The sequence below is a fragment of the Pteronotus mesoamericanus genome, unplaced genomic scaffold (assembly GCF_021234165.1).
Source record: "Pteronotus mesoamericanus isolate MK-2021 breed Mesoamerican mustached bat unplaced genomic scaffold, CSHL_Meso_final contig_179, whole genome shotgun sequence".
NCBI classification, from domain to species: Eukaryota; Metazoa; Chordata; class Mammalia; order Chiroptera; family Mormoopidae; genus Pteronotus; species Pteronotus mesoamericanus.
In genome coordinates, this window is record NW_026555075.1 from 4,767,743 (window position 1) to 5,041,732 (window position 273,990).

General features: G+C 36.8%; 3 protein-coding genes across 5 annotated transcripts; 2 read left to right on the forward strand and 1 right to left on the reverse strand.

Annotated features, from left to right (window-relative positions):
* The first annotated feature begins 13,180 nt into the window (after nucleotides 1-13,180).
* On the forward strand, nucleotides 13,181-107,473 carry STAT4 (signal transducer and activator of transcription 4). The gene is made up of 23 exons (XM_054566688.1): nucleotides 13,181-13,308; nucleotides 14,684-14,828; nucleotides 68,269-68,367; nucleotides 70,648-70,740; nucleotides 71,660-71,738; nucleotides 74,420-74,505; nucleotides 75,978-76,129; nucleotides 77,752-77,910; nucleotides 78,621-78,713; nucleotides 83,515-83,574; nucleotides 83,873-83,890; nucleotides 83,978-84,071; nucleotides 86,152-86,196; nucleotides 96,880-96,963; nucleotides 98,411-98,509; nucleotides 100,059-100,194; nucleotides 101,871-101,920; nucleotides 102,551-102,645; nucleotides 102,965-103,101; nucleotides 103,358-103,549; nucleotides 105,934-106,000; nucleotides 106,368-106,476; nucleotides 107,428-107,473. The coding sequence occupies exons 1-23, from the start codon at nucleotides 13,181-13,183 to the stop codon at nucleotides 107,452-107,454; spliced, it is 2,247 nt and encodes a 748-aa protein (XP_054422663.1). The 3' UTR covers nucleotides 107,455-107,473.
* Nucleotides 107,474-119,073: 11,600 nt separating this feature from the next.
* On the forward strand, nucleotides 119,074-158,844 carry STAT1 (signal transducer and activator of transcription 1). 2 transcript variants are annotated; one of them, XM_054566718.1, is made up of 24 exons: nucleotides 119,074-119,245; nucleotides 122,536-122,664; nucleotides 123,597-123,741; nucleotides 125,298-125,396; nucleotides 131,599-131,688; nucleotides 132,711-132,789; nucleotides 133,964-134,055; nucleotides 134,289-134,440; nucleotides 136,738-136,896; nucleotides 138,505-138,597; nucleotides 140,095-140,154; nucleotides 142,179-142,208; nucleotides 142,297-142,390; nucleotides 143,591-143,632; nucleotides 144,855-144,938; nucleotides 145,394-145,492; nucleotides 146,604-146,739; nucleotides 148,137-148,186; nucleotides 148,881-148,975; nucleotides 149,711-149,856; nucleotides 151,403-151,588; nucleotides 152,554-152,629; nucleotides 153,527-153,626; nucleotides 157,050-158,844. In XM_054566718.1, exons 2-24 carry the CDS (start codon nucleotides 122,537-122,539, stop codon nucleotides 157,062-157,064), a joined length of 2,250 nt encoding a protein of 749 aa, XP_054422693.1. In that variant the 5' UTR covers nucleotides 119,074-119,245; nucleotide 122,536; the 3' UTR covers nucleotides 157,065-158,844. The 2 variants fall into 2 exon arrangements, with proteins under 2 accessions (XP_054422693.1, XP_054422694.1); XM_054566719.1 differs by having other exon boundaries at nucleotides 152,557-152,629.
* Nucleotides 158,845-162,346: 3,502 nt separating this feature from the next.
* GLS (glutaminase) lies at nucleotides 162,347-243,420 on the reverse strand. Of its 2 annotated transcripts, XM_054566720.1 has the most exons (18): nucleotides 242,794-243,420; nucleotides 229,227-229,323; nucleotides 228,748-228,869; nucleotides 223,999-224,128; nucleotides 223,184-223,263; nucleotides 220,439-220,602; nucleotides 210,719-210,777; nucleotides 203,209-203,241; nucleotides 203,072-203,130; nucleotides 199,460-199,526; nucleotides 198,842-198,892; nucleotides 196,255-196,431; nucleotides 194,280-194,411; nucleotides 193,210-193,302; nucleotides 169,279-169,340; nucleotides 168,094-168,170; nucleotides 167,941-168,004; nucleotides 162,347-165,018 (listed from the first exon to the last, which is right to left on the reverse strand). In XM_054566720.1, exons 1-18 carry the CDS (start codon nucleotides 243,207-243,209, stop codon nucleotides 164,862-164,864), a joined length of 2,040 nt encoding a protein of 679 aa, XP_054422695.1. In that variant the 5' UTR covers nucleotides 243,210-243,420; the 3' UTR covers nucleotides 162,347-164,861. The 2 variants fall into 2 exon arrangements, with proteins under 2 accessions (XP_054422695.1, XP_054422697.1); XM_054566722.1 differs by lacking the exons at nucleotides 162,347-165,018; nucleotides 167,941-168,004; nucleotides 168,094-168,170; nucleotides 169,279-169,340 and adding an exon at nucleotides 191,856-192,169.
* Nucleotides 243,421-273,990: the final 30,570 nt, after the last annotated feature.

The window sequence follows — 273,990 nt, forward strand, 5'->3', positions numbered from 1 at the left end:
TTCACCACCACTGGAGCTATAAGCATATATTCATCTTCCATGGAAGCACCTAATTTAGTTGTTTCCTTTTATGTAGTTTGGTTTTAGACTGTATGGTCCTTGGTAATGTGCAAAAAAGAATGCTACACTCTATTGACAGTTTTTTCCACAAATCAGGTATTTGTTATAGGTGATTATTTTCTTTGGGGATTTTTGTTTATTTATTATTTTTATTTATTTTTTCTTGTACCAAGGAATTCTGAGCTGGTAAAGATCTGATAGAGCATTTCCTTGTAAAAGTTTGTTATAACCTGTCCTGGCTGGTGTGGCTCAGTGGGTTGAGTGCTGGCCAGCAAGTCAAAGAGTCACTGGTTCAATTCCCAGTCAAGGCACATGCCTGGGTTGCTGGCAAAGTCCCCAGTTAGGGGATGCGTGAGAGGCAACCACAGATTGACGTTTCTTTCCTTCTTTTTCTCCCTCCCTTCCCCTCTCTTTAAAAATAAATAAATAAAATCTTTTTTAAAAGAAGATTCATTATAACTACCTTCATAGTCTCCAGTAGGGATCCTAGCCTGAAATTTTAGTGATAAAACTAAATATGAAACTATTGCTCCAATTAGTTTAGTATACATCTGGTTGCCTCATTTTTTAAAAGGTCAAACTGATAAATAAGAAAAGGAAAGAAACTGTTTAAGTTCATATCTTCCAAAATACTTACATTTACCTGTCTTGCTATATAGGGTAATATTTGCCTTTGTTTTCCTCTTTCCTCTCTTTTCCTTTTTTGAGGGACCCCTCCCCATAGATAATGTATACAGTCTATTGAATAATTAAGTCTGGGGAATAATGCTTTAGAATAAAGAAGGCACATTAGTAGCTTTCACATCTATAGATGTCTATTATTTGGTTAGAACAGTGTAAGTTTGCACCGTGTCTTTAAATCATGCCGACATTTGAAATTCAGGAGATTTTTTTCTTAAAAATTCAGATTTACAGCCTTTCCTGAAATATTTTCAGGAGAAAAAGATTTTCAGGTGCCTGTTAGAAAGATGCTCTACAAACCTGCCCACCCCAGGAGGGTCTTTGAGTTCATAGTGCTGGATTTAGGGTCATTCATTCTTTACTAAGTGAGTTATTGCTCATGCACAGACCACCAGGTGCTGGTGCTGAACTTTGGAATGGTTCTATCAAAATACTCAACTGAAACCCTATCAGCTCCATCTCACTCACTTTGCTTCCTCCAACCATAAAAACCAATTTCATTCTGTCCCTTCACACTCTTTTTTCCACAGTACTAGAGAAAGGCTCATGGCTCAGGGATGACGCACCTTCTAACATCTCCACCCACCTCTCCCCGTAGTGACGCTCATCTTGAAGAACCTGAGTCAGAGGTACAGAAGTGATTGTACTGTGACTACCCAGGAGGCAGATACTGAAGTACCCACCCAGGAACTTAGATGTCCCGTAAGTACTTAGAATTAGAAAAAGTGTCCCTTCCTTTGACTGGATGTAGCCCTGCACCGAAGTATGCAACCTGGGAATTAGAGCAGTTTAGATTTCAGTCCTCAGTCATCGTCCCAACCACTCACCCTTGTGCAGTGAACAAACTGAACACCTAATCTCAGAGGCTCAGGTACCAATAGACCTTGTTTATAATGACTGTTTTATAACATCCATTGTTCAAGTTATTTTCCTTGCTGTTCAGAAAGATGCCATTCTGAGGCTTGCATCAGCATCTTACCTTCCTTAGGCAGGCTGGCCATCATTGCCCTGCCTCCTACTTGGTTACAACTTTTTCACCCTTCACTTGGTTGGTGTTGCTAACCATATCTCCTGGATTTTCTGACTATGTCAGCTCATTTCAGTTGTTAAGGCTTCTGAATTCCTGTGGCATTCATGCTTAGCATTGTACTTCAACTGAGCACTTATTAGTTTCATATGCTTATCTCGTTTTCACTGCCAATTTGATATCTCCTTGAGGAGATTCCTCCCTAACTCATTTTCATTGTGATGAGCACAATGTAGGAACTCAGCAAATATTTCATATTGAATTGAATGAAACAAGTATACAGCTCTAACCCCTAAAAGAGTCTCTGAGGACTTCTGCTTTGGACATGATAGATGAACAGGGATTAGGGTTGCCAGGTAAATTCCAAGAAGCCTCATTAAATTTGAATTTCAGGTATACTTCTACTCTAAGTGGGTCATATAGGTACTAAAAAATTGTTCATTGTTAGTCTGTCATTTAGATTTCACTCAGGATCTTGTTTTGATTTGCTAAATCTAGCAACCCTTTCAGGGGTGGGTTTACCCTCTTACTTTAAACAACTTTCTTAAACCCAGAAAAATATAGGAAACAATGGTTTTCAGACAATGGTGAACAGGCAGTACAAGAGAATGATCCTTGAGAGACATGGAGAGATGAGACATTCTTTGTGATTGCCCAAGCTTACCTTCAGGTTTCCCGGCAGCAGCACAGAAAGAGGGACCTCTGAGCCAAGCAGTCTCCCTGAGACAAGGAGGCAGGGTGGAGAGTTTGAGGAATCCAGGCTGGGCAGAATTCAAAGGGCAGAGCTCCAGAAAAGAGACTGCAGAGGGCTCCCCTTGATTCTTCAGTTGAGTGTTGATTAGCGCATGTGTGTGAAACGAACTACCTAAAGTTGGGGGTGGGGGGTGAACATTAAAAAGGAGTGAATGGAACAATTTCTGGACCTCACACAGGGCTAGGCATAGTTCATATTCCCAAGAACCAGAGTGGATAAAGTTTGTAATACACAACAAAAACAGAAATGGTCAAACCGAACAAAAAAGCAAGACCCAATTACATGCTACTGTTAAGAAATCCATTTTCAAATATAAATAAATAAGTTAAAAGTAAAATATTAGGAAAATGATATACCATGACAACATGAACCAAAGAAACCTGAAGTGGCTATATAAATATAAGATAAAATAGACTTCAGAGCATAAAATATTAATCAATGAAACCAAAAGCATGTTCTTTGAGAATGTCTATAAATTGATAAATTAGTCAGATTGTCCTGGAAAAAAGAGATAAGACAAAAAATATCAATATTAGAACTGGGAATGGCAACATTACTATAGATTCTACAATATTAAAAGAATAAAAATGGAATAATATGAACAACTTTATGCCTATAAATACAACAACTTAAATGAAATGGATAAATTCTTTGAATGATATAAACTATCAAAGCTAACTCAAAAGAAAATAGGTAACCAGAACAGCCATATATCTAAAAAAATAAATTGAATGTATAGTTTAAAAATTTCCCACTAAGAAAACACCTGGCAGAGAGAGCTTTGTTAGTAAGTTCTTTCAAACATTTAAGGAAGAAATAACATCAATTCTACGAAACCTCTCTCAGAAAATTGAAAAGGAGGAAATACTTTTCAACACATCCAGAAACCAATATTAGTATAATAATAAAATCAAACACAGACATTACAAGAAAAGAAGCTACAGACCAATATCTCTCAGGAAAATAGATGCTAAAAACCCCTTTAAAATAAAAACAAATTAAATCTAACAGTATGTGCCAAGGAATATACATCACAACCAAGTGGGGTTTATTCCAAGAACGCAAGACTAGTTTAATATATGAAAATCAATGTAATTAATCATACTTGCAGAATAAACAAGAAAAGCATATGGTCATAAAAACAGATACAAATATCTATATACATATACTTGACAAAATTATACACTTATTTATGACTAAAATTCTAAAAAAATTTACTAGGAATAGAAGTGAACTTCCTTAACCTCGTAAAGCGCATGTATGACAACATTACAGCTAATATTATACTTAATGGTGAGAGACTAAATGCCTTCCTCCCAAGGTCAAGAACAAGGCAAGAATGTCATCTCTCTTTGCTCTTATTCAATATGGCACTGGAAGTCCTAATTAATGTAATAAAGCAAGAAAAATAAATAAAAGGCATACAGATTGTAAAGGAAGAAATGAAATATTCACAGATTATATGGTTGTGCATGCAAATATCACAAAGAATCTACAAAAATACTAAGAGAACTAATAGGGAAGTTTAGCAAGGTCACAAAATACAATGCCAATATATAAAAGTAAATTTCAATGAATGACTAGAATGTGAAATTTTAAAATATCAGTTTAATCACACTAAAAAGAGAGGTAATTTGGCATAAATCTAACAGAAATGTGTAGGATTTGTATATAAAACACAAACGAAAGGAATCAAAGAAGATGTAGACAAATGGAAAGATAAACCATACTGCTTCTTAATACTCCCCCCTTTTTTTTCCATTTTCTTCAGTACCACCACAAGAAACCATATTGGTCATTCACAAAGCCTGGGTGGATGGAGGAGGTATGCAACAGACAAAACAAACAAACGAACAAAAACCTTTGATATAGACCATTAGAAATAGCTTATTAGACCCCACTACTAGAAATCTTTCGCTGACACCTGTTTGGGAGCAAATTTTGTGCCCTGTTTCCTTCTCTCTGTCCCATTCTCTCCCCTCTTCAACTCCTTTTGTATCTTCTTCATTCCCTTCTTTTCTTCTTTTCTCCCCTATCTTTTTCCACTCTCCCAGTTTTCTTTTAAACGGAGTCCTTTAGCTGTTTTTTCTTTTCACTTTCTCCTACCAACTCAAATAGCTTAACCAATGCCTTTTTCTAAGCAAAGAATTCTCTCCCTAAAATATTTGAAAGAGAAAACAAGAACAGAGAGAAGTTAAAAGATGTAATTATTTATGCACATTAAATCATTATACCAATTCATATGATTTATATATAAACTTATAAATGTGAGATGTTATTATAATTACCAAGCATAGTGACAAGTTTGGTGGGAATGAAGGCCTTGGACAGGGCAAGTCACCAGAAAGAGCCCTTTCAGAACAGACTATAGTAATGAAGCTCTCCATCACCTACTCCATCTTTCAGTAAACATTTCATTTTTTCCTAATTTTTTAAAAATTTTGTTGATTTTTTTAGAGAGCAAAGAAGGGAGAGAGAGGGACAGGTGGATTTGTTGTTCCACTTCTTTATGCATTCATTGGTTGCTTCTTGTATGTGCCGTGACCAAGGATCAAACCCACAACCTTGGCGTACCGGGACGACTCTCTAACCAACTGAGCTACCTGGTTAGGGCAGTCAATGTATCTTGAATGCCTGCTCTATGCCAAGCACTGAGCTGAATATTGAAGAACAAAAAAAAGTAATGTATAATCCTCACCCTTTATCCAGTTCAGAGAGGGAGAAAAACATGAAAAATACCTAAAATAGAATAGGGTGGTTAAGGGTTATTTAACTGACCAGACAACTAGAATTTTTTTTTAAACAGGCAGCAATTCAAATATCCTAGGCTGCTGTCAAGTCTTGTTTTTTAATTTGTGACTCAGCAGAAATTCTTCTTATGTAAAATATCACAAGGTGCTATAGAACCACATAATTTGCTAAATGTTTTGGAACCCATGTTAGCATCGTGATATCGCATCGTGAGGACTTTTAAATGTATGGTTAATTGTCCACATACTCCTAGGGAAGGCTGGAGAATCAGGGTATTATATGAGTATGTATCATTTCTAACCAACCAATAGACTATATAGGTTAACCTCTCTATTTTGGAATTCATGTTCATATTCTTAAACTTCTTCCATAGCTAACTAAGCAATTTATTGCTTTTCTTATGTGAGCAGAAAAGATTTTTAGTAAAGATGAATGGTTTCAAGCATTGTTTCTGGAGTCAGACAATCCAGAGTTTGAATGTGGAATCTCATCCTTTAATGCCTGATTAACATTGACCAGGTCCTCTAGTTTCATTAAGCCTTTTGTCCTTGTCTGACAATTGGAGGTAATAGTGATACTTAATCCTATGGTGTGTTGTGAAGATTAGGTAAAACAATGCATGTGAAGTCCTCAGCACCTTTGTGGCATGGAGTTAGAGCTGAGAAAGTGCTGTTGTAGTAAGTTGTAATGCTCCTGAGGTGGCAGTAGAGGGAGCACCGGCACTGGGAACTGGATTTGAGAAAAGTTAACAGAATAAATATTACTAAACCCTTCCTATAAGACATTGTTCCTATTCTCGTGGAGCTTGAGGACCTGCTCATGGATGAGGTGGTAAGACCCACCCCAGACTGTCTTGCTCCAGTTAGCCTTCCCATACCACTCATGTGGTATAAGCATATGCTACCACGAAATTCAGTTTATCTGTCTGTATGTACATGTTCTATCTGTTCAGCATCTGACTCCAACTCTCCCAGCTTCTTCTGGACACATAAGAGAGGAAGTTTGGACAAGAGAGGTAAGGTGCTATCACAAAAATGAAAACCAACGCACGTTTATATTCTTTGTAGAATTGGAAGAGGGTGGAGCCGATTCACAACCAGCAGCAGGGAAAGTGGTAACCCTCTCTTCCTCTCACCGCCTCCCAAAAAAGCAGCTCTGCTTAGCAGGATAGGAAAAGCACAGTCAGAAGAACCGACTTTACATCTTCTCGGTCTGTGATTTACAGGTATGAAGCTGTCTACCTCACTTGACCTCTCTTCATCTCTATTTGAAACCCGTTCTATCTAATGAGGGAGGAGGGATGATTAACCTAGGAACCTCCAAAGTTCCTCACAACTTGCTTATTATTATTTTATTAATAACAGCTATTATTGAGCATTTTCCCTTATCTCGTTCCTTGCATTAGATCTTTGCATCTTCTAGCAATTTCTTGTGGGATATAATATTCCCATTTTTATAGGAAGTTTGGGACTCAGGTCAGGAAGCTTTAATGTGGTGAAATCAGGACTAGAATCTATTTTTCTGCACGTCTATAACTCAAGATTTCTCTCTTGAGAAGAAGTAAAAAAAAAACTAGGAATAGGATTTATAACTAAAGCAATTGAAGGATAAGTTGCAGGGGACAGAAGGATCTGGGCTGGCCTCTGAGTTTGGGAAACGTTTATGGGGATTTCACTTTAAGATGTTTTTCTTTGGTTTTGCTTTGGATTATTTTCCTTTTTCTTTTTTCTCAAAGGGATTCATGAAGTCAAAGCAGGCAAGAGTAGAGCCAAGAAACTGGGGACATAGTATTTAGACTTGATTTAAGAAGAGAAGCAAAGTAGACAGAGAGTTATCATTTCTTAGAAACCTGTCTCAGTTCATGAAGCAGGAAGGGAGACGAAGGTTTAGGGCAGACACTTGAACCAAGAAGAAAGTGTTCATTTGGGTGGAGAGTTCCTCATGATACGTCCCTCTGGGCAAACTGATTGCAAGGGATAGGACATGGTGGACACAGCAGAGATTCCAAAAGTATTGTCTGTGGATCCCTGAGGGGTGGTCCCCAAGACCTTTACAGGGAGTCTGAGAAGTTAAAATTATTTTTACAATAATACTATTTTGCCTTTCTGTTCTCTTGACATTGGCACTAATGGTACGAAAGCAATGGTGGCGATGATGATGCCATAACATGACCTACGGGGCCAGCGCCAAATTATCCTATAGCCATTGTATTCTTACCACCACAAACTTAAAATTTTTTAAATACCAGTTTGACATAAGAATGTTTCCAATGATGCACGAAAATTAATTTTATTAAATATCAGACCTTGAATACATCTCTCCCTAATATTCTGTGTGGTTTAAATGGAAGTGAACTCGCTAATGTATGATGATGGTCTCAAGGAAAAGCACTTGGATGATTGAGTTGTCCATCGAACTGGCCGCTTTTCTTCACAGAACACCATTTTTACTGGAAAGAACCTCCAACAAACTATGGTTGTTCAGACTTGGATATTTGGAAGACATTTTCCTGAAAATCAACACAGTGAGCCTGTCTCTTCAATGAAAACAGTTGGCAATATCTGTTTCCAAGAATAAAACTGGAACTTGCCAGCAAAAAATTAGAATTTGGAAAACTTTTCTGAGATCACTGGTGATGTGATCTAATGCGATTTTCTGATAGTGTATGATAAAGTGTGTTGGCATTTAGAAGATCTGCATAATTCAGTGGACCAGTATTTTCCAAATGACCAAAGTATGATATTCATGTGTGAGTGAAAGTTCCATTCAAAATACAAGATACACCAATGGACTTGGTGACAGTACAGTTTGCTGACATGGTTTCACACCCCATAGTGCAAATAACCCTTAAGGAGCTACCACTTGTTGAATTTTGGTGTGACATCTAAGGACACCCATGGTATCCGCAAAGGCTATTAAGCTCTTCCCTGTTCCAACTGCATATCTCTGTGAGTCCAGACTTTCTTCAAATACTCCGACCAAAACAGTGTTTTGCAAGATATCAAAGGCAGAAGCAGATATAAGAATCCAGCTGTCTGCTCACAAGCCAGACATTAAAGAGATTTTCAAAAATGTAAATCACTAATTTTCTGTGTGATGGAAAATATACTTGTTTTTCATAAAAAGTGTTTATTTGAACACATAATGGTTTTGTGATTGTCATTTTAAATGAAATAAGTATTTTAATTTTTTCTAAGATTTAATTTTTAGTACAGTAAATAAAAATTTAATACAGAATAGTAACATACAAAAAACCTTCTGGGCTGTCAACAGTTCTTAAAAGTATAACGGTGTCCTGAGATCAAACAGTTCAAGAACTGCTGGGGGAGCCCCAAGGTGAGGCTCTTACAAGGAAAAAGGAAACAAACTCTCTGCTTCGTGTAGCAGACACTCAACAGTGGAATATAATGATGATAAAGATATGTAAAACCAGCGTGACTAACAATAACTCAGGAAGTGAAAAGTACTAAATGAGTGGTCTGGATCGGTGCTGTCCAATACAGTAGCCACCAGTCCGATGTGGCTGTGGTCCCAACTGCGGTGTCTGAAAGTGCCAAATACGCACCAGACGTCCGAGGTTTAGTATGAAATGAGGAGTGAAACTATCACGATAATTTTGTATATTGATTATATGCTGAAATGTTAATATTCTGTATGCATTGGGTTATTTATAGTGCTAAAATTAATCTCACCTTTCCCTTTTTCAATATGGTGACTGCAACACTGAAATACATGTGGCATGTATTTTAATTCTTTTTGAACAGTGCTAGTTTGGATGGGAAGTGTGATGAAAGCTCAAAGCAGGGAATAGTTGCTGGGGGGTAGGAAGGGGGCGTCATCAGTGATATCTTCCCTGAGAAACATATGGTTTCAGTAAGTAGACAAGTTAGAGGAGGGAACTGCAGATGAAAGAAACACCAATACTGAAATAGGTGAGGTCAATAACCTAGGAAGTAGAGAAGCCGGGTCTGCATTGGATCATGGGCTCCCGGAGGCGCCGGAAGATTCCTGGGTAACTAGGGACCAAATTGTACAGAACTTTGAGTGCCAAGAATTTGGTCTTTTTTTTCTATAGACAGTGACTGCTTCCCCGGAAGACCAGACTTTTCCCCATAGGTAATGGAATGGTCCGAATTAGGCACTTTCTTCATATGGGGCACAGCAGACTAAACTCCCGGAAAATGCCCAGTGCGCAAGCTGCCAGGACCAAGCCTGCCCAACCACTGGATTTAGACTGATGTCCAGAATGTGCCTTTGGGTTGATTAACTTATTTTTCCCAAGGCAGAGGGCTGGACTACTGAAGCGCCTGGTGATAATGTCACCTGGGAGGGGAGGAGAATCCAGAGGCTGTAGGTGTATGGTGCAGGGTCAGGGCGAGTCAGGAAGCAGGCCTTCACAGAGAGCATTGCTCTAGGCATGTGTGTAAGCACATCGAGCTATTCTGTCTGCCTCTCTCAGTCCGTTTGCCTTTATTTTTGACTCTATTTTTGTGAACATTTATGGAATTCTTCCTGGGTGTGAGAGGGTTAACAATCTAGTTTTGAGGAGATGAAATGAAAAAGACACTAAGGAGGGAGTAGAAACACCTGGACTCTTATCCAGGCTGAGCAGCCGCTCCCTGAGAAACTTAGGTCACCCTCCAGGCCTCAGTCTCTTTAGACACAAACGAGGAGTGAGAGCCAGATGCGGGCACAGCTCTCTCTAGCTCTGCGATTCCAGAGCAGGCACGTATCACAGAGGGAGAGGAGCACACACCACAGCTGCCAGGTACAGGGCTACAGGGTGGGAAGGAGGGTGTGGGGCTGGGGTGGTTGGGGAGGTTTCAGGGCCTGCGCAGGAGCTGGCCCATGCCTTTGGATGACGCTGTCCTCTTCCCAGGGAACAAGCCCTGCTGAATTAGAGGAAAGTAGAGTCTTCAAGTGAGTTTAGTGTTTTGATCCTGCCTACCCACCCCTGCCATCTCAGGAGCTGGCTCCAAGGGTGAGTTGAGTCTGAAAGGAAAAAGCCAGGACGCCAGGAATTTAGCTCCAGGCAAGTTAGTCTCCAGGGGATCTTAGACTGTATGGGGAAACCACTGAAGAAAATGAGAGTGTGTAGGCCCTACCCACCTTCCCACCTCCTACTAAGCCACTTTGGACACCTGCAGTGGCAGGTGACCGAAGGGGATGAGAAGGGAGAGTGCCCTGTAAAGGGGCTTCAGCCGGACTGTTTCTGCTTTTTAGCATTTCTAGAATAGAGAGTGGGTGGGAACTGACCCAAGTAAAGTCCCATAGACGCTAACACGCTAACACTGACGCACAGGAAAGCCTCAAGTGGGAGGAGAAATGCAAATCCCCTCCTGAGGATGGTGTCAGCGTCTTCGCCCCAGTGACAGTGAAGAGTGATCCTGGCTTTGCGCTTGGCACAGCTGGGACCTGGGCTGAGAGAGCCAGGTAAGCGAGCAGACCACACCTTTGTGTTGCTTTTTTCGGAGCACAGGCCAGGAAATGCTCACGCGGGGTGCTGCTGAGGCTTTGCTGTTTACTTGGTGTTTTGACAGTTACCTCGTTTTAACTTGTTTGAGGATGGGTGATTTTAAAAAGAAGGGTCCGACTTCATGATTTCAAGATGCCCCTACGGCAGAGGTCTCTCGGCCACGACTCAGGCCAGCCTCCACAGCCCGGAACCTAAACGGTGGGCGGGACGGTTGTGGTTGATACGAGCTGTGTCCCCGCCAGGTGCGGAGAGTGAGACCCTCTTCACTTTCTTAGCCAGCTTCTGTGAGTTATAATGTCTGACAGTAGATTGTATATCTGGGTTTCAGAAAACAAAAAAGCCCACAGCTTAAGATAACCAGTGATTGTGGCTTTGATGAGAGCCAGCGATATTTTGGTGCAGATCATTCTGCTTTGCAAGCTCTGGGTAACAGAGTCAACAAGGCCCAATTAGCTCCCTGAGAATGGAACAAAATGCCCCTTTATATCGATCTTCTGGGCCAGGTATTCAATGAAAATAGACAGACACTCAGTTTTTAAAAGAAATGTTCCATAATTTTCTAGGGATGGAGGAATCTGCTCTTTAGGGAGTGAAAATAAAGAATGGGACTGAAGGATGTCTGAAGGCACTTCCAGGGGCTACAGCAGAGAAGAATGTCCATGAATTTATGCCCAATCCTTTCCTTTTCCAGCAGTGAGTTCAGCTCTAGAGGGTAGACTGAGGTTCTAAGGGTGATCTAACGTTAAGATAGATGCAGTTAGTTTTGTTAGAAAACAGATATTTATCCAAATCATAACAAATTAAATAGTAACAATTGCGATTGTAACGCTATTTTCAGCTCGTGTTCTCTCTTGTCCTTAACTAGACTAAATTGATGGGCTATAGCAGGACAATGCCAATGGGAGCATGGGAGCACATGTTCCAGTTTTGTATGGAGTGTATATACACCCAGCATCTGGAAGGCGGGGTGCATCTGGTGTCAGGAGACCTCAAGTCAATTCTTAAAGCTGTGTACCTTGGGCAGCGGCCATTTCTCACCCGTGGGTTTTTTTCATTTTTAAAGCTGGGGTGAGATATGCCCTGTTCACATCAGGAGGGCCATTCTTCACTTAACAAGCACTTAAGCTGACCACTTGCAATATGCCTAGAATTGTCATAAAAGTCTTCATAAATATAAAATACTATGCAAATAAAATATTCTTTCCCATTTGCTTTTTTTTTTTAGCAAAACAATGGCAATAATTTTCTTCTATACATTTAAATCAGGAAAAACTTGCCATGAAATGGTTTCATTTGAAACCTGAAAATATATATATGAAATGTATTAATTTATTATGAATGGTCTACAAGCAAAAGTAAGCTTTAACTTACCTACAAGACAGATTGAAATAGTATGGTGATTAATCCTATAAAACTTTTTCCTTTAATCTAGAATTGCTGACAAAACAATAAAAATTTGACTTTTTAAACAGGAATATACAGTAACATCAAGGAGACATCACATTAATTTCCCTGAGTTAGAAAATATGTCTAAAGCTTCTAAATTGGCCAGAGTGGGGTTATGTGGAAGAAACACATAACTTTTGTTTTATGACAGGTTGCCAAATACATACGAAATGTGGTTTCTTCTTCAAGTAACTTGAGGGGTTAACCAGTGTCAGAGCACATCAGAGGCTGATTAAAAGTAAATGTTGAAAGCTTTACCCAGCCACAGTGGATCATCACAGAGATAAGTAAAAATATGCATTGGTTCACAGATATTTCGAACTGAAAGAATGAGAGCCCACGAAAATACATGCATGAAACTCTTCATCAAGCCAAGACAGAATTATACTAGAGTCTAATAGGAGTCTAGAAACATAAGGCTGAATCTAGAAGTCAGACAAATCTGAAACAAGGACAGAAGGAGTGGGCAATGCACATAAAAGATGCCTTTATTGGGTATTCTTCACATAAAAAGTTTTAAGAGGGTCTTAGAAGGTATAGTTGAGTATGCGATTTGCCTTTAAGTTGCTCAAAGTCTAGTAGTGTAGAGGGAGCAAGGGATAGGGAAGGAACTTGCTGAGAAGACAAATCGGTGTAGACAGTTGGGGGTGGGGTGGGGAGCAGGGTGTTGAGGGGGAGTGAAAGCTTCCTGGAGTAGGCTGAACAGGAGTTCCTGTTAAAGCAAAAAAGGAGGTGGTTTGGGGCCAGAGGGAGAATCCTGTTTCCTTCTTTAGGTGTGACTGACAAAAAAGTTTATAATTGTTTTATCTTTGAATTTGAATGCATTTTCTCTTTTAATTGAGTGACTATAACAGATAAATAATTTTTCTTCAGTTACTTAACTAATGGACAACATTGTCTTTATCTGAAAGCTAAGAAAAGAATAATATATATTATAGTTATTAACATTATTTTTAAACTCTAATTTTACCCCTTGTTTTATAGCATGTCTCAGTGGAATCAAGTCCAACAGTTAGAAATCAAATTTTTGGAGCAAGTAGATCAATTCTATGATGACAACTTCCCTATGGAAATTCGACATCTGCTGGCCCAGTGGATTGAACATCAGGACTGGTAAGGTTACACATTATTGTAGTTCTCGTAGAGGTTGATTCATAAATGCTTTATATTCTACCCATGTGGAATTACTCTATGGTTCACTTTTCATTCAATAGGTACATTCTTTGCAGATAAACAAACTCTAGGTTCATTTTTCATTCAATAGGTGCATTCTTTGTAGATAAAAAAAACTTTTCCAAAGTTTTGGAAAACTTTTTCAAAGGAGAAAATAATCTTTGTTTCTGGTTTCATCCACTGTAGACGAAAACTTAATGGTGTTAATGCTTTGTTTTTCTGTAAGTAAAAACTCCAACAATTTTCTAAATGTTAAAAAGCCATAAAGTAAATCTCTTGTTAATAGCAATTCTCTATCACAGACTCAGTGTAAATAAATATTTTTCTCAGCATATTTTACAAACATTCTTTAAAGCTCTATTCACCTTATACAACTTAATTTTTTTTTTTTTTTTGCTTTAAACTGTTGTCTGATTTTTTTTATTGTGGTAACATGTACATAGTATAAAATTTATCATTTTAACCATTTCTAGGCCTACGGTTTAATGGCAGTAAGTGTATTCACATTGTGTGCAGCCAATACCACCATCCATCTCCAGGACTCTTCCATCTTTTCCAACTGACACTGTACTCATTAAACAATAAATCCTCATTCTCACCACCCCAGCCCCTGGCTGCCACCCTTCTAGCTAATGTCTCTGTAAATTTGACTACTTGAGGTACCTCATATAAGTATAAGCACACAATACTTGCCCTTTTGTGACCGACTGATTTCCTTTGGCATATTTTTTCATGATTTATTCATGTAGCATGTATCAGAGTTTATTCCCTTTTTAAGACTGAATAATTTTCTATATCACAATTTGTTTATCTGTCTGTCACTAGACATTTGAGTTATCTCCGCCTTTGGGCTATTGTGAATAAAGCAGTTACGAACATTGGTCTGCAAATATTTGTTCAAGTCACTGCTTTCAATTCTTTTGGGTATGTACCCAGAAGAGGCATTGCTGTATGTAATTCTATATTTGTATTTTGAGGAATCTTTATCCTGTTTTCCTTAGTGGCCGCACCGTTTTACCTTCCCACTATCAATGCACGAGGGACGCTCTTCCCCCACACATTCACCAATGCTTATTTTGTGTTTTCCATAACTGCATCCTTATATATGTGAAATAGTAGTTCCTTGTGTTTTGATTTGCATTTCCCTAATGGTTAGTGATGTTGAGTATCTTTTCATGTGTACAATTTAATTTTAAAAAATCTTTAAATGCTTATCACTGTGGAATAAATTTATCACTTTAAAATTAGTGTGGTAAAAAGATAGACATTTTACTTCGTTCTTTCCTGCTGGGTAATAACACTTTTGTTTTTTTAGGGAGGCAGCTTCTAACCATGAAACCATGGCAACAATTCTCCTTCAAAACTTGTTAGGACAACTAGATGACCAGTTAGGTCGCGTTTCCAAAGAGAAAAACCTGCTCTTGATTCACAATCTAAAAAGAATTAGGAAAGTCCTTCAGGTGAGAATGCATTCTACTTTTTTCCAAATATATGGGTTTTAAGTCCTAAGTTCATTTTAAAAAATCAAATATGTACTTCTATATTCATTTCAAACCAGATTTAATAGGATAAAATCTGAATTCTCTTACCATTTTAAATTGTGTTCAATTTTATTTCATTACTGGATTTTTTTAATGAAATTTTGAATCTAAAATGCACTATCAGTGGGGAGGGAATATGTGATTTACATGTGACTATTTGATAGTTATGATCAAATCTGACAATGCTGGAACAGGGATTTGAAAGATATGGCTGTTCCCCAGTCCTCCCTTGCCTTTGTCTCTTATGTAACAATTTCGAGTTAGTATTATTCTCATTATAGATGGAGGCATCATGGTTGTATATGATTTCCAGATTTGGTTCAGATCTCTAGCCCCCTAATCCAAAGGTTCACACAGGCAAAACCATTGCTGTGCTCCTGAAGCACCTGAACACGTCTATACCATGCATTTAATACATTCTACATTAGTGTTATTTCTGTGTTTGTCTTCTCCCTCAAACTGTGAGTTCCTTGAAGCAGAGCCTTTAATATTCAGCTTTGAATTCCCAGCACCCACCACAAGGCTGACCTTATGGCAGATGTGTAATATTCATTGATTAAAGGATAACTGAATGAATGAAGTGAGTCGGGGATCTAAATAATTAAGGCGGCTAGTACCAAGTTAAACCCAGAGGTGCTAACATAACGAACTGAACATGGACAGCTGTGATATATACTGAGTGCCTATGCAACATAGTGGATAATATGAAAAGTACACATGCCATTTCTCAGTAAGGCATTCTTAGTATCCCAAACTACACTGAATATGTTTTTAGAAAAGTTTACCTAGACTATTAAAAAAATGTGTTTAAAGTTATTAACGTTTGTGAAAGGGTCATATATGTTGTCTTTTCTTATTATGGCTTTGATTGCAGTGAGCCAACTATGCCCTTGTGATTCCCTACAAATTTACAAGATAATTTAGCATGGGCTAGAAAAATAGCTTGTTACCAACAAAATAGGATCTTTCACAGCATAAAGCAAGCTATCTGCTATGGAGATGAGACATTTAACCTTGGCTTCATTAGCTTAGTGCTCTAATCAATAAACCTAAACCACTTCTACAAGACTAGTGTGGCCACTGCCTGTTTTTGTGTGACCCATGCCTGAGAATGGGTTTTACATTTTTAAGTGACTGAAAAAATAAAAGTAAATACATAAACAAATATGATAAAATACATTTGTGACATGAGAATGGTGTGAACTTTGTGTATTTTAGAGGAACACAGCCATTCTCCTTTAGAAACACAGTGACTAGCACTGCTTTTTACCCCAACCACAGAGTTGAGTAGTTGTAACAGAGACTGTAAGGCCCCCAAAGCCTAAAATAAAAATGCGTGTGTGTGTGTGTGTGTATCAAATTGATCTTGCCATTTGATGGATCAAATGGGAGATGCATGGTCTTTGAAAATTCTGACTCTCAAAATGTGACCTGAGACAAGTCACTTAATTTTTCTGGATTCCCTTATCTATTTATGTAAATGAGAATGCATGTTATGTATCTTTTGAAATTATAAGAAAGATGGGGGCTTTTATTCTGGCAAGAAAAAAATGGGCTTGCAATAAATGGTTTGTGCTATTACGGAAAATAGCAGGACCTTCTTAGTATGAATCAGGGGTAAGTGTACAGCCTATCCTTTTTTCTGGTTGGGTGTCAAATGACAAGGGAGCTTGAGAACCCACAGTAACTCCCAGTCACATTTCAGCTCAAGCACAAACTCTCCTGCTTATATCACTCACCTTTGGCATCTTGCCTCTTTAGACCTTTCCTAACAAACTGCTCCAAGCTCCTCAACATCCCTGCCCCTGAAAAAGAGACAAATAGGACTATTCCTTGTTCCCGAAGCTCACTCTCGAATGACTCTGACTTTGTCCCTGGTGGTCCCATGGCCAGCAGTGCTCTGCCCTCCCTCTTCTTCCAGTCCAGACCCCATGCTTCCCTAGACAAACCGGGGAGGTCCCCTTGCGGCAAGGAAACCTTCAGGAGCATGTAGGTCTTATTCTCACCTTCACAGAACACGGGTGGCAAGATAACCAGCCACCTCATCTGTGCTGGATGCGTCTAAGCAGGTCACAAGCTTTTGACGGTAAAAGCCTGACCTCCTTTTGTGACCTCCCTCCTCCCTCTAGTACTCAGTATGGTTCTACTACAAACTGGGAACTCAAAAACATGGTGTGCTTAGTCTAAGATATTTTGAATGGAAAGAAACACCTGTTTCTCATGCTTCTGTGTATTTCGTTTTATAAATTGTACTTACTGGGTATTTATATTAGTTCAGAATGCAGTAGAAAATAGTAATAAAGAACATCATCAACTATGGCCTTATACCTAAACAAACCTGCATTTTATGTTTCTGTTTAATCTAGCGTATTCCTATGGGGTTTTTTTTTTCTGATAGGTCAAGTTTTTTGATAAAACATAATACCATGCCCCTCCCAAAAAGGAAAAAAAAACCTATCAAAAGATTATTGACAATGTATTTATCTAGTCTAAGCATTTTGATCCTCTGGAATTTAAAATACAATTTATTTTCACTATTATAGTAAATATATATAGAGAGAGAGAGAGAAAGAGAGAGAGAGAGAGAGAGAGAGAGAGAGAGAGAGAGAGAACCAGGGGAACTAAGCAGGTGTAAAGAATATTTATTTTAGTTCTTTATAGAGCAACTGAAGTCTCCAATTTCAATATTTAAATTTACTGTTTTATATCACATCTTCTTCTGATAAGAATTTAGAATGGCTTTTTTAAAAGAAAAACAAAACACTGAACCAAGAGTGAAAGCAAGCTCCAAGCTGGGAAGCTGCGAGCGCAGACGGCCAACCAGCCCCAGCTCCTGAAAGGGGAGGCAGCCCAGGTTAGGCCAGGAGCAAGGACTGCAGGTTGAATCCTGGCTCTGTGACTTACTTTCTGTGTGTCACAGGGCAAGATATTTGCACTCTCTGGCCTAGAGCATGTGGTAAGGGCTGTGTTAGGATTTTCTAAAAATAAATTATCTGCTCCAGATATTTCACAAATGCTTTGACCTGTTCTTGGATCTTTTCAAAAAACCAATAGACATTATTTTTTTAGAGCAGTTTAAGTTTTACAGAAAAAAATTGAGCAGAAAGTACAGAAAGTTCTCATATACTTCCTCTCCACACCCCTTTCCTCAGTTTCCCCTATTATTACCATCTTGCATTGGCATAATACATTTGTTACAATTGATGAACCTGTTGGGGTACATTACAATAGTCCTCAGTTACACTTTCTGTGGCTTCAGTTGCCTGAAGTCAACTGAAAATATTACATAGAAAAATCCAGAAATAAACAATTCATAAGTTTTAAATTGTATGCCTGCTGTTCTGAGTAGTATAGTATGAAACCTTGCATGTCCAACTCCAACCTGCTCTGTATGTGAACCATCCTTTGTCCAGAGTCTCTATGTGGAGTATGCTGCCCACCCTTTAGCTGGCTTGGCTGTCAGATCCGGCTCTACCATCAGAGTATCACAATGCTTGTGTTCTTGTAGACGTTATTTCACTTAATAATGGCCCCGACACACAAGAATAGTGATGGTGGCAATTGGAATATGACAAAGAGAAGCCATAAAGTGCTTCCTTCAAGTGAAAAGTTGAGCATGGCAATATAAGATACTTTGCATGTGAGAGAGAAATCACCTTCACATAATTTATTACAGTATATTGTTATCATTGTTCTATGTTTTTATTAGTTATTGCTGTTAATCTCTGTCTGTGCCTAATTTATTAATTAAACATTATCATAGATATGTATGTAAAGAAAAAAATAGTACAAACATCGCTGATTTGCAATGATTAGACTTAGGATTTTTTGACTGAGGATATGAAATCACACTTCGAATTTTGATCTCTTCCTGGGCAAGCAAGGTGCAGGACAAGACTCCCTCGTGCTGCTGGCAGTGGCGGTGAGCAGTAGTTCCCAGTCAGCCACGCGCTCATGAGAGTAAACCACCATTAGTCTACAGTGTATTCCCTGTGTTACATGATTTTGTCCAACTGTAGGCCAATGTAAGTGTTCTGAGCACGTTTAACGTAGGCTAGACTAAGTTATGGTGTTCAGTAGGTCAGGTAATAAAGAATGCATAAGATGCATTCTTAACTTATTCATCTGACAGTTGTATATGGAGGATTCAGTCCCATCTGTGATTTCAGGCATCCACCAGGGGTCTCAGAACATACCCCTCACAGACAAGTATGGACTACTGTATTACAATTTGTTTATCCCTTTTTGGCAATTATGAATAAAGCTGCCATTAACATTTATGTGCAGATTTTTGTGTGGGCATGAGTTTATAACCCAGCTGTGTAAGTACCTAAGACCTCGATTGCTACATCTTTGTTCTTGGGCTTCGTATCGCAAACCTCTTTTTCTTGTTCACCTTCCTCTCTATTTCTCCATCTGTTTGGGCTGCTATAACAAAAATACAAATTATGCGTGGATTTTAAACAACATATATTTATTTCTCACAGTTCTGGATGCTGGGAGTTCCAAGCTTTGATGTCTGAGTTAGCTTCCTGGTTCATAGTTGTCAATCTTTTCACTGTAACCTCATGTGGCAGAAGGGTGGGGCAGGGGAGCCCTCTGGGTCTCCTTTATGAAGACGCTGCTCCCATGCGTGAGGCCCTCATGGCCCAATCACCGCCCAGAAGGTCTACCTTCTATTACCATTAACATAAGCATTTGGGGAGACACAAATGTTCAGTCTATAATGACCTTTCTTCCTATCTTTCTCCCTCAAATAAAAAGACTTTTTAAAAAATGGGTGCATATTCATAATAAAAGTTGAAGCAATACGGGGAAATGCAAAGAAAATATGAAGCAATCCAAAATCTGTCAAGATGTAATTATCTATACACATACCATATGCAGCTAGAAGGTTGGAGTGCAGGCTGCTATTGACATTATACCTAGTAGCTACCAGTATCTCTGAAGTCTCTCCATTCTGCACTATCTCCACCCAGAATCACCACTAATCTAACTTTTGCTTTTATCAGTATCTCCCTTTTTGTTAGTTTTACCACATATATTGGTGTCCCTAGATTTGCAAGTTACCAAATCTCACTTACATGGAATCACTCTGTATTTATTCTTCACAACTTTCTTTCTTCGTTCAACATAGTTGCTGAGATTCATCCATGTGGATTCATGTAGTAATCTTTTATTCATTTTCATTACTACATAGTATTGCATTGTGTGGATATATCACAGTTTATCCATGTTACTGTTGATAGGCACTTGGATTATTTCCAGTATTTTTTGCTGCTTCAAACAGTGTTGGTCTGAATAGTCTTGTGTGTGCTCCCTGGTGTACATGTGCATGAAATTCTCTAAGATTTATACCTAGGACTGAAGTTGCTGAATCATGGAGTCTGTGCATTTTTAATTGTGTGTTAGATAATGTCAAAACTGTTTTCCAAACTGGTTATATCGCTTTGCATTCTCCCAGTAGAGTAAGAATTCTGGTTCCATGTATTTGCCCCACATGTGCTATGATCATGTATCATACACTGTCTGGGATATCACGGAATACCCATATTATTTCTTCAGTATAACTCTTTAGGTTTTTTCTGATTTCTTTATTCAAGTCCTTACTTCATTTATTTTCAGCTTTTTTCCCCTTACAAATGAATTTAACTATACGTTTTTGAGAGGTGCTTTATATACTTTAATAGGTAATGTTCTCATTGTTTATATCTAAGTAGTACATAATTCAAGTTTTGACTTCTATTTCTAGCTAGGCAAACTTAAAAACAATTCTACTAAAAATACAGAGAAATTCTAGCCCTGACCGGTGTGGCTCAGCTGGTTGAGTATTGTCCACAAAGTGAAAGGTTACTGATTCAATCCCCAGTCAGGGCATGTGCCTGGGTTGCAGGATTGGTCCGCCGTTAGGGTGCCTATGAGAAGCAACTGATTGATGTTTCTCTCTCACATCAATGTTTCTCTCTCTCTTTCTCCCTTCCTTCCCCTCTCTCTAAAAATAAATAAATAAAATCTTTAAAAATAACAATAAAAAGAAATTCTAAAGAAAATATAATAGACTTTTAAATGTACAAATAAACTTATCACAAATTAAGAGGAATTTTTTACAGTCAAAAGAAATTTTAACTATAAAACAGAACTGTAAATAGGAGCTGACATGGAAGCTGTCATACATTCTTAGATTCTAGAAATACAGGTCCCAAGCATGGTAAATCAAAAGAAACTACAAAGAGAAAGAAAACATCCTAAAAGAAACAAGAGAGAACAAGTATATTTCCTACACAAAAATGAGAGATAAACTGAAAGCAAAATTTAAAACAGTAAAAGCTAGAGAAGACTAGAATAATTTCTTCACAGAGCAGGAATACAACATCCATCAACTTAAAATTCTGACCATAACTAATTTGTTAGACAAAGTTGAAGGTTTACCAAAAAGATACCCTCATGGAAGGAACTACTAAAGGAAATTAAACACATGTTAAAAATGCATGGTGAACTTTCAGAAATACTAATACGTCAAGTGAAAATAGAGTGCATAAAAAATTAAAAGCTTTGGGGGAGGATGGGGGTCGTGAAGGGATTGAGCAAAAAAGAAAAATAAAAGAGAAAAAACTCACGAACGTGGACAACAGTGCAGTGATTGCCGGGGCGGAGGAGGTGGAGGGAGATATGGGGGGAGAAGTGGTGACGGGCAAGGACTTGACTTGGGGTGGTGAACACACAGTACAGTGCACAGATGCTGCATTGTAGAATTGTGCATCTGAAACCTGTTTAGTTTTGTTAAACAGTGTCACCCCCCAAAATTCAATAAAAAGGGAAAAAAATAGAAACTAAAAATAAAAACAAATCAAGACAGCCTAAAAAATTGAAAGTGCAAAATAAGATAGAACATTTCAAATAATATCTATTAAATGGACAAGTCAGCAGTTATAAGGCAAATTGTGGTTTTTATAAGGATGCATTTAAAACATGAAATAAAAAGGCAAGAAAATTAAAGGGGCGAGTGAGCTTGAGCCATCTGGTAGAGAAGCTGTGGAGCCTCGATAAGGAATCTTCGTCTTATTCCGAGTGAGATGGGAAGCCACTGAGAAATGTGAGCCAGGGTGTGACACGAACTGATTTGTTTTAAAAAGCTCACTCTGGCTGACAAATGAACTTTGTTAGCCAGGAAAGAATCAGGGAGATCTGTTGGAAAGTTTCATTGATTTTTGAGAGCAGCATATTGGAGTCTTTTTTTATTACTGTGGATTTATCACCTCTCCTAAACATCTAGAAATTTTTGCTTTATATATTTGTTCCTATGTTGTGAGAAGCATAGATACAAGATAATTCTGGTGACTTAAGCTTTTAAAAGATCGATATAAAACATCCTTCTTTAACCCACTTACTGTTTTTTCATCTTGAAATTTTATCATGTGGCTTTTTTGTTGTTAGCATTTTCTAACTGGCAAATGGATCCGTCTCTATTTTCATACTTTCTGTGTCACTTTGTGTTACATCTTTTATAAATACATGTAGTGAATCTTCTTATTTAGTGAACAAATACTTAATGAATCCTTACTATGTTATCAAATTTTAAACACTAGGAATACAATTGGAGAAGTCATGAAGCTTACAGTCTAAAGAATTCACATCTCCTATGTTTTTGTTTTTTAATTTATAGAAACTTCTATGGTTATTCCTTAGAAAATAGTGCAAGTAATTTTGGGGGAAGGAAGAAGAAGCAGGCATCAGCAAACTTGTCTGATAATAGAGAAAAAAACTCCACCACTTACAAGGCTGTGTTCAGGGTTTTGGTGTTAACCGACGAGGGTGATGACTCTCTTAGTGAGAGTTTTGAACTTGGTGGATGAGGGGGCGTGCGCAAGTGTAACTAATCCACACCTCCTGTGTTCTGTCCTCTGCGCTGCAGTGGCCTCCTTCTCAGAGGTCATTTGGGTTTGCCTAAACAAAAGTACACGTTGGAGCTGAAAGATCCTGGAAAATTGAGCAAGGGGTGTATTCCTTCTTGCCTAGTCTGTAAAAATCCTACTGTTGGTTCTGAGTATCGGGCGAAGTGAGATTTTTTAACCTAATTTGGACGGCTCAAAACACATTTTTGCAAAACCAGGTCAGCGGGGGCAGTTGCTTTAACTATGAAGCCACTCTGAATCGGTCCTTTTCCTCTAACTCACTCTACTTTCTCAGTTCACTTTCCTGTCTTCCCCTCTGTACACCACACAATGAAAAGTGAAGAGGGGACCTCCATCTGCGACCTGGTGTAGCTGCTTTGGGTTAACTCTGAAAGAGCTGAATGGAGGGTTCAATCTGTCAGGTCGTTTTGCTGTGCATGGGTGGCAACCAGTTTGTCAATGACTCCATTATTTCAGCAAGTCCCCAACACACACCCGCAGAATCTGTTTTCCTCTGAGATAATCACCTGATGCCAGTATCACAAGGCTCATATTTCATAGGCTCAGAGACCTGCATATTGTGCCTATACGATGAAGTGGAAATTAGTTGTCAAGATTTTGTTTGCTGCACAGTTTGGGATAGCCAACAGAAGGTGGGTGGGGCACAGTGCAGTTCCCTGTCCAGTGCATATGACATGACCCTGGAAGTCCAGTATGACCAACTCAGGATCCCACCCACCTGAAATTGCATTCATGAACCATTTTGTGCATATTCCTCTAAACTTTTATCATATCCAACCCTGCCTCCCGCCATGCTAAGTCTTCTGTAATAGTTCATTACTTTAGTCTATAATGATTTGTCCATTCCCTGAATTCTGATTTTCATTGAAGCATATATCAGAGTCTAGTGGACCTTCAGCACTCTGTTACTATAATCATCTATTTTGGGGGGGTAAAAAAAATAGTGTTCTCACTCCCAGCGGGCTTCTAAGTGCACATGAGATGCTAAAGTGGTCCAGGTGGTCAACAACTATGTTGGTGCCTAAAACACAACAAGACCCTCTATGTCTCAATGGACTCAAGAACTTGCCTATTTTCTAGCATTTAACCTGCAATCTTCATCTCAGTAGAAAAATATGGGAATAAGAAAATAAATAGTACCATATCCAAGTTTTTAAAAAAGCTAGCTGTTTTTCATACTTACCAGTTTTTCATAATCTACCTCACCAGCATCAGAATTTATTTTTGAATAAATGAATATCTCATTGGTCCACTGTAGCTCAGCATTCTTAATTCACATCTCTTCCTTTAGATTTTTATATTCCTTTCTGTCCTGGCTTGTGTGGCTCAGTGGATTGAGTGACAGCCTGTGAACCATAGGGTCACTGGTTCAATTCCCTGTCAGGGCACATGCCTGGGTTGTGGGCCAGGTCCCCAGTAGGGGGCTTGTTTGTGAGAGGCAACCAGACATTGATTTTTCTCTCCCTCTCTTTCTCCTTCCCTTCCCCTCTGTCTAAAAATAAATAAATAAAAATCTTTGTAGATTCTTATATTCCTTTCTTTGAATAATAAAATGTTTTCCCAGAGAAAGAAGTAGCAATAGAGAGACAGAGATAGAGACTTCATGGCAACCGTGTGGAGGATAGTGTGGCAGAGGTGAGAATGGAGGCATGGAGACCTGTTTGAACATTACTGCAACAGTTTAAAGGAAAGAAAACAGGATACTGAACTAGGCTATAGCAGTAGGAATGAAAAAAAGGTGCTGGGTTATGAGATGATTTTGTAAAAGAATTGACATGTAAATGAATGAATAGATAATGAAATGTGCAAGAGAGCAAGAAATGAGAGATGACTTGACGGTTTTAGTTTGGATTATTACATGGATATTAATGCATAGTGAAGATTTGGTCTGTAGAGGAAAGTGAGATAACAAGATGAGTTCGATAAATTCTAAATGGAGTGCAGTAGGAAGTTAATGGGAAGTTACTGGAACTAATATAATGGCCTGCCTTCTCCACCAGGTTGTGAGTTCCTTGGGCACATTCATCTTTGCATCCTACGCATGTACTAGGGGCTTAGTGTCTTGTTTAACAAATGAAGAGTTGAGCTGACATTGAAATGTGGATACTACCTTATTGCAATAAGTACCCTTAACTAAACTGAGCAAATGTCAAGTCATCACTGCAAATGTAGTTTAGAGTACATAAGTACAATTTAGATTATAAAATTTTCTGGCTAAAGTCAACAGTTTCTAAAGATGGAGGGAGCTGGGTTTGGGAAGAAGTGCTTTTAGAACGTATGTTTTCTCACATGTGGGAGAAAGTTGGGCTGGAGGGGTCCCGAAGCAGGAAGAACTGAGAAAACTGTTCAGAGGAAGGAAGGAGACACTAACCAGGAATCCTGGAGAAAATGTGCTAACTTGGAAGAGGAGCGAGGACTGAAGCAAAAGGGAGCCACAGACAAATGTCCTAGAACTAGTCTTCACCTGGGAAGGGGGGAGGTAGTGTTTCTGAACCAATACCAACTTCTCAGGAGCTAAGTCAATAGCTCTGACTCCTTGAACTCCAAGAATACAAATGATGTTGAAGTTCCTCACACAATAAGACATAGTACCACGACAAAGCGATTGTTAAAGATTCACTTAGAAATTGCATTAAGAGGGTGTCTGCTAACCCTATGCAAATATAGTCAAACTAAAAGAGATGTAGATGGGAGTCTAATTCTGTGTCAGATATTTTACTACAGTGCACTTAGAGCACAGCACATCACATTATAAAAAGCCCTTATATTGTTACATAATATGCATATAGTACACAATCTTAATTGTACAGTCCAATAAATTATTTTTTATGTAGTCCATGTAACTACCACCAGATTGAGATATAGAATTTTTATTGCACTCCCAAAAAAGACACTCCCATACTTCTCCCAGTCAACACCACTTGCAAAGATAACTATTGTATGTCAGTAGATTTTTTTTGGCTGTTTTGCAGTTCACACAAGTAAACTTTTACAGAATTATATTTTAGAGTTAGACTTTTTTCACTCTACATGATAACATTTATTCATTTTGTTATTTGTTGCTATCATTTTGATTTTTTTAAAGTATGGGTTAGTATTTCACTGTATGAATATATCACAATTTATTTGTTCATTCTTCTGTGGATGGAAACACACTAATTCCAGTTTTGCTCATTAGGAATACAGCTGTTATGAACATTCTTCTTTGCATCTCTCAGTAGATATATGTACTCATTTGTTTGGAGCATAAGGTATAATTGGTATAATAGATATTATCTATATGGTAGATACTGGATTTAGGAGACGCCGCCACATAGCTTCCACAGCGGTTTTGCTAATGTGCACTGCCACAGAGTGTGTGAGAGTTAAGTTGCCCCATTTCCTCACTGACTCATGCTATTGTCCATCTTTTTTATTTTAGTGTGCTTGTAGCAGTATCTCATTGCAGTTTTAATTGCATTCTCCTAATGATTAACAATGTTGAGAATCTTATGCGTGGTGGCCATTTTGATATCCCCTTTTAAAGTGACTGTTGTTTTGCTAATTTTAAAATTGTTTTGTCTGTCTTTGTTTTATTGGTTTGTAGTTCTTTAAATATTATGAATGTGTCTTTTGTCAGATAAATTATTAAAATATCTTCTCCCACACTGTGGTTTGTCTTTTCAGCCTTTTCTAAATAATGTTTTTTGATAAACAAAGTTCTTAATTTTCATAAGGTTCCACTTTTTCAATCATTTAAAAAATTGTTGCTGCTCTTTGTGTTCTGTTTAAGAAATCTTTGCTTGTTCTAGATCATAAAACATGTTCTTCTAGGTTTCTTCTGAGACCTTTATTGTTTTAACCTTTCACACGTAGGAATATGGTTCATGTGGAACTGACTTTCATGTCTGATGTGATGTAGGGGTCAAGGTAGACTTCTTCCATATGGACATCCAGCTGACTCAGAACCATTGATTTAAATGAATATCTTTTCTTCATTGCAATGTGACATTCTGACTTGTGTTTATGTGAGTCTCTAATATGTTAGCCTATTTGACTCTGCTTGCACTAATACCGCCTTTCAGGTATCTACTGTACATTGGCAGTGAGTCCTGGGATACTATGGTAGTAAATACCCACAAATTTGTTCTTCAGAATTGTCTTGATTTTTTTTGATCCTTTGATTTTTATGTAAATGTAAATACTAGCTTGTCAATTCACACAAATCAACCTGCTGGCATTGTCACTGGAATCTCATTGACTAGATAGACCATTTGGAGAAAAATTGACATCTTGATAATGTTGAGCCTTCGAATCCATGAACACGAAACTTCCATTTAGAAAAAATTAATAGCTTTGATTAAGCTTTCCAACCTGTGATACAATGTCATTTCCTGCCCACCCCCCGCTTTCCTCCCCCTTCCGTTCCCCCTTTCCTTTTGTTTATTGCCCACTAAGTTGATTTTATTATCTGTTGATGGGTCATAACCTGCACTTTTTAAAGAAACTGTTCTAGGTTATGCCTAGGAGTAGAGTCCCTGGCATATGAGTATTGTCCGCTTGAGTAGATATGACCACATGCCTCTCCAAAGCAGTTTAATCAATTTATTTTTTGGCTGGCAGCGTAAAAGTGTTCTAGTTTTAGTACCTCTTTATCAATACTTGTCATTTTCAGACTTAATTTTTACCAAGTTATAGTTAAAATGGATATATCATTGTTGAATTTCTCTGATTGCTATTCAATTGAGCAACTCTTCATGTTTATGGCTTATTAAGGTATCTTTTTGTGTAAATTAGAATTATAATTTTGTTTTCTCTTCTGTACAAATAGCCGTTATTCCAGCACCATATATTGAATAATCCAGATAACCCCACTCATTTTTAATATTTCGATCTTGCCTATATGCACAGGTCTGGTTTTAGGTCTTGCTACTCTATTTCATTGATCTTCTTGTCTATTCATCTGCACCTACATCACACTCTTAAATTACTATAGCTATATAAGTCTTGATATTTGATAGGGCCAACTTACCTATTTTGTTCTTCAAAATTACCTGGGTTATTTTTGTCCTTTTTTCTTCCATGTAAATTTTAAGGTCAATCTTACATGTTTATAAAAATTTCTGTTGGAATACTTATTGGAATTAAATTATATATTAATTTGAGAAGACTTGATATTTTTATGATATTGAATTTTCCATGAGTGAACATGGTATGTCACTACATTTATTCAGGTCTTCTTCTATGCCCTTCAGTGTTATTCTTAAGCCTTCCTCATAGAGTTAGAGCATATATTTTCTTAGACTTATTCCTAGGTTTTTGGTTACACTTTATTGACATTTTAAGTGACATCTTTTTTTGTATTATATTTTCAGTATAAATATTACCTGCCCATCGAAATACTGATGTTGGAATACAAATCTTCTTGAACACTCTTATTGATTCTAATTTTGTGAAGATTTTCTTTTATTTTCTCTATTTATCATCTGCAAATAAGGAAAAGTTTGGTTTTTCATTTCCAAATTTTATGCTTCCTATTTCTTTTTTTCTTTTATCAGTTAGGAATTTTATTATAATTTGAAGTGAAGCAGTCATAGTAGGTGAAATGTTTTACTAAGAGAATGCTTGCTATAGGTTTATGGATTAAGGAAATTCCCTTATAACCCTTGGTTTACAGAGTTTTAGAAATCTTGATGAATGTATAACATTTTATCAAATGATTTTTTACATCTGTTAATATAATTTCATACTTATCTCCTTTAGTTCATACTTAAGGTGTATGACACAGATTCTCTTATATTGAACAATTGTTATGTTCCTGAGATAAAATGTTTGATTTTCACATACTGCCAAATGATTTGGTTTTTTTTCTTTTATAGTCCCTGTCTGGTTTAATATCAGTGTTATACTAACCTTATATCTTACTTCTTTCATTTTCTGAAGCAGAAATTATCATATAAAATAAAAAACACAGTCTAATTTTATATATATATATAAAATATGTTTTTTAAGCTGTATACAGTTAAGGTATACAGAATAATGATTTGCTATACATGTACACAATTAAATAATTACTATAGCCTAGCTTGTTAATGTATCATCTCCTCATTAGTTATCATTCTGTATATAATAAGGACACCTGAAATCTACTCTCAGTATATCTCCAGTATTCATTGCAGTATTATTAACTATAGTTATCATGTTGTACATTTTATCTATTGGCTTATTCATTCTACATAACCACAACTTTGTACCCTTTGACCAACATCCCCGCCTTCACCCTCACCCCCCAGCTCTGGCAACCACAAGAAACACTCATTTATTTAGGTCTTTAATTTGTCTCTGCAATGTTTTACAGTGTTTTTATGTAGATCTTTCACATCTGATGTATATATCATAATTTAACCAGTTCTCTAGTAATGGGCACTTAAGTTTCCAATTACTCCATTCTATCTTTTAAGCACAGTGAAATTTAAAACCTCAGATCTAACTTTTGTTTGTATTTTTAAGTGCTGTAATTATCATTTTTAACTTCTATAATTGTTATCTCATACCACTCATTCTCCCCTCCTACATTCACATCTACAAGCAAGAAGTCAAAGGGCAAGGAAGGGTGCCCCACGATGCCCTGTCCTTTGGTTTTTAAAACCACAACTGAACCATCTCAATCTGTTTCCTGTTATTTAAAATCTCTAGGGAAGGGTATTGCTAAACAGACTTTGGAGGCTTTCCAAAGTCTTACCATCACAGTCATCAGAAAATGCCTTCCTGTGTTATTCTGCTGTAAATTAAACCCATTTGCTCATCATTCAGTTATCAGTGAACAAATGAACTTCTCAGGGAATGGAAGAACCTCTGGCTCTTACTTTTAAAAAATGGTCTCCATGCACTGCAAGACAGAAACTGTATTATTGGGACTATTAATTTCCAATGTCTATAACCCCTTTTAGCTCTGCCTATAGGTTCTAATTGCCGATATTGCTAGTCAATTAAACATATATTTGTTGGTAAACTTCTCTATATAAGGTCTTTTAATAAGCATGTGAACCACTTTGGTTTCAGGTCTTCTCTCAGAGGTAGCCAACTTTCATAAATTAAGCCTCAAACCACACGAATCAAGTGCCATTGTAAGTGGTTTATCTCTGATTTCCTGTAGGTTATGTATTTTTGCTAATGTAGTTTAATATCATACCTAATGATTTTTAAAGAAATTTCTCCTTTTAAATGTCTTTTTAAAATAAATCTTTGCCCGAGGATATGTTTATTGATTTGAGAGAGACAGGCAGACAGAGAGAGAGAGTCAGCCAAGGCAGGACTTTCTTGTTATAAAGGTGATGCATATCTATTAAGAAAATTTAGATAACATGCATAAATAAAAAAAGAAAAAAATCTGTAATTATGTCTTTAAGTGATAACCACTGTTAACATTATAGTATATTTCTTGCCAATATTTCTACTCATACGTAGTTTTTATTTAAAAAATTGTTATCTTATAACTTCCTTGTAAGCTTAATACATTCACGTAAACAACCAACCATAAAATGCATTCCATGACATTAAATATTTTTTAGCATTGTTTCTATTCATCTATTAATTGGACATTTATAAGTTTTTCCAACTTTTCACCAGTATAAACAAGTAAAGTAAACATACTGATTTTTACAACGTTATTTATATTTATAATTATTCTGTTAGGACAGTGGGTCTTAACTTCATGCATCAAAATCTCTTGCAGAGTTGTTGCTTTTAAGGTAGATACCCACTGTGACATGAATGTAAACTGATATATTAATGAGGTTTATACTAGTTACTGTAGTAAACTATTAGACAATAGGATTTTATTTATCATGAACATAACAGTCCAATATCGGTTATTCTGTAGATCAGTGGTTTTCCTTTTCATTATGACTTAGGGATCCAAGTTCCTTCTATAATGTGGCTCAGCTTTTCCAAAGGAGCCTGGTGTCTTTGGAGGCAGATAGGAGATAGGGAAGGTCAAAGAGCATGAAGTCATAGCCACATCTGAGATTTGTTGGCCTACAAATGACACACTAAATCTGCTTAGCAAGAACTAGTTCTGTGCCTTCCACACCATGCAAGGGATACCAGGAAAGGTAATCTCTAGATGGGCTGCCACTTCCTCTTCCAAGGACATCCTGTTAGAGAGGAAGCAGGAGTTTTTGGTAGGCAGTTAGGTATGTCTCTCATATTTGGTAAAACCATTTTGGAAAGCAATTCACTCAATATCAAAGTTTAATGTGACTCAGCAATGCCACATCTGAATACTTACCCTATAGAAATTTTCATGCAGGTAAGAGAAGGACATTCATACAAGAATGTTTATTGTTTTTTTCCTTAATAACAAAAATGTGAAAATGATCTTCAAATGTCCATCTTTAAACATCTACAATGGTTAAATAAATTGAATTTTTCCTTGCATGCTATACAACTATTAAAATATTATATCTGAATATACAGAAGTGGAAGGATGATTAATAATATATTGAATGAAAAAAAAACAAAACAACATGTTCAGTGTGATTACCCACAAAGAGTGAGAGGAGAAAGTGGAGGATGACTTTCTCACTAATTTTTAACTTTTCTCTTACTTGAAATTAAATAAAAAATAAGCCCACAAAGGAGTTCCCATAAGACTATCAGCTGATTTCTCAAAAGAAACTTTGCAAGCAAGAAGGGACTGGCAAGAATTTTTCAAAGTGATTAAAAGCAAGCTTGTGTCCCCAAGATTACTCTGTGCAACACAGCTATCATTTAGAATTGAAGAACAGATAAAGTGCTTCCCAGACAAGGTAAAGCTAAAGGAGTTCATCATCACCAAGCCCTTATTATATGAAATGTTAAAGGAACTTATTTAGGGAAAAGAAGATCAAAACTATGAACAGTAAAATAGCTACAAACTCACAACTATCAACAGCTAAATCTACAAAACAAAAACAAACTAAGCAAATAGCTAGAACAGGAATAGAATCACAGAAATGGAGATCACATGGAGGATTATCAGTGGGGAGAGGGAAGGGGGAAGGGGGAGAATGGGGCAAAAGGTGCAGGGAGTAATAAGCATAAGTGGTAGGTACAAAATAGACAGGAGGAGGTTAAAAATAGTATAGGAAAGGGAGAAGCCAAAGAATTTATATGCACAACCCATGGACATGAAGTAAGGGGGGGGGGGATTGTTGGAGGGAAGGGGGGAATGGAGCGAAGGGGGCAAAGAAGGAAAACTGGGACAATTGTCATGGCATAATCAATAAAATATACTTTAAAAATAAGCCCGAATTACTTGAGCATTTTCAAAACTCAGATTCCCAGGCCTCATCCCAAATCTACAGAATCCCCAGGGAGTGGGGCCCAGAAATATGTAGTTCATAAAAGCTTCACCAGTGATTCTGTTAAATTGCCAAGGTTGAGAGCACAACCTTAGGATAAATTTCTAAAAGTGTAATTACTAAGTCAAAAGGTATAAAAAATATTAAGGCTTTTGATAAGAATTGCCAAACTGTCATTTATTAACGTACCAATTCACATTCTCACCAGCAGTGTGTAAAAGCTCATTCCATCATCAACCCTGAGTGATGCAAAGTGTTTTAATCTTTGCCAGTTTGATAAACGAAAAATGGTGTGCCTGATTTATGTCGACAAGTAGTTTGTTGCATTTGGTTCTCTTCTGGGGTCATTTTTTCCCCATGTCTCTTCTTCCCCTTGAATTGTTAGATAGATCCATTCTTGTAAATTAATGTTTCATTATTAAAATCATGTGGGGAACTTGTTAAAAATGTAGATTTCTAGTCCTCCACTTGCTATTTTGATTGAGCAGTTAAAGGATGAGGTTTGGGAATGTCAACAGAAAGGGTCGGATTCAGAGTTTACCAAGAAGAGATACATCCCAGGTGGAAGAATGAGAAGAAAAACAAGCAATGGTGAATTTACCATATGGATATTTTGCATCTCCAGGATAGACCTTTGGCTATAATTGGCCATGCCCGCTGCCCAGGACGCAGTTCCTCTTCCCTCCCATTGCCCATCAAGTTCCCGCCCAGTCCTCTCTGCATGCCATTAAAATCCACATCGATTTCTCTCTCCTCTGCATTCCCACAGCTCTTAGTGTCCAAACAACTCATCCCGATGCTCAATCACATGCTGCAATTACTTTAGATAGGTGAGAATTGATTTACAGTAATAAAGATGTAGTCTAAGGAAAGTTGTAGAAGTATTATTTCAGGACAAGAAAAAAGTGCCCCAGGATAGCCTGGAAAATAATCCTGCAATAAGTTACCTTTGTGTTGACAGTAAATTAGGAGCAATGGCAACTCTATAGAAGGTGAAATTTGGAGCCCGACAGCCTTTAAGAATTAGAAATGAGTGCTTCTCTGTAAAAACAAACTAGTACTTTTAATCTTCCAAACTGAAAAAGATTAAAAATCCTCAGTACCATTTAGAGCTGATTGTAGACTGAGTGTCCTGGTGATTTTATGATCAGACAAGTTTGGGAAAGGGTGCCTCTCAGCCAGTGTTTCCAGCATTGTCTACCTACTAGAATCACCAGAGATATATTTAAAGATCAGCCAGGCTCAGTCCCACCTGAGATTCTGTTTCAACTGGGATTTTTTTTTTTAACAACTCCTCAGATGATTAGAATGTATAGCCAAAATTAAGACTCATTAACCAAAGTAACACACACACACACAAAAAGTGTAGATCTCACATACATAGCTCATTGTTCTTTGCCACTTTAAAAGGAGGGGATACTTTGATTTGCTTTTCTAGTAGAAGTGATGGATTTCCAAAGATTTATATACTACCTCCCTTGACTCCCTCATCATTTGTGAGAAATTTGTCCACGTAAATTTACTTTCATTCGTTTATTCTTTCAACAAGTATGCATTGATGAGGTTCTCTGCTAGGAGGACTCCTGATGTTGGGGATAATGCCCTCCTGATGTGCATAATCTACCAAAGTGGGAGGAAGTTAAACAAATAATTGCAACTAATTACACTGGAGCCGAGTCTATGAGAAAGCGTCAGTGGTCTCCTGCTTTAACCAAGAAAGTTAACTTTTATGGACCGTTCCCAAAATGTGCCACCTTGTCTAAATTAAATGCAATGTGCTTTAAAAAAAAAAACTTTTCTAATTCCATGAGTTTTTCCTTTTAATTTATTGCAGATCTGCACTTATTTTATTAAAAGATACTTTTCTCGGCTAGTCATGGGTATTTCTTTCTAACCCAAAATAACATTTCTCAACTTTTATTAGGCTATTTTTAATTATGTCTAAGCTAATTCTTCTTTATTTAAACTTTAAGTTGCCAAGTAATTGTACAGCAACAAGACCAGCTGACAGAGCATAAGTTTGGAATTGTAGTGGGTGGTATGATCCTATAATCACAGATCTAAAAGCATTGATTTATCAGACCATTTCCCCCTTGTCAGCACTAATGGACAAAGGATATGTGTGATCTTTGCTTCACATTAGAAATGGAAACAATGGAAAGGAATCATCAAGATTTCTCCTCAATCAGACATGGCCCTTACCAAAGTATTTCACATTATGAGCAGAGTATATTCCAAGGAAATGCAGTTTTTCTGCCAATCCAAAGTTGTTTCCATAAGGTTTACTTCAAATTTTTCATTTGACTAATACATTACAGCTGCAAGAGTTAAGCAACATCGTACAATAAACACAGTCTTATCTGAATTTTTCATATATCTCTACTTGAATAGGCAACAAAGAAACTAGTATTTAAAACCAGAATACGTTCTTTTGGACCCGTGAGAATGATGTATGTTGATTACTATACGCCTGGTGAAACATACATAAGAAGATATATAATTTATTAAGGACTTCTTCACTGACTGTACATTGGTAGGAAGTCAGTATTTCTGAGGACTGAGGTCATGTACCAGCCCAGACCCAAAAAATACTAAATGCAGTTTAATATCTTCATTGTAAATATAGAGCTGTAAGCTATTGCACTGTTCCTATAGTGGGAGCAGCATTCTGTTCAACTGTGCTCAGATAAATAAGGACTTAATGAGACACAATAGAAATGGCTCATAGGCTTTTGGGAAGTCTGATGAAGTGTCATTAAGCACAAAACCAAAGCAGATAGGTTTTTTTTTAAAAAAAATATTTTATTTACTTATTTTGTTGGGGGGGGTGATAAAGTGTCATTAAACACAAAACCAATGCAGATGGGTTTTTTTTTTTTAAAGATTTTATTTACTTATTTTGTTGGGGGGTGGGGGAGGAAGAAGAAAGAGAGGGAGAGAAATATTAATGTGAGAGAGAAACCTACCTCCCCAACCAGGACCAGACCTGCAACCCAGGCATGTACCCTGCCCTTCAAAATCACACCAGAGACATTTTGCTTTGCGGGATGATGCCCAATCAACTGAGCCACGCCATTCAGGGCCCAATGCAGATATTTTTAAACTGGTAGAGTTTTCAGTGTCTTGAAGCATGGTTGACAGGTTAATACCCCGCACAAATGCACCAGGTAGAGGGACAAGTGGGGGCCTGCTTGTGAAGCTATGTGTCCTGGTGCGAGACTGCCTGGGTTGCTTAACTGTAAATTATATTAAGTCATTATGCTGACTAACAACCGCCTTGATTTTCCTTAACCTCCTATTGGCCTGCGAGCGCTGGCTCTTCCTCAGCTGAGAAACATCCAGTTTTTTGATCACTTGAGTTGGCATTGTTATAGACCTGACTGACATCTGAGGCAAGACATGACCACCAGCCAGGGTACAAACAGCTATTCCAGAGGCAGTTGACGTGCGTCACCGGGTCTGAACTTGTGGAGCCCATCCGACTCCAGGCCATTCTATGCACACCTAGGAAATGGCTTTGCCAACAGGCCAGGAGCTGGGAGAATAGAGTTGCTCGTTTTGCTTCAGCGAGACCTGGATGGGCGAGGAGGCTATGTGCAAATAAATACTTTTAAGAATTCTTATACTCACAAGGTGAAAGCATAAAAGTAAAAGAAATACTTCTCTTGTGTTTAGTTTGCAACAAACTCTAGAATTCAAACTGACCTTTTAAAAAATATCTCCTTTTTGTCATCCTGTCTGAAGTAAAACTAAAGGACACAACCCATTAAGTCTGATGCCCCCTCCGGAGTCCAGATCAAATCACACTTTCTCATCGAATCTATCACTAACCCCCAAAGAAGAATTGTTCTCTCAGCTTTGAACAATAGCTTTTTTCATATCACTAATAATACAGGCACCTCATGGCTGCTTACATATCTGTCTTCTATTAGACTGTGAATTTTTAAGAGCAAATAGCTAGGAATCACTTTGATAGGCTCTTGATGAACTAAATTTTGATGAATTGACCAGTAGGTGGAATTACATTTCATTCAACTTTGGATTCCTAACCCTATCACAACCTCTGACATATATTAGGTACTCCATAAGTCTTGGTGGAATTGAAAAACAGAGAACTAATATTTTTTTCTGTTTATAAAAGTAATGCACTTCTATGCTTGCTGTAAAAAAAAAAATCTTAACACAGAATATAAATGGGATACCAACAAATTTACCCTTTTAAGCACACAAACTGATATATATCAGTACATCAATTCTGAGAATAAAAAATAACAACGGCATTGATGACAACAGAGAAACAAAGGCATATGTAATTTTGCCATTGGGGATGGGAACATATCTTCCCACTAACCCAACAAAACACTCTGGCTGCTAAACTGAATTGGAAACAGAATTTCATCCTCTTCCACTCTCGTATTTGCTGTCTCTGCACTCCAAAGGAAGCACTTAATCCCTGTTGCCCCTAAGGGGCACCTTTGGCAGGTAAAACATTTTGTTAGGAGAGCCCAGTGCTTTGATTGCAGATGAAAGTGATGTCACGTGTCATAAGACGTGTGTTCTCACTAGAACTGACTTCATATTTCTAATAAATTCTCAGCTGAAAAATATGCAGAGAATGGAAAACATGCATTATGCAACTGAGAGTTGTGACTTCCTGTTAAACTTTATGGAGGAGGTGAGAATAGAACAGTAAGAGGGAAACTATTCTTAAATGCTTCTTTTTAATGTATTGCTTCTCCTTTTGTTTTCCCCACTATTCTATACTGTGCAGAGTGTACTAAGTTATGTTTTTTTATATGTATAAGCATCTTAGAAAAATAACATTCTATGGAAAATGCCTTAGACATAATGAATTTGTATGTAACCAATAACCAACAACAAAAAAAAAATGTTTAGGGAAAGGAGCAATCACTTGGTATATGATGGCATCATTACCATGACTTTGATAAACCTTCAAGCCCTAAATTTTCTTAGGTTTTATGTCTTGTTCAGCTTTTTAAAATACATCAGCAGCTTACTATTAAGTACAACAACACTTAAGACTTGACTTTTTCATTATTTTTATTGACAATTATCCCCCTGCCTTTATTACAATTCAGCTGGATAAACCAAGTCTAAAAAGCTACCTAAGTTGTAAAGCAGTTGTGGCCCAGACTAAATTATAACAACAGCTTCCTGTAGATCACACCTTTGCTCAGACCACAGCTTTCTTAAGAAATATTTTAAACATCAGATTTGATCAGCTAGAAAATCTAGGGGAACCTCCTGCCTGTGGTAGTTTTGAGAAAAAGGGAGAGGCATGTCAAAAATAATATGTATGAAAATATTTTCTCTATATAAATCACTTTATTATAAAAATCTTTAACATTTTATAGCAGTCCCTGCTGCCCTTTGCAGAACTTACTCTGTGAAAAAGTTACTTTTAAAATAAAAAAATTTCTACAGATTTTTATTATACTGGTTTCTGTAATTATTTTTTTCTATACTATTTCTTTGGCCCTTTTGCTGAAACTCCAATTTGAAGACTTTTTTCAGTTTTATTTTTAACCTATTTAAGTAGCACCTAGTTGTCTTCTTACATCTCCCTGTGAGGCCAAAAGTTTCCTACAGTTTCTTATACCAAGGCAACCTTACTCAAGTTTGGCTACACTGTGTGAGTTTCTAAACATTGTTTACATCAAATACTTTTTATCGTATCAAATTGAACACTTTCCCTTCTCTTAAGTTATTACATTTTGAATTAGAGTCTTTCTCCCATGGCTCTAGCCCTGTACCATAGCTCTCGAGGGTAGAGGGACAACTACACTATCAATACTAAGAAAGAAGGTCATATTCAAAGAGGGAAAGATGGAGGAGGTGATGCTTGTTTGGTGTGGTTTTCTCCGCAACCAGATCAGTGCCTGGTAATAAGTGTCATTAGATAGAAATTTATGGAATGAATGAAAAAATGAGTAAATGAGTGAGTGAGTGGCATCATTGATGTTGACCGGCCCTGGCAGGCTCTTCATAAACAGAGTATGGGCAGGTGGCACAGGCAGATGAAGCCAGGCATGTGAGGGCGCAGAGGCAGAAAAGCAGCGGGGGAGAAGTAGGAGTCTGTGCCAGGGATTGTGGGCATCTTGGCGCGCACACCTGAGTCCTGGGAAGATTAGCCAGAGCAACAGAGAACTATGGGAATGCCCTTCATGGGAGGGAGCCCAGTGAACTGGCAGTGGGGCGCAGGGCAGAAAGGTTCTCTTCTATAATATTTGCCCCACTTTAGGACTAGAAATTGTGTATTTAATCTGAGTCACTGAGTAATTATTAACTGGTTTAGAGAAAGGAGCTTGAATTTTCCTCTTACAGTTTGTTCTGAAGCCGCAGTGCCTGTTTCAGGTCTAGTGCTACCACTCGTAGCTGCTTGACTTCACCCTCCCTCTGCTTCGGTTTTCTTCTTTTTTTAGTTGCAGGATGAGAGTAATAATAAAATTTACCTTACATAGTTGTTAAAAATTAGATGATGTTCGGGAAAGTAATAATAGTAATCACAAGTTTCATTTTTCACTGATTGACTCATTGCTTCTTTTGTGTTCATCACTATCCTGTACTCTACATAGATGGTGCCACATTCTCAGCTTATGTAAAAAGAATGAATGCATATGCATGTACATATATACATCTTAGAATAGTGGCGAGTGCATGGTGCATATTGGGTGCACTGTGTCAACTACTTTCATTAGTTCATTTAATCCTCACAACAATCCTGTGACAAGGCTACTGTTATTTCCCCATTTTACGCATGGGGGAACTGAGGCTTAGAAAGGTTATGTAGCTAAGATGTGAGAGAGCCAAGACACAATCTCAGTTTTTCTGAATCTAGAGCCTTTGCACCAACATGTAGGCAATTTTGTCAAATTTCGTCTTTATATTTCTCTAAAATACATATAGTTTATGATAATTTTAACACTTCATTGAGGTGTAATGACATACAATAAACACATATTTAAAGTACAACAGTTGACAAGTTTTGACATAATGGACCCACCCATGAAACCTTTACCACAATCAAGATAATAAACATATCCGCCACCCTAAAAGTGGCCTTGGGTCCCTTTTTAACCTTTTCCTCCCACTTCTCTCCCCTCTGGGTACCATCCCTAGGCAACCACTGCTCTGCTTTTCTTACTAATGATTAGTTTGCATTTTTAATATAAACAGAATCATACATTATACACTCCTTTTTTAACTGGCTTCCTTCACTTAGCATAATTATTTTGAGATTTATTTTTACGTGTACGAACAGTTCATCCCTTTTTGTTGCCAGTAGTATTGCATTGTATGATGTACTATAACATGTTTATGGGACTTTTTAATACTCTATATTCTGGAATATGCAAGAAGTAAAAAAGAACAAAGTAGTATTCTGTTCCTTAATTTATATTTATAAAACAGCATCATGTTTCTCTAAAATATTAAGTAGATGTCGAAATGGAAAAAGAATGAGATGGGAAGCTACTATGGGAGAGAGGGGAGGATGGGTAAGAATTTGTTTCCCAGATGTAATATCACTCTAGTCTTTCAAAAACGCAAGTTAATTTTGAAATTTTATGCATACATACATATAAAGCCTATATTTTATTGTCTCTACATAAAGTTCTACATTTGAAATATTGTGTTTAAAATTAAATTAATCCAGTGTGGTGCTATAAACTATTGAAACTTAATTATATAATGCTTCAATTGTATCACTTGAAATTTATACATCTTTTCTTTGGTGCTATAGTTCTAAATTGTCAATAAATCCTTCCACTTTAGATATATTTAAACCACAAGAGAACACTCTAAAGAAAGATAAATGATACCCAACTTCAGATGGTGTGGTAGAAAGACCCGTGGATGTCAGATAGGCTAGGCTCTGACTTCCCTGAGCCTCAGTTTCCCTGTTTGTAAAACAAAAACAATTGCTGTCTTCGAGGGCTGCATTGGGCTTTAAGGAAGAAGGTATCTGAGAGCACACAGCACATAGAAGATATTTATAACGGGTGTTTTGCTCTCCCTGCCCTTCCCAAATCCTGAAGACTTCTTTCGGCTTCCGGGACCATAAGGACTGCTCTTACACATTCTTGTTTTAGAATTTTTTATATACTTTCTTTTCAGCATTGATCACAGAGCAAGGCACATTGCTGGCACTGGAATATTTGTTGAATAAAGACTGGAAAGAGACATTTCTTCCCAGCACTGGCAGCAAACCAAATCCACGGTTGTGCAGACTGAGGAATAGGAAGAATTATTTTGGCCTTGTTCTCATGACAGGCATGAAGAAGTGTCTTTCTGGGGGAGTGGGGTTGTTGTGTGGCTGGCATTTGCCACAGGACCTTGCTATTGGTGTCGTGATTGTTGTTGGATCTTGGGTGTGAGGTGAGAGCTCATACTGGAAACCGGGACATTGCTTATTGTGGTCTTTCTTTGTGAATGGGCCCCCCTGGGAAATGTAATAGCTTATTAAAAGCTGTTTTGAATAGATAATGTTGGCACACCCTGTGTTGATTAGTAAACCAAGTACCTTGCCATTGTGAGAAACCCAAATGAGTTTCTAGAGAGTCCATCAAGAGACCCTTGTGAGACTTGAAATGTTTATATACTTGACTGTGTTGAGTTAGAAAGAGAAAATGGCAAAGTTGTTTTCAATAGCCATCAGTTTGTTTCCAATATCCAGAAGTTTGCCAATGGTTTGTTCTGTGAGAAGTATAGTATGGATACGCTGTGTGCACTGCGCCCTCACAGAAATGGGAGGCCAAAGGAGAAAGCCAGGGTCATGACTCTGAACGGCCACATAAAACCAACGGTCGGGCTGTTTTTGAGAGATGGACTGAAACATGGGAAATAAGAGAATTGAGAAAATGTTTTCAAAAACATTTTAAGAATCACTGAAATGAGAGGAATCCAATGAAACTTAAAAATTAAACGAGACTGGTTACCGTGTTTAAGCTTCTCCCTCCACTATTATAGACAGACTTCTGGATATGGATGAATCTTTCTTTGAGTTCTGGGTCAGCTTCTAACAAGGTAAATGCCCGAGGAAGCCACTTCACATGAAGAAGGCTCAGTTCTCCTGTCTGTGAGCCTACGATTCACAGTATCTATCTTACCCAATTCTTTGGAAAAGGACTAAATGAGATCAGAGCGAGGACAGACACACTGGACACAGGACTTAGTACATAGCAGGTGTTCAGTAAGGTGAATAAATGCCTGAAGAGGCTTCCTCTTCTTAGTTATACATATGGAAAACATCCCTTTGGCTTCTCTGCTTCTCTTTAAAAAATATTTAATCATATTTTATAAGTTTCTACAAAAAGCTGAACAAATTTTCATCAAAACTAATAGAATTTCCTGTTAGCTTCTGTTCTTTATCTGTAAAACTTGGATAATTCTACCTGCCTTCCAAGGGGCGCCGTGAGAACCACATGGAGCCAGTGAAGCGCTTAGTGCCCGTGGTCACTCAGCAAACACCTAGAAGCGCTCCTTTTCTCAGCAGCAGAAACACACTATGGCATTGCTAAGATTTGTCACTGTGTGAACAATTCAGATAGGAGGAGAGTGTCTTTGCTCAGTAGGAAAGTAAATAAAGCTAATATTTTGTGATTTTCCATTAGAAACCAAAAGGTTTCTGTTTTTGCCAAATGGAAAAAGATTTGTCACACACATAGTTTTATTTTTCAGGTAGTTTAGTAGACATGGAAAATTTAATTAAGAAAAATAATTTTGTTTGTGAATCTCTATCAAATTTTTAAGGGCATGTAGCCAATGTTATAGAATTTTAGGGGAGTTTCCATTAGTGAATTGCACTTATTTTGGCTGTGGGCTTCGATTGGCTTTAAAGCTATCGGGTCTGACCACAGAATCATGGCCCCAAGGCGCGGACTTGTTGAACCTCTTCCTTCACTCCTGTTGTGCTGATGCTATCCAAGAAGATTCCTCCCTCCCTCCCTCCCTTCTTCCCTTCCTTCCTTTCTTCTTCCTCTCTCTCTCTCTCTCTCTCTTTCTTTCAAGTTCTTCTCTTTTTTTTTTCACTTTTTGATTTTTAGAGAGAGAGGAATAGAGAGAGAGAGGAAAAAAAACACATCAATTTGTTGTTCCACTTCTTTATGCATTCACTGGTTGACTCCTGTATGTGTTCTGACCAGGGATCAAACTCACAAACTTGGTATATTGGGATTATGCTCCAAACAACTGAACTATCCAGCCAGGGCAAAATGTTTTCTTTTTTAAGAAAAATACATCTGCTTAGCTTTGTATAACTGGCATGCATGAATGGAAGTGAAATAAGCAACATTTCACCTGCCCCTTCTCTTTTTTCTCACCGCCTCTTCCTCTTCATTTCATATTTGACTTATTTGTTCTGAGCCCTTCAAAGTCAGTTTCTGAATCTGTTTCTGAAAACATCACTATGTGTAAGTAAAAAAGTATCAGTTTCCAAAAGTATATTCATCTATAAAGAACAGTACTATAACTATCATTACATTTATAGCTGTGTTCTGCTTTTTTTAAGTAAATTCCTTTATTTTATTACTTCTCTATAAGCTGAACAAGCGATACTCTCTCTATTTCATCACTGGTATGCTTCATAAATTATAATAGTTTTCAGACATCATGGAAATTACTGTTTTTTTGTAAAATATGGGCATTAATCAAGAAAGAAACATTCTATAAAAATTGGGGCCCTTCAACCTATAGAAAATCTAGGACTTCCTCACACAGTAAATACTTGCTGTAAAACTAGAACTACTACTGAGATTCTCTTCCTGTGACCATACATTAGAAGAGCAGAAAGGGATGGTGATAATTTGAATTGAAAAACAAAGAAATTGTGCCTTGAATATTTCCACTTAGCCTGGGTAAACTAAAGCCACACTCACTGACCTGAAAAACAAAACAAAACACATCAAACCACAAAAGTGGAAACAGAATTTAAAAGTAGCCTAATGTTTAAGTGCATATGTGTTCATGGATCAGGCGACCTGGGTTGAATCCTAGCTCCGATTTTCTGCCTTGGCAGCTTCAGCAAACTACCTCATCCCTCCGCACCTCCCTGCCCAGGCCTCCCGATCGCACAGGGAGAGTAATGGTGCTGTGCCCACTGCCATGGGGCTGCCATCAGGACTGGGTCATGAACTCCCTGCGTAGGGCTTCTTGGCACAGTGTCTGGCCCTCAGAGAGCCCTCAATAAACGTTATTTTATAAATATTATCATATCTACAACGGAATGTAAATGGAATGTTTCTTTAAGATTGGTAGCAGGCAGGAAAATTACAAAGAATAAATAAAGATGATTTGGTAAACGAGAAGGCTAATAATCTCCGACACTTTTAAACATTTTTGCTCACTGGATACTGCATAAGAAACAAACGCCCATTTTTATTTTGTGCAATCACAAGTTTCTACTGATGGTGCTAAAGGTATAGAAACACTTGAATTTAATAGATACATCTATCAATAGCAAGTCCAATATCACTTGACTGACACACTAGTTGTATCACCAAGCACTGAATATGTCACCTCTTCAGATACCAAGGTTCTTGCATAGTTTGCTTTATAAAATATCTTTCTTACCTAGAGGATTCCAGGAATCTTTGCTCATAAAAACGAGGTTTCTCTACAAACAGTAATACTCCTAGTGGGCCCAGCCTAATTCTAATGCTGGGCACAGGCACTCTCTGATAGGGATGCAATCTTATTCTACCCCTGAAAGATATATGTCTGCTTTTCCTAAAATGATTTGTAGACTCATACACATTTTTTTTTTTAAGAAATCTTGAATCAGACATGTTTTATTTTTTTTCCTAAGCAGCCACTAAACTGTGAAATTTAAACAGAATTAGGCATGTGTTTTGATTTGCCTCCTGCTCTGCCAAATTGGAAAAGTTCCCAGTAGTGATTTATTTGCCAACAAAGCCAAAAAAGCATGAACGAGACCCCAAGGATTACGAGTTCTCTTGTAATATCTATGTTCTGAAGGACGGCTAATTATTTTTGGCTTGAGACAGATTGATAGCAAAATAAAAATTAGGAGAGCTGGAATTCTAACACTATTGAATCCAGCTCTTAATGTTACTGATGATTCAGTTGAGGCCATAACGTTTGCCTCAGTAACAGAGAAGCTGATTGGGGGTCTCTCTCCTGCTCTTTCTCCTGCAGTCCTCACAGCAAATCCGGGGGGTGCACCCACAAACTCAGGCCACTGCAAGCCCCACTATGCTGATGGTATAGATAACATTACCTCTACCCAGAAGGTAGGGGTTATTTCTTTTCACTTTATGGCTATTAGCAAGGATAATTAAATACTATATTTAGATATCAGCAACAACCTAAATGCACATAACAGGGAACTATTCCCACAGATTGTGGCCTTGCCAGATAATTCAGTATCATATATTTATTTGGTATTCTGTTGTTTCTTTTCTTCTTTTTTTAATATTTTTTTATTGTTCAAATATATTTGTCTCCATTTTCCTGCCACCACTTTCTCCTGTCCCACCTACTCCCACCTCCCACCCTCAATCCTTCCCCACTTTGGCTTTGTCCACGGTCCTTTATACATGTTCTTTGACCTGACCTTTCTCCTTCTTTTCCCTGTTACCCCCTTCTTCCCTTTTGTTACTGTCGAGTTCTTTTTTCTTTCAGTGTTCCTGGTTATATTTTTCTTGCTTGTTTGTTTTGTTTGTTAGGTTCCACTTATAGGTGAGATCATATGATATTTGTCTTTCACCTTCTGGCTTATTTCACTTAGCATAATGCTCTCCAGTTCCATCCATGCTGTCATGAAGGGTAGTAGCTCTTTCCTTCTTTCTGCTGAGTACTATTCCATTGTGTAAATGTACCATAGTTTTTTGATCCACTCATTTACTGATGGGCACTTAGGTTGCTTCCAGCAATTGGCTATTGTAAATTGTGCTGCTATGAAAGTTGAGGTGCATAGGTTCTTTTGAATTGGTGTTTCAGGATTCTTAGGGTATAATCTCAGCAGTGGAATTGCTGAGTCAAAAGGCAGTTCCATTTTTAGCTTTTTGAGGAAATTCCAAACTGTTTTCCACAGTGGCTGCACCAGTCTGCATTCCCACCAACAGTGTACTAGGGTTCCCTCTTCTCCACAGCCTTACCAACACTTGTTGTTTGTTGATCTGTTTATGCTGGCCATTCTGACCGGCATGAAGTGGTATCTCATTGTGGTTTTAATTTGCATCTCTCTGGTGGCTAATGATGATGAGCATCCTTTCATATGTCTTGGGCCCTGTGTATGTTCTCCTTGGAGAAATGTCCATTCAGGTCCTCTGCCCATTTTTTAATCGGATTATTTGTCTTCCTGGAGTGGAGTCATGTGAGTTCTTTATATATTTTGGGGATCAAACCCCTGTCCGAGGTATTGTTGGCAAATATATTTTCCCATGCAGTTGGTTCCCCTTTCCTTTTGCTGATGTTTTCTTTAGCCATGCAGAAGCTTCTTATTTTGATGAAGCCCCATTTGTTTATTCTTTCTTTTATGTCCTTTGCTCCAGGAGATATATTGGTGAAAATATTGCTGCGTGGAATATCGGAGAGTTTCTTGCTTATGTTCTCCTCTAGGACTTTTATGGTGTCACAACTTATGTTTAAGTCTTTTATCCATCTTGAGTTTATTTTTGTGTATGGTGTAAGTTGGTGATCAAATTTCAATTTTTTGCATGTAGCTGTCCAGTTCTCCCAACACCATTTGTTGAAGATGCTATTTTTATTCCATTTTATGCCTCTGCTCCATTTGTTGAATATTAATTGACCATAGAAACATGGGTTTATTTCTGGGCTCTCTATTCTGTTTCATTGATCTATGTGTCTCTTCTTATGACAGTTATAGACTGTTTTGATTACAGTGGCTTTCTAATATAGTTTGATGTCAGGTATTGTGATTCTTCCTACTTTGTTCTTCTTTCTCAAAATTTGCTGCAGCTATTCGGGGTCATTTATGTTTCCATATAAATTTTTGAAATGTTTGTTCTAAATCTGTGAAATACATTAATGGTGTTTTAACAGGGATTGCATTGGATCTCTAAATTGCTTTGGGTAGTATGGACATTTTGATGATGTTAATTCTTCCAACCCATGAACACGGTATATGCTTCCATTTATTTGTGTCTTCCTTAATTTTTCTTCAGTGTTGTATAGTTTTCTGCATATAGGTCTTTTACCTCCTTGGTTAAGTTTATTCCTAGGTTGTTGATTTTTCTTGTTGCTATAGCAAATGGGATTTTTTCCCCCTGATTTCTGATTCTGATATTTCATTGTTGGTGTACAAAAATGCCTCAATTTCTGAATATTGACTTTTTATCTGGCTGTTTTGGCAACTCACTTATTAGGTTGAATGGTTTTTTCTATGGGGTTTACTATGTACACTATTATGTCATCTGCAAACAATGATACTTTTACTTCCTCCTTTCCAATGTGGATGCCCTTTATTTCTTTTCCTTGTCTGATTGCTGTGTCTAGGACTTCCAATGCTATGTTGAATAGAAGTAGTAAAAGTGGACAACTTTGTCTTGTTCTCAATCTTAGTGGGAAAACTTTTAGTTTTTGCCTCACTATTATGTTTTTGAAGACTATTTAAAGACTTGGAAAATAGTCCTGATGTGTTATTTACTAAGTGAACACTATTGAATACACACTTGCATCTCGATTTTATATCATACTACATATATTAGGAAAAATAATTTTTAGATACATGAAAATGTTACTTATCTTTAATGAATAAATATAAGGTTAATTTTAATTTTTAATATATACTTTTTCTGTGTTATACATATGTTATACAGTGGATATAGATTATGCTTATAATATAAAAGACAAAAAATGTATTCAAACAATCCAGTGTATTTTAATCAACTGGAAGAGAAGGGTTGGTAGCTGTAAAAACCATCCCCTTTTTCCAAAGAACACATCAGTATGAACATGATGCATAATGTATGTGCCAGCCACTCATGACTTTGGCTTGGGTAGGACAATATGAAGACTTTAGCTTTTATTTTGAGATGAGAAACCACTGGAAGCTTTTGGTAAAGGAGCAACATGTACCACCTTAGCTTTTACCAAGATTGCTCTGGCTGCCATGGTTAGCCAGGCTACGCAAGGATGGTCATGGTAGAGGTGGTGAGAAGGGATGGATTCCAGCTAGAACTTGTGATAAAACTGAAAAACACTGGGTGAAGCAGGTCTTCTCCCTGAAAATAGTACAAGTCTGATTTTACCAACAGTTATTCTGTTTCAATGGGCCACATAAGATTGGCCTTTGGGAGTTCTCTCTACCCAATGACCAGGAGAACCAAGTCTTCGTCCGGGGGCTCCAAGCACCAGCCAGAGCCCATCCTTCATAAAGTTTCCACCAGCCAGAAGGCAAAATAAGAAAATTAGCAAAGTCAAATTTATTCCTTTTAAAGGATGGTTTTATATTCTATGACAACATATACCCTTTCCAATCATTTGGGATAGGAATATTCTGTCTTTTATGAAATGATGATGATATAGTGGTGATTGTGGAGCTTTCTTAAATATATACTTATTTAGAAAAATAAAAAGTTGACAACTTTTTCTTCGTATACAAAACTTCTACTCTTTTGTGCCCATGCAATACTCAAGTCTGAAAAACACAGCCTGGTCTGTAGGGCAAAATCCTCACATACACCTATTGTGAATCTTTTTTTATTTTTTTGGTAACTAAATAAAAAATGGCCTCTAATTCTGAAACTTTGCATCTACAATACACTCTCATCCTTTCCCAGAAAACAAATGTTAGTTGGAAATGAAAATGGGTAAAGCATAATCCATTAGTTTAATTTCTTTGTCATTAAAGCTCTGTTCAGTTAAACCAGAGAGTGTTTTTCTATGAATATACAAGTAATGCCTATTAATTATAAAAAATTTGGAATTCAAAAGAACAACATAATTATTCATAATTCTAGCATCCAGGTTTCAACTACCATTGATATTTTTACTATATTTCTTCCTATCTTTTAAAATGAATTTTAGGTAGATGGATGCATTTTTTTCAAAAATTGGAGATTGTATGATTGTTTCTTTAGTATATTACATCAAAAATCTATCACAAAGGCTCTGATACCTATAAAACTTAGCAACCCATTATTTATAGTCTCAAACCTTGGTTTCCCATCAGATATGTCCATAATTTAAAGGCTGGGGTGATGAGATATTTAGACAAATTAGGGGAAAACTATAGACTTCATAATGTCTGAGAAATTTCTTTCAAGTTAAAATATGCATTACTAGACATTAAAGACATATTAGCTTCTCAGTAAAATTAATATAGCAAAGATGTTAACAACTATTTTTTAAAAATCAACTTATGCTCCAACTTGAAAGAGGACCAACCCTATGAGTAAGGGAATTAGGGCTTTCTATTTCTGCTATCAGAGACTCTGATAAGAGATTTAAATTTTCACACTTCCTCAAATATGTGCTTTTCCAGTCTTCCATAATGTCTAGAAATCATGTCTTTGACTTTGGTAATAAAAACTTCAGATTTACAATTGTATATAAAAATCTCTCCAAACTTCTGGATAAATACATAAAAGGAAATAAAAAGACAAACATACAAGATTAAAACTTAAAATGACTGAACAGTTAAATGCCAGAACATGAGTAAAATCTTTATCAGTATTAGACAAAAAAAACTATAAGAAAAATCAACTCCTCATTCATCTAATGAAACACTGCCAAAGGATACATGTCTGAGACTTAGAAAGAATATTCATAGTAAGAGACTGGCAGCTTTGGCCAGTGTGGTTCAGTTGGTTGAAGCGTTGTCCTGTAACCAAAACATTGGAGGTTCAGTTCGCGGTTAGGCACACACCTAGGCTGCAGGTTCCATCCTGGCTTCGGGCATATGCAGGAGGCAACTGATCAAGGTTTCTCTCTCACATTGATGTTTCTCTCTCTCCCTCTCTCCCTTTCACTCTCTCTCTCTCTCTCCCCCCCTCTCTCTCTCTAAAATTAAAAAAAAAATGTCCTCTGGTGAAGATTTAAAAAAAAGAGAAACTGGCAAACTCACCTTGATATATTAGAAGACAGTGTGCTTTTGGAAATGATCTACTCCACAGCATAAAGAATTTCTCAGGAAACCATGTGTATGAAATAGGAGCAGAAATATAAAAGAGGAAAATAGGTTAAAATGAAAAATTCAGTGGGATAATATAAAAAGGGAGATGGTAACTAAGATAAGGTAAAATTCTAAGAAGAGGAAGAACGAGGCATATAATTAAATCTGTGTTGGACACAGGGAAGGATGAAATTGATACCATGGAGAATAAATAGGTGATATGGGATGTAAACTTAAAGCACACAATGGTGTGGAGTGAGGGAGAGCAGGACATGGAAGTCAGAGACAGAAGGGCCAATGCATGCAATTGGTAAAGCGATCTAAACAAATGGAACAAAAATAACAATCAAAAATATATTCTAGAGGAATACTTTGCTAGGCTGACAAAGAAACCACATGGATATATGAGAAGGGACCAAAAAATACCCAAAATTTATTTATAAAAATTTGTGTGTTTATTCTTATATGCTTAAAACTCAATCACCTTCAAAGTGCTCTCCGTTTGATGCAATACACCTATTAAGACTTTTTTCCCACTGCTCAAAACAGGTTGTGAACACATACATTTTGAAGCCATTTAGTGCTTCTGCCATTTTTTGTTTCACCCCTTCCACATCAGCAAAATGTTTCCCTTTGAGGACTTCTTTCTTCCCAGAAACAAAAAAAGTTGCTTGGGGTGAGATTGGGTAAATAAGGAGGGTGGAACGTGGGGGTCATCCCATTTTTTGGTCAAAAACTGCTGAACACTCAGTGCAGTGAGGGCAGGTGTCCTCATAAATCACTCATCATGAAATGGGCAAAAGAGTTGAAAGAGTCTTCAAAAAAATTCACTGAAGCCGAATGCAGCCTCTCACGCCAGCTGGTGCGCTGCTACAGATGGGTCCCCAGAACACTCACCTAACAGAGGAAGCCTGTATCACAAGGGGCCTGCCCTCCAGAAGATCATTCTATTGGAGGGCGTTCCCCTCAGAGGTTTAAGAGATTTCATGAAATTATGGGAAATTGTTTATTTTGACATAGAAGTTTTAAAAACTTCGCTTTTGCTATGGCCACTAAAAATGATGTTTCAATGTCACTGTCATGCCACCATGGCATCTTGTGATCGCTGCAAATGAAAATGGTCAACCAAGAAATGGTGCACCTGGTCATTGGGCATAACTCGCAGCCCATTCTCTCAGTGCAGCAGCGCACAGTGACGGGGGCTGGGGTGCACGTGCGGCTATCCAGCAAGTGGTGATGATGGAAATAACACAGCGAACCACTGAGTATGCAAAAATACTTTCGACAAATTTAGTGGTAATTGCTATAAACATGTAAACTATATATATCTTATAAAACAGTGGAGAAGATAAAAGGAAAGAAGTATGAACTAAATAACAAAAGACACACAAAAGAAATAGAAAACCAGGAGACAAAAGTAAAACCAAATATATTAAATACAACAATTAACAAGTGGGTTAGGCTCTTTTGTGAAAAATGAGAAGATTCTCATTTAAAATCAAAGTAGAAAATTTAATAACATGATGTTTCAAGCCACCCCTTAAATGAGGTATTACAAGAGTTACAAGAAAAAGGTTGGGCAAGGATACATCAGGCAAACACAGATAAAAAAGAAGGTATGGTCCCTACATATTATGTTATAATAACAATAGTAAAATAGATATGAGGTATAATAGCTAACATTTATTTAGTACTAAGGACATGTAACATCTTATTTAATCGTCATGATGATTATGAGTTTGTTAGATAATGTCAAATTCTAGTCCAAGAGCAATAATCAGGACAAATATTGTATTAAATAAGAACAAATGAACAAATGTAATTCATGGATCAGTATACATCAAATAATATTAAATCAAGATATAAGGGAAAATTATAAATACAAGAAGAAATGAGATGAATCAAGTAGTGGCAGAACACTTTTAATACATTTTTCTCAGTTTCTGGCATATCAAGTAGGCAGAGAGGTAAATAAACAAGATCTAATCATTATAATTTAAGGAGGTTGGTTCAACCAAGAATATATCATAGCGTATTAATGGTGAAAATTTATAAATCTAAATATCAACAGTGGAGAATTTATTAAATAAATCAGATAGGCTAAAATAAACATTAAGTAGCTATCAAAATGGTATTGTATGTAACTATATACATGGAGAAAAAAACTAAATGGATATATCAAAATGTTAACATCAGTTATCTCCAGATCTTATGACTATGGGTGATTTTTATTTTCTTAGTGATGTTTGCATTCAAAATTTTTTCAAAAGATATTTTTGCCTCTGCAATCAGAGAAAAACGTAATTGACCTTTGTTTAATGATTGTGATCTTATGAACATCCCACTTGATTCTCACAACCCAGGAGGAAAAGGCAGGGTACACATTTTATTGGGGAGGAAATCAAGGCTCAGAGAGGTATAGAGGCTTTTTTTTTTTTTTTTTTTAAGTCATAGTTAATGACAGAGCTGGGTAAAACCCTGACTTCTGACCTCAAATCCTGAGGACTTTCCAGTGCATTTTTTGGGTAAACCATGTCTCAACATAGGCCTTATTTAAGTGCAGCTTGTTCAGCATGTTAAGTGATCAAGGCCCTGAGGTAATAAATATATAAACTCATACAGTTTAATAAAGTTTTTCATCTAAGGTGACAGAAGCGAGAAGTGACTACATCTGAGTAATTAGTTCTAAATTAGGTAGGAACTGAAGGAATGCGATAAATACATTTTGATCAAGGGTGAAAGTAGAAATTGTCCTAGAAACCAGAACTGATCAATTTTAAAGGCCTTAGCACCTGAGGGTCAAATTTCAAGTGGTTAGTGTCTTTTCTAAAGTGACCCTAAAAGAAGACACTTTAAATATAAACATGTTAGTGTGCCTTGCATTTTAGGAGACTAGAGACCACTTTGAAGTGTCACTCTGGGTATCTGTCAACCAACATTAGGATTCACAGTTTTAGAACTGGCTCAGGACCTGGCTTCATATTCACAGTTAGTAAGTAGGTCATTTGGGTGCTCACCTTCCACTATTTATGAACTATTATATTAGCAGTCCTTCAGTTTCCATTTCTCTCAGTAGCTAGATGATATTAATACTTCCGCTATAGTTCAAATAGATTTCAGATTTTTGTTCAATGGAAAGTATACAGGGACACTTTGAGGGTTGCTTTGTAAATGTCAACAGTCTTCAGAAATTGGTTTTATTTCTTCAAATTGGAATGATTTTTCCACTTCTTGCTTTAGGAGTTGTAATTTTCTAATTTCTGCACGATATGTAAATTAATAAAGTTTTTACTAATGGAATTTTTGTTATGATGAAAATAACTTTTTGATTTTTTTCCGATTCCTTAATAATGCATATCTTTGAATAAATTCAAACAATAATGCTAAATCTAAGAAGAATCTAAAAATCCCCTGAAATTCCACCAAAATAAAGCTAACTGCCATTAACATTTTGGTCACTATCTTTTCATACTTTCCCTCCATAAACAATCATATATAACTTACCATAAATTAGATACACATACATGCTGCTTTTTTATTCCAAACTCCTTTTTCCCTCCTTTTTTTCCTACCTCTATTTATGCTATCATATCCAAAGACATCAGTGCCACACAGTACGCATGCTCACTCAACAGCATCTACCTCCGCCCCTGACTAGTACAGTGAAGCCATCATTGTTCAAACATGTTCATTCCATTCCACTCTCCTTGGCTGCCAGGTTACATCAATGTCACACAAACTGTTCTTGTTATATTAACAATGGCTAGACTTTTTCTGGACAGACCTCATATTAAAAATATTACTTAAAAAATGTCTTTCATGGTAAATCATTCTTTCACATGCATTACTAATATTTTCCTCAATCTATGATATGTCATTTGGCTTTATGACATCTTTTTCCATAAAACAAAAATTTAAATATAGTAAAAAAAAAATCCATCTTTTTGTATAGTTTCTGGGAATCCTGCCTTGGTTTAGTTTCCCATTAGACACATGTTCTCCTGGATTTATTCTAACCTTTAAAAAAATTTTAGTCTTGAATCTTCATAGAATTCTTCATATAGAACTCCAACTTTTTCTTCTGGATTGATAGACATTTATACTAGCAAGACTTTTTAAATAATCATTTTTTCCCACCAAACTGAAATACTACCTTTTCATATGTTAATTTTCTTTTATGATAATTTCCCACCACTCTCTGTTATGCTCTATCTGGTTACATGTCAATGCTATAGATTACAATGTGCATTTTGTACTATATTTATGCTTTATTTTAAAAAACTACATCTTACCATATATTTCAATGTCTTGTACGACAAATCTTTCTTTCCCAACTTGGAGACAATCGCCTAGTGATTAACTGGTTGAAAACACACAGTCTGGATTCAAATTTAATCCTGGCTTCAAGTTACTTAACATCTCTCTACATCAGTTTATCAGTTAAATCAGGGTGATAGTATTTATCTCAAACAGTTGTTGTGAAGATTAAGCAAACCAAAACAGAACACTTTAGAAAATTATAGGACATCAAGCACTGAAAAATTAATGAGGCTTTTTAATTTTCTTAAATACTGTGCAACACTTCTTCCATATGAACTTTATTGAATCCTTTAACCCAAACCCTCCAAAAGCAACTCTTGAGAATCTAAACTTCAATTTCATTAAATATATGTATTTATTTTGGGACAATTTCTATTTTTATGGTACTAAATCCCACACTCTGGAATTCTATATTATGTTTATTCTGTATTATTTTTTAAAGTTCTCTCCTTTCAGATTTTGTTTAAAGTCTTTATTTAATATGATCTTAGTTTAATTCCTATAAGGCTTGTACCTTTCTTGTTAAATTTATTCCTAAGTTTAAAAATTATTTTTCTTATTATTTTAAATGTAACATTTCCCCCATTTCCAGTTCTAAATGGCTTTTGCCGATATAGACAAAAAGCATGTTATCTTGTTTATTTATTCCAGAATTATTTTATTAGAATCTCTTGTGTTTTCTAGATATACGATTATATCATCAACAAGAGATATGTGTATACTTTCTTTACCAATGTTTACATTTTATATTTCATTTTCTTATCTTGTCTAAACACCCTTTAATTATGAGGATGTATCCTTGTTCTCAGGAGAGTTAAGTGTGACCAAAGGACCTTACCAGACATAAGCAAAGGACACGAAATCACTCACCGTTAGTGAAAAATGAGTCGAACTATACAGAGAGCAGGAGACTCAGAGTATCATCGCCACTCGGGGAGACAACCCTCACCCTTCGAGTCTCCCCAAGGCAGCCTCACTGCCAGTGATGCTGGTCAGCCAGGGCCTTTGAGAAACAAAGTTGCCATCTTTGGCATTATTTCAAACCTTGCTGTCTTCTTTCGATTAATCTCAAGAATCTAGTTTTTTATTTCGCTGGCTACTAGGGACAAGTGACTAATAAAAACTCCAGAAGGATTTGACAGAGGGCTTTACCGACACAGAGACTGAATAATATGCTTTTTCTACCTTTCTCTCAGGAGAGGATTATTTTATTTATCCTCTCATTTAATCATTTATCAAGCATTAGTGAGGTTCCTTTCAGGTAACAGCTACTTCAAGATTAGTCTCGAAGACCAATCTCTGCTTATGAAAGATACAGAGTCTAGCCAGGAATTAGACATAGAAATAAATAACGGAACCCTGGGCTGGTGTGGCTCAGTGGATTGGGGGATGGCCTGTGAACCAAAGGATCGCTGGTTTGATTCCCAGCGTAGGGCACCTGCCTGGGTTGCAGGCCAGGTCCCCAGTAGGGGGGCACGTGACATGCAACCACATATTGATGTTTCTCTCCCTCTCACCTTCACATCCCCTCTCTAAAAATAAATAAATAAATAAATCTTTTTTAAAAAAGAAATAAATAATGGAAATGTTATATGGGAAGTTTTATAGCACAAGTAGGATATCAAGAAGTATGCAGGGTCTGGGATTTTACTCTCAAGCTAACAAGTGAACTTGTTATTATTTTATGCATGCTAAGAAGTGACATGAGGCTTCTGGATCAGAGACAAAGACTTTATTATTTACAGCAAAAGCAGTAGTCAGAGCTTCATGCACATGGGCATTGGTTCCCCATTTCTCTCAAGTCCTGAAGGGGTGATACAGTGGGTCCATCATGGTTGTCTGCACACTCAGTGGGTTGTGTTACAGGAGATGAACACTGAACTTGAGGAGTTCACTGTTTTTATAGCTGGTGGATGCAAGCCAGCTCTTGGGGGCGGGAGGGCACATTACCTCATCATTGAAGGTTGCTTGCTGCAAATACAACCCTGAAGAATGGCCGGGGCCTTGCATTCTTGGCATGCCCAGCAAGATCATGAGGGATACCCAGGGTCCATGGCAGATTGCCTCTAACAACCACAAATATAACTGCCAGAGGTACTAAAACCTAAGTCGTCCTAAGAAAAATGATTTAATAATTTTGTAATTAAACATGGTCATTTCTTGTTGGTTTAACTGCTGCAGTTATCTTGAGGTTCCATAAAGAATGGTTAGTCCTTGAATAGACTTATCATTTCCAGGGGAAATAAAATGAAATGTAGTTGTGTCTCAAAGGGTCTGGTTAAATAGAGAAAGAATTTATTTTTTAAAAAAAACAGAAATCATTTGGAAAGGTCATAGTTTACAGAGTGAGACACCTGTACTTGAAGGGTTCCTCCTTAACTTCTATGTTCTATGACTTTTCACAAATGGCACTACCACTGGGTGTCCTAATACATACCTTTCAGGCTGTTATCAGAGTTAAAAGCAAAGCTTATAAAACACACTGCACATCATAGATGTTCAATAAATGGCAGGTTCTATTATTGTTATGTTCAAACATATAAATGATAAGCAGTTTTTTAGTATCTACTTTGTTCTCTTCCTGTCATTTTGAATTAAGCAATTCATTTATCTCTTAATTACAAGGCTGTGAATTCCCCAAGAACATTGAATTTAAGTCGTCGTAATGATCTGAGGAGGCTCCAACTCTCTTCTTTTCCCCTCTTTTCACCTGAACTACAATTTTTTTTAAAGCCAACATCTTTTACAAAATCCTCTGCATGAATCAAGCAAAGGGAAAGATCTGATATGGAGTGCATATGTTTAATGTATCCCATCTTGTTTAGTTTTAACCGTAAAAGTAACACATCCTTAGTTATTTTTAAAACCCTAACAATACCAAAGAATTGAGGTAAAAGTGTAAATGTCCATCCCACCAATCCCATTTCCCCAAGAATGATCATTCATGAGATTTTGGCACATCCCCTCCCAGGCCTTTTTTCTATGGATACAAAGTATAGCGTTGATTATTTTTTTCCCAAAGAGTCCATGAATTATGCTCAGGTGAAAGCACTGTATTATTATCTCTAATTACTAGTTTGTGTGGGTTAATTTTTTTTATTCAAAGCAGCTTTTAGTGTATGTGGGTGTGCCTATGAGAGTTAGTCCTAAGGAAATGCCAGGAAAGTCCCCATTGTCTAATGTTTTGAAAACCCTAAATGCATAGTCTTCTTTTTTCTGGAGTTTCTTTTCTATTCATATAAATATATTTCCTGGAACACAACTCAATCTTTATTCGCTTTGTAACTAGTTTTGGTCATTTCTGTGAAACTAATAGGAAGATTTTTATCTTCTATTATTATTGATTTATCATTTATGAGATTTAAATTCTCCTAACACCCCCGTGAGACAACATAGAAAACTCCTTATATTTATATAGAGTGCTTTACAGGTTACAAAGCTCATTCTCAATTGTCTGGCATACCCCTCACAATGACTTTATGATGAATGACAAGTGTTATTTTTCCAACTAACTAACCGGACAATTAAAGTAATGAAGGTTAAGAAGTGACTTGCCTAAGCTCACACAGTTACAATCACAAGCCCAAATTCCTTGACTTTACATAGCAAGTAATTCACAGAACAATTGTCTAGGATGAGTTAAACTTTCACAGACATAGAACATGCATGCTTCAGGAAATATACTTAGAATTTGTAGAAGACATACTTGGTGCCTTTAAGAACTATTTTCTTTTAACTAAGTCAAGGTAAGCTATACATACCTGTAGCTAGTTTTTTACCTAATTTGTTTTAAGGTAAGTATGTATTAGTAATATAAACAAGGTATTAATCATTTTTATCAAGAAAAGCTTTGTGGTAATGAGAGAATTTAGTGCTAACTGTACAAGAGAGGCAGGCAGTTTCATTCATTTGAATTTCTTCATTCCTGGCAAAAGGAATAGCATAAGGATATGTCAGAACTGTGGCTTTAGTAAGACAATTTTTAAAAATAGGCTTGATTTTTGACTTCCAGCTAAGATGGAAGCATAGATAGATATTCTTTGCTTCCTCACACAAACAAAAGAAGGACAACAACAAATTTAAAAACAAAAAACCACCAGAACTGCCAGAAAATTGAACCATGTGGAAGTTCAACAACCTAGGAATTAAAGAAGAAACATTCATCCAGACTGATAGAAGGGACGGAGATAAGCAGCCAGAGCAGAGAGGATGCATGGCAAGGCAGACTGGGTGGTCCCACATTTGTGTGTGGACAAGCCAGAGGAATAACTGGGGAGCAACACAGACCATGCAACCCAGAGTTCCAGTGCAGGAAAAGAAAAGCTCAAAACCTCTGGCTGTAAAAACTTGTGGGGGTTGTGGTAGTATGAAAAACTCCCAGCCTCATAGGAGAGTCCATTGGGGGAGCCCACAGGATCCTAGAACATACACAAGCCCACCCACCTGGGAATCAGCGCCTGAAAGAGCACAATCCCCTTGTGGGAAATGAGGGAGGTGACTAAAAACGGGATGAGATCTGAGCAAGCGGCATTGTCCCTCTCTGACCTCTTGCCCACATACAGCGCCACAATGCAGTGAAGTGGGTTGCCCCGCCCTGGGGAATATTTAAGATTCCACCCATTACAATGTAACAGGTGCACCAAGACAAAGAAATATGGTCCAAATGGAAGAATAGATCAAAACTCCAGTAAAAGAGCTGAGTGACACAGAGATAGACAACCTATCAGATGCAGAGTTCGAAACACTGGTAATTAGGATGCTCACAGAAATGATTGAGTACGGATACAAAATAGAACAAGAAGTGAAAGCTATGCAAAGTGAAATAAAGAAAAATATGCAGAGACCAACAGTGAAAGGAAGAAAACCAGGACTCAAATCAATGATTTGGAACAGAAGGAAGAAATAAACATTCAACCGGGACAGAATGAACAAGAATTCAAAAAAATGAAGAGAGGCTTAGGAACCTGTGGGACAATTTTAAATCCTCTAACATCCGAATCATATGAGTACCAGAAGGAGAAGAGGAAGAGCAAGAAATTGAAAACTTATTTGAAAATAATGAAGGAAAACCTCCCCAATCTGGTGAAGGAAATAGACTTCCGGGAAGTCCAGGAAGCTCAGAGAGTCCCAAAGAAATTGGCCCCGGGGAGGAACACACCAAGACACACCATAATTAAATTACCCAAGATTAAAGATAAGGAGAGAATCTTAAAAGTACAAGAGAAAAGGAGAGAATTACCTACAAAGGAATTCCATAGGACTATCAGCTGATTTCTCAAAGGAAACCTTACAGGCAAGAAAGGACTAGACAGAAGTATTCAAAGTAATGAAAGGCAAGGACCTACACCCAAGGTTACTCCATCCAGCAAAGCTATCATTTAGAATGGAAGGGCAGATAAAGTGCTTCCCAGATAAGGTCAAGTTAAAGGAGTTCATCATCACCAAGCCCTTACTACATGAAATGTTAAAGGGACTTATCTAAGAAATAGAAGATCAAAAACTATGAACAGTAAAGTGACAACAAACTCAGAAATATCAACAACTGAACTAAAAAAACCCAAAAACAAAAACAAACTAAGCAAACAACTAGAACAGGAACAGAATCACAGAAATGGAGATCACTGGAGGGTTATCAGTGGGGAGGGGGAGTGGGGAGAATGGGGGAAAAGGTACAGGGCATAAGAAGCATAATTGGTAGGTACAAAACAGAAAAGGGGAGGTTAAGAATAGCATAGGAAATGGAGAAGCCAAAGAACTATGTATGACCTATGAACATGAACTAAGGGAAGGGAATGCTGGTGGGGGGAGGGGCAGGGTGTAAGGCTGAGGGGGATAAAGGGGAGTAAAAAGGAGACAACTATAATAGCATAATCAATAAAATATACTTAATTAAAAAAATTTTTTTTAGAGCATTCTCAGATTTACAGAAAAATTGAGTGGAAAGTCCAGAGAATTCTTATACACTCCCTTAGCCTCTCCCTTGCCCCTGCCAGAGAGTTTCCCCTATTATTAATATCTTGCATTAGGGTGGTACATGAGTTACAACTGAAGAGCCAATAATACATTATTATTAAATAAAATTGATAGTTTACATTAGAGTTCACTCTTTGTGTTAGCTCAGTTCTGTGGGTTTTAACAAATGCATAACATCATATACCCACCATTACAGTATCATATAGAGTATCTTCTCTGCCCTGAAAATTCCCTGTGCTCCACCTATTTATCTCTCCCTCCGCCCTCAACCCCTGGCGACTACTGATTTGTTTACTGTCTCCATAGTCTTGTCTTACAATATGTAGACTTTTCAGATTGTCTTCTTTCACTTAGCAATATATTTTGAATTTTTCTTCATGTCTTTGTATAGCTTAATAACATATTTCTTTTTATCACTAAATAATATTTCATCCTATCACAGTTTGTATCACAGTTTGTTTATACATCCACCTATTGAAGGACATCTTGATTGCTTCCAAGTTTTAATAATTATGAATGAAGTTTCCATAAACTTTTGTGTGCTGGTTTTTGTGTGGACACAAGTTTTTAATTCATTTGGTTAAGTATCTAGGAACATGGCTGCTGGATTGTATGATGTATTCTCATACAATAGTTTTAGCTTTTTAAGAAACTGCCAAACTATCTTCCACAGTGGCTGTTCCATGAAAGTTCCTGTTGCTGTGCATCCTCACCAGCATTTGGTGGTGTCAGTATTTCAGATTTTAGTCTTTCTAATAGATATGTAGTGGTATCTCACTCTTGATTTAATTATTATAAAAGATAATTGCTCTTTAAATCTATCATGCTTACCATTCTATATCTAAATCTGCTTAAGACAACTAGATAGGCTCTTCAACGTAGAGGTTTTTGGTTTTGTTTTGTTTTTTTAATTTAACTTATGATTCTAGTGAGGAAACATTAGGTTGAAAAAAACTGTCAAGAAAAAATTGTGTGTTCAGAACAAAGAGAAAGAAAGAATAAGAGACTGAAACTGAGACTGTTGTCATGTGGAAACTGGCCAGTGTGTTGACACTGGTAAGGGGCAGGGATAAAAATTATTTAACAGCAGTACTTGTGGTAATAAAAAGAGAAAGAGCTAGCTGGCAACCAGAAGTGTGCAGTAGATCATAGATCGCCAGTAAAAACATGAAACATGAAACAATTACCACGTAATTGAAGATAACTGCTTCATATTCCAGAGACACCATAAAAGAAGAAATATCAACATTTGAGTGCCGTATGGCTGCAAGTAGTTTAAAAATGAAAAGTCCAAAATGTCTAAAATAGAGTTTAGGAAAGAGCTGGTATAGCAGAGGCGGGGAGTGCCCTAACCACATCCCCTTGGGCCTCATCATTTTAATCAGGTGGACTTATAAGTGCCAGAATCTGCATCTTTTTGCTTCAGGGCTAATGATGACAGGAGCTGGTATAAAAATATGCCACTTCCCAAAGCCCTTGGGTAGCTAAGTCTAAGTCACATGTCTACACTGGCTACCAGAAGAGCTTGATAACACACCATTTACTGGATGCCTTCTCTTCCCTGACTCACTTACCCACCCCCATAACTGTATTTCTGGGGAGTCAGCTCGCAATCACACTTCTTGCACTAGAATCCTTGTCTCAAGGTTAGCTCCTGGAGGAACCCAAGCTCAGAATAGTTGTTGGTTATATGTTTCTTCAGAATCCCGCAGCTCCCTTGGTTACCGTTGCTGCGCTCTATCAAGTCTCTGCTGAAACTTCTTCATTTGTTTGTCCTGGGACCCATTACTCTCCTCTTACACTTGCTATGTCACTGCAGCCAGAGAACAATATCTGGTAAATCTTTCAAATGCAGAAGAAATTAATTAAATGTTGTGTAAGTCTCCCTAATGCATTTGCATTTTAAAGGGAATCCTTGGAGAAAGAACTCAAAGGAGTAACTGTCTAGTTGTGAAAATTCAGATTCTGTGCCACCTGAATGGAAGGAGATTATTTTAAGCAAGGCTTTTCATGTACTTTCCCTATGACTGGTACTCCTAGGATCATTTGGGAGAAAAAAAGCAGATGAACTAGTCACTCGTTAGTGACAAGTCAAATTTAGAAATTAGTTGAAAGGGGAATTTAAATTAGAAAAAGAATTGGAAGGAAAGCCAAGAAATTTAGCATAAAGTAGCAAAAAGATTAAAACAGCATATTCATTGATTCCAAGACACCTTCCCCCCCTCCCCCACATTTTAACATCTATGAAGTCAAATCGAATCTTAATAACATCTCTTAAATTCCATGGTCAGATGGCAAACACAATGTCATTGTCATTGCCTATGATGTGAAATTGGGTCATAGCTAGTCATGTTGTTGTTACTTCAGTTGGGTTATGTATACTGTTGGTACAGTACCTGTTGAGTTTAATTGCTGTTTAAAGTGTCATCGATATAACACTATGATTCAGGATTAAAAGAAAGAGTTGTCACATGTGCAGAATGGAATGGAAACAAATCATCAGGGTATAAATTTGATATTAAGCAAGTTTGATATTAACCTAAATTCCATTTTATCTTGGAAAGCAACAATAAAGTGCTTTACAGGATGTAAGAAGGAAGAAAGATGCCCACAAGTAGAAGTTATATTATCTTTCATTACTGAGATTCATGTAAAAGAAATGCCTATCATATACAAAGCAACAGTGACAAGAGAAATTGCCAAATTCCTTACAATAAATGAGTGAAATCTCAGAACAATAGAAAGGTGGAGTAAACAAATCATGTATTGTGTAGGATTATCATTAAGATGAAAAATACCCATTTATCAGAAACTTCCTGCTGATTTTGAACAGACTGCACTTAACTTTCAGCATGATACCATTGAAAATTATTAAACTATGCATTTAATCAAATAAGCAATGCTGGGAAAGGGGAGTTGGTTTTCTCTGAAAAGGCTTAAGATTATACTGTCAATGCAAAATGATCTTTAAAGGGATCAAGAGTATGTGTTTGGGTAATCTTAGGCCTAACTGCCAATTGCTGAAGTTAGCACTCCACTGAATTTAAACTGTAAAACAATGTCTAAGAATAGAACTTCTTGGTTATTGGGATGGAACCAAAATAGTATGAATGATGGTTAAGCTGACAGAGGACTGGTTAGAAGTGTTCTGGAACAGATATCTGCTAACCCACGATATAATGCAGTTCTCTATGATTTCTATGGACATGTATCTGAATAGTTAAATAATAATTTTTCCCTGAAAGTGTAGTGATGTGATTGTTAATCATGATGACATGAGTAGGTCACTATAATCCCTGAATGCTTTAGACAACAAACCATTAAGGACCATTTGCAGAAGGAATGTCAGTCTTGGTTATTGTCTAAAAATTTTCTATTGAGAACTTTTGGTAAGATTAAGAAAGTAGGCAGGGGAGAGTAATGGTGGAAAAATAGGGACAATTGTAGCAGAACAACAATAAAAAAAATTAAAAAACTTAAAAAAAAAAAGTGCCAGCATCAAAACTTACGTAGTAGAGACAATAGTTGTGCACACATTAAATAAATGTTACCTCATCAACATTCTTGACGGCTCAGAGGACATTATTTTATTTAAAAAGTATATATGCTAATCATCTAAGTTCATAAAAGTTAAACTTCAAATATTGTATGTGAAGAAGCTTTAGGAATACAATAACCAATTTATTTCATGTATATTTACCCTTTTATATGCAAAATACTGATAAGTGATTTTAAATATCTGTATGTTGAGATAAATCAAAAGAATTCTTTCAATAAGGATAAGATTCTAAGTGATAAAAAAATAATGTCATAGTTTATATATTTTGCCCCAAGGCAAAAGGCATTATAAGAGATACAGATCAATTTATAGCAATGAAAGATTTGACTCATTAGTAATGTTACAAGTCTGAATGTTTTTGACAGAACTACAAAGAGGAAATTCACAAAATAAATTTTCACATGTCTCTTTCAATAATTGATAAAATTAACCAGGCAAAAAATCAGCAAGGATTGAGAAGTTTAAACAACAGAATTAACAACTTGGGTTAATGAACCTGTATAAGACATTTGACCCAGCAACTGTAGCATGCACATTCTTTACAAGCTCACATGGAACATTTATTTACAAAAGGTCCATATGCTCGGCCACAAAGCAAATCTTAACAAATTTTAAGTGACTGAAGTCATTCAGAACAAGAATTCTGATTAGAATTTTTAAGTCTATAAAAAAATCAGTTTACGATAAAAGGCAACTAGAAAATCTCTATGTTTGGGGATTAACCAATATATTTCTCTTTTTTTGTTCTTGCAATAACCATTTAAAGATTTTTATTTTATTGTATTTTTTCTATTCCCAGTTATCCCCCCATATCCTCTTCTACCTCCACTCCCTGCCCTCCCCGCCTCAGTCACCACTCTGTTGTCTGTATTCATGAGTTCTTTCTCTTTTTTTCCCCTTTTTTGCTCAATCCTTCCACTTCCCAGTCCAAACCACCAATACATTTCTAAATAAATCTATAGGATGAAGGTGAAATTCTGATGGAAATTAGATGATTGAAAAGGAAGAAAAATTTATCAATATTTATAAAATCTTATATATCTTATGATTTCTATATGCAAAAAATCCAAAAAAAATCTACAAATAAATTTTAGAATTATGAGATATTACAAATACATTATTAGAATTAATAAGAGCTTAGCAAAGTTGCTAAATACAAAATCAATATGTAAAAGTCAAATATATTTCTACACACCAGCAAAAAACAATTAGGAGAGAAAGATGTCATTTACTTCATTACCAAAACTACCAACTACATGGAAATAAAACTGTCAAAATGCATAAGATCTCTGTTGAAAACTATAATGCTTCAGCAATTTCGAAAAAGAAAAACAAAGTAGGAGGGATCACAATACCGGACATCAAACTCTACTACAAAGCCACTATACTCAAAACAATCTGGTACTGGCACAAGAACAGATCCATAGACCAGTGGAACAGAATAGAAAGCCCAGAAATAAGCCCAGGTCTCTATGGGCATCTAATATTTGACAAAGGGGGCAGAAGCATAAAATAGAGCAATAATATCTTCTTCAACAAATGATGTTGGGAGAGCTGGACGGCTACATGCAAAAAATTGAAATTAGATCATCAGCTGACAACATACACAAACATAAACTCAAGATGGATAAAAGACTTAAATATAAGTCGCAACACCATCAAAGTCCTAGAGGAGAACATTGGCAGGAAACTCTCAGATATCCCACGCAGCAATTTTTTCACTGATATGTCTCCTAAAGCAAGGGACATAAAGGAAAGAATAAACAAGTGGACCTCATCAAAATAACAAGCTTCTGCACGGCAAAAGAAAACATCAGCAAAATGAAAAGGGAGCCAACCCTATGGGAAAATATATTCGCTAATGATACATCAGACAGAGCTTTGATCTCCAAGATATATAAAGAACTCACTCAACTCCACTCCAAGAAGACAAACGATCCAATCAAAAAATGGGCAAAGGACCTGGGAAGACGCTTTTCCAAGGAGGAGATACAGAGGACCCAGAGATATTTGAAAGGCTGCTCAGCATCACTAGCCATCAGAGAAATGCAGATCAAAACCATCATGAGGTACCACCTCACACCGGTCAGAATGGCCATCATCAACAGATCCACAAACAACAGGTGCTGGCGAGGCTGTGGAGAAAAGGGAACCCTAGTCCACTGTTGGTGGGAATGCAGACTGGTGCAGCCACTGTGGAAAGCAGTGTGGAATTTCCTCAAAAAGCTGAAAATGGAATTGCCTTTTGATCCAGCGATTCCCCTGCTGGGACTATATCCTAAGAATCCCAAAACGCCAATACAAAAGAACCTATGCACCCCAATGTTCATAGCAGCACAATTTACAATAGCCAAGTGTTGGAAGCAACCTAAATGCCCATCAGTAGATGATTGGATCAAAAAATTATGGTACATTTACACAATGGAATACTACGCAGCGGAAAGAAAAAAAGAACTACTAAACTTCGCGACAGCATGGATGGAACTGGAGAGCATTATGCTAAGCAAAATAAGCCAGGGGGCGAAAGACAAATACCATATGATCTCACCTATAAGTGGAATCTAACCAACAATACAAAGATGCAAGGAAAATAAAACCAGCAACACTGAGAGGAAAAGAAACCAACAGAGACAAGAGGGAAGGAGGGAGGGGGGGCGGGGGAAAAGGAAGGGAAGGGGAAAGTCAAGGAACATATAGCGAGGACTCATGGACAAAACCAAAGGGGAAGAGCTGAGGAAGGGAGGGAGGGGGCAAGGGAAAGCGGTGGGGGGGAGGCAGAGAGAAATGTATTTGAAAAAATAAATTAATTAATTAAAAAAAAGAAAACTATAATGCTTCAAAGAGAGACTTTAAAGAAAACATAAATAAGTGAATTAGAACACAATTTTAAAGACCAAGTCTCCTAAATGTATCTAAAAATTTATTGCCATTCAAGTTTTCCACATGACCATGAGTGTGTAAATATAGCTTGACAAGCTGATTCTAAAATTTATATGGAAATGCAAACAAAACTTGTTCTACTTGACATCAAATCTATTTTAAAGCTCCAGTCATCAAGACAGTTTGCTAATAGAGGAGAGATAGCCAGAACTACAGGATGAAATGGGTTTCAGCAGCAAACCCATCCACATGTAGACACTTGATCTATGACAGAGTTGGTCTAGCAGAGCGGTGGTGAAAGAACAGAATGTTCCACAAATATCGTTGGAACTGAGTATCCATATAGGAAAAAGCGAAAGGGACCTCTCATTATTGACAAGCTCCAAAGGAATTAAAGTTAAAGGCAAAACTATAAAGGCTTAATAACAGGAAAAAAACCTCCTTGATTGCAGGTTAGGGAAACATTTCCTAAATCATAAAAAACACTAGGCATAAAGGTAAGAATTTGACTTCACTCTAATTAAAAACTTCTATTCATTGACACTATGAGATAGTGAAAAGAAAAGCCACAGAGTAGAAGATATATAATTTTCTATTATATATCACAATAGAAAATAGATAGCTTCTCTTCTTTCCCTCCTCCCAACACACACTTAGGAGTGTTTTTATTTTTTATTTTTATTATGTTGTTGCTTCTTTTTGGGGGAGGGTATATATATTAACTAGTAAAGGCGACCATGAGCATTCGTGGTCCTTATAAATATCTTTGATGCTTACAAAAATAAAAAGTACTAATTTGGTTTTGAATCTATAGTGATCCATTTTCCCTAAGATGTTTTTGTCTCACATCATTTAAGTGAGGAACTAAGTGAGGAAAAATGCAAAAGGAAAGTGAAAATATAACCTGGATGAAAACAATGGTGATTCTTTGTTTAATCTTTCAAGACATAGAAACTGAATCTGAAAGGAAAGGTAGAAGAAGTTTAAGTAGGAAAGAAAAATGAAAAAGTATATGCAATGGAGCTGAGAAATGTTGAAAGGAAATACCTAAATGAGGAAAAAAAAGTAACAGTGAGAAAAGCAAAGAGCAGATGGTGATTCATGGAAGGTACGCGGGGAGGGTGGGGGGAATCAGTGAACATGAAAATTAACAACAGGAACCAATTCTAACTAGAAAGAATCTGAAATTCTCAGCATGCAGAAATCAGAAATTTTGTGTCCCTGCTTATAAATGGGATGATTTTAATTTATTTACTTAATGAGCTTCTGTCAATTCAATTCAATTCTGTCAAAACTCCCTTTGGGAGTTTTCTGATTTAAGGGGCGCGAGGGTTGAGAAGAGTTTTGAAGGTCATAGAATATGGAAAAACAGAAACTGAGATACTTGTTGTTTACTATAGTGTTACAAATAGAAGTGCTAATTAACATGCATCATCTGATAAGACTGTGACAGAAGTCAAGGCCATAATAATGTTTACAACCAATAGCCTCATTTCTTTTCTAGAAAGACTTCTTGGTTTACTAGTCTGTATAATCTACTTTTGATTAATGGCCAATTTTTCATTTTATAGACTGTTATATTTTTTCTGCAATTGACTTTTTCACAATTTCATGGATAATTAGTATCTCCTTCAGAGAGGAGAGCGGAGGGAGACTAACTAAATGCATTGGTCTACATTCACTGTGCTTCCTGTTAATCTTGCCTTGGAAAAGGTCTAATAACAAAGCCGTGTAATGCTATGACTAAAATGATGCTGTTGTTTGAATTAGTCTTGTAAACCAAGAAAACACAGACACCTACAGGGGGTTGGCAGGTAAGGTAAATGAGCGCTTGAGACACTCAGTGTCGGACATTGAGGCAATGGTGGGTAACACCTCCTCCCCTTGAAGGGATTAGAATAGTTTAAATTATACAACATCCCTGAGCTAGTCAACATGAGCACCACCAAACAGGGACCAAAAGAAATGCTTTAAGTAAATGAAGCACATAGTTAACCTGTGAATAGCTGGGACCACCGTTGTTCACAATAGTAATTCCTTTTATCTAAACCTATCCTAAACCTAAAATAAAATGATTTTTGAAGACAGAGCAATATGCCCCATAAGAGTCTACATCCACAATATAAGTTTCTGTGGCTTTATAAAAGATTGTTGAAACACATCCCAAATAATTTCCCATATTTATTAGGAGATCATTTTTTATTTGCAAGCAGTAATGTTTCCTTATGATGTATATATCTAAGCTATTACGTTGCTTCTGCTCACTTTTTTTCAGGGAAAATTTCATGGAAATCCAATGCATGTAGCTGTGGTTATTTCAAATTGTTTAAGGGAAGAGAGGAGAATATTGGCCGCAGCCAACATGCCCGTTCAGGTAATATTTTCTAAACTTGTAATCTTGTTATCACCTTGAGCTCAATTTTTCTGAAACAGAAATTCTTTCCTTGCAAACCAGCTTCTTCCACGTGTGTTACTGGTGCTACCATCCTTCCCGTCATTTGTAATCGAGGTCTAGGGATAATCTTTGAGTAAGATCCCTTTCTCTGCTTCTTTTTTTAAAAACAATTTTATTTATCTATTTTTAGAGAGGAGGAGAGAGGGAGAGAGAGAAACATTGATGTGCAAGGGAAATATCAGTCAGTTGCCTCCCACACACCCACAACGGGGACGTGGCCCACAACCCAGGCGTGTGCCATGACTGGGAATTGAACCAGCAACCCTTCAGTTTGCAGGACTATGCTCAACCCACAAAGCTACACCAGTCAGGGCTTCTCTGCTTCTTTATTAAGATAATTATCAATTTTTTCCAGAGTTTGTTTCTAGAATCTCATCTCTACATTTTTTTTTCTATTTCCACTGGTCACACTCTGGCTCCTGGTCTTAAAACATTGGTTCAATAATATACTAACTACCTCCTAGCTGAATCCTTACCATTTGGACCCTGCTTCCCTCAGCATATTTACCCTCAGGAATTGATTTTGCTCAAAACCCTTCAGTAGCTCCTGACTTCCTGCCTCACCAGTCCAAACTTGTACCACAAGCAGTAATTTTGTCTTATAGGAACTCCATGAATATTTGCTTATTCTTTGTTTGAATGTAATTTGATCCTCTGTATTTTAAATTATATTTTACCCCACTATTCTGAATTGAGAACTTCCATTAAAAACAAAGAAAGGAATCAATGAAATCCTTAATGAATAATTTTTCAGTTAACCTTACTTAAAAAGTATGTCAATAATCAATTTCCCAAGTGACATCTTCCATAATGTAGTATATCACACAACAATATTTATTTTTAAAGGTCCAAGAAAAATTTTTGACTATTTAAAAATTCTCAGGCATAGTTACTGTCAGGTTATGGTTATTTTAAGAAAAGTATGAAGTTTTAAGAATTTACTATTCTTATTTTTTAGATGAAAAAAGAAGATATTTTTATTTAATTTAAAATCTAAAATATAGTAAGTTTATTAAGTAAATATAGTTTGATTCAGTGCTCTGGGGTAAAATTAAGATACAATTACTAATATGTTATATTCTCATATTTATATTCTAATCTTTTTTTTATCCCTCTTATCTCTCATCATTTGTGTGTGTGTGTGTGTGTTGTTCCTTTCAAATGTTGGCTATCAATTAAATTGGTAACATTAGATTATTTAAATAGATGCTAATCAAAGTCACTCTGCAAATAACCTACCAGTACTACATACTGCCCCAAAAAAAGCACTGATTTGTAAAATTCAAAGAGGTAGACAAATAATGGAGGCTAAATGAGAGCGAAGGAATTTTATAAAGGTTTTACAATCTGAAGACCATGGTATAGTTGAAAGAACACTTCATCAACAGTCAAGGATATGGGCTCCTCTTGAGGTTCCACCACTGACTTGCCGTGGATTTTAGCCAAGTCATCAACCTTCCTAATCATACCTCCCCACACCAACTGTAACGTAAAGAGGATGCTGACATCTCTAACTCTTATTTCTAGATGTCTATGTAACTTCATATCTAAGGCACACATTCAATGCCAGATTATTAAAATGGCCAAGAAACGGTGCTTGGAGAAGCTGGTTAGCCTTTCTATTTACCAAGGCTAGTATTTTTACATATTCTTTGGTAAACTCCTTTTGTTCTAATGTAGAAATAATTATCATGCTGTCAGACTCACCTGAATTTATTATAATTCTAAATTTAAGTCTAACAATGTAGTTCCACTATACTAATTTTTAAATTACATGTATTAGTTTTATAGAATTTATAAGTAGTATAGGTCTAGTATAGCAAATTAAGAAAAATGTTTAACTATAAAATCATCTATAATTTCACTATTCATAGATAACACACTTATAACATTTTGGTGTGTGTTCTTCCGATCACATATACTTGAGTATGTCTAGACTTATATCCATATTTATAAATATGTATGTATAAGCAATAGATATCATAAGTATATGGCATTTTAATAATTTTCTCTATTTTTTAACAATTTGACACTACCTACATGGCATTAAATGTTTTTCTACAGCATGATTTTTAATGGCTATAGAGTATTTCATATCATATTGATCCAAACGTCAGTTCAAAGTATACTACATATACTACCTTCATCATAAACCTGTTCTTTTAAAATCATTGAAATTTCAAGACATTCTCTTTCCAGGGACCTCTGGAGAAATCCTTACAAAGCTCTTCAGTTTCAGAAAGACAAAGGAATGTGGAGCACAAAGTGGCTGCCATTAAAAATAGTGTTCAGGTGAGTGACCTTACAGGTACCTAGAAAGCCTCGCTATTGTGCCCATACAACTACCTTTCTCCCGTGTGCCCAAAGGCAGTGCACACAGAAATGATAGAGCAATTTGTTCATAAGATAAATGTCTTTTATACACTATGCTCATATTAGAAAAAATTTCTTATGGGGAAGCATTTTAACTTCAATTACTGGAGACTGAGTCTGCTCACCACCACACACCATCACTTGGGGGCCATGTGGCTGGCCTCAGGCAAGTACGTTACTTCTCACCTCTTAACCTCTGTTTCTTCATCTGTAAAAGTGAGGCCAACCACCTTCACAGGGTTGTTGTGAGGACTGCAGGAATTAATACATGAAGAACCTTTAGCCCAGATCTTGACACTAAATACCTGTTGTGCCTGAGCAGAAATACATCAGCGGGTTTGAAGAAAAGTAAAAATCTCAGAGATAAAAACAGTAGACAGAGGAAGCATAGATTTTTTTTCTAAGAAGTAGAGAGAAAAAAAATTATACTGAATTGTCATAAACTGCAGCAGATTAAAAAGGAGACTTGAAGCAAAATGATAATTGGTATATTAACACAGAATTATATGGTACTAAAAGGAAAAGAAGTATTCATATTATCAGGTAAAAAAATATTTGTAGCATCATTTAGAACTAATTGAGAAACAACAGGCAAGATGCTGAAAGATGTCCTATTAGGCAGAGAAAATGGAAAAGCAAATTCAGTCTGGTTCTTCCAGTTTTAGTATGCCTTTATGGGAATTAGCTCTTTATAAATGTAGGTTCTACGTGAGTATAGGTACTCTAGGATAACACTGGAAACTGGAAGCACAGACAGTATATTTTGAAATACTGATGATGTTTCATTGACATGCTTAATGATAACAACTGAGAAGGTATGTTTTTTTTTTGTAAACAGATAACAGAACAAGATACCAAATATTTAGAAGACCTGCAGGATGAATTTGACTACAGGTATAAAACAATTCAGACGATGGGTAAGTTTCTGTTTTATCTATAATTCTACATAGGGACATAAAAGCAACATGACTAGGATTTCTTCTTTACTGACAGACCTGATGAATTGATCTACTTCTCTCAGTAATTTGTTTTTTTTGAAGGAAAGGTTCAGGAGAGGAGCATTTATTTTGCTTCCTCCGTGTGTGTGTGTGTGTGTGTGTGTGTGTGTGTGTGTGTGTTTTAACAAACCAATTCCAAGTAAATGATTAAGCTGTTGAGAAAGCACTTTTACTTTGGCATGCAACTCCAAAAACTAAGTACATTCTGCTATGGAAGCAAAATATCATTATCACAATTAAAAAGAATAATAATACTTGCTAATATGATCAAGAAATTAGTAATATCATCCCTAGGTGAGTTATTTAACATTTTTTTATTATAAAGTAGAAATGTGACCCACTGTAGGAAATTTGGAAAATAAACAAAAACAATAAAATGTTAAAAAATCACGCAAAATTTCACTGTCTGCAGATTAACACTGTGAAAAGGGTAGGATATTTCCTTCCAGTTTTTTTCTATATGTTCAAATACATACCTATTTATTTGCAAAATATTGAGATCATCTTGTATACAGTTTTATATATTGCACTTTAAAGTTTTAAGTGTTCCCCTATATCATAAAAAATCTTCAGATGATCATTTCAATAATTATTTAAATGTCAAAATATAAGGATACTGTGATTTATTTGAGTATCTCTTTGTGGTTAAACATTTCAGCTGTTTACAGTTGGGTTTTTTTAAGAAATGGAAGGAAAGAACGAGACTTTGCTAGGCTTAAGATTTACAAATAATGGATCATTTAAAGTATGTTGCAATTAATGGGACAATTGGAGAAATTCTAATTAGTCTAGATTAGTAATTAGGGATTGTATAAGTGATAATTCACTGGCTTTGATAATTGCACTATGCTTATGTAAGACAGAGGAAGCTGGATGAAGGATATATGCTAACTCCATTATTTTTGCAACTTTTTAAAATTCTAAAGTTATTTTTACATAATTTAAAAACAAATTGGATATAAATCTTTCATTTAAAGAATCATCTTTAACTATCAAAAGATTAGTGTAAAATGTATCTGGAAGGCAGTATGGATGACTATGTTCAAGTGCTAACCTTTTTATCTAAGATTCAAAAGAGAGGATATTAGGATTCTTGTTTTTCCTGGCATAGGTGAGGAGTGACATGTTCTTCTGGCATCTTCAGGATGCCTTAACTCCCATGAAGTGTTATTTAAAATGTTTATAATTGTTTGTATATATTATACAATTTTTTTCTCAGAAGAAATGACACAAATATGGTTTCATGAGATTGTCAAAGGGGCCTACAATCCTAAAACAATTTAAAATAACTGCAAATTTGATCAAGCATTACAGTTCACTGAAAGCAACCTCATCCCAAATTTCATATGTAAACTATCATTTTGAGAATTAGAATATAACAAAATTCATCAAACAATAAAATTTCTTTAAACTTAATATATTGCAATTAGAGCTAACTTAATACCGTTCATGGTATTAAGTTCCTTTGGCTTTGACTAAGAAGTTTTTTTCTACTTCTTAGAAAAAAATTTGTTATGATTAATAATCATAATAAAATGATTATTTTATTATGAATAATAAAATAATCATTTTATCACTTAAAAAAAGTATTTATTGTGTTGGCTATAAGTGAAATGAAATGAAAGATACATGGAAAACAAGTTGTATCCTTGCTAGTAAAGATGGGAAAGTATTAGCTAATGAATTTTGAGTTGATAAAATGCTGTATAAGCAAGATTCTGGTACCTGTGGGGATATAGGAACAATCGAATTTGTGAATTAAAGCAACCAGGAATGACTTCCTGGACATCAATGCCAATTTACAGAGAACTTTGGCACAACGCTGTTCTGGTGCCTCTTTTTCAGTTACATGAGTCAGATCAGCATTCCCAAGATTCACTTTTCATGGACATGAATGGTTGTAGAAACTGTCCCTACATATCTACCAATAAAGTGTAATGTTTAAATTAAATAATACAATTTTTATTGCACATCTCCCATTTAAGAGGATAAATCATTTTGGTTTCTCTTTAGCCAGAGATTCTTTTTCAAGATTTGCAACTCTTTTCCACTTTTAGTTTTACTGTGAGGGTAGCTTATTTTGCAAAGAAAAAGGAAAAGCAAAGGATTTAGTCTTTGTTATGAGTTCATAAGAGCAAGTAGATAAAACCCTAACTCCACCAGGCAAAACCCTGTAACCCCTGAGTATAAGGTAGAGCATCAGGAGGAGTTAAATATGATTTAATCATGGGTAAAAAGAAAGGCCCTCTTTCCTCCCTACTTAAGCCAGCCGACCTGGATTATTATCCAATGTAGAGGTATCTCATTGTAAAAAGGATCCATTGCAAAAATTTTTCAAAAATCTTCTCCTTCCCCACTCCACAATGGAACAAGTTATGAAGAATGGTCTTCTCTCAGGGTCTGTGAAATAGAGAGCTCCTCTCTGGAATGCTTGGATATAATCATTCTGGCAAAATGAACAGACTTATTTTCAAGCTCATCTCTCATGGCCTCATTTGGGCTCTTGCCTCTTAGGAGGGTGGATTGCAGCCAACTTGGCTTTCAAGACAGAAAGCTTTGTCTTGGAGAGGACTCTAACTCTGGTCTCTTTTCCTTGGTAGACCAGGGTGACAAGAACAATGCCCTAATGAGTCAGGAAGTTTTGACTCTACAAGAAATGCTCAACAGCCTTGACTTCAAGAGAAAGGTTAGTGAAGAACTTTAACTTGGCCTTTTTGCCTATTTTTCTACTTTTCCTACATCTAGTCCTACTGAAAAGAATCAAGCTCTTGGATTTTATTTGTTCCATTTACGGTGAATGAATAAATGGTTATGTTTCTAGGAAGAGTCCATATTGTTTGCCACGCTTCTAAGTTTACAGAGCTGGTACTCTCTAGAGTCTGTTTATCTTCCTTATGTGGTACATTTACTGTAGCTACCATTAATGTCAAGGTAAACATTTCACCCAATTTTTATTTGCCACTATTTCAGACATAACTCTTTAGTTGCTTTGCTGAATATGCTGAGATATATATATATCTTAGATATATAATTGAAGTGTTACTTGAAGACCACCAAAATTTTCTTGGAAAAATAAGTGTTTCAGGTTCTATGCTGAAAAAATGACATTTTGTTAAGCAGCCTCCTAGATTTCAGGATAGTTTATTGACGACTAAATTTTTCAATCTAACCTCCTCCCAACGAGAGGAAGAACTTTTTTCTGGCTCAATGAAATATTTTAAAAGAGGGGAAACATATCTATTTTATTTTCTACCTCTCCTTGATAATAAATGTGATTGAAAGTTAACCAGTCACTGATAAATCAATACTTTATTTCTAAAAGTTCAGCTCCATGTTTTATGCAGGAATTTGTGTGAGCAGAAATAAATGTAAAATTTATTTTACCCTAAGTTATAAACATTAACAGTTATATATCAGATTTTAAACATGGAGATGGTTAATCCAAGAAAAACTTAATGTTTTATGCATAATAAGTGTATACTATATGTTTTATGCATACCATCTTATTCAACTTAAGAATACGATTTTAAGGAGAGGAAGGAGCCTTGGAAATAATTTAGTCTATTCACCTGATTGCATAAATCATAAACCTAAGTTCCAGCAAAGTTAAATGGTTTATCCAAATTCACATAGCTTGTGGCAAAATGAAGGTAGAAATTCACATCTTCTAATTCCTGGGTCTTTAACAATTATACATCTCCACTATGCCTCCCAAAACCCAGGTAAAGTACTAATAAAAACTAATACAGAAAGACTCAAATTTTAGTCAGTTCATTTTAAAATAAATGCATAAACATATTTATAAGAATATAAGTTAAATTTATAAGTGTCTTTTTAAAAAAGCAGATATATGGTTTTATGACTACAAGATTCAATATTGTCACAGAAGTTACAAATTCAATGACAGTATGAGAATATTTTGAGATATTAAGAGAATATTAACTGTGGCCATGCTTTTCTCTTCATTATTTGATCGTAATAACTTAATTATTTGGAAAAACAGTGCTATGACAAATTGAAGGTGGTATTTGGTAAAATATTTGGTCAAAATTTTAAGCAAGTCTTTCTCAGGTCAGACAAATTGTTTCATAGGTTCATTTATAAGTGACTTAGATTGTGTCTCCTAAAAATCTTTTCAGTAGTCATCTCTGTTTTTAGGAAGCCCTCAGTAAGATGACACAAATAGTAAATGAAACAGACTTGTTAATGAATAGTATGCTAATAGAAGAGCTACAAGACTGGAAGAGGCGGCAGCAAGTTGCCTGCATCGGTGGTCCACTCCACAATGGGCTCGACCAGCTTCAAAACTGGTAAAACTATTGACTTCAGTTTCTAGTGAAAACCACAGGAAGTACAAAACTTCAGTGTCACTAAACCAGAGAATGCAGACTTAGACCAGAATGTTAATTCATTAAGCTCATAAATGGCTTATTAGCAGGGGGAAACTCTATAGTTGAAAACAAATAGGCATAATTGTATACATGTTCTTAACTTGCATTCCTTTGGAGAGAAAAAGAAAGCATCTATAGAAATATATAAAATGTATAAGAATTGCTTTATTTTCTTATATACTAATCTTAAAAAACTCATGAATTTTTGAAACCAGTAATAAATATGCTTTCTTTAAAGACATAAGAAACACTAGCTTCAAAAGCTTGAAAAGATATCTTGGTTTTTAAAGGTGTATCTTAAGATGTCAGACTTAAACATTAGTTTGTGTTTTCAACAAAGCAATTTATTTTTATATTTAAATGAAAAATTTCGAATGGCTAATACAACATGGCATATGCTGTCTATGTGTGCACATGTGCAATCATCTTTAGACACAATCCTTTGTAATAGAAGAAAAAATGGGTTTTCCCCTTCATCAATGCAAAAATAAAACTACCCAACTGAAAGAAAAATTAGAAAATATAAGTTAAAAAAGGAAAATGTTCAACAGAAATCTAAAATTGTTTCAAAGGGTGCAGTTCAATACACTGAAAATATGTAGTAACTGGGGGCACTTAAACTAAAAGTTTATGCTTCTCAAAAAAAGTAAGGAATTGGGCTCTTTTTGAAGCATACTGATTTTCCTTGGGAAGATATATTGATTCTCTAACCTTACTGTATTCTCTTGTTATGAAAACAAGATGAACAACAAAGGGAGCGATAAAATGATGCTCATACCACATTCAGTGTGTGTGTGTGTGTGTGTGTGTGTGTGTGTGTGTGTGTGTGTAGGAGGGGTTGGCAGTTATTTCCGCAATGTTATGTGGGGAGTAAACTTTTTAGTCAAAAGAGCTGCTATCAGGACCAAATGGACTTACCAAGTCTGTTGAGACGTTCTGCCTCCTCTATAGTTGAGGGCCCTTCCAGTCTCCAACATTTGCATCTCCCCTTCCTTAGAATTCCGGTCCAATCTCCCACTTCCATCTCTGAGGTGAGATCACCACATAGTGAGGAAAACTTCTAGCAGATAACTTTCTCCAGAGATCTCCATTGATAAGTCCTAGGCTAATACCTAGGACTTATAAAAAAACATATATGTTCATTTTATGTTGTTTTTCTTCTTCAGCATTCTTACACATAACATTCTTCATACCATGTATTTTAAAGTTTTAAACTTTCTCTTTCTTTGTTCTTTAGTGAGTGCCACATTCATAACATCTATACGTTCAACAGACTTCTATAAAAAAAAAGTTTATTTAAAAGGGATTTCTTGTCTGTAACTAAAGGTATAAATTAGAAAACATTCAAAATATTTAATATTATATCATGCATCTTAGAGAAAAATGGATTAAGGAAAAAGTACAAGGAACTGTCACTAATCTTTAATGGAATTCAGTGATTAACTTAGTTTAAATTTTTAATATTTGCTAAATATAGTTAATAGTTAAAATGGTAGATTAAGTGAAAAAACTATATGTGATTTTAATTTGCTGTTTAATAGCTTCACACTATTGGCAGAAAGTCTATTTCAACTGAAAAGACAATTGGAGAAATTAGAGGAGCAATCTACCAAAATGACCTATGAAGGTGATCCCATCCCAGTGCAAAGACCACATCTGCTAGAAAGAGTCACCTTCTTGATCTACAACCTTTTTAAGAAGTAAGTGTTATCCATTTAAATGTCTCATGGCAGCTTCAATCCTGTGGAGTTGTAGGGACACCCTAACGGGGGCTTTGGTGTTAAGGTGGAGGAATCGTAGAGAACTAAACAATGAGCCTCAAGGTAAACTGAATTAAAGCTCCAGAGAGTTCCAGAAACATTTCTACTCTTTACTGTTCATCCATACATCCCCCATCAACGGGCTGTTTTCCATGAGTCAAGCACCTCATCCACCTAAAGTTCATTTTTCAACATTTAGAAAAGAAGATTTCAAGGATTTTTTTAAAGTACATATCCAAGAAATTAAGGGTGGAGAACATGTTCATATTTATAAGCTCACCTAAAGAAAAAAGTACTGGTATGTACCAGAAAACCTAATATCTAGTTCAAAAATGACATGAAACCAACTTTCTATTTTATGTTTAGTATGATAAAAATAGATAGGGGCTTTTATTCTTGTCTCAGTTATAACAATTTAAGAATTAATTACTGTTGTTACTTAGGGGCAATCTTTAAACATTTTCCCATCTCCTGGCAATTGTTTATAAGAAATTTTTGGAAATATCTGAGTTTTAATGGGGCTTTGAATGTCTTCGAAGTATAGGAAGTTTGATCCTTGTAAGGGGACAGCATCCTGTTCCTCTGTGGTTTTCAGCCTGTCAATATTTTCAGTGTTTCCAAATGACATGCTTTATTTTCTTTTATTCTAGTTCATTTGTGGTTGAACGACAGCCATGCATGCCAACCCACCCTCAGAGGCCGATGGTACTTAAGACTCTCATTCAGTTCACAGTGAAGCTAAGGTAGGCAGAAAGTGTTCTATCATTTCATATGGAGCCAAAACCACTGTGTAAAACAGGCTAACTTCTCTCACTGTGCCTTTCATTAAACTATTCTTTATTGAGTGCCTCCTGCTTGCCCAGCACTAAGCTATGGGAAATACTCCCAGAAATCTTAAGATGAGGTTCCCCGTTGGTAAAGAGTATGACAATGGAGATGAGGGCATGAGGGGTATTAGGATAAAAGTATGAAATCACAACATCAGGCATCATGGAATTAACTGCTGAAAAGACTGGCTTGAGAGAAGGCTGCAGAGACTAAAGAATGCCTTGTGGTCACTGTGAGGAAGGACCCTGAGGGAAAAGCAAAGGGAAAGAAGAGCAGGACTGCAAGAAAGTAAGACTAAGGAGATCGTGACTTCCTGGGTCTGTTTCACAAGCATGTGGAGCACCAGAAATAGAATTAAGAGGATAGACTGGAGACAGATTCGGGAAGGCTTCAAATATCCTAACCAGGAAATACAGTGGCGCTTTCCTCTCCTGTCATTACCCAGCAACTAGCTTATTAGATTTTCTGAGAAAACACTCAACAGAACATTTTTTAGTATATATTTATTATATACCTGATCTAAAAACATAGGACTTTTGTGTCATTGTTGCTGTATCTGTGTATTTGATCTTTTCCATTAGCATCAGCAAGCAAAATGTATAGTTTTCCATTATGACACTGAAAATAATGAGTTTGAGTTTAAACTTTCAAAGATTTTCATCATACTTCAATCTCCAGAGCCCCAAAGTTTTAAATTACTAATCACTAGTTTACCTCTGGAAAGTTGCCGATGATTTAGGATCCCACGATAGGGCCCCTGATCACATGTCACCATTGGAATTCCATTTTTATTTTATTTTTTTTTAGTTTTATTGAGATATAATTAACAGGCTACACTGTATAAGTGGAAGGTGTACAGCATACTGACAACATACATAAATTGCAAAATGATCACCACAATAAATCTAAGTTAACAGTCATCATCCCAGAGCTCCATTTTTAAAAGGAAGGCATTTGTCTTCAGTTTGATTTTCAAACACTCGACTTGGAATTCTTGATCATTTCTTTGTGTATATTTTACACTAAGACTTAAGAATCAAAACAAAGTCCAGGTTCCCTTTTAAAATTTCATAATTTCCAAGGTAGCTTATTCTTTAACCGCACTTCTCTGTTTAACACAGAAGACAATAACACTAAAGGGGCAGTGGATATCTTAATTTCCTTGAGACACCCCCACAGATGATCTGTTAAAGCTAAGATGTTCTTTGGGACAAAAAAGGAGGCGAGTAGGGGTTGCTTACAAAGGGTTCTGAGTGAAAGAGGTTCCTCAGTGGGTACAACTTTGCACGTCGTTTGAACTGATTGCATGAGGCAAAGGTCATTAGTTCTTGGTTTGAATGTTCTGCCCTTCTCTTCTACCTGACTGTTAAGTCCCCATTTTTCTCCTCTGTACCTTGTTCCCCATGTCTTAACAGATGATCCTTTACTTAGTATGCAAGATTTTCCCTTAAGCCCCTCTCTACCACAACACTGCATCTTCTTATTTCAAAGGGAGGATAACACAGGACTCCCTTTAAGTTTTTACATCTTACAGGGAATCAGGGCCTTCCTGAAGGAGGATAAAGAGGAAGACAGAGAAGGAAAACACCTTGCCTTATTTCATACCAACCCTCGCTACCAACAACTACACACTTGGATTGCAAACCCTGAAATCAATCCTGTGCTTGGCACAGAGCTTTGAAGGAACCTTTGTAACATTCTATCCATTCTTTTGTTTGTGCTCTCTATCATCTATGATTATATTTTTCTGATGCCAGTCAGTTGCTTATCACCATTCTCTATATTCCACCTATTTGAATGGGCTTCTTCCTTTTACGTGTAGCTGTGTCCACACTTCCCCCTTCCCCAGTCATCACTACACCAGGGTGCCCCAGTGCCTAGGGCGCATACTAAGTATATGGGAGGAGCTCAGTTCATGTTGAGTGAATGAATGAGGCTTGGCATGAGTGCATAAGTGAATGAATGAGTGAGTGAGTGATTCAAAGATTATCTCAGAAACTAAACTGAACCTACAGAGAGAGGGTATATCAGAGGATATAGTTCAGAAGAAATGGGGAAAGCAAAAGGAAAGAGAAGGAACTGACACTACAAAAGGAATGAAAGGAATTGTTATTCTGACCTATAATCATTTGATTTAAAGTTAGGCCTTTTAAAATTATGAACATTTTTGCTCTTACTTAAACATAATATGTTTAAAGATTGCCAATGTATTTAAATGGGAATTTTCCATATTCTAAGAGGCCTCATCTTTCTCAGTATTTTTACTTTAAAACAGTTACCACCAACACATTTAATTTTATTAAGCTTACAAAATGTGTTCTTATAATATGAGGGAAAAAATGAAGCCCTATTAATCAACTTTGATTTTTTTTTGGTTTATATATTTAACCCAAATTCAGGCTTTAGCCAAAATATATAGCTCTTTTTCTGACCTAGCCAACGTATTATCCATCACCCACCAACTACAGCAATATGAAAACACTTCCCAAATGTTTGTTAATATAGTAAATGACTGATGTCAGTAACATGGCAAACTGAAGAGGAACTGGACATTTTAAAAACACAGTAACATATGACTGGACGTAATGTAATTTGATTTCTATGTATATGTTATAAATATATTTAAATCTCTAATATCAAATGGCTTTTAGAACTTTTAATTTTAATCCTTCTTTTTAAAATATATTTTGTTGATTATGCTATTACGGTTCTCCCAATTTTCCCCGCTTTGCTCCCCTCCACCTGGTACCCCTATTCCCTCTAGCAATCCCCACCGCCTTAGTTCATGTCCATGGGTCATGCATATAAGTTCTTTGACTACTTCATTACCTACACTGTTTTTAACATCCCCCTGTCTATTTTGTACCCACCAATTTCTGCTTCTTAATCCCTGCATCTTTTCCCCCACACTCCCTCTTCCCCCTCCAACTGATAACCCTACAGATGATCTCCATATCCATGATTCTGTTCCTGTTCTACTTAGTTTGCTATTTGGAGTCAATTATTGATAGTTGTAAATTTATTGCCATTTTAATGCTCATCATTTTGATCTTCTTTTTCTTATATAATTCACTTTAGCATTTCATATAATAAGGGCTTGGTGATGATGAACTCCTTTAGTTTTACCTTGTCTGGGAAGCACTCTTCTGCCCTTCCATTCTAAATGATAGTTTTTGCTGGATAGAGTAATCTAGGTTGTAGGTCCTTGCTTTTCATTACTTTGAATACTTTTTAAGTCCCTTTTAGCCCTCAAAGTTTCTTTTGAGAAATCAGCTGACAGTCTTATGGATACTCCTTTGTAGTTATCTATCTGCTTTTCCCTTGCTGCTTTTAAGATTCTTTCTTTATCTTTAACCTTTAGCATCTTAATTATGACGTGTCTTGGTATGGTACTGTTTAGGTCCATCCTGTTTGGGACTCTCTATGCTTGCTGGGCTTATATGTCTATTTCCTTCACCAAATTAGGTAGGGAAGTTTTCTTTCATTATTTCTTCAAATAAGTTTTCAATTCCTTGCTCTTTCTCTTCTCCTTCTGGCACCCCTATGATTTAAATGTTGGTACGTTTAAAGATGTCCCAGAGGTTCCTAAACTTATCCTCATTTTTTTAAATTCTTTTTTCTTCCTGCTATTCTGATTGAGTGCTTTTTCCTTCCTGTGTTCCAAATCATTGATTCTTGGCTTCATCCCCTCCACTGTTGGTTCCTTCCTGATTTTTCTTTGTTTCACTTAATATAACCTTCATTTCTGCATGCATCTTTTTTATGCTGAGATACCCAGTGAGTTCCTGGAGCATCCTGATAACCAGTGTTTTGAACAGTGTATCTGATTGGTTGCTTATCTCCATTTCATTTAGTTCTTTTTCTGGAGTTTTGTTCTGTTCTTTCACCTGGGCCATATTTCTATGGCTCCTCACTTTGGCAGCTGCCTTGTGTTTGTTTCTGTATATTAGGTAGAGCTGCTTTGACTCCCTGTCTTAGTAGTGTGGTTTATTTTAGAGAAGCTCACCTGTCAAGTTGAATGGGGCAGAGCCTTAGGTAATCGCCAGGGCAGGGCAACCCATGATGCTGCTCTGTTGTTCTGAGTGGCAGAGGGCTCAACCAACGGGACAGTGCTGTTCCTGGCCTTTGGAGTTTTGCCAGGGAGGAAGCTGTCTCCCAGCACTCGCACTTCACTTTCTCCCTCTATGCCACTGGTGCCCTTCCAGTTGTTGCCCTGGTGCTGAATCCCAGATCAGGTTGGTTTGCATGAGTCCTAAGTCAATTGCATGGCTTTTTAAAGGAGTCTCTCGAGAATCCCGCAGTTTCTTCCACCTCTCCAACCCCTACTGGTTTTTACAGCCAGAAGTTATGGAGACTTATCTTCCTGGTGCTGGAACCGTGGGCTGGGTGGTCTGGTGTAGGGCTGGGATCCCTGTTCCCAAAGTATTCCTCACGATTTTTGTCCACCACCTGTGGATATGGACCCGCCAATTCCCATCTCCACATCTCTCCACACATCTCTGCATCTCTGCCCCTCCTATCTGTTTGGATGAATGTGGCTTCTTTAAATTCTTGGTTGTCAGATTTCCACACAGCTCGATTTTCTGACAATTGTGAGTGGTATTCGTTTTGTAGTCTAGTTGTATTTTTTTGCTATAGTTGTCTGAGGGGGCAAGGCATGTTTACTTATGCCTCTACCTTGACCAGAAGTCTGATTCTTTATTTATGTCTTTCCAGACTACTGATAAAATTGCCAGAACTAAACTACCAGGTAAAGGTGAAAGCATCAATTGACAAGTAAGTATCTAATTTCATTTTGAAACATGCAAATGTAAGACTTTTTTAAAAAAGAATTGTCCTTATTTTATAGACTAATTTCAAACTTTTAAATTTATTTCTCTAACATTACATATCAAATATTTGACTTTAAAATTCAAACATTCAACCAAAATTCAATGAAGACTTATTTTAAAAATTTTACTATAAAGACTTGAAATGAAGGTTTATATACTATCTTCTAAGTCTAAAGTATCATAGAAAATTTATTCTAGGTCTATTAAATAGCTTATTTTAAAGAATCTTCTTGGTTTTACAGGAATGTTTCAACTCTAAGGTAAGACATTTACTTTAGAACTTTTTTGCTGTTCTCATAAATATATTTTACCTATGATCATGTAAATAGCTAAGATTTCTTCTCTAGTAATCGAAGATTTGTCCTTTGTGGAACTCATGTCAAAGCTATGTCCATTGAAGAATCTTCCAATGGGAGTCTCTCAGTAGAATTTCGACATCTGGTGAGCAAATTTACACAGTAAAATTATACAAGTCTTTTTTTTCTCAGATCAGATATACTTTTACTAATAGGCCTTATAATTCTCTATATATTAATTCTTAGTGTTTTCTATGTGAGATTAAGGGACATATTGAGAAATAAAACATGCCATTATTGAAGAATTTAAAATAGTAGAGGAACACTGCAGCTAAACACAGAAGGTCTGAGGTCTTACAAATGGTGAAATGGTCCTTAAATATATGTACTAACTGGGCTATAGATTTTGGTGATCATGACAGAAATAATTCACCTTATAATGGATAGACATTCCTGGGTTCATTTTTTAAAATCTCCCCAAGAAATGACATCCAGTAGCAAGTCTGGCTAGACACTTTCATTTTAGGAGAATTAGCTCTGGGGGAAATAAGATGTTCCTGGGTATAACAATTGCACAGTGTGGCTTGGCATGTCTAGAAAGCTTCTGACCCAGCCTCATCCTGTTGCTTCTTGTTTTTACCACTTCCTCTTAACCTAGAGTTCTCTTCTTGCTTTCTTTCTAATTCTTTGCATAGTTCTTAGATTCCCAAAGACTCTACTGCTTTTCTTGACAGAAACATGTTACTCATCTGGTTTGTTAACATTTAGGAAATACCTCACCTGAATGCTAGAACACCTCTGAATCAGCCTCAAAAAGGTCTGTTTTTAGAAGATAAAAAATTTATGTTAGCAGAAAGGTATCTGCATACACAAATTTATGCTGGTTTTTGTTTTTTGTTTTTGTTTGCTCTTCAGTATTGAAGAGTAGATTTCTTTTTAACTGAACCCTACCACATGAGATTGTTAAACAAAATGGAATGAGGAGTCATATATTATACATCCTTATAACTAGCACTTTTTTTATTACTTATGTTTAATTTATATCCTCAAGGAATTTTCAATAATGGGCAATGTTTGCTAATAAATTAGTAAAGCAGTAAGAGGCCCTTAACTTAGAGATATCTGTCTCCCCAAAAAAAGTCATGTGGAAAAGGAAGGACAAGGAACATACCAAAAGTGGTTAGGTCTTTATTTTAAGACATGTAATACATAAAATAATAAAATCTTAGTTTTTACATGGTTCTAGTTACAACGCATTTTCATATGTATTATTTTTTGTATACTTTTAATCACTTATAGTACAAACTCAAAGAAGCAAAATTTTTAAAAAGATTTCATTTATTTATTTTTAGAAAGACGGGAGGGGAGGGAGAAAAAGAGGGAGAGAAACATCAATGTGAGAGAGAAACATCAATTAGTCACCTCTCGTACATGCCCCAGCTGGGGAATGACCGACTGACCCTGAAACCCAGGCATGTATCCTGACCAGGCATCAAGCCGATGGCTCTTCACTTTGCGGCCCAGGGCTAAACAAACTGAGCCACACTGGTCAAGGCTGAGAAGCAAAATTTTTAAAATTAAAAAATCAGCTGTAACCCCACCACCTTGAAATAACACTATTAACATCCTTATTTTTATTTCCATTCCTTAATATATATACATTTTCAAAGTCAGATGAGAGTGTGTACACTATATAACTTGTTTTCTGTCATTTTTTTAAATTAAGTAATCCTTATCATGAACATTTTTGTGTCAGTAAGTCTCTTTCTCCTCTAAAGTTACCTAGTACTTGCTGCACCAGGTGGCGCCTTGCCCCGTCTTTGACTTCCCAGTCCTCTCTGCTAGACTGGCCTTCAGAGGGACTGGGAATCTTCACAGCTTAGCTTGGATGATACTTTCCAGGTACAGAGGAGTGTCGAAGAAATCTGAAAACATTCCAACGTAATTTCCTCTTTCTAAAATGTTGGCTGAAAACACGCAGTCTTAATGTTACACCAACCTTCTCACTTATCTCCATGGAAATGTCTGAACTGGCATCTGTTGAAGTGAAACAGGAAGCTTCTATCTGTTGGATGTGGGCACCTCTGTCAGCGTTCCATGAGTTAGAAGACATCTGGGTTACTGTCAAAATTGTGACCAAGAAAATTGCTACAATAGGTACAACCAACTTGATATTTAGCTGATAATGTTTTTCCATGTAAATACTGTTGTTCTCTTTTATAAAGCAACCAAAGGAAATGAAATCCAGTGCTGGAAGCAAAGGAAATGAGGTAGGGAATGTCTTCTCCTAAAGAGTTTTTACAGAAAATAATTCCATAACATCTTATTTTTACAAAGCTCTTAAACTGTGCTTTATATTTTTATGTAAAGTCAAATTCATGTTTCTCTGATTACAAATGTAAAGCTTGGTAATTGCAGACAATATAAGAAATTTTGTTTTAAAAAGGAGGAAATTGCATATAATAACACCCTTCTAAGGAAATGACTACGAATAATTTGGTTCACATCAGTCTAGACTTTATGTATATATTACTTTAAAATATATATATATATATATATATATATATGCTCACTGTTTCATAACCTGCTTTTTTTTTTTCACATAGCAATGTAAGGTGAGCAGCTTTCCGTAACCTTTAATACTCTTGAAGAACATGATTTAAAGTGGGTGTATTACATTGCATTTTACAGGCGTGCCATACTTTCTTTAGTCACGCCTCCATTTTTATAAAATATCTTAAAATCACTCATTTTCCACAAATAACAGGTAAGTGTCGAACATAGTAACACATTATGTGAAAAAGTTCTATTATTTCATGGTATCAGTTGCCTTGCTTCTATGTTTAAGGTTTGCATCTCACTGAACTAATTGATCAAAAGAACAAATGGATGCCGTCCAAGCATTCGCTTTTGGGTCAATAAATGACAGAGTGGTCAAATCTTGGATTGGAAGTGGTCTAGGAGATCATCCATTTAGTTTGCCTTGGTACTAGGGCATATGTCTGTGCCCTACATATTTAGAATTAGAAAACCAGGGTTTGAATCTATTCTGACAGTGACTGAAAATGTTATCTGCAGCAAATGACCTGTTGGAGAAATAATGCATTTTTTTCCCCTCTAAGAGATCGGGATGGTACTGCCCAACACTCTCTGCTCGGAGATGCTGCATATTTAAGACCATCTACACAATACTGTTAGAAAACAGTGAGATTTATTTCTGGTGCGATGGGTGTGTGGATCCTGTCTCCTGGCTTTATACCTCACAGCTCCTATAAGAAATCTCTTTGAATTATTTGGAAGAAAAAAAGTACTTTATAAATCCAACATTCAGCCATAATCAATCTAACCCACCTCACAAAATCACAGAGGTCCATCGCAATAGGTATAATGCTCCACATTTTTCCTCCCAAGAATTCTTCAGTCTCTTATTCTTGCATTAAAGATCATTTGGCAAGGAATCGCAGACTCGCCAAAAAACGAGCTAAGCCTTTCTACCAGCCAGGGGGCCCCTTGGCTTAGGGCAGAGCTGCGAACAGGTCTCCACTGCCCAGGTATCACATGAGAAGAGCTTTGGAGTTTAAGAATATTCCAGTAAACCAAAGGAGTGGTAGTTATTCTTCTTACCTTATAGAAACCCAGAAAGGTTTTCCAAACTTCCTGATGCAGGCATTAGCACATTATAAATAAAAGCCCATTTCATCCCTCTCACTGGAATTTTGGCCAGAGATAAACGACATTTCATGCTGTGTGACATCCCTGAAGAGTACTGACTAAGTCTGAATAGATTAAACAAAATGCTTCTGAACTCTTCTTAACTAAGAAAGTCAAATGGGAATAATCTAAATAGCTCAACTCTTCAGTACATTGTCATCTTTATGAATACAAAATCACAATCTTGGATTGCCCTGGAGTCAGAAATCTAAGTAAATCATTTCCTGCTATAGAAAAACAACCAGTCTTATTAACACTGTCTGCTCATATTAATTTGAATTTATTTCCTCTTACTTTCCAATTAATAACAAAATTGTACAGTACATATCAGAATGCTTTTATTTCTTCCCTTTTGTATCAAGTTTGTCAGATCAGGATAATTTTATTTTAAGCTATTCTTTGAGCTCCCCCTGCTGATAGAATTTTAATATGACTCCTAGGTACATTTAAAACAAGCCACAGACTTGAACATCGTTTTCTGTGCTACAGGAACAATTGATAAATCACAATATATAAAAGGGGGCCCAGAAAGATGAGCCAATGAATCAGGGGCTTAGCCAGGTAGTGGAGGTAACCAAAGGAAAGCCAAGGACGAACTGGGGAAGATCTGGTGGTCTAATGGGGTTCGTGAAGTCATGCTGCCAGGGATTGAAGTAACCAAAATTTCAGAAAAACAGAAAACTAAGATATAACCTCATTTTAAACTTCAAATAGTACCTGTTGTTTACTTACATCAAGAGTTCACAGCCTGATAAAAATTTATTTTTAAAAATCCTCTTGTGGTTTTTACCATATACTGAGCACTGTCTGCAAGCTTCACCGGCATTCATGTGCATAACTCTTGGAACACCGCCATGAAGTCATACTATTTGTGTGGTACTTATTTCAGTTAGGAAAACGGACACAGAGCGGTCAGGTCAAGGATCAAACCATGGCTCCCATGTCTGTGCTCTTGGCCATGAAGCCATGCTCTCTCGGGGATGGTAAGGCCTTCCCTGGAAGAAGCCGGGCTGGGTGGCACTCCCCTTTGACTGCCTTCCACCCCTTTACCTCCTCATGGCCCCTCCATGTCCTGAGATTACTGTGAGGGGGATCTCTGCAGGTTTGCACGTACCGTCTTGTCCTTTCCTCTCTGCTCCAGCTGCAGCTGCTGTGGAATCCACATACTCAGAAATCCCATAGCTACCTTGCACCGGAATCCTTACAAAATTTAGAAGGAAGTTAAAACAGTGTTTCCTCAGAAAAATGTTGTTGATCTCTCTCTTACCTCGTGCAGGCATCGATGGGGTTGTAGAAACAGCATCATGTTGGGCTCTGCCTCGTAAAGGCAGCTGACCTTGCACAAGCCACGTAGGCCTTGTAACTCCCAGTTTCCTTATCTGTAAAGCAGGGGCCATGTTAACCTGCTCTTCATACCTTTGTTGTGAGGACCACATGAGACAGTAAGTGTGAGAGTCAACTGTGATACGCTGTGCAGATGTCTGCTGTAGCTCCTCCCGATCAGCCCTCCAGGCTGGCCCCTCTGTAAAGGGCAGGTACTACATTTACTCCAGTGGGGAAACGCCCCAAAGGAGGTACATCTGACCCAGGACAAACTGCTGACCCTTAGCCTTCTCTGACCATCTGCCAAAGTGCTTGGCTGGAGGCACTCCCTTTCAAGGACCCCTAAACACATCCCTCTTATGGCTCCAGGTCCCTGAAACCTTGGAGCACCACGATCATCTGCCCCTTCTATTAGATCGTATGCCTCAGGTTCCTACCACCACCTCACTGGCTCCCGCCCCCATTCTTTCTCTCTCTCTCTCCCCACCCCTTCCCTCCCTTCCTCCGTCCCTTCCTCTCTCACACATACAACACATAACTTTGGGGTCCCTCGGTTCTGCTTTTCTGTTTTTGTGGTTGTGAGAACTTGGATTGGATACTTGCTAAATGATGAAGAACACACCAGGATGTCATGAATGATTGTTTCCTTAAGGTTGCCATTCCAAACCTCCTTAGAATTGCAGCGCCCCATGGCTGTTTGACTCTGAGATTATCTAAGAAGAGGGGATTCGTCAGGATGTGCCAGGGCTCCTGACTGTAGGACTCGGTGAAGGGAGGAAGTTGCACTAGACCCGACCTGTACTGTTCCAAGAAGACCCAGAGAGACCAGGGAGGTGCCTTAGGAGCCGCCTCTAGATTAAGGATCGGTAAAGGTGGAGCTCTATTTTCTGTATTCTATAGATTGGAACCCAGGTAGGAAATTTCCTTTTAAGAATATGTTCCAGTGTTAAGAAAACATTTGAAAACCATTGGACTAGACAGTCTTTGAAGCTCCTTGTGTAAAAGTCCATAAACCACAAATGTGCAACATAGAGTGGGATCTTTAGATTTTTTTAAAAATAAATTTAACTCTAAGAATTTGCTTTGGAATTTTACAACACCCATTGAGGAATCTGTAGACACACTGTCACAAAATCAGAGTTAGTGATTACTGCCTCTTTCTCCCACTTTTGTTCTTTTCTTGTAAGAGTCCCCATAAAGAAATAATTGCTTTACCTAGCAAGTGGTCAGGCTTTGAGGGCATCAGTCTGTCCCTGTAGAATAAACATTCCCGGGGAGCAACCTTTCCTGACAGTCCTCAGAAAGGCAGCTAGAGAGTGATGGTTGAAATGTCGAAACTGTTTGAGCAGGGAAGCTGGAATTGCAATCTCTCTAGTTTGTTCTTTGTCAGCAGACTTTAACTAATAAATGACAGTGTTAGCCACAGGCTGAGGTGTTAGGTAATTTTGTTTATGTGGTGGAAAGTTATGAAGCACAAAGAGGCTATTAGTAAAGCCTGGATGACTTGAGTTTCACTTAATAAAATAGCCAAAACAGATGTTCTTTCAAGGCTCAGTGTCCTCAAACACAAACACACAACTCACACTCCAACTAGCCCAAGCATTTTCACTGGAAGTTGATTTCCTTCTGAACTAATTTAAGTAGTTGCAATGCTATTTTTAAAATAGAGATATCAGTACAAGAATAACACCAACAATGTAGACTTTTTATGCAACACCCTCCGTGCAGTCTTTCTCATTTTATGCTCTAAGAATTGTCATTTTACATTCGTTATGATCTTATCATGAAGGTTCAGCTCTCATGTGATTGTACCATTATTTCCCCTCTTATAATTATTTCCCAACTTCTCACTCAGTGACTTGCCCATAATAGGTACTTAGTCAATATTAATCAATTTAATGGAGTGTTGTAATTGTGGTCTATTCCACATAGTTTTCCTTGTGCAACATTATCATAGATTATGGCTTGTTAAGACATGAGCTAGAAATGTAAATGAAAATCACCCTTATCACAGTCATATTTACTTAACAGAGTCATTACCATTTGTTAACATTCTAGGATTTCAGGGTGTAGTATTAGGCACTGAGCAGAAGAAACAAAAAAGAATATGGTAGCATCTATCCCTACCTTTCACTAGGCTGTATATTTTTTCCAGGTGGAGTCCTGCTCAAGTTGTTCAGTCAGTTTTCCAGTTTCTTAGCAGATTAACCAATGAGTAATTTTCTTTAGATGTGCAATACAGTCAATCCATTTATAATATTCAATGTCATATAAGTATCATAAATATGGATATTTTAAATCTGTAATCATCTCAGATGATTAGAATGGCTTTTAATACAAGCATTAATGGTGCATCTTACCTATGATATTTTCTTAATCTGTACAGCATGAATCCTGGGAATGTGAAATGGAATAGTGTGCCTGGCTTGGGCTACACTCATAAAGTAATAGAGACTGTGAGTGGTAGCCATGCAAGCTTTGAAAATTAATGATGCTTCCTTTTGTCAGAGCTGCTTTTCTCCAGTCATGTGTATTGTAAGTCAGCTTCCTTGATGGCTTTTGTTCTAAATGTGCTTTGCAATTGCATTAGGGATTTTAAGTAAACCTTAGAAATCAGTTTGAATCACTGAGGAAACCTCTCACCATCCACATTACACATTCCAGTTCGGTAAAGTAACACCTAAAACACAAAGTCATTTCCCAAAGTTAACGGACAACTCTGAGTGTCATTGCTCTGTCTTTGGAGTCTTGATTTTTCACACTTTGGATGTGTACCATAATGAAAAAACCTGAGGAAATTATCCATAATGAATGATCATATCATATATACATTTAACCATATAAATTGAACTATAGAAGCTAGAATCGGGGAGGAGTGAGACCTCATATTCCAAAAGGCTCCCTTTGGCTGTCTTCCAGCCATGCTTCTCTACAGAGAAAGGTATCTCTGGGTTCAAGGCCAAGTGCTCACCCAAAATCCAGGGCCAGAATCCCCGGCCCAAAAGACAAGCCTACTTCCAGGGCCTGTGAGGGCCTCTTCTCTAGGCGTACTCACCCAGCCATAGGTGTCACCATCAATGCAAACATTTCTAGGCACAAGCCTAGGACTTGAGGCGCCGTATTCATGTGAGGCCCCTCACAGGAGCGTATGACCATGCTCTCCCAAGCCACCGTAGTCCAGCAAGACTTGGAGAAGTTAAAACCTGGCCAATTCAGTCATGTGAAAGCTTAGATGTCAAAGCAGGAGGCTAGGCTATATTTTAACAGTTTGTTAACTTGACTTATGATGGTTAAATATTTAGACATATGCTCTGTGGGTCTCCATCTGTGCGCTTGCCTCAGGCCTCCCCACTGTTCTTCACAGGCTTGTATCATCTTGCCGTTGAATTCAGGGAAAATGTGAAAGGCACTGGTTAGTGAACGTGGAATTGTGGATTTCATAGGGCAGTGAGATTTTCTATCATTTAAAAATATGGCTTTTGTTCAACTTTGTGCTTAAACATAAGACAACTACTACTTCATCTCACGCTCGACCAAAGAAATAGCTCGGTATTTATTTATATAAACATAGGGGTGGGAGGGATGGGGGTGAGGGACTGTTTGTTTGGTATGTTGAATGCACTGGGATTTTCACACAAAATTTTCATTTAACATGACTTTCTATTAACCCAGTAAGAAGCAATCCTTTTCTATGAAGGTAACTACCTATAGGTAACATAAGGTATCACAATGATCTACCAGTGGTGTTCAACCTGTGACCCGTGGGCCACAGGCAGGCCAGGATGGCTGTGAATGAGGCCCAACACCAAATCGTAAATTTACTTAATACATTATGAGATTTTTTTGTGATTACATGTCACAATGTATTTAATGTGTGGCTCAGAGACACCAAAAGGTTGGATACCCCAGAGAGAGGAGTTTTTAATTCTCTACTTCCTCCTCAGTAACAAATCTTAAATTTAACATTCACTGTCAATAAAGTCTCCCTCGTGTAATAGTTATTCATGTCATATCAGAACTATAATACTTGAAATTTAATCCAATCAATTCTGCCTTGTCATTACCACATATTCAGTATTAGATCTCCCTTCTTCCCCAAGCTGACTCGGCCACTCCCAACCCCACCCTGACTTTTCTAGTCAAATAATTCTACTTCTGTTTACATTTTCACACGGGGCTGATTTTTAAAAATTGTTTAAGTTTTCTACACCACCTCCAAATTTCTCACATCCCTTTTGAGACTAAACACAATGGGGATATACCACACTGAGAATAATTTTCTCACAAATTCTAGCTGGGGTTCTTGTTGAGCATGTGACTCAGTAGGCCTGGGATGAGGCCAGAGATCCTGTTTTCCTAACACGCTCTCGATGACGGCAGTGCTGATGGTCCTGGGCACACAGCAAGGTGCTGTGAAACTCCATCAGGGAAAATCAGCAGTTTCTGTCCCATTCCTTTCCAGTCCAAGAGCACTCTCCAGAGCCAATCGTTTTGGGGGCTATAGATATGATGCTCATATCATACTGCTATTTCTTATTTTTTTTTAATTTTGTACATTTAAGTCCTGAATTCTTTCTATAAAAGATTTAGCTATGGTTCTCTCATACCAGCACTCCATACATGTTTTCCCCAATCTTCACAATATTATTATATGACATATTCTGGTTTAGTCAAAATATTCAATGTTTACATTACTATGATTATAAAAAATTATTAACAGCTGAGCCATACAACGTAGTATTATTGTATTCCCATTCTTGTATTACTTTTAGTTTTCTCTGTATTTATTAATTGCCTCAATTTTTTTGATCAATTTATTTTATGTACTTGCCACTAATATAGCCCCAAACTTCCCTTCAGAATTTGAAAACTCCTCACATTTTTGTCAAACGTGTCAATCTGAATTTCTTTTTCTTTTTCTTTTTTTTTGGCCTCATCCCACCAGGGACACTCCATTTGTTGCTCCAGTCTGGGCCACTTGTCTTCTGATCCTTCTGAACAATCGCTTTTTGCCTTGGGGTTTGTTTGTTTTTTTTTCCCCCTTTAACTATCATCTTAGGGAGTGCGTCTTCTCCTTTACTAGATATTGAGATATTATTTTCCAAAGTGATTGTACCAACTCCCATAAGCAGTGATGAGAAGTTACCATTGGGTTCTGTCTTTGATATGTTCTCTATTCCATTTTCTCTATTCTCTTTCTAGAATTCCATTAGTTTGTTGTTGGAATTTTTATATTTATTCTCTGTTATCTTTTCTATCTTATCTTTTATTTCTTCATTTTTTGGTTTATTTTCTGGAACATTTCTTTCACCCTACTTCCATTCCTTCTACTGACTTGTCTATTTCTCCTATTATATTTTTAAAAGATTTTATTTATTTATTTTTAGAGAGAGGGGAAAGAAAGGAAAAAGAGTAGGAGAGAAATATCGATGTGTGAGAGATACATTGATTAGTTGGCTCTCACACGCCCCCAACTAAAGACCTGGCCCACAACCCAGGCATATACCCTGACCAGGAATTGAACCAGTGACCTTTCAGTTCATAGGCCAGTGCTCAATCCATTGAGCCACACCAGCCAAAGCATATTTCTCTTATTATATTTTTAATTGTTTATTATTACTTTCTAAATGTTTCTTTCAAAAGCATCCTATTCTTGTTTCACTAATGTAATATATTGTTACATCTATAAGGATATTAATAGTTTTTAAAACACTTTTAAGAATTCTTTAATAAACTGTATATGTATAAGAGGGGGCACCCAAAGAAAACAGAATTTATTTATAAAAAATTGTGGATTTATTCTTACATGTTTAAACTCCAGTCACCTTCAAAGCACTCTCCATTTGATGCAATACACCTATTGCGACTTTTTTCCACTGCTCAAAACAGTTTTTGAACTTGCTGATTTTTGATGCCTTTTAGTGCTTCTGCTGTTTGTTTGTTTGTTTGTTTGCTTCACCTCTTCCACATCGGCAAAGTGTTTCCCTTTGAGGACTTTTTTCATGTAGGGAAACAAACAAACAAAAAGCCTCTTGGGGCGAGATGGGGTGAATAGGGAGGGTGGGGCATGGGGGCCATGCTGTTTTTGTCAAAAGCTGCTGAACACGCAGCGTGTTGGCGGGTGTGCTCAAAAATCACCCATTGTAAAATGGGCAAATGCTTTGAAAGAGTCTTCAAAAAAAATTCACTGAAGCTGAACCAGCTTCTCACAATGCCAGCTGGTACACTGATACAGACGGGTTCCTAGAATGCTCACCTAGTGGGGAAGGCTGTACTACAAGGGGCTCACCCTCCAGAAGATAATTCTGATTTTTCTGGGGTCCCTCTTCTGTGTATCTACATTACTTCTAGTATATTCATACAAATATAAACAAAAATATTGAAAGAAATACAATGAACCTTCATTTATGCATCACCCATATTCAACAGTGATTAAGATTTTTTTTTTATCTTATTTCGTCTATTTCCCTTTATAAGCACACACATTTTTTTCTGGAGAACTTAAATTCTAGATAATATAGCATCTTAATAACTGATATTTTGGTAGGTATCTCGTCTAAAAGATAAGTTTTTAAAAAACCTTCTCAGAAAGATCTCTTTACGGTTGGTTTGTGCAAATCGGTATCCGAGCAGTGTCCACTCATTGCAGTTGGTTAATTTGCCCCTTTTCCATGCAATTTATTTGTTAAACCGGTGTATAACACTGAGCTTGATTTGGATTTTTATTACTTTTTTTCTTAAATTCTTCATTTGCTCTTTGGATTTTCTCTTCTGAGTTCTTTGTTGTTGATTTTTGAATCTGTATTTCATGTGAGAGGCTTTGCCAAATGTTTGATGGTCATCAGCTTGCTGTTAATGTTTAAGAGGAGCACACTAAGACCTGGAAGCTCTGTGTGCATGGTGGGAACTGTAGACATAAGGGTGATTATTAGGACGTGGCTTTCTCACTCAGGGACCCCCAAGGCAGTATTTGTATGTTGTCTCCCTTGGTCAAGTCCACTTCCTGAATCTTTCCTGGAGATGTCAAACAGAGCGCAGGGCGTGAGTTCTCCATACACTTTTGTAGGGTCTTCCTCTCTTCAGCACAGCACCTCACCTCTGCCTTCAGCTTAGTATTATATACAAAATGCAGAGAGCTTCTTTAGTTCCTCTGCTTCATGAGCTCCAGAGAGTAAACCTCCTGCCCCAGCCAGGGCTGGGCTGGGGAGCGGGGGGGAGGTGTGGGACCTCATTGCATAGACTGGGGTTCATAACTGCTCCTCTTGTTCGGCCCTCTTCACTCTCCAGCCTCAGGAACTCAGTGCTTCAGACCCCTGGTTCTGGGGCACATGGAGCCTTATTGCCACCCTCACTCCACACTCCCCTACTCTCACTAGATCTAGATTATTTTATTCTATTTGAAAGTAAACAAAACTCCAACTGTTACGCTATTGAAGTTTTTAGAGGGAGCAGAGGAAATATGTTTTCCATTTACCATGTTTAACGAGAAGGAAACTTTGCCTTCTTTTTAAACAAATTCATTATGATATGGAGTTGTTTCTGTTATATCTACATACCTATATAGACATGGGTTTCTTTATTAATAGTTAATAAATAAGTCAAAAGGACTAATTTCAAAAAATTAAAAAAGAACTATATTTGTCTGAATTTCAACTGCTGAAAATATGCTAGAACTTTCAAAGCCAGAAATTATATTGTTTTGGAGATTTAAAATTATTCTGATTTTGGAAATGAAGATTACTCAAATGTTATACTATATATTCTAAATAGCTTATAAAATTGTAAGAGGAAATGTTCCATCCTAGGGAATATTTGGGGGCATATAATCTAAGAATTTATTGATTTTCACAGAAGCAGGCTTAATACTAGGTAGCAAGTTTGCATTTCGAAGATAAAAAACTTATTTCTTTATCCTTCAGGGCTCCCACATGGTGACTGAAGAACTTCATTCCATAACCTTTGAAACACAGATCTGCCTCTATGGCCTGACTATAGATTTGGAGGTAGGTATTTCAAGAAACATCTACTATTTACTAATAACATTTTCAGGAATTGGTCAGCATCTCTCGATAAAACCTCAGTCTTCTAGGTTTAATACATCCCTGTTCATTATTTTTATTTTAATTTAGAAAATTAATATGTCAAATATATACTAATTAGTCAACATAATACTATGGTTAAATATGAATGATAAAATCTCATGGGCATTATCAAGTCAATATGCATGTATATTGAATAATTTGTTGGCCAGATTGTAGATTTGTTTTTTTCCTAAGATTTTCTGAGCCATGGATGCTCAGTGGAAAGCCTAAAGAGAAATAAGTATCCTTGAACCTTGCCCCGTAGTGATATATTTCCAAAAACTTATCTTGTACATAAAAATCCCTCAGAAAGATTTTTATAATGTAATGAGTAAAGATAAATGATAGGAACATTAACAGTACATTGTTTTGATCCTCTTATAACATTCACCATTGAACTCAAAGAAGGAATAAAAAAACTTTGGGGAAATGGAACCTGACTGACTGTGAGCTCCTCGAAGGCAGGACTTCATGCCTCACGTGTCATTCTGTTACCAGTGCTTAGCACAATGCATGCCACACAGCAGTTGTTCAACATTTGTTGAATAAATGAATGAATAACAATTTCACACACCCTGAATATGATCCTGTTTATGGGATGTATTATTTTAGCGTTCTGCCTTTGCTTTTTTATCTTAATGAAAGTAAACATGTTTATAAAATCTTCCGTGGATTTCTTGCTCATCTCCTTTCCCTAAACTGGTTTCCACAAGCTATTAAGTTCCTAAACTGTTTTTTTAACTGCCTACAGCTGCCTAACCTCTGTTACTGGGGAGGGAGGGACTAATAAAAGTTGCTTAGTTTTCAATAGTCTGTGAAAGTCTGATTCCAGAGGTTCAATGCTACAGTACCAAGAGTACTAAGTTGAGCTCTACACCAACAGACCAGGCAGCTGTATCTCCCTTAATACTTCACTATCTTCTACAATTAAAACTCCCATGTATAGTAATTAGATGTCAGATCATAATTTGAACATATTGATCCATTCCAGAAATAAATTTAAAACTGGATTCTTTAATGTAACTTAGTAAGAGAACAGTTGCTAAATTAATACAAGCTCTAATTAGTTGCATTTTAGGCAGTACGTCATATAAGAAAATATAAATACTTACTTGGTATCATGGAAGATATTAAAGAAGCTGACTGGCCAAGTACTTTAAAAAAGACTCCTATTTCTATAGTTTTTTATCCCTTATACCTTGATTCATATATGCTCAGAAAGTTCCAGTGCCTTCACAAGTCATTTTAGACACCAAGATTGGGGGAGTGGGATTGGCTTGAGATGGCTCTTTAGGGGAGAGGGTCAAGTGTACAATCATTGTAAGATGCAGCTACCTGTAATAACTATGCCCTTTTTGTTTTTAACCAGACCAGCTCATTGCCTGTGGTGATGATTTCCAATGTCAGTCAGTTACCTAACGCGTGGGCATCCATCATTTGGTACAATGTGTCAACCAGCGATTCCCAGGTAGAGTCTTTATTCTTATTTCTCCTCCTTTAATTCTATTTGGTTTGCTTTGTCAAAAAAAACGCATCTGCATCAAGAGATTTTATATATATATACATATTATATATAACCTTTTATATAATCTTTATAAAATATATGTGTAAATAAAATTTTGGCATATCTTTTTCAGTTTTATATCAGAACTCCAATATATCTAGTTGTACGATTCCTCTCTCATATCATGAACATGAAAGTATTATGTTCAAATGTACTTGGACCCTGAGAGAGTTCTGGTTAGCAAAAGTGACAGAGTGTCTGGTGAGTTCCCACATATGTCCATCAGAAAGAACTCTAGGGTCATCCTGTGGCTCTGCTAACTGGGCTTTAGGGAGACGCCTTGCTCCAGAATTTGAGGTCTGATTGCTGCGGTTACCTCCTCAACTACTTCTGGCCATGCCTCCACCCAGGCTCTTCTATAGAGGTAGAGAATGGTTTCCAAATAACTAGAATATACATCAATTTTGCCCAACTACATTCTGTACAAATTTTCGAGTTGATTGTAAATTTAATCCCTTGAAGTTAGCACAGATTTAAACCATTCTAGGCTCTAGGTGGGTTTTAATGCCATCTTGTGGTTATATGAGACATTGATCAAAACTTGGCCTCAACAAAGCAAGCAGAGAATACATGCCCTTCTTAAAAGCCAACCAAGGAAGGGCGTGGCAAAAAGGATGAGTAAGCACTTCCCCCTGTTCCCTCTTACAAAACCTCAGTGTGTTGTTGTCCTGGAAACCACCAGGTCTAGAGAAAATAGGTCAAATGTAAATAACAACATTTCTTGTTAACTCAAAACGAATGTTGCTTCCAAAGGGAAGGTTTCTTTTACCTAGTCCCAGTAATATGAAGACATAATGAGTCAGCCGTGCTTTTTCCCTTAAATTGAATATGCCTAATAAGGAAACAACATGGAAAATGACTCAGCCATATTCCTTCTCATCTTCCCGTGCCTTGATATCTGAGACAGATTAACAGCAGAGGAAGGCTGTGCTGAAATGTAGTGTCTTGCTCCCTCTCAGCCTGCAGTGAGAAGAACAGAACTCACTGGAGAAGTCACCTGGTCTTTAAAGCCAAGAACAGCCAACACCCCTGAAATTAAGTGTCATGCCCTATTAGGAGCTACGTGCGTGCAGAGCTTTTCATCCAACTCCAGGATGTAGAAAGGAGATAGGATGCTTCTCTGTTCTCCAGCCTAAAAGTGGTTTTGCTACACTTAGCTTTCTTCGGCATCCTTCTTCTGTAAGAAAGCCACCAAATCTGTTACACTAACCATACCAGATTCTGCTCTGCTCCCAGATGAGGACTTTGGGGATGTAGATCATATACAGTTCCTAAAACATCGGTGCAGAGCCTACCTCCAGAGTCTAGAATAAAAACTAACCCTAGTATCTCTTCTTTATTCTGTATTGTTAGCTTAGGTTGGCCTAAAGAGTTTAAATCAGGAATCCCATATATTGAATTACAGTGTTTGATGTGATTAATAAATACAATCATCATTACAACTCTATTTCAGAACTTGGTTTTCTTTAATAATCCTCCTTCTGTCACTTTGAGTCAACTCTTGGAAGTGATGAGCTGGCAGTTTTCATCATATGTCGGCCGTGGCCTTAACTCAGATCAACTCAGTATGCTGGCAGAGAAGCTTACAGGTGAGAGCTGGCAGATACAGAGGACTTACTCCTGTTTTTGGTACTCAAGTCTTTTAAAGAACCAGGGTGATATTACTACTATCAATAGTAACAATGATCATCACAATTTATTGAGTGTCAAGCACAGGGCTATATGCTATATTACCTTTTTTCAAAAAGTTATTTAAGACAGGGCAGTGATTATTTAAGGTGGAATAATCTATTTTATAAATGAGGATAGTTAAGTAACTTGCCACAGCTGCATAGCTAGTTTACAGCAGTTAAGACACAGGCTAGGATTAGGCCTATCCAGTTCTAAAGCCCCATCCATTTCATCCCACATTCGAGTCTCCAGGGTGTTCTTAGGACATTTCCACTGAGTATAATGTGAAGTCTGAACGGTGCCTTGATCTTGCATATTAATATATAATGGTTATTAACCAACTAGAAAATAGATGATTCCAGAACCACAAAATGTTATAGAAATTAAAAACCACCAGGCAGCACTTTATCTTACTAATTATTTATATCAAGAAAATTTCAGTTTTGACATTTCTAAAGTTTGCAAAAATAGAGTTATTGGTACCCAATGTAGCAATTATGGTGTTAGGTTTTTTCTAAAAGAATTTGAAAAGATAACTATTTTGATAAGTTTGTTGTAAACACATTTAGCACCAAAAAAAAAAGGTTAAAAATGGATTTCTAGTTAAAGTAGGGCCAAAGATGCATTCAAATGGAGAAGCCAAAGAACTTATATGCATGACCCATGGACATGAACTAAGTGGGGGAGGGTTGGTGGAGGGAAGGGGGTACCGGGCAAAGAGGGGCAAAAGGTGAAAAATTAGGACAAGTGTAATATCATAATCAATAATATACTTAAGAAAAAGAAAGAAAATAAAATGGGTATGATTTGGTTAAAATTTGACCTATTGGCGATGCTGAGTCGCCACTTGTAACTGTGGTCAATAGGTATTTAAATGTCAGGACTTTAAGAATATTACAAAATTTACTAATGTAAATATCCTTTTTGATCTTTATTTAATTCATAAACCACAGTAGTAAAAAAATCAATAAATATTTGTTAATGGGTGAATAAATCTTTTCAATATGTAGCATAGATAGCTACCATATACTTTCAGATCTTTATCAATTTATTCCTATTAGTACACTTTTCTTAGAAATTTAGATAGAAACTGTTGTATCCTTTCACTGCCCTGGATCAAGACAGTCAATGGCTCCTTTTTGCCTAAGAGATCTCTGGTCCATTCTTTTCATGGTAAGTCAAGACTCCGGGTAATCTGGCTTAGTCTACTTATACAAACTGATTTTATGTTTATTCACCAACATTAGACTGCTCTTACTGTCTTCTATATAAGCCATATTCATGTCCACTATATTTCATCCTATGTTATTCTTGCTTCTTCTCCTCTTCTGACAATTTATTTCCTGCCCATTCATGGAGGCTTGGTCCTAGACACCTACCCCCTTCCTAAAGTTATCTTTAGCTCCTCCATGGAAAAGAGTTTTCTCCTAGATAATAAATTTCATAATATATTTTTACTGTTTTTAGCATTAAATACATTGTAAACACACAGCAGGTGCATAAGAGATGTTTGAAAAAGTGGGCATCTACATTGAGCACCAAATTGAAGAATCTAATTGTTTAAAAAATTTTTCATTCTTTTCTTTCATTTTAGTCCAATCTAGCTACAGCGATGGTCACCTTACCTGGTCCAAATTCTGCAAGGTACAAACAAGGGAAGAGGGAGTGGGATGTCATTTATGTATTTTTTTAAAAATAGTGCTTTTTTTCTATCTGACAACTATAGATAGTGTTTTAATATCAACTGCAGCATGCATTTAATTTGGAAAGATTTAGGAAATACCTTATAAACAACCAGTTGAATATCGATTTTTACAATTTTGGTTATTTTTTTAATGTTGCAATTAAGATCTTGTATATTCTTTTTTTATTATTTAAATATTTCCTTCAGATAAAAATCCTAAAGGATTGTTGAGTGAAGAGTTAAAGGAATATTTAAAGCTTTCAATATACATTGACAGATAGCCTCATAGAAAAATGTCTAAATTTACAGTTCTGACCAGAAATGAGAGTTCATATTCTCCTGTGTCCTTGCCAAAATTGGTTTTATCATTTTTTATATTGTAGATCTAATGGGTAAAAATATAATAGTGGCCCTCTTTAAATCTCCATATCATAATCTGGATTTTGAGGATTTTCAGGATAAGATTATTTTAAAAACTCTAAAGTGTTGTCTCATTTAAAGAAAATCTTTCACTAAAAAAAGGAACTTGAATTATTATATCAACATTACTATTGAAATAATGATTGTGCTATATTTGTTTATTCTAATAGGAACACTTACCTGGTAAATCATTTACCTTTTGGACATGGCTTGAAGCAATATTAGATCTAATTAAGAAACACATTCTTCCCCTTTGGATTGATGGGTGAGTCACAGGTTGTATTTTCCATATGAGTTCTTTAGGTTTTTACTTTTAGGCTGTTGGTTTTTTCCCTTCTTTTTTTTTTTTTTTTTAAAAACATGTTTAGTGTCATGGAGGAGGGCAGGAGGGAATAGTTGCAATTTCCTACATTCTTCATAGAATGTTGATATTTACTTTAATCTGTATAAGAGTATTTCAGACATCATTAAATTTTGGTTATACTAAAAATAAATTTAGGTCTGTTCTTTGAGAATGAAATAAATGCAAATGTAATAAATTACACCCTTTGTTCAGATTAAACTATCCATTGTTCCATTTTTAGGTATGTCATGGGCTTTGTTAGCAAAGAGAAGGAAAGACTCTTGCTAAAGGATAAAATGCCTGGAACCTTTTTGTTAAGATTCAGTGAAAGCCACCTTGGAGGAATAACTTTCACTTGGGTGGACCACTCTGAAAACGGTACATGCTCACTGTTGTTTATTCCTGTGAAATTAGTATTGAGTTTGGTTACTGGTATTTCAGTTTTCAAAAGTGTATAGTGTGTACCATGAATTTCTCACAGCTTGTGTCGTGTCCTCTATCATGTGGCAATCTGTCCTGTCCCGCTGGCCGATGAGGGCTGGTATTGTTTTATAACCAGAGGCATGAAGATAACAGGGGCAGGAAGAAAGGCCACAAAGAAACCCGATTATTCCCCTGCTTTCTGTTTTTCCAGGAGAAGTGAGATTTCACTCTGTAGAACCCTATAATAAAGGCCGGTTGTCGGCTCTGCCATTTGCTGATATCCTTCGAGACTACAAGGTCATTATGGCTGAAAACATTCCTGAAAACCCTCTGAAGTACCTATATCCTGACATTCCCAAAGACAAAGCCTTTGGTAAACACTACAGCTCCCAGCCATACGAAGGTTAGGTTCTTTCTGTTTACTTTTTTTCTTAATACATTGGAAAATAACCTCATATTGGATAAAAGTAAATGAAGTTCCTTTTTTTATGTTTACTTTGATCACTGTAAGATCCAAGGGGTCTGTGGAGGTGCAAACCTCAACAACGAAGTGGTGTGTCAGCAGTTCCTGAGAAGGGACTCCTAGGGCTTATCCGCAGCTGTAGCTGTCAACCTAACCAAAGTGGGGTTTCGCCTGCCCACAGTCACATAGGCAAATTCTACAGGGAGAAGCTGGTGAGAAAGGAAGGTTTTTATTCAGATTCAGGAAGATCTGGGAGAATGGCAGGCTCTTGTGTCCAAGCCTATCCCCTCTGGGACCTGGAGGAAACCTGTCTGTCCTCAGCCACACCAAAACCAAAGGCAGTGTCCAGAGTTCCTTCTCCCCTTTAAAGTACCGTCTTTTGGGAACTGCGAAGTAGTCATCCAAGGAGCTCAGCTTTTCTCCTGGCCAGTGTCAGCCCTCAGGCTGCCTCCTGGAACCTAAACGTGGGGCTGGTGCCGCCATCAACTATGTGGCTTCCAGGGTCAGAAGGTCCCACAAGGGCGCCAGCCAGTATGGGTGCCAGCCTATCCCTTCCTTCCCTTGGGATTATATTAGCTTCCGGTATAGGAGGGGCCAGGTGCTTTCTCAGAAATCCTCAATTAACTTCCCAAACTTCTGCACTCTGGGAGGGTCCATCCCCCCTTCTACTCCCCCACACCACCAATCCCGTCTTTTCTCAGGCTAGAGTGACAGGTTTCTCAAGTCCTGCAGCTCCCCCTGCTGCCATTTTGACCTCTATGGCACATGTGCCTGCCTTTCCCTGCCCACCCACAGTCAGGTACCAAGACGGGGTAGGCGGCTTTCCTCCCTATCCAAAGATCTTGCGAGCCTTGCGCGAGTTTATTGCAATACTTCCTCCTGCCGCCATCTTGCCCCGGGGTGGGGGAGGGGCTCTGTTTCCAAAAGGAGGACGCTCTGCACCGGGGCGGAGCGTTCGCAAGGCACCAGCATGGTTACAGGGACACCGTATCCCCGCCTGCTGCCTCAGGCAGTTCTGCGATCTCTTAACGGAGAACCCTTTTGTTTCCTACCCTCCACTTGTTCCTCACAGTCTGGCTAGGTTATTGGTATCATAACCAGACTTCGCCAGGGCCATGGGAGCCTCTCACAGGCACTTGTAGAGTTTTGGTTTCCTCCTTCCTTCCACGGAACCACAGACCTCACTTCTGTGACTTGGGGAGAGGAAAAGAAAGATAAGGTAATGATTAGAAAGCCGTTAAAAGTCAAGGAAGTCTGTTTTTTGCAAATGAAGCCCAGGGTTTATAAGATAGATAGATATAGATTTTTTATTTTACGTTACTGTAGTCTTACAACTCAGTATTGTACATTTGCCCAGGAGTAAACAAGGGTGTCTGTGTAACATGTCCCACCTCCTAGCCTTCCAATAACAAGCGCTGACTTGCCTGCTTTTCCTGGTTATATACTAACAGCCTAAAATAATACCTGGCCAAAAGGGACATTTGATGAATATTGACTGAATATATGAAAGAACATTCATGAAATTATCTACATAATTGTAATATAAGTTCACCATTCTGGTTTTTTTTTTTTAATGAAAGTATAAACAATCCCTTGAAATGTTCATCTAGAACAACTAAACTTTTGAGCACCATCCTGCCATCTTGGGGAATATACTATGACTGTCACTCACAGAGGGTGACTATTGCCCCCCTGGGATTTCATTCCCTTCTGAAACAAACAAAAAACAAAATAAAGCAACAACAACACAGCCTAAGCGTCTTTACATCTGATCGTATGAAACAGCAAATATCAATGAAACAAATTACAGTTGGTCCAAATTACAATTGGACCAAGCACAAGTTCAACATAGTATACCAGAGAAATTTGGGGAGTGTGTCCAAGGTGAAGTTTGCACATTACTGTGATTTTTGAAGCACTGATGTCTGTGCTTCAAAAATTTATGTATTTATATGATTATGACTGATGTCAGTTTTAATGAAAAGATCTGAATCACTACAAACCCCCTAATACATAAATAAATCAGTCCTTACAATCAAACTTAAATGTAACATAGAAACCAGTTACATAGCGGATTCCCATTTTTTCTCATGAATTTTAGAGATATTAATATGTAAAGTCAGATTGTGCTGCTAAGAATGTGTTTTTCTCTTCTTGCACATTTTATGCTCATCTAAAATACACAACTAAAATATTTTGTGAATCACTAAGCTATTGCATTATCTCTCTTTTTTTTAACATTACTTACATCTTTCTAGACTTTTTTCTAATTTTATTAATAATATTGATAACATTTTTCCCAACATTGTGCCTGTCCTTTCCAGTTTCAAGACCAACAGAAAGGGGAGACAAAGGTTATGTTCCTTCTGTTTTTATCCCCATCTCAACAATGTAAGTAATCTTAGTCACATGTAAAATATGTATTATTGAATTCATCCAAAGAAAGCTTTTCTATGGGAAACGTAAGGGTATAGCAGAATTCACATAACTGATAATAAAGCATTTAAATTCTCAATATCCCATTTTCTTTAATATATAAAGCTAGTTTTCAAGACACACCACAGTCTCTCATGACTGGAATTATAAAGTTGCCCTTTTATATGCCATATATTTCATAGTAGGCTGAATGCTGTGATATCAAATGATGAATTAGGCATCTCAGTGTCACAAATAGATAAGGTTCTAGAAATGAGTTCCTGACAGCATGAGCTATGATTTTTTTAATCCTTTTCAATATTTACCTTGCTATTTCTTTAAGCCGAAGTGATTCAACTGAGCCGCAGTCTCCATCGGACCTTCTTCCCATGTCTCCAAGTGTATACGCAGTGCTGAGAGAAAACCTGAGTCCCACAACAATTGAAACTGCAGTATGTTCCCTTTCTTTTCCATGGCTGGTCAAGGGCACTCCTAAATGAGCAAAGGTAGTATGTGAATCAAAGGCGCTGAAGTTCTCTAAGGCCCTGTGTGTTGCCGATATTACCCACACTGAAAGCAGACACCTTCACTTGAACTGCTTTCAATTATTTCCATCACAAGCCCCCACAGGGCAAAATATTTCCGTACCCTACTCAAATACACTTCATCCCTAATTCTACTACAGGCTCCACCAATCCCCACCACTCTCTTCAAATATTAGCAGACAACACATATTAAGTCAATATTTATAAGCCTAGTGTAATATTTATTTTAGCAGTTCAAGCACAACAAATTTCCTTTTTTTCTTTTTTTTTATTAATTGGTGCCTGCACTGTTTGTCCTGGGAGCCTCTTCAAGTAGTATATGAATAACAACCAACAGCAGTATCATAATACTTTTCTGAGAACAGAGTCATAATTGTAAATGCAATAATGAGATTTAGGATACATTCTATCTATTCTTATACCCAATACTGTCAAGCAGTTCAAACCCCCAATTTAGACAAGGATGAACATACATCAGGATTCAGAATAACAGAATCTTGGAGGTACTCTGTGCCCCCAAGAGATTTCTGACTATAAATCAAGTGGGTTTCCATCCTTTTCTTGAAGACTTCTGGGGATGAAAAAATCCATACTCTCCTTGGACAGCTTATTCCAAATCATTTAGTTATGAGAGAACTTTTGCTACATTTGCACCTGTTTCCTCTTACATATTTGGTGGGATGAATAGGCCTTCTTAAAAGTTGTCATCCACTTAAAAGGTACCTTTTGAATACTTCATAGTTAATCGGTAGAATGATTATGGAGTATTAGTAGACACAAGGATGTTTACATAAGAAATAATAATTCATTTGCAGAACAGTAGTTTCCTCAATGGTCATTTTTGTTTTTCTTTTTCAGATGAAGTCTCCATATTCTGCTGAATAACAGGATAAAATCTTGACCCTCAAAAGAAGGAAGCAAACAAAAAAGTGTAGAGTGGTCTTTGCCGACAACCACACCTTATGCCATCACCTTTGTAAATACCGAAACGCTTCAAGTCTGACGCTCTCCTGTCACTGGCATGACACCCCCAACTGGGAGTGGCCACTGAAATGCTAAAAACCGAAGCTTCAGATAAACTTGCCAGATAAGACACTTTTAAAAACCAAGGGTTAATAGAGTATTAGCTAAAGATTCATTTGTATTTGTTTTATTTCTGACTTTGTTTCTCCTGAATTACTTATGATGATTTTGGCTCTCGAAGGTTTAAGTGTTAAGATTTCAGGATAGGTCAAGAATAACAAAGTCACACTACATTACTCAAAAACCAGTAGGACGGTCTGAGGGAAAAGCCAAATAAGCCCGTGTCCCGAGTTCTGCCAGGTAAGTCACCCCACTGGAAACACACGGAGTTAATAATGGGGTGTTAACAGCAGAAGTTCCCAGGGTATCCAGGGGTGAATTACGAAGCTTCTTGAATGCCATGTCAACATTGTCCCAACGTCAGGCTTCACGGCTGCTGATATCGCTGCCAGGGATACCTTTTATCAGGGAGAGAGATCCAGAGTAATTCCTGGTGGTTATCTAGGGCACCAGTATTACGGGCCAGACTGGATGCTTAGTGGTAACACTGCGCAGCGGGTGACCTTAGTAGTAGTGTGGGATCCCCCAGTGTCAGCCTGTCAGGAGCTCCCTTTGTCTGCCAGACCCTAGGGAAAGGGCGGAGCCAGGCTGTACTAAGGCCTCTGCCCTGACTTACGCAGAAAAGTCCTGAGGCTGGTATCCAAGGTGAGCCCAGACTGCAGTCCGAGACGGCGGCCCCCTCTGGGGGACTGCTCTCTGACTTCTCCCACCCACCTCCCGTCCCCCAGGCAATCCAAACAGTGGGAGGCCAATGTTTGATGAAAACAAGTTAAAAAAAAACAAAAAAGATGTAAGCTACCTTCCTAATAGGAGATTCTGTCCTGTCAGTCTTCTCCTCTATACCCCAGAATGTTTCTTTTTCTGCCAACAAGGAGCAAATAAGCATTTAATGAGACATTAGGTAGATTTTCAAAATATTAATATTTTAACTTCCCTTCACCCATCCTATACTAATCACAGATGTCCATTTTGCTAATCACTTTTCAAATTCTTTTTAAAGAATCACTTTGACCAATTTACTGAATATCGGTGCCTTTATCTGGAATAAATGCTGAAGAAAGCTGCCTGTAGATTTCCTTAAAGTCTTAAGGGAGCAAGGAAAGCCCCTCAAACCCATAAAGAATGAATATAGGCCTACAAACCCAAGGGATTCTTCTTCACATAGATCGGGAGGCCCATGCACTCCTTGTGGTGGGAGGAAGAGAATTAGGGGTCAAACCATCCTACCGCTGTGTTCTAACAGCAGCTAATAGTTGTCTGGACTTAGTAAACTGGCCTCCACGCGCACACACTCCAATTCCCAACAGTCTTTTTTCAAACTGACCATGAGCATTGATTAATTTGACCGTTTGCATTTTATAAAGTCTGGCTTACTGAAGCATAATTTAGACAGAAAAATGCACCCTTTTCTGACAAACCCATAGTTGCGTAACCGCCACTGTGAGACCTAGAACATTTCAACCAGAGTCCTCACAAAAAGGACACTATAAAAACATGATGAGAGGACATTCCCTGCAACACTCTTCCAGTAAATACAACTAACAATTCCATGTGGCTGTCTATGTAGACAGAGGACTTAAAGTAAATTGGATCATTTCACTCTCTACTTATAAAATCTTCAAATGGCTCATGATGCTCTGGATTAGCAGTTACTACTTGGAGAGTATGGACAGAATTCTGGAGGTTCATGAATTTAGATGGCAATAGTTAGAGTTTTATTTCTACAAAATTTTCCTGAAACAGAATCTTTAATAAGGTATAAAGGCAACAAACCATAACCTACACCATATATTTTTTGTCATACTACAGCTATCACATTTAGCTCAAAATATTGCTTATGCTAAGCACAACTGCGAAATTGCATTCATCAGACCCACTGTTGGGTTTTATTTAATGCCTTTAATAAAGAAGCACTTATATTACTATATTACAAAGTTGGTTTTAATATTTTAAAATCTTCATTTCTGTGTATTTGGTTTCCTTTTTAATCTTATATATTTTATTCAACTAAAAACATTATTCTCTGAAGGGATCGTAGGTTTCATTGGACTGCCAAAGGGGCCCATGGCACAAAAAATAGTTAAGGATCCCAGTTCTGGTTGAAGACCATAGTTCTTAACAGATCTTTTCAAAGTCATTTTTCAGTCTTTTCTTGTGCTGCAACTCAATTCTCATCTCATCTCTCATCACTTCTCCCCAAAAATGGCTTCTCATCTTCCAAAACATGCACACAAGAGACTGACTGAACTACTTCATTTTCTTTGATGATCATGTTCACACTCACCTCCCTCTACTATAGCCTCTTAATTCACCAGCCCCATTTCATCTACCTGGTAATGATCATACATCCTTCAGGCCCTGAAAAGCCTTACTATGCAACACGCACACATTGATGGCTCAGGTCATACCACACCTGCTTCCTATTCTCTAGATCCCCCAGCACAGTTTTTATCATTTTTGTTGTAAATGCGTATCACCCGTCTTCTTTATTAGACTCTAAGAAAGCTCTGTATGTCCAAGGACTAAAGAAGGCTTTGTTCATGGTGCTATCCCTAGAATCTAGGAGAGCCTGCCCTTTAATAAATATTTGTTAATGATTTGGTGTTTGAACACATAGATGACAATAATTAGTATCTTTCTTTCATTTGCTCCTTGGTCTGCCTGCAAGACTAAGCTAGAATTCCCTGTAAAATGCCTCCAATGTCTAAAATCATGAAATGGTCCCCAATGTTATACTTCAAGCTGAATAACCAAGACCTGCTTACTATTGCTCAAACAACATAGTACTTCCCCTCTACTGTACCTGACTTTTAACTTCCAAACGCTGTAGAAATGGTCTGGCATGATAATGTTTGATTATTATCTCATTCTAACTTTCATTTAATTTAGGTATCTTGTGTGTGCCAAACATCCAGACATCTGCCCAGACAAGGGTTCCTGAAATTTTCCCTTAACTCCTTCTCATTAAATTACGGTCTTTACTACTCCTGCCCCTGATAAAAAATGCTATGCAGCTCTCTTACATTAGGTCTGAGAGTCATCCACTTAGACGTCTCACCAACTGCCTCTGACGGGAAGACGCTTAGAGGACATCTGGACAGGGTGGAGACGGGGAGGGGTTAAAGGAGGTGGAAGAATGGTGCTCCCATTCAAATCCTTTAGGAGAGTTTTTCAGAATACACATGCTCTTTATTCTCCTCTTCCTCAATTCTGGCTCCATAGGCTTAGTGCCAGTGCTGAGGTGTGAATGGTTGAATTAACTTGTGATTTCTGATCCCAGCTGGTCAATGATATTATTCACTCATTCAAAAAATATTCAGAACTGCTCTGTATCAGGCATTGCCTTTCTCAGTGAGGGTTTCCCATCTAAACCACAGACACAGATAGCAATTTGCTTGACTGTTTTCTCATTCTCCCAAGGATGGTACATAGTGCTATTCTAGATGTACAGGAGAAAAGGTAATTCACACACACATACCTCAGGGTATTAGGCTTAATATCCTCTAGGAACCAAGATGAGACAGCCTATAACAGCACAAAGTCCCTCCTTCCATGAGGGGAGAGAAAAACAGACAAGTACATAATAAAGGACAGATTTTGTAAGTGCTATGAAGAACATAAATGTGATATCAAGTAACTGGAAAAAGAGATCAAAGCAGGTCTCTCTGAGATGATGGTATTTGAGCTGAGGACCTAAAGGAGGAGAAGCCAGTCCATGAACACAGCCAGGGAAACAGCATCCCCAAAACATAGTATACATATGACCTAGGAAGGTAAAAACCTGGTTACTTGAGCAGGAAGAGATGCTGAGGAGAAGAGTACAGCAAGGCATGAAGATAGTGGGACAAGATGGGTAAGAAGGGAGGCAATACCCAGTCCTACAGGGATCTACAGGGAAAGCTGAAGGCTCTAGATGTTGTTGCAAGTGCTACAGGAATAGTGGTGTTGTAATGTTTCTTCATTATATCTAAATTTTCATTTGTTTTAAGTAAACATGGGACAGTATTTCTGTAGAAGACATCTCCCCGCCCAGCTTCCCACACTGGGGACTTTACCAGTGTGCTACCTATGCAGTTGCCTAGGGCCAAGCACTCAGAAGGGCCCATGCTTGGCTTAAGGCTTTGCTGTTGCCTTCGTGAAATTCTTTGTATTTTTTAAAGATTTTATTAATTTATTTTTAGAGAGGGGGAAGGGAGGGAGAAAGAGAGAAACATTGATGTAGGAGAGAAACAATGATCAGTTGCCTCACAGGTGCCTGGTGCCAGACCAGATGAATCTGCAACCAGGCACGATGCCTAACTGGGAATCGAGTTCAGAATCACTTGCTTTGTGGACGAGGCCCAACCAACTGCGCCACACCAGTCAGAGCCTTCTTGAAATTCTTAATAAATTTTGAAAAAGGGGCCCCACAATTTCATTGTGCGCTGGAAATTATATAGCCGATCCTGTCCTCTCCTTGTAACCAGAGAAGACAAACATCCATTTGCCTTGTGGGAATTACGTTTGCGTGAAGCCATGGGGCCTGTGCTCACTCTAACCTGAGGAGAGAGGCTGTGGTCCAGCAGGGTGGGTCTCCTCACACAACGAAGGTCCTAGGCCGGTCCCTAGGTCCCCATAACTAAGTACAGCCCTTTAAGACTGGTTGAACAGAGCCCAAAGAAACTAGGTCAGTGCCTTCTGGAACCATTCAAAAAGTCAAACAGCTTGCAGGCAGGGCCCAAACTACTTTTTCCTAGGCTTGCCAAACTTCTGAATTCATGGTCTAATGACTAAATTATTCTCCTCCTCGACCTGTTCTGGTATAATCACCGTAAGGGACAAGGCAGGGGGCTAGAAGACCCCAAGCAAAAGAGGAAAGCCCCTTTTGCAGATCTAACAAAAGGACAGCTGAAGAAACAGCCGGCCCGCACCTTCAGCTGTGGTTTAGGTCAGGGACCCTAGTTGGATGAGGGACAGAGCTTGAAAGACCAGTAAGATCCGAGTTAGCACCCACGCAGATTGTGCAGATAGAGAAGCGAGGTTAGAAAAAGGAGGTGATTCCAGGCCAAGGGAAGAAAGAAAAGGTGGAAGTGGGATGGGTGAGTTTTCTAAGCACCCTGAGGAATTACAAGGTCTCCCCTTCCATCCTCTAAACTTAAGGGCACCCATCCTTCCTCAGACTCTCTTTGTCCAAGAACCACTACTCTCAGCTTCGGCCCAGCGCACAGGGCACGGGGCCGCAGCGCGCCGTCGCAGGGAGGGCGAACGAGCGTTTCCTGCCCCCGCGAGGCTCCGGCAGGCAACCGCCGGCCAGCCCGCACTCAGCCGGAAAGCCCCGCGCCGGCGCCTGCGTACTGCTCCCTCTATCTCTGACTTTCGCTTTTCGGTTTCCTCTCAAGCCCGCTCCTTCTTGCTCCCCGGCCATTTCCCAGAAAACACGTGGGAGCGGCTCTTCTGAACACCTACGGTCCCTCCCGCCGCGCGCCGGCCCAGCTGTTTTAGAAACTTTTCCAAGAGCCCGAATCTGCCACAGACCCCAGTGCACCTCGTTCTGGGCAGGCATTGGTTGCTCTCCGGAAAGTCCAGGACTTAAAAAAGTGTTTGTGAGGGGATTTGGACTACTAATGTAATAATGCTCATAGACATTAAAAAAGAAAAGTGTGAAGAAGTAATCCACCACCCAGAAACATTAACATTTTAAAATATTTTCTTTCTTTCTCGTCCTCTTTCAGTCTCTGTGTTTCCATGTATTTACATTTCTTTATATTTTTTGCAGTGCTGGGATAATACTACATTTTCTATCCTGCATTTTACTTTAACTATATACTTGGGTATTTTCCAATGTAACTAGTCTTTCAAAGCATAACTTTGATAATTTACCATGAGTGTCAGAAATCCAGACAGCTTCAGGGAATTTTAGAAATCATTTGTTTCAATTCCATTATATTACCGATGAACAAATATCGCTTACACTGATGGAGTGTAATTCCTACTATTAGATATTTAGGTTACCTGCATTACTACCAACATTAGAAAAAAAGTCGGTCTAAAATGCAATATGGCTTCTGGAAGGAGAGGGGAAGTTTTAAAATATATACTACTACAGGTTTTCTCAATCAGATTTGTAGCTGCTGTTTTGAAGTAGAGCAAGGCCATGAAAACAGAAGAGAGAGCTAGTATTTGTCATAGGTGTGCGGTAAGGACACAAAAGATAGTGTATTCCTGGGGGAAAGGAGACCCCTACAGAAAATATTAGTGGTGGGTTAAGGGCAGTGGTCCTGCACCACTTGAGTAATTTTGTTTTAGAAATCAATAGTAGGATGCTTTGCTTCCCCAATAAGATCTGTATTACTCATCTATTGCTACATAACACCCAAAGTACTGCTATAACTCAGGGGGGTACAACAATAAGAATTTATCATTGTTTGGGAGTCTAGGGTAGGCTGGACAGTTCTGCTTATTGTGGTCAGGCCACCTGATCTTGCCTGAGCCTTTCATATGCCTGAGGCCTAAACCCTGACAGCTTCAGGACTCAGCTCTGGTCTGTGTGCAGTCTCATCCTGCAGCAGGCTGGTCTGACGTGCCATGGAGACAGCACAGGGTTCCAGGAATGGAGCAGATGAGGCCCCTGGAGGCCTAGGCTCAGAATGACAGAGTCGCCACTGTTTTATGATATTGGTTAAAGTAAGTCACGAGCCAGCCCAGACTCAAGGAGTGCAGAAAGAGCCCCCAGTTTTTGCTGGAAGGACCTACAAAGTCACATTGCAAAGGGGTGTGGATACAGAAGGAATAATGAAGTCATTCTTGAAAACAATCTGCCAGGAGATTCTTTCTCATTTCTTATCACAGGAATGTAACTGATAATATCTCTCTTTTTGACTTGGCTTGTAGGTGGCATTGTATTCTTTACATTTATAGTGACTGTAAATATAATTATATAAATACAATTGGGTAATTGGAAATAAAAGAAGGGATACATGAAGAATAGGAATGACACTGCCCTCTTTTCTCCAAGCAAAAATAAATTAGCTCCAAATGGGAGGGCTCGCATGGTTTCTGATCGTCTTTCCACTGTAACGCCATGTGAATTTATGAGTTACTCCAGTGCCTTCAATTACTCATCATAAAATGTGGCTTCTAGACTCTTCGCAATCCTTGACTCTCCTTTGAATATATACCAGTCAAGGCATGGCAAATGGTAAGTTTCGTCTTACCTGCCATTTCTAGTTGATGACTAGTGATCAACTACATGCAGTGCCGAGAACTATTCAGAAGGTGGGCACTGGCAGCAGAGTATTGTGTCATTTGCTACTTCTCTCTCTTTTTTTAACCCAAATATAGCTCTTTGCAACTATAAGTTGTATCCAGCTGGTTTCAGCCCAGCCGCATTCTAGCATGTTAAGGTAATTTAGAGTTTTGATTCTGTCGTCTATTAAATAGTCAGCTATTTCAGTGCCAAAATAAAAATGTCACAGTGATTTACAACAACGACAATACGTAAACATGTCTCACCATCTCGCTTATGGCTTTCATGGATGAGTTGCCGCAGTTTTGCTCCAGGTGGAAGGTTCTGGGAGGCTCCACACATCTCTCCTTCCAGGGCTCTGGCTAGAAGAGCAGCAGCTGCCTGGGCCCGCCATATCCCAGTGCAGGGAAGAAGCACAGGAAAACAAGTTGGTCACACAGTACAAAGTCTCAGGCCAGAAGGTGTATTACATCTGCTCACATTTGATTAGTCAGAGCAAGTCACATAGCCAAGGCCATTCAGTGTAAAGGGAGGCACAATCCGCTCTTAGTAACCATGGCAAGGAGTAGGAAGAGAAAGAAAAATTTTGAAAAATAAAACAGTCTACATGACATGGTATTAGCTGCAGAGGGTGGGGGGGGGGCAAAAATGGAATTTATTTGTAAAAAATTGTGTATTTATTCTTATATGTTTAAACTTCAGTAACCTTCAAAGTACTCTCCATTTGATGCAATACACTGATCAAGATTTTTTTTCCACTGCTCAAAACAGTTTTTCAACTTGTTGATTTTGATGCTTTTTAGTGCTTCTGCCATTTTTGTTTCACCTCTTCCACATCGGCAAAACGTTTCCCTTTGAGGACTTCTTTCATCCTGGAAACAACAACAAAAAAAGTTGCTTGGGGTGACTTGGGTGAATTGGGTGAATAGAGAGGGTGGAAAATAAGGGTCAGAATGTTTTGGTCAAAAACTGCTGAACACTCAGTGTAGGGTAGGCAGGTGCACTCATAAATCACCCGTTATGAAACAGGCAAATGCATTGAAAGAGTTTTCAAAAGAAATTCCTTGAAGCTGGATGCAGCCTCTCACACACCAGCTGGCACACTGACGTAGATGGGTTCCTAGATCACTCCCTTGCAGGGAGGCCTGTACTATAAGGGACCTGCCCTCCAAAACATAATTACACTTTCGGGGGGATCCCCCGTTGTATTTTTTCTTGATCTGTGTGTGCCTTTTGCATTTGGTATAGAGATATAGCTTCTCAAGCTGACACTTTTAAGGAGATCATGTTTGGGTCTGGCATTTCTGGATCTCTAGGGTTTTCTTTTGCTTTTTTGATTTGATTGCTTTTTAAGTAGTCAATATGTTAAAGAATCAACTTAATAAAATACATATAGTTTGCCCTCCAGGAACTTAGAATCTTGAAGATATAAGACTTAGACACTTTAAAAACCATAACATAAAGGAGTGTTAATGATTGTCAGCACAGAGAAATTAAATATATCATATTGTATCGAGACTGGGTTGATCACTACAGGTTGTGGTGGTACCAAAAGGAGAATGTAGGGTTTGGGCTTAGTTTTAAAAGTTGAGTAGAGATTTAATAAGTGAGGGGAGTAAGGGCTCACCATTTAGTATGTGCAGTACTTGCCAGTAATATGGGCAAAGGGGCAGAAACAGGAAAATTAAACACATGAGGGGAGAGCAGAGGATAGAGTTTAGTTGTCAAATGGGATGGGAGACAAGGCTGGAAAGATAGGTAGGGACATTTTGTGGAGGATCCAGACTAGCAAAGTTTGTGTTTATCATAAATGAAGAGACAGTTGTCAAGGCTTTTGAGCAGGAAATGACTGTATATGCGGTGTTTTAGAGAATTTAATTTGGAAAACGTAATGGAGGGGACAGGGGCAGGAAGTAGGTAGTCCAACTGGTATCTACTGTAGCATTCTAGTTCTGAAGTGATGAAGGCCTACAGTAGGGTATTGTCAGTGATGGTAAAACTAAGGAGGATAGGAGATAAAGGCATAGGGAAGCAAGCATCCATAGAAGTTGATGACAATCAGAATGCGGAGAGCCAAAGAGAGAAAGCCTGTTTGCAGATGTTAAGATTATTTAATTCACCCATCAATATTGCAGCTGATCTCTGTGCAGGTTTTACAGTAGCAGAAAAAAATATTTTAAATATATTTTCTACTCTTCCTAGAGTCAGTTTTCTCACACATTGTTTGGGCCCTTAGTGCAGGTGAGTAGGAGAAGAAGGGTTCTTTTTGGTGGCCTACCATCTCTTTTTCACAGAAGGCTGCTTCTTTGGTACCAAAGGTCGTTGCTATCACCAGCTCAGTACTGGCTTTGTGAGGATAAATATGTGACAAGAAGGAGTAGTAGATGTGAGAAGAGGGAAGGAAAACTATAACAAATACATATATAAGCTTATCCCTGGGTAATTATTTAGATCCTTTTCCTACACAAGTTGCCTTATTATTCAAGGTCTGATTTAAATTCCATCTACCGGAAGGAACCAATTGGTTTTATGGTCATACACTCCAAGATCTAATCTAGGCTGGCCTAGGGGATGCCTACCAGGGGAAGTGACATTTAAGCACTATTTTAGCTGAGACAGAAAAGATAAATTAGCTAGCCAAGAAGCTGGGGGAGGGGAACGTTGGCTCAAGGGGCTTTCCAAATAGAGAACTGCTGGTGAGAAGGTCCTGAGTTTGAGGAAAGAGCCTGGCTTATTCGAAGAACAAAAGTGCTTAAGTAAGGAAAGGAAAGAGTGGCACAAGATGGGATTAGAGAAAATAATAGAGAACCAGGACTTTGCTTTGTAGGGTATATTAAGAAATTTGGATTTTACGAGAAAAACCATCAGAGGATTTTTAGGTTGACAAACACAGGATGTACTTGCGATTAAAAAAAATCATTCAAGCCCTGGTCAGGTAGCTCCGTTGCTTGAGGACCGTCCCAAACACCAAAAGGTTGCCAGTTCAATTTCCAGTCAGGTCATATACCTAGCCTGAGGATTCCATACCTGGTCCGGGAGCATATGGGAGGCAACCAATTGGTGTTTCTATCACATCTATGTCGGTCTGTCTGTCTGTCTCTCCCTCTCACTCCCTTCCTCTCTCTCTAAAATCAATAAACATATCCTCGGGTGAGGATTCAAAAAAAAAAAAGTTATTCAAACTGCTGTAGGAAGAATGGATTAAAAGAAAGTTAAGAGCTGAGTTGAGGCGGCTACTTGTAAATCTATCACGTTCATTCAAAGGAGAGAAAAGGGGAGATGGCATAAGCAACGGAAAGAAGAGGTAAAACTTGAGAATACTTAGAACAAAGAATCAAACAGGACGGATGTGCCATTTGAGGAAGTAGGCAATGCCAAAAATTACTCCTAGCTATCCACCATGTGCTGTTTCTATAAAAAGGGCAGGTTTGAGGAGAAAGCTGTAGAATTGGTTCTGAACATAACTAGTTTGCAGAGCTTACCAGACCTCCAAAGAGGGAGTCACGTTGGCAGTTGTACAGGGGGTGTGGAGCTCGAGGCGAGATGTGGACTGGACACACATATGGAAGCCTTCTACACCTAGACGGAAATTGGGAAGCTGTGGGTGAGGTCATCACAGGACAGAGTGAGAAGTGTTGGTAAAGCCGACCAAGATCTGCGCCCTGATGGGTTTGATAGTACAGGGGGCGCAGAGATGGAGAAAGCAAGCCTGAGAGATAGGAAAAAGCAAAGAGGTGCGTCGTCATTACGGCCAAGAAACAAGTGTTAAATAATGGAGGCATCAACTGTGCAGGTTTCTGAATGTTCAAGTAGGTGAAGACGAGAAAAGCATCCACTGGGTTTAGTACACGGAGGCCAGCTGCTAAACTGAGCTTTTAGAATTACACTGTCCTTAGCGTCAGGTTCTCAGGTATGGGGGTACTAATGCAGGGATCTCCAAGTTTGGGCCTCTGCAAACACACAACTTGCTCTTCAGTTGCTCTCCACAACGTGTAACACAACTGTCAGCCAGCTGCAGAACAGTTGAGCTACGCGTCACCCCTGCGTAGTTCCTTCCGAAAGACTAAGGAAGGACCCAGCGGATTGGCCGACCAGTGGTCGCGGAGGGGAGGCAGAGCGCCTTCGGAACAGCCGCTTTCGATTGGCTGAGTGCGGGAGCCGTGATAGGTGGGCGCGGAGGAGGCGGGGCTGCCGATAAGCCTTTTCTTCCTGCTGTTGCTTTCGTTTTCCTGCGCTGAGTCTGCGAGAGGTTCGGCTGCACCCGGAACAAAACCCATCAGACCCCGACCTTGCACAGGCAACCCGGTGCGCCTAGGAGAGGCAGCACCACCGCGCCTTCGCCCTTCCCTGCTCCACCCAGCGCGCAGAGTGAGTGAACCTGAGGTTCCGGGTGCCAGGGTGGGATTCGCCCGGTCGGCGCCGTCGGGGCTGGGCAGCGGGACGCTGGGCGACCGCGGGCTTTGCAGTGCTGTCAGGTAAATCCGTCATCCAGAAAGAATGTGTCCAGAGTATCCCAGTATCCTAGGTGCTCTTTTCAGTGATGGCACGGTTGCTCCTGCCAGTCGTGCTCTGCCAGTAAAGATGTCTTGTGAAATACAATTGTCCCCCAGGAAACACTGCATCTCATTTCCTCCTTCCCTCCCCTTTCACTACAGTCACGTTTTCTAATTTTGACAGAAAGTTTCTATTTACCATGTTCCACCCCTGGAGAGCTTTCTAGGTTAGAAGGTCGAATCCTGTGCTTGCACACCCAATGGTTTTGACACCTGAAGTGCTGTGTGTAGCTGCTGTTTAGGGTGAATCCCCAGCCCCTCGCTGGGACATAAGGTTGCGACAGGTCAGTAAATGTTCATGGAAATGAATGAATGGTTACATGACTTTGGAACTATATTATGTATCTCTGTTTAAGGATAAAGGAACTTAATGTCTTCCTGGAATATAAAAGCGATATTCCCTTTCTGCAACTACCCCCGGACCCCCAAATGATACAATTAGTCTTAATAAAACTACTCCAACTAGTACCTGAGAATTTGGGGATAGATACATAGGTTATGGTTGATTGCCCTTTGGATGTTGTTTGTATAAGTTGGAGACGTTGTTGTTTCTACGGGATGGAAATAAGACTTGAGCATCCAGCATAAGTCAGTATGCAACCATTGTTAATGAGGATGCAGGACTGAAGCTTGTTGGGCCGGAAAATCGTTTGACCTTTACTTCCTATTGCAATCTGAAATATACTCGATTTTCTTTTTTTAAGAAAAGATTTTATTTTTAGAGAGAGGGGAAGGGATGGAGAAAGAAAGGCAGAGAAAAATCCAAGTGTGAAAGAATAATCCATCGGTTGCCTCTTGCACGCCCCCAGCCGTAGACCTGGCTGGCAACCCAGGCATGTGCCCTGAACAGGAATCGAGCGGGGGGACCTTTTGGTGCGTGGGACGACGACCAACCCACCGAGCCACACCAGTCAGGGCTGAAATATACTAGATTTTCAATTCAACAAACTATTATTTAGTATATTATATGTGCAGGACATTGTCCAAGGAGCGGAGGGGTTTGTTTTGTTTTGTTTTGTTTTGTTTTTTTAAGGCATAGTCCCTAAGACTCTGGAGCCCAGAACATTCGGGGGAGACATCACAGAGCATTATAAGGAAGACAGGGATTGATGCTCTGATAAAGGTATAAAATTCAATGAGGTACAAGTCAAAGAAAACTTAATTGTCTCTGGTAAGGGTCAGGCAGCTTTATGGAAGAAGGGACATTTGAACCTACTTTTAAATACTGGTAGGATTTAGAGAGGCAGAAGTTTGTGGGGAGACTCTTTTCAAGGGTGATGACTGCTGGAGCGAAGCAGAAATGTTGGGTTTAGCCAAAAGCCCAGAGATAATTTGGTGACTGGGTTGCTTTGTTAACAGATCAAAACAAAGTCAGCATGGACATCAGCATAGGAAAGGAAGGCTGTAGCAATTTTGAGTAAAAGAGTTCTGTGATCTAATCTGTGGGCAGCGGAAGGCTGGATTGGTAGATAGTATTGGAGGCAGGGAGGTAGGAGGGCATGGGACTAGAGAGTAAGGAGGCAGCCTGAAAGTTGGGATTTGAGCCAGGTAATTGGGAGACAGTCATGCCAATGCCGACGTTAATAACATGTTTTGTAAGAAATTAAGATGGATTCTGGTTTTGTTAGCATGAATTTATTTATTGCCTGCTCTGTGCCAGGTGCTGTGCCTGAACTACTTCATCCAGTCTTAACCTATTGATTGTGAAAGTGAGTCGCCATAGGTCACTTGCCTAACAGAGCTATTGCAGCCTCCTCTGGCAGACACTCCAGCCAGCCAGCCTATTTGCCTTAGGACACCTAACAGGGAAGGAGAGAACCACAGATTTAGTCTTCCGCTCTGGTACAATAAATTTGAAGGGAAAATCAAATTGCTTCAGAAAGTGTACCAAAGTGGTGGGCTTGGTTCCATTTCTACTGGTATTTGTGATGGTAACTTGCTTTGTATTCCCACCATATCCTTATCTTCCTTTGAAAGGAAATTTGTAGAGATATGACTTCATCATGCACATATGTGCTCACCAGCAAGCCTGCGTACATTCTTGCAGGCCGTGCTTGAGACTCCAGACCCCGTCTTCAGAGGCCTAGATAGGACAACATTCACTTACGTTCACTCTGAATGTTGTCAGACATGTCTGGTATAAATCCTAAATTATGCCAAGGTGATGGGAGGCCCTTCAATTTCCTAATGGGTGTTAGGACTTCCTTAAATTAGGCTTTTGTTTTAATTTTTAATCTTTAGAATTGCTGTGTAAAAATTAACTTACAATTATCCGAAGAGATAGTATTACTTTTATCCTGTCAAGTTATATTTAACCATGTTGTTTCCATCTTTAAAAGTTATTACTGAGGTTTAAGAGTTTTTGTGCCAGATATATTTTCTTTGCAGTTAGCAAAGAGAGAGAGAGAGAGAGAGAGAGAGAGATACACATTTCTTTTAAAAGGTATATAACAAAAATAAGTCATTTTACCCTATGAATCATAATAAAATACCAGTTTAAAATTTTCATGTTAAATTACAAATGTACTGTAATTTGTAAGAGAGCAATATGGAAATGTTCTTACATTTTACCCTAAAGTAAACCTAATTAAATAGTGTTTTCCATTTATTTGTTTGATAAAAGTGCAGATTCATTTAAAAGGTGTATTTATTGAACACTGTTCTGAAGATACAGCAGTGAACAACTACCTCTCCCCACCCCCAAAAATCATTTTTGTCATGTGGGGAAAACAGACAGAAATCAAAATATGAAAGAAAATATGTAGTAGGTTAGATAGCGGTAAATGCGATGGAGAAAACTGCATCAGGAAGAGGGTTAGCATTTCCCAGGTGGAAGGTGGTATCTGTTTAAATAAAATGGCCAAAAAAGGCTTCCATGATAAGGTGACTTTAAGCAGAGACCTGAAGATGTGTTTTCTGGGAAAGAAAAAAATCCAAAACTCAATAAAAAAACAGGTATTAGATTATAGATACTATTTAAACAGTACAGTTCAGAAACAAGTTATGTTTTGGATTAAGCAAGGTATTTAAAAGCAGCACAATGCTAAATATGCCTTCCTTGGAGCGTGGATTTCCATTCGTGATCTCTGTTCTGTCTTCCTATAGGATGTCCCAGTGGTATGAGCTTCAGCAGCTTGACCCCAGATTCCTGGAGCAGGTTCACCAGCTTTATGATGACAGTTTTCCCATGGAAATCAGACAGTACCTGGCACAGTGGCTAGAAAAGCAAGACTGGTAAGAAGAACTCACTTGACAGAGGCTGAAGTTTTTCTATGCTTTTAAAGTAACTTGTTGCTTAAGTGACTTGGAGCCACATTGACTAAATGAATCTCATCAGTGACTGTTGAGATTATCTGTTACAGGAAAGAGTGTTGATTTGAAATATGGCGTGGGTCTCTACAAAGCCAAATACGATAGTCATTACGTACTTTTATGTAGTTTTGATAATTTAATTATGATACATACTTCTGCATGCTCTGATTAAGTTAGATAACACTGACAACAGTTATTTTGCAAGTTAGGATCCAGGCAATAGAAAGAAATAAGTTAAAAGAAATAATTAAAGCTAAGTTACGGTAAAATGTTAATTAGAAATATGAAGAGGTAATAACATTCAGGGACAGGCTTTTAAAGCTGATACATGTACTATTTTAAAATTTATAGTTTGCTAATTGCAATATTTTTTAATGCTCTGAAAGTATTTGACATAAAAAATGAAGTCCCCTATTGACTTTTCCCTTCCAGAGATAATAATCACCATTAACAGTTTGTGCACAGTACCGGCATTCTAGAATTTTTCATGCTAACTGTATATAATAGAAATATTGTGCAAACTGCTGCTAAAAGCAATGTCAATTTCAAAAGAAGGAAATAAAATCTAAGAAAACATTTGAAATTACTTTTAATAATTTCAGCATGGAAAGCAATGGTTATTTTGTCTGTTTAAAACAGTGCCTAAGAAGGTGAAGAGATTAGCCAAAGAACATAACATGCAGAACCCATAGACATAGACAACAGTGTGGTGACGGCTGGAGGGAAAGGGGGGTGTGGGGATTGGGTGGAGGTGGGTAAAGGCGGGGGAAATGGGACATCTGTAATAGTAACAACATAAAATAAAGTTAAAAAAAATAAAATAGGTGAATGAAATGTGTAAATTTTAAATCTAGGGAGCATGCCGCCAATGACATTTCATTTGCTACCATTCGTTTTCATGACCTCCTGTCGCAGCTGGATGATCAGTACAGTCGCTTTTCTCTGGAAAATAATTTTTTGTTGCAGCATAACATAAGGAAAAGCAAGCGTAATCTTCAGGTATGACCTGGTATTTGTGTTTTAGTTAGAATGTTCCCATGTTTTCATAAGAATGTCTTTTTTTTTTTATTCTGCAAATACTATTGAGCACATGCTTACTGATATTTAGAAAAGTTAGAGACTATAAATAAACTCCCTTTATGTGGTGATTATTTTATAACATAAATAAAATGTCAGTTCATTTTGTACACACAAAAAGAATTTTTAGTTTTAAGTATATCATTTCTTAGGCATCAGTAGTTCTGAGAAAAATGTGCTGTTATAAACTTGTTTTACTAAAAGTTGTCGATATTTAAACCAAAAATAAAGGGTTACATTTTAAGAGCAGTGAGCCGTAGTAACATGCCAAAGCTCAAAGACACTTGAGTGATGAGTCTGGTGTAAGTCCTTGGTATGCAGATGGAGAATAAGTCCAGAAAGCTTTGACATCCCTGAAGCCCAGTAATGCATTAGTGAATTGAAATGAGAACCTTCGTCCCCAGCGTGCCTCCCCACCCCCGACTCCTTGCCTTGCTTCTGGTGGAGTTACCTTACAAGAAAGTCAAAGGGAGTTCCAGGCAGGAAAGAATGCGCTACCGAATTTTGGGATTACTACAGAAGTACCCCCAGCCTTCCTTAAGCCTGGCTACCATATCTATTTCTGTATTAATGGAACTTTACTATTTTAATAGACGTGAACACTGTTGTTATGTTTTATAAGACACAACCAAACTGTTCAGGTTAGGAATGAGAAGCTTGTTTTTTTTTTTCTCTGTGACTGTATCTAGGACTTTATAATACCAATGAATGGGGAAGTCAGATTAACTTTACAAAAATTTGTCCTCCTATAGGCTTTGCTTGACTATACCTGTTATAAAAAGCCATGATTACCAGTATTTTGCAAACTAGTTTTTGTAAGAACACAGAAAAATCAAAAAGAATATCTTTGGTCTAATCCAAAGCAGAGACCAGCAGTTAAATTAATTGGGAATATCATGGATAATTTTTCTATCATTTGTATTGTCTCAGGATCCTAACAAAAGATACTTGGACTCAAGAACAATAGAAATTGAAGAAAAAAATATTATAGAAACCACATATAAAAATACTTGGTTTTATTTTTTTAAGATTTTATTGATTTATTTTTAGAGAAAGGGGAAGGGAGAAAGAAAGGGAGAGAAACATCAATGTGTGGTTGCCTCTTGCATGTCCCCAGCTGGGGACCTGGCCCACAACTCAGGAATGTGCCCTTGACCAGGAATTGAACCAGTGACCCTTTTGTTTGCAGGCCAGCATTCAAGCCACTGGGCCACAGCAGCCAGGGCTAAAAATACTTGGTTTTAAAATCAAAAAGTAATTGAGGTACCCACACTTAATTGTAAAGTTAAAGCAGTTTTAGTCATAATTTGTGAAAAGAATATTTTGATTTTACCAAAAATAACTTAAGCAGAATTTAATAAATGCAAGATAAATTTTCTCAGTAAATATGAACAAGTTCAATTAGATTTATAATAATAACACAATGGTTTAAACTTTCTGATATTTAATATATTTTTGTTCTAACAACCCATATATAGGATAATTTTCAGGAAGAGCCCATACTGATGTCTATGATCATCTGTAACTGTCTGAAGGAGGAAAGAAAAATTCTGGAAAATGCCAAGAGATTCAATCAGGTATTTTTTTTTTCTAATTGAACACTGAAGATAACAATTTGTTTATTTATGCAACAGATATTATTGAGGTCCTGTTCAAGGCAATGTGAGTAGTCCCCTGATTTTATAGCCCCAATAAGTAAGGAAAATCAGAAATAGAGTTTTTATAGACCCAGGTTTCATGAAGGGACCCTAATCTAATGGAAGTCAATCTGATGCAGACAATGAATAAACACGATTTTTAATGGAGCATCTGGGGATTGGGGTCATTTCTTTAGATCAGGGTCAGAAACTTCTCTGAGGTGCTGGGTCAGGAACGGTGGCAGGCAGGCAGTTAGTGGGCTCGGGCCGCGGGCCGCGGGCTGGGACGTGGGAGTGCACGTGGTGGCGGTGGGCGGAAGTGGACAGATTCAGGTCATGTTTCGGTCATGGTGCTGATAGGGCTTATCCTGAAGGCTCAGACATGAGAGTGAGAGAAAGAATAAGATCAAGGATGACTCTGATTTGTGACTTGGGTCATTTGGAGATATTGTATGCTGAGCTAGGGAAGTCAAGGAAGGAAAAAGGTAGGGTTTTCGCAGGGTACAGCAGTTTTTTGGAAGAGAACAGGTTGTTGGGAAAATCAAGAGCTTTGTTTTAAATAGGATTGTAATACTTTCTATATTTCTAAGACATCCAAACAAGTGGAGGCAGTTGTACTACTACAAGATTTTTTATCATGATTATGCTAAATCTAATACAAATCTTCCTGACAATCAGGCTCTAGCAGTTTTTTGAAGTTGACATGGCATTTATTCATTCCCTTCTTGAGTGCTGGGGTGGTGGGAACGATCCAGCAGTCAGACAGTTGCAAAACCACTGTGGTATGGGTTGTTCTAGCTGAGACAGATCCAAAATGGGAGGGGGAGGTATGCCAGAGTACACAGCAGAGTCTGTCCTGTGCAGATGTCACTAACAAATGATTAACAAAGTGAACTGTGAGGTGGGAGGGAGGGAGAGTGAGAGCGAATTTAAGTAGTAGCGAATGCCATTCTCCATGCACTTCCTGGGCATGTGCCTAGTCCTTGTGAATCTGCCTCCTCCCCCGGTATTTTTGTCCCTGACTTTCTGTCACACAGAACTCACCTGGCTGCACTAAGCATTTAAAGATATGTATTATTTTTTTCTAAACTCAAGCTGACTAATCTGACTGGCACCAAGCATAGTGAACAAAAAGTATATCTCAGTGTTGGAGGAAAAACTGACCACATTATTTTCTCAGAGAGAGGCGGCATGCCCGCCCTGGCAGACACCTGGGAGATTTACAGCAGGAAATTTTTTTAAACAGATTTTTTTTTTAATTTTTTTTTTTTTTTTTTAAGATTTTATTTATTTTTAGAGAAGGGAAGGGAGGGAGAAAGAGAGGGAGAGAAACATCAATGTGTGGTTGCCTCTCGCATGCCCCCTACTGGGGACCTGGCCTGCAACCCAGGCATGTGCCCTGACTGGCGATCAAACTGGCGACCCTTTTGATTCACAGGCTGGCATTCAATCCACTGAGCCACACCAGCCAGGGCTGGAAATTTTCATTATGTGGCATTTTCACCTTAATAGCATTGTGTGATGGGCCACTCCTGTTTCTCAGATAGGCTTGAAAGGATAGCAAAGAACAGAAATGGGCAGAAGCAGCAACTATCTACCTTGGCACCCAGGAGTTTCTCTCATGTTTGATCCCGAGGCCCAGAGTTGGCACTGAGAGGCAGCGCAGGTGACTTTTCTCGCAGATCATCCCCATCATCTGGCTGTGCTTTGGGTCTTGAACTCTTGTCAGCTTTGGAGAGGTTCATTTTAAGCCTCTCAGAGGACACTGGAGTTATCCGTGAACACCTTTGAGGAAGTTTAGTTGACTGCCCAGCTGAGAGCAAGAAAAGCAAGGCCATCTTGGGGTTTGAGGGAAGATTTTTGGATGCCTAGGGATGTCTGGGAATTGGAAAAAGCACAGTAGGTGCCTTCTTCAAAGTACTCAGCTGACTACTGTCTGGAGAATTTAGAATTATTTCTTTGCCATTTCCCCTTTTATTAAGATGATTACACCTTAATAATAGATCTTCTATTTATCCTGATATATATACACACATGGAATGATATGATGTATTTCCTTCCAAATAATCTAGTTTATGGGCCAGAGGAGTAGTGAGACTATAGATAAAACAAGAATGTCCATGAATTTATAATTATTAAAAACCATGTGTACCATACACAGGGATTCAAGAAATTAAAGTGAAAACATGCAAAGTTCAGAGCCAGTGTAGAGCATTTAAAGAGCTTAGAATTGTGTAGACATGTTGGGATAGGAAGTATTGTTTCCATTATTTTTGGTTTTAATAGAAGAGCTTTTGGAAAATCCATTTAAGAGAATTCAGGGGTGTGCAAAAGTAGGTTTACTGTTGTGAATACACAAAAGTTTATTCTATTATTTATTAATTATCGTATTATGTATTATTAACCTACCTCTGCCCACCCCTGTATTATATTATACACATATACTTCTTAGTAGACTATACATGTTTTGTCTGCTGTCATTATAACACACTAAGCATTCTTTTTTCTCTTTCTTGTGGTGAAAGAGCTAATTACATGTATAGACAAAATCTAGGTCCATAGGGTTTACCAAAGATGATGGTGATCATTTCTTTCAGGTTAAGTGGATCTAGGCTTCCCTTTGCTATTCCATCTTCATGGTCTTGAGTAATAACAGAGTTATATGCTGAGTGCTTATGTTTTAGGCCCTGTGCTAAGTTCTTTATATACATTTCATTTGAATAAATGTTTTCAAAACTATTGTTGAAGGCAGGTATTCTTATCCCCATTTTACAGATGAGAAAACCAAGATTTAGAGGTTAAGTACTTTGCTCAAGGCCAGAGAACTAATGTGGTTTGGAATATAAACCTGGAATTGTCTGACTCTAAAAGCCATTCACTGGAGAAGTCACTAAGCCTCATTTCAGTTTTCTGATCTCCGAGATGGGGTAGGAGAGCATTCTGACTGGGACTTCCGACACCCATTCGTTGCCAGTCACATATCCCCTGACTTGGAGAGCTGCTCATCCAGTTGAAGAGAACAGCCTCCCTGAGTAGAAGATTTTTCTTTTATCTACGGTGTATAAGTAACCAAGTTCTAATCAAAACCTTCCAAATAAGGTCTCTAAAAGTGCAAGTGTGAAATGAGAAAATAAGAGTAGATAATGGCTAAGGTCCCTTCCAACTTTAATGTTTGATGTGTCTGTGGTTTCCTGATGTTTCTTGGTTTGTCAGTGAGTTGAAAAGTTAAAGACTCATCCTGGAAGTAGTATCAAAGTCAAACGTATAGAGTAGTCATAGTGATATTATTGTTATTTTTTTTTAAGTACATGATGGTAAACTCTACCAGGTAAGCAGCCACTTAACAGGTGGGAGTGGAGTAGAGGGATGGAGTGGGCACTGAGAGGAAGGAGTAAGAATACCAAAGGGTTTTAGTAACTTGGATGGACTATGGCTTAAGTTTGAAGCAGGAGGTTTTTTATACCTCTGCCTCAATCACCAGATTTTTTCCAACAAGCATCTCCTATTGTGACAACAGGAAGGGAATGAACTAGATGAAATACACCTGCATTCTTACAACAATGATTGTTTATACTCCTGTTCACTTAGCTAACCCTTGATAGTTTAGGGAGGAGGACAAGGAAATCATGATCCTCCAGTGGGGTGACGTGTCCCAGCTGTTAGCAGATCCCGCCGGACACGGCATCCACTCCTAGCTGGGTTAGAAACAGACAACTTCAGAGATTTCCCTGCAGAGGCAAGAAGGCTTACGGAGCTGCTCAAGATAATGACTCATCTGAGTCCCCAGAGCAGTCCCATTTATCACTTAGTGACATGTGCCACCCGGGAGGTACCAGTCATTTTCATGTATTTTTAATATACGCTTTTCACTTTATTGCAGATGATTTGAGTTTGTGCCATTGCAGAGTATATAAAATGGAGGAAAACTATAAATGTTTTCTGTTAACAAAGAATAATTTGATTTACCTAACCTAATAAAGACAGAACAAAAAAGAAAATTATAGACCAATTTCACTTACGAATATCACTGTAAATATCCTAAGTAAAATTTTAGGAATCCGAATTAAATACCACATTAAAAAAATAATACATCATGACCAAGTATAATTGATTTTGAGAATACAGGGGTAGATTGTAACTGGGTAATTCATTAATGTATTTCATTATATAAAAAAAATATAAAGAGAAAAAAGCATATGTTCCTCTCCATAGATGCTGAAAAGATCTGACAAAATCCAATACCCATCTCTGATTTAAAAAAAAAAATTCAATAAAACAGGAATCGATGGATACCTTTTTAACACATTAAAATATACATCTCTCAATTCTAGATACAGTATCTTACTAAATTGGGAAAACATCAGCAAGAAAGTCAGAATCACCACAAGGATGTCCCCTACTGCTACTGCTATTTAGCATTATATTGGTGGTATTGGCTTATGCCATTAGACAAAAGAAAACCATTAGAAGCAGAGGAGCTAAAAACAACATCCGCCCCAGCTGGGTGCCTCAGTTGGTTCCCATATACCAAAAGGTTGTGGGTTCAGTCCCCTTCAGGGCATGTGTAAGAGGCAACTGATGGATGTTTCTCTCTCACATAGATATTCCTCCCTCTGCCTCTGTCTCTCTCTTTCTCTCTCTCTCAAATCAATAAACATATCCTTGGGTGAGGATTAAAAACAAACCAAAAAACCCAACATCTTAAACTTACTGGTTCTCCCTAATGGATAATTTTAATGATTCCAATAAAAATAACATTGTTTTCTGGAGTTACACAAATTGATTCTGAAATTCATATGAGAAATAAACATGCAAGAATAATAAAGAAACCTGTGAAAAAGCGATGAGATGGGACTACCCCCACTAGATATACAATAAACCCTCCATAATTAGACATTTTTTATGGGTTCAAGCTTATGAAGAGGAAGACCAGTGGGAAAAAAGAGAAAACCTAGGTGCATATGGAAATTGATTTGATAAAGTTAGAAACTCAAAGCTGTGGGGAAAATAGAAACTTTTCATTAAATGTTAATACAAATGGATAGCCAATTGGGAAAACAGTTAAAAATTGGACCTATACGACACATTAAACATAAGAATAAATTCTAGCTGCATCAGAAATCTAAACATAAAAATAATGAAACCACGTAAGTGCTAGGGGAAAAAACGGGTGCACTCTTATAATCTGTCAGTAGGGAAAGGCTTTCTAATCTGAAGGAAAATCCAGATATAAAAAGAGAAAAGACTGATAAATCTGAATGTATATAAACACCCACATAGAATCTGTGCTGAGCACCAGATAAGATAGGTTGATGGGCAGAGTTTTTGCCATGTGAGGCTTCAATTGTAAACAAAATTAGAATTTTTCTGGAGTCTCATCTCTAGGAGAACAGGGTCTGTCTTGTTTTCCACTTGGCCACCCGGGCCTAGGATATTGCCTGACCTTGACTCTGTACCCGTAAGTGGATGCTGCATCAATCAGTCAGGAAACACTATTGGTAATGAACATAGAGGTGTCTTTGTGTTTAAGCCTTCTGATTAACAAGAGTGAGGACTAACTAATCCTAGTGAGTCTGGGCTCGTATTCATTACTTCAGCAGATATTCATTGAAGTCCTTAACAGCAGTGCTGTTTTATTTCTGAACCACCTGGGGCCTTGTCAAAATGGGATTTCTGATTAAGTAATCAGGTTAGGACCTGGGATTCTTCATTTCAAACAGTCTCTCAGGTGACAGATGCTGCTAGTCTGGGGACCACACTGTGAATCACAAGGCTTTGGATAAATAAGTACAGGGTTAATAAGAAGAATCTTATCTACAGAATTGGAGAAACCCTGAAATAAATTCCTGTGTGGCACCATGCATCTATATGAATTAATGGAAAATTTCAGGAATACTGTTTGTTTATTTTAGACATGAACTGAGCCTAGTCTTTCTGTAGCATTAGCAGTTTGCCAGCATTTCCCAAGGCCTTGGGAACTGAGCTATTTCTTATATTCATGTGGGAAGCCTGTGTGAGGAAGTTTTGGGAGGTCTCAGAGGGAGTGGGAGACACAGGATATAGACTTGCCTTTGGAGTGTAACCAGCAGATAAAACACGTGAGAGGAAAAGATGACTGTTAACCATGTACCTCCCATTACAGGCTCAGTCAGGGAATATTCAGAGCACTGTGATGTTAGACAAACAGAAGGAGCTTGACAGCAGAGTCAGAAATGTGAAGGACAAAGTTATGGTGAGTACTGAGTAAATACAGACATTTATTTTGTAATTTTTTATAGAAGAAAAATGGTTTCAGTTGATCCAGGGTAAATGTAGTAACTGATTTCAGTCCTTTAAATAGTTGAGAAGAAAAATTTAGGTAAAGTTCCAAACCTTAAGGAAACAAATTGGTAACATCAATAAGTAGATAGACTTTTATAACTTCCTATTGGAACTTCCAGACATTGAGCTTATCTTTTTTCCTCCATGTAGTATCATGTTGTAACTGTTGACTTTGCCCCATTACTCAATAAACTAGATGTTGCTCCTCTAAGTAGCCCTTTATGTCTCTGCCTCCCAAACTGCAGTGTTCCTGGGGTTACACAGAGCCGCAGGAAAAACGTGGTCCACCCTCCACAGGCACCTGTTTTATTCTAAGACTGGGAAGGGGAATAAAAACATTTCACTGAAAGAAATTCTGATACCATTCTGATTAATATAAAACATCCACAATAATTTTAAGATAAACTTGCAAGACAGTTTATGGAAGCAGAGAGCTTCTTTAGTGCCTTTGGTGGCATTTGTTCACTCCCCTCCACTGACAGAGCCATTTGGGGGGAAAAGATGAGGAAGCCTGCTTTGTACCAGGCCCATTAACTGTGGGAAGGCCTTCTCGATGAGGGCGGGGATCTCCCGTGGTTCTCTGGGTCACACCAGCATGGCCTTGACTTGCTGCTTCAGACAGCATCTTTCCAAACTCCAGGTTCTTTGGAGCAACTGTATCTTGCTGCTTCCTAGGGAATTTCATTAAAGTAGAAATAAGTGGGCCCAGTCCAGAAATAGCCATATAGTTTCTTTTCTAAATAAAGTTTTTATATAGTTATTGGTGAAATAGTAATTATTTAATGTATATGACTAGGATTATGCAAGTCTAGCCCATCTTTGAGGGAGCAGGATTATTATCATGGTTTTCTGGGTCTTAGAGAAGCAATAATTTGTTTTTTAAAGTCTGTAGAAGCTAATCAGTAACAAACCTTTTTATGTCTTTAATTGTAGTGTATAGAACATGAAATCAAGACCCTAGAAGATTTACAAGATGAATATGACTTTAAATGCAAAACCTCACAGAATAGAGGTAAGAGTTAATGTTTAAATGCAGTGCTCATTGGGTATAATTTTTTCTGTGTACATTAGATAACAAAGACCAATACTCTTTCATATTTGCCAGATATTTTGACACTGAATTGCTACTCTTGGCCTCTTGCTGACCCAGTGTTTCTTAACCTCAGTACTACTAACATTTTGGGCCACATAATTTGTTGTCATGGCTGGCCAGCACACTGCATGATGTTTAGCAGCATCTCTGACTTCTGCCCACTAGATGGCAGTAGAACTACCCCCTAATCCCCAGTGACGCCCCAGGTGGCATGCCCTCAGTTACTCTCTTTACCGAATGTGTGTAGCCCACTGATTGGCAGAGACTGATAGCAATGTGGAGTTCTCATGCCCTAATACTTAAAGCTCCTTCAAACAGTCCAGCTCCATGTATATACTCTGTAAATAACATTCAGCATTTTTCTCATGTTTTAAAGCAGTTTAGCTCTATTTTGTTGTTGCTTGTTTTTAATGGTTGCAGCAACTGAAAATAACCCACGAGTGTGCATTGTTTAGAACATGTAGGTACTGCTGTAACCCTAGCAGTCATTTGGATGGTAGTGTGGTTAATATTGGAGAGTTTAGGGGGGATAAATGGGGATGAAAGGAGAATTGACTTGGGGTGGTGAACATAAAGTATAATATAGAGATGATGTATTATATAGAATTGTACCCCTGAAACCTTTATAATTTTATTAGCCAATGCCACCCCAAAAAGTTCAGTACAAATATTAGGGAGATGATTAGTATGACCTGGCTTAAAACTATGAGAGAAAGGAACCGCAACTACTATTATTTTTAATCATCTACTTCTCTTTCAAAGCTACAGATTTGCTTTGCCTTTTTTATCTGACATTTTGAATTTGCCACTTAGATTCATTGAGATCATTATTTTGACAATGACTTTAGAACCATGAAGTAGTGTTCCAATTAACATGGGTCATTGAAAGCAGGTGCTTTGTTTTAGTGTGGCCAGTTTGAATACTTAGGACTTTTTTCTTGTTTTATTCAAGAAAGATTGAAGAAGACCCAACTGGGAGCTATCACTAGAGAGCATTTGGATCATACTTATTCTAATGCATGTGAATCTTGGCCTTGGTTCATCTTGTCTTCTTTCACTTTTATATTTATCTGTTGTCTCTCCCAATTCACAGAACATGAAACCAATGGTGTGGCAAAGAATGATCAGAAACAAGAACAGATGTTACTCCAGAAGATGTATTTAATGCTTGACAGTAAGAGAAAGGTAGTGATTCGTTTTCCAGAAAAGCATGTTTGCTTTTGTCACAGACTGTAAATAATGAACTTGAAGTTTAGAATAGAGGAAAAATTATTATTATAACCACTTGACTTAGAGCTTCAGTTGAGATGAAAAGATATTTGTTTTGCTTTACAAAACAAATCCTTTAAAAAAAAATCCTTTATAACTTAATGATTAAAGATCAATTTATTTTACTTTGTTTCTTCCTCGCCCTTTAGGAAGTAGTTCACAAAATAATTGACTTGTTGAATGCCACCGAACTTACTCAGAAAGCCCTGATTAATGATGAACTAGTGGAATGGAAGCGGAGACAGCAGAGTGCCTGTATCGGGGGACCCCCCAACGCTTGCCTCGATCAGCTGCAGAACTGGTAAGATTCTCCAAAGTGGAAAATTGGCAGTTGCCTGGCTAACCATAGTGCATGTTTGAGCGGCATTAATTGAGTGGATCCATCAGAATTTTGGCTTAGAATTTGATGCAGTCCAGCTTCTTCTTGCCCCAGAAACACTCATTGGAAAGCCAGCATTATTCACACCTGTGGTTGTGTTCAGGCATGTTCTACTTGATTAAGAGCATTCCTCTCTGTACTATACCTGTACCAAGGAATGCGTCATTTGACTGTGCCAAAACACCAGCGACATGGTCGTCACATAACACATTTAACAACTTGCATCCTAATGTCTTATTAAAAACAAAATAACTGGAGGCATTTTCCAGGATTATATGAAATAACATTTTGTCATGAGTCATTCATTCCGTCATCCATCCAATAAATACATATTAAATCCTGTGTGCCAGGCAGTGGGCTGGGACCTGGAAACACAAGGATGAACACCTCTTGGTCCTTGCCAGTAAGAAACTCTCACTGTGGAGACAGGGGCGATAGACATGCTAATAATTCTGTGCAGCAAAGTGTTGCCAGCACTCTAAAAAACATCTAGGCAGAGTTCCGTGGAGGACACAGGAAGGAGTCACCAGGAAAGGTTTCCAAGAGGAAATGGACTTGTACAGACTCTGAGAACGGATAGGAGTACTTCATGTGAACCAGAGAGGAGAGCAGCATAGAAAGTGGCACAGAGTGAGGAGAGGCAGGGCATGAGCGGGCCTGAAACTACGTACTGGATGGCTGGAGAGTAGGGGGCCGGAGGCAGAAAGAAGTCAGAGCTTGCAAGAGCCTGGAGCCTGGAGGTTCTCATGCCATGTTGGTAACGGGCCTTATTCAGTAGGCACCAGTGGGCCGGGCAGGCTTTTTAAGTGGAGGTTCATTTCTCTGGTTTTTGATTTAAAGGGGTCACTCTGGCATTAGTCTGAAGGCCAGAATAGGAACAAAAAGGCCAGCTGGGCTACTGTAAGCACTTTGGTGTAGCCCAGGGGAATGTTGCCAGAGCAGGTGGGATGGAGGAGAGAGTGGATTTGAGGGGATGGTGGCCTGGAACAGTTTCCAGGGGCCCAAGGACCAGAGATCTCGTAAGATGATTTTCTAGATTGCTATCTTATTTTCTTTTTTAAATCAGAACTCATACTCGGCCATCTGTTTTTATTCTGTGACTTGCCTGTCCATAGCATTGAATTTGTTGTGGCTCAGAACAGAGCTGCCCGGCCTGGTGTGGCCTGTGTGCCTTGAGCAGTGCTGAGCCCTCCTCCCCCTCAGAGCCTTCAGGGCCCAGGGAGGCCCTCGGCTGTCTGAAACCCCCTAGCAATCGCTTTAGGCCACAGGGAGCCTCTTCCAGACACACAGATGCCCTCCAGCATCCCCCACTGTGCTGTACAAGGATTGTCATTTTCTGATGTGCCAACACAAAACAAAATCAGGAAGCACCGGGTCTGAAGCCCCCTGGAACTTGCCTACCCACCGCCGTCCTGCCTTCTCATTTCATGGCTAAGGGCTGCCCTCTCCGTGCTTGGAACTGCATTCGGGGATTGAATCCACAGAGTGAAGGTGTTTTTCATCGGGGAGATTTTCTGTCATCACTGCAGGCAAATAAAATGAGACTTTCACATCCTGACTTGGCTCAGAGCTGTATCACCGTTGGCAGTTTACTGGGAGGAAGGAGGAAGCTGGAAGCAGTTGCTAGGTTTCCTCCGCGGTTTATATTTTGAGTGTTTAGATGGAGCATATTGCCTTCTTCCAGTTCAGTGAAATGAGAACCTTTGTTTCCTCCCCTCCTCCTATGCGGGCCCTTGCAGCCCTCATGCGGCTTCCGCGACCTCGGGGCTGCTCTCTCCTTGCTGTCCCGATATAAAATCTCCAGGGGCCTCCTCACTGTCTCCTGCCTCACCTCTGGTGACATCGACCTTGTTGTGTCCCCTGCCTCTCCCCTCCTCTTTGTCCTCTGTTTTTAGACCCCAATCACCTTACAGGCCAGTTGACTTCCCAGATTCCCCCTAAAGCCCCCGCCCCTGCCAGCTCGTTATTGAAGTCCATCTTGGCAGCAGATGTTTCGGATCTGGGCTGTGCAATTGCAGGTGTAATTGGACAACACATTTTGGTTTTTTCTCCCGAAATAACATCTTCTTACCAAGACGAGCCTGTTTTCCATCTCCCCCTGCAGTGTGACATGCACCTGTTAGGTAGCAGAGCGTGATGCCGGTTTCTCTGATTCTCTTTAATCCAGGCTGCTTTGGGGCTGTTTCTGTTTGAGACCCCTGCATCTTATACCTTTCCAGGTTCACCATAGTTGCAGAGAGTCTGCAGCAGGTTCGTCAGCAGCTTAAAAAGCTCGAGGAATTGGAACAGAAGTATACCTATGAACACGACCCCATCACGAAAAACAAACAAGCATTATGGGACCGTACCTTCAGCCTTTTCCAGCAGCTCATTCAGAGGTAACTTAAAGGGAATTTATTTATACCTTCTGCAGTTATTTTACCCAAAGGAAAAGTGTATGGTAATTCAGATAATTAAGAAGAGTTTAATGGGTTATATAAACTTTTTTACGGCCAGTCATCTCTTCCCAAAATCCTCGTTTATACCAAGGGCCCTTCATTTTGTGGCACCTACAGTGGAAACTAGGAAATTTTACTCCTTCCCTGTCCCTTCATAGCCAGTCTGTGCTGAGACTGTGGCGTCTAATCTCAGGATATTTGTCCTCTCCCTCCATGGCCTCACCTTTTTTCAGGCTTTCAAATCTTCTCTCCTGAACTCTTACATAGTAGCCTCCCCTGTGGTCCCCTTCTCAGCCCTTCCGCCCTAGTCCCTGTGACCTGGCACCGAGTTCAGTCTGGCTCTTTTTGTCACCTGCTAATCCACATGGGGATTATGCCCCATGCCCCACCCCCACAGCCTGGCCCTAAATGGCCACTGCTAGAGGTGGCCTCCATGCCCCATGTCCAGGCAGACTTGTGCCCACCCTGTACATTTACTCCTTCATGCCTCTCCTAACAATATATCTGCTACCTCAGATATATTGATACCTTCTCTTGTACCTGTTTTCAAAATTGTATCTTCCTGAAAGTTTCAACTTTTATTTCATTATGAAATCTTCTCCGAGTTCCCAAACAGATGTTATCCCCTTTTCAGATTTGCACAATTCATTCTTTATTCCTCTCGCATTCTGGATTTTGTTATATAGTTGTCTACGTATTTCTATTTGTTATAAATTGGAAGGTCCTGCAAGTCAGTGACATGCCTTTGTCATCCTTTCTCTCCTATCAGGGCCTTGCTAACAGTAGGTGTCCCAAATATGCGTAGTTGATAGGTGGCACCAAGTAGAAGAGTTCATATTGCAAGGGTTAATTTTTTTTTTATGCTAACTTGACATAATAAAAATGTCTTTAGTTCCCTATAGCTGCTGTCCAACCCAGAATGCCTAGGTGTTGGATTCTGAAATAATCAAGGATATTTACTTGGGTTTTGGAATACAAATTTGATTTTTTTAAATGAAAATTAATGTCTGGGAATGTTTATTAGATAATAAATATTACTGAACAATTTGACTAGAAAATTTTCCAAAGGGTATTAAAATTTCAATTTCAAATTATGGTAGAAAGCATGGCTTATTTTCAACTTTAATAAATTTCTTTTGTTTGTTTTATTTTTAAATTGAGATATAATTAACATATAACATTGTATTAGTTTCAGCATACAACATGATGATTTGATGCTTGTGTATGTTGAGAGACGATGACTGCAATACGTCCTGTTACCAAATTTGACTCAATGCAGAATTGTACATGAACACAAAGCAACTAGGGGTTCCCACTGCGGAAGAGTATCATAGGTCACTGTAATTGCTCTGATTTTGCTGAGCGCAAATTAGACTCGAGGTTTTCTTTACTGACTGGAAAACCTCACTTTATAAAATTTGTTAGAATCTTTCAAAACTATTTTTTTAGCAGGTACCCTATAACCCCCTTTCCTATTTAGGGGAAATAATTTTTTACTGCCTCAACCTTAATGGAAATGCTAATTTACACTTTGCTGGGAATTTATAGCTCATTTGTGGTGGAGAGACAGCCTTGCATGCCAACTCATCCGCAGAGGCCGCTGGTCTTGAAGACTGGGGTACAGTTCACTGTGAAGCTGAGGTAAGACAGAGAAGCAGTCACCCCCGTGGCTCCCATCACGAAGTTTGCACCCCTGACTCCTTTCCCAGCACCGTTATGTAGGGTACATTAGAAGAAGGAATTTTGCAGTAGACGTCTTATTATGAATTCTTATTTAGAATTTCTAAAAGTCTGTCTTGTCTTTTCACACCAGAACTATAACAGATATATATGTACACACACACCCCTGATTTTTCTCCAGTTGTAATGAAATGAAATGTGTCTTCATAATAAAGGGATGTCAGAATTGCAGAACTGCATATAATAAATAATGAGTAAAAGTTCCCAGCAGCTTCATTTCCTTCTGAGTATAAGCTTGTGGCCTGAGCTGTATATACTCCCAAAACTGAATGCAGTGCGTGCAAATGTGGACCTATGACACATGTTTTTTTGGTGAGAGGGCTCATAGCTTTCATCAGATATTCAAAGTTATCTGTGATCTACATATCTGTAGACCACTGTGGTAAGCAGCCTGGGTCAGTTCTCCCAGAGTTTTATCCACGCCTACCTAAATGTATGAATTAATACATTTGTGTGTGTGTGTGTGTTTATACTTAAACACAAATATATACAACATATAATATTTTTAAGAACTAGGATTCTGCTAGTTAGGTTGTTTTGCAGCCTATTTTTCTCCTTGATAATAAATTGTAGAAATGTTCCCACCTGAGAACACATGGCCACGTTCATTTCACTGTTCCTTCACAGATCAGCAGCTGGACTCTGAAGAGCGGCACTTGCCTTCCGAGTTGGCCCTAGTCATTTTCGGGGTGCTGCTCAGTGAGGTCCACAGGTGCTGCTTTCTGGCTACTGGCATCAGAGTGCCACACTCCAGCACCTCGGGGTCCAGCACTCACAGCCACAGCCAGAGGGGGCACCAGAAACCTAATCCCATCCCCCCAATCTGCTCAATGGAGCGGACCCGGGACCTGAGCGCTTCCCGGGGCCTCCAGCTCAGCACAGCAGAGGCCCAGCCCAGCGCCCCTCTGTCCCGTTTTGCCACGCTGCCCTGGAACGACTGTAGAGGAGACAGTCATTTTCTGATAATGGGTGATAGGTTTTGTTTTCTTTCAACAAGATAAACATTAGGTACAAGCTTTAATAAAAGTAGTGATTGCTCTATTTTACCCATTTAATTGCCCCAGAATAGAAATTTTGATACAGCCCAGTGTAGGGAAGGCTACCCAGGGAAGCAGATGCCCTCACTAATGTTTGCTGGGAATGTAAATTCAGTGCTGCTTTCTATCAAAATTGAAAGTTACAGTTTTGCCCTCGCAATTATGCAGCTAGAAATTTATCCTACAAATGCACTTCTAAAAAATCCAAGTAGTCATATAAGGATGTCAACTCCATTATTTGTAATAATCTGAAACTAGAAGGGGGCGGGGGGTATCAAAATACTTATTGATAGGAAATTGACATAACAAATCATTTGTAATAGATAGTTTTTAAAGTAATGATTTTTATTTTTCTTTCCAGATTGTTGGTGAAATTGCAAGAGCTGAATTATAATTTGAAAGTCAAAGTTTTATTTGATAAGTAAGATATCTTTAATTTTATCTAAGATACATGGATTATTGAAATGCTGGTTTTGTTAACCAAACACAGGCTGAAGCACCAGGCCCATTTGCAAGTGATCCCAGCAGATTTTAATTGGTAGCTCCTGTTCTAAATCTTGGGCGCTTCCCCAAGCCCTGACTTTTTAGACTCTACAGGAACAAAAGAATGAGTATGTTTCATGCATATGAGCTTGTAATGATCAAGTCTCAAAGCACCCTCCTGCCTCCTTGGCCAGCCTCAGAGGGGCCCTTGATCCAACAGGAGCTGCAATTCTGCAGCCAATTGTGATGTTGTTTTTGGAATAAAATTGACATTTTGGAGGGCCTATGTGGAGCCTGCTCTCCCTGGGCTAGGGGCGCAGGAATGGGCACGGTCCCTCACGGGCGTCTAAGTGGAGCAGGCCCGTCCCATTTTGCCCCTAGACCCTAGAGTAGCACTGTCCTAGCCACTTACATTAAGGAACAAGATGGCTTCTTCCGGCCTCGATACAGTTAAGTTTTTGTTGATGTGTATAACACACTGGTTTTGCAAGTTTTGAAACCACTCATGATAATCCAAATAATTTTCCTTTGACTTTTTTTCTGTTCCCACTCCTGTAACAATATGTTTCCTCATATAGCACAGTTTGTGCCTTTTTATTTTCCTGCCATCATCTTTGGTTTTCTCTATTAGCTTTTGCTGCATAAAAAACTCCCCCCCACCACCAAAAAAAATGCCCCCAAATTTAGTGGTTTAAAACTCAGAAACTTATTTTTCTTACAATTTGTGGGCTGTAGGTGGTCCTGGTCTGGCTAGCTTGGTTGTCGCGCGGGTGGTCTAGTGCGGTCTCATTACACGTCTGAGGTCTCAGCCGGGATAACTGGGCTTTTCTCCAAGGGCCTCTCTAAGGCTGGGCACTTTCACATGGCGACATGTTCCAGGCAGGTGGGAGCAGCTGCGCGCTAAGCCTGCGGGGCTGGGCCTGGAACGTGGGCGGCGCCACTCCCATCTATTCTGTTGGCAAAGGCAAGTTGAAGTCACCTGAGATTCAGGGAAGAAGGGAAATAGACCTGCCTTCTTAAGGGAAGAGCCACGAAGACTTTGTGGCCACTGCAGTTTACCACACGGTGCTTTACCTCAGTGTCTTTTAATTTGTGCTTTTTTGTCATTTTTGACTCTTCCAACCCTGACTTTCCTTCTTAGTTTTGACAAGGCAGCTTTGTATCATACTGGTCCTTTGATTTTAAATTCTTTTTTTTCTAGCAGGGAAAATGGGTCACTGTCAGCACTAGTGGTGATTGTCATTCACAAAAATGTTGAACTTCTAGTTCAGACAGGAGAGGAAGCTAAGTCGTTTCACTGTGAGCACTAATGATTTGTAATCCGCGCCTGCACCTAACAGATACATTCTCTGCCCAGAATGTGACATAGTTATCACTGAATTTATGTAGGATGCATGGTCTCTTAGGATTTTAACCTCAGATTTAAAATTTAAGCTTGAGAGTTTTTCCCAATAATTGACTATTGTGTTACTTTCATGAAAGCATCAAAAATAATAGAGAATAAAAATAAGGATTAAGCTGTCACATTTGAGGTTCATCTCAGTTTTCTAAGAGCCGAGCAGGGCTCTCTGCTGAATCCTCGGTGCTTGGCACAGCGCCTCGCACAGTGTAAGTGCTAGATAAATAGCAGTAACTGAAGCTTGCATTTATTGAGGGTGTGCTATGTACTCTTTTTACCCATTAGCTAGTTTACTCCTCACAATACCCTGCATGGTTCGTACTGTTAGCTTGTTGTATCAGCGAGAAATGGGAGGCCCAGATAATTTATTGCCCAGCAATACTTGGCAGAGCTGGTGTTGGGAGTGAATGAGTAATGAAAGGGCAGACAGTCCACAGGTACAGATTTATTTTTTTATTGACCTTGATTTATACATGTACTTTTATACTGTTAAAAAGCTCATTTCAATTTAAATGCACATATATGATTTTTTTATATACATGGATTTTTTTTTTTTTTTGCAGAGATGTGAATGAGAGAAATACAGTAAAAGGGTATGTCAAGTACTTTGTACTATATTTTACTATGTTCTTTGTTTAATAGTTCCAAGCCTTTTAAGTATTTCTGCCCTTTTTTGTCTAGATTCAGAAAATTCAACATTTTAGGCACACACACAAAAGTGATGAACATGGAAGAGTCCACCAATGGAAGTCTGGCAGCGGAATTTCGACACCTGGTAGGGAGACCAGTTTTCCCCTCTTACGTTGTGTCTGGTTTATTAGGACCTTTGACGATAGAGCGGCGCTTTGTGCCCTGCGGGATGTGAAGGGTGTTCCTGGGAGGAAACCCACCGTCTGTGGCTGGTGACGTCATCAGCACTTGGGGAATCTCAGTTCCTCCTTACCCCAGGGCTGTTCACGGTGTTTTCTGCAGTTTCTCTCCCAGAGATACTCTTTTGGGTGCGGTGATCTCAGCAGAGCATTCCACAAATCAGTGCACACATAAATTGTCTGCATTTGGTGCCTCCATGACCTCAGTGATCACTCACTCTATACTCTTGCAATATCTTCAAAGGATATTTTTGCTCCCAAGTCCTGGTTGTCCCGTCTCCCCAGTCCAAGGATGGCAGACCCCGGGGTCTCTCCTCAACCTCTTCCTCACATTCATCTTCCTGGTGGTCTCCACAACTACTGTTGCTACCGCTTTGTCCCTGTGGGAATGGGGTCCATCCCATCAGGCGGTAGACACTGAGCAGGGGAGCTGAGGAGGGTGGTGCCTTGTCTGCCTCCCTGAAAACCGGGGTGCCAGTTCTGAGGATGGGTTGGCGCTAAGCCCTGTGTGCTCCCGGGGCCGGAGCCTGCAAGGAGGTTCACGGCATCGTTTACACTGGTAGCCATCCGGTGAACCCGCAGACTCAGCCAGGAAGCTAGACCTTGTGTGAGAACCTCCTGCAAACTCAGGAGTCTGAGGCTGTCCAGAGCTGCTCTCTAAGTTTTTCCTTTGAAAACTCAAGGATTGAAGTCATCGAGGTCCTTTTGAGGGCAGTCTTAGTTGGGCCTGGAGTGGCTGGGCCTAGTCTGGAAGACTGCCCGTGGAAGGTGAGGGGACAGGAGAAGCCGTGCCCTGAGTTTGGGGAGCATCAAACAGCTAAGGGAGAAGATGGGGGATCGTTCAGGAGAAGTTTGCACAGGGGAAGGGAGCGGGATGCAGTTTTGGGGATCCTTCTAAACTCCGGGGTGTTCGCATGATGTCAGTCTGGTGGGGAAAGGTGCTCCTGCCAGTGAACCCATGCAGGGTCATTTCAGTATTTGTTCTGTATTCTGAAAATAATTTCACATTCTTCATGCATTCTGTGTCCTGACTTTGGTTTGATTTGAAATGAAAACAGCGGCTTTGACGATTGTGTGGTTTACTGAGATGGTTTCTTGTTTTATAGCAACTGAAGGAACAGAAGAATGCTGGCAACAGAACCAACGAGGTGAGAGTCTGCTCTAATCAGCAGGCCTGTCCAGTGAGGCTGGCTCAGTACCCTGGAGGCTAGAGACACCTCACACAGGCATTCAGACTCAGCAGGAAAGGGCAGTGAATGTGTTTGGGCAGTTGGTGTATTTGTAATAGTGGTAAAAACTCTCTTCATTCATGCTTCATGGTTTTGCACGCAAATTGACTAGACCCTCACAGACAGCTCAGTGGAGCGGGAATGGTGCACTCCTGCATTACTCACAGTTCACAGGCAAAGACATTGAATCCCAGGAAGTCTGCAGGATTTAGCTAGGGATGGAGAGGGATTACTGTCAGAGGAACTACAGGCCAGTTTTCATGAGTGCCTTGCAGAAAACCAAGTGTACTGAGAAGGTTGTCCTGCCCTTGCATTGCCTACCCTGGGACATGGTCGTTATGTTCATTTCTTTTTTAGAGCCACATCCTTGAGGCGTTATGTGTGTGATGCATTCACAGACATATGGACAGGGACAAAACAGTCTGCAGCTATTTTGGTTGGGAATGTTTTCCTCCTTTGTGCCCTAATAGTGTGCCATCCTTCCTCACCACAACCAGTAGAGGTCGTGGGGAACAGTGGGACGGGCACTGGCCTGGCTGGTGCTGACACGCCACTTCCTGGCCCTGGTTTGGACTTTTACTACCTTCGTGACCTCATTTAGTTTCCTCTCATGTAAGCAGGGTTAGCAGCCGCACCTCTTTGGTTCTAAGTTGCTGTGATGCTCACATGAGATAATATGGAGGAAGGCACTTTGAAAAGTATAACATTTCCACCCCAATCAAGGTACTTTATGACCCTCCAGGCTTATGCAGATGAGCTTTTCCAACAGAGTCCCACCTGCGGGAGGTGCGCAGCCCACACCTGGTGGGGCCCTGCTGGCAGAGCGGAGCTGAGGGCCAGGAAGGCTTGGGTTCACACAGATAAACCCGTTAGAAGTTGCTATTTCCCTGCCAACATTTCTCTCCCTTAATCTGTAATCGTTGCCATCATTTCAGAAATCTGATTTTCAAGAGAACACCGAGATATTTGCAATAATCAAATCTGGGATAGATGATTAAAAATTGGAGTCTTTTTCTGAATTGCTGCTGGTTGGGCCCAGACGTTCTGCAGCCTGTTGTAGTGCTTATTAGACTCTTGAAAGTTGCAGGATTCGCGAATGAATCATTCCCCTCTGTTCCTTTCCCCTCTTTTCTCTTTTAAGGGCCCTCTCATTGTTACTGAAGAGCTTCACTCCCTTAGTTTTGAAACCCAGTTATGCCAGCCTGGCTTGGTCATTGACCTTGAGGTAAGACTTACATGATCCAGATACAGAAAGCTTTATTTATTTTTACTTTTAACTGTTACATATATTTTTATTTCTTGATTTTTGCTTTAGAGATAATATACGTAATTGCTAAAAAGATGATCTTCCCAAGCTAATGCTGTCTTAATTTAATGATTCATTAAGCTAGGTAATTGAATTAACCTTTAAATTCCTTAAAAAAAGTGTAAGCTAAGTGTTTTGGTTGACCTATCCTATGTTAGTTTTTATATGAAGCATTGAGACATTTTTTTAACGGAAAGATATCAGAAACAAATTAAACTATGAACAAGAGAACATAACTTTACATTTTTAATTTTCAAGTATAAAATCTATGCAGATTTACAAATAATCCCTTGCTTAGTTTTGAGGCTACACAAGTGGCATCAGGGTGATATTTCTGTGATTCAGAGGATTTCAAGGTCTTTGTCATCTTTTAGACTACCTCCCTGCCCGTCGTGGTGATCTCCAACGTCAGCCAGCTCCCGAGTGGCTGGGCCTCTATCCTGTGGTACAACATGCTGGTGACAGAACCCAGGGTATGGACAACACATCTACTTTCATACTAGGGGGTAACCGATGGCCCCATGCCCTAGCTTCTGCAAATGTAAGAGAGCCCGCAAAGGCCAGATACTGAGAGACAAGTGGGATAATTCAAGTGCATTGCCAAGGATCTTGAGTGATTCTGGAAAAGTGAAGTGCGTGTATGTGTTTCATATGAGAATTACGATTTTCCTTCTGTGTGAATAAGCACAGGCAATAGATGATTTAATATAACTTTTATTGTAGAAGAGGTCCTTTATTGTTATTTCTTTAAAATGTATACATCCACACATGTTCATTTTTAGAGCATGCATACATACTACTGACTTATTATAGTCAATTCTCATTATTCATTATACGTAAGTCCCTTAGTCACTGTAAATACTGGTTTAGCAAATATTGAACCCTAAATATGGGCTTAGGTTCCTGCAAATCTCTGGTCACAACCTTTTGTCAACCAGTTAATATATAACCTTGTTTTTGTGAGTGTCTATTTAAAGACGCCTGACCAAACATACCTGTTGGTTCATTAACATCAAACTCATGACCAACTGCACTACAATTTATGCCTGAACACAACTCTATCTAGTACATGTATTTTCCTCTTAAGGCACATCATGGCCTTCTTGTGCTCAGGGACATTAGACAGCACTTCTATGCTTAGGGTCCATTTTAAGCAATGAAATCACCAGCAAGACAACACTAAAGTGCAAAACAATGGCACCATTTAAATAGAACTCAGGAAGGACGCTGTTTATCCTATGAGAGATGAAACAAGAAGACGGAGTACCGCTTTGTTTGACCTGAACTGGAAACTGTTGGTTGACTCAGATGTTTCACCACTTTGTGCACAGGCACAACCGCGAATGAGCGTGAAGTGCCATGATTATTGGTTTTGGAGTGACAAGTAAATTTTAGGGAGTAGATGAATTCATAGGTGTGAATCTGCAAATAATGAGAATTGACTGTATTTCTCTTATCTACTGTGAAAACGCCTTTGTGTCACAGAAACTAGAACTGAGCTTTCGGGCAGGTCCATGTTTTAGTGCCTAGCTCGTGACTGGCGGTTCTTCAGGAGCCATTAACTTTTGGCGGTTTTCCTTCTAGAATCTGTCCTTCTTCCTGAATCCACCTTGCGCACGATGGTCTCAGCTTTCAGAGGTGCTGAGTTGGCAGTTTTCTTCTGTCACCAAAAGAGGTCTCAATGTGGACCAGCTCAACATGCTGGGAGAGAAGCTGCTTGGTATGAGCATATTCACTTTTTTGTATATAAAAATGGAAACATATGAAAACTTCTCTACCTGCTCCTTTCCCCTCTTTGCGCCCTGCGTAGTTCAAAGAAGAATGCTAAACTCTGTTAGCTTTTCCAGCTGCAGTTTATTATAGCTGAGCGGGCATTTTACCTCACCTTGGAAAGAGATACAGACTTGACAAAAGATTGAAATGAATCACTTCCCATTACCTCAATTAATATTCCTGAGCAGAGTTCCTAAAGGTTTTTCGCATTGAGTAAAATACATAACTTGTATCTAAAATAAGTTCCTTGATGAGAAAGGTGAAGTCTTTTTAACCTTGGAGAGAAAATAGTAAGTCCGCAACATGGGAAGAATAAGGTCCTGGAGTGCCCACAGCACAGCACACACCAAAGGCTCTGCCTCAGGTGGCCCCGGTAGGAGACACCGTCCACATCAGGACACCCCTTGACCAGCAGTTTTATGTGATTGGGCAGGTCCCAGCCATGGTAGGTCATTGCTTTTCAGTAGCTAATGCCATGGACTGATTAGTCTTCTACCCTAAGCAAAGAAAAAACCCACTAGTCTCAAGGTCATATCTTCAGTGAATGCAGTCTCTACACTATTTCTTTAAATTAATTCCCGGGCAATCTTTTTTCAGAGTTGCTTTTTGCACAGCACAACCGCATGTATTGCAAATGCCCGTAGGCTCTCCCTAACCAAAAGACTTGCAAAGGTGCCTTCTCTTGACCATGTAGCTGCTACCATGGGTGTCTTGTACTATGTAATAAAAAGTAAAAAAATCACCATATTTCACCTCCTTATTTGGTGAGAATTAGGAAAGATATCTTTTCTGTTTGTAGTGGCTTATTTGTGGCTCTCTTGGCAGAGAGACGGGCTCACCACCTCTGATGGCCTTGGCTGCCGTCATTTGTATAGATAATAACACCTAGGCTTCCTCCCCTCTCTCATTTCCCTCACTCAGCTTTTAATTTTTCATTGGCCTCTCTGAGCCTATGTCCTGTTGAGAGGAGGAGTGAGGGAGGAAAATGCCTAATTAATATCTAAAATAAGTTTGTAAAGCCAAATGTTAGTTAAATAGATTACCTAGGGACAATCTTGGTCTTGGTTTGATGTTTTCTAAAAAAAATTTTTGGATCACTGGTAGAAGAGACCCTACTGAAGAAGGAGAGGGAGGAAGTGAGAGAGGATTTTGCACAGGGAGGAACCAAATTGAGGCTTCTCCAGAAAGCGTCATTAATTAGCAGTAGTGATCTGAGAATATCAGCCGTGTACATACATACAACCTTTTCTTGGGCGCTGGCTCTGTTCTTAGAGAGCAATCAGTCCAGCCAAAGCTTCAGAACTGATTTCTATTTCCTGAAAAATCTTATTTTTATTTGTTTAGGTCCTAATGCTGGCCCCGATGGTCTTATTCCGTGGACAAGGTTCTGTAAGGTGGGCACTGTCTGGGTTTTACTCTCTCTGAGTCCTTTTTGCTCTTTGCCAAGGTTCGCGTATTTCTCACCATGGTAGTGCTTAACTGCTTGCTTATTTTGGCTTGTTCGTCTCACCCATGGAACCCCTAAGGCAAGTTGTTTACTTTCCTTCAGAACAGAAGGCTGGTCTCCAAGTGTGAGTCTGACAGGAAGCGCCTGCCTGGGTGATAACATTCTTTCACATCCGAAATGAGCCTTCTGTTTGCTCACACGGGCTCCCTTTGGCAGCATTTTAGCCCTGTCCAGGAGAAGTGTGTGCTCTGTGCTGGTGTAGACGGTTTGGCAGCCAGATTAGTTCCCCCAGCCAGTTCAAGCAGAGGAACCAGTTGGAAGTAATCACCAGGTGGTACTGACGAGCTTGCTTGCGCTACTAGATTTTACTAGTCCGAGAGCAGGTTTTGTTCTGAGGTTCACCCTGGAGGTCATTCCCTGACTGGCTTGCTACTGTTTGGAGAGGGAAGCGGAGGTGGCCAAGGAAATGGAGAGCTTGGTGTCTGGGTACGAGTAAGCGGGGACTGCTCAGTGCGGGAGAGCGCTAGCCTCGGCAGCTGGACCGTCTTTGCAAATTAAAATCCAGTGGTGGGAGGAGGCAGGGTAAATCACTAGTATTTTGAATTTACTTGTTCCTAATGTGTGTTCATGTTTACTTGCAGGAAAATATAAATGATAAAAATTTTCCTTTCTGGCTTTGGATTGAAAGCATCCTTGAACTCATTAAAAAACACCTGCTCTCTCTCTGGAATGATGGGTAAGGGCCATTGACAGATGTGATTTTGAAATGTAAGCACATACTCCCCTTGTTCCATGGCTGACACAGGCCTGACCCAGACAGACTTCACTATCGCCAAGACCTGTGTGCATCCCACAGAAACGATGCTTACAGGCCATCCCCAGGGCTCCATGGTAGTGGGGCCTCATAAGTTTGAACTTACACTTTTATAGTATATGTATATGTATTTTCAAAGCTGAAGGTGAAAAACTCTGAATGCCTTTTATACATTCATTCATTCCACAAAACTACCTTGAGTATCTACTCTATTGCCCCAGGGAAGGAAGAAAACACTTTTTTTACATCAGTAAATTTTTTCTGTCTAACTTAGCCCTTGCGTTAGTTGATATTTCAACAAAGGCTTTTAACTTGATCAGAACTGCCAGAGTATGAATTTGTATTGTTTGAGTAGTCCTCTCTAGTGCAAAAGGCACATAAATTCAGACATTATCCAGGCCAAAATAAAAGGCTCATTCATCCAGCAAGTATTTGTTATCCATCGCATCCTACTGGTACCCTATTAATGAGCTTATATATGTATAAGTGAAATCCTTCCTGAAGTGTCAGTTAAATAGATTTTAAGGCATATAAAATAGTCTATCCATTTTTAGCCTATGTTCTTCTGTCAAGTTCCAGTGATCCTGATTTGAAAGTTAACACAAAAATTAAAATTAGAACGGAACCTCAAAATACCTCCATCCCTTTCACATCAAGGTGCATTATGGGCTTCATCAGCAAGGAGCGAGAGCGCGCTCTGCTCAAGGACCAGCAGCCTGGGACGTTCCTGTTGCGTTTCAGTGAGAGCTGCCGGGAAGGGGCCATCACGTTCACGTGGGTGGAGCGGTCCCAGAATGGAGGCGGTGAGCGAAGGCGCTACACTCCCCCCCCCGAAAAAGCCCTTTATCACAGCAAAGCAACTCATGCAAGTGATGAGCTTTGACACAAAATCACAGATCCTATGCTTATCCCCAGCTGAGCCTCTCAGATAGGGTTTAATACATCACCATGAATATTTGTGATTCATTTCCTGGAACATGTTTTGCAGATGATGGGTTTTAAATGACAAGGCCAAAATCTTTTTTCCTGGCTTGTTACCCATAGATGAAAGATGCGAGTCAGTATGACTGACAGCCCGTTCTTGAGAGGAAACCTGTTCTGCACAGGTGTAAGCGTCCAGCCTCACGAAGGGCGAGGCCGCCTGAAGGGCACAGACGCAGGCAGGCTCTCTGAGAGGGGTCTTGCGGCCAGGACGCAGCCGTCCACCCTGCCGTCAAACAGAACAGTTGCAAGTTCACCCTTGTTATGTCTTGGGTTTCTATTTAACCGATGAATCCACGACTGAAAAAAAAAAGACCGGTTTTGGGGGATGAGGCTGAACAGCAGGATGGGAGAACAATAGACAAGCTGGTTACTTTTCAGTGTGGCCTATGGTTTGCTCTGTTTGAAGGACTGGAGGAAAAACTGATGTGTTCAGTCAAGTGTATGTTTTCAGTGGGAAGAGGCAGAGATGGGATACTGTTCTTGTTCTATTTTTTTTTCCTCTGGTTAAAAACAAACAAACAAAACAGAAGAGCAGGGATTAGAGCCTAGTATAGACAGCAGATCCTAGAGACAGCTCTTTCCATTTTTGCTCCCAGTTCTTTCCTGAACTGGCTGAGAGAGGGAGGTGGTAAACCAGGTAAAGATGAAGAAAACCACTGGCAACCTGAACATTTTAGCACTGCCAGCTACAATGCTGTAAGATGCCAGTGTAGTCTGAGGTTCTACTGCGGAGCTCCCAGGGCCTTAAACAGCAGCCTAGGGGATGTCGAGATCCTGGATCACCTAGGGAGCACGCTTAGAATTAGTCTGGGAATAAGACAAGGACTGACTTAAATTGTTGTTTCTTACAATAAGGGTCGGGGGAAAACTAGCAGATAAGATCTTTTCTTTTGTTTGTTTTAAAGTTGTCATCCATGTATTGTCATTGTTTATTTGAATAAAAAGTTATACTTTTCAGTATGAAAAGAAAAACAGAAAGTGAGCTTATCTTTTAGCAACTTACAGCTTGAGTCAAGATGACCCAATTAGTAATTAGTTATTTATCTGCCTGTGGGCGGCACACCATTGAAGACACATGCTTTTCAAGGTGTTTAATAGACATCTTTTGGCTATATTTATAAATCTAAGCAAATAATGATAAATGCACTGTTACTGATAGTAATGACTGCCTTTATACTTCCTGTTTATAAGAAAGGATTATAATTCATTTAGAAATAAAGCAGTACACTATCTGTGTTCAGACTCCTAGATTATGATTAGTTCTTACCAGTTTCTGTCAAATCCATAAAGTCTGCTGTGTTTTTTTTCTTCCCTTTATTGTTTTAGGATATTCCATAGGACTCACTTCGCTTTTCTTTTTTTTAGAACCTTACTTCCATGCGGTTGAACCCTACACAAAGAAAGAACTTTCTGCAGTTACTTTCCCTGATATTATTCGAAATTACAAAGTCATGGCTGCAGAAAATATCCCAGAGAATCCCCTGAAGTATCTGTATCCAAATATTGATAAAGACCATGCCTTTGGAAAGTATTACTCCAGGCCGAAGGAAGGTAAGTGGTGATTGTATTCTCATCTCGTCATCGTCCAAAGGTTTGCTGGGGGCGGGAGCCAGGGACACGCACGGCCCCCGAGAGTGCAGGGCGCCGGCCCGAGCCCCGGCCGTGCTGTGTTATTAACCCACCACTGGCTTTCGAATTCGTAAAAGCATAAACACAGTACAGTTGAAACCGAATGCATTATTTGGCCTGAAATATCTCGTAAGAAATGAGTAAACGATTTCTTATTTCAGAGGTGTCAGAAAAGTTCATTTCTGGTTTTGTGTATTTGTTACATTATTACTTCTTCCTCATGGAAAGGAGAAAAAGGTAGGACCACCATGGCCAACTGATTTATGCCAACCAGCTCCTGTTAAAATTGAGGAAACTGAGGCCCAGAAGAAGTACAGTAGTTCATTTAGAGTGACCCAATACGTTATTAGGTCATATTGTTAATAGCGATTATTGTTAAAAGCAGACCTAGGCTTAGAACACACATCTCTTGCTTTTCTGTCTTCAATGAATTGAATTTGAGAAAGTTCAACTTAGACTGATCTGGCTTGGAACATGCCAACAAAACTATTTTTTAGAATCAGAAATCTCAATATCAGCACAATTACTTTGGGGGAGAAGTTGCCCCCAGCTGACCTTGACAGCTGTATATATTACTGCAACCACATTAGGACCACAAAACCAGATATAACTTCACAAATTTTGGTCTCCAACTTCTGTAGGATTTCAGGATTTGGAAAGAGAAACCATTCAGCTTGACTTCTGCACTGAACTCTCCTCTCTCCTTTTCTTCCAATTGTTTCCACATTCTCTCCGGAATTTCAGGTGACTTCGGCAGGGAGGTCACAGCCCCTTAAAGTTACAGGACTCTAACCTGACTATCAAGGAAAATAGTAAAATTCTGGTCAAAGAGGAAGTTGACTGTGATTTCTGCTAATGGAAAGTGTACACTCTGTGTTTACTTCTAGCAGCAGAACCAATGGAACTTGATGGCCCTAAAGGAACTGGATACATCAAGACTGAATTGATTTCTGTGTCTGAAGTGTAAGTGAACACAGAAGAATGCTGTGTATAAACCCTCAAGCCAGCCCCGCGCCTGGCTGGGGCCTGTCGAAGATGCTTGTACTTTGCTTTTCCATTGTAATTGCTGCCACCGCCATCACAGTTGGACTTGTTGGAAAGATCCTAATTAGAGATCCTGGTGTCACTGCCTTTACTGCCTTTATTAAAAAATAATAATAATAACAACAAAAAAAACAAACAAACCAAAGTTGTGCTTAAGGTATATAAATTCTCCCCAAACTGATACTTTGAAAAAGTGTGAATAAAATGAACAAAAATTGATCAGAGTGGGAAAGTAGTTCTTTTCAATCTAGAAAAGGCCAAAGTAATGATTGAAATACATTTTTTCGCTTGCTTTTATTTTGTTGTTTCATTTTATAAAAGGTAGAAAAAATTTTGGAAAAGTCATTGTCAGTAATTTGGCCCGCAGCACTGTCTTGGGGTGAATGGATGTAGCCTTCATGTAAAAACACTCTGGAGCAGCCTTATCTGCATACACACCTCAAGGTAGGGATGAGGGACTCCCCAGACAATTCTCTGGTGCTTCTCGGGCCAGGGTCAGCCCAAGGCATTGGCATCACAGGGTGACACACCCCACATGCTCGCACCCAGAGTTAACCAGGCAGAAGCGGCGCAGGTTCCAGTCTGGCTATTTCTCGCTCACATCTCTAGAGTCTAATACATTTCCCAAGGGGCCGGGCTGGGGACAGGACCTCCTATGATCTGTACTTTTTAAACTGCATTTTACAAGAGGACCCACTTACCTGAAAGAAAAATATAAAATGATTTAATCACAGGCCAAAGGTGAAATGCATAAGTAGACACCACTGATTCAGACTTTAGATGTTAACATTTCCTTTTCATTTCTCCCCATTTTAGTCACCCTTCTCGACTTCAGACCACAGACAACCTTCTCCCCATGTCTCCTGAGGAGTTTGACGAGGTGTCTCGGTTCGTGACTGTAGAATTCGACACTATGGTGAGTAGCAGGGGGAGGTGTTCTTGGCTCGGCTCGCTCCGGCTGTGCTGTCTGAGGCGGAGGCACCAGGCAACCCTGGGCCCGGCCGGTCACGGGCTCTCAGAGGGAGCCTCTGGCAGCGCCAGCAAGGGTGTTTCTTAGGTTGGCTGTGATGGGTTGGAGCCTGCTGTGCCTGAATAAGCTGCACCATCACCAGGATTTTTATATCTGGCATCCAGCACCTTGCAAAAACTAAATGAAATTCCATAAAAGTAAGGAATTAAGATATCTCTGATAAGAAAATGTTTTCCTTTGGCCTGTTATTTCAGTGCTGTGTCTGAAGGAGTGTTATTTTTAGGAAGGGAAGGGACTACTGTTTGGTAATTACAATAATGATAGAGGCTCTAGCTGGCAGCGGGGAAACCATTTCCCCGGCTCTGTGTTTGAGGACTACTTTGCACTGCTAAGACCTGCAGCCCTGGAGGGCTTGCCAGGAGCAAAGGGCTACAGGAATGGCACTGTAAATGGGTGTCATGGTGTGAGCGGAGAGAGTGTCTTCCTGTACATCCAGTCGCAGTGTTTGCTCGTCAGCCTAAAGCCTTTCCTCTTAAAGAATTTTTTGGCTAGCCAGATTTTTGCTGATGCTGTTTAATTTTAAGCTCTTTTCTACACGAAGGTACTTCAATTCATTTTGAAAAAATTGTTTCATGCTTTTAAAAATCACTTTGTGTTATTCCTGGCCTTTCTTCATCTCTGTGCACCTGGTGCCTGGCACAGCTGAGGTGATGAGTAACGAGGGAGGAAGGCAGGGAAGGGGAGGTGCGGTGGGGAGAGGGTCTGCTTTTCACTCATTAGGGGTCACAGATCCATGTGTCCAGGGACCGCGTTTATACAACATTGGTAATATCTGCTTACAGTTAAGTTTCTGGGGTGTAATTTTTTTCTTCGTCCTTTGTCCTCACGTAGAGAAGTACAGGCTAAAATCCTCAGACTGTCCTTTCTTAATACCTTTCCAGTTTTTGAGGAGGAAAAAAAGGCACTTAGAAAAATGCTTGGATAGTATAATAGCAAAATAGTTCCATTCTTACTACAAGGATAAATTGAACCTCTTATGTGTGTCAGGTTGCATCCTCTATCAGAATGCCACCCCCAACTCTGCTTTAAAGCGCTTTAAAGGCCTGACACAAAAGTGGCATAAATATAAAGCCTATTCAGAATATGTAAGACAGATAGAAAGAAAAAACAGGCTGCTTTCCATTTACACCTCCTATGTTGTTCCTGGGCAAGTTGCTGCATCATCAGGATCCTCACTGCCATTAATAGGAGACACTTATTAAGCACTTACTGTATACCAGGTACTCCACAGGTAATAACTTACTCAGTCCTTACAACAACCTTCTGAGTTAGGTATTATTGTTACTCCCATTTTTATGGGTGTGGAAAAAGCGTGCCCCCAAAATTAGGTAACTTGACTAAGCTCCAACAGGCAGTGATGGAACAAATACCTGAATTGAATCTACCCCGTGTGTCTGGAGAGCGCCTGCCACAAGAAGCTCGCCTTGCCTCCTTTCCTACATGCACCCTAGCAAGCTGTTTGCCCAGGACTGAGTATGTTTTATTCTGGTGTATTTTGACAGACTCTGTGGCCTTTGGGTGAGAGGCTTGTGCTGGATTTGGACATCAGAGTTCTAACTCTGTCATTACTATTACTTGCTGTGACCTTGAGAATATACGATGGATTGGTTTCCTCCATCTGTGCCAGCAGTGAGATTGCTTTCTCTGTGCTCTCAGAGTGATACTGTGAGAGCAATCTAAAGAGTCTGCGTAAATCCTAGGAAATGGGTTTTGGTCTCTGGATGGCCCCCAGAGCCATCCCATCCCATTCCAGGTGATTTCATTCTTTTCATTTGTAGAATAAAATAAACCCGTTTTATATACACACATAAACACAACACACTCAAATCTCCAGACCAAAGCCATAGGAGCTAATAAGAGGCTATAATATGGGCACAGCACTCGTTAGGCAAAAGTTGGCTTCGTCTCCAAATGCAGTAGACGCCCCCTGCTCTGTCTCCGGTGGTAACTTCAGCCATGGTTTCCGTTCAGCACCCACCCTTGGAGTTAGGGCATATTCTCTGAAAGGGAATAACCTTTCACAGAGCCGGCTGATGTCAGCCATGTCTGAAGGCTGCAGCTCTGGACTCGGGTGGCACAGGGCAGGTGCCTGTGCCACCCCTGGAGCAGGAGGACTGTGAGCTCCTGAGGAGATTGTCCGAGGGAGGCAGAGCGCCCATGTTTTCTACAGCATGACTTGAGTATTTGTTTAGTCTGATTTCCTGTACAATGAACATTTCCTCTGGGATGACATGAAAGCCAGTCACCTCTCCTAGAGGCCTTTGGTCAAAGCTGATGATGATAACAACAGGAACATTTATTAATTGTTTACTGTTTTCCATCTATGTACTATGCATTCTACATAGGCGATCCAATTTAATCCATTTAGCAGATCTATCTGCTAGCTACTGTTAGCCTTCTTTGCGTACATAAGGACCTTGAGATTTATAGAAGGTAGTTAATATGGCCTGTTACAAATCTAATAAGAGCGACAGGATTTGAATCCAGGCTTTCTCTCCCTCTCCAAAGTCTACCTCCCATCTTAACTACACATTTTAAGTGTCAGACACACTGAAATAGGTGCAAAACCTTCATGTGCTTTTAATCCAAAATAATGTTTCTAAGAAGTTACCATGTACCACCCACTGTTGAGCACTTGGGATTTTAAAAAAAATGGACTCCGTTCTCAGAAGGCTTCTAGTCCAGCGCTGCATTTCTTTAGGTAGTTCGCGCTGAATAATTCTCCGTTGCACCCGGCTGTCCCACACGTTGCAGAATGGTGAGCGGCCTCCTGGCCTCCACCCCCAGGTGCCAGAAGCACTCACTCCCTGCAGGCTGCTGGGCAGAGGCACTACTAGGGGAGGTGGAGGGCTTCCTGACGGTCTGCTTCTCTAGCTCCGCCTAAAAGGCGTTGATTTATTATTTCTGCAGAGTGGCCTTGAAGGGAAATTCATTACTTCTCCCACATCCCTCTCTTTGTCTGGCATACAGCTCAGCATTGCCTCACCTTTGTTTTGCAGGAGCAGATTTGCCTCGTTGCTCTGTTCCCAGACTTGCATAACAGCAAAAAGCTTTACGCAGCCCGGATGGATTAACAGAAGTAAGCCAGGAGGCTGCAGAGAATAATCCATCTGCTTAGAGGATATAAAAGGTCTCTAGTAGTCTAGGAAAAAATGATAGCACATGCTCAAAGCCCTCTAATCCCATGGTTATTTGTTGTTGGAAGTGTCTTCTGACTACACTGTTGAACAGACAAGCAGTGTTAAATATATGAATCTGCACTTAACAAGATCATTATGATAAACTTAACTACATTTTATCTTTTTACAGATGAATGCCGTATAGAGCATGAACTTTCTCATCTTCTCTGGCGACATCTTTCCTTCCCACCTGGCATTTCCTCCTGCTCTTCTGTTCCTTCACATACTGTGTTTCTAGGGAAATGAAAGAAAGGCCTACAAATTTGCTGCAACCCGTTGACAGCCAAGTGGATTTTTCCCAAATTCAGAAACATCTGTTACTCTGAAGGGCTTCATGCATCTAATTAAAGGTAAAAGTGAAAGGCCCTCTCCACAGAGTGGGTTTTGCAAATGAAAAACATCCAGATACACCCAAAGTAGTAACTCAGAACAACTAGAACGACAGCACTTTGGAAAGAGTGAGATGTTTATGCCGTACATACAGTACAGGTTGTTGGCTAGATCCCATGGTTATGTAAGGAACTTCCTGATGGAGGATTGGCAGATTTCTGTTCTGGAGAATTCCTGTTTGTTTTCTCTGCTTGCAGTATGGCTGGAAGTTTTTCATTGGTTTACATATGAAATAGTTCAAAGTTAAGTTTATCTAGAATTACATCAACTGTTAACAAAGGTAGCCATCCTGTATCTGGGCAGGAGAGAAAAATTGTATTACGTATTTTGTTCTATCTTGCACACTAGCCATTTAAAGGTAAAGACAAATTTTCTCTCTTGGGAGAATTAGCATTTCTGTTTGTTGTGGCTTTATGATACCAGCTAATATCAATAGAAAGACGCACTAGTGATCGTGAAGCCTTCATCATGATTACTAGTGAGTGAAATGGCCTTCACAGTTCCAACAAGGGAGCCAGGCTATTAGCAACAGCTCTCTCAAGGCAAATATTAGTATTTTTTTCAAAAGTTGAAATTAATCGTAGATGTAAATGAACTCAGAAATGTAATTGATGTTTCTTAAATGGGTTAATTTTTCTTTATTGCTGTTAGCTGGTATTTAGTCAATTAGCCATAAAATTTTCAAATTGAGAGGAAAGAGTAGTAAGCAACAAATCATTAGCCAGAGATAATATGAGAATCAAATAATTTGAAAACTTGTCCTGTGTAACTGCATTCAGAATTGCATGTTTTTCACTTTTACATGTGGTTCTCTGACAAATACATTTGCAAATGGTTCCATTATCTGTCCTGTGCTTTTTCTAAATCTTTTTGACTGACTGGTATTTGTGCAGTGTGTTACGTTACGTGCCTTCTTCCTTCCTTAGTACTGACACAGAAGGGGGTGCGGGGCATGGGTCGGAAATGGTCCCTCCAGATCCCTCTCACGGGCTGCTGCCGTGGCAGCTGCGTCGTAGGATCCCACTGGCACCACCGTAATTATGTTACTACGTAAGTGCGTATTTTTCTGGTGGGGATAAAGTTTTCCTGATGTCTCTTCTAAAATTAAAGCTAAAGTATATGCATTGCACTAAATATAATGTGCACCTGGATACTTTGTACTGAACACAAATTAAGGCCCCCTCCCAGTTTTTACATAAAATGACATACACTTGACTGGGTTTGTATTGACTTTTTGAATTGAAGTGATGAAGGAGCACAGACATTAACAAAATATTGTTTCTAATGGCTGATGTTTAACTATTTGGCATATTTCATCCTTTGAGAATGACTTGGCATGGTTTCATTGTACTGCACTAGCCAAGAGACTTTGTTTATTTTTCAGAAGTATTAATATGCTAGTGTTAGTCTCTTATTAATGGTATTTGGTGTAAAGATTTTAAAAGTTACTGGCATTGTGTATAGGTTTGGTGTTTTCTCATTTTCTTAAACTTATGATTAAACAAAAATATATTGGTCCTTGCTTTCAAATACAATTAGTAACACCATTTTTTAACCTATTGTCCTTTCTTACCTTGCTTACAATCAGAACTGCTGTGGTGGATAAAGATAGGTCAGTAGAGGAGATCAGAGAGGAAACAATATTAGAACAAGCTGTAATGGGTGCCATAAAAAGCAAATGAAAAACAATATTTTGGTTTTGGTGATCACAGCTCCCTCCAAATGCACAAGAAAGATGGCACTTATTTTAAAATGAATTTCAGTACTGCTAATAGATACTTTCAACTTTAAAATACATGTAAAATGGGATTCTGTCTTGTCTCCCAAGCAGCCATTTAAAATCCACACTTCCATGATTAGGTGAGTTATTGCTGGGAAGTTAACACACAAAAAGGTGCCATTTTATTCCAAAAATACTGTAAGCTAGAAAGCCATGACCTTCTTAAAGGCAAGACACCATGTGCTGGAAAAAAAATAGTGTAAAAAAAAGACAGTCACCAACTTAAACATAAATCTGGCAGGTTAGATTTAATTGATGTTTGAAGAGTTATGAGGGAATAGTGGTATTATGAAGCCAGAGTAGGCTTGACTTCTGGCATTATAATATCATCATCTTTATCTCCATATCTGCCATACTCTCATCTAGGAAATTCAGCATTTCTTCATAAGCTACACTGAGAGCTATTTTTCACCAGGGAGTAAAGTAGATAATGCCCTGCCTAGCTAGTATAAACTTTTATTCTTATATAATTGATCATTATAAGACATCACTAAATAGATCCTGGCTTAGGGACGTATTAAGAGTGTTGCTGGTATGGAGTTTGTAGGGTGTTTCATTAGCATAGAGCTTATATGTAATGCTTCCTCCTTACTAAGGAGAAATTTCTCCTTACTAAAGAAAGAGAGTTTTCTGAGATGGCAAAATACAGATTTTGCTATTTATCAGGCATTAAGTGAGCAAAGTCTGTTTATTGAGCGTAAGGTAAAGTGGAATATTAAGTCTTAAGGAACAAAGCACTTCTTTTACATTTTCACATTTGACTGTCTCAGGGAAAACAAGAAAAAACTGGAAATTGTTTTGGAAACTCTGGTAGCTACCATTTGAACTGAGGTGCTATTCCCAAAGTAAGGGCCATTTACTTGAATGACTTCTTTTGGTTATTCATTCATTCATTAGTTGACTAAATATATATTGAGTACCTGGAATAAGCCAAGCACTATTCTAAATGTTTGGAAAATGTTGGTAAATAAAATCAAAGAAAGGTCCCTGATTTTGTGGAATTTTAACGTGTTCTGGGATACTGGATCATATGTTCTAGTACAATCTTCTTACTTATTAAGACTTAAGAGCTCTTGGCCAAAGTGGTTCAGCTGGTTAGAGCATTGTCCCATAACCAAAGGGCTGCGAGTATGATTCCTGAGCAGGGAGCATACCTACATTGTGAGTTTGATCCCTGGTCTGGGTGCGTATGATCCCTGGTCCAGGTGAGTATGGGAGGCAGCTACCTAACTGATGCTTCTGTTCTCACATTGATGTTTCTCTCACCCTTCCTCACTCCCTTCCTCTCTAAAAATCAATTTGAAAAGTCTTTGAGTGAGGACTAAAAAAAATTTTTTTAATTATGATTTTGTGAAGCAAACATAGCCAAGAGCAACAAAAATTTAAATGTTATATAAAAATATACACAATTGCAAAGAAATGGCATTAAAGCAGTTTTAGGAAGGCTAAAGATAATATTTTTTAGAATCTTCTAAGATAAGTTTATAACTGACTTAAGACTCAGCTTCAAAGTTTTGGGGAATTCAGGTTGTTCCCCATACTGAGAAATTAAATATCTAATATGACCAGGTGAAGAAAAGAACCATACTTAAGCAGTTTTAAACTTACGTTTTAAGTTTATATTTGGCATACAAAGAATATAAAGGTACCTTTGACAGAAAGCTGTCAAATACCTATTATCAAACTATGTAAATTCCGTGTTTCTTAATGCTGTTATTATAACACCCTAATACTCCGGTGTTAGTGTCTGATTACAGCCTTTCCCCATTTCTTGTACAAGAATGAAGCAGTCTTGACACTCTTTTGCTATTGTGACTGCTTGTTGGACTCACTTCCTAGTAGACTCTTCATTGACTATTTGGAGAGGCAGCAAGGGGCAAGCCTTGGACATATAGAGGCCTGCGGTCAGGTTCAGGCTCCAGAATAGAAACAAAACACCCAGTCTTTGCCCCTTTTTAATAACGGAGTTAATCTCTAATCCTTCCCACCTCAAAACACACATACCTTCCCTAGTCATCTAGTAAATCACATCCTTCCCATGTATAACTATAAAGTATACCTTTCCCCCCAAAGCCTTTGTTTTAAATGCCACCTGACACATTCATGGGCTAATTACCTGTACCCTCTGGTCTACGATTTACAAATTTACTCATTTCATTAGGTTTAGCAGGTGAAACTTAGGATGATTACCCCAGCTCCCCCACTCTCCCCCGCCCCCGGCAAATCCCATAAAAATAAAACAATCATGTTATATCACAAACAAGTACAATTCAGTTTTTCACTATTTGGGATTCTTCATCCATGTGTTTCCCCTGCACTGATGCCAGGCTTTTATCTGTGCATGTGTATATGCACAGCTCAAGCTGACTACTTGCAAGACTTAACACTGTAGCATTTATGCTTCTCCTTAAAACTACGCAGAGGCAAGATTTTAGCTAATCTGCAAATAACTGGATATTCCATCCATAGTGTGCACTGTGTGGTAGGATGGAAGGAAATAACATGCGACTAAGTTTGTATTACAGCCCACTCTTAGGTCTCAGCTTCATCTGTGAAAGAACTGGATTAGATTCCAAATTTCTGATGTCTCTGTCAGTTCTAAAATGTCAGCAATGCAGAGAGACTAACACTGTTTGACTGCCGTAACAAAGCAAATTCCTTTGTGCAAACAGTTTCAGTAGTTGAAACTGGACAGCTGTGGTACTCGTGTACCTTCTCTGTGGTGAGAAAACCAGATCCTAACCCTAAACTTGGGGTCCAGGAGCTTCATACGTTGGAAGCGAAGGCCATTCCCCACACCCATGAGCCAGTCTGGAGCTGCAGTGTACCAGCTGGTCCTGCTCAGACCCTCATGTGGCAGCAGTGGGTTCAGCTCCGTAATCTGATGTCAAGGCTTTGTGAAAAGAACCTCTCTACTCTTTAAAGGAGGTGTTAGAACCCCTCCTAGCAAAGGACGTGTTTAATGATTCAATCCAACAAATGTTTACTGAGTACTTCCTAACTGTAAAGGGCTAGTGTTAGCTTGCGGGGGAACACCTGCCTGCCCATCCTCTCACCTTCAGGGATTCAGTTCACACAGGATACTCATCTTAATCATTGCAGTAACCCCACCTGACGCCTTGCATAGTGCCTGGCTCCCAGTAGACGTTGGAAATGGATCTGAACCAACTGAACATGGTCCCTATGCTCAGTGGAGTTCCCAGCGCTGTGATGTAAGAGAAAACCTTAGTTGTTTTTCAAAAATTTCATTTTCACAGTTTGTTTTTGGATACATGTATTTATTATGCTGTAAAAAGCAACACTACATGATTTCATTTAAAATAAATATTTCCCAGTTTCAGAATACTTACAACTTAGAGTTTTAAGATTAGATTCACTTTGGGAGGTTCTGGCGGCAAATACATTCATAGATGTACAGTCCCCAGGAAGAATCTAAATCCAACATCGGGTCATTCAGTCCCTGCCAGACAGATGACAGCATCAAATGGTCAACAGGGAGAGCTCATCCTGCTCTGCAGGTCAAGGGCAGAAGGGCAGCGTGAGATAGAGCACATTACACCCAAGATGCGATCATTGGAACTGAGAGCAGCAAAAACAACAACACATATAAAACTTGAAATAAACGTGACCACATACAGCTTTCATGATACAGAAAAAAGCACATATGATCCTAAAGCCAAAACAAAAAGATCTTTGGAGTATACAGGTGGCAGCAGTTAACGGCACAGTCAAAAGCATTTAAACGAAATGGGCTTATTGTCAGCCAACAGCAAACAGCCAGAGCAAGAGCCAGTGTACAGTCATAAATAACCTCATGGGTAAATCAGGGCACATTTAACCACAAAGATTTTACAAAACAGTCTTAGAGAAAAGATGAAAACTACTTTTGTTCCAAAATAATAGTTAGAACCTCTTTTTATTAAAGAAAAGCCTCAAAATCATTGGTAATCTTTAAGCCGCACAGTTGAGCCATCTTAATGTTACATTTTAATCACACAAAGCAAGCTGCTATTTGAGCCAAGTTATTTCAATTGATTTCAATTCAAGTGGATCTACCCCATAGTATCTTGGGGGATATCTTTATTCCTCTGCAGTATTTTGCAAATGCTACCTGTCTGCCTGGTTTGACATAGTCTTGGGGCAGGAGCACTGCAGCTGGGCTGCACGCCCGCCCTACTTACTCCCACAGAAGCACACACGGGAACGGCTTAGTGCTTGATACGGCTCAGGGAAGGAACGCTGGCCGCGGTTCCACTGAAGGAGGTGCCGTCTCCGGAACAGGAGGGCGACGGCCAGGGCGGCTGACTTAGGCTGGAAGCAAAAATCAAAATTTGAAGGCTGCTAGAGTGGGCAGGGGCCGTGGGCACGATAAAGCTTGGAAGCAGCTGTGTGTGCCGATAGAAAGGAAAAAAAAAGGAATTTGCTATATTAATGTACCAACTAGCATTAATGTGGTTGAGGTTTCTGCTCGTTGCACTAAACCAGCTTGCAAGAAGTCCGTGTGTGTGTGTGACCTTAATATCAGAAATTCTTATTAACATATCCTTTTACCTCTGAGGTATGATAGATTAAGTGTATGTGCAGTTCCTTCCCAAAACAAACACTGGGTCTCAATTTAAAATGAAATAAATGGCCTTTTCTTATTATTAAATAATAGAGTCTACCAAAAATCACACAGTAGAGAATCAGGAGAAAACTGGAGTGATCTAGTGGTCCCCCTAGGTAGAACAAATATCTTGATGCAGACTTTAATAACAGGTTTAAAAAACAAATGTTATTGATAGCCATTCCAATACCATTATAATAACTTTGGTAACATGGAGCACTTCTGAACTTATTCTGGGAGCTGAAAAATGCCATTTTAAAGAGCTATAGTAGCACATCCCTTCTTTAGGCTGATAAATTTGATTAATTCGTACTTAGTAATTTGTCTCTGGTTCATCTGCTGTAGAGAAATGGCATAGTTATAGTTTAGATGCCAAATAACGAGGAATTTTCTGACTTACTGGGGAAAACATGAAAACTGCATAGTATGCCAGCACCCATTTTCCCAGCTAAAGGAAAGAGGCAAATAGCTCAGTGTCTGGGAAGAGAGGCTGGACAAACAGGACGTAGAAAAAGGAAATTTTTTCAAAAGTATTGTAACTACATTCACAAATATGTTTTGGTCACCAAACGTATCTTACACAGATTCCCTGATAAAGTCTAATCAGAATTGGTCTGTCCTACTAACAGTTGTTAACTATTGTAAATTTTAAAGTCACATCATGAAGCTAGAGTGATGGGAGACATTTTAAAGACACAACCATAAGTGCATATAGTTATTCCAACACTCAAACTAAATCTATATTTGAAGTCATGAAAATCACACTATTTTGCTTCTAAAGGCAGCCTTGACCCATTTGGACAGGCTGTATAACAGAGCTTAATTTACAGATGCATATCAGCACATCATCACCATAAACTAAAAATTCACAGAACAGAAAATCATGAAAACCTCACAGTTAAGCTAGCATTGGAAACTTTCATTTACATCAAATTATACAATGCACGAGGTAAATATTGCTCACATTATGGAGGGAGATTGTTTTATTTCTATTTTTCCCAAAGAGATCAGATTTGTCCTGTGTGTACAATGAAGAAAACTCCAGTAACACTGAAATGACAAATGTTGTAAAATATACATCACTACCAGATAGAAATACACACGTTCTTCATAATCATTTTCCACAATTAAATAGGTAAGTGATTTAAATTTTGCGGCTAAGATCGTTACAAGAGTCCATCCAGATTCTTATGAACGGTTTGATTTTCCTTTCCATCGTCGGAATCTCCCTGAGGGGTGTACTGGACTTGGTATTCCTGGAGGATTTTAAATACATCGTGGTGTCCAAAGTGCAGCGCCTCGTCCATGGGAGTGTTGTTCCACCTACAAAAGCAGCACAGCGCAGGCTGGGTCATTAGGTGATTGCTGCACAAGGGGGAAACCCGGCATTCTGAGACTCCAAATGCAGGTTAAGCAGCCATTCAAACTTAGCCGTTTCAGCAGTGTTATAAGTAAAAATTAATTGAAGAAATACAGAAAGGGATTTAATTCAGAAAGTGGTCTCAGGGACAACTTTGGGATATGAGGAGGAAGAGAAAAATACGTCCTGCAAGAGGACCCTTTTCACATGTCGAAGTGCTTTTGGAGGGGAAGTTCTAGTGCTGACAGACACAATAAACACCTCTAGATTCCTGAATCCTGACTTCGTGAAAAGCCCAAAGAATCTCTTTAAATAAAATGGTCAAAGAAAATTCAGGCATAGCGCATCCGTCACCCTAACCTTTGACAGAAAATGTGCGTGCTCATCACAGTAAATCTCAGGGGTCTGGAAATAACCGCAGCTTCATTAGGGCTCAAACACACATTGCAGGAGCCAGATCAGCCCCAGGTGAACGGACCCTCATCCTCTGTGGTGAGGCCGGGAACCCAGGGGCTCGGCTGCACAAACAGGAGGACAGCTCCCCTCTCTGTCGTGCGTTTCTGGGCTGTGCTCTTTATGCCGATACAGATGAAGACGGGAGCAGTGAAGAGTTGCCCGCACTGGTTGAGGAGACGAGACTATGAAACACGACCCAGGTAAATGACAGTGTCATCATCGGTTCGGTTCCCGAATACTTCTCACACTGCTAAGCCTCTCTTCCCCTCCACTCTACTTATGTCACCGCTTCTTGGCCACGAGGCTCTCTGACTCCTGTGGGCAGCTCACCACTTTCTGTTTTTCCTTCTTGCTATTCTAGCTCTGTCCTTAATCTTTTACCTTCTTAATGAGGCCACATTACAGATCCAAAAGGTTATGTATATAGTTTCATTTGAAAAATATTTTTGGATAAAGTTTGGTAACCTGTTCTTAATTTTTTGAGTCAGGTAAGTAACATTTTATGTGTATTTTTTCCCTAAAAAAAACAAAAAAAAAAAAACAGCTGAATTAAGTTGGCCTTCTATATTGGCTTTAATTTAGGGAGTCAGTGGCCTTAAATAGGGAGTTGGGGGGACTTTTCAATACAGCATATAACTATCTGTCTTTCTAGAAAAAATAATATTGAAAGTTAACTGCAAGTTATTTTTTGCAACTCTTTTTTTTCCTTGAAATAATACTAAATATTAACTTTACAAAATACACTAAATTCGCTCAAGCCTGTTTTACAATTTGAGGCAACACTGATTCCATGCAACAGAGGAAAAAATTGTCTTGGTATACTTTATATTCTCAAATAGTTAAATATCTAGTTACCAAGTTACTTACTTAGCTGACTTTTGCTATCAGATGGATATTTCTACCTCCACATTCCAAGTGGCCAATTAGGGTAAAAACAAATGTTTCAATCCTTGAATATGCGAAACACAGTAAATATTTCCACATGTGTTAAATATTTTAGGTGGGATTACAAACACAGGTGAGGAAAAAAAGTTTCTTGCTCTAGAAAGAGCGGCTGTGGGCATTACCTTTGGGGACAAAAGGGAGGAGGACTGTCACCCTAACACAAGGTTTCAGGATACTGCCAATAAAGATGATCTTAGATGACCAAAGTGTCACCGCACTTACAACACTGCTAACAATTTTTAGACACCTAACTTTTCTGCATTTCTTGTGAGCTGAACTAATAAAAGCCACACCTCTAATTAAAAAAATAAAATACTAAAATAATCAGCATGCTCCAAACTTAACGCAGTCCTCAATGATCCAATCCAAACTCATTAATATCAAATCTCTCCAAGTATTTCTTTCCTTCCCTTCTAAACCTGTATACTCATTACACACTGACTCATGGATTAAATGCTCCAGTCAAAAGACAGGGTAGCTGAATGGACAAGAAAACAAGACCCATGTATATTCTGTCTACAAGGGACCCACTTCAGAACAAAAGATCCACATAGACTGAAAGTGAAGGGATGGAAAAAAGATGTTTCATGCAAATGGAAAGGACAGAAAAAAGCTGGAGTAGCAGTACTTAGACAAAACAGACTTTAAAACAAAGGCTAAAATATGAGACAAAGAAGGACACTAAATAATGATAAAGTGAGAACTCCAACACGAGAATATAACCCTTGTAAACACGCACCCAACATAGGAGCACCTAAATAGATAGAGATAATCATGCCATGTACAAGTATATGAGTACAGATCTCAACTACATACATAAGCTTCACTCTTACCCCTCCCTTGACCACTTGCGGACAGCATTTACTGCAGGTTGAATGGAAGTTTGCCATCTGAACCAAGGGGAAAGAAGAGGAGCAAAATACGTTCCAGGCTGGTAACCCCCACTGAAGATCGAGAGCCCTTCCGTGCCTTCAAACCTCGGCTCTTCCACAAAACACTGATTAAAACCAACTTCCATGAAGTCTTCTAAAAGTGACTCCAACCAAATCCAGGAATTTCAAAAAACTCCAATATATTCACTTTAGGGTCCTATAACAGTAATACTCACATACATTTTAAATATGGTCCTATAAATGACAATCTTGTCTATTCTGTGTAGCTAAAAACCTTACGAAAACAAAATTCCTATTTTCTCTTTCCAGACACAAAGAATTGTTTTCTTCATACAGTGTATTGACTGGCAGTCTAACTTGAAAAATTCTAGATAAGACACCATCCTTAGATAAGAAATCAGATATGGGAGAGAGAACAATTTCCCTAGCAGAAATGAGGTTTTGTTGCTTTTGTAAGGCACCATACCAAGTTCAAGAGTGTCTCCAATACATACATAGTAGATTTAAATATACCGTCACTTAGCTATTATTCCCTTGTATAATAAAACCCTGGCTGCCAGTGATATGTTAGAAGGTAACATTGGTGCTCACCTATCCTTGGGGAACGGATTTACTTTGCAGGCTTCCAGCAAAAATTTAACAACTTCAACATGACCTATATCCAAAACAAAACAAGCAGATTTTAGTATTGAGTAGAAACTTAAGTCTGAAAAAAAGAAATAGATGCACGGTTCATGTAATTACCCTCTGCAGCAGCTACATGGAGTGCTGTTCTGGAATCATAGTCTCGCTGTTCCATGTCCATGGCTGACAAAGCAAATCTGAAAATTTGGGAGCACAGCTGTTCATTGTATATGTACATAAAATTGAATGCACACATAACATTTAAGCCATCGGTTCAGCCTAATGTCCTGTGAGACAGGTGCCATCCTTCACGAGGCTCACTAATAGAAACAGGGTACCCTACTCAACCAGTGCCCAGCATCTTGGACAAACGCCACTTCATCTGTCTTCCTTAGCTTTGCTTTTTTTGGGGTAAGGGGGAATGTTTACCATCTCTCCCAGAATTAAGCTTCATCACACTATCTTTCAAAACTCAAGAGCAGTGGTACAATTATACCAAAGTTTGTGCTTCAGAAGGGGCAAGTAACTAATACCTATACTAAAGTGTTTTCACTAAGATTCCCATTCTTTAGTGTTTCACAGTCTACAGTTTACAAGTACTAATCAGACGTTATTCTTATAAAATGTCTCTGAAGAGCACATTTTTAAATTGAAATATAATTGACATATAACACTGTAAATTTAAGGTATGCAATGTGTTGATCTGATACATGCGTATTTTACAATATAATTACCAACAAAGTGCTGGCTACACCTCCATCAGCCACATAATTTTGTGTGTGTGTGGTGAGAACAATTAAAATCTAGTCTCTTAGCAACTTTGAAGTTTATAATACAGTATTGTTAACACAAGTACTATTCGGACTTTAAAACAAAGGTGGAAATTAAGCACAGACATTTTTTCACATTAAAGTTCAGTTGCAACTCTATACAAAAGACCTTATGTTAAATCCACAGTACTGTGCAACCTTTCTAACTCTGGTGATCTGTAGAACACCAATTGCCCCTATTTGCCCCGCCCCCACCACCTCCAGAGATGGGGAGGGGAGGGGAGATGGGGGCTGTTGAGAAGGCATTTGAGCAGTTACCATTTAGGAAAACGGGCCTGGGCTTTGATAGGAAGTAGAAAAGGACAAGACTGCACAGCAAGCCTACTGCACTGGAAGTGGAAATTTAATATAAATGTGAGTCATTTTTATTAAAGGGAAATCCAAGTGAGATTTTAGCCTTAAAAAATGGCCATTTGCCCAGAAGCAACTTCATAAACATCTATAAATGATATGCTAACCCACCCTGTTAACATACCTTCGAAGTGCAGATACATCTCCAGTATACGCAGCAAACAAAAGGTTTATCACTGACTTTACCTGTGAAAAAAGAAAGTTCAGGCTTCCACAATAGAAAATAAATACATAGAATATAAATCATCACCGGTAAGTGATTCCATGTACTTTGAACGGTTCAGCTGGGTCACACACACACAGTTACCACAAGTGTACTTGTATAACCAAGAAGAAGCACATATGTGTTATTTTTCTTTTTCAATAGAAGATTATGAGGGGAAATTCAACAATAAAGGTAAGATACATGAGGGAAGGAATGGAATGATACCAACTGGCCCAAATGAATGGAGAGTTGTGACCTGTGACACACACATCGTTGGGGCAACTAAAAATTGTTTAGAACTGTTCTCATTTAATGTGTCTCAGTACTGTGATGCATTATTATTATTAAAAGCTAAATCATGCAAATCCCTAATCCCTATCAGCAATCACTGTCTTCACCAATCACTCTCTTCACCAATCACTGGCTTTGGAAATCTTAAGAGACAGCATTCAGTGTTAACTATCTCAAGCTTGAGAACAGGACTGTATTTCACTGGAAGGAGAGTCGTCAGTTGGGGCAGCACAAGATAGGGCGTTCTCAGAGCCCATGACGCGGCCTCTGCTCTGAAGGCGGGTAACTCCCAAAACACTAACTCGCTGCTATTGAGCATTCCAAGGCTTCAACATGTATCTTTTGACAATTGTCCACTTTCTTGTCCTTATAAGAAGGAAAATGGTACTTTATCCTAAAGACCACTGGATTTTGGTCTGCTCTCATGAAGATTTTTTATCCAGCCATTTTTGAGACACTAAATTACTGAACATACACTGTTGGTAAATACTTCAAAAATGCCCACTTTTATACTTTACAACTTCAACAATTGATGTTGGACTTAATGGTAGAAAAGGGAAGTTTAATTGGAGGGATGGGAAGTAACCTACCTAGCCCTGGCTGGATGGCTCAGTTGGTTAGTGTCGTCCTGATACACCAAGGCTGTGAGTTTGATCCCCGGCCAAGGCACATCCGCAAATCAACCAATGCATAAATAAAGTGGTGCAAGGGGTCGTTTCTCTCCCCCCCAACACTTCCTCTCTCTTTCTAAAATCAATCAATCAATCAAAAAGTAACCCAGCTACTCACAAACAAAGCCACAGCACTGGGAGCCACTTTTGAGATTTTAACCCGGACATTCCTCCTTTTCAACTATGGCTTCTCTTTCCCACAACCTGTGAACTTTTAAATCAAACTGAAACTAACCATTGCTGGACTTCTCTGCTCCAGCATTTTCAAAATGTGTTCTACGAAAATGGGACCACAAATGCTCCACGAGAAAAGGGATCCTGGGGGATGGAGGATGGGTAAAGGTGGGAAAAGTGGGGGCATCTGTATTAGTGTCACCAATAAAAATAAAGGGGGAAAAAGGGTCCTGTGGTCAGGTATCTTCTTAAAATATTAAATACCCCTTCTTGGGGATTTGGGAGCATATGAAAGACTCTGTAAAGTTCTGCAGTTTAGGAACCTAACTAGCTGAGCACACCCCCAAAATCTGAATTTTACTACCACTTACTATTGTTGATATCACATACAAAAAAGCCTTTACTCCTTCAGTTCATTAGCTTCCCTTCTGGCTACCCAGTGCCACTTCTACCCTGCCTGTACTCCGTAGTCAATCAGTCTCCTTGTGAACCCTAAGTCCAGGACAGTTTTCTCAATGGGTGTGTGTGTGCTGGGTGGGGGGAGTTTGAACCAGAATGTTCTACAAGTATACATAAGCATCTCTCCTCCCATTTCTACATTTACAGAAAAACAGTCTTTTGAAAACTATCCAGGTGATTTTGATATGCGCCCTGCTGGGTTATGACCCACTGGTCCAGGTGCCCTCAACTTCTTTTTTTTTAATTGGATCAATCTGGAATTCTCAATTCCCTTTGTGTTCTTGTACCCCACCCCTACCCCCACCCCACCAAACACTGATGGGCTATTACAAATTATGCTCCATATTTCCAATTGCTTGACAATTTTTTTCTTGGTTCCCTTTCACACTTTTCTCAGAATATTAATACCAAGGGTGAACCCTAAAACAGATGGCCCTGCCCACAGTTTTACTAAGACTTCTCATCTCTCCCTCCTGTTATGCTAAATATCTGCTTCTTAGACCTACTCTCCCTTCCCTCCAAACCCCAAAGCAAAAAGTATCTATCTTTCCTCACTTCTGAGGCTTACTTCTTTCCTATTTCAAACTTATGTCCCTCAGATCCCCTAACTTTGCTCCCTTATTTACCCTTTGTTTCTAGTACCTTCAGCTTTCCCCCCCTTCATTTGTTCCCTTCTCTCTGCCTTAACAGACACAACTTCATTCTATTTTGAAAAACCAACACATAACCCTATTGTTACCACTTCCGGTACATATTTTCTGAAAGTCGTTTGTATTTTTAATTCCCTCCAAATTAACTTCACACCATTACCTCTAAACAGCACTTTCAAAAGCTCTGGCAGCTTTCCGAGAGCCTGATCATTTCTGACCTCTCACTCCTAGTCTTCCACATTGCTGATCACGTGGATCTCCCTCCTGTCTGTGGCTTTACAGCCATTTCCCACTTCCCACTGCCTGGTAATACTCGGAAGGCAGTCTCCATCCTTCATGTTTGTTAACACAGTTCCCCTCAATGGTTTTATACATGCCTTTGGGCAGAATGACTTTGCACACTACGTCTTTAAATTTTTGTTTGTAAGCCTTAACCCTGTATCTCCATGTGCTTGTCATGCTATCATTTCAAGCTCAACAAACAGCAAACCTCTCTGCAGCCCTGATGGCTCCCCACCTGGGCTCCAAAAGTCCATATCCATCTGCCTGCTGGACACTGCCTCTGGGATGTTTAATGGGCATCTCAAACTTAGGCCCAAAAGAAGACTTAATCCCTCCACCCCCACCCCACCTTAGTTAGCTCCTCTTCCTGTCTCACTCACTTTGGAATGACACTACAATTCACCCAGCAGCTCAGGCCAATAACTGAGTCGCCGTCCCGGGCTGCTGCACGTTGACTGCACAGGTCGAGCCCTGCAGAAGCAGGCGTACCCAGTCCACACTGTTGGTACCCCACCGTGCGGCCCAGAACCCAGGTCCCTCTGATGGGAGAAAGGGAGCCTCCATGCAAGTGTGCTGACAGGGTCTGCTTACACCGGGAGGGCGGGCAGGTGTAGAACTGTTTTTCTTAGGGACACAAACCCACCATACACACTGGTGGTACTCCTCAAGTCTCTTTCTTTCAACCCACATCTAGCTCATCAAGTATGTTCTACCTCCAAGGTGTATTGGGAATCCCACCAGTTCTCATCCCCTTCATTACTACTGCCCTAGGCTCAGAGCCACCCATTTACCTCACCTTGGGGATGGCGATAGCCTCCTAACTATAGTCACGCACTGCCTGATGATGTTTTGGTCAACCGACGGACTGCGTATACCACGGTGGTAGCTCCTAGAGCTGTGTGCAGTAGGCCACGCCATCTAGGTTTATGTACGTAAACTCTGTGATGCTTGCACAACAATGAAATTGCCTAATGATACATTTCTCAGAATATATTCCATTGTTAAGTGGCATGTGGCAGTATTCCTCTTGTTCAACCCTGCTCCATAGTGATCTTTTGAAAGCAGAGATCTTGGCGCTCCCGATGGTCCCTCACACCTTGAATAAAATTCGAACCTCTACCACGGCTTTCAGGACACTGCACGCTCTGCCCCCTGCTTACACTGTGTGTGTCTCCTTCCCTACCACTCTGCCCCTTGCTCTGCACCAGCCAGGTAGCCTGCCTGTTGGGCATCAGGCATTCAGGGCTGCACCTGCTGCATTGCTGCGAGGGGTGCTCTTTCCCAGGCAGTGAGGAGCCTCCCTTGCTCAGGTCATTCAGGTCTTTACTTAGATGTTATCTCAGACTCTGAAACACTGCCCCCTTTTTCATCACTCCTTATCACCTACTTTGCTTTTTTCCTTCAGAGCACCTAATTGTTTCTCGTCTCTTTCCCTGTTAAATTTTAGCTTCATCTGGGCAGAGGCGTGGACTGTCTCTTCCCAACAATAAGCCCTGTTTCTCCCATACATAATAGGTGCTCATTCAATGTGTTGACTCAAAATGATCTAAAAAAGTGTTGACGCAAATGAACACATTGTACACCTTAGTTTTATGTTCATCACATCTTAATTTTTCTTTAATGTGTTCACTAAATATTTTCTCCCAAAGCATCAAATATTCAAATTGTTACCATTTGGGGATTAAATTACAATCACTATTAATTCTTCTACTTTCCTTAATTTTACTTCTTCAAATAGCATTACCAAATTTATTCAATTCCCCTAACTGGTACCCTGCTTCTAGTCCTTCCACCTTCACAAAACATTGCTCTGATCACTAAAGGTCCCCCAAACAAGGGACTGTCAAAAAAAAAAATCCCCAAATTATTCCTGATAAAATTTAAATTCCTTAGCCTGGCATTCAAGGTCCTTCAGTCTGCTAATTTACTGTTGTCCCTCAACCTCGACAGAGGAAACTGGTTTTACCACTGCCTTTGTTTTTCTCTTAGTCGCTTTGCTTCTCTCTCTCCTTCCCGAACACAGATTCCTAATCCTCTCTCTCCATTCCCTCAGGGGCTAGCAGGAGTGCCTCAGAAAGCCCCGGCGGCTGCCGCGCCGCACTCCTCCTGGGTCCCTGTAGCTTGTTGCCAGCCGCCCACGTAGTGCTTTGTGACAGCACGTGGCAGGAGTCATCAGTTAAGACACCTTCTTTCCCACTGCAACCCTGGATGTACCTTCTGCTCCTCCCAAGCCACAGAACGTACTGTTTGTTCCCTGAAAATGTCTTTTCTGCACCCATTTCTCACTGCAATGCCATTCTTCACCCTTCCTCTGTGAACTAATCTCTTAAATCAGAAGTCGTCTCTTTCTCCTACCTTGGCTTCACTAGGGCACCAGCATATGTGATATGTTTACTTGTGTACCTTATCTCCCCTACTACTCAAAAGAAATCCGGAATTCTGATGTACACAGAATATTAACCTACAGTTCTTATTCTTTACAGTATATTAGCACTGAGTCCTTGACCTACTTGTGACTGTATGCATGAACTACAAATTCTGAATTTAGACCAAGCTAGTCTGAAGAGATACATAGTGTATCAATTATTTAACATTTCCAAAGTTCTAAGAGTAAATTCCTTATTAATAAGGCTCATGAAAGGCTGATTTTAGAATATAACCAGTTTATTGAGAGTATACTAATATTTTTTTCATAAGCATGTTGCAGTTCAGAGAGATAAATATAAAATGAGAGTAAATCAGAAAACTTTAATGTACTTTAAAAGGCTGTGACTAACTTGGTGGAAGAAAGGGGGAGATAAACCATTTAAAAGGCAGGGGGAGATAAACCATTTGCTTGCCTTAAAATTATTAAAACGTTAACATGAGGGCTTAGTATTCTCCCCATGAAAACAAAAGGCTAACTGCAGGGCTGAATTTGATCCAAACCAGAAGATAGAAACTTCACTGCAAAATGAGGGTCATTCACTCCAAGACAGAAAAACATTAGGAGGCAGCATGGGCACAGCACCATTTAAAATCAAAGCCCCAAATGCCTCTTTAGGCCAGCAATAACCACCTGTATTTTTACGGTTTGCATAAATCAAGAAATGAGCTATGAGTAGAATGCCAAGAAAGAAAATGGAACAGTCCGACAGTTTTGAGACAGCAGATGGGGTATTATCTTATTTTGGGGCAGTCCAGTCCTGCTCCGTTATAAGAGCTCCACAAATATTCCCAAAGCAACTGATACACCCTCTGGAAGGACCACCAAGGCAAATCAATCTGGAGGAGGAAGACCCCTAAAAGGTGATTCATCCAACTCCAAGCAAACTCTTGCAAAGGATGGATGTACACTAACCACTGATCAAGGCTCACTGCCCCAAGTCCCCAGGGGACACTTGAGTTATGTTCATTTTAAAACACCCATCAGGAAGGCCAGGGTCTGGAAAACAGCAAGTTAATAGTAACTGCCAGGAGCATGGAACCTGTGTTTAGGTGAATCATTCCTCAGTACAAAGAAGCAGAGCCTAGACAGCAGGGCCATCGCCTGTATGAATTAAGTGCCCTTATGTTTAACCTACCCCTCCCCATAGCAAAGAGAAACTTTATTTGGGCAGGTGGCCACTAAATATTTATAAATTAAATGTTAACAGTTTTCCTTTCATATTGCAGGTTTTCCAGTACTGCATTTTCCCTTATCAGATCTTTTTATCAGAACTTGCCAGAACCAACACAACCTTATCTTAGTTTATTTGTAGCAAGTCATACAACAGGAGGACAAAAATGGTCCAGTTCACAAGTTCATTTAACACTGGCATGTTTGGAATATCAAAACCACACTTCTTTCCAGTTTGACGTAAGCTGCTCTCTTGTTTCCAGCTCACTACAGTATCTGTTGCTGTGGAATAGATACTCTTCGTCATCTGTTAAATAAACCATCATCACTCCAGATCCAATTTTGTTTTAAAAGCTTCACTACAGCTTGGCTTTTTATAGCGTCTTTCATAAATAGTTTTCATAAGGCCAGGTTGAAAAATACAAACTTATTACAGTACAGCTAAAGAAAAGCTTAAAGTTGTCAGTAAATGTCAATTAATTGCTTGCTGACAAGGGTATAAATATAAACCTGAACAATGTGTATGTGATCAAGGATATTTCCTCTTTCCCTTATTACTGAGCTGATTTAATATTCATATGGATGTGTAAAACAAAACATTAGTACTTTCACAATTAGACAGTTTAAGATTAGTATGGGGCCACATGTTCCTAAGCTTTCTAGTGATTTATTCAGGCATAATTATTAACATACTATATATAGACAAAACTAATCCAAACTGACATGATCAGAGGATTAAAGAAAACCCTTTATGAATAACAGTTCAGCAATTTCACGACCATTTTTCAGATTTTTTTTTACACAAACGCAGGAGGTTCTCATGTGGTAATTTTAATAGAGAAAGGTAAGTCAAACCATAAATTTTGCTCTAAATGAGTATAGAAATTTCTTTTACAAAATGCAACCTTAGAAATGTCAGCTCCAAACACTGTATTCTGCTCTTGATTAGTGAAGTAATAAATCTCTTAAGGATACCATTTTCAAAATTTCTCAATGAAGTAATTTTTCTTAAACTAAGTCACAATTATATCATAGAAATCTGACAACCCATGTTGACAAAACATTAGGATTATATTTTATTTACAACAAAACAGCTAATATGAAATACCTACTCTCCCTGAACTGGGCTGAGTGCCGTATTCTTCTCCGTTACTATTATTCAAAGGCTAGGAAACTGAAGGCCTGCAGCAGGCAGAGGGCGGCTCCGGCGCAGCCTGCCTGACGCCAGTATTCCGTATCCACTAGGCCAGGAGATTTCCTAAGAAAACCTGAGATGAGATTTCCTCACCAATACAATTCCAAGGCTGTAACAGGTTGATGGGAAATCAGAAAATAGCAACTAAGAAACACTTTATAGGGAAATTGGAAATACTATTTTTCTACTGAGATGCTAACCGAAGTTGTTTGTTTTTTAACTGAAGAAAAAGGGAACAAATTACTCAGTTTGGAATATCGATGCCACAATGGAAAAATGTTAATGATATCTTCATTCTTTGTGTTGTAGTTTTGTAAGATGAAATATGAGTTGTGAGTTAATGTGAATAGAGCACTGCTAAAGCACTGGCAGCGAGTGAACAACTTCTTATCTCAGTGGCTCATATGATTCTAGCAAATGCCAATGAAAAGTCTAAAAAGATACCAATGGGCTCATAAGCAACCCTCCTTTTATATCTGAGTATAAAAGTAGCTAACAATTATATCTTTGTGTGGTCTGACAAACAGCACTCCTAATTAAGAGGTAAGCAGCCAATAGGACACAAACAGAAATGAGCAAGGGCAAAGGCAGCTAGCTATTCCTCTGAATAAAAGTGGGCTTTCCATGTGGCAGACCAGAGTGTTGGTGCTCCCCTAACTTCCCGGTTCTCTCCTCTCGTTACAAGTATTTATAAACCTGTGAAGATTAGTTAACATTATTAGTGATCAGATAGATGAGCTGCCACACTTCTGTCACGATAAAGCGTCATGTTTATTTGTAATTATTAACTAAAAAAACAAGTGCATAAAACCCCCAAAAGTCAAAGAAACTAAAAGCAAAGAAGAATGAGAAGAAATTGGTCAGCAAAAGCCTGCATGTATTCCAAAAAAAAAAAAAAGAAAGTCAGGAGCAGGGCCACTGGAACCAAAAATTCTTAAGAGTCTGATAAAAACTTTAAATAAATAAATAAATACACGGACGTCCCTGAAAAGAGATGGGGTTCTCCTTCTGCTGGGAAACAAAACAAAGTTTTGGCAGTGACAGAGGAAGAATTATGGTTTCAACTTAAAGGACCCATCTCTTCTCTGAATGCTGTATCGGGGTGTCCGACATTTGTGGCATCTCTGGGCCTCACATTAAATACATTGCGACACATAATCACCAAAAAATCTCATACTGTTTTAAGTAAATTTATGATTTTATGTTGGGCCTCATTCACAGCCATCCTGGGCTGCAGGCCAGCTTGGACGCCCCTGCATACTACTACAACAAAGCAAGGCACACAGACATGAGTATCCTAGAGTTATTCCAAGCACAATACATCCTGACTACTTTGATTTTGGAAACAAATCCCTCATTTTCATTGGTCTTCAGAGGGCCATACTTAATTCTCTACATTCCTTAATGTTTATTTCACAATTGTATTGTGAAAGGTCCAACATGTGTGCTTTATGCACAACACACACAGAACAGGCACAGTAACATTTTTCTCTAGTGCTGTGTACTTTACAAAGTGCTCTCACAGACATCTTAGTTTGATTACTATTCAAGTTATACTAACATGTTCCTCCAGCATGTAATACAAGCTGTTGAAGGATGTTTTTAAGACCCTTGAAAATGAAGCAATGTAACATTTGAGAGGAATATGTATATGTATATATGAGTATGTATATATGTATGTATGTATGTATACATATATAGTTATATATGCCAAAAAAACCACCCAGCACTATTCTTAGGGCCTTATCATGAGACTGCTTGGCGCTTATCTTTAACCTTCATAATTCTCATCAGTACTGTTTTATTCTGAGGCAGAAAGAATGTGGCAAAATTATACACAACACTTGTCAGTGTGATGTCTATTAATAGAGTTGAAAATTCTTTAAGCAGAACCAAATTCTAAAAGAAAAAAACCCTAATAGGATGTCTTCTATGTAGGTTCCCTCTGAAGGAGATCCTAAAGCCTACTGTTAAAATGTTTCAGGTAAATGCTCCAAAATCCCTTTCCTGATTGCCTGCTGTTTCTAAACTCAAATTCAGGATGCAGCCATTGGACTGGGTTGGGGAGGGTGTGGGGGCAACAGAGAAGATTGCCATCCCTATAAACCCATGATGACCAACAGTATTCTGACAACATTGCCACGTTTGCCTTCAGCACCCTCTCCCCCTTTCCAAGATCAAACATTTCTTATCTTCTCTACACCCTGAAACCTCACAGCCTCCAACCCCACAGCTCCTCCTCAGGAGAAAGGCGCCTTCCCTACTCTGCCGGAAAACGGAAGCCAAAGGGCAGAAACTTCATCAACCTCCCAGCCCGTGTCTGCAAACCTACCTTCCTGACTCTCAGGGTCCTGTTTTATTGGAGAGAATGCTCTTCCACCAAACCTAATCCTCCTCTGCTTGTGCTGAGAGCTCCATCCCTTCCCAGAGACCTCACGTTATTGGCCATTTCCTCTCTCTTGTATCTACTTCAAGCTCTCCTTTTTGACTTGATCTTTTCTATTCAGCAGCAAACCCGCCCTCCTCCAGCAGTTCTCTGACCTTCGAATCTCAAAGCCCATTTTCTTAAAAGTGGTGGAGGTTACCAATATGGGCTATCAATTTTTTATTTTCCAAATGCAAACAATAAAAACCCTACCATGTCCTATTATCAGTTACTAAAGGACACTTTTAACACAAAAAGAGATAAAATTAAGAAGGGTGTCATGTAAATGATGAGACACCCTCATCTTACTTTTTACCTACTTCTGGATACTTTTTCCTTGACTTTTGATACTACACTACGCAGAATTTTTTCCTCTGCCCAACAGTGTTCCCTAGTGGGAGCCCTACTACTCTATCCTACTTTCAAAATGGGAGTTCATTTAAGTTCCTTCTCATTTTACACAGCCTCCTCGAGCAACCTTACATACCTCCAACAGCTTTGACTCTATTCTTCCCATGCTGAACACCCAAGAAAACTGTAGCTCAAGCTTTGACCACTCTAAATTTTAGGCCTGTATCTGACACTCAACTACTTGGACATCTCACAAATACAGACATGCCAAACAGAAGCTTTCACATGCTAACTGCCTACCCAGTACCCCATCTCTACTAACAGAATCTCTTGTTAATGGGAGCAATGTGCTCAACTCAAAATACCTCCCTAAATCCCCTTGCAGCTAGTCTGGCCAGTGTGTCCAATGGTTTTCTGTAAAACTTCTTTTACTTGATTTAGGTGTCTTTCTCCACTTTCTCCTTCCACTGTGGCCATACAAGTGAGGCCAAAGGTGGAAGACCTGCCTTGCAGCTATAAGGTGACAAGCATCAGGTCTCCTGGCAACACACCAAGTTTGGTCATAGCAGAAGCATTCTTCACTGGTAACACTAGTCCTGGACTGTCTACCCACGGGCTTCTCATATTAAAACAAAAACAAAAACACAAACCCTCCATTTGTCTAAACCACTGTTAAACAACCTCCTGATATATACAGTCAAACAGACCTTTAACTGCTACAATCATGAAAATTAGTTTTTTCCTGTACTCCAAGGTTTGCTTCTCCAGTACTCTCCACCTTAGTAAATACAGCAGTAGCTGTCCTACTGTTCATACTAAAAGCCTGGTAGTAAACTTGTAATCTCCTTCTTTTTCACCAACCACATACTCTCTCCAACTGCTGCCATCTTAACCACATCTCCTACCTACCTTTCTCATTTCTGCTTTCCTACTCTAAGCCACCATCACATTGCATCTCAGGCCCAGACTTTTGTCTCCTTTAATCCATTCTCCATAAATGTGTTTAAAAACCAATCATGCCATTCCTCTTCTTAAAAGTCTTGAAGTTTCCCCTTGCCCTTTGAATAGCCCCAAACTCAATATGGTATGTAAAGCCCTACACAAGTTTTCCAAACTCTTCAGAGGACTACCTGCAGCAGAAACACCTATGGTGTGTGTTAAAAATGAAAATTTTAAAATCAGTCTCTGGGGTTGGGTCTTAGGAATCTGCATTTTTAAATCAGGACACAATTTGAATGCACATTACAATGAGACCCACCCTACATAACATGGTTTTATCTTGAGACTCATCCATGGCAATTCCCACTCACCTTGCCTACCTTTCACATCACATTTCCTTTCTTTCACCTTCTCCAAATGTCCTAAACTCTTTCCTGTCATGGGGCCTTCAAGACAGACTATCCTATTAATCCTACTCTAACTCATTCAAAACTTAACCGTCATCTTTCAGGGAAAACCAACCATCCCTATTCATCCAGAAATGAGGTTTTCTTGCTATACCCTCTCCTAGCACTCTACACTTCTTTTATCATTTATCACATCATATTTGCTTAAGTATTTTTAAAAGAAAATAAAATGTTAAAAGATACAGCTAACCCTCCCCACCCCCCACCCCAAACCATACCCCTTCCTCCCAGAGTATAAGCTTTATCAAAGACAGGTGTGCAGGTTCTTATACTTGAACTACATTATATAGTGTCTCATAAAGAGTACTCTGGTGTGTAAAAATGGTGTCATATGGTATATACCATTTCACTTCATTTATGAATTAAAATAAACTAGATCTACATGTATCAATATGAACAAATCATTTACCACCATTTAAAGTATTTTAGTAACTATTAATTCAATGTCTACATCCTCTTCTGGATTGCAAACACCAAGAGATGGATCATACTTGTCTCATTAACTACTGCATATCCTAAGCACTTTGCAAATTCTGGCACATAAAAGGCAAGAAATAAATATTGGCTGAATGAAGAACTAATTAGTGAACAAATAATGAATAGGATAATGCTAAGGTTAATTTATATAAAATCTAAACTACTCCATCACATTAAATGGGCTAAGTATCTTGAACTAATTCTGGTTGTATACTGTTTAAACAAAAACTAATGAAATAGTGGAGAATAACTGGTTCTTAGTAGAGAGGAAAAAAGTAATTTTAAAGGTTATAAATTTTCATTTATGTAGAGGGATTTAATCTTGGACATTGGTGGGAGACCTACACTATATTACCAGAAATGAACACACACAAGAGGCACACAAAATTCCTGGTAAATTAAGAGATGAAAAATTGGTAACTAAATAAAACAGGGACTAACAATATTAAAACAGAAACCTAGAAGCCAGAAGAGTCCTGGCCACTTTCTTACAGCCACATAAATGGGAAAGCAACTTCATTTTTAAAATGAGCTATTTGAATATTCTTGTACCATAGCACATGAATACAAAAGCAATAATGGGAGAAGAATTTAATTGGAAATGGGTACATTTGCTGCCAACTTGCCAGAGCAAGGGCACTGGGATAGAACGAAATTATTTTTTAGATACATTTTAAGAGTAGAGTTGTGTTTCTTCATAGATATATACAATGACTGTAAATGGCTCTAAATGATATACAATGTCATCTTCTTGTCACTGAATCATCCTAGTTGTTAGTTTAAAAAAAAAGACAGAAAAAAATACTAAAAACAAGTGCAGATATGAAAAAAATACTCATTTTTGGACATTCCAATTCATAAAACTGTCATATATAAATGCATTTATAAAAGCCCCTACTTTGAGCTGTACAAAAAGCTCTAAAAATTTAGGGTTTATAAAAATTTTAATGAATTGAGTTTAGCGGATAGACACTTAGAAGTAAACAAAAGGATTTAAAAACGCATCTTCTAAAATAAATCTTAATAGTTACAACAAACATGTCTTTAGTACTAACATACTAATTTATACTTAATGCCATAGGGAACATACAAGGAAGATATTTTAAGCAATAAAAAGCAGTTATTTCCACTATAGAGCTAAGGAATGACTTTAATAGTAAGATTTAGGGCTGACTTTGTATCTTGTAGTCAAATAGTGGATTTTCCCACTTGGATCAACATTTCGGAAAATAAATGTGATCATGCCAGATCATGTCAGCTAAGTACCCCAACAGTCTCCCATCACACCTAGTGAAAGGATCTTTGGAGATATGAATCTCTTTTCTATGAGTGAAATACATATACCCATATATTAAAATCACAGAATATTGGGAATATGGGATGAAGGCACTGCCTGAGTCATATGAGGTATAGTGAAAAAAGAGTCACAAAATAACCTTTTTAACAAAATTTCCCTGAATTCTTGGTCTATCAGGGCACCTTGAAGTTGTTCTGTCATCATATCTTCATGGAGTATGCCACTTTTATTAGCGAGGACACAATGGCTGTAGTCATGCGTGGTTAGGAGGATGGGCTCTCGAACCAGGACTACCTGGGTGCAAATCCTGGTTCTATACACCTAAAAGCTGTATGACCTTTAGGAACTTAAGACCTACATAAACCTATACAGGTAACAATAAGAATACCTACTTCATAGACTTTATGAAAATTTAAAAAGTCTCAAAATATGCTTTGCACTGATGGCTAACCCACAGTAAGTCACAGTAATTACCAGTGATCCTAGAAGTCACACTATTCAAATATTGATATTACGAAGTTTCTGCTGATGGTGTACTGTGCAAGCGATGTTGCTAGAGCTGACTGAAACTGTTGACACTGGAAGTAAAAGTGGGAATCTACAGAAAACTACAGGATTTTCTGCTAGCAAACTGGGTAAACCCCAATTATCTGGCTTTAGGTCCACACTTTTGAGGACTGATCACTGTATATACTCAGTACCAAACTGCACACTGCTAAGCTTCCTGTGCTAAGGGACCAAAAAAGGAACTTCTGGACTTCCAAGGTCTTTGGGTACAGGCAATAGGCATGGATGGGACATTCCTTTCCATTTTAAAACATTGCCAATTTAGATATTTATGGTTATTTCAAACCTGTGATTTAAGGTTTTTGAAAGATTAACTGTTAGTTTACTGTCCTATGTCAGAATGAATTAGAACGGTACATCTTCCTGAGGCCAATTTTATTTACTCCACCTTTGGAGAAGTTACTAATAGAACCGATAAATACTTTGTTTTAAAAACATCAAAACACATGTTATTAAAAAATTACACAGATTTTTGAGGTAGGAAACAAACCTCAGAAGTTCATGTGGTATATCACATTGGGCTACCTATTCAGATATTATGCCCAACCGCCCAGCACCCATTGATGATATTTAAATCCAAAGAGCACTAGCTAAACCAGTTTCAAACTGTTAAGAACTTCTGCAAAACATTCCAAATTCTTAAAACAAAATTCTAAGCCTCGTAATAGTATTCAATAATTTTTGAAAAGTAAAAATTTCGAAACTCAATATGCCAACAGAGCAACAACCCTCTATCCAGAGCCCCTAAGTACGAGGTAATGAACACTGAGTAAGCAGACCATTACATGACAAAGCCCAACACACAAGGGATGCCAATAAACAACAGTGCTGCTTCCACAGCAGATACATACGGTAGACGTAAAGTAAAACTGCACAACAGCGACAAAATAAAAATTAAAGTTTCTCAAGTTTTTATTTCTTGGCCCAAAACACAGCAAATTAGTTTTCTTTCTCCTTTGTTTCTCTTTTAGGTGAAAAAGAAGTCATACATTCTCTAAGTTCTGTTGTAATAGTATATTTTAGTTGAAACACTTCACAAACAGGTAGATAGAAAGTTAAGCTCTTCTTCCCCTCCTTCTTAAAACCAGTTGTTCTCTAAAGTTTCTCTTTCAGTTTAAAAAAAAAAAAGTGAGACATATTAAGGCAGGCATATTTTATTGGCATGATTAAAGAGGGTTAATAAGTATTAGTCACCAAAGAATTAACAAAATCACTTGTTCGGTAATTTTATCAAGAGATGTCAACGAGGTTTCATTGTGCAGAAAACGTAAGGTTTATCTCAATTCAAAGTAGAAACAATATTATTTAGATCATTTCTTTATTCAATTTATAAGTCTTGTGCATATAACTGGACCCACAGATGCATGTATTTGAAGTAGAATGTTAAAATAATAAATTATCAACAATAAGCTACATTATATTGGAAAAATAAAGAAATATTGGACTTTAACACATTTTTTTACCCATGAAAGAGAATTAGGATGGCAAATGTATTAAAAGAGTTGATAATGAATATATCAGCGATATAAAGATTTCAAAATAGAAACCCATTTTATGAGCAACTTTGATGTAATTTTTAAGTACCTGATTTTCAGCCAAAAATGAATGATAGAAAAAGATGAAAAAGAAAGAATACTCGAAATTAATGTATTCTGAGTTTTCAATCAGGATCTTTAACTTTGAATGACTGTGAGAGAAAGCAAAACAACAGATCTTGAATGGAATTCAATAATTTATACCATGCTTTTTATTAAGTAATCTCATTAATTAATCATTAATCTCATTTAATGGAAGAAAGTCAAGGTTTAAGTTTTATGCTATTCTCTCAAGGGACAATTTGTAATTGCCCCTAAGTGATGATTCCCGAAAGGCACACACAAAATAAAGAAAACTATTAATTCTCATCTAAATAAAACTTTAATAAGATGCTAAAGATCATGATTTTAATTTTGATTTTACAATGGAACAGTTCAAATATGGAGTAGTTATACTTTCATAATTGACACTAGTATTTCAACATCATTCTAATTTTAATAGGTATAATGTGACATAAAAGACTGAATAAGAGCAAGTCTTTTAAAAGTTCAGGCTCTTCTTACCTACATGAACTTGTGGGGAGAAGAGCTAATTAGCCAGTGTAAATTTTGAAAATTAAGAAGCCAGTATATTTTTTAGAGGAACAATATGTAAGTTTTAACATTTGTAAGTCAACAAACATTTTTAAAAATTAATGCATTTTTTAAAAAGCAATATACATTTCCTTCACAAGTAAAAATAAAAATCCCAGAATTATGAAGTAGACTGGTACTGAGGACAATAAACACAGTAGAGTAATAAACAGACAAATGAGGACCCTTGCTCTGAAGACACTCATGGATCCAAATATTTAAAATAAAAACAAAGGGAGTATTTATATATTTTGCATAGGATGTGCTGGGAAAGCTAACTTGCAAAGAAAAAACGTTTTCTTAGAAAATACTTGTTTAGAACTCATAATCTTTGGCTTGTTTAAAATCTTTTTACTTATATATTTAACCTAACCTCTAAGGAATTTATTTGTAAAAGCCAATGTTACAACATTTATTTTTAAGAGTCCCAATTCTGCTATACTTTCTTTCAAAGGTTCCAGGGTAATGTATAGTTTTAGAATTACTGTATAATTGTAACATTCACTTCTGACTTTATTGGTCTTCATAAACTGTGACATATGACTGCTTAATAGAAAAATACAATTAAGTAGTTTAAGTAAACACCAATGGGACAATCTACCAAATATATTAACTACTGTGAATTACGCTTCTCATTAAAAATGAACAACAAAAGTCTGTCCCAACAAAACACAAAACAGACCAACTCAATGAAAAAAAAAGGAAAAAAAATTGTAAAGATATTAACTGAGAAAGTAAGGTGGTAAGAAACCTGGAAAAGGGGATGGATAGAGTGGGAGTTTATACCAGATAACCTTTAAGATTACTTTCAAGCTCCATTATGTGATTCTAATAAATTATAGGATTATGGCAAATCAAAAAACATCAAAGACGTAGAAAGGCTGAACTACTTTAGAAATAAGACGGGTGTGCAGAGGATTGAATGTGGAAAGCAGGGGTAGGGCAGGGGAGAGTAATGGGGAAAAAGTGGGGACAAATTTGATTGAACAACAATAAAAAGAAAAAGAATAAAGTTATAAACTGGGGGGAAAAAAGAAAACAAGCCCTTCAGCTGTTTACAGAATATGAATTAAAATTATAACTCAGGGTTCCAAGTAGGACTTCTGGGCAGAGATTTTCATTCTATACACAAAAATCGGACTAAATGGTAATGCAAAAAATATTAAAATATACATATAGTAAAAATATATAAAAAATAAAATATAATAAAGATTATATACTTTTAAAAATCAACAAGAATGTAATAAAACACATTTAAAACTAATGCAGGTAAGAACAACCTTCCAAAAGCTAAGCTTTCCCAGATAATTTAAATCATCTGAGGTATTAGCGTTGGAAGTGTTTCAGCAGATATATACTTAAGGGAAAAAAAAAATCATTGTTTTTAATTATACAGTGCCCAGAAAAATCATGTCCTCAGATGTTAAAGTTCGGCTTAAGTACACAAAATTGTCACCATTGAGATTTTAGCTAAAATATTTCTGAATTGCTAAATGAGATTTAAAGTTAAAAATCTACTAACAGTGTTGAGATCAATTGCCAGAATTTGTCATTTCACTAGTTTTTCCCATGAGCCTACACCCTAAAATTTTTTATAGAGTTCATCACAGCAATCAGCATCAATGATAGTAATTTGTTCATTTTTAAATTTAACCAATACATTAACAGTTCCTAGTAAGTATTTTGTAGTTTATTCCAAAATACCACAAACACTACCAAAGAGCAATACACCTAAAGTTAATGGATTAGGAAGCCATTATAAAAGTTTTAATCAACATAGGCTTTACACATTTTATATGTCTTGAAAATCTCTATAGCTACAAGTTACAAAAATTACTAAAGTGGACCTACAATCTACAAAACAAATGATAAACTAAGTCAACCTTAAAATGTTCCTTTCATATGCTCAGAAAATATAAACAGAAAAAATGTTTTAAGAACGTAACAATCACCTCAGTAAATAAATGCAGAGATGTATGATCAGGCTACTTAACATTTTCTGTTTAAAAAGTAAATACTGTTTCTATTACTATTTAAGAAGCGAAGGACTCTAAGAAACACAAATTTTACCAGCTGCTTTTTGTTGGATTTTGCTCTAGATGCCCTATAGTAGTTTTAAAAACAAGTCAAGACTAAGACTGTAATTTCTAAATTGCTTCAAGTCATGTGCAATTTATGGTACTCACATTAATAAACTACTTGTGGTGGTGGTGAGGAGAAGAGGGATAAAAGAACCTCCCCCAGTTCAATTAAATTTTTTCCACTTCTAAATTTGTAAGAAACAAATATTTTAACTGTTACAATTTGAAATAAAAGTGGTTGAACTTCATATACTTAGATGTATGTTCAGATATAATTTTACCCTTGAACTCCACGAAAATGGTCTACAGTAGAGTCTATTCTGAATAAATATCAGTGAAAATCTGAGGGATGTGTCATGATGCATCATAACAAGTTGCACGCACCTCCAACATCTGGTTTTGGTTCTATTACACCATATAAATATCAAATTTAATATAAAATGCTAAAAAAGAAATTACGCAGAAATCACATTACTTTTTTTAAAAAATGCATTCTAGCATTTTCAAGACCTCTAGGGGAAAAGCCAAAATTTTTACAAATAAACAGTATAGTAGACTCTTAAAAATAAAAGTTGTGCACATTTTTAGAATAAACTATTCCATAAAGTTAACTGTTCAAACTGAAAAGTATATTATTTAAGTTGAATACAATCTTTGTCTATAATAAATTCTGAAAACTGTTTTACAGTCAATTTCCACATGAAATCTGATGTTCTTGCTTTTGCTTTCCATTTTATGGAATTCCCCAATATTGTTATTCTCTTACCCTGACAGTTCTGGTAGTGAATAGGAACAACAGAAACCACATATCATTAAAGTGAAATTAAACAAATCAAAAATGTTTTATAAATTCTGGGGCAACAAAAATGTTAGGAGTTCTTTCACTACAAAACCTGGAATAGAAATAGATTGATGAATCATTTATACATTTATGGAAAGAACTGCTGATTTTCAGAATATGCAAGGATGGGTTGATGGATGGATGGATGGATGGATGGATGGACAGAAAGACATATACAGATATACACATAAACATATGCATATATAACATGTATATTATATACAGATTATCATGATATAGGTTGACATATCAGTACATATGAGTGGTTCTTTCCCCATATATACATGTCTATGAGATTCTACACTGAGTCCAAGATAATTCAACTCTTTGAGTCACCTTTCCCTTTGCATCAAATGGGTTAAAAACACCACCACCACCACCACCACCACCACCACCACCACCAAAAATAACAAAACCCAATGTATCTTTTAAAGCAAGTTATCATAAACTGTTACATATGGAATATACCATGATACAGTCTTTATTTACTAGCCCCATAAGAACTTTATGAAAAAAATCCCATAGATAAATACAAATTCCTATAAACAACAATATTTCCCCTTCAAATAGTTTTAAAACTTGTACAGTGTATTTGGGAGGCCTTTTCTGGGTATGAATGACAGGTTTCATCAAGCATAAAAATTTTAAGTACTATATTTGATCTACAATGCATGGAGACTAGTTATAACTTGGACCATGCTGTGGAAATATACTGTTTCTTCCAAAGATTAAATTCCTTAAAAATAACTAAGGTACATTTCTGTATTATAATTACCCCACACAATATAAATTCTACTGAGGTTATGATGCTCTTAATTTGATTTAGTAATGTTTTTCCTACTCTAGACAACAGATTATATAGTTGATAACATCAGTGATATTCTCCCTCAAAAAGCAGAACGTGCAAATAAGTGTTTTGTGTTCTAGGTTGTCAAATAGAAAAACAAAAAAAAAAAAATTAGGAAGAAAGTCTTTATTCATATACTCCTACAACAACCAATAGGTACACTCCCGTCCACCCACCCCAAACCCCACCAACGCTACACTGCATTAAAAAAAAAAAAGAATCAAAGGAGGAAGCCCTTTTGAGTATTTCTAGTTTTCTATTCACAGCAGCCTCAGAAGTAATTAAAAATATAAAGCACTTTAACAGTATTTTCATAAAGGATAATTTTTTTAAAGTTAAAATTCCAACTATTTGTTGTACTGAAAATGCTAGAGATGCTTTCATTGAAAAAAAAAACAATAAAATCAGCTTAAAATAAATTTATTGTACAATGCAAAAAATAGGCATACTAGAAAATAAAAGATACATTATTAAATATACAAAGCAAATAAAAGAAAGCTAAATAACACAAATGTTTTAATCCAAACATGAAGATTAAAATGCACAACATTTATGCTAAAAATAAAGTATTTCAAGAAGGATATGCATTTCAAATGAAATGTTAATGATGAATAAAAAGAAAAACAAATATGCTAACTTCTAAATGCTTGAATATCAAGAATCAGTAATGGCATGAAACATTAAATCCTACAATACTGGGTACTTTTCAAGAACTGTATTTGAAAAGGTGTTAAAAAGCACTGAAGGAATTAAAATAATGTCATTTGATCTGGCAAAGATTTTTCTTTCTTTTTTAAAGCTTAAGGACCTATTCACAGTATCTTCCCTCGTCTTCCATTTATACTGTCCTACAAAATTTCTGGATGTTCACCCTTGATAAGATTCTATAAACATAGTAGCTTAGATAACCCTACTTTACTGGTAAGCATGCACTTAAGCCTTACCAACATAATAAAAGTGCCACAAATTAATGACAATTTTGAAATTTGTGGACACAATATGAAACAATAAATTTTTATTTTATAAAGTAAAACTAACTTACAAATAAAATAGTAAAATGTAACAACTTAGAGCATAGGGGGAAGGATGTGGGGCAGGGAGGGAATAAAGCATTTTTTTACAAGCAATCAATGAAGGCATTCAGTTCCCTAACCCACAAATGGCCCTGGTGAAAACTTATACTGTCCAAAGGTGTATCAGAGGTGAGGTATAAACAGCTCAACCAGAAACATCCAGCTAGGATATGCATCTGTACATTAGAGGAACATTCAAGTAACTATAAAATCCTTGGTAAAATCCTTTAAAACTTACCATAACATATAATTATGTAAATATTGTAAATTTTAATACTTAAGTTAGCTCCAAAGGCTTTTGAACACCACCTTTGAGAGGAAATGTTTTCCTCTAATATCACAGTTCCCACACTCAAGACATCGTATGATCAGGATTTTCTATATCTATATTTGCTCTAGTATCTAAATGACCCAGTGAAATCTTTTTTGCTATACTGTATTTACTTTTACAGACTTTACCCTGGCACATAATGTGCCATGATATTAAGAAACTATCAATTTCTCTTTCTAGACCCCACCCTACCCCTCTAAAATCTACAAGTTTAAAAATGAATTAACAAAAAAATAAAACAAAAAAACACCTTCAAGCTTTGGGAAACTGTGGGAAGAACTGGAGAGCTATATGGTGGAAGGAAGAAGTGTGAATAGGTCTTAAAGAATTTTACAATCTCTTTGCCAAACAGACTTTAAATATTGTGAATTATTTGAAATCAGGTTGTAGAAAACATACAGTTCTCTTAAAAATGTTTTGATTCTCAATATTCTATTTTTATAACCAATCAAAAGGATTCAGATCTAATAGATATTTTAGAATAATTACTGCACCTTCAGACTCAATTCATTTCCTAAGTACTCTAAAAGAGTTCAAATAGAACAAACTTTATGAGAAGTTATTCTAATTTATCATAAAAGATTCATTAACATTTGTGAAATGAGAATAAAATTATTAAAAGCTAAAAACCAAGATACGCCATTTATATTTAAATATAACAGAAAAAGTTAAGTGAATAATATGAAAATATAATTACTCAGGTAAACATTTCGCTTGAAGACACTCAATACTGCTCCTTCTGAGTAACCAAAGCTTTTTAGCCGTGAAACATGTCATTACCTTATATCTGAAATTCTTTGGCTGGAATGTTTTAGTAACAGAAGACACTCCTGTACATGACAGTTCTGACAGAACATAGGAGTTGCAAAGTAAAAAAAGCAAAGACATGACTTATAAAGTGTTTGATAAAATGGCATAAAATGTAAACTTAAGCTAAATTTATAATCTACTGCTATATTAAATAATTTAGGATTCATTATTTTACCTTTTTAAAAGTTTTGTTATTTAGCATAGAAATACTTTCTATTGCCACTACAGACATCATGTCTGTTTTAAAACAGAAACAGAAAAAACACAATGAAATGTAACTTAAAAGTTCAATGTGTGGGTTTTAGAACCAAGAAATTATACATTTCTGTTCCATTTTAAATTTCTGTTACTATTTTAAATTTCTGTTACTATTTTAACACTAGAGTTAAATTTTTAATTATACCAAGAAAATTTTTTAAAATTTTTTTTTAAAATAAAGCAAATTTGCTTTATATACTTATAAATACTTTTAAAAAATGGACAAATCCACTTTTTAATCTATTGTCTTTACACAAAAATTAAAAAAAGAAAAAAAAAATAAAGAAAGCTTTCTCGCTCCGGCACTCAAGGTTGAGAACAAAACTCAAATAAATATTTATAGTATGCAAAAAAAGCTAAAGATTACTGAAAGGTTAAATGAAGAACATTCTGAAACTAAAACTCATTTCTTTAGCTTTTCTCTCCCAGACTTTCCATTCTATATACTACAGTTGTAGAGATGTCCTCATTTGACTCAGGTGACACTTTTTTCCACACTGTCTCTTTTAAAGCAAGTTCTTGTTGGAGACTTTCATAGTCCAATGGTCCAAAGGAATGCTAGTTGTTCAAGCAACATACATAATTTATTAGTGCACTTGAGTGAAGAAAGGTCCAAGCTACAAAACCGTATTTTTCAACGAATGTTATTAGAATCAGTTAACATTTTCACCCACCACCATTTGATGTTTTGCTCCATGTTACTCACGTTGACTCCCATGTAAGTTTCTATTCTGTTGGCTTTGCATAATTCTCAAATATTATTAGAAGTTACTTAGATTGGAACTAATGACAGGAAAATTTACTTGGTTTATGTATTAAGATATTTTCTTTCTACCTGTAAGTGCTTCGTATGAGCTTCAGGTCTAATTACATAACTTTATTATACACATTTTCCATATGGGAAGCAAAGGAATTTAATTAAAACTTGAAACAAGTCCCTTGGTCGAGTGAACAACAATAAAGACAAAAAAAATCTGTTCCTGAAATTTAGGTCCTGACTCTTAATACTAGCTCTAAAAAAATAGTATATATTTATAATAATATGAAGCCAAGTACACTAAAAATAAAATAAAAGTATCAGGAATACTGCATTCAACACTTTTTATAGAAAAATATTATATCAATAGTGGGTTATAAAACTTACTATGAGGCTTTTCAAGGTCTCTCACTAATACTATAATCCCTTTCCTAGCTACATATACATCCATGTCAAAATAAACTTCAAGATTATAACAGACAGATATTAAGACTAAAAACAGGCTTTCTTTTTATAGCATGTAGCATTTCTAATGTGTCTTAACAGAATCAATTCTTTAAAATAGTGTTTAAAATACCAAAAAAAAAAAAAAAAAGGAAAAAAAAAGGGGGCGATGGGAAACCCTGCTGCTAGGCTAACCAGCTTCAATGTAAATAAAACAAGAATATTTAATACCTATAAATTATTGGTCCAGGATGAAAATGTCAAGCACTTGTTTACATTCATTTGTGATTGGCAAAGATATTAGGTCATTACCAATTAAATTAAATTTTATTTAAACAGGTGAATCTCATTTTCTCTCTTAAAAAATATTTCATAATAATCTAAGAATTTTGCTTACCCTTTGATCACCACCTTCTCTTCGAGGATCAAGTTTTTTCGCAAAGTGTCTCAAATTATCATAGTTATGGAAATTACACAGAGAAACTAGATCCTGTAAATAAACAGGTATAAGAAGTTAGCTATTCACTGGCTGTTGTTTTTTCATAACTTAACAAATTATACAAATACTATCCAACTTAACTATTATTTCACACAAAGCACTTAACTGCACATTAATAAAGCAGCATGATACATCAAGGAGACTGCAATCAGAGTAAGATATGGATACAAATTTTGAAGTCTTTGCTTATGAGCATGATCATAGGACTCTGCAACTCAATTGTTTAACTTTCATTTCCAATAAAATGGGCATTATAATAACAAGCCACATGAAAGAATTCTTTCAAATAACCATAAAACACCACAAAAATATAATTTAATATTCTGGTTATAATCTATTATAATCTATAGCAATCCAATGTCATTCTTTAGGTGTTACAGAATATTAAAAAACTGGAAAATAAATCAGAATTTTAATTAAGAAAGTCTGCAGAAGACCCTGGGAAATAATAAATATAAATAAACCAGAAGCTGAAATACTACCAACAGTTGGGTTACAACATAAAATACTGAACTAGTCAAGTATCGTAACAATTTTAAATTGCAGTGCTTATTTCCCTAAAAAACTCAGACTTTTAAAGGTAGTTTATGAATAAAGATATTCCACCATACAAGTTTAAAGATACAATAAACTATAATAATCTTAATTTATGTTTGGTTTCAAATTACTTCTCCAAGTTATTATCTTTTGCTGAGCTTTTAGAAACTGAAAAGTAATTATAATGATAAATATTTAAATATAAGCTTCAAACAAATGTAATTTTCTGTGAGAATGATTATATGAGAGCTGTCTTGGCATAGGTAATGTGAAGTCCTCTATGAGTACTTCCATGGCTACCCAGTAACTGGTAGGCAGGCAGGCAAGAGTGCTAACAATCAACAAACTATGAAAATGAGAAAAAAAAACAATAGAATCATTGGATGGCTCAACTTATATGATCATTATTTTCAATAAGAAAACATCCTTACATGACAAAAGTGAATTCCCTTAACACTGTTGCCCATCTTGTCCAGTGGGGGAGACCAGCACATCATGCCCATGACATTCGGGACAACTAAAAGAATGCCCCCAGCAACTCCAGATTTTGCAGGAAGACCAACCTGAAAATAATTAGAAAAAAGGACATTTAGGTTAACATTTAAAAAAAAGAAAAGTTATGACCAACAATAAGTAATTGGTTAAAAAATTATGGTATATATCGATACAGTAGAATTCTAACTTTAAAAATGTTGTAGGTAAGTATTTACCAACATGTTTAGAGTACAGTAAATGAAAAAGTTGTAAAACAATTGGGATATATTTAAATACAGAAAAAATTTTGAAAGATATATTCTAAGGATTTAAGTAGACTGCATCTAAATCATGGGACTAAGTTTTTATTTTATTCTTTTTGACTATGTTTTCTAATTGTTTTATAATAAATGTGTTGCTTTTAAGCACAAACTCATTTTCAAAAAATATTTTGACTAAAAAACAATGAAATATCTTCTTAAAAGTTCTCCATGATATACTACCAGAGAAATTTTGAGGAATGGAGATAAGACAGTAATTCAAATTAATCTTCTTCAGAACATTTACCTTTATATTATACAAAACTTGTCAACAATTATGATAAAAGACAAAGTTAGTATCATGAAGTGTTCTTTAATGGCTTAACTAACATTCAGACATTGAATTCTTGCTAGAAGTGACCTTGTACAAAGCTAAGCAAAACAAAAAAATCACCTGAAAGGGATCTACCAATTTACAGGGAATACAAGGGACAATGGAAGGCGTAAGCAAAATCTAGACTATGAGAAACTGTAGAGGATAAACAACTCAGTTTTTTTTTCTTTTTCTCTCTCTTTTTTTTTTTTAGGATTTAAATCCACAGGTCTTTAATACAACATTCCTTTAGGAACTGCACCTTCAGCCCTGCTACCCAGCTCTGGCACCACACAGGGCACACTACGAGCCTGGGACAAACGTTTGTCAAATAAAGGCAATAAAGAGAGACATTTAATATTACCAGTTCTCCTAACACACGTTACTTGGGGTATTTATGGTTGTTAGCTCGTATTTTTTTCAACCAAAAATACGAAAAAGAGGTCAAGGGGGGAAGACCACAGAATAAAGAAGAAAAATAAAGGGAAATACAAGCATAATGTAAGGCACTACTACTTACAGCCCAAGTCAAACTGTAAAACAGTAATGTATAAGACAATCCAGATAATCTGAACATTGGCTAAATATTATGATCATATTAAAAGTTCAATTTCTTTTAGTTTCTTATATGTTAGAATGGCACTGTGGGTTTAAGGGCCCTCATCACTTACAATTACAGACTGAACTATGACGGGGTGGGGAAAGTAGGTATACATACAGATGAAATAAAACTGGTCATGTATTGATAATTATTAAAGTTGAGTTGCTACATTAACATTAAATAAATCTGTTTTTCTGTTTTAAAAATTTCAAAATAAAAAATTTAGGGCATTTGCTCACTGAAGTACGCAGAATGAAATAAGAAAACTCTGTACATTTTACAAATGGCAAATTCACAACAGAGCTTAAAGCAGTATATTTTTTAGTTTTAACTTTAATATACTCTAAGTCCTTTAAAACATGTATTGCTTTAACCAAAAATGTTAAACATTACAATTATGCATTTTCTAAACTTAAGGAATTCTTGAGGTGTACTCCATAATGCTAAGAATTAACAAGTAAAAGTAAAGTCTATACTAACCTTGTACATTGGAATGCCTTAAAAGAACTGATGAGGTTCTCATAGGTACAACTTCAAGTTGTTAAGAACATTTGGTAGCAACAAATTAAACTTGAAAACAAGTCTCTCTCTCAAAAATTAATGTACAATTTTAGAAGCAAAGTTCAAACTACATTTTAAATAAAACTAGTGCTAACTAGTTTCTTGCCAGAGTAAATTAAGGTTAAACAGTAACTTACATGGAAAGCAAACTGCCCGGAGAAATCATACATGCCACAGGAATGCATCAAACTCAGTGTATTTCGAACTGCTTCAGGGCTCAGTACTCTTTCACCAGTAATAGGGCAGAAACCACCATTAGCCAATGTTGCAGCCATCACACTAGCTGATTCACAAGTTACTTCAATGGAACATAGCTAAAAGGATGCAAAAACCAAATTCTGAAAATTTAGCTTCACATTATTTTTAGTATTAGAGCTGAATTCTAAGATAATCTATTTTATCTGGTATTTCATAGAGGTCTGAAATCTTTCTTCCAAAGGGATCCTTTAATATAACTTGGTAACATTCTGAAGATTTTAATTGGAACAAAGGTCTAGCCCCTTTAAGGCTTATCCTGATTTGCCCAGTTATTCTGTCTTTTAATGGCAGAACTAGGATTGGAATAGTGAGACCCTAAGCACTAATCTTTGTAACTCTTCCATGTGATATTCAAAGTTGCTTGATGTTTAATGATTTCTGTAAGATACACAAACATAATTATTAACGCTACAGGGAAAAAGGAACCATCATATATTTTTTTAGATAAAGCAATATAACATCAGTATAATAAACAGCATCAATATGAGAAAATGATACTTTAGAAAAAAATTTTAATTGCCTGACATTTCACTTATAACAAGCTCAGCATCTGCATATGGCAAAGGAGCAGGTGAAAGAAAATCTAAGACAGTTCTAGGCTGGATATTCTATGGGCCTAAAGCAAAACGTTCCCTTTTAAACCATCTATTAACATTCAAATATTTATTTGATATTGACTATGAGTGCTAGATATTCTATAATGAATGAAAAAAAAAAGCAAAGTTCAATTACAATGTAGAATGAAATTTTTGTATTTAAATATAATCAAACTACCGGAACCAAACCCAAATTTTCCCCTAAAACTAGAACAATAAATGTGATTTATTTTATTTTTCATTAACAGTAACCAAAATGGGGGAAAAGCAGAGGAGAAAAAGAAGGTGGGAATGGAGAAGAGAAAGAAAAGACTGAGTTCTCAACTTACAAACTTGCCTCATTCACACTTCAATATCTACATACAATAGGCACAAAGGAGTCTGAAGTCAGCAAGAAGAAAAACTAATGAACTACAGTGAATTAGAAAAATGACTAATGCCACTTTACTTACTTTCACTTTTGTCTATTTATTTTAAAACCTCTTTCCAATTTCCCCAAAATTACAAAATCTACTTACTATATTGACCATACAAAGACTCAAAGTTGATTTAATCATAAAAAACTTTATGAGATTTAAATTCCAATGATCATTTCTTAATTTATATTTAGTATCAATTGGGATTTTGTTTGTCATAAGGTAATACACTCCTAGTCTGACAAATCCTAGTTTGAGTACTTTCCTGTAACCCTGATGAATGTTTGATTAGATGCAGCCCCTCTATAAGAAAGTTAAATAAGGCTTCTACAGCTGTCTCTTGATTTATACACTGAAGTGTAGAAATTTTACAGTAGGTTTAGTAGCATGTAAGCTGTATTAGCCCAATCTAAATATGCATACCAAAGGAAAAGAAGTTTAACATATTGAATAAATTCATATGGGCTACAAGAAAAAATAAGGGCTACTGGATAGAAGTAAATATGAGGCTATATAATTTCAAAGAAATTTCACACTAATTACTTTAGGTTATTTTCGATGCAGAAAGTTAGGTCAAGAATATGCCACGGAAAATGAAACTGAGGCTCAGTAATTGAAATAAAGTCAGATGGCTAAACAGTGGCCAGGTTAGACCTTATTTATGTTGATAATCTGGATTCGCAATTTACAGCTCTTCACACTGGGCAGGTGACAAACTGTGACCTGGACTGCTATCAAATCTACTTCGTAACAATCTCTCTTATATATTAAGATTATGAAAAGGTTAAAATTAAAACATCTTCAAAAATAAAAACAGGAAAATATAACCTAATCTAGAAATTAAGAAGTTGATACTACGTAGCTTCATATTACAGACCCATCAGAGGCACTAATGATACTCAAACTGTAAAAATGAATTGAACAGAAAGTATGGGGGGGTTGGGGAGAATTCAGGAAAACTATCTTAAACTGAGTTCTATACCACAGCAGATTATAAGTGGCCCCCTCCTCCATCAATATGTAAAGAGTAGAGGCTGCTACTGTAACTTGAAAGAAAACCCACTACGTGACACTGAAGAAATAAACTGAGAAATTGCAACTTTAAAATACTATGAACCTTCTGATAAATAACCCCCCCAAACAAAATTTAAAAGCTAAGAAAAGAGAGTTCATTTTATAGTAAGGAGAAGCCAATTTCTGGAAATGTACATTATTTTTGACACTTCTTTCATATATAATGTGTTTACAGAAAAAATTCTCCCTATTACATTCTGAGTTGCGAATTTTTAGGAGACACAGATACAAGATTGTCTTTCATAAGCTCCTTTTTTTGAAAGTCAATGGGTAAAGCATTTTCCCTTGGCCTAGGGCCAAGATTTCAGAGATCTCCATATTCTGCAAAATGTGATACACACATTTATATATATACAATTCATAAATTTAAAGTAAATTACCTGGAAATAGAAGTCTAATATACCAACCATGTCTGTGCCTTCTGGAAAACACTGAAAAAATATAAGGGTAATTAGAAACACAGAAAAAAAATATATGCATATAGGTAAAAAAATACAAGATTAAACCGAAAATGTAAGTAAATGTTTTATTTTAATTGAGAACAAAATAGCACATAACCTATAAAAGGGTATAAACATGAAATAATAAAGAATAAAGCAAAACTGCATCATATATAGATTACTAGATACTAGTTTGACTAACAAAAACAAACTGATTCATAACTCATAAACCAAGTCACTGGTCCAGCCACTTAAAATTTTTTAAAAATATAAAATAATCAACAACAGTCAGGCATTATACTTTTGAGTAAATGGGTGAGTCCTTATGCAAAATTTGTATTAATATAACTACTCAAATATTTGAATACTGCCAGATACAAATCAATTGAATAATATTACGATTTTGATAGCATTAACTCAAGGTTGTTTGGCAAAAACTTCTGAACCTTAAATAGTAATAGGTAGTTGCTTAATATCTGCTGTTGAATTCTTAGCATATATCTCCATGTATTTTATTAAGTAAAACAATAATATAAAATAGAAACAAAAATTAAAAACCTTTTTTTCTTTTAAGTAATATCCTATTGCAAAATTTCGATCTCCACTTTCTCTTTCAGACTGAAACCTAGAAGAAAAAAAAATTGCTTTATTTGCTGTGAAAGGATGGTTCTCTAGTTTAGTTTGTATATCAAAGTGCAGTTTAAAGAACACTGAGTTAATAGTCAAAAAGACTGCTATTTCCAGTCCCAGTTCTGTTCTAGCTATGTGGTCCTGGGCAAGTAATCTAAGTGATACTTCTTTCTATCCTAATTTTGTCAGCAATAAAAGGGTTAAAATGAACCAGGCCCTTTCTAATCTTCATATTTTGTGAATAAAGAAGATAATTTTTAAATTGCCAAATATTCCACCATCAAAATAGACTAAAAAATGCAGAATCTTCTGGCTACCTCAAAAGTATAAAAAGTCAATTCCAACTAAGGGATTTCATGGAAATTTCACATGAAATGGGCCTTAGGGCATTCACTGGATTAATAGATTTCAGGTGGAAGCCCAGGAAGTAGCATGAACAAAGTCATAAAACTAAAAAATACACGATTTCACTGAAGAATAGCAAATATTCTGACACATCCGGGAAATGGGATTCATGAAGAGTGGAGAAACATCAAACTAACAAAGGGGACTAGGATCAAATTATCAAGACTGATAAATACTGAAAAATGTAATAGTTCCTAATTACCAACAAAAGGAAAGCTTAAAGGCTTTCAAACAAGTTACCTTGTCAGCTCTACACTGTAGAAAAGTTAGCTCTGACATAAGTTTGGGAAAGGGTATAAGAAAGGATGAGTGATGTTACAAGGTGACTACTGTAATGAGAATTACAGAAAGCCTGAGCTTAAGTAATGGTGATAGAAACGGAAGGAGAGGTATGATCAAACATGAGAGCAGTTGGGCATGTCTTAGGACATCATGGCAAAAAAAGAGAAACAGTGTGAAGTCTAGTACAATACCTAGGTATCTAACAAAGTCTACAGAAAGAATGGTGTTATCAACTGACATGAGGATCCCTAAAACAAAGAGCAGTTTTGGAAGAAAAAGAATGAGTTCTGATTTAGATTTAATCCCACAAATTTGAATATATATTTGAGAGTTCAACATACAAGTGTCCAGAAGGCTGCTGAAAAAACGAACTGTATGAAAAACTAACCACTGAACAAATATCAGTCCCTAGCACATAGTTCTGTTTACCAAACACTCTATCAAGTGCCTATTATCTGTCAGGTAACAAAAATACAGAAATGAATGGGAAGACACTCTATCCAGGTCTTAAGGAAATCAGAGTCTATGGAAATCAGAGATGATGGAGCAAAGAAAGACACAGAATAAGTTCAGTAAAATTTCGTAATATGAGAGTACAGAAGAGGGTCAAGATGAGGGGAAAAATTTCCTGGGAAAGATACTTAGGCTGATGAATGAAAGTTGGTAAAGCAAACAACATGAAAATTTTTGCCCTCTGAAACATACAAAGCATCATCTAATTAAGAGTCATTCCAAAAGTGATTAAGCTTTATCTAATCACGAGGAAACAACCAGACCTATTAAAAATAAGGAATATCCATTACAGATCCTGGGCCAGATCCAACCTTCTGCTTGTTTTTATAAAGTTTTTGGAACACAGCCTCATATTGTCTATGGCTACTTTCCTACTAAAACAATGGAGTAGTTGTAACAGAGAGAACAAGACCAAAATATTTACTCTCTGGTCTTTTACAGAAAGTTCGTTAATTCCTGCTCTATAAAACAATTGGTTGCCAAACTTCACAAGAAGCCAGTTAAAAAAATTTTTTAAAGCAAGGGACTAAGGCAGGGGAACTGTTCTATTTTTAAAAGACAAGAGAGACCTTGATTAGTTCCTGAAACAAAAAAAAGCCATAATATGCATTTAGAGGAAACCTGGGGATATTCACATATTGATTAATATCCTACTTTTAAATTAATGTTCATGTTCTTCAGAGTGCTGCTGGAACTGGAAAAGCTGGTCTTCCATTTCCCATACAGAAGTAAAACAGATGACCAGCTTTTCCAGTTCCATTTATCGAATAGTCCTTCCTCCAACTAATGAGGTTTCACCTCATCTCTGTCACTTATCAACTGGTCATTCATCTGTGGTTTGGTTTCTAAGTTCTCTAAGCTATCCCACAGAGATTAACATTGGTTAATAAAATTAGAGGTTTCAGGGTTATAATTCTATAATCCATCACCTGTATATTGTACAGTGTGTTCACCACTCCAAGTCAAGTCTCCTTCCATCATTACAGTCTTAATTACTATAGCTTCATGATAAGACTTGACATCTGCAGGCAAAGCTTCCTCTCCCTTATTCGTCTTTTGAATATTCAGATATTCTCAGTCCTTTGATTTTTCTCTATATATGTTGGAATTCAGGTGAATCATGAAAACCCTGTTGTAATTCTGAAGGGAACTACACCTAAATCCAGGGATCTATTTGGAAAGGATTTATATTTTCATGTAATTAAGTTTCCCTATTTATTAACACAGGATATTTATGAACACATGGATACGGTATTCCTTTAAGGTCTTTGTGTGTGTAGGATTTCTGTGTATGGGTTTTACAAATTATTTCTTAGATTTGCTCCAAATTAACTACGGATTTTTTTCTAGTATACATTTTTAGATATTAACTTTTTAATGTCAATTTTATATCCAGCCACCTTGCTAAACACCTATTTTTTTCTAATGACTATAGACTTTTGTACTATCTCTGTAGATAATCATATCATGGTCAAATAAAGACAAATTTCCCTCAAAACAAAAAAAGATGATGCTGGTATTATATCAATAGGTATGTAGGAGCATGCCTTTATTCTTAGGATACCTGTGCTGAGTTATTTAAGAGTCAAGTGCCATGATGTCTATAACTTAATTTGAAACAGTTTAGGGGAAACAACACACTCACATACATGTTTATTTACAAACATGTATGTATTTATATGTAGAGACACATTTTTAACGAGAGGTTGATAGAAAAGCAAATTAGACAAAACATCGATCAGAAAAATAAGTGAAAGATATCCAGATATTTGTTTCTTCTTTTAACGTTCCTGTAGACTTCAAAATTTCAAAGTAAAAAACTGATGTAAACGTCAAGTTCGCCAGGCACAGAGAGATTAAGATTTTAAGGCAGGTTAATAGAGATGGACATAAAATTAAGTGCTAGTAACTTGAGGTAAACTTGGGGGTCCCTTTTAATTCTATGATTACCCACCAGAAGTTTATCAAAACTACAAAAAGCATTTTAAGTGTGTCTACCCTCCACCCCAGGTCATTTAGAAATCATTGATTTCCTTCTAATGACCAAATTTTAAGTAACCATTTATGCACTGAAGTATAACCAACAAGGGTATATACATGACCTATAAAAGGGTATAAACATGAAGTAATAAAGAACAATAAAGCAAAACTGCATCATATATAGATTTCTAGATACTAGTGTGACTAACAAACCAACAAGGGAGAATAAATTAATTCTAAACACAATGTGTGCATATAAACAGAGTAACAAAACAGTACTTAAAATAAAATTCTATAATCTAGATTTTTGTATTAAGAGGAATGACCATTATAAAAACTTAAGTCATAAAGTAGACTCACGTTGCATTACTGAATCCAACATATTCATTACCAGCCATCTTATTCAAAAACTGCATCACCTATAAAACAAAATTTAAAAAATCAGTATTAAATAATAAAGAATGTAGCATGAAAACTGAATTCTATATTGCACTTACATAGTCAAATTTTTCAGCATTATTCACTCCTTGCTGCAAAGAAATGAGACATAAAAACATTAATAAAGGTACCACCACAGTTAAGTTTTAAATGAATATAATATCAAAATTTCAAACTATTGTTACAGTTAATATACTGCACATTAGTATTTTTAAATCTAGAAAATACTTCTAAAATGACTTAATATTTACATAAACTATATACATATTTTCCTTTAATACCCATATATTGAGAATGGATCTGAATTACAAAGGGAATGCTTTATTTTAAGTATAACTTTACCCAACCCAAAGTTACAGAATTTTAAATACAAGTTACTCCAAATCCCTTTATCTTTCATGACAACAGATTATCTGCTAGAAAATGTTATTTAATTTCATATTTAAAAAAAGAACTTAAAATAAAGTTTCACCCTTAGTGTGTGTGTGTGTGTGTGTGTGTGTATATATATATATGTGTGTGTGTGTGTGTGTGTGTGTATATAATATATAATTGTTTTAAATTAAGAACAATCTACTTATATTTTTAAAATAACCTTAAACCAGTATTAAGAGTTAGAAAAAATGAGTTACGTTGCAAAATTAATCTTTTATAATTCTAGTATATGCAAACATTCTTGGATAGATTTAACTAACACAGAGAAAGCTCTAGTTTTAATGTATCACTTGTTATATAATACAACTTGAACTAAAAAACAAAAACCAAAAACCACCACATTTCATAGTCTCTAAAAATAGCTACATTTGTATTTAGCATTAATCCAATTCAGAATATGGAAGATGTATTGTTTCACCACTTCTATTTCTGACATGTTAGCTACTGCAAATGTCAATAGGCAAAACCTATATAATGTAGATCAGTTCAAGTAGCCAAATGGTTTCATTTTACCTCAGCGAAGTTTACAAAGCAGTAAGTTGTAGATCTGAAATCAAACGTATTAATTGGTGATATGCACCCAAGAGAAACAATACATCTCTAATTTTTAAAACAGGTTTAAAATAATTTGACAACTATAGTTTTAAAAATTAAAATTTTTAGTTTTACCCTCAAAAAACCAAAAACATTACATTTAAAATTTTATTATGGGAGGAAACCTATATCAGAGTATTATTTAACAGAACAAAGCTAGGTTCATTCTCCACTTTGTAAGTGAATTAGAATGTGGCTGTAAATCTGTGAAACCTTGCAAATCAACTTATTTTAGGAAGAGATGTGCAATCACACAGTTGCTGGAAAGACCACCACACTACTTTATTGAAATTAGGTAGTAACAAAGCTTAAACAAAATAAGGATAATTTAGCTACAGCCATATTATAATCATTATGTATTTTCTCTAAAGTGTCCTTTGACATATTTTACGCTTTCTTTCCTTATAATACACCAAAATGTAGAAATGTAACTCCAAAGCTGTTCAATGAAAAATAATTAAAAGAAGAAATTACCAACTTCATTGAACTGTTGCAGCTGTCAAAATATTCCATAGATCCTAATGCTGTAAAATATGTAACAACATTTAAACCACAAAAACCTTTTTAACCTTTGAAAAAACACAAAAGAAAAAAAAAAAAAAACAACTCTTTTGGAAAAGGATGTCAGCATTTGCATTGTGATGTCACATGAATAATTACTGATTATACAATTAGTCAATGTAAAACAAGTTATATTGAATTTTCATTCTCTGACTTAAACTGTGCCCTATAAAATTAATACAAATTTTCTCTACTTAGCTATCCTGTTTAGTTTAAAAAAGAAAACCAAAAAACTGTTTCAATTCTAGACTATGGTCACATTCATGTTCTACTTTGTAGCTTACTAAATTCCAGTATAAGTAACTTTTGCTCCTAAGCTGTTTTTAAAGAAACAATTGATATTTACCAATGTCTGTCATTATACAAATTTAGGTAAGCTACTTGAAATCTTCTGGGCAAAACAAAATATTTGAATGATTGTATTGACTCAAGAAAGTCTCTCCAAAACTTCCCCATTTAAATGTAAAAGCACTTGATTAATGTTTGTTCTTATCATTTATCCTGGAAACAGCATTTAACTTAAGTCTATAAATATATTTGCCCCAGTATCTCTTGGAAAGATTTCATGTACCTCAAGGATATATGGACTCTAACAATCATAATATGTCATGTTATTTTAATTTTGAAAAAGTTACGTATAAAGTTTATTTGCAAAGATGTTAGGAAAAAAATACACATACAAAATAAACTAGAATAAATACCCTCCAAACAAAGAAAGCAAATATATGACCTGTAAAAAAAAAACCATCATCATTATTAAGTATTCAGTTGCAGCAGTGTGAAGAAACATGTGAAAATTAAAGATGGGAATACGTACACGGGGACTGGTTATATACTAATCTCTTTATTTTGGGTATTTGAAAACTTTCATGAAACATTAAAGTAAAAAAGTTTATTTGCTAATAATTTCTCAGGCTAATTTACAAAATTGTTCCTTAAGAATATTTTCTTCCTCCTTAAAACAGTAATCCTCAAAAATTATGCATAATGCTGCAACAAAAAGTAACAACTTGATTAAATCCTCTTCCATTTTGCTGAAACCAAAGAACTACAAACAACCTGGTATACAAGAGGACTTGTTTCCAATCATTACAATGACTCACATACTCAATACCATTGTCTCCATTATTTCAAAATGTTCTCTTTTATTGGCGCCCAAAAGGATTTTAGAACCTGAAGCAGTGCGCCACAGTAAAATTTGGGACACATGAGAAGTATGCCTTTCTTCTGGAAAATGGAAGGAAATCTGGACCAAAGGTAGATTTACTTTAAAAAATGCATATTATGAAAACTGAGATTTTGAAGTTGATAGTCTAAAACTATCAATGCCCCTTTTTCTCCAGGAAAAAAAAAACCCTATACCTTGGGATATGTTTATCCCAATTTTAAATCATTATGCAGCATTACTATATATACTGTCATTTTAATCTTGAAAGTTACAGTAAGTATAGCAGAAAAACTTTAAAAATAGATAAAATATATTTACCAAATTTCTAATCCATTAACCAAATGACTTTTAAAAAGCAAAGCATGTGGCTTGTTTGAAAAGAGTAGCAATGAGACTCTGAGATTAGAAAATTATATGTATTTATTTTCTATAAACGTACCTTTCAAATTAAAAAACTTATTCTTTTAAAGAAAACTTTATAAATGAAACTTGATAAAGAGGAAGAGAGTTTTAACACTGGCTAATAAAAAATTTAACTATATTATTGGAGTGTTTTTAACAATCTGTTTTCACAAAATACTTATAAACTGAACCATGTATTACACACTTTAACAGGTGAAAATATCAGTGTTAACAGGGATAAATTTAATATAAAAATGACTTAAAGTCACTGTATTAATCAGTTATTTGCATGTAAATCACTCGATTCCATTCATATAGTATTGTGATGTAAAAGCCAGTTGACAATAGAGATTGAAGAAAAAAAGAGGCATGGAAGAGGCAAAAGAAGTAATTGAAAATTTTATAGAATATTCTCAGTTTAATCTTGCCACAGAAAATGTTTTAAAACTAAATACTTGGAGGATTACAATAAATATTACAGGTAAAAAATGTTCCAAATAGAGTTTTTTTCACAGATTAACTGTCAAAATAAAACAACGAAAAAGTGAATTCTGTTGATTAATAAGTTTACCTAATTTCATTTAAAAGAAACCTCAAATACATCAACTGATATAAACATGAAGTGAATAAACCCATATAATCTTTTCTTATGAATGCCAGGAAGTCCAAGGCACCATCCATTGCTCCCTAGAGCCACAAACTACCTTAAAAATGTGACTTACAAGCAAGTCTAACAGGTTATTGCTAACATGACCAAACTGAGCAGTACGTATGTATTAAATTTGTCTTGATTTTCATGGAGCATGATTAAACTTTTTTAAGAGACAGAAGGGAAAAAAAACTTACGCTTTTTTTAAGTTAAAAGATCCTTTTATTTAAAAAAATTGAGCTTCTTCAAGTGACAAAAACTGGAAATTACCACTAGAATAGAGATACATAAACGAAGAGGACAATGTAACTTCTTTACTTTTAAAATAAAAAAGCAGAAGTGTGCCAATAATCTTGTAATATGTAGTCCTCATTTTCGTACCCTAACCAAACTTTTAAACTGAAACTAGGTGAAATTTTTACTACTAGAAAAAAAATTATATTAGGATACTGCTATTTCATCCAAAATAACTGTGCTCCTTTCAAATTTATTTTTCTCTTTCTTTTAAATCAAACAACCACATTATCATCATCAAATAAGACAAACTGCATCAAAAAGTATTTCTTTAAATTTAGTAGCTACAATATTAAAAAAAAGAATATAGTACCTTTATGTTTTTTCTAAAATTATGTGCATTTTATGTACAAAATGACATTGCTTTTATTAAGGTATTTACCTATATAGCTTTAAATTTTTAAATATTGGTGGTTTCCTATAAGATTAGTAGTTAAGAATTTATGCAACAGGTTCGTTCTGTCCAAATCCTCCTTTCTTTCCACAATCTGCTAATCCTTTGAACATTTGCTCTGCCTCTTCCCCCATTTCCTGAGGATCACCACCAACCCTACAAGGAGAAAATATCAATACTACAAAATTATAAAATAAAGAGTCTTACTAAAGACTCTACTTAATTTTTTGTGTGTGGGAGGGAAAGTAACATGAGAGAGAATATTTTAATAGCATCATAATAAAGTCTTGAATTTTGAAAGAAAAAAATAGCTTTAAGGTCATTAACTAAAAGAGCTGAAAAAAGAGGGCTCATATCTAGTAATCTAGTAGCCATGGTAAAATATCCAAACTCTGGGTACTCAAATGCAAGCTCCTTGAGAAAAGGCCTAGGTCTTACAGATAGTGAGTACTAAGTCTCAAGAATGTCTACGTGTATCACTGAAAATTAGATGTGACTTTTAAGTCAATAAATTTGTATCTTTTGTATACATTAAAATTCAGAAAATAAAATTTCAGCCTCTTGGACTATAGATAGATAGATATAGATATAGATATAGATATATAGATATAGATATAGATATATCTCCATAGTAGGTAAAGACAAAGATATAATTAAGAGAAACAGCAAACAGAAAAATCAGGAGATTTAGCTCAAGCCTGATTCCGCTGCAATTAGAACCTATTCAGCCTCAGTTTCCTCACTGCATCTATATAGAGTGAAAGGGCTGGGCTTGAAGACCCTTTCAGCTATAGATTACCTCAATTTCAATTATCAATTCATAAATATGTGATCATATAACTTGCAGAGATCACATACAACTATTTATAAGAGTTCTAAATTCTTTTTTAAAGTATGTAAGTATTATATTGATATATTGGGGCAGTTTTACAGAGGTATATCAGGCTAACCCCTCCAAGATTTAGATAAACATCATTTTAAACACACACACACACACACACACACACACACACACACACACACACACAATCTTGTGAAACACCTTCTATTCTAAAAACAAATCAAAATAGAAATGCAAAAAAAATGACCTTCAGTATGAAGCATATCCCAAAGCTTCATTTCCAGTATTTTTAAAACTTTTATAAATTTAAAATCACTGATCAAATTTGTAAATACAAAGATGACTCAGTTAAATTTGTGCACTGTTGGACACTGAACCACACTGGTGTGTTTCTTTAACTCTGTTTCTAAGTACTCATATAAATATGGCTCAATGTACAAGTTACAGATTGTGAACGAAGACGGTAAGTAAAACTAATGAAGTGACAGTATGATGTGACCAGACATGCATTTCCCACATGCAGTATTTCAGGGTGGTATATTAAACCCATAAATCATTAAACCGAAGATGGTTTTTAATTGCATGCAGTTAAAGAAGGTTTCTATTAATCATTTACATATGCCCTTTCTTGAAAATACTACTGTGCCATGTCAATCTTTCTCCAGTGTGAGAGTTCTTAAACGAGTATCCATGGACTGGCTTCAAAGGGTCTGTGAACTCCGAAAATTTTATATAAAATCATGGTATGTGAACATTTTTTCTGGGAAGATCTAAAACAGGTTCAGAACCATTCTAGTGGTTTTCTCATCAAGAATTATTAACACATACATTGTAGTATTATAACTTTGATTACCTCTAATTTAAGTTGCTTGTTCAAATCTAACAATTATTGTTAAGACTTTTCTCTCATTGCAGTATTTATTGTATTTCATTATAAGGGCCCATTTACTTGTGTATACTCCACTATCATGTAAGCCATTTGAAGGCAGGACTGTGCCTAGCACTATTCATATTATATTTTTTTACCATAAACAGTTTATTTTCACCTCAAACTGACAACTTTTTTCTTATATGAAACAGTCATGAATAACTAGACATTATAAAGAACAAAATGAAAATTTCCATAGCTTATTAAAATTAGTTACATTAAAAAACAATACTTGGCTATAATATCTACCTTACAGGAGTTACAAGGATTAAGTGGCCAGTAGTTTTGAAGCCTTTTCCCTAAACTAACAGCTAAATATATATATTCCTAAGGTAGTAGTCTTGTACTTTAAAGGCATTTTCTCAAGAACATATAAAATTCATGAAAGTTAACAGGATTTATAGTATATATAGTAGATGAATTTTTATTAATTGGGCCAGGGGCATAATTTATATTCAAACATTCTTTGTCTAACCAGGATATCCCATCCTCAATAATACATCTACAAAGCCATGGGTTTTTTTTTCCCCAAGCTTGGAATAAATAGGCACAGATTTACTAAGGAAAGTGCATAAATGTTGCAAATGCAAATCTAAACAGCACCATACAACAGAACCATTTTCAAACAACATGAGAGTTTCCAATTATTAAGGCAAACCAGATACGCGTGTGCGTGTGCGCGCACAAACACACACAAATTGAAAACATACAATGCAAACCAAAGCATGAGAAAAATAATATAACTTAATAATTGGAGTAAGTCCTTTTTATTTTAGTTATTACATGATTGAAATAAAATAAGTTCAAATGAAAATAATGAAGTTAATGAAAATATAAAAGACTTGAAATGTTTAAGGGTAAACATACTTTGTCTTAACACAAAGTACCAGAACAATTTGTTCCTACATATGCTGATGACAAACATTAAACAGTAAATATTTTTAACTCTGTTTACAACTGTTCATTCTAAGAGAGCCAAAAGGAAGAGAAAGAAAAATCAAAATTTTAAACAGAAAAGCATCTGTCCCTATTGTTCAGCAGACTTCTTTTTGAATTTTTGCCAGATCATCAGGTCAAGAGTAACTGTTGAAATTTACAATGAGTCATCTGTTTTTAATTTTGCCCTTGAAATTATACCATTTATTTTTATATAAATAAATATCCTAATCTTACACTATTTGTTTAATGTTTTTAACACCAAAAGAAAACTTTTTATACTTCTACATAAATAATCCAAAATCCACCTTTATGCCTTAGTTACTAAAAAAATTTACAAGGTTAAAAGGAAATGTCAACATTTTACCTTTATTAATGAAGTCACAACAATTGCTCCAGCATTTACCATAGGATTATGTGGTTTATCTGTAACATATAAAAGCAGTAGCATTATTTCAAATACCTGATCACATTTTCTGTGATGCATAGGTTCTTTTCATGAGCATGTATCTTATTTCTTTATGTAAGCCATTGTTACAGTTCTTTAGGGAGTGGGGGAAGGAGTGTGGAGGAATGCATTTAAACTCACTTGCATATCAAACCAGTAATACACCTCCAGGAAGCTATAATAATTATATAGGCAAACAAAGATTTATGTACAGAAAAGCAATAATTAGTAATGTAAGAGCATATCCAAATTTCCTAATTCTGCCTTTTATTAGCTATTTGACCAAGGGCAAGTAACTGATCTTCACTGAGTCTCAATTTTCCCATCTGTAAACCAGCAGTAACAATAACACCAACACCTCAGTAAGTCATAATGCTTAAACAGAGGGTTCTGGTCCATATGGCAGAGCAGGTAAACCTACTGGCACCCTCCAAAGATCAGATCAAAATTAAAACTAAACTACAGTACAACCATTATTGAGAACCACTTGAAATCTAGCCAAACAGAAGTCCTATGACTTCTAAGAATAAGAAGTCCTAAGGATATACAGTTCGAGAAGCAATATTGAGACTGGTAGGAGGGGTAAAGACTTGGAAAGGCTGGTCCCCACACCCACATGTAGAAGTTAAAAAATCAGGACTATCCCAGCTTCAGAGGTACCTGCGAAAATCTAAGGGTCCCAGCCACACACAAAGTTCTCCAGCCCAGGGTTCCAGTGCCAGGAAGATAAATCTCTGTAACTTCTGGCTGTGAAAACCACTAGAGATTAAAGTTAAGATGGAGGGCTGCTGGAATCCCAGGCAGTTCCTCTGAAAGGGATTGCACACGGACTTACTTGGATTTACTCACTCGGAGCTCCAGCGCTAGGGCAGCAGCTCAAAAGGTGCCACCGACATACAGGGAAGAACTGAACTGTCTGGCTCTGGGGCAAGGGCTAGAAGGGCAGCTTTCTCACTGACAGAAGTGCTGGAAGAAGCCATTATTCCTTTGCTGAGCCCTCCCATTGCAGGTACTGGCAGGCACCATATATGAGTCTCCATCAACCTGATTATCACTGTTCACCCCATGTTGGTGATTCACTGAGACTCTGCCCCACCCAACTTCCAGGCCCATCCAAGTCACTTCCAGTAGCTTTTCCATACAAATGGCCTCTGTTGGCTCAGACCGTGGGCTTTCCTAAATTCTCTCAAAGGTTCACAAACCCCAAGGAAGCAGCATCTGACCTCAGCATGCCACATACCTCTAGCTAAGTGGTCCAAGACTACCACTAGTGGTAGGCAGACTATGTTCGTAGCTTGGCTACTCATAGATACCTCCACGCCCAGCACAGGTAGTAGCTATCTGCAGAAGACTTTGTAGCTCATGCCAGATGGGAGGGCATAGGCAGCAGCTCCTCTTGGCCTGCACCTCCTGCAGGGCCCCAAAGATGGAACACCCAGTGGCCATCTTCAGACAACGCCAGAGAATCACCCAACCACCTCCACAAGCGACACTCTCAAGGAGTAGACTAGGCCAGTATCAGAACCCAGCTGAAGCAAGTTCTGTTCCATGCAGCTGGCCCCTGCACAGCAGCAAATTCACTATAATCATAGCTGGTCCCCTTAGCCAATTGGTCTGGGGTGGTCAATCCCTCCCATTGTCATGCCAACAGCAATCAAGACTCAATTACAACAGGAGGGTGCACACAGCCCACGTTAAAAGTGGGTGAATCTGGGTCATCTGATGGAGCTTGGGTGACCTGGGAGGATGAGGCACTGGACCCTACAGGACACCCATTACATAAAGACACTCTACCAAGACTGGAAGACATAAATCCATCAAATACATAGAAACAAACACAAAGAAGCAGATAAAAATGGGGAAACCAAGAAAATGCCCCAAATGAAAGAACGGGAGAAATCTTTGAAATAAGAACTAAATAAAATGAAGGCAAACAAAATACCAGATAGAGTTCAAAACAATGGTTTTAAGAATGCTCAAGAAACTTAGTGAGAACTTCAACAGCATTAAAAAAGGACATAGAACCCATAGAAAAGAACCAGTAAGAAATGAAGACTATAATAACTGAAATGAAGAATATACTAGAAGGAATCAACAGCACATTAGATGAAGCAGAGGATCCAATCAGAGATTTGAAAGAAAAGGCAGGAAAACATACCCAGTAAGAGCAGCAAAAAGAAAAATTATTTAAATAAGGATAGTTTCAGGGACCCTTGAGACAACCTGAAGTGTAATAACTGTAATAAGTGTAAGAGTACCAGAAGGAGAGTGACAGCAAGAGATTGAGAACCTATGTGAAGTAATAATGACTGAAAACTTCCCTAACTTGATGATGAACCCAAAAATACCTGTAATGAGACACATCTTAATTAAAACGGCAAAGGTTAAAGACAGAATCTTAAAAGCAGCAAGAGAAAGACAATTACCTACAAGTGAGCTCCCATAAGGCTGTCAGCTGATTTCTCAACAGAAACTTTGCAGGCCAAGTGACTGGCAAGAAATACTAAAGTGATGAAAAGAAAGGATTTACAACAAAGATTACTCTACCCATCAAAGCTATCACTTAAAATCAGACAACACATAAAGAGCTTCCCAGATAAAAACTAAAGGAGCTCATCACCACCAAATGAACATTACAAGAAATGGTAAAGGGTCTTCTCTTTAAAAAGAAAAAAAAATTATGAATAATAAAATGGCAATAAACACATATCTATTAACAATTATTTTAAATGCAAATGGATTAAATGCTCCAATGAAAAGACAGGGTGGCTAAACAGATAACAAAACAAGAAGTATATGTGCTATCTACAAAAGACTCATTTCAGTCAAAGGACTCACTGACTTAAAGGATGAAAAAGATATTTTAAGAAAAAGGAAATGGAAGAAAAAAAAACCTGGGTAGCAAAGCAATACTTTTACCAGCCAGAATAGACTTTAAAACAAAGACTATAAAAAGAGACCAAAAAAAGACCCAGCAATTCCACTTCTGAGGGTTTATCTGAAGGAACCCTAAACACTAAACCAAAACACAGATATTCCTATGTTTGCTGCAGCATTATATACAGTAGGCAAGACATGAAAGAACTTAAGTATCATTCAATAGGTTAATGGATAAACAAGTGGTATATATCTACAATGGAATATGAACTCAGCCATAAAAAAAAAAAAAAGTAAAATCTTGCCATCTGCAACATCATGTATGAAACAGGGTATTGTGCTAAGTGAAATAAGTCAGACAGAAAAAGATACATGCCACATGATTTCACTTATATGTGAAATCTAAAAAACAAAATAAACAAATGGTGGGAAAAGACTCATCTTAGATACAGAGGACATTTTGACAGTTGCCAGATGGAAGACTGGGGGGATGAGAGAAAAAGGTGAAGGGATTAAGAAGTACCAATTGGTAGTTACAGAATAGTTATGTAAAGTACAGCATAGGGAATGTAGTTAGCAATACTATAATAACTCTGATGGTGTCAGATGTGTACTAGATTTATTGGGGTGATCACTTTGTAAGATATATAAACGTGTAATCACTGGCTGTACACCTGAAACTAATATACTGTACATCAACTGTAATTGAAAAATAAGAAAGCATTAAAAAAAATAAAGATGAAAGAAAAACTAACAATGCTTGAATAAATCAAAACACACGAAATACTTAGATAGTTCCTGGCATATCCTTTAGCACTAAAATGTTACTATTAAAAATCACCTTGGAAAAACTGCAACTAGTGCAAACCTAATTTTGATTTAAGTGTTTAATTTTTGTGTTTATGTGTATACACACACACACACATGCAGAAAAAGGAAACACAACCACTAATAAAGGTTACATAGTTATAAAAAGATTATAGACAATTTAAACTGGATTCTCTATGCTTATACTTCTCGATAATAAGAATGTATTTCTTACCTAATTTTAAAAATTACTTAAAATTTAAGTTCATCCAAAATTCTACCTCATCTCCTAATTCTTAGAATATTGGGTTTGCCAAAAAGTTTGTTTGGTTTTTTCCATATGATGGCTCTAGTAGCGCTCAGTTGTCTTTACTTCATTTGAAACAATTTTGCTAGGCTGTATTGTTATAGCTGCCTTATCAGAGTGCATTTTTTAAAAAAACCTCAAAACTGGTGAATTTTTGTGTAGCCATTTTAATATTGAAGATGGAAGAAAATATGCATCATTTTTTGCATATTATGCTCTATTACTTCAAGAAAGGTAAAAATGCAACTGAAACACCAAAAAGGATTTGTCCAGTGTATGGAGAAGATGCTGTGGCTGATCGAATATGTCAAAAGTGGTTTGTTAAGTTTCGTGCTAGAGATTTCTCACTGGATGATCCTGCATGGTTGGGTAGACAAGGTGAAGTTGACAGTGATCGAGACATTAATTGAGAACAAACTTCTACCATGCTGGAGATAGCCAACATACTCAAAATATCCAAATCAATGTTACTGGTGAAAATTGTTTTTTATTTTATGGAAAAACACCATACAGACTTTTTGGCCAACCTAACAGAATTTCAAATTTCAAGTGATTACATTTTTACTCATGACATGGCACAACTGCCAAAAAAAAAAAAAAAAACTCTTAGAGCACCAAACACATTTATTTGAGCATAATTCCTAATTTATCTGTTTGTGGTAGTGATTAATTTCTTTGGGAACAAGTTCTTATCTAACTTGACAAATCTAGCAGAATTAAGTTACTGCTACATTATTAGTCCTCCTGAATTTTAAGCAAGTTAACATTCTAAGATATGAGCTTATGGCTAAACAATCCTGAGCTTTGGCAAATAGCCTGGCAGATTTTCCAACTGTTAAATAAAGAGTTACCATACAGCCAACCAATCCCTCTCCCAGACATATAATCAAGAGTAATAAAAATATATGTGCACACAGAAACTTGTACACAAATGTTCATGGCAGCATTACTGGTAATAGTCAAAAAGGGGAAAACCCAAACATCCTGATAAATGAATAAACAAAACGTAGAATTATCATCCATACAATGGAATACTCTTCAACAATATAAAAAAATGAAGTACTGACACATGCTATATTTTGAAAGCACCTTAAAGACATTATGCTAAATAAAATAGGCTAGTCATAAAAGACAAAATATATGATCCCATTTATATGAAATGTCTAGAATAGGCAAACCTATAGAGACAGAAAGTAAACTACTAGTTTGCTAGGGGTAGAAGAGAAATGGCTACTAACTGCTAATTGATGCGGGGTATCTTTCTGGGGTGATAAAAATGTCCCAAAATCAACTGTGGTGATGGTTGCACAATTCTATGAATATAATAGTTACTGAATTTTACACTTTAAATGGGTTAATTATATGGTATGGGACTATCCCAAAATATGTATCTCAATAAAGATGTTAAAATTTTTAATTTAAAAAATCAATAAAGACAAAAATTTGGGTAACTGACAGTCTACCAGTTTCCCTTAATAGCTATGCTTTAAACCCAATACATTTTGAGTTACTCATGATAATGACTAGTTCCAAAAGTTAAAATAAAACTTAGTATAGTATCTGAAAATTACAATCAAGATTTCTCCTATTCCAAACTATACTAAGGGAAGTTTCTTTTATCTGAGATCACATGCAATTAGAGCAATTACTGTCACATAAAAACAGTACATGGCAAGAGGGAGACAAGAAATAAACATTAAAAAAAAAAAATTTACCCACCAAAAAGCCCTAGCTGGTGTGGCTCAGTGGATTGAATGCTGGCCTGAAAATAAAAGGGTCGCTGGTTCGATTCCCAGTCAGGGCACATGCCTGGCCTGTGAGCCAGGTCCCAGGTGCAGGGGCACAACAGGCAACCACACACTGATGTTTCTCTCCCTCTCTTTCTCCTTCTCCTCCCCCTCTCCAAAAATAAATAAAATCTTTAAAAAAACAAAAAAAGATACAAAAACTCTTCCAAAAAAAATTTTTACCCACCAAAAAGAAAAACCACATGCAGAAAGTAGTATATGAAAATCCAGCTGTGCTAAATTAGTTTATATTTGTTATTGTGTAGATATTCAGGTATGTGTCCTTTCATGTTTTGTTTTTTGTTTTTTGACATCAGGTTTATACTTTTAGTGCAATGATTTTCAAACTGTGTGCCCAAGAATTTTTAAAACATGCAATACCTGACTATTCAGTCAGGGGCACGGACCTTTTTTTCCCTTCCATTGCCAAATGAAAAAATGACCAGAGCAAACACAACAACAGCTGTCAGGTGTGAATAAATTAAAATTATACCTATTTTTAAGTCAGATCAGCAAAAAATACATTTTTTGGTGTGCCACGGAATTTTAGTCATTAGTTTACATATGCCATAAGATGAAAAGGTTGAAAGTCACTGCTCCATGGCCCTAGGAGGCAGCTAATGTGTATATTCCAAATGGTACCACATAAATATGGACATTTGATATTTTTAAATCATAAATATTTAGCAATTATTACATAAGCTACATTCAAGACCTTTCAAAGAACACTAAAACATTTCATGGCATGACAGATCAATTTCAGATATGAGACTGCTCACCCTACCCTCGGCTCAAAATCAGACATCTGAATGGTTGGAAATACAACAGAGATATTGTAACCTAACACCAGCATTTACTAAAGTATAAAACCTCATACTGAAACCTATGACTTTAAAAGCTACTTTTTTTCCCGTTCTGCCACAAGGAGGAGAAAACTGAAGGGTTTAATTTAGAATTTTTAATTAAAAATATTTATGACAACAGTAGTAACGCTTAAGCTAATTAATAAAGGCTACTATTTAATAACAAGTATTAGTTTAATATAATGACAGAATAGACGTAGATGACATTTAAAATTATGGGCATATTTTTAACTAGAATATACAAAACTGACTAATTTTACACATATTTATTCTTGCTCCAAGACAGTAACATGCAGAATGCTCTTCCATATTATATTTTCAAGCTGTTAAAAACATGAAACCTTAAAAAGATGTGGTTCATAATTGAGGCTATGTCAAAGTTACCACTTATACTAAATACTAAATTATACTGTTAATGTTCAGTATAATATGGATATTTATATTTTAGGCATTATACTGGAATTTTATAGGGCCATATAAAAATTAAAATGTATTCTCTATTGGTTTAATCTTGCAATGCTCACTTACACAACCGCCCAAACTTTGTTATTTCTATAAAATTCAGTCCTATCATCCTCATGTGTATTAATTCAACTCCTCTTCATTTTCTAACCTGCTATACTTATAAACCAATATATATACCTTGGCTTCTGTCAATTACACACTTATAATTAGTAGTATGCAATGCTTGAGTTTGTGTTCTTTTTCCATGTATCACATGTAATTGTTTTCTCTATCCTTTAGTATTAGCTAGGTAAGTTATTCCAAGAATCAAGACCCACACACCCTCCTAGCTGTTAACAATACAAGGGAAGAAGGCTATAAAGATGTGTTGATAAACTTAATTTCCACTACAAGGCTGAAAAAGACTTCACTTAGGAGATAGTTTTTTCCAAATTGGAATCTCCATCAAGTAACTTATTTCTTCATTTATAATAGAAAATACCACCAAACTACCCGCCACAGGATTAAAACTTTATATACTATAAAGTATTTTAAAACTACTGATATTAAAAGAGTAATTAAACTACTGATATTAAAAGAGTAATTACTATAATTTCTTTATCTAGTCATTATATTGATATTAATTTTAACATAATTTTTTAAAGATTTTGTTTTACTTTTAGAGAGAGGGGAAGGGAGGGAGAAAGAAAGGGGGAGAAACATTGGTATGTGAGAGATACATCGATTGGCTGCCTCTCACACGCCTGCAACTGGGGACCTGGCCCACAACCAGGCATGTGCCCTGACTAGGAATCGAACCAGCAGCCTTTTGGTTCACAGGTCAGTGCTCAATCCACTGAGCCACACCAGCCAGGGCTTAACTTTTAATCTTATAAAGCTAGAACAATAATACACGTTTATAACGCTAGATACCTAGTCACACATGCACATACACAAAGTGTATAGTTTTACGATAAATCTACCCTTGAAATTTTAAATATGAAAAAGACTTATAAATTGTTTTTTGCTGGAGCTAGTCTAAAACCAGACTCTAGAGCACACAGCCTATGCAGAACTCAGGAATGGGGTACAGCAAGGCCTCCCATTTTTCATTACTTCAAGATTCCTGGTATTGGCTCAAGCCTGAAAAGGTCAAAGAATATCAAGGCAAAATCCCTTGTTATATTTTCAGTTTCAGATATTATAAACCAGTGCAAAGTTCCTTGAATTCCTATGATTTTTTTTCTTATAGATATTGTGTCAATAAATCATAATTTCTAAAATCATAAATGCACATGGTAAGTTATTTACAATGTTAAGTTCATTTACTCCAAGCCCAATTTATGTTTCTAAAATACGTCTTCATATTCAAATTCTTGTAGTTCTTAATTTTTATTCTTTAAATACCTTTCTCAAAAATCAATCGATTCACCAGAATCACCTATTCTATTTTACCTCATATAGGAAAATCCTAATTTTTCTTGTAAAATGTTTAATCTTATTAGAACAAAAATATTCTTTCCATATTAAATCTTGATGTCAGTAAATTTAAAAAATAAAGTACTTCTACATGTAATGTCCTTTATGGTAATCTTCATAAAGTCAAATGTAACATCAGGATAAAGATTAAGATAAAAGAATAAAATGTAATTGCTTTCAAAATAGGAAAAGAAACATAAGAAAATACCTAATAACTTCACTAAAAAAGAAAACTATAAATTACATTTCATTTTTTATCCAGCAGAAAGAAAAAAATACAAAAGTATATATATTTCTTCAAACCATTACTGCAACTACTGAATTCCTCAGATCTATCTTAACTTACCACACAATGAGAAACCTAGCATATGCCTGAAAGATTAAAAAACAGAAACAAATCCATACATTGGTATGTAAATTTAAAACACCAACTATCAGATTAAAAGTAGTAACTACCTTTGTCCTCCTTTTTTCTTGTGGATCCCTGTAAAGTTATAAGGCTTATGAATTTCCCAACTATTTAACACAAGATGTTTCTTTCAAATATTAAATGTTATGAAACAGAAAAAGCAAAACCACTGTATCAGCCAGGGCCAACATGAAAAACTTGTTATTATGGACATTTTCAAGTATATACAGTACACAAAAGCAAAAAGAATAGAATATAAACACTCATGTATCTATCCTTTAGCTCGAAAAATTACCCACATATAATAATAATCACATCCAGCACTCCCAGCAACACTCTACTGAATTATCCTAAAGCTAGTATCAGATATTGTGAGATTTTACTATGAGATATTCCCCTATGGATGATTATAAAGTGAAAATCTTACTCCCTGCCCCCATCCTCTCCTTATCCCACCTTCCAGTGGAATGCGATGCCTAAAATAACTATTTTTAAAAGTAGGTTATAAAACCATCTTTATGGGTTTCACAGAATTCTGTGAAAAATGAAAGCATGAATGCTTTTAATTGTCTTTAAAAAAATTAAAAAAAATTTTTTTCTAGTAATTATGTAGGTTTACATAGGAAAGTAAAATTTTTTTCCAACCAACGTTATAGTAATTCTTACCATCTTCATTTAAAAACAGTTTGTTGAATCTTAATCCACTTGGCTCTTTCCCAACATATCGATGTACATATTCTGTTCCAAGATCATTAACAGCAATGGCGTATTTCAAAGGTTTTACACAGGACTGAAGACAAAATGGAACTTTGGTATCTCCAATAGAATGCCTATTTAAAAGCAGATTAAAAATTAATTAAGATAAACTGGAAAAAAAGTAACTGAATCACTCACTGGAGTTATTTTCACATGTTAATTCTAATTTACAAACGTTTCCCCATAATTCAATCACAGGTTTAGTTAGATATTAAAAAAATAAATATAAGTGTGTTTACTTTTAAGAAGCATAGTATAAATAAAGGCAAGGGCTTAAAAGTACTCAAGTAATAATTCAAAATTTAATAAGTAATGTGAAAAATTTCCTCAGCGCAAGGGAGTATGGCCCTCCTTACTCCTACCTGTTTTCAATCATATAAAATGAACTAGTCCTTTTAGAAATTAGTCACCATTTTTTTTTAACTTCATAGCCTGAACTATGGCTAAACCATGGTAAAACCATAGTTAATTTTTAAACAGAGCACAATTTAGATTCAAAATCATTCTCTGAGAGCCCACCTATAAATGCCTCATCTTGTCAACCACATCTACTTACAATTCCAACTCCATTATATAAAATGGCAATGAGTATAGCTGGACTAATGGTAATCATTATCACCATACATATGACTAGAACAAAAAGAAAGCTTCATGATAGCAAATTGGGATACACATGATGTAAAGAATTGGTTTAAAAATAAAAAAAATCCTCACTGACCCAATTATAATGTAAGCTTCACAAAGGGGGAGATCTTTGTGTGGCTCAAGTATCCCAGGTGCCCACAACAGTACCCCACACATTACAGGCACTCATTCATTCAGAATGAAACTCACAGTGAAACTAAGCACTATTGATAACCACCCCTGGGCAAACAGTAGTTAACAGAGAGAGATGTCACAGGGTCACCACACTTCTAATTATATTATGGAAGACAAGTACATATGTATATAGAGCAAAAGCATAATATTTTCCCTATCATCTTTATAAAAAATTTCTAATTCAGACTATAACTTCAACTTGACAGTCATTATAAAACCTGGCCAGTGTGGCTCGGCTGGTTGAAACATTGTCTCCTAACCAAAAGGTTAGGGCATATGCCTATGTAGAGGGTTCACTCCCTGGTGTGGGTACATACAGGAGGCAACCAATCAATGCTTCTCTCTCTTGCACTGATGTTTCCTTCTCTCCCTTCCTCTCTCTCTGAAAGCAATGGGGGAAAAAAGTCCTCGGAGGAGAATTAAAAAAAGAAAAAAAGCCTGTCTTTCCTATGACCTTTGGATTTAAAAATATATATGCTCCTGGCGGTGTCCAACCTGCAGCCCACAGGCTGCATGCAGCCCAAGATCGCTATGAACGCGGCCCAACACGAAATCATAAATTTACTTAAAACATTAGGAGATTTTTGTTTTCGTTAGTGTTTGTGTATTTAATGTGTGACTTAGAGACACCAAAAGGTTGGACACCCTTAGTCCAAAGTCAATTTTTAAAATTCTCTAGATAAGAAAACTAAGCTAAAAGAATCATCTCTACACACAAAAAAATGTTTAAGAGAAAAGCCATGTGCAAGCATTACATAATAATATTCTCCAAATATATAATTTCCCATTTCATGATAAACCATTTCCTCCAACTACAAATATAGGACTATCACTGCCTACTGGAATGTGCTCCATAAAGATAAAGCCACATCTTCTCACGTATTTGTGTCCTTTCATAGCATTCAACATTTAATTCAACACACAATGAGTGCTTAGTATATTTTACAAGTCCAGGTGAGGATAAAAACCTACCATTATGACTAAATGTTCATGGATTAGATTAACATTTAGTGCAAATGCACTACAACTTAAGAGACCTAGATGCTAATTTCGCCTCTTTTAGTATTATACAACCTCTGGGCCTCACATTCCTTACTTCAAGAATGAATAGACTAAACCATATGTTTTTTTGGTTGTTCTTTTTTTAATTATAAATACTTGAGAAAGGTATTTAAAAAAAGATTAGAATAAAGGCATTTAAGAGATCAAAATATAACAAATGGTGGGGGGCGGGAGGCTTTAATTGGACATTATTTCGAAAAAAAACCCCTGCAATTGTAAGGCTAAATGATCTGCGGTTTTAACAAAATTTAGGGTAAAATTACATCTATGCTATAAATTCATCAATCTGTATACACTTAAGAGTTGTATATCTTATTTTAAATGTTATATTTTAATTAAAAAGTTACTTTAGTGTAAAAAAAAAAAAAAAAGATTATACCTCTGAGCTAAGTCCTCAAGTGAGTAAAAAAAAATAAGTTTTTTTTTCTTTTTAGACTGACAAAACCAACCTAAAACACAATACTAAATCTTTACATCTGACTCACATCATAATAAAAAGTCATTCTTAAAAAGAGATTCTACGACTTTATATACTTCTCCAAGGAACTCTCATCAATTCCTTGGTTTTTAAAAACAAATCATTCTCTCTAAAGTACCCTCAACATTATCCTTTTTATAATTTTGATAGATCCTCATTTGTCAGTGGCTGTGCCGGTTAGTGTGAGCACTTCCCAAAGATGGCTTTCATGGACTTCATGAACTCCTACATGTTTTGCAACTGACTTCTTACGTTACAGATGACTGATGGTTTTCATGGATTTGAAATAAACTTACCTCTGTCCATCGACTGTGCAAACAGATACACCCCACAAATCAGGACTGAACTTGGCTAGTTGAGGAATATAATCTGCAACCTAACCAAAATATTGAAAATTAACCAATATAATACAAGAAAATAATACTTTCTTCTACCAAAAAATTTATCTCAATTTAGCTCCACCAATGGATAGTTATTTTATAACACTCAGTGGCTCTGTAGTCTTTTATAACAATATTCACAAAAACTAAGGGCACAATAGACTTGAGGATTACAGGTGAAATCTAAGTGATTTCTCTCAATCTCCATCATCACCTATGTTTTCCAATACATTCTGTCTTCCAAGAAAAAGAGTCTAAAAGAAGAACTAGGACTTGAAAATTTTTTTAAGAGAAAGAAATAGAGAATTTTTTTAATCAGCGTCATGCTTATAGCGTTTCACTATCTAAAATCTTTCAATATGAAGAAGAAATAAAATAGCCCTTATTATTACTTAGAAGATTTTTTAAACTCAAAACATTTCATTCAGTGTTCAAGGATAAATTATCTGCAGAAGTTTCCAATAAAGTTACCTTTAATTAAAGATTTAAAAGCCACCTCAATCACTTAAAAATCAAAAGGAATTTGTAAACTTAAGATTTCTTTTTACCCAAAATAATGAAGTTAAAAATTTTAAATATTTTAAAAGTACTTGATCTAATAGCTTCATTTAACTTAAATTTCTTAATTAGCAAAACACGAGAAAACTACATAATTTTATTCTCTATGCCTCAAATTGAGATAAAGTTATTAAGTGATTTGTTTAGGAAAATATTCATATTAAAAACATTACCTTTCCTCCAGACTGCTTTTTAGCACTTTCATATAACTCATCGATATGAGAGGTAAAAGACATAAAGTCAGGAATGACAAACTTTCTTCTAAACGCTTGTGTCAACAAAACAATGTTGCTTTGAACACATCTGTGGAATATGAGAAAAATAAATAAACTGAATGCCCTTCAAATATGAGTAGTTGGAAATAACAATATTATTTAGGAGAATATTTAAACAATAGAGAAATTCATCACTTTATACAACAAGCTAAATCCTATAAATTACACTCTTCCTATATTATCTTTATTTCCTTCTAGCAGGCTTTTATGTAGTTGCTTGTAATCTGTTGAACAAGTTAAAGAAATAAATTAGATTGCCTAAAAAGTATATCAAAGATTAAAGCAACAGAGCATTCCATTAAGTATCAAGACCATCTAAAAACAAGTTTCTTAGCCTACCAGAGTTGACAGGCATTCAGCATGACATTTAATTAACAAAAATCAGACTTGAATATGTCTTAGTTGGTCCTATTTATTTTTCCATTAAGTGACCTCAGGCATATATCCCTTATTTCTATAAAACTGTTATTAGTCTTTCACAAAAAGCTACACAGTTTGTGTTTCAACATATTTTTCCTGAATTACATTTCTAAGCTAAAAAATGGGAGATAAAAACCGACTTTTCTTAGATTGTCTCTTAAATAACATACTTACTAAAATGCTTGTAAAAATAACGAGTAATTCTAAACATGTAATGTAGTACAATTAAATTTGCATTACTTGAATCACCAAAAATGTGTAATTACATTATTTTGCTACCTGTAAAATATGTAATACATTGTGGAATAAAAATGTTTCATTGTTTAAAACTATTTAAAAGATGGTAAATCAAGTGACTGGAGGGCATGAAATCTAAGGATGTAAACTAATATTCTTCTTTGTTCTAAAAAGATTTAAGCCAGAAAATCGAAAATCAATATATTAACGTAACCCTTAAAGAAGGTTACAGCCAAACATATACTTGAGGCTCATCTTCTTTAGAGTTTCAATAACTCAGAAATGAAATATTTAATTGCTGAAGAAAAACTTGCTAGACATAAGCATCAAGCTATAATACCAACCTAAGACTACGCCTTTAAGAGACAAAAAACCCCAAAAGTTTATAATTGAAGTATTAAAGTCAAACCATTAACTATGGGAAGTCATTTATTTAACAGATTTCTCACAGGTAATACGACACTATATTAGCAGTTTCTTTGAGGAAAAGAAAAAAAAAAACACCCAAAACTGGCATTTTAAAAATACTAAGTTTCAAGTATTATTCATCCTGTTTAATCCTCAAAATATAAAAACTTTCAGAAGGATTATTTCCCCACTTTACAGATAAGAAAACTTTAACTTGAAAGTAACTAACTTGCACTAATTATAAATGGAGAAAGAAGAAATAGACACTCTCAGTATTTCTTTTTTTAGTCCATGGTAAACGAAAAATTTTTATATCTCAATATTTTAATTCAAGTTGTCCTAAATAAAACAAATTAAAATTAAAACGCAGATTTCACATTTTAACTATTAATAAAAATTCAGAATATATACTCATTTGGTTAACATAAATTAAAACAATGACTTAAAATAAAATAGGTTGTTTTCAGTGACAAAAATGTGCCCCGACACATGAAAAATTAGTCCTAATTTCCATTATTAACCTATACATGTAGAAATAATTGACACCCCAGAGATAACACGTATTTACTTCAATAAACTTTGATGAATTGTTTTCTGATAGCTTCACAATGTTAATCTAAAAAATATTAAGTTTTCCCATTAATTTAATACTTAGTATATTTCAAATAGCAATTCAATTTGTACATGAGTTGAAACATGTACTGAAAATACAGTTCTTAGCAAAAAAAAGAAGACAATTCCTAATCTTAAATCACTGTATTGTATCAAATCAGATACACATCCCTATTTTTTAAGAAGTTATACATGAGTAAATATGAGGACTGCCAATCAAATTTAAATTATTAACCTACCACTATTTAACTATTTAAAATTATCAGCACTTTTAAAAGTGGGCTTTATAATTAACAAAACTGTACAGTCAGTAAAAGGTAGAGTTTGTTTGTTTTAAATCAGAAGATGTTGGTAAAGCTGGGGTAACAGCCTTAACTGGTGAATTACTGTGGCCAACAATAGCAACCTTAAAACTAAGAAAAGTGTCTAACTGCATAATGATGAGCATTCCAGATAGTAAATGTTTTTCTTGGGAGTTATTTTAATATGAATCTAGATAGCATGAATCTAGAAAATCAGATGTCATACAAAATAAACTCTGACGAGGAAGTGCTTATTCATTTCAGTAAGTTACATCTTTCTCATGCTTTGTTTAGTCTTCTCATCTGCAAATTAGAATAATTGTTTTCTTTCCTTCTTTACTTAAAAGTCTATGATTAACAACTGCAGTGTATGTCAATATTTTACAAAATCACTCACATATAATTTTTCACTAGTAAAATAACCCTGAATTTTTAAACAAAATCAAACACTATACAAATGTAAAGACTACCATTTGTTTTTTCCCCAAAAGAAAAAAAGACCAAAAAATTATGATCATACATAAAAATAGTTCTAATACTCAGATGATTAAAAATGCATGAATAAACAAGGCATTCATTTTCAACACAAACTTTCTTGTTCTATTAGTTTTAAAGATAAATTAGCATTAAAAACAATTGACTATCTAGATGGGTACAGGCAGTCTCCAACTTTCAAATAGATTATGCTCCAAATAGTATGCTTAGAACTCATTTTCCCAATTAAAAACAAAAAAAAAAGTCATACATAATAGTTCTTTCTCAGAGTATCCTCAAAAGCTAAATATATTAATCAACAATGTATTTTAGGTAAAATATCAATACACTGACTCTAAATCTGTCCACCTTTATAAATTATTTCTCTGGGAAAATGAATTCCACTATAACATCTCCTTCCTACCTTCATGGAGGTGAAATAGTTTTATTTCTGGCAACACTAACTAGAAAAAATTTTTTGAAAACAGAGAACTTCTCTGCAGCAATCACCTTTCCAGTTGACCTGAAAAGGTTACTATTCAGAGATTTTAAATCACCTCACTCTAGCGATGAGAAGGGCAATCCTTATGCATATAGACAGGATATTCCACTGTTTGCTTGTATACACCACGAAGCATTTGTCAAGTTGGGAACTGCCTATATTACAATCATCAATTTTTTTTAAAGACTGGATTAGTGTTTAAAATAATGGTAGTTGTTTTTTATATAACCATGGGTAGAAAATTTTATGATTATGTTTCCTGGATTTATAATCAATACATTTAAATTACTTTTAGTTTCAGATTTAAACACAGCAACATGTTTAGAAAGCACAAAAAAATTTTAAACAGTACTAAAAAAAGTGTGAGATACTGCATTCACTTAAAATTCCAAAGCAATTCCTCATACCTATTATCAATAGCTCTACCTACCATCTGACAATTTCACTATCAGATATGCCAAAATAACTCCCCAGAAGGCACCACAGTCCAAAGTCCTTTGCACAGAAAGCTCACGAACACTAAAAATAAAAGTCTTTACTGCAAAGGTACAACTAGTTAGAAATTATTCCCTTCTCTCCACAAATAAACAAGTACCAAAGGCTCAAAATTCCTAACACCAGTTCCAACATGGAACTAAAATCTACACTTTACAGGGTCAGCTGAGTTAGAATCAAGAACCTTGTGGGGAAAAGATAAATCCAAACTCTCAGCAGTGCTTCACCAATGCCAAGAAACTTTGAAGGACCTAGTTAAATACTTATACTTTCAGATGACTTAAAACTCCAGGACATTCCCAGGAGATTATCTAGAACAAATACCATCCAACCCCACAAAGAAACCCCACAAAGAAAATTTTTAAAAAATAAATAAAAATACATATACACATATAAATACTTTTTCAAGGCCAATGCTGGAATTCTTTGGATCTATTTCAACCTAAGCCTATGGTCTGAAAAAAGCCAATGTCTTACAGTAGTGTTTACAATTTTATACTAGTTTTCACTTTATTAGTAACTTAAAATCCCATTTACCTCTTTGGAATCCATTACAAACATGCTGTTCATTAAACCATTAAGTAATTCAGACTAGTAGGAACATTTTAATGAAGATAAATAATAAGCAAATAGGAAAGTCAAAAATAAATAATCAACCAAATCAAGGCATCTCCAAAGTTATCCTTAGTTTTTAAATATCTAAGAGGGAAATAGTCAAAAGCCTACGTATTGATACATCCAAAAAGAAGAGAGAGACAATAAAGAATTGCAAATCTAAGGAATACAGGCTGTCTGAAGCTTTCTCATTTTATAATGTCATCTAAATCACCTTGAAAGAAAGAAACAGAGACCATACTGAGAAAGCCTGCAAGACATTCAGATGAACTGGAGATCAATTTCAGCCATGACAGGACAAACAGTATTCTCTATTTAAACAGAATGCAATCTCCAGGTACTGTACATTGGAAACATCCATGGCTACATTTCCTTAGAGCAGTTTCAAAGAAAATATACAATAGCCCCAATGTATTATAGGACTGTAATGTGCACCAAGTTCTTCAAACAATTGATGTTTATAAATCCTGTTTTTGTTTCAGTTACACAGGAAGCACTGGCCTTAAGATGCAATTTTGTTTTAAAATAAAAATCACCACATAGCATAGCAATCACCATTAAATGTTTGTCAGAAATTTTTACTTTTTAAAAAGATCTTTGTCTAGCATGACACCATCTGATGTTGTTTGAAGAGTTAATCTTAACATATCCATACACTCTTTCAACCTGGGATCAGACGTTCGCAATCCTGTAGATTTGAGTGCCTGTTTTTAAAAAAATAAGAGTCTGTAAATATATAGTGCAAATAATGTATATGCTTATTCCAACTAAAAGTTTTTTATTCCTGTACATAAAAACTTCTACCCAGCACCTCAATATGTATATGGCATTTTAGTGTCACTATTACCCACTTTCTGGACAAGTTTCTCATTCTTTCTTTCATTTTCTTTCACTGATTACCTTGAAATGAGCATAATGAAAATTGGAAAGCATAGTTAAGAGAAACAGTGTCAGTCAGAATCTACATGTCAAATGACCTTTAAGACTACATTTCAATTTATCTGTATTACTGATTCAGTACTACTTTTAAAAAGTTTCAGATAGTAAATATAGAAACTTACTGTAATAAATTTATGAACAGGTATTTTCTCTTGTCCTTCTGCAATTGTATAGAACAGCAAATCTTCCAAGCTAGGTAACAGACCCTGTTTTATTTTACTAAAGGGGAAAAAAGAAGAAGAAATTAATCCTTGTGTGAACATTCTAACAATTACCTACATCCATTATGAAATACCCATTAAACCAGACTATACCTGAATTGATTTACATAGTAAGACTACTGTCATATTATATACTGATTTATCAAAATCAAACCAGTATTACTGAAACCACACAGAAAAATAAGTAAATAATGATTCATTAATGAATACAGATATTTTTTAATCCCAGGTTTAAAAATCTTGATTACCATTTCCCGTTGTGCTAATGCCTAATCATCTGTTACAGTGGTACCTTCCTACACAGCCTAATACAATCACCTAATATTAATTAGAGAGCTCAGCAAATGTTCAGGTAAGAGTCAAAACTTTGTTCCTCTTTAAAAAAATATAATGACTACATTTACATATTGTTCAAATAGTTTACCCGACTGCAAAATCTGGGAGAGACAACAATTAAGCACTGGACAAAGATTGGCACACAAGTTCTTGAATCCTGCCTATAATACCTAAAATGAGTCACCTTGTGTAACTGATCTTTCTGTGATTCAGTTTCCTCATCTGAGAAAGGAAGATTAATAGCACCTACCTCAGAGGGTTTTTGGGAGGATCAGTTGACTTATACATTCAATACCTTTAGAACACTGCCTGGCAGAGAGTAGGTACTCAACTGATGGTAGCTACAGTTACTATTTCTAAAGTGTTCTAGGATTACATATACAGATCAAATGCCACAAATCAGAAAGCCTGTAAAAATAAAAATTTTTACCATTAAAATAACTAACTAGTATATTAAAATGCTATGATTAACCAAACTTTTAAACAAAAAAGGAACTTTTCCTATGCATTGAAAAGCTTTCAAGTAAACAAACTACAATACATGTATTAAATGTCTTCTTTTGGTAGGGGTCAAAAACTGAAAGTAACACGTTTCATTATTCTGCCCACCAATACTGTCAATAAGCAGTACAGTGATGTTATAAGGACTACAGATCTAAGGCAGATTAATCTGTTCCCCACCCATCACCATTTATTAAAATGGGGGAGAAATACATATATCTGTGTATATACATGTATGTCTGTATACATAAAATATTCTGGGAAGCACTTTACCTGTATTTCAAGAAAGTGAGAGAAAATTAGAAAAGGAGGGAATACTTGTTTTCTCAAATTCAGACCATAATATTAAGTCAATACTGGACTGGCCATTAGTAGAATAGCAGAATAGCAACTTTCAAAGGAAAATTCTGTAATTACTTTTGTAAAATAAACTGTCACATAGCATAAGTCTGTTTAAAATTCTTTTTATACTGTTAAAAAGAGCTTTTCTAGGTGTCCAAATATGTACTGGATTACACAAAGATTACATAAGGTGTGAAAATAGTTCCACACTTTAGTAAGACTGACCACATGTATTTAGTAATTACTTAATGTAATTACTTCCCTGTTATTAGTGATCTATATTTCTGTCTTAAAAAAAATAGAAAATAGAGTTGGTTCACAGAGCATGTACATTTATACATGCAAATATATAATGTCTCCTAAAATATAACTGTTGATATTACAATTTATATTTGTGTTCAAAGTTATTACAACTTTTAGTTTTTAAAGTCAACCTTAAAATATATGAATTTCAGGCCAAGGTTTTAAATAAGTTAACACATATCATAATTTAGTGACATATCCTGGATATATAATTACTCCCTGAAACAATTTTGGCTCAGAAAACTTTTTAAAATGTATTTGTGGCCCTTGCTAAGCAGCTCAGTTGGTTGAAGTGTCATCCCCTATGATAAAAGCTTGTGAGTTTGGTCCCCAGTTGGGGTGTGTATGGGAGGCAACCAATTGATGTTTCTCTCTCACATCTATGTCTCTCTGTTTCACTCTAAACATAGCCTCAGATGAGGATGAAAAATAATGTATTTGCAATATTTTAAAAATAAGAGCTAAAATTTACCAATAACTTATGTTCTAAATACTCTCAGAGCATGCATTCTAATGTAATCCTGCCAATGATTTTATGATATAAGGTACTGTTATTACCCAGAATATAGTATGGTTCCTGGTACATAACAGAAGCTCAATAAATGTATTATTTGTTGAAAAAACATATGACTCCATCCCCATTTCACAGATGAGGAAACAGAGGCTTAGACAAATGAAACTTTCTAAAGCTGGGTAGTGGCCGAAGATGGATTTCTCTTAATCCAGAGTCCAAACATTTACACTACATACCACTACAGTATACTGGGTTTCAAACTTACTAGTTATTAGTTATTACTGTTATAATACACAGTTTTTCTTGGTCTTACTCGTATCTAAAACCACTGAACAGCCCTGGCTGATGTGGCTCAGTGGATTGAGCTTCAGCCTGCGAATCAAAGGGCCACTGGTTCAATTCCCCGTCAGGGCGCATGCCTGAGATGCAGGCCAGGTCCCCAGTTGAGGGTGCATAAGAGGCAACCACATACTGATGTCTCTTTCCCTCTCTTTCTCTTCCCTCTTCTCTAAAAATAAATAAAATTTTTGAAATAAATAAAGTAAAACCATTAAACAGTGTTCAACAATACTAATAATATTTTAAGAAAAAGTGAGCCAAAAAAAAAATCAGTGAAAAAGAACATACCAATTATTAACAGAAAGTGGTTTGTCAAATAAACTGCAGACAGTGATAGTTTATCACTTAAAAAAACTGCTGAATAAGGTTTCTATGTATTTATCACACCAGTAAATGGTATTTGCTTTGCTTAAAAGCTATGTAAATCACATAAAACACATATACACTTCTTTATCTTATGGAACATAGTGCAAAAAAAAAAAAAAAGAAAAAAATTAAAGTGACTGTGTTACTGCATGGCTAGCAAAAAAGGTAAATATTTATTTGCTTTTGGACAAGAGATTAATTTCTATCCACAGGAGAGAGATTTAAGTCATCTCTAAAAAGTGAAATGGTCAAAATTGATAAAAACAAAATACTACCTATCTTAGCATTCAAAAACTCAGACTTTGATCTGAGAATGAGTCATCTTCAACAATCTGGTGAACAAATGTACAGATTCTCCCCAAATTTTCAAACAGGTACAAATTACTCCAAAGACCTTCTTGTCCCTTTTTTCCTCCTCAAATTGAGTATGGCTTTGTGACAACACTTTGTAACAACATATTTTGCTATTAAAATTCAAAAGCTAAAAACTTAGTTTTCAGTAACTATACAGTAACTAGAAAATCCTTGAGAAGTATTTAAATTTTAATGACAAAAAATTAAAAATAAAGATTACAGCAGGCTTTCAAACCTTAACATCAACAATATTAATAAACCCAAGTGATCCCTTCAGATACCCTAGAGAAAAACATAAAATGGTTATGACATTCAGCAACTAAAACAGAATATATGTAGGTTAATGAATCCAAAGAAAAAATCCTTGTTTCATACCTTTTTATTGCTTTCCTTTTATTTTTCCCTCATTTCCTTTCTAATTTCTGCCTTTAAGATCCATTCACCATCACTTCGTTCCTTCTTTTACCTATTACTTCCCCTATTGTACCCTAACAAAATACCTGCCTAAAAAAACAGAAATCATTAAAAATTCCCATGCATTTAACTGCCATCTATGACATGTACAAGGCTGTTAGTTGTTGCTTACAACCTAAAAGGGAAATAGAACACATATATAAGACAGAATTATAAGAAAAGGTCTATGGGATCCAATCACTGAAATTACTTCACTAGGGACTAATAAGGTCAAACTTTTTTAGCATGGGTAGAATTTGAGCTAGGCTTGAAAGACAGGTAGCGGCTGGAAACATGTCAACAAATGAGGATTTCAGGCAAAGGAAATAGAACCACCAAAGTAATGAAGGTAAGCATTCACTGGACCTTTATAAAGAACAGCAAACAACCAGAGCTTAGGATATATGAATTAAGGTGTCTGTTTCTACCTATGAGCTATTAAAATATCTAATTTTCATAGTTGGAGGAAATCTATGTAAGTCAACCAATAAATGAAGACCTACCCCCCAAAAAATGATCTTTGAAAAAATATTTTGTTTCTAAATGTTTATCGTTTTGAATTCAGAATAATCTTACTGATAGTAAGGGTCCATCAACACTAGCAAATAGCAGATTAAACCTGTGAGGTTGAAAGTTGAATTGAAGGTGGCTAACCATATACTACTGTATGTCTGACAAAGTGACAGGTTCTAGTTATCCTCTAAGTCATGTTGCCCGAAGGCTAATTGTTGGTGTAAAAACAGGATCTTACATATTTTAAAAGATTTACTGTTAAAAGAAAAAAACTGTTGTTTTATCTTAAAATCCTAGGCAATAGGCACAGTAGATAAACTGTTGCCAATTTACAGATAAGGACAGTCTCAAAGTCAAGCAGCATGTCAATGTTGCACAACTCTTGAGTCTTTGGGCCACAATCTTTGAGAGCTGGTCCTTGGTTCCCAGTCCTACATTCTTCCTGCTATGTGTCAATGAAAAAGGGGTCACATACTAAACCTGAAAGGCCAAGGGGAAGCCTACATGGTGGGCCTTACAAACGCAGAAACGGAAAGTAACTACACATGGTGGCCTAACTAAAAGCAGGCAGTGGCGGATGGTTACCCTAAACTTGTATCTTCCTCCGAAAAGGTCAATGTTTACCCTTGAAAATGCTAGATGATTACATTTTTGTTCTGCATTGTTAAAACTGCACCCTGGAAAAAAAACGAAGATGAGATTGTAATAAAGTAGGGCTGCTGTTTTGATTGGATGTCATTGAAATTTATTCAAGAGCAAGCCAAAGTAAGAAGCACAAGAAGCTAGCTTTATATGAGGAAATGGCCAGGCTATTCATAACAGCTAAAGGCAATTTGTTCACATGCACAGCTTTATAAGTGTAAGGGGTGGGGGTGGGGAGGCAATCTGCCCGTCTCTGATGGGAGGACGAGGACATGGCAGAACAAGTCCCCAATGTCCAACTCTGTTAACCCCTCCAACCAGGTATTCCATCAGTCAAGTACCTTTAACAAATCATTCTAGTTGTAAAAATATGGATATTATGTGAATTCTGTTACTCCAACCACTCTGATACCACAGCAGAGATATTTTCTTTGAAATAACTAAGATATACGAGTAGAAATTAATAAAAGGGAAACTTAAGCTACTCATAAATACAAGGCAGCTCTGAAAATGGAATGGGCTGCCTTCTAAGGTAATGAACTCCCTCATCAAAAAGTATTCAAGCAAAAATGAGTAACAACCTGCAGGGAGTTTTCATAAAAGAAGAAGTACATCAGCTGGAGAGATGGAATTTTAAGGTCTCTTCTAATCCCGAATCTAAAAAAGTAATCAGTTCAATACAGTGTTTTATTAATATGCTAATACTAGATTTTTTTTAGAAAGTCCTAATAATGTATGAACTTGATTTATGTTTACTTAATCAAGTACTCACAAGTAATCATAAGTATTATGATTACTTAATAATGTAATAATGTATGTAATGTATGAACTTGATTTAATATCTGTGGCCAGTTTATAAAATATGTAAAATGAGGTGGAATTAGATGTCTTCATAGTTATTTCCAACTCTAATTCTCAGTTTGGGGATGGCTAAAAATAGAACTCCACCTAAATTCCTATACCAAAGACCATAAATTTTATTGACTCAGGACCTATATACATGGTAAGGACTTACGTACACACATTTTTACCTATAAAGCTCAATTATCTAGGTTCTTTTAAAAAGGGGAGTACTTAATATCACTGAATTGTATACTTACAAAATGTTAAACTAGTAAATTTTAGATTTTATCACATTTTTCTTAAAGCTAAGGGAAATTGCGTATAGAAGGTGAGAGTGAACAGGAACAAGATGTAGCAACTGATAAAAGATAAAAAAAAATCCACTAAAGAACAAACTCATTCAAAGGTGAACCAATCAGAGTATGAAAGAATACCTTACATAAGTAAATACAGTTTAGTGCAAGGGCCACCTGTTTTTGTAAATAGTTTTACTGCAAGACAGCCATGGCCTACTCATTTAACCTATTGTCTATGGCTGCTTTGCTACAACAGCTGATTTGAAAAGTTTTAACAGGGATCAGATAACCTGCGAAGCTGAGAATATGTACTATTTGGACCTTCAGAGAAAAACCCTGCCAACACTTGCCTTAGAACATCATCGTGTTTTAATACTGTGCAGTAATGCTCACTCATGGTAAACATAAATTAATGGTAAATGTTTGACTTTATTCATTATAATGTTTTAAAATGGCAGAAAAATATGCAACATTTTCTAAGGAGACTTATACCAAGAGGAGTTTAGAAATAAAAAACTGTACTGAATATAATTAGTAATACTGATAAATAAATAGCAGTACAAACCTATTCATAATCTTTTTTCATGTAAGTGGTGCTTACTATTATATACACCAGAAACAGGATATTAGGAAAGCAGACTAGAACAGTGTAGCAGAGATTAACAATTCAAAATGTAACAGTGTGGCCCTGGCTGGTGTGGCTCAGTGGACTGAGTCCTGGCCTACAGACTGAAAATTCAGTTAGATTCCTGGTCAGGGCACATGCCTGGGTTGTTGGCCAGGTCCCCAGTTGGGGTAGTGCAGGAGGTAACTGATCTGTTTCTCCACCTCCCTTTCTCCCTCCTTTACCCTCTCTCTAAAAAAAATAAAATAAAATCTTTTAAAAAATAAAATAAATTTAACGGTGTGGTTCCTCTGATTATTGAAGTTATATATACTTATAATAGGAGATTTTAAAAGTAACTTATAAAGAGACAGGAAAAATAATGTTCACTCTCACAAACCACAACTGCTATTATCATTGCACCTTATTTCCCTCTATCATTTTTTAAAGCACTTTTTTCCCCAAAAACTTAAGATGACTTAAGATATCATTAAAAAATCAGTATTCTGCCCTAGCTGGTGTAGATCAGTGGATTGAGTGCCGTCCTGTGAAGTGAGAGGTCGCCAGCTGGATTCCCAGTCAGGACACGTGCCTGGGTTGCAGCCAGGTCCCCAGTCGGGGATGTGCAAGAGGCAAACCAGTCTCTCCTGCACTGATGCTGTTTCTCTCCCTTTCTCCCTCCCTTCCTCTCTCTCTAAAAGTAAATAAAATTTTTTTAAAAATTTATAGTCTAACTTTTGGCCTAATATATTTTCCTTATATCCAAAAAAGTATCTGTGCACATTTTAAATAACCAAGTAAGTGACTTTCATGTGGATATATCATAATTTACCTAACCATTCCACTAACGTTGAACACAAGTCTTCTCCCAGTTTTCTCTAATATGCATAATACTATGCCAAAATATTAGTAAATTAATCTTTATATACCTCAGCTTACTTTGTTACCCTAAAGAATATTTTTAAAGTTCTTCATACAATTTAAAAACTGTTCTTCAGAAAGTCTGTACTCTTTTAGTAACTCCTACCAAGAATCTACTAAGGAAGAACCTATGTTACTCAAAATACCCTCATCAATATGACAATTTAAATATCTTCATTAGAAGTCTGTACCAGAAATCAGTATGCAAAAATATTTCTAAACCCTGAAAGCTATTGACTTTTGTTCATTATGCAATATCAACAATTCTATGTTTTAAAATTAGTGCTTCCACTATAAACATTTCTTTACTAAGCAGTAATGTTACATTCCTACCAGAGATACTTCCCAAAGGAAGCCAAGACACATTAACATTTTGCTTCTACTACATTGTAGGTGGTCAGAAGTAATCAGTCATATACACTATTTCGTAACCAAAGCAATTTTACATTTGAGTAGATTACAAAATAAAATCATACTAACAGTGTCTCTACTTGAAAGCTATTTATCTCACTTAAAAGATATCAAATTAGTAAGTATTTTTCTAAATATAAAAAGTTCACTAGGCTTTCTTAAGCATTCCTCTTTTTTTTTTAACAGATTTTACTTATTTATTTATAGAGAGAGGGAGAGAAAACACTGATGTAAGAACATCGACTGGTTGCCTTTAGTATATGCCCGAAAGGGGGACTGAACCGGCAACAGGCACGTGCCCTGACCAGGAGTTGAACCAGCAACCTTTCACTTTGCGGAAGGATGCCCAGGCAACTGAGCCACACCAGTCAGAGCAAGTATTCCTCTTAATATCAAATGACTTAAAAGGTGAAAAGGCATAGACAGGCAACTTCCTGGTTTATGTAAGATTTAAAGATAGTGCTCCTTAAAGAACACAGATCCTACAAATTAGACTCAGTTTCTACAGACATAATTTTTCTTTACCTCAATACTACAAGAGGGTAGTAGCATACAGCTTTTTATTGACTTCAAACAATTTCTTTTAACTCAAAGAAACCCACAAACATCTTCAACAAATTTCTCTTCAAGGTGACATTTATCTTTTCCAGACTAAAATAGTCTTACCCTGATTCCCCTTTCCAAATAACTTTTCCCTCCATACTGTGTCCCAAAAATGATTAAATTTTATTTGATAGTCATATCTGAATTAGTGGATTCTGAGGTAAACAGACTTCTTTGTAAAACAGCAAAGCCTGAAAACAAGAAGCTAAAACTCAAGGAGACTAAATTTCAGGATCTAGTTCACGCTCTTTCAGTGAACTTCATTTAAATATTAGTAGCATGCAGTTTGTTAATTACAGATAATGTATAGATGTGTAAATGACTATAAACAGACATGTGGTTTATGTCAACATCAGGCAGAAAAAATGTTATACGTGTTATGAAGCCATTAAAACAAAACTCACTGGTAACTAACCAAAAAAATTTTTTTAATATTGAAGAAATCACAAATAAAATTACTGAAGGCGTTCACTGAAAAAACCCCTGTAAAAAATTTTTACTTTCAATTTTGATTTTAGACTAAGTGAATCGAAAATATGTTCACTTTTACAAATTAAAGACAAATGCATTATTAAATGATAACAGAATGTCATCTATTTCAACAGAGGTTGTCTTCTGATTCCAAAATATATTATCTATACCTGCCAAATACTCTCTCAACTTTATTGTCAGTAATATTCTATAGACCTAATTCAATGTTTGCTGAAATGTATAAGTATTTAATCTTACTTTGAAATTCAGTTCTCAACAGGATGTAAGGATTCTCTGGCCTTCACTTTCCATTCCTTAAAAATACAAACTCCCAAAACAAAGTCATAGTATCTAAAGGTAGCTGAAATCACTTTTGCTTGCACTTTCACTTTTAATATTTTTAAGTATTCTATTTTAATTTTAAAAATATTTTTGAAATACCATGACTTTATATAGATGAGCAAATACACTATTATTGCATGTCAGTATGCAGTTTTTAACAGATACTACCAAACTCTCCTCCAAAATAGCTGAAGTAATTTATACTTCCACCAGCAATATAACAGTTCCCATTTCCCACAACCTTTGCATTACATGATTTAACTTAACATCTGCCAGTGTGGTAGAGAAAAAAAGATCTTATTGTTATTTTAATGGAATACTTTCAATGTTGTAGAAGATAGGTACGATCACGCATTTTCTAATGAGCATTTTCTTATAAGTATTGGTATTTTCCCAGCCTGGTCATTCTATCGTTCTTTTCCTTTCTAATTAAATAATAAAATGCCCCCTCATCCCTACCTGCCAATCCTTCCCAGGGACCCTAGAATATATTTCTGGGCTTTACAGAAATGAAGCATTGCATGCTTGACAGAGAAGAGACACTGTGGTAAAAATGGCTATGTTGGACAAGCATTGGTATAAAGGTTAACCAAGAATCTTCAATGTTATAGCATCGTCTGTGACTTTTATATAATACTTATTCCAGTGACATTTTGAAATTAAAAATCTATAATTAATCTCGAAACAGTATGCAAAATAGATTGAAATGAGACAAGAGAATGGATATGCGGCCCTGGCTGGGTGGTTCAGATAGCTGGAGCATTATCCCATACACCAAAGGTTGAGGGTTTGATTCCCAAGCAGGGCACGTACCTATGTTGTAGATTTGATCCCTGGTCAGGGTGCACATGGGAGACACCCAATCGATGCTTCTCTCTCACACTAGTAACTGTCTCTCTCCCCCCACCCTTACGCCCCTCTTCCTCTCTCCTAAAATCAATTTTAAAAAATATCCTTGGGTAAAGATTGAAAAAAGGAACTCATATAGGGGTACAGATTTTAAATTTGAAGTCATCAGATATGTGGAGGTAAATGTGAGAACACAGCTTGGAGGAGAGCTAATATTACCTACACAAAGACAAGAGTCAAAGCTGAGAGAAGGAATATGCTCTTGAGAAGGCAGATAAATTAATAAAAAAGCAAAGGTCTCAGTCTCAGGGTTTAACCAGTGAACAAACTCAAAAAAGAGTCAGGAAAGCAGAGAGAACTTAAAAAATGAGAGAGCTAAGCAAAGCGGTTTTCAAAATGACAGAATGATGACAACAAAATTAAATAAGAGCACTACGTGGAAAACTGAACAGAGATCATTACATTTTTCCATAAGATATTTAAGATAGTAGTGAAGTCTTAACCTAAATCAGAATTGAAGTCGGTTGAAGGAGATGGCATATCCTAGAATGACGCTGATTTAAAGAGTCTGACTGTGGAAAAAGGGTAACTTGTTTATATCCCACTGCTTTCAATGATATAAGGTGGATAAAATATAGTTAGACCAATGTAAGGAGGAAAAACAAATACCCAGCCACGTGAACTAATAAAATTGCTGTATTTACTATTAAATTCAATCCAAGCTTACAGGTAAGCAGGGCAAAAGGGTCAACAGGGCAAATCACATATTTCCTATAAGAAATACAACATTTTCTAAACATAACGTTTTTCTTAGAAACTAAAAAAGAAGTTTCTCATGTGTGAGCCTAAAATTCAAAGGCCAATGTCCTTGTCAGGCTTTACAATAAACAAAGCCATTTTATTCTTATTTAATAAACAGTTATGTTGTATTTAACACATGCCAAATACTGTTCTAAGTCCTTTAGAAAATATTAACTCATTTTTCACCTGGCTATTTCTTTTAGTAATCCTCTCTAAAACCCCGCAGAGTCCCAACTAGAGTGCTGGCATTCCAGGTGGCTTGCTGATTGAAGAATGACCTATGCTTTGGAAGCTGAGCATTAAAAAGGATAACAGGATCAACTGGAAGCTTATCCCACCGTAACAAAAACATTTACTACATAAAGGCAAAATGAAAGAAGTCAAAGTAGAAAAGCTACATTTGAAGACCAGATCATTCAGAAAGTAAGATCTTTAACCAGATTAAAATTTTTTTCAACATCTTAAGGACAGTGCTCTTCACTTTGTACGTAAACCTGAGACAGCTGGGGCCTCTCTATTGAAATCCTTGACTGAAAGCTCTCAGGATTATCATATACAGACATGCTTCATTTTATTGCATTTAGCCTTATTGTATTTCACAAGTGTGGCATTTGTTTGTTTTCTTTGCCAACTGAAGGCAAGACCAGCAAAAAAAGATTATGACTTGCCTATCACTGCAATACTTGCTTTATTAAAATGGTGTCTAAGTGAACCCACAATATCTGCAAGGTATGCCTGTTTGAACCAGTCCAGCTATTATTCCAACTTTGGTAGCAAAAACAGAAACAAAGACAAACAAAAAACTCCTCTGAACTAAAGTAAACGAAATTATCTTATAGGCTACTCAAACTCCCAGGCCATCTGAACAAATATTCTTGAAGGATTCCCTGGCCTACTGATTTTCTTTGGGGACTGGGGACACAGGACATTTTTTATGTAGGAATTGTCAATATTACCCAAACTAGTGTTTCAAACTTATTGCTAACAAGAGATGTTCTTATTTATAAGGCAATGAAGGTACAAGCTTCTGGAAAACAAGTAAATCACAAAAGGGACTCAGCTTCCTGACTAGGGAAAAAAAGAGGGACAGTAGAGCTACTGAAGACACAAGACTGGAAGACATTTTCAATAAAAAACAGTTCCTACCCTAAAGCCTTTAAGGGCAACTTTTAAATGCCAGTAATTGCATTTTGCAATTCTGTAACTTTGGGTGCAGGTATTTAAACGAGTTACATGTCTGATAAAACAGACGATGTTAAAATAAAAATGAGTACCAGATGAGATTAGGCATACACACTTTAGTCCCTAAAAAACATTAGAGGTAGAAATTTCACTAAAGCCTACTAGCCTTTGAGATCCTGAAGGGATCTGAGTTATCTAACTGAAGATGTTAGATGATGTGTCCATGGTCATAAGGCTACTTTAGCACAAAATCATTATCATGTAATACCACAAATTTTGCCCATCATCAAGTGATTTTTTTTAATAGTATTTTTTTCAGTCTGGGAAAACAATTTTAGTTTGGAATGTTTTAGAAAGGTGCCGACTTCAATTACAGGAAACATTAAACAGACCTGAGATTTAAAGTATTAAGAATCACACGCCCGATTTGGCCTAAGGTACTATGGGGCTGGAGATAGTGACTTAAATAAAAGGGAGACAAAACAGGCCATATAATGTCAGCACAATACCAGAAAAATAGAGTACAATGCAAGCAGACAAGTAAATTTGTAACTACACTGGAAAAACAAAGTTTCTGTCCATTTATAGTACACAAGACAAAATACCCAGGATATTGTTTCACATGCTATGTAAGAAAAACCCGTTTGGTTTTAAGACTAAACTGCTGTGTGGTACAGGTGAATTAACATCCTATCACTGTTTAAGTTAACTGGAATTTTTCAGTTTGTGTTTTAACCGCCACATTTCATCTTCGGAACTTTTTTTTTTCTTCCCCAAAATTCGCCCATCTCACGCAGGACATCAGACAGGCCAAAGCCCCAGGGCACAGGTGGTCTGTACTGCGTGCCCCATCTTCTCCGCCACGTGACCCTTTTCCTCCTAATCTTATCTCGGAAACATTATTTCCGGTGCCACAGATGGCTCAACACAGGCCTGAAGGAGCAACCCTGTTGTTATTAAGAATACTCTGCCACACCAGGCTTCCAAAGACATGGTGGCAGAGATCGAAAAAGAGCAGACTGAGAAGAAACTCGAGCCTGGAAAAACTCGAGTCAGGAAGGCACAGGGTTTGCTCAACGCCCGACTCCGAAATGTCACTCTGTAGATGTTCGTGTGGCATCACCCACGAAAGACTGGGCGGGTGCCCGGGTACTGCAGCCGGGAGCCAGGGCGCGGGACACGCGGCGTGGGCCACGCAACCACATCTCCAAGGCGGGGGATGAACCACACGGGCGCCTCCGCCGCTCCACCCAGGCGGCCCGCACCCGGCACCGTGAAGGGAAGTGAGGGCCCAGCGGAGGGGAGCGTGCGGGGAAAGCTGGGGCGCGGAAGGGCCTAATCACATGGCGCAGACAACGCAGGCCGCCGGCATCTTTTTCTTCTCCTTCTCGAATCTCCGCTCCCATCCTGCCCCACAGCAGGCCCCGCCCGGGCCGGGCCCCACGCAAGAGGAGGCTTCCTCCGCCACGCGGAGACACTCACTTTTCGCCTGAGGCCACCAGCTCCTTGCCCTCACGGTTGCCGAACGCTTCCGTCTCCCCGGGGCCGTCCTTGGGGCCGGGTGCTGGCGGGGCCGCAGGCGGCGACGCCCCTGGCTGCGACTGCGGCGGCGGCTGCTGCTGCTGTTGCTGCTGCGTGCCCCCCTTGCCCAGCTCCTGAAGGATCTCCGAGGGGGAGCTGGACAGGCCCCGGGAGAGGGGCCCTGCCGGCCGGCCGCCCCCGCCCCACCACGGGTAGAGCCGCGCGGCGGCCGCCGAGTCGGCGGCCTCGGGTCCCCCGCCCCAGGCGCGCCGGCACAGCGTGGCAAGAGGCTGCCCCCGCCTCAGAGCCGCGCTGGCGGCGGCGGACGGCCGCAGGAGAAGGTCCCGCAGCATCGCCGAACCTCGAAGCCGCATCATGCCGCCAGGTCAGTCAATGCCGGCTCAACGCAGAAGGATGCTGGGGGCGTGGGCGGCCGCTCTCCTCCAAGGATGCGTTATCCCGCGCGGGACGACGAAAGGGCAAGCGAGGACAAGCAAGGACAGGGGCAGCGACGTGGGTTGTGGGTGTGGTTCCAGCTCCCACAGCCTCTGCCTCTGCTCCTCTGACCGCCGACGGATCTGCACTAAGGCTGAAACGCAGGGGAGGGCCGAAGACATTCGCCGCTCACCCTCGGGGCGGGGGGGGGGAAGACGCCGGCGCCCTGCCCACCTCGCCTACTCCTATTGGTTCAGATTCTCTACCTCCCTTCTGATTGGGTACTGGAGCAGTCAAATTTCTCTCGGCGCTTAGTGCGCGACGAAGCGGGCGGGGTATTGGCTGGAGGCGGGGAAAGGAAGCAAACTGACGTATGAGGCGGAGGAGCCGGGCGAGGCTTCAGAGTAGCCCGGTCCTCTCGCCCTGCTAACTCTCGGGCTGCGCTATTTAGGAACCAGGGGCTCAGGAGTCTGGTCATTTTCGAAGCGGATGGCCTCCTGGACTCTGGGACCTCAAACTGCTGGAGAGACTGATGGGCGCGAACCCCCGCTGTTGTGGGGCAGGGGGTCATTGGGGCTGGCGAGAGCTCGAGTGGTCCAGGCTTTGCCGCTGGCCCCCGGCTGCTGGGTAAGGGCGTGCAACGACGCCTCTGAGAACTGCGGTCCCGCGAAGGCAGCCTTAGACGAGCCTCGTCCCTCTCCCAAGTGTTATATTTACTTAAAACTTTCCATGGTTGGCAACTACCCAGATATGAAGTGTTTTGGAAAAAATGAGCAAAATCCTTTTAGCTATGCCACTGAGCTATGTGGAGGGTTGGAGTTTGGAGAAGGGCAGAGAGGGAAGTTCCAAACTACAACTGCTTTCCTTTTTAAAAATTATTTTATTAAAGTACAACAATATCTCAAAAATATTTTTGAACAGCAGTGATTCTCTTAACATTAGTTTGCTTGAAAGAAAACTATAGATATTTTTCTGTTTTAAAAAGCTGCTTTATATTTTAAAATAGAAGCATCCTTTGAAGTAGAAGCATCCGAAAATTGGTTCTCTGAATTGTTTCAGCCTCGTATCACTTTATCCATCTGTCCTTTTGGACCTGAAGAAAAAGAGGCAAGGATCTGATAAACTCTTTAAGTTTTTCTCTAAGCCTACAAATACACTCCACTCCCCAATTAAAAAAAAAAAAAATATATATATATATATACTTAGATGATTTCCTAGATCAAGTAGGTTTAAATGCATAGATCCACAAGGTTAATGGGATGATTTTTATGAAACAGGATGTGTATTTGTATGAGGCTTAAGCTGTAGATCCGCCTCTTTTCAGGTCTCAGAAGACCAGACTCGAGACACTCTGAGAGAGATCTCTATTTGAAATATAAAGCAACTAAAACAGAAAATAATCTGTAGTTTCTTTCAAACTAAACTAATGTTAAATCACTACTGATCAAAAATATTTTTATGATTGTACTAATAAAATATTAAAAAGAGCGGTTGGAACCAAAAACCTGGCTAGCTCAATAAATACATTTTCTGCAGATTATAACCATGTTTAAGTAAATATAACTTTTTACTTGAAGTAAAACACACCTTCCTGCTCCCACCCTACCCAGCCGGGGCCAACAGCACCTGTCCCCTGCCCCACAACAGCAAAAGTAGGTCCCCCGTATTCATGCTAGTATACTCTCACCCTTCGTCCTTACTGTGACCTTGAGAATCTGAACCAATAGGAGTAGGTAGGCGGGCATTTACCCCGGTGGTCTGGGTCCGTCGGCGGTCGAACGGCCTGGCTGGCCAGCTGCCTGTGCTACCGTCGCGCGGGATGTACATCCTTGGAGGAGGCAGCATGGCCGGTGACGGCATGATGCGGCTGAGGCTTCGACGTGCTTGCGAAGTTTTCTCACGCTCTGTCTCTTGCCTGTAGTCAACTCCCCCTCGGAAGATGGGAAGAGCGCGGCAGCAGCAGCAGCCAGGCGAGCGAGGGATTCGGCAACCTTTATTCGACGAGTGTGTCTGACCTTTGTGGTGAAGCCCGTATCTGCTCGCTCGCTGCCTATGACCGCAGATGTGACCGTCCCCGCCTTTAGTGTGTGTTGCGTGATGACGCTGCCTTTCGTGGTGATGCCACACGAACATCTACGGAGTCGAGGCGTTGTAAACCTGTGTCCCTGACTCCCGGGCTCAGTTTGATTTCTGTCTTTAGTAGAGTGTCAGGCTTTCAGTGGGAGCGTGAGGAGCGCAGTACTTGTGCCCTATGGCTGGGAGTTCATGTGGTTGCTGGAATTCCACAACAAACAGTGATAGGATATTTGAATTCTAGATCTTGGCATGTGTATCTAGTGGCCCATTGTACTATGAAATGGACAGAACTGTTTTCAGTGTAGTTACAAATTTACTTGTCTGCCCGTGTACTTTCTGTGTGACATTAACTATTTCTATCTGACAAGTCATAAATCTTCTCTTTAATATATCACATATTGAAATTAAGTACCTTTCTTTATTCAAACTAAAATTCTTTTCCACAACTCTATTAAAAATCACTTGATGATATTTAAAATTTAATGTGTAAACTGACCATGGACACATCATCTGGCAATCTTCAGATCAGAATCTCAAGACTAAACCAGGCTTTAGTCCTTTTAAGGACTAAGTATGCCTAATCATCTGGTACTCATTTTATTTTAACAAATGTATTTTATCAGACATGTAACAAGTTTTAAAATCTATGCATAAAAAGACAGAATTGGAAACAATTACTAAACATTCCACTTTTAGGAATGAAAACTAATATATAGTAAAGTTTAACAAAAAATGCAACAGTCCCCAAAATGGAATCCTTCAGAGGCTGTTCAATTTGAAGTGGCCTATAGATATTTCATTTGCTAGTTCAGGCACACAGACCTTGGACTTCAGTCAACTGGGCATACTACTTTAAATTTCATAATTTACCATTTTAACAAACAAATTGTGCAAGTCTCAATCTTTTGCTGGTCTTGCCTTCAGTGGCAAAAACGACAAATGCCTGCACTTGTGAATACAATAGATTTAAATGCAGTAAAATGAAAGCATGTCTACATGATAATCTGAGCTCAACTCAGTAAATCTAAAGTGAAGAATATCATAGATGTGAAAAAATTTTAATCTGGTGAAAAATCTTACTCTGAATGATGGTCTTCAAATGTAACTTTACTTTGACTTCTTTCATTGCCTTTATGTAATGGAATCACATGTGCGTGGGATAAGCTCAGTTGATCATGTCAGCTTCAAAGCAGGTCAGCAAGCCACCTGGACTCTGCTTGGAGTACTAAAGCCGGAATGAGTTGAAATAGGGACTTGAGGCAATGTGTTAAACAGCATGGCTGTTTATTAAATGGAAATAAAAATAGCTTTGTGTAAACTGACAGGATTTGTAGGCTCTTTATGAAACTTCTTTTTTACAAGAAGGCGTTATGTTTAGAAAATGTTGTGACTATAGGAAATAATGTGATTTGCCCTGTTCTGCCCCTTTGCATGAAACAGTTGAAGTGTAAATGCAGCAGTTTATTAGTTCTACTTTGGCTGTGTTTCCTCCTGAGGCTATTATCGCATATATCATTGAAGCAGTGGGATATAAAATGAGCATGCTGCAGTCAGGCACCTTTAAATCAGTCATTCTAGAATACTCAGCGGCTCCAGTAAGACTTCACTACTTAATAAATATGTATGGAAAATGTATGATTCTATATTGATTTTTCACGTATGCTCTCTTATGTTTGTCATCATTCTGTCTTATCATGAAACACATACTGCCATTTTAAGTTCTCTCTCACATTGCTGGTTAAAACTGAGACTAACATTGGGACATCTGCCTTCTCAGAAACACTTCTGCGCTTTGTTAATTGTGTATATTTTAGGTAATAGTAGCTGTTCCTCATTCCCTCACGCTATCTGACTGACTTCGATCTATGCCCTGAGGATTCCTTTAATCTTTACCCAGGTGTACAGAGTAGAAGGGAAGGAAGAGAAACGAGAAGGCTGGTGCAGTGTGGAGGAGTAGTGTGCTTCCATGTGCACTGGCATAGTGCGTGCCCTGCTATAGGCTCCAACCTTTGAGTGTATGGGATAATATTAGTGATAGTCATTACCTATCTTCTACAACATTGAAAGTATTCCATTAAAGTGATCTCTTTTTCTCTACCACACTGGCAGATGTTAAGTTAAATCATGTAATGCAAGGTTGTGGGAAATGGGAACTGTTATATTGCTGGTGGAGAGTATAAATTACTTCAGCTATTTTGGAGAGAGTTTGGTAGTATCTGTTAAAAACTGCATACTGACATGCAATATCAGTGTATTTGCTCAAATATATAAAGTCATGGTATTTTTCAAAAATATTTTTGAAATTAATAAATATATAACAACAAATTAAAGTCTATAAGTATTACTGACAATAAGATTGAAATACAACCATATAGTATTATTTTTTGGAATCAAGCTCTGTTTGACATTCTGTTATCATTTAATGTAATTTGTAAGTGACATATTACGTTCATAAAATCAAAATTAAAGTAAAAATTTTGCAGAACTCAGTGAGCTATACTCAGTAATTTTATTTGTGTTTCTTCAATATTAAAAAGAATTTACAGTTAGTTACCAGTGACAATACACGTATAATACCGATCTTATAAACCACATGTCTGTTCTCATTTACATCTATACATTATCTGTAATTAACTAAACTGCATGCTAATGTTTATGAGTTCACTGAAGAAGGCATTAAAATCTTTAGCTTTTATATTTTACAAAGAAGTCCCACATCCACTTAATTCAGATATATTAGCAAAAATCACAGGACACAGAAAAAGGGAATCAGAAACTAGATTATTGTTGAAAGATGTTGTTTGTGCCTCTTGCTGTATTGAAGACAGAAAAATTATGTCGAGTCTAATTTGTAAGGATCACAGGGAGTATGTGGAATGTTTACAGTAAACCAGGAGTTAATACAATGTCATGCCTTTCACTGCTTTTTAAATTTGATGTGGGAATACTGACTAGGTGTGTGTACCTGGGCATCCGCTCTGCAAAGTAGGGTTCTGAGGTGTGCGATGCTACCCTATTGCCCGATTCAATCCCACAGGGCATATATGTTTCTTACATCAGTCTCTCTATAAATAAATAAGTAAAAATCTAATTAAAAAAAAGAGAAATTAAAAAATGAAATATAGTGATAATCTTTAAGTGGGACAAATAGAAAATATAAATTGTTTAGTATGTTTTTATTTTGTGTCAAAAAAACTCAAATGTAAGGCTGGTTAAATAGTGTTACTCTGACCACTTGAGTAAACAAAGATGTTGTGTGTCTTGAGCTCTTTGGGAGTATGTAGTAAAATGTGCGAACATAGTGGAAGCACTTGATTTGACATAGAATGATATTTAATAGCAGAGGATTTAAAATATTTTTATATACTATTTTTGAATACAATGAGATATTTAAATTGTCATATTGATGAAATTACAATGTAGTAAGACAACTGTGTAGAAACTAAAAAATTGAGACATTTCATTATATGAAAGAACTTCATAGAATATTCAAAGTAAGCTGAGATATAGATGAGACTACTGGCATGAGTATTATGCATATTAGAAACAAGAATGTAGTGGAAATGTGTTAAATCAAATATGATATATCCAGTCCTTAATGCTTTTTTGGATATAGAGAGAATATATTAGGCAAGTTGACACAAATTTTTAAAGATTTTATTTAGGAAGAGGAGGAAGGAAAGTGCATCATTAGCATCGGACCGACATAAATCAGCTGCTCGGACGGCACTCGATCTTTCACCAGCTAGACAGAATACTAAGAGATCATCTTGGGATTTTTAGGATGCTTTAAAAAAAATGATAAGTAAGATGCGTGATAATAGCAGTTGTGGTACAGCCAGTCGAACATGTGCTACTGATAACATAGTTACTTTTGGAAATCTCTTCAATCAGAGGAACCACGCATTAAATTTATTTTAATTTTAAAGATTTTATTTTTATTTTAGAGGAAGAGGGAGGTGGGCTTGAATCGGTGCATACCCTTGCCTGGCCAAGGCTGATATTTTCAGTCTGTGCAAGGACTGAACATTACATTTGGTGTCTCTGCTACTACCTGTAAACTGCCACTTATGAAAGATTGTAATTCTTTGTACTTGTATTTATTTATCAATTACTAATTATATTCATTACAATAAACTCCTCTTAATAAATCCTCCTTAAGCATATATTTAAAACATTATAATCAAACATTTACCATATATTACATTGATGATTACAAAAGGTTTTAACTTCGAAGATCCCAAGCTACTCAATACTTGTCAGCTTTTTCAGAATGTCAGCTGTTTATAGCAGAAACAGCCATGGGCAAATAGGTGTGTAGGTATGGCTAATCTTACAATAAAACTATTTGCAAAAACAGGTAGCCCTGCACTAGCAATAGTATTCTTTAAATATCTGACCCAGTTCATATCTTTTATCAGTACTCCATCTTTCACTTCTCACCTTCCCTCTTATTTCTCTTAGCTGAAAACAATCTAGAATTTAGTTGCACATTTTAGTAATTCAGTGATATTTTTAGATATTGGCTTATATGATAATGTGTAATAAATAAGTATATATAGGTCTGATTAATAAATAGTGCTGTACAGAAGAAGATGAGTATTTTAGTATCCCCAAACTGGATTGGAATAACAGAGATCATTTATGACAAACTGTTACCACTATAATTCACCACATTACATACATTATTATTATTAAAGTAATCATATTACTTATGATTACTTGTGATTAGAAAACATAAAATCAAGTTCATACATTGAACAAAAAAATCTATTATTAACATATTAATAATGATGATTACTTTAGAGACATTAAAATTCCATCTCTCCAACATAATAACTTTTATGAAACTCCTAGAGTATTCTCATTTGCTTGAATCACATTGATGAGGGAGTTCATTACTTGCCCGTTTCCTTTTCAGAGTGATGTTCCCTTTGTCAATTTCTACTACTCTTAGTTATTTCAGCTGCTAACAATGTATCAGGAAGTGGACTGAATAACAGAATTTCACATATGAAATATCCATATTTTTACAACACAGAATTTGTTAAAGTACTTGACTGATGGGTACTGACAGGGGGACATTGGGAATTCTCAAATGTCCATCGAGTTCTCCCCACACATGAAGCTATTGCATGTGAACAGTTGCTATGTTATGAATGTATGACCTTTCTCATGTAAAGCCAGCTCTTATTATTTGAACAGAATTTCGATCAAGCAGCATCCTCACAATACAATCTCTTAGATGCAGAGTCGATGAAAATCTTCAGAGATGAAACGTCAGGATTTGGAAACCTGCCTTTAAGTACTCGTTCTATAATATTCAGTATGTATTGACATAACTTGAATAAGGATACAAAATCATATCTGGTGAAGCGGCAGTTACTGCCCTGTGCCAGGATGCAAGCTGACATGAATCTTTTAAAAAGGATCACTACAGCCAAACACGTAGAATCTGTCAATGCAATGCTATGGTTAGCCACCTTCAACTCAGCTTTCAACCTCACTTGGGGCTAATCAGACTGTATTGACAATTCCAACGATATAGAACGACTTAGAGAACTCTTTTCAAGATCATCGACTTTGAGAATAGATACAATAGCTCTGGTAGAGGCAACACTAATGCTGCTGATAATAAGATCAGTGTCCTTACCTCATTCAGTGGATCTCACATACGAAATCATTTGTTGCCATACATCAACAAATTTTAGTAATTCTATAAAAATTTGATATATAGTCACACTGTGAGTGATTGAATTGGATCTATTTATAATTCTATCTTATATATTTCACAGGCAATAACTAACAATTGTATGGGCAGATTAAACATGGGAATTTTGTGATTTTTAAGGAGTAATAAAGAAAGAAGGCAAGTGATGTGAATCTTAAAGGCAAGTAGAATGAGGAAAATAAAAAGGAAGCAATAAAGGTATGTATAGTGTCTTATATCTGTTTGTGTTTTCTCTAGGAGCGGGGGTTTGTAATATTGTTGATGTTTGAAAACTTAATTTTTTGTCATTAAAAATTTAAAAATACTTCTCAAGGATTTTCTAGTGCCGAGCTTAAGTTTCCTTTTAATTTTAATAACAAAATGATATTTATGCAAGTAGTAGTTTGGGGAGAAAAGGGGGCAAAAAAAGCGAGCTATTACCTGTTTAAGCGGGGAGAAAATCTAATACATTGTTCATGATGATTGAAGATGAGGCTCATTCTCTCAGATCAAATTGGAAGCTAAGATGAGTAGTATTTTATTTTTGTAATTTTGACCATTTCCTTTTAGAGATGACTAAATCTCTCTCCTGTATGAATAGAGAGTAATCTCTTTGATAAGCAGATGTCACACGCTGGCCCAGCTCTGTCCTTTTTTCCATAAATCAAAAAGGGAATGTATGTGTTTTATGTGATTTACATAGCTGCTAGAAATAGGCTGCCGACCCCTTGTGTGAACTCAAGAAACCTTATTCTGCAAGTGATAAACTATCTTTGTGACAGGCCCTTTTCTGTGTAATTGGTATGTTCTTTTCTTGTTTGGCTCCTTTCTTTAAATATTATTAGTATTGTTGAGAACACTGTTATTTCAGAATTTATTTGGCCCACAGAGAGGGAGAGAAGAGGAAAGTGTGTATGTGGTCCTCTTATGCCACTGGCATCTTTGTTCCAGTGGCCAGGCAGCTCAATCCCACTGAGCCACATCAGCCAGGATGTGTGTTTTAGATATCATGAACAGAAAAAACTGTAATATGCTAATAACTAGTAAAGTTTGAGCCCAACTAGTGGTATGTAGTGAAATGTTTGGACTCTGGATTAAGAAATCCATCTTGGCTGCAGCTTTAGAAGTTTCGACTGTCTAAAACATAAATGTATGAGAATAATCTGTAGCAAATAATGACTAACTCTGTTATGTATAAAGTATAAGTATTAGAATCATGTATTTAAGTATAAGTGACAAATTTTAGCTCTTGTACAAGAATATTGCAAATATAAATCTGAGTGAACAATATGTGAAGCATATTGCCTTGCTTCAATTGTAAGAATTTCAACTACTTTCTGAGCCACCATATATCATAGTAAAAATATTTTAAGGTTGACTTTAAAGTAACTTTGAACACAAATAAAATTGTAATATCAACAGCAGGAGACGATATATTTACTCTTATGAACTCTATTTTCACCAAGACAGAAACAGATCGCATAACAGGGAAATATTACGTGGAAATGAGTACTAAATACACATGTCCCTGCACCTTATGTGATAACAATGTCAATGCACCTACTCTTTTAACTGATATAAGCATATGTGACAGTGCAAAAATACAGGAATTACAAAGTGATTCTACTGTCTCAAAATATAGTCATGAATATTCTCTCGCGTATAATATATATACATATATTCTCCCATTCCACAAATGTTATATCATAGTCATACTCTACTTATTGACATTGAAATGGGCAATGTATTAGCATAGTTTGTTACTTAACTTTCAATGCATAGAGCTGAAGATATCTCCTTGTGGCGATAGTAAATCTGAACGCTTTAAATGTAACTGCATTCAATGTTAAGTATTGAATGATCAACTGATCATGAGGTAGATGTATTAATCTTCAGATGAAACTGAATGCAGAGTACAAAATGACTCATTTAGATTGTAAGGATGAGCTTTATTGTCAGTGTAATGTCTGATTAATATTTGAACAATATGTAAATGTAATCGTATATTTTTTAAGAGGAACAATCTGGCACTTACCTGAATTTAATGGGACTCTAATATTAGATGATTTAATGGAGATGATTATGATAACCTGCTTGAGAGAATCAGAATAGGATTAAGATCTCATTATTTACTATTGTGAACTCTGGTTTTGATTTTGATAAATCGAGCATATGACGATAATCACTATGCAATTAGTATAGTCTGTCAATTTCGGACAGTATTTCCCGCAGGGTCTGTTTTGGAGCTGTTCACAGTGGGACGGAAAATTTAATTGCAGTAGTTTCTGTAATTGCTAATACAGACAAATTGAGTAGCCAAGATGTGCAATGTAAATTCCTTTGCAACTGCTCATTAATATCATTCAAAATGAAAGAGGAGAACTTGTCAGCTGCTAAAATCTTGTGAAAGTTTTTATGCCTTTTTAGTTGGGGTAAACTACTTTGAGACTCTTGTACTCAGGATTCTTAGTGAGTAAGACTTTCTTCCAGGCAAATGCATACTAGATCTTTTTAAAGTAAGAATTTCTGACAAACCCCTGTGATTTTATTTTAAAATTGTGTAACTGAGCAAGGCAGGATTTATAGGTATTACAAATTTTGGGATTATACGAGTATACAAGAGAATGTCTTCAATGTATTTTGAGTGTCAGTTCGTGAATGTGACTTTCTCATTTGGCCCTCTTAGATATTCTGTTGGTGATATTTTGACTTATTGTATCAGCGTGGAAATGTTCTACTTAATGGTGCTGTGTTTGGCATGTTGAATGGATTTTAAGTGCTAATAAAGTGAGAACTGAAACCATATAAAATTGTAAACCTGCATGGGTATTGGCAGACCATAGATGAAATAGATCAGAAAAATTCAGCCTTGAAAAGCATATTGTTTTTTATTTATTTTTAAAATTTTCTTTGTGAGACTTTTGTGAGTTGGATATTTATTCTAGATATTTTGGGAATGTCTGGAATTTTAACAACTAGATCTAGCGGCGTGTAGGTGATTATCCTTTGACCTAGTGGATTTGGTTCATGTTGGGGCAGGCCTTTATTTCTGGCTAGTTTGTGTTCGTGAATGGTGCCTTCTGGAGTGTACGTATCTGACAATTAGTGGTAGGTAAACTGTAATAGGTATGAGTGAATGTGTCTCACACTTTGAGGCGTTTTTATTATAAATGTTGCGCAATGAAACTAAAGTAATTTAATGTGGTGAGAATACTTATGGTTATATAAAGAACAGCTGCCATTATTGCAAACATATTTATTGTGTTTCTAAATGCTGGAAGTATTCTGTATATCTCTGCATGCATCGCTAGAGTGGTGAAATGAGATAGTCAGTGTTCTCTGTTTTTCAATAAATGTCATGAAGATCATTAGTGGAGTTACCCGGAAATAGTATAGTGGACTAGAGTGTATTGTCTTTATAGATGCATTGTTGACAATATATTTGGCACTGATATTATCTTGACCTGGGAAAGTGAGTTCACAAACTTTTTAATATTTGGAGTGTCTATTTGAGGATTGGAGCTGCCTGCAGATAGTCAGTTGTTTTAATCTTTGGGTAAGGCTAATGCCAAATGTGAATGCGTATTTATTCATACAGAACTGATCATTTGTCTTTGAGAAAACGATAGTATCTTTACATTTGTAACAGTCTTTGATTTTGTTACTGATGTATAAAATAATGATACAGTGTATAGATGAAGGAAGAAAACAATTATTCTAATTTGAAATGATAAGCACTCGTCAGTGACATTTCACTATACATGCTATCTAAGATGAAATAACTCCCAAGAAAAGCATTTATATCTGGGAATGCTATTAGGCTACTTTCTTGAACAGGTGCTATTGTACAATGTCACCAGTGCTTGCCTGCATCTTCTGATTCGTACAAACAAACTACACTGACTGTATTGAGTATAAGCCCTTTAAAGTGCTGAATAATGAAATAGTTAGAATAGATGTGGGACAGCATTTCCATATTTACTGAAGTAACTTCTTAAGGATATTATATCTGTTGATACAACCACAGTGATTTAAATAATCTTCTTTTGCTAAGTATTTTCTCATCTTCTATTTAGTATACTAAGTAAATTAATGGAAAACAGATTAACATTGAAAGCGAAAACTATTCATCAAACGATGTTATAGATTATTTCTATTAGGTAATAATGAAATTAGAACTAATGATTTATTTTACAATAAAAATAAGCAGTCATTGTTTTAATTTATGTTAATAAATGGCTATATTCTGAATTTTTATTAATAATCAAATGTGAATCTACGTTTTTATTTTAATTTGATTATTTAGGAACAATTAAATATTGAGATAAAAATGAGCTAAAAGAGAATACTGGAGAGTGTCTCCATTTATAGTAGTGCCCATCTGTAAGTGAAATCCTATGTGTGAGATAATAAGAACTTATTATTTTTAAACTTAATAATATATGACTCCCCATAGTTAATGGTGACTTTAATGCTTCCATTATAAAACTTTGAAATGCCCAAGAGAGTAAAATGATCAGGTTGTATAACTGACAACAGTGCTTCTGATTGGCTCTAAAGATGAGCCTCATATGTTTGTACTCTTTAGGGATTGCACCAACTCTCGATTTTAGTCACATCCTTACTTGCACCATCTTTAAATAGTTTTAACAAATTATATTTTGGAGTAATAATTACACTATTTAAAAATTCAGAAAAGTCAGGCACAAACTGTGTAGCAATGAAAGATAGCATAGAAATGAGGTGCCTGAGATAAAAAGATAAAATAGGACCAACTAAATTTTTAGAATTCTACTGTTAATTAAATGTGCTTAGATACCTGTCAGCCTCTGGCTATTTTAGATAGTCTTATTAATGGAAGTAATACTACTAACTGTCTTTGACTTTTTAGGCAATCCTAATTTATTTCAACTGTTCAGCTGATTACAGCTGAAAAAGCCTGCTAGAAGAATAAAGATAGAAGTAATAATTTTAACTGTTGTCTCACAAATAATATTGTTATTTCTTCTCATATTGTTTATTTATTTTCGTATTCAGATGTGTTCAAGCCTTTGTGATTTTAATTGACACAAGCATTAAAGTTTGTCATTGACTTTATAATCTTTACCTCTCATCTCGATGAGTTATAATGAAAGTGCTAAAAGTATTTTAATGAATCTTTCTAAACAAATCATAATAACTTTATCTCAATTTAGACATAAATAAAATTAATATGTAGTTTTCTAAATTATTTTACTAATTAGAAATTTAAGTGAAAACTATTAGATCGAAACCCTTTAAAATTTTAATAAATTATTTTGGGTAAAGGGATTTACAAATTCCTTTTGAAATTGGCTAAATTGTGGAAACTCTGCTGATATCCTTGAACTTACTTTAGTGAAAGGAAAAATAATACAAGTAAGAGGCTATTTTTATTTCTTCTTCATGATACAGATAGTGGCGTAAACATGGCGTGATAAAATTCTCTATTTCTTTCTCCTTAAGGAGTACTTTGTGGATTCCTCAACTGGCAAACTAGTCATTAATGTCGAGTTTATTTCAAATCCATGTAGCATCATCAGATTATAATAACCACAGCCAAGTCTAAAATTATAAAAAATGAATTATGTTGTTTTTATGAGGAATTTGAGAAATAAATTAGTAGAACAGAGTGACTGTGAGTCTAGATGTGGGTAGATTTGGGTTGTCAGTCTGAAGGCATTTTTTGCTCCTTGTGGAGTAAATCTTTTTACACTAAAGTAGCATTTAAATAAATTATACAGCTGCCAAGTATGCAGGTGATGGGTACATGAATATGTTTGCACAAACTGTTAAGACACTTGAATCTGCCCACAATGCAGAGGTTTGAATAATATTAAATTTATTTTGATCTCTTAAATCTTTATTCTTTTTAAAATACCCCTTTTCTCAAGTATTTATAATTAAAAGAACAGCAAAAAACATGGTTTAGTCTATTCTGAAAATCTTAATTTAATTTATTATGTAAAGAGTATCAGTGCATTTATGATCCATGAACCATTTGAACAATGTAATGCCTGAACCTCAAATATATAGCATTAAAATGGAAGATATGAAAAGGACACAAATTGAAATGTGGCTTTAACATGGAGCATTCAATGATGAGTTGGCGAGGCGTTTGTGATAGTATGCCTTGTCTTCATAATACTGGCCAAATCATGACATGACATGAAATGAATGAGTACCTGTGTTATGATGGGCACTGACCACACCGTCTCGAAACATAATTAGGTCAGTATTTCTTTACATCTTCATATCATGAAAACTCTTTGTTCTAGTCATATGATGACAATGATTACCGTGAATCAATATGTGCGGCGTTGGGAATTAACAAGTGAGCAATTTCTCCTTTGAATCACAGTGCAAATTGGCGCATGAGATTTACCATGGATTTGGCCATGTAGTCAAAAATGATGACATTCAGACTAGTTTATGATTGAAAACAGACGAAACAAGGAGAACCCTTCTTCTGTACTGCAAGCCCTTGCCTTTATTCTGCTTCTTAAAAATAAACACTTATATTTATTTTTTTAAACTAATAGATTAACAATAAATTAAACATGTAATGACATTCTACTGTCTGCTTTAGAGGCATTCTATACCAAAGTTATTTTGTGTAATCACAATAATAAAACCTTTGAAATACGCCATTGCTGTAGGTAAGTATGTACATTCATTATGTTGGGGAGAAAGAAGTGAACCAAGATTCAACCAAAAATATTAAATACTAGATTGGTTAGAACTTTACTTTCTATGTAAACCTACATATTACTAGAAAAATTTTTAATTTTTAAGAGACAGGCATTCATGCATTTTTCACAGAATATGTGAGACATAACCTTTAAAATAGTTATTTTAATAAACAGTCCCAGATATAATGAATTTTCTTTATCCCGTAATCATAGTAAATCTCTGTCTGCTTTAGGATAATTCAGTAGGCGCTGGGAGTACGTGTGTGTATGTGGAGTATTTACAGATATGATATTCTTTTGTACTGTATGCTTGAAGATGTCTGGCACAGTTTTTCATGTTATTTTCAACTGATATGTTCTTTTGACTTAAGAACATCTTGTGTTCATGGTGGGAAATTCATAAGCCTGCTTTACAGGAATCCACAGAAAAAGGAGGACAAGGTAGTGCACAATCTGATAGTGTGTTTTAAATTTACACTTTTAATCTTTCAGGTATATGGGACTCTCTGTGTGTGAGATAGATCTGAGGTGATTGCAGTAATGGTTTGAAAATGTATATACTTTATACCTACTCTGCTAAAAATGAAATGTAATTTATAGTTTCTTTTTAGTGAGTTATTAGATGATTTTCTTATGTTTCTATTTTAAGCAATTACATTTTATTCTATCTTAATCTTTATCCTGACAGACTATAAGAAATGCTATTTTAAATTCTGACATCAAGGTATTTTATTCCTAATAAGGTAAATTTTACAAAAGAATTTTTCACATGAACAAATAGATGATTGAAGGAAAGTATTTAAGAATAAATTAGAACTACAAATTTGAAGAAGTATTTAGAAACATAAAATTGAAGCTGGAATGAACTTAACGTGTCTTACCATGTGCATATTTTAGAGTATGATTTATTGACTTGCAATATAAGAAAAATCATAGAGTAGGGCAGTTATAATATCTGAAACTGAAAATGAGACAATACCCCTTTCAGGCTTGAATAATATGTCTTTAGTAATGAAAGCTGCCCCCATTCTGAGGATTGTACTAACTCAATAACAATTTAGAATCTTTATATTGAGATGCCGTCGACTACTATTCTGTATCAACACTAGCGTTAGATGTATTCGCTTTATAGGTAAAGGATTAAGCCTTGGCACAGTGTGGCTCAGTGGATTGGGCTGATATATGAACCAAAAGACAAGTTCGATTCTAGTCCAGGGCTTTTAGCTACCTAGTTTGTGAATTGATCAGTTGCGAACGTGTAATAATCGATCTCACATATATTTCTCCCTTTCTTTCTCCCTCCTTCTCTACTCACAAAGTAAAACAGATCTTTATGGTAAAAATTAATATCAATATAAATGACTGAATAAATTATGTACTCTTAATATCAGTAATTTAATTACTCTTTTAATATCATTAGTTTCAAAATAACATGAGTGTCAGAAGTCCTGGTCGTGAATTTGGTGGTATTTTCTATTATAAGAATGCTGATGGAGATTCCAATTTAGACGCATTGTTAACAATAAATTCTTTGGAATAACTTACTACAACTAATAAGATAAGAAAATTAATTATGTATGATACATGGAAGAACACAAACTCAAGCATATATAGTGTATTGACAGAAGTAGGTATATATAATAGTTTTATAAGTAACGGGGTTAGAGAGGAGTTGAACATGAGTGACTGAATTTTATAAGTAACGAAATTTTGATTTGTGGCTAAGATACATTAATGACATTTAATGGCTATAAAATTCCAGTATATATTACAAATGGAAATATCCGTATACTGAACATTAACAGTATAATTTAGTATTTTAGTATAAGTGTAACATAATAATTATATTTAGGTTTAAATGTTTTTAACAGCTTAATGAACGTATCTTGTAGTATTTTATATTTAATATAAAATATTCTGTCATTATATTAAATATATAGTAGCCTTTTGTAATTAATAAGCGTTATGTTTAATCATAATATTTTAATTAAAATTCTAAATTCAGTATATACTTTAATATATCTGTGTATTTCATTCCCCATGTCGATTACGAGGCGTGAGAATGGAGACAATGAAAATGTAACGAGCGATTTAAAAATATTTATGTGGTACCCATTTACATACAGGCAATCAAATGAAAATTCAGCTTTATGCTGATCTAACTAAAATTAGAACAGAATTTATTCACACCTGACAATAGTGACATATCGCGAAAATGGAAGAAAAAAATTTGAATAATTATTGCATGTTTTAAAATAGCAGGCACACAATTTAGGTACTATATAGGCCGATGTCAAATATTAAGTGAATTGTAACAAATATAATAGCGGGATATACTTTTTTGGGAAAAGATTTGAAATAATTTTTTGAATTTTTGGGGAGAGGAGAGAGGCATCGATATCTCTGATTCCCTATTTCTCTTAATGTTTAATGCAGCGCGGGCGCGGGCCGGCATTCAGTGAATACCAGCAAAAGAACAGTGGGATAAATTTTTTTTTTTAATGTTTATTTCTTGTCTCCCTCTTATATGTATATTTATGTGACAACTATATATTACATGTATGTCTCAGATAAAAAGCTTCCTTAGTATAGTTTAGGTAAATCTTGTTGTATTTTTTCGAATACTAAATTTTATTTTAACTTTAAGATTTAGTCATTATCATGGTAACTCAAATGTCCATTTAGGATTTTCACTATGTATTAGTCAATTATGTCTTTGTGATTTTTAAATTAAGCAACATCTTTAACATAGTATACCTAATTAACTTGTTTAAGTGTAAAATTCAGTGTATATTCATGGTGTGCCACGGTGATTTTGGGACATCATTTGAAATCAATCAGCATATATTTTACTTCAACGGAAAACTTATTATTTACTCTGCTCTATGAGTTTATATTCTAGGCATTTCATAGATGGATGTATATTTTGTCTTTATGACAGCTAGCGCCAATGTCTTGAGGCCAACAAAAACATGTATGTCGTGCTCATTTTTATATTGTTGAAAGTATTGTATGGATGATAATTCTACATTTTATTTATTCATTTATCAGGATGTTTAATGAGTTTCCCCTTTTGACGTATAAACATAATGCTGCCATGGCTGTTTGGTAATGCCGGTTTCTGTGTGCTTTCATATTTTTATTTATGCTTGATTATAGCAATGGGAGAGGATTGGTTGTACATTTGGTGGAAAATCTGCCAGCTATTTATGACTCCTATAACTCAAAATAGATGATAACTTATGTAGCAGTCAGGAGGACAATGCAGCAGTGACAATTCTACTGGAATATTGGGGTGGAGATAAGAACTTGTTCACAAGAAGTGAAATGCTACCTGAAACTAGTACAAATTGAAGGTAAATAATAAATAGATATGATTTGATGCTCTAAGTACAGCTTGTGGCCTCATAATGTCATGATATGATCGCGGGAATTCATATTGGGATGTGGCAAGTACTGTATGTGTTTCCATAAAATAAAGGCAATTTTCACCAGTTTAGTTTGATATGTGGCTATCTCAGCATGGTAGATTTGTGTATCTCGATCATGTCAACTGTCTCTACAGTGAAAATCTAGCGCGAAACCCAACAAACCACTTTGACATATTCCGATCGGCGCAACTTCTCCATACGCTGGACAAGAACGATGTTTCAGTGCATTTTGCTTGAAATGTCAATAGAGTAATATGCGAAATGACCATTTTCTTTCCGTCAATGTGCGACTGCACCATGCCAGTTTTGGGTACCTCTGACTACCAAATGAAAAAGCTGAGAAGCTGCAATATAGGCTGCTTTTGGCAGGCCCAATATTTACCAAGGATGAACTTAAGTAATTTTGATTGAGTAAATACATTCTTAATGAAATAAGCATAGAGGAATCCGGATTTAGAATAATCTTATATGTAACCTTTCCTTTTCCCTACGTAATCTCACACATAAACAAAAATTAAACACTTAAATCAAAATTAGTTTACTTACGGACACGTGCAATAATTTTAGTCTTCTAGCCAATAGCCATGGAATGATTTAGTGTGTTTTTATTCAAGCATTGTTGATTTTTCTTTCATCTTTATTTTTTAATGCTCTTCATTTTTCAGTTACGTGATATTACAAACAGTTTCGGGTGTACGACCATTGATTGCCGCGTTTATAGCCATCTTTATAAAGTGATCACCCCAATAAATCTGTGCACATCTGACACACCATCAAGTATTATAGTATTGCTAACCTACTATCTTATGCTACATAACTATTCTGTAACCTGTTAATTACTTCTTAATCATAAACCTTTTCTCTCTCATCACACCCCCGATATCTTTCATCTGGCAACAATCTCTCTCTAGTAGTCTTTCATATTGTTGTTTTTGTTTTTTAGATTTCGCATGTAAGTGAGATCATGTGGCATGTATCTTTTTCTGTCTGTATTTCATAGCTGTTTCTGCGAATATTTGATGTAGTTACTTTTTTTTATGTCTGAGTTCATATTCCTATACCCTTGTTTATCATAACTATTGATTGGATTCTTTCTTTATCTTTACTGTATATGTCTTTGCGGCAAACGAATATCTGTGTTTTAGTTTTAGTGTTTGGGTTCCTTCAGTAAACCCTCGAAATGAATTGCTAACAGTCTCTTTTGTTTTATTCTGGCTATTAAGCCTTGCTCCATTTCCTTTTCTTAAGATATCTTTTTCATCCTTCGTGTGATCTGACAGTAATAGTAACACGCTATATTGTTTCCGATGATACCTGTCTTTCATTAGACGTATCCATTTGCATTTATCAATTGTTAATAGATATGTGATTTTATTTCTTTCCACGTATTCGACTCACAGTTTTATCTGGGAAACTCTCTGATTAAATAAGCTGCCCATTCTGCTTCTGTTGAACAATCTCTTGCTTTAGCACGTTCTCATTATTGGTAGTCATTATAAAGACATTCGCATAGAATACGTCATACTCCTTTCACTTACGCTTGTTATTACGGGGTTTGAGAATACAAAACTAACTAAATAATTTTTTCTTTTTATATTACAGTATGTTTTCTGATTGGATCCTCTCTTTCAAATCTATTATTGATTCCTTCTATTTCAGTTATTACAGTTCTTTCTATGGGTATCTGTACTGTTGAAATTCTCACTAAATTCTTAAAACCATTGTTTTAATATCTGTGTTTTTATTTTAGCATTCGTTCTTATTTCAGATTCTCCGTTCTTTTGGGGCATTTTGGTTTCCCCATTTTAGCATGCTGCATGTTTTGTTTCTATGTATTTGATAGTTTATGTCTTTTTCAGTCTTATTGCTATGTAATGGGTGTCCTGGTCAATTCATCCTCCAGGTCACTCAGTGATCCCTTGAACATGCTAGTGACCCAGGCCCAGTAACAGTAGAGACCAGCGCCAGTGAATTTGCTTGTGCAGGCCAATGGTACACAGCTTCAGCCAAATGCATGTGTTCCACAGACCCTGCCCCGGGAATGCCTGCTTTCCTGGCATGTGTATGAGTGGCCAGAAATCTGTACACTAGTGTCTTGGACCCAAACGAAGATGTCTCTGAGGCTAGAAGCCTGGCAGTAGCTTCTGGAAATATGAGGGCAGAGTCAGTGAATGGAATTAGTGTGTGAGACTCACACTAGCAGCCCACTCAGCAAGATATGTACTTCAGCCCTTGCTTGAGGTAATGAAATTATATGCTCCCTTCAGGAGACATAGCAGCCCTCTTAACTTTAATCTCTGAGTGGCCAGAGATACAGACATGCTTCTTTTTGTGACAAGGACACTAGGCCTATTTTTGTAATGTTAACTGCTCAAATCTTCTGCCTCCTACCAGTTTCAATGAGTAATTTGCCGTATTCCAAGTCATGGGATATTTGAACACAGATTTCAGAGTGACTGCAATGGTTGTATAGCAATTTGGGTTTTAATTTTGTCCTGTCTGTATATGGACCAAAATTATATATTTTAAACATTGCTAGATTGTGTTGTGATACTGCTGGTGCCTAAGAGACTCAGTGGCTTGCCATGAGGCTCAAATAGCTAATAGGCAAATTAAATAATGCTTACATTTACTAATACATAAATCTTTGTTGCTATAATAATTATAGCTTCCTGGAGTGGGTTTTGATATGCAAATGAGGGCTAAATACCATATCCCAAAAGACAACAATAACTACATAAAGTGATTCAGCATATGCACAGAAATGTAGTATTTGAAATAATATACTCCTTTTATATTTACAGATAAAACCACTCTGTAGTAAATGCTGGGTGTGTGTATAAAGGTAAATGTATAAATTTTAGTAACTAAAGGCATAAAAATTAGTTTTAGATTGTATAAAGGGTTTTCTTGGTAAAACATTAAAACAAATAGTGTAAGATTAGGATATTTATATAAAAATAAGTAATTTTCAAAGGGCAAAATTAAGACAATTGACTCTGTTTAGTCTTGACCTGTGTCTGTAAAAAGTGAAATGCCCAACAACAAAATTTTTGGTCTCTTCTTTTCTCTCTTGTTGTGGTTAAACAAGTTAAAGCGCATGACTATCCTGTCATCAAATATGTAGAGACAAATGTGATTTGGTACTTTGTGTTAAGACAAATGTTTACCCAAACATTTCAAGTCTTTTATATTTTCATTAACTCATTATTTTTCATTTGGAGTAGTTTATTTCAATCATGTATTAACTAAAATAAAAGGATATATTAAGTTATATTATTTTCTCATGCTGGTTGCGACAACATGTTTTCAATTTGTGTGTTTAATATTTTTATATATGACTGCCCTCTCGTATTTGTTTGGTTCTGTTGCATTTGCAACATTTATGCACTCACTAGTGACCTATTTATTCAAACTGAAACCATGAAAAACATAGGTGAGGATAAAATCTGGTTAGACAAAATGTTGAACCTAAATTATGCCCTGGCTTAATTAAATTCATTACTCTATATACTATAAAATCCTATTAACTCATGAGTAATACATTAGGAATATATATTTAGCTGTTAGTTTGAGGAAAATTACTGGCCACTCTCCTTGTAATATTAGTATATGTAAATATTGTTTTTTAATATATAATAAGGAAATTTCATTTTGTTCTTTTATAATATTATAGTTATTCATGACTACATTTCTATAAAAAGTTGTCGATTTGAATTGAAAATAAACTGTTTATAGTAAAAAATATAATAATAGTGCTAGGCGTCATGTACATGATAGTGGTATTATATGAGAATGCAATAAAATGCAAATGAAAAGTGTGATAGATTTAGAACAAGCACAACTTAAATTAGAAGGTAATCAAAAAGTTCTACAATGTATGTGTTAATAATTCTTATTCATTATGATGAAAAAATATGATTTGCCGAGTCAAACTACTCTCACTGAAGATATTTTCAAAGTATGAGATTAATAGAAAACCTTGCATGCTATTAAAAAACCATCTTGTTTAATGAACTAATACCCATAATAAATGTCATGTCTGTCATACTCACTTGTACCGCTGTGGTACTTAGAGAGCAGAGTTAAAGAAACACTGTGATTTCATGCAAATTTATGAGTCATCTTACAAATTTGATGATTCTAGAGGCCCATAAGAGATTTTAAAAATACTGGAAATGGCTATGCTAGTCACAGCAGAGGTGTTTCTGTGTGTGTGTGTGTGTGTGTGTGTGTGTGTGTGTGTGTGTGTTTAAAGTGTTAATTTAATGATATGCCTAAATATTTACAATATATCAATATAATACTTACATACTGCAAAAGAATTTAGAATATAAGTAATGTGATCTCTGCTGGGCCTATGATATTAATTAGTAGTAATCTATAGCTGAAAGTCTTTAACCCTTTCACTCTGTGAGGCTATTACATCATCTCTAGTTTTCTGTTTAGCACTGCCTACTGTTGAGGGTATATCCTGTCTATATATCTATATCTATATAGTCAGAGGCTGAGAAATTCTGTATACAAAGACAAATGACTAAAAAAGTCACGCTCTAATGCTTTGACAGGCAATTGCTTTCACTATCACCAGACGCATACTTGAGATTTGGATATTTACCATGGCTGTTAATGACCTTAAAGCTACTTCAGAGTAGAATAATATTAAAATGTCTCATGGCTATAAAACCAAGACTCTTTATTTATAATGTGTATTTTTGCTCTTGGTGAATGAGGGGAAAATGTTCTAAGTAATGAAGAGACTATTATTATAATATCTTATAGAGAGCCATAATGAAAATTTAAAGCTATAGATAAAAATGTGTCATTTGTATAAAATAGAAGAAACATGGTAACACTATACTTTTGATACTTGTCCCAGTTTAAAAGAAGAGAAAATAAATTTGAAATTTGGATGAATGTATAGATTGCTGGTTTCAGTTTAAAAGTTTGGTTAGAATTAACCAAACAACATACTATTTAAAAAGTAAAAGTTACCCAATATCTTGTGTATTTCCGTTTTTGTCTGGCGTATTTTTAAATGAAAGGATCTTTAATAGTAGCTTTCTAATATCTCTTAAAAAAGTAATCATCAAGATATGCATACATATACTGCTTGCTCTTGAACTGCTTATAGATGGATGTGGCTAGAGCAATTGTATAGCGTAAATAATTGATGAGTTTTCTTTAGAGCTTATTAATCAGCAGATGCACTTTTTAGAAACTCTGTACATATTATATTATAAGCTAGTTAAAACATTATTTTCTGATGTAAATGTAAAACTTTAATTATTCTATAAAATTCATTCTTCCCATCTCTATTGTCAACATCTGTCTGGTCAGTGATTTACATGCAAACTCTTTGATTAATGATCATTTTTTATATTAATCACATATTTCACCTGTTAGAATGTGTAATGGTTCAGTTAAGTATTGAAACAGGTAAACACTCATTTTTACCAGCTGTGATTCTCTTATCAGATTTCATTTATAAATTTTCTTTAAAAGAATAGGTCTATTGTTGAAGATATAATACATATAATTTTCTAAATCTCCCATTCTTAATATCATTTTAATTTAATGAATGAATTTAGTAAATATATTCTTTTAAAGTTTTTCTGCTTAACTGTAACTCAGATTAAATAAACAGTATATATAATGCATAATATTTAAAAGGTAGTAAACATATCCCAGAATAAATTGGAAAAGAGACGTGACTATCAACTTCAAAATATGCATTTTTAAAAATAAATCACAGTCATTTCAGAAGAGGAGCATGCCTCATGTGTCAATACTCGATTCTAAATCATTTTATGTATGTGATAATGCAGGTTTGTCTTTAGTTTCAATGAGAATTGTTGCAGCATAATTTGAGATGACGAAATTAACCTGAGAAAGTAGCAAATAGAGCTTTTACTTAAATATTTCATGGTAAGATATGTAACTACATGTAATTTTCATCTACTTAACTAATATGATGATATTTGATCACGGAGGAGTATTTATTATGACAAAATAAGCCTAAATGACTTTCAAGGTAAAATGTATGACATATTAGAGTATCACTGAAAATTTTATAGCTCTTTCAGAATGCAAGGGCAAATATTTATGAGCTTAAGTTAATGCTGTTTCCCAAGAACACAAACATTAATCAAGTAACACATTTAAATGGGGAAGTTTGCTTCTTGAGTCAATAATCATTCAAATGTTTGTTTTCTTCAGTAACACCTGAAATTTAATATAGCCAGACATTAGTAAATATCAATTTATTTTTGCTGGCTGTAGAGCAAAGAAATTACTTATACTGGAGATTTAGTAAGCTAAGTAAATAATCTAGAGTGAGCAATTTTTGGTTTTTCTTTTAACTAAACAAGTAGCTAAGTAGAGAATTTATTAGTATAGGGCGCAGTTTAAATGAAAATTCAATATAACTAACACATTGACTAATTATAATCAGTAATTGTCTAAATATGACATCACAATGCAAATGCTATCCTTCAAAAGGGTATTTTTCTTTGTGTTTTTCAAAGGTTAAGATTTTGTAATATATTTTGAGGATACATGGAATATTTTGATGTAATTCAATGAGAGTTGGCATTATTTCGTGGAAGTTATTTCTACATTTGAGTATTAGGAACACTTTAAATATAATGATATAATATGGCTGTAACTAAGTATCACTTATTTTAATTTATTTTAATTTCAATGAATCTTTATGTGTTACATCTCTCTAAATAGATTGATTTAAGGTTTCACTAGCACAGCACGTGCGCACAAGTGGTACAAATATAATAGAATTAAATGTAATGTTTTTGAGGCTGAGGTAAAACTAAAATTTTTAATTTTAAAGCTATGAATTGTCAAATTATTTTAATTTAAAAATTAGAGATATATTGTTTCTCTTGGGTGCACTATCCTATTAATATGTTTGATTCAGATCTAGCTTATAACAACCTGCTGAGTAAAATGAAACCATTTGGCTTTTTATAATAGGTTTGCCTATTGACATTTGCAGTAATATATCAAGTAGTGAGTAGATTATCATCTTAATCTGTCGAACTGCTGAATTTTATTTGTGTATTATATAAAGTATTTTTATTAAAACTGACTATGTTAAACCTATCAAGTATAAGATGAAATTTTACTCTATTTATAATACTAGATTTAGTTATTTACAAAATATAAGTAGACAATTTAAAACAGTTATATATTATATACACACTATATACACACATAAGGAATTAATTATTTTAAGTTCTTTTCCAAATAATAATAATACAGCAGATATTTGATAAAATAAGGGATTTGGAAATGTAACTGGAGTTGGAGTAAGTACTTAAATAAAGCATTCCTTCATTCTCAATATATGGTATTAAGAAATATGTATATATGAATTTATGTAAATATAAATCAAATTATTTTCTAAATGTGCTGTAACAATAGTTTTGATATTTAAAACTGTAATTATTACCTTGTTTTATGCATTTCTTGGGAGATAATGTGCTGATATGTAAGTAAATATATAGATTTCATTCTTTAATACTGTTTTAAATTTTGTTTTGTAGTGACATTTTGTGAATATTACAACGTGAATACTTTATGACTTAGAGCTGAAATCTAGATTATAGATTTATTTTAAAGTACTGTTTATGTACATTGTGTTTAAGTGATACTCCCTTGTTATTTTGTTAGTCACACTGAGTATGATACTTGGTTTTCTTTTAATTTTATACACATAGTGCACCCTTGTTATACTTCGGTAAAATGTTACTTGGTCATTAGAAGAGAATCAATGATTCTAGGTGGAGAAATTTGCCAAAATGGCATGGTTTTGTTATCAGGTGAGTTGCAGAGTTACTAGCACTTAAGCCTGTAGCTAGCGCAACTGCTTTGAGGCGTTGAGCAAATATCTCTGGTTATCTTCACTTACATTCTATACATCTATATGCTATTAAATATTATACATATAAATACATGCATGTTTGTAAATGAGACATGTATGTGTGTTATTTCAAGAATAGTTATGAACATCAGCTTGATATGATAGGCATGTCATAACCTGTGTCATCTTTTTTGTTTGAGCTATTTGACCATGATGTATCTACAGAGATGAAGAGTCTATAGTCATTAAATGGAGTGTTTAGGTAACAGATATAAAATTGACATTAAAAAGTTAATATCTAAAAATGTATACTATCCGTAGTTAATTTATCACAGAAGTAGTTTGTAAACAGAAAACTCCACCGCACACAAAAGACATCCTGTTCATAAATATCTGTGTTAATAAATAGAGAGCAAGTACATGAAATAAAATCCTTTCAAATCCCTGGATTTAGGTGCCCTTCAGAATTACAACTTGAGGTTTTTCATATTCACGAATTCCAACATATATAAATGAAAGGACGAAAATAACTTTGCAGGTGGCTAAATAGTCTATGACGTGTTTACACTGTACAATACAGGTGATGCTATAACCCTGAGAACTGGCAATCAATCTGTGAATAACAGAGCCAGGCCTGGATGTGACCGGTGATGAGCTGGAGCAGGGAGGAGTGAACTAAATTAGTTAAGGCTGGTGTCTGTTTACTTCTGCAATGAAATTTAATGTGTACATTGAGTAAAGTAGGATGTGAATATCCCCAGGTTTCTGATACTATGGCTGTTTCGCATCTGATCTCTCTTTCCACATAAAAAAATTTTTTTAACAGCGTATAAGAACCAGGGAGTGTCTACCTACTCTCCATTTGTAGACCTTTTAAAGCAGTAAGATCTAGTAATAATTCTTCACTTAACAATGGAACTAGTTCGTGATTCTTAGTAAGATGATGGCAAAAATTTTCATGATTGTTCTTTACCAACATTATCTTTTAGGAAATTTCCTCATCTTCTCATGTACAGTATTCTGTGATATTCTGAACTCAGCAGACTCCTGTTTCCTTAAGTGTATTTTTGTTGCCTGTTTGGAATAAATGAGTGTTTATTAGGCAAGTGTAGCAGGACTGATGACTGTTCAGTGATTCACTATTCTTATGTTGAGCTTTCAAATATGTGAACTGTGAGATTAAATCAGAGATCATTTCTTCCCAAAGGCTAACTCTCTTTGTTTTGGGATCCTCATATTGATAATACCATTCTCTCATAGTAGATATTGTAGACTTCTTTTTGCATGAGTAATCGTCTCATGTCCTTACTCCTCCTTTCTATCACCACATTAGCTTTCTGTAATTCATGCAGCTCTGCTCATCACCCTGCCTTTTTCCCAAACTTAGGTCAAACTTTACAATAAAGCTGACTTCTTTGATATTAGGAGACATACATTTTTCCTATCGATGGCGATCACATCTACTATTAGTTTGTGCTCCCTTCAATATGAATCCCGGATGGCAGGGCTATTGCTATTCTTCAGTGGCTCGTGTAGTTTTTATGACTTTGTTCATCTTTGCCCTGGGCTTCAATCTAATTAATCAGTGAATGCCCTAAGGCCGACAATAATTTCCTACTTGGTAGCCCTTTAGTCTATTTTGATAGTGGAATATTTGGCAATTTAAAATTATCTTCCTTTATTCTCAGAGATTAGAGAAGACACATAGTCAATAGAGTAAGTTGGACTCGAGTATCACTTGTGTTTAGAACAGAAACAGGGCAGGAAATAACAGTCTTTGTGATGTTCTTTGCAAACTGCTTTGATATCTGGCAACTAGAAAGTGATTTCAGTCTGAGAGAGAGTGGTCAGACCTTAAAAGAAAAGAGGATTTCTTTGTTTCTTATTTTATATTTAATAAAATACGTAATTCTGCTAAGAATTCAGCAGCAGATGTGGCCTATTAGGCTGCCAAATGCTTGAGTTAATGCTATCAAAATAAATAAATATTCAATTGATTTGGCAATGTATTTGAGTAGTTATATTAATACAAATTTTTTGCATAAATTTCACTTATTTACTTATTTTATATTTTAAAAAAATTTGAGATGTACAGACCAATTATTTGTTTTGTTAATTTAAACTAATGTCTAGTAATCTTATATGTTCTGGTACAAAACATTCTTATTATTTCATGTTGCTACCCTTTTATAAGTTATGTGTCTATTCTCAGTCAAAATAAAACATTTAACTACATTTTGATTTTAATCTTGTATTTTACCTATATATGCTTATTGTTACCATATTTTCAGTAGAAGGCACAGTATTCTTTAAATTTATGAATTGCTATATATGTGTATCTTTGCAATCAATCTTGGCCGAAACAATTGACTTTCAAAGAAAAGGAGCTTAGAAAATTGTCTTAGCCTCTGTATGTCTCTGCAGCTCCAAAAATGTAATAGGAAATTTTTCTGCTGAAACATTATATATGAAATTTCAAGTAGCTTCTCCTATAAAATGGGCTCTTTCTTAGCTGCTGTCAGAAGGATATTTTAAGTTACGGACCTTCTTCAGTCAGCATGTCTCAGAATTGTCAGCAACTTGCATGTGTGGGAGAATATATAATATGCCTTTAGTTTTCTGATCCCAACTGTTCAATTCATTTTACAGTTTATTATCATTAATGCTCTGATGGGTCTGTAATGCATGTATGTGAAGGTTATATTTTCTGTTTTTATTTTTGAAGTGTTTTTATTTAACCTTTTCATAATCTTGAATTTAAAGTAATGATCATTGAAACTGTAAATCAAATTTAGATTATCAGCATAAACTGTATCTTTACTGACATAGTTTATGATAACTTTAAATGACTATATAACCTCATATTGCAGCTTATATTTATTTTCCTTTATCTGTTGAATACTGACTACTGTAAAATTTCTGCAGCTCATTATAAAACGCTGTAAATATATTTAAGGAATATCAAACATTCATCGAAATTACAGAAAAATACTCAAACTAGAATACAATGTCATACCCATGACAAACAAAATCCCAGTGACTCTCATAAAAATTTTATGATATAACTTTAATTGGAAAATTTTAAAATAAATAGACAAAATTAATATAAATAAAAATTTCTTGCTGACTTCAGACTATTGTATAGTATGTGGGGTAAACAAATTTGCCAAGTTGAAACTCAATCTTTTCTCTAACCTTCACTGCTCTGCTTTTCCCCATTTTGGACCTGTTAATGGCAATTGTTCTAGTTTACATTTCGATAATTGTTAAATGCAAATTTCATTCTGCATTTGGCAATTGAACTGCTTTTTCATTCATTATCTAACACTCATAATCAATATCAAACAAATATTTGAATGTTAAATAGATATTTCAAAAAAGAGGCAGGCTGTAAGCCTAGACTCTTTCACACTGCTCGCTGCCACCTTCTGTGGCGAAGCGACACTGGAGTGAATGTCGAACGTAAAATTTCACAAGTATTTACAACCACTACTGTGCCCATATTCTTTTATCAAAAAATATATGATGGTCCTTTCCTGTATGTTTGTGTATCTTACGAAATCATTAAACATCAGAAACTTTAATGCATGGAAGAGTTACAGATGTCCAATTCTGCCATTAAAAGACAGAGTCTTTGGAGCGGATAAGCTGTTGTTCCAATTAAAATGTTCGGGAATGTTAAAAGGCAAAAGTCCCTTTGGAAAGACACTCTATGCCGAATAAAATAGATTATCAAATTCCTTCTATGCAAAATAATGTGAAACTAAACAATTTAGCTATGTTCTGTATGAAATCATGGCGATACCCCTGTGTGAAAATATTGTAGCGCACTGTGGCTTTATGTAAAGTACTGTTACTCTGGCAAAACTAGTTAGCGCTAATTTTAGTTGCTTCAACTCTACTGCATTGAATTTGAGGAAGATCAGAAGTTAGTGAAACCCAACGAAGTTAAGGCATTCCAGTATAGACATAGCGTGAGTACTTCCTTAAGAAATAAATTTTTAGCTATTACATGTTTATATTAAAAAGTTAAAACCCAAAAGATATACTGCTTTAAAATATGTTCTGCATTTGGGATTACTCTTGTGTAAAAAATTTTGCGAAGGAATTTATTTGGCAATGTTATAGTGAAATTTCTAGCATATGAAAATTAGCCAATGTTGAATTGTCTACTCATTACATTTTATGACAATAATTAGTGCCTTACATTATGTATATTTCAGCATACAATTTTCTTTTAAAATTTTTGGTGAAATGCATAAATGACATTGGCAATGCTGTCTACGAACTATAATTTAATGGAAAATAGTAGTTCTAAAGGAATGTTGTATTAAAAAAAAGAGAGGAAAAAGAAAAAACGAGTTCTCTACGAGTAGTCTATACCGATGTCCCTAATTAGATCTTTCTAGTAATTTTGTTTTTGTAAAGTGCTTTCTAGCAAATGCAGATATTTGGGTAAAGAACGCTAGTGACAAGTTTTGTATAATATAAGGAAGTATTCTGAAAACAAACAATTATGTCTTATCTCTCAAAATTTCTGTGAAGTATAATGGAAGGCAAAAACACACGTGAATTAGAAAACATAGTCAAAAAGGAAGAACTAGTCCCAGCAGTCTACAAATCCTTAGAATGAGAACTTTTCTGTACAACAAACATGTTAGTAAATGCCTACATTTTGGCAAATTTTCTTTATATATATACAACCAATGTGTGTCACAACTTTCTTTTTTAAATAATGTCACTTTTTTTAATTGTCCCTGGAATTTCATGCTGTACTGGTGTTTGTACAGTGAAAAGGTGATATGTAGTACGTCAATGATTATTTTTCTCATTTTCATAGTTTGTTGATAGCTGCCTGCAATTACTGGAGTGGCATGGAAGTATAGAACTACGCTTTCTCATCATTCTCTGTTTATT

Bases quoted from the DNA above. Each gene is read 5' to 3' on its own strand.
- STAT4 (XM_054566688.1), top strand. From the start codon at position 13,181: ATGTCTCAGTGGAATCAAGTCCAACAGTTAGAAATCAAATTTTTGGAG. The intron at 70,741-71,659 runs GTGAGTGACCTT...TTTTGTAAACAG, and splicing joins CCATTAAAAATAGTGTTCAG to ATAACAGAACAAGATACCAA. The intron at 102,646-102,964 runs GTGAGTCACAGG...TTCCATTTTTAG, and splicing joins CTTCCCCTTTGGATTGATGG to GTATGTCATGGGCTTTGTTA.
- STAT1 (XM_054566718.1), top strand. From the start codon at position 122,537: ATGTCCCAGTGGTATGAGCTTCAGCAGCTTGACCCCAGATTCCTGGAG. The intron at 146,740-148,136 runs GTATGAGCATAT...TTATTTGTTTAG, and splicing joins GCTGGGAGAGAAGCTGCTTG to GTCCTAATGCTGGCCCCGAT. The intron at 149,857-151,402 runs GTGAGCGAAGGC...TCTTTTTTTTAG, and splicing joins GCGGTCCCAGAATGGAGGCG to AACCTTACTTCCATGCGGTT.
- GLS (XM_054566720.1), bottom strand. From the start codon at position 243,209: ATGATGCGGCTTCGAGGTTCGGCGATGCTGCGGGACCTTCTCCTGCGG. The intron at 223,264-223,998 runs GTAATGTTTTTA...TATTTTGGTTAG, and splicing joins AAAAGCAGTCTGGAGGAAAG to GTTGCAGATTATATTCCTCA. The intron at 194,412-196,254 runs GTAAGTTACTGT...AATTATTTTCAG, and splicing joins CCGGGCAGTTTGCTTTCCAT to GTTGGTCTTCCTGCAAAATC.